Raw genomic sequence first — 272,931 nt, forward strand, 5'->3', positions numbered from 1 at the left:
TTTTTCTCCATTAGCAGAAAGTGCAAGGTATAAAACTCAGCCCCGTTTTCTACACTATGAAGAAAATCAGTGTGCTGTGAAAGAGAAAAAAAGGTAATGTTCAGAAAAAAGCAAAGACAAGAGACACAGAGAGGAGGTTCTGGTTCCAGTGACTCCTAAAGACCTGCTCCATCCCGACCCTTCCTATAACTTCACTGTTTGTCTCAGTCAGCTCTTGTTGTGTAACAACTACCTCAAAACAGGGCTTAACGCAACAATCGTTTATCAACTCCTGGTTCTATTTCTATACTTTGGCTGGGCCCAGCTGGTATCTGCTTCTGTGACTGGTATCTCCTGGGCCCATTCATGTGCTTGCAGCACATTGGCAAGATGGTCCAGGGTGGCCTGAAGGTGACCTAGCCTTACCAAATATCTGCCACATGCTGGGCACTGTGGGAAATACCAGAGTGGAGAAAATTAATCTTACTGAACTCCTACTTTGTGTCAGGCTGGTGATGTGTATTACCTCACTTAATCCTCCTGATCACATGGTCAGAAAGTCATTATCGCTCTCATTTTACAGATGGGGAAACTGAGGCTCAGAGAGAGAAGGAATAACTTGCATAGGATTTCAAGATCCAGAGAGACAGAGATGGAAAGAATTCAAGCCAGGGACTCCTGAGTGTCTGCAGAGCCCACACTTCCGCGCTGCACTCTCCTGGCCCTTCCCGCACCAAAGAATAAAACTTGGCCCTACCTTCATGCTGCTTTAAGTGTCGCCGAGGGGACTGAGTGGACACAACATCCCACAGTGCAAGATTCAATGCCATTCGTTCAGCAAGTGTGCCCTCATCCCCATTTCGTGCTGGGCACTGTGTGAGGTGTAGGGATGCGGAAATGACTCACCCACAGGATGCAGGAGCAGCAGCGTGGAGAAGGAAATGATTACTCATGCCTGGTTTGGGCTCAGCGTTGACTCGTTTATCAGCCTCATTTTTAAGGGATGGGTGATGCTGGTGAGAAAATGCAGTTCAGGCAAACCCTCCCTCCCCCACAGATGTGCAGGGTCTCAGAGTCCCAGTTACATAGCAATCAGAAATCAAGGTCATCCTCAGGGGGCAGGGGGAGGGTCAAGGGCTCTCAGGCCATCCTTTGAGCCTGGCTCTAAAGCTAGGCACAAACTACTTGTTCACGGGATACCTGTAGCTGCCAAGTCAGAAGTAGCAACTTCCAAGGTGACGTGACACCCTGGTCATGTTGTCGGGCAGCTCAGGACTTCCTGAGCCCAAGGAAGCGATGTCTGCCAGGGCAGAGCTGGGCTGCTCAGAGACACAGCGTTCACGGACCCAGAGAGAGCCCTGACCCCGGTGGGCAGACATGAGCAATGGGGAGGCAGGGCGAGCCGTGGAATGAGCCTGACCTGGGACTGAGCCAGACCCTGCTGTGAATCGTAGCCGCGTCAGTTTCTGGCTTTGGTCCCATCAGCTGGGGATGCAAACTTCCTGACACTCTTCTCATCACCTGTAAAATGGGGATAAAAGTCCTCATCTTAGCCAACACTTTTTGTCTCTCTAGCTAGCTGAAGCAATATCAAGTCTGTGCCAGGAGGAGACCAGGGCTGTCCTGGAACTCCAGGGCAGAGGGCCACAGAAGCCTGGCACTATGCCTGCAAAGCCATCTGGAATTCAGGCAGGACTCCCTCTCCATCTCCCCTCTTGTCTCTTTTCTCTCCATGCTGGCTTCATCCTTCTCCTTCTGCAGACGGGCTCTCTCCACTGACCTGGTGCCTGTGGCAAAAGCTGGCTGCTCCCAGAGCTCACGCTCAGGTTCGTGTGCGACAGTCCCAGCATCACTCAGTCGGGCTTCTGTCTTTCAGTCCCAATGCCAAACTCCTGGGAGGAAGAATCCAGCCCAGCTTGGGCTAAGGCCCGCTGTGGTCTGTGGTGCAGGGGGCAACGTCCAGGAAATGTGGGTCACAGAGCATTAGTGGGGATTCCCACAGGTAAATGAGGAGAGGGCACTTCTCTTTTATGTGTTAAAGAGTAATATTAAATAATATCTTTGTTTTGTGCTTTTTATATAATGTGTGGTTTTTCCTATACTACATATTACTATATGTGGTCATACAAACATACCTATTACTATACAGATTGAACATGCAAAAATGTAAATGTAATAAGTTCTATGGGGGATTTTTAAGGACTACATATGACTTTTGCCTTACATGCTGATTTTAAAACTTAATGCCCCACCCTTATTAAATATGACTCCACTAGAAATGATTGAACACTTACCCCATCCCTCCCTAATCTCCTTCTCCCACGGGATCACGGGGTTCTGGTCCTGATGGGGGCACCAAGGGGAGCCTCCTGGCTCCAGTGGCTTCCTTTCCCACTTGAAACACATCCAACCCCTTGACTCAGCTCCACGGCGCCCACACAACCTGACCCTTGCCTACCCGTCTGATTGTTGACCCTCAGCTCACCACTCTCTAGCCTCAGGGTCTTCGTTCCGTTCCTCAAAACTACCAGCTTTTTTCCACTTGAGCCTTTGCACGTATTGCTTCTTTGCCCAGAAATTCTTCCCTCTGTTCTTTGCAGGGTTGGCTCCTCCTCTCTATCAAGTTCAATTTAATGTCACCTGTCCAAGAGGCCAGCCCTGAGCCCTCTTTCTTAAAGTAAGTTCGAATCAGGGCGCCTGGGTGGCTCAGTCGTTGAGCGTCTGCCTTCGGCTCAGGTCATGATCCCAGGGTCCTGGGATCGAGCCCCGCATCGGGCTCCCTGCTCAGCGGGGAGCCTGCTTCTCCCTCTCCCACTCCCCCTGCTTGTGTTCCCTCTCTCGCTGTGTCTCTCTCTGTCAAATAAATAAATAAAATCTTTTTTAAAAAATAAATAAAGTAAGTTCAAATCACTCTGCCTGCTTCTTTCCTTCCTAGCCCTTGACAGTTTGTAATTATTTGGTTTTTTTCACTTGGTTCTTGTCTCTCTTGTCACTAAATTGTAAGCTCCATGATGTCAGGAAGTACCTGGCACACAGTAGAGGCTCAGTAAGTATTTGTTGAATGAATGAATGAATGAATGAGTCATTGCTCATACCCCAGCAGTTTGCCTCAAATTCATCCTGTCCTTCCCATTGGGAGGAGAGAAAGTTCCAGTAGGAAGATCAGCACCTTCTTGCTCAGAACCCTTCCATGGCCCCTCCCTATCCAAAGAGTGGCTGACCATCCCTTGCTTGAGCTGGCAAGTGTAGGATGCGAAATTAAAAGGCCCAAGTTCAAGTCCTTCCCTTGCACTTGCTAGCTATCCAATATTAACCAAACTGATTCACCTCTCTCTTTCTCAATTCCTTTCTGCAAAATGGGTGAAATATCTCCTGCCTTTTCTCCTTCTTGGGTTGTTGAGAGAAGATGTAGAAAACCCTTCACAGATGATTTCCAGTGTTAGGAGCACTGACTTTCAAGGACTTTCACTGTCCAAGCCTGATCACCCTCTCCAGACACAAATGACCATGATTCTGACCCCACCCAGCTACCTGATACTTCCTGAACTTCTTCCTGTACATGAATGCCTTGGTGCTTTCATTCAAAAGCTATGCTCTTTCTCCAGAGGCTCATTTCCCTGCCATCTTCATCTGTCCAGATCCTGCCCATCTGGGAAGGCTCACTCCTCCATGACGTCTCTGCCACCCAGCCTCCACCCCCACGTCCCCAGGACTTGCTGCATCTTTGAGATCTATGTTGTGCTGGGAATGTCTCCTTCCCTGTACTCCAAGCTCCTTTCCTGGATCCAGATGGCTAATCCCAACCTCACACCATACTCTGGTACAGACTAGGCCCTGTGCCAGGCAATGGGGTTTTGGAGAGGAGAGAAACCCCATCTCTACCCTAAAGAACACCACCATCCAGTGGCATTTGAGGTACCAAAAAGTCCTTGATAACTGATTTGCAGACTAGGAGGGCACAGTGGTTAGGTGTACTTGCCCTAAAGTCAGACACACCTGGGTTTGAACCTCACAATGCATGGGACAGAAACCTAACTACAATGGCTTAACTAAATTTTATTTTTCAAACAGTAAGAAGGCCAAAGTAGGTCTTTCCAGGACTGGTTACAGAGGCTCCATGGTACATGGAGGGCCCAGGCCTCTCCTAGATTCCACTCTGTCATCTTAAGCATGGGCCATCATTCTTCTTCTCTGTACGAGTTTTTTCATCTATAAAATGGGAATAGTACCTTCCTTATAGGGTTGTTGTAATTATTCAGTGAATGAATATATATAAAGAGCTTAGAACAGTATCTGGCACATACTAAGCATTCTATAAGTGTTAGCTATTACTCCTCCTCCTACCTTCCCTCCGCCTCCTCCTCCATCCTCATGCTGAAAAAAAAATGTCTACTGCCCCTCTAGGCATCACATCCTCATCCCTGGAAGGAAGGGAGGGAAGGAAGGCAAAGCACATAAAGTGAGTGATGGCTGAATCCATCTTTTTTTTAATTGAGGTGAAATTCATATAACATAAAATTAACCATTTTATTTATTTTAATTTTTCTTTTAATTTTTATGAGAGAGAGAGAGAGAGTGCAGGGGGAGGAGCAGGGGGAGAGGGACAAGCAGACTCTATGCTGAACACAGAGCCCAAGGCTGGGCTCAATCTCATGACCCTGAGCTCATGATCTGAGCTGAAATCAAGAGTCTGATGCTTAACCTACTGAGCCACCCAGGTGCCCCTAAAATTAACTATTTTATTTTTTTATTATTTTTTTAATTTTTAAAAAGATTTTATTTATTTATTTGGGAGAGAGATTGAGAGAATGAGCCGGAGGAGGGGCAGAGGGAAAAGCAGGCTCCCTGCTGAGCAGGGAGCCTGATGCGGGGCTCGATCCCAGGACCCTGAGATCATGACCTGAGCCGAAAGCAGACTCTTAACCGACTGAGCCACCCAGGCACCCTATTTTAAACTGAACAATTCAGTGGCATTTAATATAGTCACCATGTTGTGTAATCAACTATCTAATTCTGAAGCATTTTTATTACCCCAAAAGGAATCATGAAGCTGTTGCTCCCATTCTCCCTTCCTCCCAGCCCCTGGCAACCCCCAATCTTCATCTTGTCTCCATGGATTCACCTCTTCCGCCCAATTCCATCTGAAAGAGCTTTCCAGGAAGCCCCACCTAACCTCTTCTGCTCACATCTCATTGGCTAGGAATGTGTCTGCATTGGGGCGGGGCATATTACTGCCCTCAACAAAACCTGCTTGCTGTCATTCTACTTTCTGATATTTATTGAGCACCTACATCCATATTTTATTGAATCTCACACCCATGAATTCTTTTTCCATTTTAATGTTTTCCAAAATAAGAATTGTCTTATATTGATAATATCTCATTTTTAATGAAGTATAATATGTATCAGGCACTGCTCTAGGTGCTAGGGATAAATCAATAAATAAAACAGACAATATTTTCTGCCGTGTAGCGCTGGACATTCTAGTGGTAGGGAGATAAACAATTAAACATGATAAGTAAATGAATCATTTAATGTGTTAAAAGATGATGAATGCGGGATGCCTGGGTGGCTCAGTCGGTTAGGCGTCTGTCTGCCTTCAGCTCAGGTGGTGATCTCAGGGTCCTGGGATCGGTCCCGCATCAGACTCCCTGCTCAGCATGGAGCCTGCTTCTCCCTCTGCCGGCCGCTCTCTCGCTGATAAATAAATAAATAAATAAAATCTTAAAAAAAAGATGATGAATGCTTAGAAAAAATAAAAAGTAGAGTAAAGTAAGGCCCACTTGGCGGATGGACCAGGGATGGCTTGCTATATTCATGTATTATCTACTGCTGTGTAACAAAATTGCCCCCCAAACTTTAAACAACAAACATTTATTATCTCAGTTTCTCTGGTTCGAGAAGCCAAGAATGGCGTGGGTAGGTCACTCTGGCTCAAGGTCTCTGGTGAGGTTGCAAACAAGATGTCAGCTGGGCCTGTGGACATCTAGAACCTTGCCTTGCGCTGGAGGGTCTGCTTCAGAGAAAGCTCACACATATGGCTGTTGGCATAAGGCCTTAGTTGGCAGGAAGCCTCAGTTTCCAGCCATGTGGGCTTCTCCGTAGGGCTGCTTGATGTCCTCAGGACATGTCAACTAACTTCCCCAGAGCAAGTGATTCAAGCAACAGAGCAAGGAGAAACCTGCAGTATCTTTTAGGATCTAATCTTGGAAATGACACCGTCAATTCTGCTATATTCTCTTTGTCAGAAGTGAGTCACTGTGTCCAGCCCACATTCAAGGAGAGGGAAATTTAAGGAAGTGTATCAAAAAATTGGGGACATTTGGGGAAACCACAACAATGAACTAGGTTTCTCGCTTCCAACTCTGGCTCCACCACATACACCTTGTGACCTCAGCCAACCTCCTGAGTTATTTCCTGGGCCTCAGTTTCCTTCTTGGTCAAAAAGGACAATAACTTCTACTCTGCCTAATTTATTCCCTCGACAACTACTTCAGTCCTTTCTATGGGCCAAGTACTGTTCTGATGCTTCAGAAATACTGTGTAGACCAAGAGAATCAAGGGCTCTGCTCTCAGGGAGCCGACCTGCTAGTGGGGAGACCTTCTTTCCAATAAAGCCAAGTGGTGGTAAATGCTAAGAAGCAAAGCAGAACAGAGTGAGGGGATAGAGAGGGACGGGGGTGACCAGGGAAGGTCTCTGTGAGGGGCTGACTTTGAGATGAAGATCTAACACAGTGAAAGAGGGACTCAGGGAAAAGCATTCCAGGCAGAAGGAACAGCAAGAGCCCCGAGAAATGAATGTGCCAGGGCAATCCAAGGTGGAGCAAGGAAGCCGTTCCTGGGCATGCTGGGAGCAAACGCAGTCCACCCAGAGCCATGCTTCCCTGGCCTAAGTTACATCATGCCACTCATCTGCCAAAGTCCTTAGGAGGCCTAACAAGGTCCTTACAAGCCCCACGTGATCTTCCTCCCTCCTTCCTCCTCCCTCTCTGACCTCGTCCAACCGGGAGCTTTCTCTGCCGCAGCCACATACCTTCCTAGCTCGAGGCCTTACCCTAACTTAGGGATGCAGAACCACCTGCAGTTTCTGATTCAGAAACTGATTCCCGGTCTGGGGCAGGTCCTTGGTGGTGGTACTGCCCCAGTCCCCAGACTACAGTTTTAGAAGCACACTCCATTTGTCCCCTCTCTTGGTACGGTGCTTACCCTAGATCTCACATGGCTACTGCCCTCTCCTCCTTCAAGTCTTTGCCCAAATCCCAGTCTCAGTGAGGTCTACCCTAACCGTCCTGTGCAATACTTAAGCTGCCCTCCACCCGTACCCCCAATCTCTTCCTGACTCTATTTTTCTTTTTTTTTTTTTCCATAGTACCTACCACTTTCTAACATGCAGATCATTATTTTACTTAGCTTATCTTTACTATATGTCCCTAAGGACTAACATGGGTTCTTAACCCACACTCCATGAACCCCTGCGGACCCCATGGATCCCTCAGAGATCTGCTAGCCTGCTGCATTTATATACCACAGTTTGTGACCAGGATGTCTGCAGCTTTCATTAGATTCTCAAGGAATTACTTGATCCCCAAAGCTTCAAGACCACTAGTAGATCAATGTTTGGCACAGAGTGGGTGCCCAATAATTATTTGTTGACTAAATGAAAGAACTTTTTAAACATTATTCACACTCAAGCACTTTTTCATTTTTAAGAAAACTGTTTAGTGGTACAATGGCTCCCAAATGTTGGTGTCCTTAGACCAACTCTGTCAGAATGACAGGATCGTTTTTTAAAAACACAAATTTTTATAATTCAAAAATACCCTCACAGAATCTGAGTCAGGAGATTTGCATGGGGCCAGGGATTTAGTATTTTTCAAAGGCCCTCCCACCTTCCCTGCCTCGACACACGCCTCCAGATGAGTCTGAGGTGCAGCCCGGCTTAGGAATTTCCATGTGAAGCCTTAATTGGAGAGAGTTTCAGGAGAATCAATTCCACTGTGCAGCTTTTACACTTTGCATAAAATATGATCCCCTCCATGGTCACTTGTGACCTTGCCACAAGCTCTCAGGGTGACCAGGCAGGGATTACAATCTCCCTTTCACTGAGCAGGAAACTGAGGCCCTGGAGAATCAAGTGACGACACCCCCTCCCAACACCCAGTGGTCACAGTGCCTGCCAGTGGTGGGGATACGATTAGAACCTGGGCTTCTGAGGTTCTCCCCTCTGCACCAACTGGATAAACCCAAGTTCCAGGAAGTCCCAAAGACACTGCCAGGGGAGAGAAGCCAGAGAAGGGAGGGACAGAGTGGCAAACAAGCGGAGGGCAAGGTTCGGGTGGCTGTCTCCTGGCCACCTGGAGAGACTCCAGATACTTTAAGGACACACGCATTCACGCACTAGCTCTGGCTGAGCAGGACCCAGGAAGGCCACTTTTCCATTGTGTGCCTCAGTCTCCTTATCTGCAGAATGGGGCTGCTAATCCATGCCCTGCCCCCGTTACCGCGTTTGTGGAATGTGAAGCACTTTAAACATGCAAGTTGTTACTGTTATCAAGGGAAGGTGCAACATCCCAACTCAGAAGATCTCCAAGGACAGAACTAAATCCAGCCTTTCATTCATTTGAGGTACATTTTTGAGCACCTACTATGTGCCAGGCACGGTGATGTAGTTCTTTGAATGTTGGCTTGTTGGTGAGGTTGGTGCGGTCCGGAGCCAGCCGCCAAGAAAGAATATTTGAGACGTCTTTGGTGCAAAATGGTGGTTTTATTAAAGCCGGGGGACAGGACCCGTGGGCTCGGCTACTGCAGGTCCTCCTGCCCGCCACTCCCGGATTGTGAGGGGCAGTGATTTTATACCTTGGGGTTGGGAGAAGTAAAAATAAGGGAAGTTCCAAAGGATTTTCATACGCTAAAGGAGACTCACAGGATCCTGGAGGAATATTATAATCTGCCTATCTCAAGTATTTGTCAGTGGGCTGCAGGTTACAAGGAGATTTCATTTTATCTACATTTCCTTCTGCCTTTGTTTCCCACATCAACTGGACCCGTCTTGCTTCATTTAACCCTCACAAAAATCCAGTAGGGTCAGTGCTGCTTTTGCCCCCATTTTATAGATGAAGAAACCGAAGCTCAGGTGAATGAGTTTCAGTTCATTTGATCATTTCTTCATTCACCAAACCTTTACTAAAAGCCAGTTCTGGGCCAGGCTCCGAGCCAAGTGCTGCGGACATGAAGATGAACAAGTCCTTCAGAAGACATGCCCATAAATTACTTTAATAACAACTCAGTACATGCTTCCACCGACAAGTAAGTGGGAGCCGGTGGAGGAGCAACTGGTTCCCCTGGGGTTATGGGGACAAGCAGCTGGCTTTCCGTGGGACCTTGCGCCAGGGGTGCCTGTGCCCTGTGTAGAGGTGGCAATCACAAAGCCTATGTTCCAGTCTCGCGTCTGTTAAAGCTTTGGTGTGTATTTCCAGGAAACCCCTTCCACCACTGAGCTTCGGTTTCCATCTGGAAAATTAAGAGGTTGGCTTGTGATCCTGCAGCTCTGGGGACCTAAACCTCTGGCCCCTCCCAACCCACCTTCCGGTCAGTTCGAGCTTGGCCCCAGCCAGTCCCAGACTGAGTATGCCTGGGACAGTCAGCCCAAACCCCTTGAAAAGCACCAAACACCCCAGGGCAGCTCTGTTAGCCCCCCGCAGGGCCTGGGGTCCAAAGGGCGGAGCTCCGGGAGGGGCGGGGCTGAAACCTGGAGGAGCGGCACGGCCCGCCCAGGAGCGTCCCATCCAGCCAATGAGCGCCTGGGGGCGGGGAAGCCCCGCCTCTGCTATAAGAAGGTGCTGAAGCCGGGGGCGCGGCGTGGAGGTCTCAGAGCCCGAAGCCGTGGTGTGTGGTGTCCTAGCTGCCCGGAGCTGCGACAACCGGGCGCGCGGGAGCTCTGAGTTCGGTGCGCCCTGGGCTGGGCAGTAGCACGAGTCGGGTTCCGTTTTCCTTTGCCTGACTAGGCTGTGGGGAGGGCACGGGACGCGGATCCCTCGCCGCGGAGGAAGAGCTGGCCGGGACCCCGGGACGCCCGCGCTGACCATCCGCCCGCCGCCCCCGCAGGCATCCGGCCCGCCGTCATGGCCGACCACCTGATGCTCGCCGAGGGCTACCGGCTGGTGCAGAGGCCGCCGCCCGCCGCGCCCTCCCACGGCCCCCACGCGCTCCGGACGCTGCAGCCGTACGCGGGCCCGGGCCTGGACAGCGGCTTGCGGCCTCGGGGGACGCCGCTGGGCCCGCCGCCACCGCCGCCGCCGCCCCCACCCGGGGCCCTGGCTTACGGGGCCTTCGGGCCGCCGCCCGCCTTCCAGCCCTTTCCGGCCGTGCCACCGCCGGCCGCCGGCGGCGCGCACTTGCAGCCGGTGGCGACGCTGTACCCGGGCCGTGCGACCGCGCCCCCCGGCGTCCCGGGAGGGCCCCCGTGCCTGCAGCCGGCGCCTGGCGCCCCGGCCCCGCCACCGCCCGCGCACGCCCTGGGCTGCATGGACGCCGAACTCATCGACGAGGAGGCGCTGACGTCGCTGGAGCTCGAGCTCGGGCTGCACCGCGTGCGCGAGCTGCCGGAGCTCTTCCTGGGCCAGAGCGAGTTCGACTGCTTCTCGGACTTGGGGTCGGCGCCGCCCGCCGGCTCGGTGAGCTGCTGAGTGCGGCCGGGCGCCTGCCTGGCGTGCCCGAGAGGAGAAGGGGGGTCTGACCGCCCGCCGGAGTCCGCCCCAAGCGCCCGGGCCCCGCGCGCACCCTCCGTGAGGGTGGAGGCAGCGGGTTAGTGCTCCGAGCCCGACGCCCGGGCTGGGACGCCTGGCCTCACTCCAGGCCCTGCCTCCTGCGGGATGACAGTGTAGCTCCACCTCTCCGACCCGGAGCCTCAGCGGTAAAGTGAAGGGGACTGGACCCCCTTTCGGACTCCCGGTTCTTGGATTCTCTGCCCTCTCGGATTCTCCCCTACCCCGCCTCCCAATCTGAGCCATTGCAGGCTGCTGCCTGATACCCCTTCTCTCCGTGTGCAACCCGCTGTGGTCACTGGGTCCCTGGAGCCGCCCATCCACCAGGCCTCCACCCCGCTGCCCGGGCCCTGAGGTCGCTGGGCCCCCGCCTTGGGGAGGGAAAGATTGTACAGCCCTAATCCCTGTACAGTGGAGCAATGCCCCATCTGACCTCCAAAACCAAAATAAAACTGGGTCACTTTACAGTCTTCCGTTTTCATTTCTTTTTTTTTTTTTAAGATTTTATTTATTTATTTATTTATTGGACAGAGAGAGAGACACAGCGAGAGAGGGAACACAAGCAGGGGGAGTGGGAGAGGGAGAAGCAGGCTTCCTGCGGAGCACGGAGCCCGATGCGGGGCTCGATCCCAGGACCCTGGGATCATGACCCGAGCGGAAGGCAGACACGCTTAACCACTGGGCCACCCAGGCGCCCCCGTTTTCATTTCTTTACCACTCCAACAACCCTGCGCTATATTTGGCTTTTAGAGTCCTCAGGCCGTTGGGGACCCTGGGTGGGATGGAAGCCACAGCCCCTGACAGTGCCCAGGAGAGGAAACTGACAGTTTCTTTCAAAAACTATCGTGAGTTGTGCAACTGTTACATCATAACCTGGAAGGCCGAGGCTGCCTGGCGGTGGAATGTAACCCAAAGGCACCTACGTTGGACTTCTCAGCTCCCGGGAGGGGTGGGAGAGCTTGGTGGTGCTACCCTCACCTGTTTGCTTGGGGCAGCATGGAGGCCAGAGGGGAGCTGGGAGGTACCTGAGGATTCAGACACTTCGGGCTTTGAATCCTGGCTCTCCTCTTTGGCCAAGACACCATCCAGTTTTCTGAGGCTATTTCCTCAAGAGATGTGGCCCCCGTCCCAGGTGTCACGAGGACCACATGCCACGTGAGGCCTTCCGCACACAGGGTCAGACACTTAGGCAGCCTCAGCAAATGGTAGCGATGCTTATCCACAGACTGGTGCTGGCTTTGTTCCAGGGCTTGTGCCAACCTGGTCAGTGCCCTCCTGGAGTCACACTCCAGGTGGAAGTAAGGGGGTGACTGGAAGTCAGCTCACCTTGGTACGAGTAAGAGCGATAAGGGCTAGAAAACAGGACGGCCAGGTATACAAACCCAGAGGAAGGAGTGGTTTCAGCTGCTTGGAGGTGTGTCCGTTCAGGCTTGCGGGAGACAGTGACAGTTGAACAGAGCCTTGAAGGATGAGTCCATCCTTAGGACTTGGAGAAGGTGGCATGTAAGCGAAGAGCCCATTCAAAGGCAGGAAGTATACAATTACAGGGCATGCACAAGTGCATGGGGTCTCTAGAAGGAACAAAGGTCTGATGGCTTTGCAGCAACTCTGTGAAGTAGACACAGTCCCCATTCTGCAGAGGAGAGGCCTGACAGGATTTGTCCTCAGTCCTGATCACTAGTGTGAGCTCCTGGCCCACCCTCTGCTGTTGACTCTCTGGAAAGATCCTTAGGTTGTTTGGGGCGGAGAGTGGGGGGTAGCCAGGAGAGAAGTTCTGAAGGCAGGGAGGCAGCCAGGTCAGAGATGCCGAGGACCAGCTAGGACAGGGCAGTGGGACTGGAGAGGAGAGAATGAATTTCAGAGACTCTGGAGAGGAACACTGGTTGGGCTTCACTCTAATGCCAAGCTTGTTAGTTAACAGGACTCTTCCCTCCAGCGTGTGAGATCACTCAGGGTACGCTGTGTCCTCGTCGGCTCTGGAGCCACCAGGACAGGCATGGAGTGGGTGACAGGAGGTGTTTGGCAAATGAATAAAGGTCTCCCCTGAGATAATGGGGCTTTCTGAGACAGAATGGGGAGGAAGGACAGATAGGCTTCAGGAAAGGGACTGATCTGGGCTCAGAATGGGCAATGTTTGCCCCAGCTTTGCCCAAAACCCAGAGATGAAAACCAGGGGGCTGGATTGGGATGGGAGGGTCTGACCCTCGTCTAGACACTGTCCTGATTCCCTCCTCTGTGAGCCTCAGTTTTCCCACTAGTAAGATGGGGCTAATATCCCTGCCCTGCCAGGGCAGCAAGCCTCACACGGTAAGTGAGGAGCAAATTCGGGGATGGGTTAACAAGCAGCTGGTAAACACCAAAGTGCTCTCCATATGGAAGGGATTACAATGAAAACCCAACACCTGCTTCTTTGTAGAGTTAAGGCAGGGTGGAAGGTGGTGTAGAAGGAGTCCAGCTGCTGAGCTATTTCCAGCCCCCAATCCTTCCCAGCGGGGCTCCTAACAAGTTGGACGGAAGACAGGTGGACCGAATAGAAGGTAAGACTGAGGCAGTCAATCACCCAGATCCCCAAATCCCTGTTACCCTTTGGAGGATTCTTTGGAGAATGGAGAGTCCTTCTTGGCAGCACATAGGAGGCTTGTATTGTGACATCCTCGGGATCCAGTTCCAGAAGCTGCTCTTACTAGCTGCCTGACCTCAAGCAAGTCACCTTACTTTCTGAGTCTTGGTTCTCCTGCGGGGATCACACCACTTCCTGTGGATCCCGAGTGTATCTTTCACCTCTTCCCGGGGCTACTTCCTAAAGCAACCTTTTGCCCTCACGCCTGTGGACTTCACTCCCATACCAGGCCTGGGTCTTCGGGGTTAAGAGTCAGGCTCCCTCAAGTTTGGGAACTGAGTTGTGGCACAGAGAAGACATTTTTCCATCTTTTTTTTCCTTTCTTTTCAGATGAAAGTTTCCCCAAGGCCAAGGTCCATCATTTTGAATCATCTTTTCAACAATGACTAGATTTCATCACAAAGTAGTTTTTTTTTTTTCCCAAGACTTGTCTTGAATCATGTACAAAACAGAAATGCTAATAGTACCTCCTCACAGAGCTGCCGTGGAGATGAAATAAGTCAATTCACATGAGGTGCTTAGAACAGTGTAGTTTCTAGCTTATCCTCCCTGAGCCAGGGCTTTTCAGGAATACCTTTTTATTCAAGTCTTTAGAAAGACTGTGTTGTAACCAGCTAGTGAGGGGTAACCCTGTTGCAGGGTCTGATGCTGTTCAGCTTGCAAGGAGTTTATTAGGGAGTGCCCTAAGGACCAGCTGCTGTGGACGGGAAGGGCTGGAGCAGATGGGAGTAGTGAAAGCTACAAAGCAGACCCAACAAGAGCCTTGGCCAGCCCCGTGGGGGGCTTGGGCCGTGGCTGCCGATGGGCAAGGCAGCTCTCCGCCGCTAAGCAATCCCTCAAGGAGCTGCCAGGGGACAGCACCGTCCAGGACAACTCATGGAGGGGGGTCTGGCCAGCACAGTGGCCACCACAAGCACACGTGGGGACAAGATTAGGCCAGCATCCTAAGAGTCCTAACAACAAGGGCCTCCTTAAATTTGTGCTCCAGGTGTCTCATTTGCCTCTCCTTCGTCCCAGGCCTGATTAGTACCTTCCCTATTAGAGGGGGAGAAAAAATCTTTGTAGGGAATATCAACCTTACGGGGTTGATGTGATGAGACTTTGTGTCAGTCCCTGGTACGTGGTAGAAATAAATGAGAACCCTCTCGCCATCGTTGTCACCATGCCAGCTCATCTCAGTGTTCAACAGTCATTTGTCGAATAAATTAAATGAACAGTCTGATCCTAGTATTTCCCAGGCAGCTTAGGCGTTCAGCTGATTACAAAATAATCCTCTTGAATTCCTTAATCCATCCTTGCCTAACTCTATATGCCACCCCGCTGTCGGCCGTGCTGGGTCAGGATTCCTGAGTCCCAACTTGGTGAGCGCCTACTGCATCCAGGCATGACGGGACCTAATGGCAACCAGTAGGTGCTCTTTCTTTTCCAGTCTCTCCTTTAACCACCACCCAACCCCGTGAGTAGCACTCCTAGGTACTATTACCCCCATTTCAGAGGTCAGAGAATTGGGGCTCAGACAGTGAATTGCTCCTCCAGGTCACACCCCAGTAAGTGCTGGGGCGAGCAAGCCCACTCTGGCATTCCCAGGGCCCTCCCCCTCCCCCAGGCTGGGGCTGGCCAAGGACCTGAGCCTGTGTGGAGCAAGAGCAGAATCCCAGACCTGGTTCTGCCACTTGGTGGCCGTGGGATACAGAAGTCACTGAGCCTCTTTGAGCCTCAGTTTCTGTACAGTGGGGAGGATGATCCCCTCGGTGTGTGTGCAGGGATTCAAATGGGACTGGGTTTCTGCGAGCACGTTGCAAATAGAGCAGTGCTACTTGGTTGGGGTGACCTGGGGGTGAAGAGGCACACATTCTACCCCAAGCATCTGCTCTGGAGAGAGACCCGCCTGCACACACCGGGACTTGAGCTGTGGGCCGGCCCAGAGGGCACAACGTGGAGTCACGTGCCACGGGTTCTAGGCAGGGGCTGCTAAGCAGCTCAGGGCCTGGGAAGTCCTGAGAGCTGGTGGTGATGAAAGGGTAGAGGTGGGTCCGCCCAGGGTGGGGTGGGACATCCAGGTAAAAGCCCAAGGCCCAGAGTGTGCTGGGCCAGATAGAGGAAACAAAGCTACTCTGAACTCAGTGTTCTCATTGGTCAAATGGAGACACCACAGGCTTTTTTCAAGGATGAATGAAGGTGACATCCAGTCCCTGCCCCTGGGAGCTGCTCGGATGTTGGGAAGCATGACCACAGGGACAAGAAGGAGAGAGCCTTGACCCAGCCCGCTTCCAGGCACCTTCCCACCCTCCATTCCAGCCACTGCAAGCTCCTTAAGCCTCAATACTTGGCCTGTGCTGTTTCCTTGGCCTGAAAGACCTCCCTCCAGGGCCTTTTCCACCTGCGAAGGGCCTATTTCACCACGTATCAGAGTTAATGAGGACTCTTCCTCCCAGACTGTGAGGTTCTGAAGAAAGAACCTGATTCATTGCTGACCGCCTCCGCCCCACGTGGGTCTCCGAGCCGGTATTAGGAAGCACTAGAGTGACTGCTTCCCGGCCCCGGGCTTGGGAAAGAGGGTCCGGGCCAGAGTCCAAGATGGAGTTGGGAACACTAGTGCAAGCTCAACCATGAACCTGTGACCCGAGGCACGTTATTTGAGTGCTCTAAACGTGGTAGGTGGAGAACCACATTCCCTACCCCTCCCACTTCGCAGGCGCGGGGAGGCAGTGAGGCTGGACCAAGGGAGGAGGGCAGGAAAATGCAATGCTTCCCCGGCATGTGGTGGACCAGCACTCCGGGAGGTGGCTGGAGTTACTGGCCTCATTCTATTCTGTTGGCCTCCTTCTCGGCAGCTGAGGCTCCAAGGGGTCAAGCCATCTACTCACCAATACACAGGACTCTTGGGAAGAGGTTGTTCTCATTTGTAGGATGAGGGCTGTTGGACATCAATAAGCATGAAGTCCAGCTATGCCCCACAGAGGAGGGGTGAGGCAGGGATGGGGCAGGGAGTCCTACACAGCTTGTCCGAGGGTGGTCTCCAGATGGACTTGCTCCTTTACCCCTTTCTAGTGAACAGCTCCAGCTATGGGCCTTGCCATAAAACTGGCACATCCAGGCAGCAGGATCCTCTTGGCGCCCAGCCTACCCTGGTCTGGCAGAGAATGTGAGTCAAGTAGTGTTTGTTTTTAAAACAAAAACTCCGTTTTTAGTCAAGAGTGATATGCACGAGAAGCAAAATAACCTCAAACAATTTAGAAGGTATAAAGTGAAAATTCAAAGGCCCTGCAGGTTTTCCCACATGCATACATACGATGTGTACATTCACGTATATTATATACACGTATATCCCTTTTTCATAATGATAGGATTATACAATCTTATAGAATTGGATTTTTTTTCACTTAATGTATTTTTAGAAATCTTCCCTTGTCAGTAAATATGGCTCCATCTTACTCTTTTTAATGACTGCAGTGTGCATAATCTACTTAAACCGGTCTCCTGTTGATGGAAATTGAGCTTCTTTGCTGAATTTTGCTGTTACTAAATAATGCTACAAGGAGTATCCTTGTATGTTTACCCTTGAACCCTTGTGGGAATATCTCTGTAGAATGGATTCCTAGAAGGGGCATTCCTGGATCAGAAGATACGAGCAAATAAAACTGTGAGAGCCACTGTGAAATGGTTCTCGAAGCAGCTGCTCCCAATCACCTTCCTGCTAGCGCCGTGACCGAGCGCCCGCTGGCTCTCACCCTTGACCACCACAACTGGGCATTAGCCATGTCTTTAATAGTTACCTCCCTGAGTTGAAAGGAAAAAAAGGTTATTTAATTTCTCTTTCTTTGATTACCAATGATAATATTGTTTATTTGTATTTCTTCTCCTAAGAATTACTTGTTCACGCTCTCGCCTATGTTCCTGCTCGGCTGATTGTCCTTTTTGTTAGTGAATTAGAAGAGTTCATTATATATTATGAATAGCAAACCTTTGTCTTTTGTAAATGTTGCAGATATTCTCTCCTGATCTGTTGCTGGCCATTTGACTTTGTTTAAGGTATCTTTTGACTTTTGGAGTTGTTAATTTTTATATCATTAAATCTCTCCCTTTTTTTTCCCCCCTCAAGAGCTTCTGGATTTAAACTAAGGACAGGAATGCTCTGGTGCTCCTCAGAGACAGTTGGAGAACACAGGCAGAGTTGTGTTTCTGCCGGGGCTCTGCACCCAGAGAGCAAGGTCAACACTCTGGCCACAGGGGCTGAGAGACGAGCCCAGGTCTCAGGGTCATCCAGACCTGGATTAAAATTCTGGCCTCAAACTACATATATGACATCTGGAAAAGCCACTTTACCACTCTGAGCCTCTGTGTTTGTTTTCCTTTCTAATCTGAAATATGTATAAATACATACCCACCCGACTGGTCAGAGTAGGTGAGCCAGAGGCTGATGTGTGCATGCTCAGCACAGTGCCTGGCCCGCCGTGAGTTCCCAGAATGTGATCGCTGTGGCCAACGCGAGTGCAATAGGTGCTGAGAAAGTGGGAGCTGGTAACAGTGTCCAGACAGGAGGGCAGCGTGGGGACAGTGACTTCAAATCATGTCCCATGTAAATGCTGGAAGGATGCGGCTCTTCCACCTGCAGAGGGAGACCCAGAGGCAGAAGTGGACATTTGCTGTTTACGCCTTCCAGATTCCAGTCCTCCCCCCACTGCTAAAAGGTTTCTCCAAATTCTCTTTGGGGAACCAACTCCCCTTCATTTAATTTGGGTAAGTTGCCTGTTTCTCTATATGTGATTCAAAATAACATTTTTACTGTAAAATGAGTGTAGAAATCCCAAAAAGTTCTTCAGTTTTCCGTGACTATTTTGAAATAGCTATGTTTTATCTCCTCCTCTTCCTCCTCCTCCTCTTCTTCCCATCAAAGTCTTTCAAATTTCCAGCTAAACACATGCCCTAACTACATGAGCTGTCTGCTTATGAGGTCATCGAGTACTGACTCATAAGATCTCACCTAATTCTCCCAGTGATCTGACTTAATACATTATTATTCCAGGCTACATAGAGGCAGGGAAACTGAGGCTCATGGAGGTGAGGGGACTTGCTTACCACTACACAGCTAGTAATTTATTGAATTTAATGTACTTAGGATAGTACATATAATCAGTCAACCCAGCTGCTGTACAAAAGAAACCAGAAACATTTTTAAGTGGCTAAAGGGTAGAAAATATTTCTTTCTAGTTTTACTCATTCAGAGCCAGATTGCTTCCTTCTTGCTGCTCTGTGATTCATGACCCCAACCTCATGAGCCAGGATGGCTGCTCAAGTCCAAGCTGGCTCTTTTGTTTTTTGGAGTTGGGTTTTTGGGGGTTGGGTGGTTTTTGTTTTTGGTTTTTTAAATGGGGGGGGTTGTCTTTTTTTTTTTTTTAAGATTTTATTTATTTATTTATTTGAAAGAGAGAATGAGATAGAGAGCATGAGAGGGGGGAGGGTCAGAGGGAGAAGCAGACTCCCCGCTGAGCAGGGAGCCCGATGCGGGGCTCGATCCCGGGACTCCAGGATCATGACCTGAGCCGAAGGCAGTTGCTTAACCAACTGAGCCACCCAGGCGCCCCAAATGGGGGGGGTTGTCTTTGTGGAGTGGAAGCTGGGTCACAGTCTCCATGTCCAGCTCTCAGGAAGAAGATATCGAGGAAATAAGCACAACCAATGTTTTAAGGTCCAGATACACATTACTTCTACCCAAACTCTCTTGACAAGAATTTATTCACAGGACCATGCCTAGCTGCAAGGAAGACTGAGGAATATGCTTTCTATTATACAGAAGATGGGAAGAATGGATTTTGACGGACAACCAGCAGTCTCTACCACAGCAAGTGGTAGTACTAAGTGGCTCAATTGAGATTAGAACTCAGGTCTCTCATGCCCCAGGATGTTTGGTGGGGATGGAGAAGACGTCAGAGGACATATATGAAGAGAACCGTTGGAACTGGGAAGAGTCAGTGTCAGTTACCACTGTGAATGTGCACTTTGGCTAATTCACTTCCTTTCTCTGAGTCTCGGTTTCTTTATCTGTGAAATGGGGATGATGATGGTACTTACCATGGGTTGCTGCTATGACAGCACTTACCCAAAGTTTGTGACACACACTAGGTGCTCACATGGTGGAATGGATGGAGTAGAATTGGACATGAGCACATGAAAGAAGAAAATCCCAGGGGAGGTGACAGTGTGTCCAATGGCCAAGTGGCATGAACGAATAAGGCTTGATCGGGAAAGGCAACATGCCAGTGTGTTAGCATGTAGGGTGGTGGTCAGACAAGTGAGTGACATACTTGAAGGAGGCAAGGGCCAAAGAGGGATGGCCCTTGAGTGGCAGGCTGAGGAGCTTGAACTTGATCCTGTGGGTAATGGGGGAGGGGCGTGGAGTCTTTGTGCAGCATGGAACGAGAGTTAGGTTTGTATTTTGGAAAAATCACTCTGACTGCTGTGAGTAGAACGAATTCAAGAGGGGCACCGTGGAGAAATGGAGGCCACTGAGAAGGCTGTCACACCGATTCAGGGAGACAGGAGGGCCCTAGGACAAGTGGTGACAAGGTGGGGTACATGGGAGAGATGGTGAAGACAGAAGGAACGAGCCTTAAGAGAGATTTGGTTTGAAAAACCAAACATTGGCATAAATAGACACTCTTGCTGAATAAACTATAGGTTTAGGATTATTTAGGATTAGGTGAGTGGCTTTAAGTGACAAAATAACAACTGCTTGAATAAAATAGACCAGGTAGGTGGTCCAGGACTGGTGGGGTTACCACAGTGTCAACATCTATCTTATTGCTTATTGTCAATATCTCTACCTTATTGCTTCATCACTCATGGCTTAGACCTCATGGTCCCAAAAGGGCTGCTCCAGCCACTATATCAACATTCCAGCCAGAGAGGAGGAAAGAGAAGGAGGAGGGCCCATTCTGGAAGTTGCCCGCACCTAACCACAAAAGAGGCTCAGAACTGTTGTCTTTATTCTGAGTGGCCATGTGTCTAAGTAGAATTTGGGGGTTCTACTACTACTACGAAGAAAGTGGGAATGGATATTAGGGGCAAAATCCTGTCTCAAAAATGGGCTATGGAAGTGGAGGCCACAGGGAAGAGAGGAGCCAAAATGATTCCTAGGAGTGTGGCTTGCAGGACAAGGTGGCTCTTCCCCATGGTGGGAGCAGGAGGACAAGCAGGTTGGGAGACTACAATGAGACCAGCATGGACACATCGGGACATCCGGGGTTGATGGCCAGCTGGAGGCAGGCTGGACAAATGGGCCAAGTGCTCAGTAGTGAGGTCTGGACTGAGAATAAGCATGTTTTGGAGTTATTCGCATATCAGCAATCACCATAGGAATGGCCATGCAGAGTAATAAAAGAAAGTGGCCAAGGATAGAAGTGTGGGGAATGCAAGAGAAGGGAGGGAAAGGCTGAGAAGCAGCCGGGGAGGTAGGAGGAGAACCAGCAGAGAAGATGTCATGAAAGCCACCGAAGGAGGTGTGGTCAACAGATTCTAACGCTGTTGAAACACCAAAGTGAAGGCTGAAAAGAGGCCGCTGAGTTTGGCAACGAGGAAGAAAACACTGACTTTACCAAAGCAGTTTCAGGGGAGTAGAGGGGCGTTAGCAGATCGGCAGGAGGTGAGAAAAGAAGAAGGGTCAGCAAAGGTAGGTGGGGCTTGGTTAGGTCATCTTTTGGACCGCAGCGTTTTCATGGGTCAAGTGACCAGTGACACACGCCTGGGTCTTCTCGGTTGGGTTTTCCCTAGGGCTTGACCCAGATAGCGCCAACGGGAGATGAGCTGCAATACCCCACTTTGCTCAGGAGGTGGCAGCACCACACCAGGTGACACCACCAGGATCAACACACTGCACAGAAATGTATTTTCAGGGAAATGAAGATTAGTTCCTGGAGCAGCAAAGCTTTGGGGATTTTCGCCATCTTGGATGAGAGCCTTGAGCAGAGAAAACTGAATGGGACTTTGGGTTCAACTCCTGACTGTCACTTACCGGCTGTGTGACCTTGAGTAACTGGCTGTGTGACCTTGAGTAAATCCTTCTTCCTGGTTGACAAACTGGGGATGATAACAAGCCCAAACCAGCATCTTGGGTCACTGGACATCTCCAAATGAGTGTGGTTGTGTCTGATGGCCTTGTAGACAGATTCAGGGCAGGGGTGGGCAGTGGGCGCTTGGAAGCAGAGGGAGGGGACCCCGACCAGACATGGCCAGGGGCATGCCTGTGGTCATACAAGGACTGGATGGAGCAGTGGTTTGGGAGTCAGAAACGCTGGGCTCAGACTCTGCAGATGAGGGAACTGAGGCTCACAGAGAGGAAGAATGACTTTTTCACGCTCACACCCTCAAATAGGCAAAAGCATCAAAACCAACATTTGGAAAAGAATTTTATTTTTAAAATATTTTTAAAGCATTGAAATTGTATCATGGGAAAATCAACTCTGTGGGACTTCTTTGCCACTGCAGGGTTTGTGTTTTCTACTTCTACACTTACGACTTCTGAAGGTGTCCTCTCCTCTGGTTCCTGTTTAACCCGCACATTCTGGGAAAGGCCCCGCGTCTACTCTTTCCTCCCAGGGATGACACAGGGCACGTTCAGGACCTGAGAGAAGGAAGACCACCCAAGGACAAACCTGGGGGTCAAGAAACTTGGGCTCAGCTCTAGGCTCCTCCCTGGATTACTGGGCCTCAGTTTCCCCATCTGAAAAATAGTAGTGAGGTCTGGACTGAGAATAAGCTGTTGGACCAGCCAGCCCTGGGAGCCTTGGCAGTTCTGAGTTTTTATAAAGGCTTTTGCTTCTCCTTGAGCTTCCCTGACCACTCCTCCTAAAATTGCCTCCCCTCAATGCTGCCACTATTCCTGTTTCCATTTTCTTGACTTCAGAGCACTTACCCTCTCTGAAATTATCTTGTTTGGCTTTTGTTTAGTTTATTTTCTGTCTACACAGTAATCTGCTGTCTACTTTATGTGAGCAGGGACTTTGTGAGTTTGGGAGAGCCACAGTGGCTTTGGCACCTAAAACAATGCTTGGCACGTAGCTGAGATGAACAAACAATTGTGGAATAAATGAATGAAGGGCAGAGAACACAGCCCCTTACTCTCCCAGTCCTGGAGTCTCCATTTCTCAAGCCGTGAACTGCTCAGCCCTGCCACACCTCTCTCTCTTCCAGGCATGCCCGTCCTAACTAATGGGCCCTCATGGTAGGGTATCCTGCCCCCGAAGTCCAGCCTCCTTCCTGGCTCCAGGCTGGAGCTACAACACCAAGCCAAGGTCTTTACTGACGCCTTGTGGCCATGGAGACATATAACAGGGACTGGGAGGATTCCCAGGTGGGAGATGGTCAATCCAGGTGGCCCCGCTTCCCTCCCTGCCTGCAAACCAGCACTGATCCATCATCTGGGTTCCCAGGCTGGGGCAGGGGGATGGTGATGGCTGCAGGAGCTGAAGTAACACTTGTGGCAGGGGAGGTAGGGGATGGGTCATAAGGTCCAGGAGAGGAGCTAGGGGAGAGTCTAGCAGGGAGGGAGGACAAGAGGTAAGGATACAACCCACCCGGGTTCTGAGCAGGCAGGGCAGCCTGGGTCTTGATCCTCAGGATCCTCCTCCCAGGGTATCTGTTTTCCAGCAGTCTTCCTCCTTTCTTCCAGGAAGTCCTCCATATCTCCCACCCACTTCAGAGGCTGTGCTTCAGAGAAGAAGAAGGAGGAGGAGGAGAAGGAGGAGAGTCTGATGCCCACAGAAGCCATTGGGGCAAAAACAAAGATATGTAAGGAGAGTTTAAAGAATGTTCTGCTTTGTGATATGCATTGTAAACCTTTGACCTCACTGCTTCTGGTAAAATCCACCTTACTAGCTGTTTTAATCAGGTCTTGCTGAGATAATGCTGTGAAACAAGCAAATCTAAAATCTCAGTCAGTGGCCTAAAAATCAAGTATCATTTAGCACCCCTGAACCTATAGGTCAATTGCAGTTCAGCTGATATTGTCCGGGTCAAGCTGGACTCCTGACTTTGAGTCTGGTTCAGGTCTGCCCCGCCTGTCTGCATTCTGGACTCAGGATGAAGGAACGACAGCCATCTGAGTCTTCTCATGGTGGAGGAAGGAAGCACCAAGAGGCTCGACAGAACTTGCCATGCCTCTTACGGCCTTACCTTGGAACAAGCACACTATCCTTTCCCCCCACATTCCGCTGGCCAAAGTAAATCCCATGGCCAAGCACAAAGTCACTGGGGTGGTGGAGTGGATGTCGTGGTGCTCAGATCCCTTCAGGGCCTGTGCACCCATTCTCCAGCTGCTGGCTTACAACTATCACCCACTGGGGATGGCCCCTGGCCATAGGGAACTGCCTCACCCAAAGTCATGCCCTCCCGGGGGCAGCTCATGGCCAGTGATCACCGAAGCATGGAAACAAAGGCCTGCCTCCTTCCCTTAATTTATTAGGCACAACCCTGAAGAGCTACCTGAGCTCCAGAGCTCCTGAAGGTCAGCAGATGCCTCAGTGGAAATTGCATTACAGATCAGTTTCTCCCTCTGCCCTGTCCTGCCTTCCTGACATCCCCACAGAGGCATCTCCTGAGAGCACTCCCCAGTGAAGCTGCTGCCCACCACTCAGTCTCAGGCGCTGTTTGTACAAAACCCACTGTAAGGGCACCTGGGTGGCTCAGTTGGTTAAGCAACTGCCTTCGGCTCAGGTCATGATCCTGGAGTCCCAGGATCGAGTCCCGCATCGGGCTCCCTGCTCAGCAGGGAGTCTGCTTCTCCCTCTCCCGCTCCCCCCTCTTGTGCTCTCTCTCGCTCTCAAATAAATAAATAAAATCTTTAAAAAAAAAAACAAAACCCACTGTAAGGCAGGTAGGGAAGTATACTCCACCCAAAGGTAGCCACGGCAACAATGAAGGAAGAAAGACTTTCAGACAGATAATATAATCTACTACAATGTTTAAAGAATGTAACATGGAGACAGATCTGATTTATTTTGGTTGCAACCGAATGCTGGGCACATGCTCAGTGTGTATGCACTGATTTTCTCTTTTATACTGGGATTCCAAGTAAGTTATGTTGTAGCAAAGGTTCTGGGGCTTTAAAAAAAGGGCACCCAGTCTGTAGCATTTTTTATTGTAGCCCCAGTAAACTCATACGCCAGGCTAGCAGCTTTCACAATCCTGTTGCACACATGAGGTGGGTGGAAGGGGGAAAGTGTGCCCCCCAGTTTCTCAGAGGGAAAACAGTTATTTCAGCAACTGGAACTGTTCAAAGTACATCAAATAAGCTATCTAAATTGGGAAATAGGTAGCATGGGGGTTTTGGATCTGCAAGAGTGTAAAAATTGCAACAGATTCAGAGCACCCCACATGAGCTAAGCAGTCCCAGACTGCTAGGTACGGCTCCTGAGTCAGAGCCTTTAAGAGGCCCTCCGCTTCTGTTTCCGCCCTCTCATCGTGTGAAGAAGCCCAGCCGGATCTACTGGAGGATGATAAGCCACATGGAGCAAACACAAGCCATCCTGTCCATGGACCAACCAGGGTGCTGACAGCCCGTGAGTGAGGTCATCTTAGACCATCCAGCCCCAGTCAAGATGCAACCACATTAGTGATCCCAGGTGAGACCAGCAGAACCACTCAGCTGAGTCCAGCTCAAATTGCTGACCCACAGAATCAAAAGCAAATAAAATGGTTGGTGTTTTAAGCTATTAAGGTGTAAGGTGAGTTGTTACATAGCAGTAGATAAATGACACACCAAGCTAAAATCATATCTGCTCGCAAGGCCATATTTGATGACTGTTTGGGGACTCCCATAGCCACCTGCAAACCCTCCTTGCTGAGCCAGCCAAACTTAGAAGATAAAGAGCGGCGTGTGCATTGGGTAATTGTGCATCTGTTTCCCCCAGGGGCTGGATGACCTCAGGGCCAGAACTGGGCCTCCTGCGTCTGTTCATCCTGTGTATTGTGCTGAGCCAGGACTTGACATAGGGCAGGTGCTCCATAGACATTTACTCAATTACAGAAATGCTGTGGGACTTGTCTAGCTTAACAACATCTCCTGCTCGGATTTCTGCAGCAGTCTCCAACTGGGAGCACCCAGGCTTGCTCCCTCAAATCCATCTTCCATCCGAGGAAGAAAACTTTCTAAAATGGAAATCTATCCTGGTTTCACCTCTGGTTAACATCTTTAGTTGGCCCCCAAATGCCCTCACAGTTAAGTCCTATCTCTTTGGAATGATTTGTGGAATCATAAACCTGCAGACCTTGACCTTCTGTCTAATTCCCCATCTTGCACCACTTTCTCCTTTGCTCTCTGGACCCACCACATGAACTTCTTTCTGTTCCTTTGTACCACACTCTCTGGTGCCTCTGGACCCTTACACATGCCGCCGCACTCTCTAGCTGGAATATTCACCACCACCAAGTTCCCAAGTACATTGGGTACTGGATCAACACTGGTTTCTGGGCAGTGGCTAATGGTTTGGCTGCATGGTCAGCAACTTAAAAAGCACAGAATCAGAGGACTTGGGATGAGGTATTCAGATGGACTTTCAGAAATGGCCACAGAGTGTTAAAGTATTTCTGTCCCATGCGAAATCTCACCAAAGAGCACCCATGGCAGGGGAGGCTCTTGATAATCAGATGGCTAAGATGGTGCCTCCCAAAGACACCAGTTGGCCTCTTTCTGCAACTCCTCCAGTGCTGGCCCAACATGCTCTTGCCCAGTGTGGTCATGGTAGCTAGAATGGTGACTACTTACAGGTTCAACAAAATGGACCTACCCCACCAAAGCTGCCCTGGTTAATGCCACTACCCTATGTCCAGTCTACCATTGGCAGGGACAAACGGTGAATACCCAATATATCATCATTCTGTAGGGATTCATCTAGCCACCTGGTGCCATTTGATTCCTTGGGTCCTTCCCATCATAGAGGGCACAGTGATTTATCCTCATTAACACGGCCAAAATATACCGTTCCAGGAATCAATAGCGTCTCTCACTGTTACACCAAATAACCCACGGGATTAGTTTCTTGCAGTTGCCATAACAAATTACTATAAACTGGGTGACTTAAAACAAGAGAATTTATTGTCTCACAGTTCTGGAGGCCAGAAATTCACCGTCAGCTTCACTGGGGCCTAAATCAAGGTGTCAGCAGGTCTGTGCTCCCTCCAGAAGCTAGGAGAGAATCGTTCCTTGGCTTTTCCAGCTTCCGGTGGCCACGCTCCCCCAATCTCTGCTTCTGTCTTCATATTGCCTCCTCCTCTTCTCTGTGTGTGAGATTTCCCTCTGCCTCCCTCTCTTAAGAGGACATTTACAATTGGATTTAGGGCCCACTGGATAATCCGGGATTATCTCCCCATGTCAAGATCATTAACTTAATCACATCTACAAAGATCCTTTTTCCTTATAAGGGAACATTTACAGGTTCCAGAGATTAGGATCTGATATCCTTGGGTGGCGATTACTCAGCCCACTAGGCCCACTCACAGAACTTTTGCTTCTTGTCCCCACAGTGTTGGGCTCCACTCGTTTGGAGGTCTTTGTTCTCAAAGTAAGGGAAGAAATAGTTTTCACTGAATTGGAAGTTGAAACTTCTAACTGGCCATTCTGGACTTCTCACGCCACTAAACCAGCAAAGAAAGAGTTACGTACCGGCTGTCTGACTGGTCCTCTTCACCAAAGGGAAATTGGGATGCTGCGCACAGTAAGGATGGGGAGGACTGTGTCTAGAACCCAGGGATCCTTCGGGCCCCTCTTAGTACTTCCTAGACAACAGTAAAAGTCAGCAAAAAGCTTCGGCACCCCAAACAGTGCAGGACCACGGAACATTCAGACCCTCCAGGATTAATTATGGGTCATTCTACCACATAAAGAACCCTGACTAGCTCATGTCCTGGCTAAGGGCAATTATAGATGAAAGAATGACAAATACATACACACACACATTTACCCAATTAGCAAAATATATATATATTTTGTATATATACACTTACTCAACTAACAAGTATCTATCAACTATGGCACTGGGACCAGTTACCAGAAGGAGGTGTCCTGCACTTATGCATATTTTCTTCCTTGCTTGGGGTGTGTGTGTGTGTATTGTATACTAAGCAATTAGTTTCCTCCTCCCTCCTCCTTCTCCCCTATTATTTTATAAAAAGATTGTGATTGCTAACTTTACAGTTTACTGTTTATTTATTTTTTTTTTAAGACTTTATTTATTTTTTTGACAGAGACAGAGAGAGAGAGAACACAAGCAGGGGGAGTGGGAGAGAGAGAAGCAGGCTTCCCACGGAGCAGGGAGCCCGATGCAGGGCTCGATCCCAGGACCCCGGGATCATGACCTGAGCCAAAGGCAGACACTTAACGGCTGAGCCACCCAGGCGCCCCTACAGTTTACTGTTTAGTTGTAGGTGGGCTTCTGACTGATTTAGAGGAGTAATTAACATCATCCAAATATGGATTCAATGATGAACTCCTGGAGATAGATACATCTATTGGATGGTGGGACTCTATTTGAGGGGAGAGGGTTCGTGTCTTCATTTATATGCAGGGTAGCTTCATCTGATTAGGTGGAAGCTACTGTTATTATATGGAGGTTCAACTGTGTGTGGAATGATGTATATGGATCCTGACCGCCCAAAGGGGTGGACTGTGCCAGTTATGAAGCTACGGTCTTTTAGTCCCAAACACAGCCTTCTGTACTCTGCTCTGGGATCCTGAGGCTGGGATTCTGCAAATCACACTACTTCTGTTGGCTGGCCTTGACAATAAGGGGCATTGGGGAAAGGTTGGAAGGCAGGAGGAGTGGAGACTTCCTTCTTCCTTTGCCTGTAAGTTTATCGGCGCAGCCTAATGCCAACAGTTGACACCAGGCGTCAGCTGTTTTCCTGCGCTCCCAGACAAGCTTCACTGTACCCCCTAAGAGGTACTAGGACCAGCCAGCCAGACCCCCTTTTCAGATTCTTGAGCCCTAGCACTACAGCACTCCCGCAATCAAGCCTGTGGGTTCTGCTAACCCCAACCTCTCCCCTATATTCCTGCAGCCTTAAGAGAGACAGCTGTTGCCTGCAAGGATCCCCTCTCAGCTATCTCAGTGTTCTTTTTGCTCTTTGAGCCCCCCTACACCAGTGTAATCCAGCCCCTTTTGAAAATTCTCTTTGTTGAAAACCTAGCCTAGTTTCTGTTTTCCTAAGTGGACGCTGACTGACACAAACTATTAGGAAACCGGTACTCACTTTTCACTGGGGGCCCTAAGCCAAGAGCAGGTAAATGTGTAAGTGCCAGGGGTCATCATGAGAGGTCAGCCTGCCTGAGAGGGAGGCTGAGACAGAAGGCAGAGCCCGGACATGTTACGCACCCAGCTCTAGCTGTGCCGAAAACCACTCTATCCACCTGACAGTTTAGTTATCCGGGCTAATAGGTTCCATTTTCTTTCTTTCTTTTTTTTTCTTTAAGCTATAAGGCATTAGGTTTTTGTTGTTTACAACCAAAAGAGTGCTGACTAATCCAAATTTCTTCATCCCCACCCCCAGACCAGGTACGCCACCCCACCGCCACTGAACAGGAAAAGCAACCACCTCCTACTGAAAACTTTAATGAAACCAATAAGTTAATAAGTTAACAAAGTGAGGTACTTGCATGTCCGAGAACTGGGTTGTGGGGGGAACTCGGTCGTAGGAGGGAGGGCTTCATCCCAAATCTCCTTTGGTCACAGGGTAATCCCATTCTCCTGCCCCTCTCCACAGCTCTGTCTCTGAGGGTTTAGAGGGTGGCTCTCTGGGGACAGTGCAGTGCAGGTGGGGTGAGCCAGGACAGGCTCCATCCAGGGCATGATGGTCACATGCAGAGGGTCTGTTGGGGCAGAGGCTGGGCACCAGGGAGCTGAGCAAGATCCAGCCCCAGCCCTGGTGCTGGTGCATGCAGGTCCCCAGTCATGAGATGCAGGCAGCTGGGCCTGAGCCCCTGGTTCCCTGGCACCCCACAGAGGGTCACCATCGGTCCACTACCCATCACGCTCCTGCTCCCTGCATTAGCTTTGCAAAAGAGGGACAGAACGGTCAGGATACCAAAGAGGTGCTGGGGGCCTGGAGTGGAGGGGGGGGACTTATGCCAGTATGGGGGGCTGCCAACTGAAGTGAAGAGTGAGGTGCAAAAGGCGGGGAAACAGGGCTTGTGAGTGTCAGATGCACAGCTGGTGCCGGCCAAGTAGGAGTGGCTAGATGCATTATTATTCTCTCAGGGAGGGACAGTGACTAGGAAGGGGCAAGTCTAGTGGAAGCAGGCCTGATAACCACCCTGGAGAAGGGCCGGGGGTCTTTCCAGTGCTGTCCAGCCCCCAGTGGTCTAGGCCTGAGCTGTGCTGTAGGGACGCCAAGGAGGGTCCTTGGGGGCAGCAGAAGCAGCAGTTAGGGCTCTTGGACCAGTGAGAAGTAGATGTTCTTGAGAAAAGGGAGCTGGTAAAACTCGGAGGTGAGGCCTAGAGAGGCCTGGGGTCACTTCAGAGCTCCCTCTCCTACTTAGATGGAGTGGCAGGCTTCCTCTTAGTGGACATCACCCTGCAAGGCCAGGCCACTGGCATCAGCTGCAGAGGCCCAAGGAAGGCTGAACGGCTGTGTGCGCACATCTCCAGGTGTGTGTGATCGTGTGTGTCAGGGAGTGTGAGACTTTCTGCATGTTCGGGGAAACTTTGGGTGACCATGGGAGCACTGTCCATGGGAGATTTGGAGGCAAATACAGAAACTTCTGCTATAATGTGTCTGGAGGGCCTAGGAGGGGAGTGGACATCCAGCAGGAAGAAGGAGCCCCTGGGAGGGGATACCTGCGAATGGGAAGAAAAGCCCAAGCACTGCCCTTGGGGAGGCAAGGGAGAAACAGGCCCCATGCTGGGTGAGGAGCGGGTGATAAGCCAAAGAACAGGGATAGGGGTCATGGCCAAGCAGCCTGAGACCAGCTATTGCTGGGGGCCCATCTCCCAAGAAGGGAGGGGCAGAGGGACCCCATGGGGGTCCCCAAAGTTGCATATTTAACATAGTTTGCATATATGATGCCCAACTGCCTTGTGGCAGGGTCCTATGCTTGTGGGTACCGATGGGCACCTTGGGCCCACCCCCAAGTGGGGCGGGGACTTGGCGGGAGGGTTTCCCTGCTCGGTCCGAAGGGCGGGCCAGAGACCTCACCTTGCATAGCTGGAAGCTGGGTCAGGGCCCAGGACCCCAGCGCCCCACTCCCACTCCCGGGACAGTGCCCCTGCCAGGCGGGCCATGCAGGGCCTTGATGGAACGGGCAGGGCACTGGGGGGGCTCAGAGGCCGCGGGGCAGCCCCTGCTGCTGCCCTCCGTGTGGCCTGGCATCTCACGCTCCTGAGATGGGGCGGGTCGCTGGCACCCCCACGGCGGGTATCTCGCCCATCCAGACAGCTCAATACTGCATGTGGCCTCTCTCCCCGCAAGGGAGCAAGTTCAAGTAAGAGAGGAGTCCGGAGGCCTCAGGGGGCGGGTCCGAGCGCCAGGCCCAGGGGCTGGCCGTGTGCTGCCCCGCCCCTGAGAAGCCCCTCAGTCCATGTTGGTGCTGACAGAGCGGGAGATGCTGAGCGTCTGTGCGGAGACGGAGATGTCCTCGTGGTCCACAGGACTGTGGTAGTCGGAGGTGATGTCGGGGTCGAAGAGCGGCACTTGCACGGTGCCCAGGCTGGCCGAGGTGCCAGAGCGCAGGCAGCGCGAGTAGAAGCCCAACAGCAGGTCCAGCTTGTGCTCGATGGACTGCACCTGGGGGCGGGGCGCGGCTGGAGGCGGGGCTTGGGGGCTTGGGCGGGGCTTGAGGAGGAGCGCGGCCAGGAGGCGGGGTTTGGCCGGGAAGGGGCGCTTCTGGGAGACGCGGCTCCTCCCGCGGGAGGTGCGACCGGAAGGGCGGAGCTTGGCCGGAGGGCGGGACGAAGGTGGGAAGCTGGGGTTCATTCCCGGAGGGAAATTTAGTTGTGATTGGTTGGAATAGTCCGGGAGCTAGAGACAGACATCTGAGGAGGGCTTACACGGAAGTAGATGAAATTTAGAACGGGTTTATCTGAGACCACAGCCACCTGGAGGCGGGGCTTGGCAGGAGCGGGTGGGTTTATCGGGGTCGTCTAGCAGGAGTGGGCGGGCTTCCTGGGAGGCGGGACTTATCTGTGGGGCGGGGACCGGTGGGGCCCCGGACGCGTGGGCCCTGATCAGGCCTCCCTGGCTGGTGTTCTGGGCTGTGGTTCTGAGAAGTGCACCCTCCCTGTGCCCCGCGGCGTTCTGGAGCTCTTGGTCGACGACCAGCTTCCGCCATACGAGCGAAACTCCATCCCATACTCACCTGCTTCTCCACCTTGACCACGCGTCCCATCATACTGATCTCATCCACCGCCTCCGTGTCGGAGGGTCCCTTGTCTCCCTTCTCTCGGGCCTTCCGGTCCCCGGACCCCCGGCCCACAATCTGATCCACCCTGTGGAAGAAAGTAACTGTCAAAGGGTCCAGACACACGCCACCCGTCCCTCCCTCAAGAACTCTAGGTTGCCTGCTGAAAGGGGAGACACAGCCTGCACTGGTGGGAGGGGGCCATTTTGTCCTGACAAATGGAGACTGAGATGGATGGAGGGGCCGGGCCTCTGCTTTTTGGGTTTTCCAACTAGCCGAGCAGAGGGACCACACACAAGCATGACAAGTAAAGCAACTTCCTGGTGGGAGGACAGGTGGGAAGTGGTGGACTGGGAAAAGAGAGACCCAAACGGGAATGCGAGTTATAAGGTGGACAAGGCTGGAGCTGGTCCCACCTTATTTTTCTGCTCTCCCGTACAGCGTGATTCTTGAAAGCGTTTATCTCTGCCCACTGTCTCCAATTTCTCTCCTCCGTTTCTGCCTTAAACCTACTCCAATCAGGCTTTCATTCCCACCATCTCACCAGAACTACTGTTGCCAAGATCCCAAATGACCTCCATGTTGCTAAATTCGATGATCAACTCTCAGGCCTCGTTATACTTGACCTTGTAGCAGCACTCCAGCACTCGGCACATCTGATCACCCTTCTTCCCGAGCTTCCTTCACGTGGGGTCGCAAACACTACCTTCTCCCGGTTCTCCTCCTACTTCACTGACTTCTCCTTCTCACCCTCCTTTGCTGGTTCCTCCTCTACCTCCACGAAATACCGCAGGACCCAAGGCTCACTCCTGGGACCTCTTTTCTCTATGCACTCTCAGTAGGTGCCGTCTTCAGCTCCAGATTGGCAATTCCTCTGCACACTGTTGACACAAATCTGTATCTCCAGCCCACAGCTCTCCTCTGAAGTCCACACTGCTCAGTCTAACTGCCAGAGCAACACTCCCTGTAGATGGCCAATGGGCCCCATAACCCAACAGCTCCCAACTCACCTGAGCCAAACCTGCTGCACTTGTTGCCTTCTCCGTGTCAACAAACGGCAACTTTTTCCTGTTGCTCGAGCCACAACCCTTGGCTTCAGCCTCGACTCTCTTTTTTTCTCTTATACACCATCAGAAAACCCTGTCAGCTCTACCTTTAAAATCTATCTGGAGTCTGCATACTTCTCCCCACCCCTACTGCTGCCACCTCGGTCCAAGTCCCCATCATTTCTTGCCCGCATGTCTGAGGCAGGCTCCTGACTTCCACACTCGCTCCCTTATAGGTCCTCCTCAGCACAGCACCTACGGTGCTCCTTTAAAAATACAGCTCAGATCTTGTCCGTCCTTTGCTCTAAGCTCTCCAAGGCTTGCACCTCCCCCTGGATGAATGCCAGCGTGTGTGCAGTGGCCCACGGAGCTTTATACAGTCCAAGTGCCATTCATCAGGCCAGAACAGACACGTTGGGTTCCTTGCTGTTCCTAAAACAACACCCCAGACACCTGCCCAAGCCTTTGCTCTTCCCTCTGAAAACTCTTAAACAGCCACAGGGCTGGTTGCCCCACCTTTCTTCTTGTTTTTCTCAAATGTCACCTTCTTACCTATTTAAAATCACAAACCCCAACACCCTAACCCTTATGTTTCTCCTTAGCTTTGATCATCATCTGACATCGTCTAGTTTCCATCTTATTTATCATCTGTTCTCTTCCACTAGAATAAAAGCTGCATGAGGGCAGGGACTCTTGCTTTCCACCAGAGCCCAACTGTCTGGCAAGTAATAAAAGCCCAATGACTATTTCTTAAGAGAACAAGAGAATGAATGGGCAGTGAGAATGCAGACCACAAGAGGAGAAGGGCAAGGTGTAGGTGATTAGGGTCTTGGTGCAAGAATTCTTCCTATATGCTGGGTGGAGAGAAGAGGTGCGGGAGGGTTCCAGAGGCAAGAGGTGGGCAGCATTGAAGACAATTTGCCTATCCCCTTGGGAGATGGGAGATCATTAATTATTTTAATCCCATTATTTTAGGACCAGGAAACAGTCATCTAAAGACGTCGCCCGAGGAGTGCAGGTCAGTAGGGTTCGCACAGAGGACGTGCGGCTGGGTCCTTCTTCAGGCTCAAGACAGGTGCCAGGTCAGGCCTCAGTGGCGCGCTGCGAGCCAGAAGCCTTGCCCAGGCCAGAAACTCCAGCTCCCGCAGCGGCCCCTAGGGGGCGCTCGCGGCTCTGTTCGGGCGCGGGCGGGAGGCGGGTGGGGGAGCTCGGGCCCTCCGTCCCCGCTTTGGGGCTGGGGCCTCGGCCTCACTGCCAGCGCACCCACCGAGCCTGCAGGCTCTTGATCCGGCCCAGCATGTCCAGGTGCCCCGCCGAGTACTGCTCGATGACGTCCTTCACGTCGTATGGTCGCAGTGTCTCCTTGAATTTCCTTTTGGCCACCAGGAATTTCAGGATCCTGCCGGGAAAGGGGGTCTCGGCGGGAAGGGATTCTTTTCTAGCCCCTTCTCCATCCCTTTGCTAACCTTTTGCCTAGCATGAGGGCACCTTCTGCTTGGGTCACTGCAAACAGCCTCTGCTGGGTCTCCCAGCCTCCCTGCCTCCCCACCACGGTCCACCCCCAGACCCCGGATGTCTCTTTGGTATTTTTTTTTTTTTAATGTGTCTAAATCTACAGTAGCATTAGCCTGGGAACGCAGGGACCGGGCCTGGTTTCTTCCTGCTAGCTGGGACACAGGGCAGACATCTGTGAACACTGGTGATCAAGACCGCTTGGGGGAAGACATTTTTGCATTCACTCCACAAATGCTTGTTAGCACCACTGTGCTGGACCCTGGGCACCCAAGAGGCATCAGACCCAAACCCTGGTCTCAGGAGCCCTGTTCTGGAGTGGGAAACAGGACACACAATTATGGGGTGATGAGGGCCATGTCAAGGAATGGAGACAGTGGTCTGGGACGATGAGAAGGAGGGTCTCAGCTGGGGAGGGCAGAGGACAAGGCTTGAGAGTGATACTTCCCAAGGGCAAAAGGGGGATGAAAAGAGGCTTTCTGGACACAGATAGACATGGAGGCATGTGAGTGAGATTCTGTTCAAAGTAGCCGGGACAGAATGTGAAGCTAAGGGGTTGATCCACCTGGGGAGGTGGGGTGGCATATAAGAAGATAGAGAAAGAGATTGGCCTTGAAAAGGAGGTTGGCGGGCAGGGGGAGGAGGTACTCTGAAGAGCCCGGAATCCCTGGCAGAGATTGGGCAATGGGCGGCTGGGGTGGTGGGGAAGGGTTTTCTCTGCGTTAGCATGATCATTCCGCCCGCCTGGGTGGGGGAATGCTCCAGAGGGGCACAGTCTTGGGCAGGACAACCAGACCCAGGGGCTGGGCCTGAGCTGGGAGTGGGCAGCTGGGAGCAATTCAGGACTAAAAGGGACTTCAAGGTTCCGAGTCTGAGTCTAGAATAATTCCCATGGCTTAGGCAACGGGGTGGATGGTGATGCCGCTGCCTGAAATGGGAACAGGGAGGAAGAGCAGGTTTGCGGCATGCTGGGTGTGAGGGATCTGGGGGGTGGCCAAGGAGACCTGACCTGGGCCAGGTGGCGGCTCGGGCGATGTGTTCCAGAAGCTGGTCACTTGGAGGAGAGAGACAGCATGTGTAAAAAGGGGGTGGGGAGAGGCCTCAGACTCTCTGGGGAGTGGCCAGGGGCCCAGCTCACTCTGATTTTACAAGGAACACAAAACAAAGAGGCTTGTGGGGAGATGCATCAGGCAGAGAGGAGAGGAGGTGAGCCTGGAAGGCCTGGGCGTAAAGGGAGTCTCTGAAGCTACAGAGCTGCAGGCTGGAGACAGGGTCTAGGCCAGGACTCCACGCACAGAAGCGTGGAAGCCAGAGCCATGGCTAAGGGGCTCAGGAGACTCTGGGCCACTCTTGTCAAGGCGGGGAGACAGCCAGCACAGCCAGCCCGACAGGGACTGGCAAACTTGTTTGACCAAGACCCACCATAAGAAATACATTTTACGGGGCGCCTGGGTGGCTCAGGCGGTTAAGAGTCGGACTCTTGATTTCGGCTCAGGTCATGATCTCAGGGTGGTGAGATCCAGCCCCCGCAGTCTTTGGACTCCACACTCAGCGGGGAGTCTGCTTGGGATTCTCTCTCTCCCTCTCCCTCTGCCCCTCCCCCTGCTTGTGCTCTCTCTCTCTCAAATAAATAAATCTTAAAAAAAAAAAAAAAGAAAAACAGAAATATGTTTTACATCAGAAGCCGGTACACACACACACACACACACACACACACACACAGAACTGAAACAGGTTTCATCAACATTATTTGCCACTCCTATGGGGGAATGCACTCTATTTTCTATTCTGTTCCTTTTTGTTGTTGCTGTTAAATGCTGACCATGGCCCACTAAACTGATTTCACTAAGTTGATTTCAAACTGTTGTGACCTGTGGTTTGAAAAGCACTGCTCTAGAGGAAGCCCTGAGGGAGACAGACAAGCTGAGGTCAAGCCACCCAAGGAGAGAGGGAAACTTTGAGACACAGAAGCAAGAGGAGGATGAAACTGAGACACAGAGTTGGAGGGAAAGAGCACACAGGACAGACGCAGGGAGAGGCAGCGGCTGGTGCACAGCTAGCGGGGAGGAGGGGAGAGATGCAGAGAGGACACTGCGGGTGGAGGAGAGGGACTGTGGTGGGCAGCCGAGACTACCGCCCTAGCCAGCCAGCCCTCCAGCCGTGAAGAGGATGAGCAAACCCTGCTGGGAGCCATATGCCACCTCCCACCCCACCCACACTCCAGGGTCCCCGCCAGCCTGCTCCCAAGGGTGCCAGGCGGGCAGCAGCTGGTGTGCCCGGGAGCTAGGCCAGGCCTGGCCATGAGGGCAGGCCCCAGATGGGGAGCAGCGATGGGTGGCAGACGGATTCAGGGGGGGCACCTCAGGCCTCAGACTCACCTGACGGAGCGGATGACCGTCTTCACAGCAGGCATGACGTCATCCACAGTGAGCTCACACTGGTAGCTCTTCTCTTCTGCCACTTCCTCCGAGGGGCCCTCTGGAAAGTTAGGGGCCCGGGTGGTGGCAGCAGAAGGGGCCCCTCCCAACTCCTACCACCACCTGCCGAACCACCCTTAGAGATACCGATCAGGAGAGGGAGGCTCAGAAAGGGTCCAGAACCTTCCTGGGGGCACAAGGCAGACCAGGCTCCTGCCTCCTTGGCTGCCTTACCCAGGTTGGAAAATTCTGGCTTCCTGCACACCCATCTGCCCTCTGACCAGTCAGGGTAAGAATCTGCCCAGTGGCCAGGTAAGTGGGAGTTGTTTTAGGGCACATCTGGTTTGGCCTGATGCAAATTAGGAAGGCCCACTGGTCCCACAAGGACAGTGAGCCTCAGAGACAAGGGACCTGAGACCTCTGCACATAATCACACACACAGCTTTATCCTTCAGCCAAGAGGGAAGGAAGCTCGAGGGGCTGGCTCCCATGCCCAGCTCTGCTGCTGGGTAAGGCCCTGAAAGCAAGTCCTTCTGTCTCCGGGGAAGAGAAACGCTTCTCCCAGGCTGGTGCACTGCACAGAGAGCAGATGCTATCCTTGCTCCATGGGGGCAGGAGAGGGTGGAAGGCCAGGCAGCTTCTTGGGCAGGGAAGCGGGGGCCCTGGGCACCAGCCATGCCCAGACTCTCATAGATCAGCACCTCCCAAAGACTGGTTTGTGGGATTCTGTAACTTTCCAAGAAGTGGCAAAGCCAGGATTCAAACCCCAGCAGCCTGGCTCTAAAGCCTGCACTCTTCCCCACTACCGAGCGCCACCTTCTGCATTCTCATTAGATTCCTGAACAGTCTTGAGCCCAGCAAAGCAGGTGTTATGACGCCCAATTCACAGACCAGGAGACCAGTGCCCAAAGATGGTCAGTCCGTTATAGAGCTGGGACTAGAACCATCTTTCCACCCCTAGCCCAGACTCTGTCCCTGCCCCGCCCCCCACAGCAGGTAGGTCCTGGGCCCCAGGCCCCCAGGGGCTCACCCTCAGCAGAGGTGCGGGGTTTGAGTCTCAGGGAGGCCCGGAAGCGGGTGCGGTCGTTGAAACTCCAGCTTTTCTGCACCTTGGTGGGGCTGGCGGCCTCGCCCACCTGCTCGCTGCTTGGGGAGGTGGGCATCGGCGGAGGGGCCAGGTGCTGCTTGGAGGGGCCTGTCCGTCGCTGAGAGCTGCCCATGCGGATGCGGTCCTTGATGCCCATCCGGCTGCTGGCAGGGCAGGTCGGGTGGGGGAGAGAGCCACGTTAGCCGGAGCTGGGGATGGGTGTGCATGGGGACACGGCTGACTTAGGACTTGGGGGTGGCTACTGGGTTTTGACTCTCCACCAAGTGGAGACTTCCTGGGATGGAACAAGGGTGTGGCGAAGGGGACCCTGACCCCTACAGGAAGCTGATGCGGGGTCAGTCTGAGCAGGTCCCCTCCCTACCCCCATCTCCCACCCCTCATTTTCGCAGACAGATATAAGGGGTGCACAGGAGACAGATGTCAGAGCGGAAGGAGTGAGAGAGACCCAAGAAGGGAGTCAGAGACAGACAGGAGGATGGGAGAGCTGGGCCTGGCACAGCTGGGTGGGTGGAGGTGGAGGTGGCCACCCCTTTGGGCACAGACAGGCTGCTGAGGGATGGAGAGGCTCACCTGGCCATGCACACTGAGAAAGGCCTCCAGGTCCTCATTGTACACAGAGGCAGGCTGTGTGGAGTTGGGGTGTGTGTGTGTGTGTGTGCGCGCGCACACATGCGTGCACGCCGTGTGACAGTGTGGGTACCCAGGTACCAGTGTAACTACATGTGTCAATGTATATTTTCCTCCTTTCCTACCGGAGCTCTTTGATCCCACACTGGTCAGTCAGGTCAGGGCTTTAGGACCCAGTCCAGCTTTGCAGGCAGAACATTGCAAAACTCCAAAGGTCTGCATCACACAGGCTTCAGCATAAATAGGGCTGCCCAGGGGTGCAATGAGCCAGCTGCAGAGGGCCTTGGCCTTGTGGTTCTAGCTGCTGGGCCCACATATACACCCTGGACGTGTTTGGTGCCCACTCTCCCGGTGAAGGTCTTAACCTGTGTTTCTGTGGTCTCCCCTGCCTGAGTTCTGCCTACCTGGACGGAGTTCACCCTCCCAGCTCCACAACCCCCACTGCCTAACAAACCCCCATTTTAACAACACCTACACACGTCTGTGTGCACGGGAACACACATGTGCGTGTCTGTGCGTGTGCTCAGGCCTCCCTTCCCACACCCCAACTCCCCACCACAACCCCAAACCTTGCGGAGGCCCCAGGTTGCCCGGGACAGGCCCTGGTTAGCCAAACCTGGTAGAGTAACTCTGTGTCCAAGAGTTTTAAGGACCACGTTCTCACTGAGTAGGACGTATGCAAAGGTCCCCCATCCCATGCCCTGGGGTGTCACCACTGCCTCCCTGCTGTGGCTTAGACAGGTTGGGGGCCCTTCCACCCCAAATGTCCGGGGCCCTGGCTCAGGAAAGCACCAGCCAGTCTTGGAGGAGGCCTAAGGTGCGGCATGGATTGGGGGAGGAGACTGTGTCACCTACTATCAAGGACTTTCAGGTCAAGAGTTGACCAGAGGACAGATTCTGGTTTCAGGGCTGGATGAGAGCTAGCGTCCCCCATGCCCTGGGCATGGGGTACAGAGTACAGAGCCAAGGTACTGAAGTGAGGAAGATCTCGAAACCAGAGGCACCTTCGGGAAGGCAGCCAGGATGTAGGGCCATCCTTAGGAGTAGGGACCTCTGCCCTTCTAAGAAGGGAGAAGTTATAGGTCATGGATTGGGGCCCCAAGGATATCAGAAGGGAAGGACGAGGCAGCCCCACAATCCAGCATGCCGTTTGCTGGCCCAGGATCCCCTCAACACATCCCAGAGATTCCAACCAAAGTTTGAGGTTGGCTCTCCCAAACTTTCCTCTGCAGAGCCATTCCTTCAGGCTCTCCTCATGCTGGCAAGCACCCCCCACCCACCCGGCCCGTGCAACCCCTCCCTCTGTTCTCCACTCCTCCAAGAGGGAGAGCAAGAGGGGGGTGGAGAAAGCCCTGACACATAGCCAAGGGCCTGGAACTCCGGATCTCTGCGCCCAGCACGTTACTCCAATGACATTCTGGGGGAAGGGTGTGACCTCCCTGTCATGAGAAGTATACAAGCAAGACTGAGCTTGCTCTCAGCAGGACTTGGGGAGGAAGGGGTCTGGAGGCTTGTACTAGAGGCCTTGAAAGGCCCTTTCCAGCTCTGATTCTGCGATGGTTGAAGGAGCTTCCAGCCTGGTTTGTGGGGTTCTGTAACTTTCCAGCCAGCCAGAGGCCCTGGGCTCCTCTTCAACGTAAGAAGGCACTGTTTTCCCAGGGGTGGCCCTGGATTCCAGCTCCTTGGGCAAGGCCCAGGAAATGGCTCACGTCAGCCTCTCTGGAGCCTAAAAGCTCAAACAAAATGGAAAGAAACCTGGCAAGCGGTGGACATCGGAAGAACTCCTTCCCGTCCCGGGCTCCTCAGCACACGCACGGTCCTGTCTGAATGCCTTGGCCCTTCCAGCTCTCTCTCGGCTGCTTTGTGGGGTGGGCTCCACATTTACCATCCCTAGGTTACAGACTGGGAAGGAGGGAAAGTGACCTGCCCAAAGTCCCAGAGCCCCTGTGGATGCAGTAAGGATCAGAACCCGTTTTTTTCTGACTTGAGACACTGTTCTTTCTCTGGAACTAACGATCAGGAGAGCGTCTAGGGCGGTAACCACTAGAGGCAATTTTGCTCACTAGGCCCCAATCCATGAGCAATGTCTGGAGACATTTTTGGTTGTCACATTGGAGGGTGTTCCTGGCATCTGATCGAGGCCAGGGAGGCTGCGAAACGGTGCTAAATAATGCTTGTGACAGCCCCCTCCCCCACCAACCAATGAAGAATTCTCCGAACCAGACTTCCATGGTGCCGAGGTTGAGAAACGGGTCTAAAGGGTCTGTTGATGCCTGGGACACAGACGGGCTAGGCTTGACTGAGGCTATCCTTTGGCGGAGGGCAAGCTCTGGTCACAGGCTGCCCTCTGACTGCCCTGCTGGGTCAACCCCTGTGCTCGCATCCACAAGGAATGACTTTAAGGATTCCATCTGCTACCAAAGGCCAATCACATGGGGACAAGAGGCAGCCTACCCCTTCTGATGCTGCATACAGCCCCTCTCTTCAGGACTGTGGATGCAGCTTCATCGCTGGCCCCTCTGCCCCGGCCTTGCCCTTCCTGCCCATCATGCCCACACAGACAAAGTCATCTTGCAAAAGGGCAGGTCTAACCCAGAGACTCCTTGGCTTAACCCTTCAGGTGTGTCCCCATTTCCATCAGCCATGGTTTCCAAGCTATTTTTAAAAATAAGACCTTAACTGCTCAACATACCACACTGAACAAGGCCGACCATTTATATAGCACTCCCTATGAGCCAGGCACGTTTTGAGTGGAAGCAGATGCAATTACCATCCGCATGTTACATCTGAAGAAACTGAGGCACCCAGGGCTTAAGGTGACGTTCCCCTTGCTAGCAAGTTGTGGCCAGGTTTGGATCCAGAACACTAGTTCCTAAGAGGCACTGTCTCTTGGATGAGCAGCCAGGAGCTCTGTCACCCATGTACTTATGGGCCTCTCAACCCACAAGGCTCCAGAAGCACTTTTGGGCAACCCAAGACTCAAGGAGCCCAGGCTGCCAGGCAGGGCCTACAGGATGGCGCTCATACAGGACTTTGGGGTTCTTCATGATCCAGCTCTGCCCCCGACCTCACTCCTGACCCCGCACTCTCCGATCTGGCCATGCTGGGCTGCCTGCTCCTTCCCCATGGCTGTTCTCTCTCTCTCTCTCTCTCTCTCTCTCTCTCTCGCCTCCTCACCGTGATGCACCACGTGATGCATGCTGCTTCCTTGGCCTGGGATGCCCTCCCCCACATCCACTCCTTTTTGGGGCCTCCTCTAGGTGAAGGGCCTGACCCTGGCTCTGTAGCCCCTCTGCTTCCTCCTTTCATTGCATTCATCACACTGAACAGCCCTTGCTCTTTGCAAGCCTCCAGGTGCCATCTTTCATTCATCCCTGTGTCTAGTGCAGGGCCCGGCACGTGGTGGTGATGCGGCTATCCAAGCTGGGCTCTAGAGTTAGTGAAAGAGGTACCAATCCCAGCTCCTCCAGTCATAGGCTAGGTCCCTGGGGGGGGGCAGTGGGAAGCCAGGGAGCTAAACCCAAAGCCCGGCAAAAGTCAGAGTGGGAAGGACCCTCAGAGAGCCTCTAGTTCAATCTGCCCATTCCACAGATAGGAAACTGAGTTCCAGAGAAGGGAAGCAATGTGACCCAGATCACACAAGGGGTCAGCGGCAGAGCCAGAACTCATCCCAAGTCTCCTACAGATGTCCCTCGTGGCAGAGTGGGCCCCAGGCCCATGCCCCCCGACCTGGCAGAGGCCTCCCCAGGAAGGTAAGAGGCTCGTCAGGGCCCCAAGGCAGACGGCAGGCGGCAGGCACATGCACCTTGTCCTTGGCCTATCCTGTCCCCCTCTCCAGCCCCCGAACCGGGTGGGGCAAAGAGGAGTGGGGACAGGAGGAGCAGGCGAGGGGGTACCTCGGTCTCCAGCTGGCGTGGATCCGAAAGAAACTCCGTTTATTACTAAACATCTGGCTGGAAGTTGAGAACAAGACACAAACAGAGGTTAGTGGGAAGGGGGCAGGTGGGCAGAGCATGGGGAGCTGCCAGGATGGGGCTGGCTTCCTGCGGCTGGTGGGAGAGAAGAACCCCCACCCAAAGCATCCTCCAGCCCGCATCCCCAGAATGCAGAGATTCTCAAGATTCGCATCAGGATCTCCTGGGCAGCATGTTAAATATGCAGAGTTCTGTGCCTCTCCCCTACAGATTCTCATTCCACGGGCTTGGGGAGAGGTCCAGGCATCTGCATTTTTTAACGAACACCCCACCGATGCTGATGCAGGAAGTCAGTGGACCGTGCCTTGAGAAACATCGTCTTAGCGCCTCATCGAAAAACCTCAAAGAGAGGAGGTGCTGGCCTTGGCAAGACCATCCCCCAGGAAGTCCTGCTTTGGGAAGTCCTGGAAATGTGTTCAGCCTGGGTCCATCCACAAGGGCCACTGAGGGTGTGGCCAACCAGGAGAAGTGTGTATGTGTATGTGGGGGTGTGGGGGGGCTCCTGTCCGGAGCACCCACCCCATGGGGCCCAGACAACCAAGAGTAAGGACATGGCCATTTGGCCTGAGCCTGGTGACTGATGTCCTAGAAGTCACAGCTCAGCCTCCTGGGGGGCCTGGGAAGAAGGGACACTCCACCACCATCACCCTGAGCCCTGGCCACACAGACACTGCAAGGCAGACAGACACAAGGCTGGGAGTTAGTGAATGCCAAGCCCTCGGCAGTCATCTGGTCCTAGGCTTTGGGGGACTCAGAGCCCCGGAGCAGTTGTGGGTGGGAGAGGTGCTGGGCTCCAGGTTCGTCTTCGTTTTCAGCACCTTCCTATCCAGGCCAGGTGAGACCAGAGCAAACTGGAAGCTCCAGAGAGCACGGGCCCAGACCCTGGGCAGGGTTGCTCAAATTTAAGCTGTGGCTGGATGAGGGTGGGGGTAACACTGAAGGGCCTTCAGGCAGGGACAGAGAATCCGACCCAGGGCCGCACCGTGGACTCTCTTCCAGGGAGTTCCCAGCCTGGCCTGGCCAGTCATGCTGCCCCTCCCTCCAGCCCCTGACCTGGAGGGACCCTCCATCTCCCTGCTTCCTGTCCAGCCCCTGGCCAGAGATGCCCTCACTGAGCACAGGGAAGAAAGAAATGCTGCTCCCAGCATCCTCTGCACCACCCGCCCCCCACCCCCTGTTCCCCAGGCCTTTTCAGCCTGGAGAACCCAGAGCCCTGATCAGCCTAAACATTGCTGATGTTCTGCCTAGGATCCAGAGGCCCAGCGTGACTCGATGACTTTCTCAAGGACACACAGCCTCAGATGTCAGAGGCCAGCTTTCACCACACTGCCTCCTTCTGATGGCTGAGTGGCTGGCGTCTTCTCCCCTCCCTTGTTCTGGGCCCAGGGCTCAGAATCACACCTGAGGCTCAAGGCCCAGATGTCTACCTGGCTGATCGGGGATGATGTGTGAAGATGAGACAAAACAAAGAGATAGGGAGGGGGCAGGGGAGGAATGGGGGGTGGGGTTGAATCCTTGACCTCAAAGCTATACCTCGGCAGGAGCAGCCCCTTTCCCGTACTGTGAGTCAGTGAGCTTCCCTTCTCCAAAAGGGCCTGAAATTCCACTACTTTGAACATTTATGTGGGGGTAAGCATTGTCCTTTCTTTGTTCTTCTTTCAAGACGCAAAAGCTCCAGGAGAGACAGGTGAAGGGAAAAGAGACTGTTAGGAGCAGCAAAATGTCCCTCAGTAAGGAAGAAAGGCATTATGGGAGAATCCCAAGAGGACCCTCTGGGATTAGCCAAGCTGTGGACAAGGGTTGCACAAGACAAGAGCATTAGTCATCATTGGCTGAGTTTACGGAGGTCCTACAGCGGTTCTTAGTCACAGAGCGCTCTCTCCAGGTAGCACCTCGTTCCCGAAAGGCAAGTTCAGTGGCGAGCCCCTTCTAGAGAAACATGCTGGGGGAGGGGGTTCCCTGCCCTCACGCCCCAGAACGGTGCCCACGATTACCTGAGCCGTAAGCACCTGTGGCCAGAGGCCTCCTCCTCTCTCCAGCTGCCCGGGAGGGATGGGGGTGCAGGGGTGGAAGAGTGAGGGGACGTGGAAACAGAGAAAGAAAGAGGACAAATGGAATGAATGGAGGAGGTGCCGGGAAAGGGCAGTGCGGATATGTCCCCCACTCAGACCCTTAGAGCCCCAGGTGACAAGCAGGTGAGTCCAGCCTGGCCGCTCCAGGGAGGCTCTCAGTCTGTAACTGTCAGGCCATCCGACGACAACTGCCCAGGCCTCGTGACAAGGCCTGGGAGTCCCCAGAACAGGCTCAGACACCCACATGGTGGCTGCAGGCAGGTCTGAGAGAGGGTGAGACAAAGAATGGAAGAGGAGGAGGAGAAGCGAGAGGAGGTGGCGGCCCCGGGGGGCCCCTACCTTTCCCCAGGGCAGAAGGAGGCGCTGCCCGGCCGGTGGCAGGTGGCAACGGGCGGGTAACGGGAGGGCGCTCCATCAGGTACCGGCGCCCGCCGCACCTCCAGGGGCCGTAGGCCCCCATTTCGGGCCCGTTGCACGTGCTCAAACAAGAGGGCCAGCTCTCTGCAGGAGAGGGCGCCATCAGCAGCAGGCAGGGCCCTGGCACCGCCCGCTCACCTGGTGGGCACCGAGCTCTGGAGCTCAGATCCTGCCAGGCTCTGCCTCTAGACACCCAGCAGTGCTCAGCAGACACCCCAAGCCAGAACTGGCAGGGTGGGGGGTCGGAGACAATAGCCTTCCTCCCTCCCTTTCTGCGCTCAGTTCCTGGGAAATCCTCAGGGCTGCTGAGTACGGTTGTGCAGGTTGGGCACAACTTGAGGGCACTCTCAGAAGGCGGCAGGTGGGAGCTTGGATCTAACCTACTCTCTGCTCATCAAGCGGAGCGCCTAGACATGGAGCTGTGCCTCCCTGGAGGCCAGCAGCCACCCTGAAATCTTCACCCTCCAGATCTGACTGGATTTTAGGGGGAAACTGAGGCTCAGGAGAGAGACTTGATAGGGTAGCTAGACTAGCTTCCTGCTCCAGCATGCACTCCTGCCACTGGGTTCTTGGAGATTAGACTTGGGGCTCAGCTTCTTCCTAACTCCCCAGGCCACTTCCTGTTTCCATAACCGAAGGACAGTATCTCCCCTCTGCCTTCCCATTATATGGACAAGGAAACCGAGCTCCAAGGAGCAGAAGGCCCGTGGACCTAGAATCTCTAAACCAAGCTCTGTCCCTCTTACCAGAGGACCCAATACTACCCCTAAATCTTCCGTCCCCCTCACATACACTCTATTTCTAACAAACCAACCCCGGCCCCACTCCCCAGGGCCTGGCCTTGAGTCCTTAGAGCTACCCCTGGGAAAGGGAGGCTCCTTCCAAACCAACCACCATGCCTGTCTCTGAGGGGGGAGTTGCCTCTGCCAAGTGGAGGTGGGGGGGACCCAGTGTGATTCTGGGAGCCCCCCTCCCAGCCCCTTCTCTTCTGCTCCTCCCCTAGGAAGCCCCTGGGGCCAGGAGGGAGCAGGGAGGGGGAGCCAGGTGTAGGGGTGAGTGGGATCACGCAACAGCTGCTCTGGCTAATGAGGGGAAAGGCACCCACAGAAGCGCTGAGCACAGCAGCCTAGCCCAGCCTTGCGCTTGATTCCCTGCCTGCCCATGGGACTGAGCCACACTCTGTGCTCTTCATTCCTGCCCAAGGGCCTGGCCAGGCACCTGGCCACACAGACCTTGGTGATGGCTATTAATAATCCTCTGCATGCAGCCACCCTCAGGTGCAGCCTTACCCCAGCCCGGGCCAGTGGGATGAACCCGCTTCTGGGCACTAGGGCCCGGAAAAGTCGGGGCCTATTCACACACCGGGGTGCTGGACTCTGGCACAACGTTCTTGCCCGTACCGCGCTTTCTCTCCCCAGCTGCAGTCTGCCAGGCTGGCAAGGGCTAACCCGACCCTCAACTCAGACAGAGGGGAGACGAGCTGGGGGCGCCACGGCCCTGAATGGCGGCACTATGGGCTAGCATGCGGACTGCCAGTTCTCCAGAGCCCGGGGTGCAGCCGGCGGGCGGGGCTCTACCCCGCGCCCTGTGCCCAGCGTCCCCCACCTTCCCGGGGAAGAGCGAACTGGGAGAGAAGACGCTCCGGGCTCTGCATTACACAGAATGTGCAGAGCCAGCCCCAGATACTCCTTTGGGAGCCGTCACCCCTTTCCCACCCTCCAGGGCCGAGTCCCAGCCACCTGTCCCCAAGGGGGCATGACAACCAGCCACCGCCCCCCGCCCCCCACATCCCCCTGCAGCAGGGCCTACCTGAAGGACGGGAGGATACTGTCATAGTAGTACCAGGTGGCCGTCAGGTAGGCCCGGCTCGTGTCGGTGGAGTACAGGCGCCATGCAGCCTGCCGTGTGAGGGGAGGGAAGGGGGGACACGGCATCAGCGAAGCCTCTCCGCCCCTCACCAGCCCTCCGCCCTCAGAGGACCCAGTCCTTGGGTCAGCGGAAGGAGACCCAGAGCCAGAGGCCAGTTCCAATTCCATAGCCACTGGCAGGGCCAGACAGAAACAGAGGCCCAGAGAGAAAGGACTTGCCCAAGGCGGGGAGCAGGGGTCCAAGGTAAGAGCTGGGCTCTGTCATCGGGCAGACGTGGCTTCCAGGCCCGGCTTTGCCCTTTAGTCACGTGGGCAAATGAAGTAAAGCTGCAGAGCCCCGCCTCCCTCATCTGTGAACTGGATACAATACTACTTACCTAAGAGCCTGATGTGAGGATTAAAAGGGCAAATGTCTGTTAAGTGCCCAGCACGGTGCCTGCCACAGAGAAGGCCCTTAATACCAGGCTCCCCTGTTCAACCCTCCTGGCATCCCCCGTGACCCCAGCTAGTAAGTATCTGTTCATCGTGTATTTGAGGAATGTTGTCTTTCTCTCCCCCTAGACTCTAAGCCGTGTCTTGGTCACCACTGTATCCTTTGGCACGTGGTAGGTGCTCTGCAAAGGTTTGGAGAATAAAAACTGAGTGAATTCTTAGTACTACGAATAAATCCACCTCATCTTTCCCAGCTGCCTGTCACTGCCCACGGGGTTGAGGAGGGAAGGGAAGAGCATCCCCTACCAACCCCTCTGCATCCAGGGACTGGCAGGATTTCCTCTGCAGCAGGAGGGATGAGGGGTGGACAAGAGAAGGACTGTCCCTGTGCCTCCAGATAAGAAGAAGAGCCAAGGAGGGACTGTGAGTGCGGTGATTAGGGAGGGCAGGGAGGCATGGACTAAGCCTAACTGAGCCCTGGAGAACCCCCCTTCTTTGGGTGCCTCTTGTCCTTAAGGGACTGCCCACTGCTGACCTCACTGGCCAGGCACCCTCCTAGGATAGGAATATTTTTACTTGCTGCTTGCCTAGGCCCCTGGCTTGAGCTGGGGAGCAGCTCAATGAGCTGTCTCATTAATTATGGGCACCACAATACCAGCTGTCTCTTGGCATGGACAGTGCCAGCCGCCTGCCCCTGTGGTGCCCCTTGAAGGCCAGCTCCCAGGGGACGACGGCCATTGTGCCCCGCGGGACGCTGGGCTGGTGGCTGGAAATAGCAGGGATGGGGAGGGGGTTCCACCCTGGGAGGAGAGATAAAGGGGGTGCTGAGTCAGACTTGGATCGGGGAGTGCGAGGGTGGCATGCTGGGAGCAGGCCAAGGTGGGATGTGCCAGTATTCCCCAAACTACTTCCCGCAGGGGCTGCTCTCGCACACACCGACTAGAGAGAAGCCAGGGCTGAGTCACAGAGTCCCCCCAAAATCGGAGCCCTTGCCTCCCCCCACCCCATGCCCTATCAGAATGTCTCAGTGCAGTGGGGGAAACAGAGCACACACTCCTGGTTTTCTGATTTTCTTCCCACCCCTCTGGTTGCTCCTTCTCTGTCTCCTTGACTGGCTCAACTCTGCTGGCCCAGTCACTGAATGCTGAGGTTCCTAAGGGCTCCGTTCTGGACCATTTCCTCTCCTCCGTCTTTGCTCTCCGCACTGGGCGAGCTCATCCGTGCCCCAGGAGAGCTCATCCGTGTCCCTGGCGAGCTCATCCGTGCCCCGGGCGAGCTCCTCCGTGCCCCTGGCGAGCTCCTCCGTGCCCCTGGCGAGCTCCTCCGTGCCCCGGGCTTCATTACTGTCCAGGTGCAATGGCTCTAGCACAGCCCCCTCCCCTTAGCTACAGACCCGGATGTGCAGCTGCCTCGCTGGGGGGCTGAGGACCCTCACGCTCTACGTGCTCCCGCCAATCTCACATTCCTCCTGCCCCAATCTAGTCCCCCTCCAGTGGGGAGGGCCATCAATCATCCAGTTGGGCAAGCCAGAAACCTGGAAGTCACCTGCCACGCAGCTCCCTCACCCTCTCCCTCACTCCTGATGCCACGAATCTCACCTCCTAAATATGCAGAATCTGCCCACTTCTTCCCGCCTCAACTGTTGTGATACCAGTCCAGCACCCTGCCTTGCCCAGACAGTTGTCAGAGCCTCGTGTCATCTCCCACGCACACCTGGGGCCCTCTCCAATCCATTCACCTCTTTTCAAAACACAAATCTGATCATGTCACCCATTCCTCCTATTTCATACCTGTCAGGGGTTCTTCATTGCTCTCAGCAAAGTGTTAAACTCTTCTCTGTGGCCCTCAGGTCGGGGCCTTGCCCACTTACCCAACCCCTTCCACTATATACTCCTCCTTGAGCTTTCTGTCCCAGCCTCGCTAGCTGCCTTCAAGTTCACCAAACACACCATGCTCCCTTCCACCACAGGGCCTTTGCACATGCTGTTCCCATACTTTGAATGCTCCCCCCCTTCACCTCTTCACCTATTTGACTCCTACCAGTCCTCCAGCTCTCAATTCAAGCATCAATTTCCCAGGCTCATCATCCCAGAGTTCCCCTTCAAGGTCAGATCGGGCCAGGACCCTGTTAAATGCTCTTCAGAGAACTATTCTTTCTTTCAAGGTGTTTGTCTCAGTTTATAGTTACAACATTCACTTGTGTGAGTGCTTGGGGAATGAACTGGTGTTGGGAGCAGTGCGGGCTTACTGATAACTGCACAGCCTTTCGGTGGCAGGACAAGAGGCCCTAGACCCCACTCCACTGCCGGTCACATAGAGCTGGGGCTGGAGCGGGACTGTGGGGCAGCTCTGATGAGGCCTGAACTGGGCCTGTGGCACAAGGGAAGTTTCTGACAGTCCCCCTTAGCATCCTAGCTCTAGCCCTGACTTGGCATGTGACCCTGGAGAAGTCACATCTGCTCTCAGAGCTTCAAAGTGGAGTCACAGTTGCAAAACTGGGACACCTGGGTCAGCATAGAGGAGTTGACACACCAGTTCGTTTCAGGGGCTTCCTGGGCGTCTTGTACCTGGATGAGGTTGGCTGCAGGCATCCTCCTCTTCTCGAAGTGCTTCTGACGGTGCTGCTCCTGCACCTTCAGGGCAAAGCCAGAGCCAAGGATGCCCTAGGGGAAGAGGCGTTGTTGGGAGAAAGGGGCGGAGGGGGACGACAAGAGGAGAAGGTCTTCACCCCTGCCCCTCTGAGCTCTCCCCTCCCGCATCCCTGCAAATCCAGGAGAGGGGCTAAGCAGGCTCTGCCCCCAGGGCCCTCCCCGCCCCCCGCCCCCCGCCGGGAGATCCTAAGTGCAGGGGGACTCACGGCAGGCAAGGCAAAGAAGGAGATGCCTAGTAAGGCGAAGCCAGCAGCCAGGACCCTGCCTAGCCATGTGTGCGGTGTCTTGTCACCATAGCCAATGGTCGTCAGAGTGATCTGGGGACACAAAGAGTTTACCCTCAGGAGCCACCCACAAGAGCTTGTTGGGGCACAGGCAGGTGGGAGCCTGATCACGAGGGGGGTGCCCTATGGTCGTCCACAGGGGCTGTTAGGGGCATAGATGGATCGCTCCCCTTCCCTGCCCTGTGCTGATCAGGGGTGAGGTGGCAGGGGCTGGGTGTGGGGAACTAGATGGAGCACAAGCAGATCTACTGGGGCAGGTTGGGGGCTAACACAGGGGCTGGTCACAGGGGGCCCCGGCCCTAGCTGAGAGGACAGGCTCGCTCAACCCTGAGTCAGAGGCACAGTGGTCACGCAGGGGAGGTTCTCAGGAAGAAGGGCAGCTCTGCATAGACCCTCACGCACCGTCCCCCACCAGAGCGAGTCCGCGTAGGAGGAGAAGTCGGAGTTGGCGTCCTTCTCGGCCAGATAGACCAGGAAGGAGGCGAAGATGAGCACCAGGAACCCGATGTACCAGGCGGTGATCAGCTCCTGTGAGGGCCGCAAGGGTGACAACATTAGGGGGGGCCGAGGGGGAGGGGCATGGGGAAGTGGGTCACCCTGTGCCCACCTGGCAGAGGTGGGCAGGTGGGAGGTTCCCACAATGACTTGAGAGAGGTGTTCTGGAGGGGGGAAAAGTTCCCCTCCTCTCGGAGTTGCCTGACAGAGGCTCTGCCCGCTTTCCTTCCCCAGCTCCTCCCTTCAAGGAGACCCTCCCTGGCCTTCCTGCCTTCCCGCCTTCCGCCTTCCGGAAGGAGTGAGGCCCTCACAAAAACTCAGGGTACGCCCCCGGCCCCGCCCTTGACCTTCCAGGTTCCTCATTCAGACCTCAGTCCCCAGCCGCCCCACACCCCCAACATCTAGTCCCGCCCCCCCACACCCTGCCCCAGCTCCCCACTTTGCTGTGCGCATAGACCCCCAAACCCAGAAGCTTCCAAGTGGGCCCCTCCAGCCCTACCCCTCAGGCCCCGCCTCCTGGCCTACACCTGCCCCCCAGACCTCGCCCCTGCCCGGCCTCAGAGAGCGCACCCCGTGAGCTGGCCCCTGCTGCCCGCGCCCGCCCCCGCCCCCGCCCCCGCCGGCGCACCTTGCTGTGCGCGTAGACCACCGAGCCCAGCAGCTTCCAGGTGCCACCGCGGCGGTCCATGCGCACCATGCGCAGGATCTGCAGGAAGCGCATGCTCCGCAGCGCAGACGTGGCGAAGATGTTGCCCTGCGTGCCCGCAGCGATGACAGCCACCGAGGCCACGAACACGATGAAGTCTGCAGGACCAGGGGAGCCGAGGTCACAGCCATGCCGGGGAGCCAAGCCACCCCGCCAGGCTCCGAAGTGGGGGCGGGGGGTGCCGGGGCCGTCGGGGCGGGGGTGGGGAGGAATAGGGAGGATCCGTGGAATCTCTGTCAGCAGCCAGGGTCTGGGTCAGGGGCTTGGGGTCAGGGGTCAGGTGCGGGTGGGCTGGGCTCATCACCGATGACACAGAAGGGTTTTCTGGCAAAGCGGAAGCGGCCCTGCCATCCTCGGTAGCGGCAGCAGCAGCCGGCGGACCAGACGCGGATGATGTACTCCAGGCCGAACACCACGATCATCACGAATTCCTGCGGGACCAGGGCCCTGAGTTCTGGTCCCCTCTCTCCAGGAGCCAGGGCCCAGGTCACACAGTACTGGCCCGGCCCAGCTCCCTTGGGTTAGGGGTACCAGGATTTCCTCAGACCACCTCTCCTGGACGTTCCTACACCTGGCTGGACCTGAGGAGGATTCCAGAAGTCACGTGGCCCCTTCTTCAGCCTGAAAGCCCAAGTCTGTCTTGCGCGTTCTATCCACCAGCTGTGTGGGGTTGTCTGCTCTGCACCCCGCCCTCCCCCTCCCAGCTCTCCCAGACTCAGTAACCCTGACTGGGTGACATAAGGGGTGGCTGTCTGTCAGCTGTCCACTTCCAAGGTGCCTCTGTTTAGAGGGGAAAAAAAAAAAAAATCACACCAGGGGTTGAGTTAGCAGTTTGGGTCCTGAGAAGGAGTGGGGCTTATTCACCTCTTCTCTGGGCCCAACATCAGCCCTGACTTAGGCAGGAGGTCCCTAGCCCCCCAACATCGGCTAGAAAGCAGGACAGGAAGTCCAGAGAGGGGCTGCCATCAACTCAGGGAACACAGCACAGCAGAGCAAGCCGCTCTCTGAGCCATAGAATGAGAAGCCTCTCCCCCCCCACCCCACCCCCCGCAAGCCCCGAGGGGCTGCCTTACACAGCCTCACTCAGACCTGGCCTCTGGCACTCACCAAGATGAGGAGACATTCGTTGGCAAGTTCCTGGTGCTCCTGAATAGTGGACAGCACAGACAGCACCAGGCAGCTGAAGACCAGCAAAAATCTGCAACGGCAGCAGGGAGAGGGTTAGACTGCCGCACGGACAGGACTGGCAGGGGGTGGGGGGCTGTGGAGTCACTGGAGGAGGGAAGCATGCTTTGGGAAGAACTATCTGGAAGGCAGAATCAGAATCAGAGTCCCCTGAAGTTGTGGTTCTGTGCCGGACACCAGAGGGAGAAGCCCCCACGCTCTGGGCTACGGAGCTCACAGACACCGACCACCCTCTCAGCTGCCCTCGCTGCAGGCTGCCGCTCAGACAAGGGGCCACTCGGCTGTGGGTGGCAGGTCTGTCTGGGCTCCTGGTGGAAACAGACGGGCTCAAGGTCCCACGGTCAGGAAGCGCCTGCGGGCTCAGCCACTCACCGGTGGTGCCCTCAGGCCCTGGCTCAGTTGTAAGACCGTCTTAAGAAAAGTAGCCCAGAGGTCAGCTGAGGGGCCAGGGAAGGTCAGCAGCCGACGGAGGGGTCCCTGCTCCCTGTGAATGCCAAGGTGGCAGGAGTATCGCTTCATTTGCAGAATGGGGACAATTGCCTCTGCCTTCGTGGGCTCTTAAGGAATTAAAGAATGAGGCAACTATGAAAGGACAGGAGACTAGGGAGGACAGGAAGAAGGGAAGGATGCAGAGGGGGATGGGGTATGAGGACGGGGATCGGGCCTCAAGGCCTGCGACTCCCCTGAGGGCAGTGGGAAGCCCAGAAAGGGATGTTTAGAAATGGAAAGAACTTTATAACCCAGCTCATCCAACAGTTCCCTCAACCCCCGTTGCACACGTGAGGAAACTGAGGCCCAGACAGGGAAAGGGACTCACCCAAGGTCACTCAATATGTCCAGGACAGAGGTGAGATTAGAGCACGGGTTCCCCACTTCCCAGGGGATGGGAAGCGGGGTAAAGGGCATGAGAAGAGAGGCTGGCGGCCTTGGGGCCTCGGACAGCGTGTGACTAGGCAAGCAGGCCAGGCTGAGGGGCGCAGGCTGCAGATGGGGGAAAGCAACCGAGTCAGACTCCCGGAATCGCTCCTCTTTGGGAGGGGGGTGTGCTGGACGTGCATGTGCCCTTTGGAAGAGACTCCGGAGGGAATGGGCTTCTCTGGAAACACACCTCTTGTGAACTGACCCACAGCCTTCCCCAGATGTTCCCAGAGTCTCCCCACCTGGGACTGCATTCTGCCTGAAGCACCCCACCTTCGGGGCCTGCTGAGACTCTGCTCACCCTCTGCTCTAGGGGGCCGTGGGCATGCCCTCTGCCCCCCCGTTCCCTCTTCAGAATGCCCCTTCCCAGCGCTTGCCTGTGTGTATGTGGCACTTTCCACATAGCTTTATTTGTGTTCCTGTTTCACGGTGGCAGGGGCATGGGCTCAGGGTCAGAGAGACTTGGGTTCAAATCCGGTCCAGCTTGTACAGTGACCTACCCTGTCTGAGCCAGTCTCACATCTGTCCAGTGGGAGCTGATGGGAGGACAGACAGGGAAAGGACTTACATCCCTCCTTGGACAGGGGCTCCCAGCCTGCTTGGAGGGCAGGCTTAGCACTGCAAGCCAGCACATGCCCCTGGGTAGAGGAGGTAGGTGGCAGATGCTGGTAAAGGGTTTTGAATGAATGAGCGAGGAGGAGGCCTCCTTGGCCAGTTCCAGGCAAGAGCTGGGTCAGCAAAGACAGAAGGCCCAGGGAGAGGAGGCGGGAGGGCACCAGCTCCTCATGCTCAATAATTAACCACAGAAAAATGCAACAGCCACATCCCCCAGGGAGGGGGACTGCCACTGAGCCCCGGGGCTCAGGGACCGAGGACCCCCGCTGAAGTCGTCTCTTCCAGCCCCCTCCCTGGGAAGGGCTGCAGCCAAATCTTGATGGGCCTTCACCCCAGCCCTGAACAGAAATCCTTCCGTCCCACTGCTCAGCTGACCTCAGATCCTCAGGTAAATGGGCCACACTAAGGGCTTCCTGCTGGGACTTTCAGAAATTTATTTTTCTCAACACTGTTCTTTCCATGTCAATAGTTACACATCTATAAAATGGACACATCACAATGGGTTAAATGAAAAAAGCAGATTATCAAATCGGAAGGGCAATGTGATCCTAATTTTTTAAATATAGATATTTTTATTTTTATTTTTTAAAGATTTTATTTATCAGAGAGAGAGCGGCAGGCAGAGGGAGAAGCAGGTTCCCTGCTGAGCAGGGAGCCCGAAGCGGGACTCGATCCCGGGACCCCAGGATCATGACCTGAGCCAAAGGCAGACACTCAACCAACTGAGCCACCCAGGCGCCCCTCAAATATAGATACTTTTTTATATTCATACCAAGGGTCAGCAGGGCTTATCTCTGGGTGGCAAAATTAAGAGTGATTTGGCTTTTGTTTTGCTTTTTTGCTTATCTGCACTTCCTCTCATTTTTTAGGAAAAACTGGAGTAGGGGCGCCTACGTGGCTCAGTCGGTTGAGTGCCCCACTCTTGGTTTTGGCTCAGGTCATAATCTTAGGGTTCTGGGATGGAGCCCAAAGGGGCTCCGAGCTGGGCATGGAGTCTGCTTGAGATTCTCTCCCTCTCCCTTTGCCCCTCCCCCCCCACGCACTCTCTCTCAAAGAAATAAAATATTTAAAAATAAATAAACAGGGGTAATAACAAACTCATAGGACTTGGAAAATGCATTTCCTTAAATATACAGAGATAGAGCCACCTTTAATCCTGTCCCCACCCCTTTACCACAATGGCCTTTGCCATTTCGCAGGTGTCAGGGTGTGGTGGCCTCTCCCCGCCGGAGTCCAGCTCACATGTCCAACTGTCTACTCAGCATCTCTTTCTCAGATGTCTAGTGGCCTCTCAAACCGAACATGTTCAAAACCAAACTCGACTTGCCCTCAAATCTTGTTCCCCTCCTATCTCCCCATCTCCATTAATGGCACCACCTGCCACCTCAGGCCAAATATCTAAGAGTGCCTTTGATTTTTCCTTTCGCTCACTCTCCACCTCCTGTCCTTTAGCAATTCCTATTGGCTCTACCTTCAGAGTAAATCCCTGGACAGACCACAGCTCCCCACCCTGACTAAGCCACCACCATCTCACCTCCGACTGGCCTTCCCGCCTCCACTCTGGCCCAACTGTGACCCACTCTCTTCATAGCAGCCGGGGTGATCTTCCTACAACACAAAGCTGGAAATCATCACTCTCCTCAGAACTCTCCCCTGACTTCCCGTCCCATTTGGAGAGCAGAAGCTAAACTTAGCGTGTGCAGGAAGGCCCTGTGAGCTCTGGCCCCCACCCCACCTCGCAGACTTGATCCTCTCCCCCACCCCACCTCCATCACTGCGCTCCAACCATCCTGACCTCCATGCCATTCCTGAAGCACCAAACTGATTTCCACCTCCAGGCTTTGCACTGGCTTTGCTGCTTCCTCTGCCTATTTATTGCTCCCTTACTCATCCAGGTCTCTGTTCCAACATCGCTTCCTTGGAGAGGCCTTCCCCAACCACCCCCTCTCCAAAACAATGGCCCCATCCCCACTCTCTCTTTCTTTGCTCTGCTTTACTTATTTTTTCATAGACTGAGTAAATGAAGAACAGAAATTCACATGAAACGAACATTAAAACATCATGTCACCAAAGCCCCCAGTTTGTATCCACTGAGAAGGCCCCCAAAGCTCTAAAGCACATCCCTCCCTGACCTGTTGGACACCCCAGCATCCTTCCGAGAAGGGAAGAGAAGGCAGGTCTCTGACCTTGACCAGCTCCATGTGGTGGACGCTGTTTCAAAAGCCCCTGAGCTTCACCTCCCCTTCGTTCACACACTGGATGGGAGTTTCACCACCCTAGATGCTCAATACAGTGGAGCAGATACACTGAATCTGATAGAGAACATCTTGTGTCCCAGGCACTTGAATAATTATCCCCATCTTCCAGATGAAGAAATGGGGCCCAGGGAGGGACAGACTTGCTCCAAATCACACGGTGAATCAGTGTGATCTCTCAGCCTACCTTGGTCTTCCTGAGGGGTCCTCACACAGACCCCACTCTCAGGACAGTGGAAGGGAGCTCAATGTCTGGAGCTTAGGCAGAGAGGAGACAGAGAGAAGGAGCCAGAAGCCAAGGTGTTGCTGTGTCTGTCAGAACCAGTGTATGGCTTCATTCATGCGACAAACAAGGAGAAAGGATTGTCTCTAGCCCCCTCTGGGGCCTCAATTTCTCTGTCTCTACAATTATAGATAGTACACTATCAAGCTGGCTGGCTTGGCCTCTCTATAATTGCCCCAACAGAGACGTCAGACTGACATGCGCTTTCTGGAGCATCTTTGCCCATCATGTCTGGCTGCAATTTGGGGCCCGCGCCCTCCCTTGCCCGACCCAGGAGGCCAAGCTGGGACACGTGGGTGCTGCCTGGCTGACTCTCCCCGGCTGGGCTGCACCCCACGCTGTGACTATCCCGCTCATTCGGGAAGGCAATCAGGAGATTAGGGACCGAACAGGTAGACAGTTTGCTTAGATCCGTGGTTCTCCACCTACAGCTGGTGTCGGAATCACCCAGAGGACTTGTTCAGATACTGACTTCTGGGCCTCACTCCTAGAATGTAAGTATGAGGTGGGACCTGAGAATTCGGATGTCTGTAAAGTTCCCTGGTGATACCGGCACTGCTCCCCCCGGAACCACACTTTGAGAATCACTGACTCAGCTGCTAGGCGTGGTTGCGGCTGATTCAGTGATTAGCCAGCTCACGGCTTTTTGAACAACTGCAATTATTACTTTCCCCGCCTCACCCCGCCCCCGCCGCCTTCCTGAAATCACTGCAGAAACAGCCACAGTGCAGGGGGAGCCAAGATGGCCCTGCTGGGGATGTGGGTCTCATGCCAACATCAGCTTCACCCCCGAGTCACTGTGTGACCCCCAAACTGCTCCTGCTGGCTGAGGGCTTCCTATTGGTCAGACACTGTGCCAAGCCCTCTACACGCTTATTTTTAATTACTTCTCACAACCACGCTGTGAGAGCAGAACCATAATCACGCAAGGCTTATCAATGAGAAAACACAGGCTCAGAAAGGCAGACTATGACGGCTGCAAAACTCTGTGAATATACTAAAAAAAACCCTGAATGGTGAGGGGGGGATTTTATGGTATGTGAATTAGAGCTCAGTAAAGCTGTTATTTAAAAGGAAAAAAAAAAGAAAAGAAAAGTATACTAGATTGTCCAAAGTCATAAGGTGGGGACCTAAACTCAAGTCCACCTGGACCACCAAGCCATACTAGCCCTCTGGGCCTCAGTTTCCCTGCCTGCAACATGAGGTGGGGGACATCAGCCTTATGACTCTCCAGCACAGGGGTAGAAGGGAGAGGGTCTGCCAGGAGCTCAGGTCCAGATTCTCTGGGGATGTCCCCAGAGAGACAGACGCCTGGAGACTGAAGAGGTGGGGATGTGAGTCGGGGGTCACACAGCAGAAAAGGGGTTATCTCCCAACCTCTGAGGTACGTTCACTTAAGAAACGTTGTTTGCCATCTACACTCAGCCAGGTTGATTATAAAGCCAGAAATGAATAACCCAGACCCCCCAAGAAATGAACAAGTATTGCAAAGCGATGACGTGATGGACGAGGGGATAACAGGTGCCAAGGGGCTTGGGGGAAGCCCTAAGACAGCTTTCGCAGAGCCAAAGTGGAGGGATCCGTGAGGACTTGGGGGAGGTGACAGCCAGTGCCCCCAGCAGGAGAGCTGCGGGCACCAGGGCTGTGAGGGCCTGTCTACAGCAGTTCTGGATGATGCGGACCCAAAGTGAAGGCACTGTGGAGAAACCAGGGGGCAGGATCCAGGCATTATGAACGGTATCCTCGAGGCTACGGGGAGCCATTGGACAGTGTCGTGAGAGGAATGACATGTGTGATAGGTGTTTCAGGATTACCACTCGGGTAGTGTGGAGCATGGATTGGAGGGGGGTGAGACTAATGGGGGAAAAGCAGATAGAAAGTTCCACAATCATTCAGATGAGAGACAAGGGTGACAGCACCAAAAAGAAGTGGACAGATGGAGGTTTCAGGGAGTAGGATTTGGTGATGATCTGGAAATGGGGACAAGGAAGGAGAATGACCCTCCTAGTTCTGGTGTGGGCACCAGGTGAATGAAGGCGCCGTGAGGGAGCAGAGATGGGAGACGCTGATGGAGGGGCAGGTGGGGGCACACGGGCAAACACTCAAGGGCGTGAAGAGAGACACCGGAGCCGGAAATGCAGATTTGGGGCACAGGCGGGGTAGAGGCCACAGTAGTGGCCGAGATGGCTCGGAGAGCATGCGGCACATTTCGAGGCGGACCCAGTGGGACCCCAGAGGCGCAGAGGGAGGAGACATGCTCCACCCCAGACACGGAACGAGCTGCCAGCAAGACGGGAGGGAAACAAGGACAAAGAGGAGGCAGAGATGCCAAGCAAGGGGGTTTCAAGGAGGGAGGAAAATGACAGTGTCAAGTGCTGCCAAGAGGTCAAACAAGATAAGGCCTGAAAAAATGTCCACTGGATTTGGTGACAAGTGGGTCCCTGGGCACATTGGCAAGGGCAGCGGAGGGGGCGGGGGGTGGGGGTGGGGAGCGGCACAGGCCCGGGTGGGATGGAGAGGCGGAGGGGTGTGAGAAAGAGGGAACAGGGGCATACAGATAGCTAAAGTCTGCCGGCACGGAGTAGATGCAGTGGCTGGAGAAGGATGTGGAGCACAGGGACTGGGCTTTGGTTTTTTATTTTAAGATGTGAGAGCCAGAGTGGAAGAAGCCAAGAGAGAGGGAGAAGTTGAAGATGGGGGAGAGAGAGGGAGTGATCAGTGGAATGAAGTCCCCAGGGCAGCGGGGAGGCTGGGATCCCGAGCATGGCAGGGCTGGTGCTGAGCAGAAAGGACCCTGCCATCTTGGGACAGGCGGCCAGGGGGAGGGGCTAGGTGGGACAGGAGGTTGGGGGACCGGGAGGCCAGAGTGCTCCCTGGAGACTGCGACTTCCTCTGCAGAGGTGGGGGAGGTTTGAACAGCCAGTGTGGAGGGAAGGGACTAGGCCCTGGGGAGGGGTCCCTGGGGAACACAGGACCTTTATCCCCTACCGTAAGGATGGGAGGAAAGATCCAGAACATACAGGTGCTCCACATGTGCATTTTTTATTTGGTTTGGTTTGGGACTTTTTTGGTTTTGTTTTTAAGGCTTGATGATCCTGAGGGAGGAAAGCAGCCATGTGGGATGAGGGGATACCCCCACCCCCAACCAGGCCAAAGTAAATGCAGAACCAGGCCATGCCCCTTCCTTCCTCCTGGGCCTCCTTCTTTCTCTCCAGTGTCCCTCCTCCCAGGTAGCCCTGCCAGTGTCTGCCATCTGCTTGGCCACCAGCTGGCTCCCTCATTTCTACAACTGGCCTTGGGAGTATGTGACCCCACCCAGACCAGGACCCCAAAGGCAAGTTTCTGTCTCCCCACCCGGGGACAGCGAGGGCCAGTCTGTCCCCATTCAGCCAAGGTTCCCAGAGGACAGAGGCCATAACCCCACCATCTTCCAGCAGAAAAGGGCTTCTTAAGCCCCAAACCAGAGTTGATACTGAACAAGGGACCTCAGCTAGACCTGAGGGGCTCCCCCTGACAGTGGGGTACGGTGTGGCCTGGAGGGCCCCAGGCTCATCTGGGGAGAGCAGGCTCTTACTTTCTCTTGCAGGGGGATAGAGGGGAGGGGCAGTCGGCCAGGCCTCAGAGTGAGGCTCTTTCCAAGAATCCTCAGGGGCTGGGACGAGAAGTTTCCCCTGATCCAGCGATTCTAAATATGGCAAAGGGAGCAAAAGCACGTGACCCAGGGCCCCACACCAGGGCTGCTGCTGCGGCCGCTGCTTCTCTGGGCCAGAGGCCTATGCTGGGGGCTCAGGGTTAGGGATGAGGTCTCAATGGAGCCTCAGTTTCCCTGTCCACAACATGAAGGTGGGGCACACTCAGTGAAGGCTAAAGTCCCTTCAGCCTTACTACTTTCCAGAGTAGGGTGGAGGGGAGAGGGCTGAGCCCTCAGCTCAGTTCCAGATTCTTTGAGGATGTCCCTGGAGGGACAGCAGTCGCCAGCACATAGTACAAAATATGAAAAAAAATGCCCCCTCTTGGAGAAGCAATTCGAAAAAGGCGTTCCCTTTAGCCTGAAAAATTATAAGAAGTTGACCCCTGTGGACGGACCCACTAGAAACAGGCACCCCTTGTTCTGGGCTGACCGAGCCCTTAAGCATGGGCTGGATTTCAGTGCCACCGGCGTCTCCTTGGCCAGGCCCCTTGGCAGCGCACAGGGTGTACCAGGGCGTGGGCAGCCCCCGGGACAGCTCTGACAGCCACCGTAGCCTGGAAGGGCCAACCCTACGTGGTACCACCCAGCTCCGTGCCGCTCTCCTGGCCACCACTGACTCATCCAGAGCTGGACACTGACCCAAGAAAGGCCCCCCTCTAGGTCGGGCCCAGCCAGTCAGGTTGTCTTTCTCAGGAATGGAACGAAGAACCACAGAGGGAAGTTGGCAAGGGTGCAAAGAGAAACGGACACGAGGCCGCTGTTCCAGAATCTCATCTCCCCTCCTCTGTTCTGTGAAGCCCCGACGTGCCTCCCTCCGCGATGCCACGAAATTCTTCCCTCTCCTGGCAGGAGGGGGTCCTATGCCTCCACATGCCCATTTGTCTTAAGCCAGTGTGAATGGTCTCAGTCCCACTAGGATGTGGCAGGCAGTGTCTTCTGGACCAGGTGTTTCATGAATCATAGCCTGGTCCTCTCCCACCTGGACCAGCTCCAAACCCTCCTACTCCTTCTCGCTGCTTCCCCCTGCCATGCCAGCCAGACTACCTGGTGCACCAGGTAAGTGGGCTGAGCAACATGTCAAGGGTGGGAATGAGGAGGGAGCCACCCATCTGTTTGGGGCTGGCCAGGCAGCGCTGACTCCTCAAATAAACAGGGAGCGTGGGCTCCCCAGCAGGAGGCCAGCGAAATGAAAGCGAAGTAAGGAGTGGAACACAGGCAGCCTGGATTCTGGAAGCTTAAACAAGAGAGCCAATGGGAACCTTCCCCTGGCTCCACCTGAGCAGCTCCATGTGGATTCGGGTGACTCAGTTCTACATTCTGGGCTTGGCATAAGATTTCCTTTGAACGAAGAGCTTTGCTGCTTTTTTAAAAAGTGTGAAATCCACCGACTTACAGGCTCAGGCCCAAGCTCCCAAGCACCAAGCACAGTTGCAAGGAAGGCCCTTCCTGCCCCACCACCTCACTCCCCACCGCGCAGAGCCCAACCCCGCACTGGGTACTCCATTGTCACACAGCTCTATCCCCGCCAACAGCCAGCGACTTCTCCCCCCCAATCTTTGCTCATGTCGTGTCTGCCCCTCCTCCAGGTGTGGCTGGGTTGGGGGAGGAGCCCACCTCAGACTCCCTTCACTCCCCACCCCCCTCTCTATGCCCACCTCCATCATCATGGCATTTACTTCAACTGGAGAAAAGCTGTGGGAGGAACTGCCACCTCCCACAGACCAAGAGCTGGTTGAGGTCTTGTCCTTTCCACCTTGAATGCCCTGTGCCCAACTGAGAATGGGTGCTGGGCGAAAGCTCCCTGAGAGAAGGCACAACCTAGGCCCAGGACCCCAGGCATCACCCCCGCCCCCCCCCCCAGCGTGCCGCCACCACCCTGCTGGCTGCTCCTGGCTGGGCATCTCCACCCTCCCTGCAGCAGGTGGAGTGAGAGTGAATCAGGGCAGGTGGCCACAGCATTTCACTCAGCCACTCGCTGATGTGTGGGGTGTGCACTCTTGCGGGGGAGATGGGAAATAGGCAAGTAAAGGTTCAAGATGTGATTTGCGCCCCACGTTGGGCACAAAGTTTACTTGGGGCGCCTGGCTGGCTCTGTCGGTGGAGCGTGCGCCTCTTGATCTTGGGGTCATGAGTTCAAGCCCCACGCTGGGTGTAGAGCTTATGTAAATTAAAAAAAATGTGAGATGATGATAGAAAAAAATTAAGTGGGGAAAGGAGAGAGGGAACATGGGTATGGGAGTTAGGGACTATTTTATAGAGGGTGGTTGGGGAAAGCAGCATTGAGAAGGTGACTTTTCAGCAGAGATCTCAAGGAAATGAGCGAGTGAGCCATGCGGGTATCTGGGAAAATAGGGTTCTGAGCAGAGAGAAAAAGCAAGTGCAAAAACCTGAGCCAGAGGGTGCCTTGTATGCTCCAGACCATCAAGAAAGGAGTGCCCCCAGAGTGGAGTGAGGAAGGGGGAGTGGTGGGCAGCGAGGGCAGAGAGGCAGTGGAGGTGGGAAGCAGATCATCTACTGGCTCCTGTGAGGATTTTGGCTTTTACTCCAAGTGAGATGCGGAGTTCTGAGCAGGGAGTAAGGCAATCTGACTTTCATTTGCAACAGCAAGGGCTGTTGGGTAGAGAGCAGTCAGTGGTGTGGAGTGGGGACGGGGAGGGGGTAATGGCATTTGCCCCCACAGCTGTATGATCCAAGCAAAAGATGCTGGTGACTTGTACTAGGGGGACGGACGTGGCAGGAGGGGACCAGATACTGACTCTATTTTAGCACAGAAAGATCCCTTAGAGTGAATCAATCCTCTCATTTATACAGGGGAAACTGAGTCCCAGAGAGGGCATGATCTACCTGTGATCATACCCTAGAGCAGAGGCAGAGCTGGGTCTGGCCCCTAGATATCCTGATTCCTAAGGTAATGTTCTTTTGATTTCTCCTCTTCCTGAAGGAGGACCCAGGCACCTGCCCCTCACCCCCACCTCAAAAATTCCCTCATCTGAGCATGAGCAGCATTTCTTCCTGCCGTATGTGACAGGGTGGCACTGGGTTCAAGGATTGCCCAGGCCCCCAGCTACTTGAGCCTGGCAGGGGTCAGGGTCACCCCTAAGGAGCCTTCTGTCCTCTGAATCAGCAGAACCTTCCCAAAGGGGGAAGCAGGGGAGGGAGGGAAGAATCCAAGCCAGGGGAAAGAGCTCAGTCCCCAACACTTGGTTGTCAGCACTCCCGGAGCAGAGAGGGCACCAAGAGCTGACAGGGTGGAACAGGAGATTCAGGGAAGGCTGGGCCCCCTGGGGAGTCCAGGCCCCAAGGTTGAGCCCAGCCTGGGAGTGCTGCAGACTCAGCCAACTGAGAATCCCACCCAGTGGGAGGTTTAGGGGGCATAGTGGGGAGAGATGTTTCAATGCCTTTGCTACCAGTAAGCAAAGCAGTATGCAAACTCATGGGCCACACCTGGGGCAGTTGGTTACAGCTGTCCTGAGAGCCTCGCTCCCCATAGGGACCCTAAATCCGGGTCCAGCCAGACTGAATCCAGCAAGACTGACTCCGGTGGGCCCTGACAGCTGGAAAAGCTTTGCTGTATGACCTTGGGCCAGGAGTACAACTTCTCTGGGCCTGTTCCACAGCCAAGGTGGAAGGGTGGTTAGGAGGGTCTTACTTAGGCTGGAAGCCAGAAGTAGGATGCAGACATCCTTTCAGTTCTGCCTTTAATGGGAGAGGCCCGCGTGGGGGCTCTCTGCTCTTTGTCAAGGTTAGGGGCTGCAGAAGGCCAAGCACAGGGGTGTGGACAGGGCTAGGAACCTAGGCCGATGGGCTCTCTATCCTGACTCTGCACCACTCAGCTGAGGAGGTGGGAAGCTGTCTCTGAGTCTGGCTTTACGACTGAAGAAGGGTCTCTGAGGGCCCTATTTTTCACTCATCCATCTGGGACTGGTGATTTCAGCTTCCCCAAAGGGAAGTGAGGTCCTAGCAGCTCCTGAAGCTGCCAGTCCTGAGGAGCTTCTAGAATCTGAGAGGATCTTTTACATTTCATTTGCATGGTGCTCATTTGCATGTAAAGTCTATCTCCAAAACTCCTCTACAATTGAATAATAATAGCAAGGAGGAGTCAGGGTAGACCAAAGCGAAACTTCCAAAAGCTCATTAACCACAGAAAGGGCGCTGGAGGTCAGGGAAGGGGACATATTGCACCTCTCTGGTCCTGACGCCCCCTCCTCTTCTAGCGGAGGAAGACAGAACCCTACAAGTATCAGATCCAAAGGAACAGGGCTTCAATTCAGCTCTGACCCTGATCTCTGCCAGGCTCAAGAATTCGGGGGACCTTGTCTTGTGGGACTTTGTCTTGTGGGACCTTGAGCAAGTGAGCTGGCGCACGCTGGGACTCAGTTTCTTCGTCTGTCTAATGGAGCCAGGGATCCCTGGTGCAGCAGTCCGGAGGCAGGGGTCTGGCCCAGATGAACCCCGCGCTGAGGGGTTGCAGAAAGGCTTGGGTTCACTTAGGGACACAGAGGAGGCTGACTCCTGGCGGGACTCTTCGGGAGAGGGAGGGGCTCCTGGGAGGAGGGCCCTTGGGAGGAGGGCCCCGGGGGGGGGACTCCTCCCTCCGCACGGCCCGCTACTCGCTTCCCCTGCAGGGGCCCTTTCCTCTGCTGCCAACGCACAGCCGTTCGGCGCTCCGGGGTCCGCAAGGTCGGCCCCGCCTCCTCGGCGTAGGGGTGCTTACTGGAAGGGGCGGGACACCGAGGTGGGCGGGGCTCTGGGTCCTCCCCGGGAGGGGCGGAGCTTCGCCGACACCCGGCACCGCGCGCGGGAGGGGCGGGGGCGGCGCTGCGGCTCCGGTTACCTCCTTGCGGCCTCCCCCGCCCCGCCGGCTTCTTTTTCCGTTTCCAAATTAACAATTGAAAACGCGGCGGCCTGAAAGGCGAGCAGCGGGCCAAGCGGAAAGTGTGAAGGTGCCGCCGCGTCCCCGAGGACGGGGGCGGAGTGGGGGGCGCGACACCCTGACTGCCCGGGGCTCGCCCACCCACCAAAGCGACGTGTGGGCACTGAGCGCCCCAGGGCACAGAGGTGCCAAGGCCCCTAAGTCGGGTCTTGGCCTGATCCAGCCCCTCGTGCTGTCCTGGCCACTGCAGTGTCTCAGGATCCAGTGCCCAGGCTCCCGGTGGTGCCAGCCCCCGAGGGCGCTGGCGGAGGAAGGGGGGGCACCAGGGCTGGGTTACTACTCTCGAGGCTGAGTGCCCAGGAGGGTGCCAGGCAGCACCCTCATAGCACTGTCCTTAAGGGCTCCCAGAGTCAGCTAGGTTTGTGTGTGGCCTCAAGCAAGTCATTTCAGCTTAGAGAGACTCAGTTTCCTCATCTGGGAAATGGGGAGGGAAGATCCAGGGCTGGTTGTGAGGAATAAACGAAATGAGAAGATGCCTGCCGTTGGCCCACAGCGAAGACAGTAGATAGCAGCCATTATTATCTCCGTTGATAATGATGATGATATTGAGTCCTTGGCACCCTTTCACCTTCCTGTCCACCAGTGGAGAATACTGGAATTGACTGGTCTTTTCCTCCCCTCATTTCCTCAGGGCCTCCCCCAAAGCTCCACTTAACAGATAAAGAAACTGAGGCCAGGAAGTTCCCTCATAAGGGGCTCCACGTCATTTGTAAGTGAAAAGAACCAGGGCCTGAGCCCAGATCTGACCCTCAGGCCTGGACTCATCGTACAGAGATGAATGGTCCCTGGGGTCAGGGCCCTGGGCACTGGACCCCCCTCATCAGTGTTCTCAGACCTGGGTGCTGATCCTAGGGCAGCTGGAACAAATGAGTGGGTAATGGAGAAAGTCCCCTCTCTCAGGCAGGCAAGAGCATGGACCAGTGAGCCAGAGGGTGGACACCAGGGAAAGGTACAGTTTCTGGTCCCCCCAGGCCCCCGTAATGTCAGCTCCATGAATGCGCGACCTTCTATCCTGTTCACCGCTATCTCTCCCACACCTAGAACAGGGCTTGGTGCATTATAGGTCATCAATAAATATTTGTTGAGTGAATAAGTGAATGAATGAACAAGCAGGTCCCCTCTTATACAACTGTAGCCTCCCACTCGCCACCGGTGTGAGGTGGTCTTCCTTAGGGAGGTGGGTTTGGGGTGAGGTGCCCTTCTCCCCAGCGTGGAGACACAGGGCCATAGAATGGGGGGAGGAGACAGAAAGCAGGAGAAGATAGAGGAAGAGATTCCAGAAAGCAGAGTGGAGATCAGCTCTTACTTCCTAGCCTCCCACTTCCCACTCCTGTCCATCCAGGGACTAATCCCTTTCCCTCTCCCTCCAGCCACTTCTTCACTGACTGCTATGATTCTAGCTCCATCCCCACCCCAACCCTAGTCCACTTACCTCCTGCTGTCTGAGTGCTCCCACCCCATTTACAATCCTATAATGGCTCCTCACTATGTACCATCTAAAATCCAAGCTCCTCAACCCAGAGTTTGAGGCTGTAAACACACAAGCATCAGCCACACTCCCCCCCTCCATACACTGTACATTTCTACCCTGGTGACTTTTGTGCTCTCTCCCCTCCTTGGGATGGACCCCCTTCCTCCCCGAGAATCCCTGCTCTGCTTCGGGAAGCTGTGCTCCCCCAGCCCCTTGGGATTCCTGGCCCTTCTGGGTACCCCTGGACTCCCTCATGCGGAGGCTGTTCCTGCCTCTGTCCATCCCCCACCCACCACCACCTCATTAGGATCCATCCACCAAGGGCAAGGCCACTTGTGACTTCCCCACATCCCCCAGGCTGGCCGATTAGATGCTCAGACAGTATCTGGGAGGGAAGAGGAAGACCCAGGTCCCCAGGGCCTTGAGCATCAGTGAGTCAGGACTTTCCCACTGTTCTATGAAGCCTCAGGGCTCTGGGTAAGGGCATCTTAGGGTGGCTGCAGAGGTGGGTAGGTGGAGTGAGGACCATTGCGAGCCCACCCCAAACACTGGCAGCACGGGGGAAAGGGTCCAGATGGGGACCCACAGACTATTAGTCTAAATATTGAAAAATTTAAATCAAGCTAACAAGCTGTTAGCTAAAATATGTTCCACCCTTCCTGACACATACACCTTCATAACAATCTGGAAGGCCAGGTTTGAATTTAAGATCTTGGACTCTTTGGAGTTCCATGCTGGAATCTGGCAGGAAGGGTTGCAACCCTCCAGCCCCCAGCCCACGTTGTGCCCTCTTCTCTTCCCGCACTGGGCTCATCCCTCACCAGGAGTGGCGTGAGGTACACTCCTGTGGGTGCCCTCACCTGCCCTTCCACGCTCCATCTCCACTGGCTGCAGACAGCTGCCCTTGGTTCTAGAAGTGCTCACATACCTTGGCGCTTGGAATGATGAGCCAGGAAAGAGGCCTATACAAACCCTGGAGGCAGGCACAGGGATCTGGGGGCCGGGAACTGCAGGGTTACCTGGAATGTGTTCTAGAATAAGCAGGGCTGTGTAAGACTCTGAGCTGGTGGTATGCAGAGCCTTACAGGCTGAGTGGGCAGGATTCTGGGCCCCTACCCTTGAATCCACCCAGAGAGATGTCGCTTTGATATGTTTTATATATTGTGCTCCTGCGTCACATTTCATCTAAAGAACCAGATCTACTGCGTAAAACAGTTTGCAAAGCACTAATCTTGCCCCTCCCCTCCTACTGAACACAGAGGTAGCTAAGGCTATGGGGGGCCAGTGACCACAGTCATGTAGGAGGTTAGAGCAAATCCAAGGCTCCTGCCTCCTGCCCAGGCCTTGGCCTCCACGAGCACTTTTCTGATCTGGAAGATCCAGTGCCTGCAATGGAAAGGCTGCTGGGAGGAAAGAGTGCCCAGTCCCTGGTGGGGTTTGAGCAGGCCGGCTGCTGAGGCCCCCTGCCCTGACCGCAGCCTGGACCCTCCACTCAGGTTGCCCAGCTCAGGCGTGAAATGAGAGGCCAGACCAGGCCTGAGAAGGAGAGGGAGTCCTGGTATAAATAACCGTGGGGGGCCGGGATGTTTGGGCCTGTCTCCTGGGCTACGGCTGTGTTTACTGCCCAGCGAGGGGGGGCAGAGCCCACACATTTGCCTCCCTGACTTGTAGCCAAATTTCTCCAGGAAGGGGTGGCCCAGGATTAGCCCCAAACACTCCAGCTCTGCACCCCCATGAGGTCCTCCCCCTAACTTTGCCCAACATGGGCCCTAAACCCCCCTGACATTGCCCCCACCCTTCAGCCCCAAATGCTGCACAACACGGTGTCTCCATTAGCCCCAAATGCCCCAGCATTTGCCCCCATAAGTATCAACTCTGCTCAAATCATGGGAGGGTGAGGAGCATGAGTATGGCAGAGGAAGGCCCCAAGCAGAGGAGCTGGGTATGTGCCAGGGATCTGAGCTGGGGCCGCTGGGCAGGGGAGGCAGAGACAAACCTCTCCCACGGCCCTGGCCAAGACAGAGTAGGGCAGCAGACCCCAGATTAGGAGAGTGCAAATCCCTCTTCCCAGCCCAGTGCCCATCCCATGCCTGTCATGTGCAGGGCATTAGATGGCCAGACCCCAGCATGGGCGGGACAGGCAGGTGCCCTGTTGGTCATGCTGCAGCCAGCTCCTTTCCCTAGCAAAAACCCTCAGTGCAGGATGGCAAGGGGGTCCCTTTCCCCGTGTGGGGGGGCAGCAGCTGCGGTCTGCTCAAGCATGGAGGCACAGGGGTTGATAGGAGCTGAGTTCCAGCCTGCGGGCCAGCCCAGCCTACCACCCACACACCCCCCCCCCCACACACACACACCCACACACACACTGCCCAACTGACTGGTGGGTCTTGCTTGAGACACTAAGCTGATATTCACTGAGAGCAGAGCCTCAAAATCGGGGCTGTGTCTATCAGGGGCCTTAGGTGCCTGGACACCCGAGCTCTAGGCCCATATGAGGCACTTCCTAGCTGAATGACCTTGGGCAAGTCACTTCTCCTTTCTGAGCTTCAGTGTAATATAGCATAACAATATCTTCCTCCAGAGTTGTTAAGAACTGAGTGGGATGCAGTGAGCAAACATTAATTAAGCCCCACAGTGGGCTGGCATGGCTCCAAGTGCTTTGTGGACCATCCAGTGGGAGAGGGGGCATCCTTCTCAAGACAAGGTAGCATTTTGGATCCAGAGGCTCAGGCTCAGGGATGTGACGGGGCCTGCCCAAGACCACCCAGAGGGAACCTGAGCCCAGGTGAGCTCTGAGGAAAGTTTTTCAGTTATTTATCTGTCTTGGGGACAACTGAAACTCTTGAGCTAAGCTGGGCTCCAGTCTGGGCTCTGCCACTGACCTAAGTTTAGTCCATGCCCTGTTCTGGGCCTCAGTTTCCCCATCAGTAGAATAAGGAGAGAGGGTAAGACCAGTGATTTCTGCTTTCTATTGAGCTGCAAGACAGGGAGGGGACAAAGAGGTGGGGCAGGCCAAGCCACCTAGGTTCAGCCCCTTTCTCAAGGGCACCGCACCACTAGCTGGGCCAAATCCTTGGGGGCTCTCATGAGCCTGTCCTAAGGCTGCTGTTCTGGGGACCCCCATAGAGCCTAAGCCCGTATCCCCAAGCTCCTTGCCCACAGCCTCAGGGCCTGCACCCATACCCTCTGCTTCCAAGGGCGCCCTCAGCTCAGCCACACACACCATCCCCCAGGCCAACAGGCCAACCTTTGCATAAGCAGCTCAACTTTCCCTACAGGCAAAGTCCTAGGGCTTCAGACCAGGTCCAGCCAGGCCTTGGCAGGGTTAGTGGGCAGCTCCAGAGGAGCCGCTCAGGGGGCTGGGCCATGAAGGGGAAGGCAGAGGGAAAAGGAGGCCAAGTGGAGGGCATCCCCGTGGCTCCCTGCCAGAGTGTTCCCCCTTACCATCCTCCTTGTGAGATCCAGGAAGATGTTTCTAAAATACCAATCTGCCCAGGGCATTCCTGTCTTCAGTTCCTTCCTGGACTCAGTCTCCTCCAAGAAGTCACTGCTCCTCAGCCTGGCATCCTCAGCTCATGTCCCAGCCTCTTCTCTGCATACCTCCTCCCCCCTCCAGGCTCCCACTCTCCTGACCTCTTGGACATCTTTGCAACATGCCATGTTTAGCCTCACCTCTGGGCTTTGCCCATGCTAGTCCCTCTGTCTTGAATGCTGTTCCATGCTCCTTTTTGCCTGGTTGACTCCTACTCCTATTCATGTTGCAGGTCTCAACTTAAACCTCTTCCTCCAGGAAGCCTTCCTAGCCATGCCCACTTTGGGGCTGGGTTTGGCCCCTCTGTGCTGGGCTCCTACGGGACTCCGCACCTGCCCAGACAGTTGCCAGCCCCTGGCCCATCTCCCTAGGGACCGAGGGAGGGTCTGATTCACTGCTCTGTCCCCAACATCTGGGATAGTGGCTAGCCCCAAGGGACTGCCGGTGAAGGCTTCCCAATGAGAGAGCGAGTTCCCAGTGCAGAACTGGGGTGGAGGACAGAAGTATGAATTTTAAGGCTCAACTGGTCCTCATATCGGCCACAGGCCCATGGGGGCCAGTTCGGCATAATACGGTGGGCCAGGACATACCCCTAGCACTGGACTTCGGGGCTTTGAATCCTGGCCCTCCTACCTACACCCAGGCAAGTTTCTCAACCTCTCTGTGCCTCAGCAGCCTTAGCTGGGAGATGGGCATAACCACAGCCCCCACCTCATCCAGGTGTTGAGAGGAAAAGGGGCCAGGAGCCACGGTGAGTTCTTAGAGCGGCGGCTGGTGCCAGGTCAGCGCTCATTAAAAAACATTTGCTCTTAGTGTCCCTCTTATTATTGAGAGCCCCAGCAGGAGAGGGAGACTGAGGCACCGGGGAGTGGGGGGAGTGACCGCTGGAGGCCACCAGCAGGAAGGTGGCCTTCCCGCCCCAACCCACATCCCCACATACCACATGAGTGTCCCCCCCACACACACACACTGACTGCAACCCTGAAGACCGGCTCACACCAGAGTCCTTGCACACTCATCCTTAAACTGCCACCCTCCTGGGCACTCAGCACCTACTGGGTGTGTGAAAAAGGCACATGCTTAACCCTCCCGCGTCAACGTCCTCTTCTGTGTGACGGGGTAATAACAGTGCCCACCTCCTGGGGCTCTTGGATGGATTAAATGAAGTGGGATATGGAAAACATTTGGCACAATCCCAGTATAGGTTAGACTAGGGATGTTCTTAGTGTATGACAAACGGGGTTCAAACTCGGATCCTGGCTCCTGCTAAGTGCACCGTGGTCCTGCGGCCCCGGGCCCCAGAAAAGAGGGAGATAAGCCTATGAAAGGTACAACAAGCCCTCTGTGCTTCACGGGCGTTTGTGGTTTACAAGGTACTTGAGCAGGAAGTGATCATTCCACGTGGAAAGAAGCTGGTGCCTAGGAGACATTGAGCCCCTGCCCAGAAGCACAGGCGGCAGTTGAACCCCAGCGGCTGACTCCTGCTCCAGTGCTCCTTTAACTGAGGGGTGAGCCCTGATTCCGGCTGACCCTGTGCGCACCGACCCCGGGGCCAGTCTTGGCTAGAGCCCTGGGCTGGTCCTCACCCCTCTCCACTCTCCGGGGCTGACAGGGCCCAAGGCCCAGGCGGCGTAGGTAACAAGGCTGAGCGCTCCTCCATCCCCCCAGTCCTTCCATCCCCACCGGACGCTTGTGGCCCTCCGGCCCAGGAGGGACGAGGCAGGAAGGCGCCCAGACTCAAGGATTTCACGCACTGGTGAAATTTCCAAAAAACACTTGGGGACTGGTTGTCAACTTTTTATTTTGCCAAGTAAGGACATTTGAAAAAAAAAAATTCCCAGCCCCATCATTTCATAAAAGAAAGGACATAATCTCAGACTAAAAGTCCTTTAAATGGAATAAATTTAGCCTTATGAAAAAATCACCACATTGTCCTTATTTCCCTGGATTTTGCCTTAGGCCACTGAGAACCGCATGGGTCGGCTGACATATCTGAGAGGCACTCGGAGCTTGGGCTTGGGAGTCACACAGGCATGGATTCGAATCCTGACTCCACCATGGACAAGCGGTATAATCGGGTGCATGTTATTTTCCCCTCTCTGAGCCTCACTTTCCTATCTGCAAAATGGGAACATAATAGTATTTGCAAAACGCCAGCTCCTGGGAAGAAATCAGGCAAGCCGTGGCTCCCAGCCAGGGGTGCCTCCCTGTCTCGTCACTGCCTATGACTCCCCATTGCCCACGGGGCAAAGCCCACCTCCATCACTTGATGATCCAGGACAGGGTAGACAGAGGAAGGGAGTTCCACCTCAAAGCCTTTGCTCCCATTGTTGCCTCCAAGTGGCGTGCACTTGGGATAAAAATCACACCAGCTCCCGGCTCAGTGCCTGCACACAGAGAACCTGGGGTCCTTTCTCCAATTTCCCTCTAGTTGGCACAATGCTTCTCGTCCTTATAACCGGCCTCAATGCCACCTTCATTCCCCGGCTCGGCAAACATTTACAAATCACCAACCACATGCCAAGCACGGTGCTCAACCCCCACCTCCCAGACCTCACAATCTGATGCAGAAGAACGCACAGGGCTGGGTGACCCGGGCTCTGGGGAAGGGTCCCCCATTGAGCCTGGGGTGGAGCGGGGAGTGATTCCAAGAAGAGGTGGTCCTCCAGCTGAGAAGTGAAGGATGAAGAGGAGTTCACTAGATGATGGATAGGCCGGGGGAGGGAGTTTCAGGCCAAAGGAAAAGCACAAAGAGCATTAAACAGCACATTTTGGGGACACTACAAGTTGCTTCTTAGGTGAGTAACAAAGGATGCTTGAGGGACGCCGGGGTGGCTCAGTCGGTTAAGCGTCTGCCTTCCGCTCAGGTCATGATCCCAGGGTCCTGGGATCGAGCCCCGCATCCGGCTCCTCAGCAGGGAGCCTGCTTCTCCCTCTCCTCCCTGCTTGTGCTCTCTCTTGCTATCTCTGTCTCTCTCTCTCTCAAATAAATAAATAAAATCTTAAAAATGCTTGAGGGAGGGGATTCCTGACTTGGGCAGTGAGGGGTAAGGGAGTCACTGTCGGGGGGACTGGGGAAGCGTAGATCAGAGGGAGAGGCTGAGTTTGAGGTGCCCACAGGATGAGGGGGCAAGGTGTCCACAGGAAGCTGCAGGGGATGAAACTGCAGAGGGCCAGGCTTTCATCCCAGAGAGGACCCCCAGTGTCACAAGAGTACATGAGGGCGCTCCCCGCCCACACAAAAACTCTGTACAGTGAGGAGGACACAGGACAGAGCCCCGAGGAACCCCAACATTCAACGGGCAGAGAGAGAAGAGCCAGAGAGGCCGATTGAGGAGAGTCAAGGGAAGGCCCAATGGGCTTAGACCCTCAGGGGCAGCATGGCAGCATCCCCGGGAACCCTGGCCTGGGTTTGAATCCTACCTCTACCCCATATCAGCCATGTTGACTTGGGGCCTTCATTCCCCTCTCTGTAAAACAGGGCTGATTTATTTCTTACAGCAAGGAGAATAAAGGGCAGCGGGGAGAGGGCCGACAGCCTGGGGCGGTCTTCAGCGCACCCCCAGGCTGCACCTCCCTCCTGCTCCTGGGCCCTGGGGCCCCCCTTTCCTCCCCTCCTGTCCCCCCACCAGACTGCCAGCAGGCCCCAGAAGTCGGGAAATTAGGCGAGTGAGTGAACTCGGGTGGAATTCTGAGGGAGACATCCCTCGGTCCCGGGGCCACTCCAGCACAACCCCCATCTCCTGAGGGGGCCTGTGTGCACTGTGTCCTCGGGCAATCAGGTCCTTTCTCCTGGCCTCAGTTTCCCCATGTGTGCTAAGAAGCCACAGCTCTGCTTGAGCTCCGAGCCCTTTCTGGTTCTGATGCTCTGCAGCAGGACGAGATGAGAAGGCCTATTTCTGCCCCAGGAGAGGAGATCCCACAGGGGTCTGGGTCCCCATTATGCCCAGGGACTGGTCCCTCTGGAAGAGGGTGGCAGCCGGGCCAAGGAGGGCAGGAGGAGAGGCGCCCGGAATTGTGCTGACCAAGCTCTTCCTTCCCCCCTCCTTTGCTCCCTGCCCCCTCCCCTCCCAGGGGACAGCCGAGCCCAGCAAAAAATAAACCCAAAGACGGTGACCTGGGGAGGCCTGAGGCTCCCAGGGAGGCGTGGCAGGGAAGGAAGGGTGGCAGAGAGGCAGCCTGTGACCACTCCCCCCCAAAGCTGAAGGGTACCCGCTCTGACCCCTCTCCCCCATCCCCCAGAGCTCGGGCTCAGAGGGAGCAGGTTCTATCTACTCTCCATCCTCACCCTGTGAAGGAGGGGTGCTACTTGCTTGACAGGGATAATTAGCAGAGTAAATCTTGTCCAGGCCAGCTAGACATGGGTCCGAAAGTTTTGGGAAGGGTACCCCAGGGAATTTCACTCTACCTCCTGGTTATTGGGCAGTCCTTCCTACTGTCTGACCTCCATCCCTTATGCTTCAGTGGGAATCATGCTCCATTTACCTCCAGCAAGCTTTCCCCCTTTCCCACCTGCCTGGCCTAGATGTCCGAGCAGTCTCAGGAGAAAGTGCCTCCCCCACCCCCCCGCCCAGATTTCCCTGAAGAGATTGAGGAGGGCCCCTAGGCCAGAGACCCGACTCCACCCACTGTTCCCCAATCTCCAAGAAGGAAGGAAGAGGGAAGGGATTGCTGAGCTCCCTGCTCTCTTTACCTCCCTCCCTCAGGCACTGCCCACGGATTCCCAGCCCAATTAGTCTGCTGCCTGGGGCTGCCCCTCCCATTCCTTCCTCACCTCCCCCCACAGGTGCCAACCCCCAGGGCACACAGATCCTGCCCTAGGGACAGAGTTGCCCAGAAAGCCTGGAGTCCTGGGGGCACTTTATGGGGGCCCCAGAGGTCTGACCAGCACCTTCTCACTAGCCCCCATCAGAGCCCCAGCTGAGGGGCAGGCAGCCTCCCGAATGCCCTTCTAAGTGCTCCGCGTCCTCTGAAGGGCCCAGGGAGAAGGTGCTGGAGATTCCCCTGCCCCCCCACCCTTCCTGCAAAATTCAAGGTCTGTACAGTGCCTCCTTCCGTTCCTCCAGAGTCACTCTGTGCCCAGCAGCCTTGGATGGTCCACGTTCCTGTTTAGCCCCATCTTACGGGCGGCAGGGGGATGAGGCTCTGGGATTGGGGAGGAGTGTGGGTGGGTACCTTCCCAGCAAGTGTTGAGATCTCTCAATCTCCTTTGGGATCCCCTGTCCCCATTCCCCAGGATGATATGCTCAGGAGAGAGTGGGGCATCGCCTCCTCTCCCAAGGGTCCCTGAGCACCGTGGCTCTACTTCCACCTCCCTGGGGCCAGGCTAGGTGCAGGTTTGACCGTGAGGCCCACACCTCGGCCATACAGTGACGCGGCCACGTACATCCTCCGCCCCCGCCCCAACACAGACACGTTCACACCCACCCCCAGACCTCTCTGCCAGGGCCTGGGAGAGGACGCCGGAAAGGCCAGTGGCCGGGCAGGCTCAGCAGCCCCTCAGTGGGCCCTGGAGTCCTAGGCCGGGCGCAGGCCTGGTCTGCCTCTCTCTGCCCCCCAGGCCTGGTACAGGTTGGAGTTCTGGAGCCACCGTTCACTAGCTGTGTGGCCTTGCACAAGTGGGTGGTGTCCCCTCACCAGCCTCACCGTCCTCAAATGTGAACTGAGGATCACGCAGGGCCTGCCTTCCCTAATGGCTGTGGGGGCTAGATGAGGGACTGCAAGGCAGGACCCCGCAGAGAGCTCCGGCCCCGCCCCCTGTGCACTCACCCTGGGCTCTGCGCTCGGCCAGCCCATGATGGGACCCTCCCAGGCAGAAGAACAGTGAAAGTGACAGCGATAGAATAACCCGGTGGCCGGTGGCTACTGCCCGTGCCCAGCACAGCGCCCACACTTTAACCCACTCGGCCCCGACTATCCCGGCTTTCAGATGACAAAATCGAAGCTCAGAGAGGTTAAGTAACTTGCCCAAGGACACGTAACTGCTTAGGGTGGAACCAGAAGCGATCCCAAATCTGTCAACTCCGAGCTCATGCTCTTAACCCGCTGTGGGGCAGCCTCTGGAGAGATGACAAGTGCCCCCCTCTTTCTCCACCCCAGCCCCACAACTCCCACACTTGGGGCGTTAGGGAGGGGCTGCCCCCGAATTTCCTGCTGGGACCCTAGCCCGCAGGAGGGTCAGCCCTGCGCAAAGACCCCCGTGGGTGCGGTGTCGGGGAGGAAGGGCGATGAGCTGCTCCAAGTCCAGGGAAGCTCCCTGCGTGGCCTCCTTGGGGGGCAGGGGCAGGGCCCTGGCCACTCGCAGAGCCTTCCTTTCTCCTGCTCCCCAGGAGGTTTCAGCTCCCTTGACTGGCTCAGAGAACCTTAAATTAATCACCCACTCAAAGTGCTGCCATCAGCCCAAGAATAATCACCTCTTGAAACACTCCTGGCTCCAACATTTGGAGAATATAGGTTTCCGCAGCAGTAGGGACTAAAGTCAGACATTCAGCAGGGCTTTCTCAACGGAAAGAATGAACGTACTATGGAGTTGGGGTGGGGTAGCAGTGAGAAGTCTAACTTGCTCCAGTGACCCCAAAGGAGAACTCGGGCAGGAGGACGCAAAGGGGCCTAAGGGGCAGGGAGAGGAAGAGAAGAAGGGATAGAAAGCTGGCAGGATGGTCTCTCCATTCGCCCCCTCCTCACAGTACAGGCCAAACAAAAGAATGAGAACTGAAAAACAGCAGCACCAAAAATCTGGGTCACACTCCAAGACTTTCCCCATCATAAGGCCAAGTTCTTGGGGCATCAGCCTTCACCATCCGCTGGGGCAAGGAACAGATCTAAAGTCCTGATCTGGGAGGCAGAGGGCCTGGGTTCCTGGCACAGTTGACCACCGATCTGCCAGGTGTGACCTGGGATGGGTATCTGCCCCTTTCCATGCCTCAGTAGACCCAGCAGCACGCTGCGGGCCTGGCAGAAGGGTCCCAGGGGGCCCCTTCAGGGAAAGCAAAGGCCAGCCGAATTCTAGGAGGCCAGGTACCCTGCTCCCACGTGGCCCTGAGGCTGCCCTCCCAGGTGGGCACACAGGTGAACAGAGGCCTGTAAGGGCAGCCTGGTGCTGCTGGTGCAGGGGGCCTCCACACAGGTGGAGGCAAGAAACTTACGGACGGGGTCAACTCTCTTCTGTCCTGCAGGCCCAGGTGTGTGTCTATGGAGTCAGTGAGAAGGTGGGGGCAGCTCTGTATTAGATTTCTTTCATTGGCTGTATGCTGCAGGTGCATCTGTCTCACCCATGGCCGCGTGCGTCAAAGTTGTAGTGAGTGTGTGCACGAGACAGTCGGGCGTGCGGCAGGGACGTGTGTGTGTGTGCAAAGCCGAGTACAGCCCAAGTATGACCGCTTTGGACGAGGCTGGGCAGTTGCCGTCCATTCACACAAACTCTTGCTCCCTGCCCACCCCCTGCTGCCTGGGTGCTGGGTGCCGGGTGATGGGCACAGAGAAGATGACACAGGAGCGCCGCTCCTGCGGGTCCTGGCACTGGGGTGCTGGCTGAAGCTGAGATGCAGGAGAAAGGCAGCTCTGAGTCAGACCTGGCCTCTCAGGATCCTCAGAGACCTCTCCTGAGCCTCAGTCTCCCCAACTGTCAAATGAGGAGGATAGCAGCCCCCACCTGGAGGAGGTGGTTTACGGAGCGCGCTTAGCGCGGTGTCTGGCGCACAACTGCTGTTCCATGCACGATCAGAAATTTCTGTTCCAACAGCAGGAGCCCCCACCCCCGCCCAGGCAGCTGCAGGAAGCAGGAGGGACGTCCTCGATAGGGAGTCAGGAGTCTTGGGGTCTGGTTCCGCATCTGCTTTTGATTCACTGTGTGACTTGGGTCCCCAGAGCCTTAGTTTTCTTATAAGCAAAATGGGCTGTCCAAATGTGAGGACCCGCCGAGTGGGGACGCCTGAGGGCTCTGGGCCCCCTTTGCTGGGCTGATTTCCATCCCAGGCAGTGGTCTTTCTCAGATGGTCAGGGTGGGAGCTTGGAAGACTCCAGGGTTAGGAGTCTGAGGGCCCCAGGAGCTGCCGCCACCCTCCGCCCCTCCCCATTCCCACAGCTTCTGACCCCAGGGACAAGGCTGAGGAGGATGTTTACAGAGTGTAAACCTTCACATAGAGAAAGTGCTGGGCAGCTGGGGGCTGGGAGCAGCCAGAGTCTCACAGTGGCGCGGGGAAAATAGGGGGTAATGACCTTGCCCTGTATCAGCCCCTTCCAGCCCTCTAACTTTAAAAGGGAGGCTGGGGGCAGGGGGAGCTTTGAGAGGGTGCAGCGAGGAGGTAAGCATTCTCCTCCCCCCACCCCACCCCCCCCATCCCCAGCGAAGGCTCAAAAAGCAGGATGGGCAGTGATGTGGTATCTCTCAAAATTCAGAGAGCAGGGCGTGTGAAGGGTTGAGGGCTTAATCAAAGACTGGGATGCCGAGGAGGGACTGGGGTTTGGTGACAGGACCAGGGGCCTACAGAGAGGTGAGAGAGCTCGGAGAGGGGCCCGCAATCCCTCATTCTGGACCTCAACAAGGAGAAGACGGGAGTCAGCAGTTCCCAATTCCCAGAGAACGCAGCTGCACGGGCAGGAGAGGCGGGATCCAGGCTTGTCCTCTGGGCAATCTCCCACACTTCGGGGCCAGAAAATGTGCAGGTTGTGGGGGGACCTCGCCGGCAGGTGTGAGGCTGGCGTCCCCTGGGGTGAATGGACGCAGCTCACCCCAATCCTCTCCTTCCTGAGCCCTCCTCTTCCAGGCTTCTCTGCCGGGCTCCCCCTGCTAGGGCCTGAGTCTCTGGGAAGGGGGTGCTAGCTAACTGTGCGCACTGGGACCCCTGCACTTGAGCCGCCTCTGAGCGCCGCAGCGCAGGTGGGAAAGATTTGACGGAAAGTGCAGCAGGAGGGCTAGGAGTGCAACAGCAGGAAGCACTTCCTGGCAAGAACAGCCAAGACCCTACAGCGAGTGACTGAGAAACCCCACATCTGGAGCGCCTCAAGAACAGCAGAAGCCTCCTGTCTGGCCCCCTCCGCCAGCCCCAGGAATAACACCCATCTTTCACACTCAGGCCCTTGCAGCAAACCAAGCTCTTGCCCACCTATTACCTCACCCGAGACGGAGGCCCACAAGGTTGGGGTTTCTACCCCACTTTGACAGCGGAGACTTCTAAAAGCTCAGAGAGGCCCAGAGATCAATCCAAGATCACACAGCACCCAAGACGTGGAGCTCCCGACCCCTCGCTCCATTTGATCTCTAAGACAGACGACCAGTTCCCTGAGATCCCTAGCCCTCTGGACGTTTTCACGCCGCATTTCCTCTCCCCCCAGAGCTCCTGAGATGCCTCATCCCTGGCCTCCCGGGGACAAGTGGTCAGAACAAGCCTGCCCCTGGCCAGGGCATTCCTGGCATCCGGAAAGGGCAGGATGTGGGGCAAAGGCGTCAGCAGATTTAGCTCCTGGAGAGGTAGGAGAGGCCCTTCCAGAGGAGGCGAAGACAGCGGCCGGCCAGCAACATGAGGCGGGTCCTTCACCTCCGGTGACCCCTGTGGGGGCTGAGAGGACAAGCCTCAGGACGAAAGACCCCCTCCCCAGAGGCCTACTGGCTTCCCCGGGCCCAGCCTTGCCTTGGAAGAGTCACCTCCCGTGGAGCCCATGGAAGGCACAGTCGCTCTCTGCGGAGTGTCTCAACCTCCTTGGGCACCCCAGGCCGCATGTGGGCAACTCAGCCACCCTTCACCACAACTCTCTGCAGCGAAAAATATCCATCCCGGACCCCTCAATGGGCCCTGGGGGTTGGGCTACTCCTAACAGTTGACCCCGACCCTAAGTCTGACCTCGTGTCCTTACAAACTCACCTCTGCCCCCGGCCTAGCCCAGCTGGAGTCTCTGCCCCGGGTCAAGGCTGCCACCCCCAGGAGCCGACTGGCTGACAGAGTTCTCTTCCTCCGCCCTCCCTGCGGCCAGGGGGCTCTTTGGCCGGCATTTTTCTCCCCTTCACCTCTGCAATTCTGCAGGCCCAGGGAGGATGGGACAGAGGCAGACAGGAAGACGGACCAAAAGACAGGTAGAAACAGACAAGTAGAAGACTGAGACAGACGGACAGGCAGATGGACAGGTGGACAGACAGGCACACAAGAGGGATGCCTGTCCCACAAGCGGGATGGAAACAGACAAGCAGAAGGACCACTGGACAGTGAAGGAGGTGGGGGAGATGAATGGACCGGCCAACTCGCACACAGGTGGGAATTCTGGCAGAGGGACAGCCAGACAGGCAGAAAAACTGTCTTGACAGTCAGGTGGACAGGCAAGGGGGCCACCCAGGAGACCCCAAGACCAGAGAGCCCTCTCTGAAGGCAGCAAGAAGGGATTAATACCAGTACATTTTCCAGGGACTGGAGGTCTTTCTCGGGCACCTCCGGGCGTCCCAGTGCCAGGCCCAGCCCTTCAACTGATATCCGTGGGGCCTCTCATGTTCCCGGCGGGGCCAGGCCGTCCCCCAAGACTGAGCTCTAGGCTGCCAAAATTCACTCTTTACATCCAAGAGGGGTCAGTGTTTTTGAAAGTTGCAGGAGCCTGGCAAGGGGGAGGACGGGGCCCGCAGCGTCAGTGTTTCCAAACCGACCGCTCTCCTCTTTCTTTTTCCCCAGGGTGCCCGGAGCCAGGCCTGGTGCCCCAGCCAGCGGGCTGGGCGGGCTAGCGGGCCCAGCCACCGGGGCAGCCAGGGCCGCCCGCTGCTGCTGCCACTGGCCGGTGCAGGGTGGAGGGAAGGCTGGGTGAAGACAGGCACACGGCACACACGAGTGTCAGGGCTCAGGTGGCTCACAGGGACCCCCGAGCTCCTACAATGGGGGGCCAACCCGGACTGCCGTGGAGGCCATCCCTGTAGAGGGCCATCTCCAAGGGGAGCCCAGGTGGGAGCCCACTGTGGCAACAAAGTTGGGGAGATGGCAACAGAAACTGTGTGGGGGCCAGTGGGTCCCCTTTGTGTCTGGGGCACAAGGAGACGGGAGCAGGGAAGAGGAAAGGGGACCCCACTGTAGTGGCTCCGGACTGCAGGAGGATGGGGGACAAGAAACTGGATGTGGGGAGTACCTGGGACAGAGGAGCAGGGGTTGGAGATCAGAATGAAAATAGTTGAGGTGGGGAGGTCAGAAGCGAGGTCAAGCAAGGGTCAGGACCTGGGGATCAGGGTTAAGGTCCGGCTGGGGGACCAGAAATGGGGCTCAGGCCTGAGGGTGACCGAGAGGAGGGTCGGCCGTGGGAATGGGGGGCAGGGGGCGGAGCCAGGGCGGCCCGCGGGCCCCGGGGGAGCCCAGGCTCAGGCAGGGGCGGCGCCGGGCGGGAGCGCGGGGGCGCGAAAGGGGGCGCGGGGTCGCAAACTCACATGAAGACGTGGTAGACGAAGGCCCAGCCGCGGGGTCGCTCCAGCACGTTGTAGACCCAGTTCTGCAGGCGGCGGTAGCGCTTGTGCGCGGCCGAGGAGCGCTGGCCGCAGGCGGAGCCCGAGCCCGAGCCCGGCCCAGGGAGGGGCGCGCCCGGCGGTAGGGGGCTGCCCAGGAGGCCGAGGCGGCGCGGGGAGCCGCCCCCGCCCGCCTCGCCCCGCTCGCTCTGCACCGCCGTGAGCGCCACCAGCTCGGCGCGGGGGGCGTCCCCGGGCGGGGGGGCCAGGCCGAGGCGGCGCGGGGGGGCCTCGGCCATGGGCGGCGCCGGGCGTGGGGTGGGGAGGCGGGCGGGGGGGTGGGGGCGCCGGGGCCCGGCTACGGTCCGGGGCGGGCGCGCGCGGGGCGCTCAGCGGCGCATGGCTCGGACCCGGGCCCGGCGGGGGTGGCCCGGGGCGGGCGCGGGCGGCGGGGGGCTAGGGGCCGGGCCGGGGCGGCGCGGGGGCCGGGGGCGGGCGCGCGGAGCCTGGGGGCCGCCGGAGCCCGCACTGACCGCCCGCTTCCCCGGCGACTGGGGCGGCTCTTTCCGACTCCAACTCTCTTATTACGCGCTCCATGCCGCTCGCCTTTCCACCTGCCTCAGGCGCGCCGCTCACATGTCATCCTCCCCCGCCCCGCCCCTCCCCCGCCGCCCCCGCCCGCCCCGCGGCCGCCTTCCCAAATCGGGAGGGAGCGAGCGGGCGGGCGCGGCGAGGCGGAGGGGGGCGCGCGGAGCCGGCGGCGGGGCTGGGCGCACCCGCCGCGCGGGCCGCCGAGTCGGTGCCGGGACCCGACCGCGTGGCGGCGGCCCCCGGGGGCTGGCCGCGTGCAAGTGGCGTGCACTGCTGCGAGGGGCAGCCGGGACCCGAAGGCCGGGCTGGGGTGGGACGCCTCGCGTGGGGTTGCGGAAAGTGGGGCGTGGGGTGGGGAGTGGTGGCCGCGGCCGTGGACGGGACTCGGCGTCCCGTGGAGTTGAGGTGTGAGTGGCTGCAGAAGTGCGTGCCCCGTGCGTGCAGCGCGGGTGGCTGTGGGTGCGCGCGGGGACGGGATAGGGTCCGTTCAGGTGCGTGGCGTGGGCACTGTGTGGATAGGTGTGAAGATGAGTGTGCACGGTCCAGGCCCCGCTGGGTGGTGGCGGTGGAAGCGAGGAGGCGTGCCCCGTCGTCGGGTCGTGCCCTTAGTGCGCCGGGCGGCGTGTGTAAAAGTGTGCGGGTGCCGCGTGTGGCTCGGTGAGCAGCTCCTACCTGAAAGGCCTGCTGTCCAAGCGCTGCCGAGCTGTGTCACAGTGTGTTGCACAGTGGGCCCCGGGTGTGTCGGCTCTTCCTCCCCACCCACCCCCACGTCGGAGCTTGCCTTCTTCGGGTTGGGGGACAAGCCCCCCAGGCTGACCACGCCGCCCCAAAGAAGAGTCTTCTCCGAATGAGGGGCCTGCGCCCCGCCAACCCAGTCTGAACCTCTCCCTTGCCTCCAGGGTCAGGGTCAGGGCACGTGCGTGTTGGGAGGTGAGCTCTGAACCCGCGTGGCGGGCTGGACGACTTCTCCCCAGAGGCCCGCAGAATCCCACCCTAAAACGGGAGACTCTTTCCCACGCACTGCCTCTCCAGCTGGAAAGTTCTGGGTGCCTGACCTCCTCTCCCTAGCAGTAGGGGGCAGCCCTTTCGTTCCCCTTAGCCCTCTCGGCTCTGCACAGAGCGGTCATTTGGGTTTCCCGATCCTCCTTCCCTCTTCCCCTGACAGAAGCTTCGGCCACACCAGCCGCTCCCCCCGCAGGCCCTGCCCCAGGGTGAAGGCTTCCGCAGCAAACTCTTCTCGTTCCTCCGGGAGTCTCTCGGGGGCCGGAGCCGAGCGGGAGGGGCGGGGCAGGGGGCGGGAAGGCGAGCTCGATTCTCAGCTGTCAGCAAAGGCAGCATTGATCTGCTGAGCGCCCTGTGGGGGAGGGAGGGAGGCAGATCTGCAGGCGGCGGGGAGGGGCTTGCAGGGACCTGGGGGGTCCCCAAGCTGAGCTTGGCAGCCGGCGCACACCCCCACCCGGACAGTGACCCTTTTCCCTCTGCATAACAAGGGGTGCCTTCTGGGGTCTGACCTGAATCTTTCCTGCAGCTCTAGGCTCCACGTGTGCCCAGGGCCAGAGCCTGATGCCTCTGGGCAGGTTATGCCCAGACCTCACTGGTAGCTGGGGAAGGTTTCTAGACCCCAGGGCCCAGCTACAGATGCAATGCCTGGGCTGGGTTAACCCATCCTCTCCCTGTGGGCTAAAACCAACAGCCCCTAGCCGTGGCATTGCCCTTACGGACTCTATGGGACTGTCTGTCTAGGCTTCATCAATCAGGGGTCCCAGAGGGTGGGACTAAGGTCTGGGAACTTGAACGGTAGGTGGAAAGAAAAGCAGTTGTAAGGGATTTGGGAGTCTTCCTTGGGGTCTTTTTGAGGCTCTTCTGTGGCAGAAACTCCACTTGAGCACAGACTGCCCTTACCAATACCCAGAATATCTGAAATTGGGTCTGTTCTTGGAAATCTGATCCTTACGCTTAGCATCACCTCTGGACCCCACAGTTCTCTTCCCATTTGGGGGACTGAAAAGGTCTCTTCCTTTCTTTGTGAGGAGCCCTCACTGCCAGGAGAGGGCCCCACATCATCTTTCCCAACTCCAGCTCCAGATTACCCCCCTCACAGGTAGCAGGAAAAGGAAGGAGACCATGGTTGCAGCTAGAGGGATGGAAGTTAGATCTCAGGAAGGACTTTCATAGGACACAGAGGCCTGTTTCTTCTGCAGGTGCGTGTGTAATGAGTGGAGGGACAGCCCCACTCCTTTTTAAAGTGGAAAGACATGGAACTCTTCTTAAGGGGTGAGGGGAAAGGAGAAGACGGTCCTCGGAGGCCATAAGCAGTTTATTTGGGGGGGGGGTGTACATGCACACACACACATGGGGACTGGAAGAAGCAGAGGAGAAAGTCTGGTTCAAAGAGGACAGGTGGCCCCTCTGAGGGTCACCCGGCAGCCTTCCCGCCCTCATCCGGATTCCCAGGACATGACTGCGAGGATGGACTTTCCCCACTGCAGCCTTTAGTGACTAAGACACTTTTCTGAGCAAACAGCTGTCTCAGGCTCTCTCAGTCTGCCTCCTTGCTGCGGGGGTGGGGGGGGGGTGGGGGGGGTGGCTGTGGTTTCCCCTCCCTTGCTCCCTCTCTCCCACCTGTTCCCTGCACCCCACCCTCAGCAGCTTCTTTCCCACCCCCACCGCCAGCACCTGACTCTCTCCCTGGTGACATTGCCAGAATGGCTCCACTCTGCCGAGACTCACTGTGCCACCCGGGCAGGCCCCTTCCCCACTCTGGGCTTCAGTTTCCCCATCTGTACAAGAAGAAGGGGGCAGGGCTCCAGGATCTCCTGTAGTTCATCACTGTCACCATCATCCGTCAATGGAACAAGTATTGATTGAGAGGAAGGGTGGGGAGGGAGAGCTCCCATTTGTGGGGCACCAACTGGGTGCCAGGCCCTGCCCCGTCTGGGACAGAGAGCAGCCATTCGCATGTGTGGAAGCTGAGGCTCAGAGAGGTACAGGGAATCACTGAAGGATACACAGCCTGTGGGTAACCCCAGAACTGTCTGTGACCTGTCCTCCCTCTTGGCTGGCACCTACCTACTGTGCACTGGGATCCTGGGATCAGGGCCGGGGGCTGAGGGGAACTGTAGATGGCCCAGTCCCGTTCTCTAGGACTCTCTCCTGCCAAGGGTGGAGACTCCCAGGTCCGTAAGGGTTCAGGTCTAGAAGTGGCTGGGACCTGGGTCCCAGGGCCAGGCTCAAGCCTGTCATTGATTGTAACAGCCACCAGTGTGACCTCAAGTCAACCAAAGGTGCAGATTCCTTTCTTGGAGTGGGAAGGGGGTTTTAAGTCAGTGGTTTTCAGACTTTATTAGCAATGGAATCATGAAGTAGCACTCCAACATGTAAAAAGCATTAAAACAGAGGTGCTCTGCTTGAATTGGGGTTGAGGAGGGGAGTCAAGTTTCCACCCACCAGACCTCCTACTCTTCCCTCTCTACATCCCAGAAACCCCCTGGGTTTTCTTACAGCTCCCAGGGCTGGTAGAGGTCAGATGAGGGAAAAGTCCACTGGCAACCCCCCCAAGAAGGGGACGGGGGTATGGAGGACTCGGGGAGGTGCAGAGAAGTGCAGTCAGTAATGCCTGCAGCCCCTGGGCTGAGGTTCGGGCTAAATGCTAAGGCTTGGGCAGGGTGCTTCACCTGCATTGTCTTATTTCAGCACCCCAACCACCTTGTGATGTACTGCTATTTACGCCCCCATTTCACAGACAAGAAGACTGAGGCTCAGTGAAGAGACTCGCCTAATCTAGCTCTCTACCCCTGTGCTGTAGTGTGTGTGTGTGTGTGTGTGTGTGTGTGTGTGTAGGTGGGGTGTGGGGGTGGGGAGGAAGTTATAGAGCAAGGGGAAGGAAGGATAAGCTTGGCTAGGGGGACACCTGGGGCCTTGAATGCTAAGCCAGAGGGTCCAATTTGGCCTGATAGGAAACAGTCTGGCCAAGGCCTTAGCCTGGACATGCTGCAGAGGCTGGGGCTGTGCAAGAGAGGGGTCAGGAGGGGTGAAGTTAGAGGTATCAACACCCAGGGAAGGTGGCAGTGCCAGGGGCAGAAAGAACACTGAAACATGAGTCATGGATGGGCTTCCTGGCTCTTCCTCTGGACTAGCTGGCGACCTTGGGCAAGTCACTCCACCTCTGCCCCACCTTCTCCAGCTATCGGGAACACCGAATGCATGAAAAAGTCATGATCGTGCAGGGAGCTGTACACATGTGAACCATTCATCTTACTGCTCTTCAGGTATGTGGGCGATGCGGGGGAACAGGGGAGATGCTGTGGGAAGTCCCTAGTCCTAGCAGCTCTTCTCAATCTGGAAGGGCTTCCTAGGAGGAGGGGTTTGGAGTACACGGTGCTCCTGGGGTGGTGGCATCACATGCATTATTTACCTCTGGGGCTCCACTCCACTCTGAGCAGGAGGAAGAAGTATAAGAGAAGGATCAGGCCTGCTTCCGTTTCCCAGTGAGGCCAGCAGGCCAACCTGGCAGGTGGGAGGTCCTGGAGGGGCCAGAGGAGTTTCTCTCCCCCAAGATCTCTGGGTGCCACTGAGCTGTCCCCAGCCCAGACAAGCAGGTCTTCTGGGCCAGGGAGCTCAGAGCCACAGGAAGTGGGGAGGGAGCGGTGTCGCTGAGCTCAGCGAAAGTGAACCCCCATTGATCCTCAGGGCTGGAGGGGGGCCCACAAAGAGGAGACACTAAGGGAGAAGGGGGTGTGGAATTGAAAGTCAAAACCAACCCTTCTCTTGCAGCTACTCCTCTGCCTTCAGGATTCTTCCTCCTTGACCCCCAACCCCTGGAAGACCATGCAGAAGGCGCCCCTACTATTGCAGGTGTGCTGGTCGGCTCCATGTTCTCAGTGAGAGCAGCTGGGACAGCAGACTTGGTTGGAAAATGAGGAGGAAGGACATTTCCGAGTTGCTGAGAGTGCAGTGGAAGAAAGCCTCCCTGATCCCTGCTCCACTGGTGGGGGAAGCTTGGACGAGGGCTCAGAGGAGATGATGATGTTAGTGGGAGGGACTGCAGATCGAGGGGCAGAGAAGGGGGTTCAGAAAAGGGATAAGACCTAGTAAGGGAGCTAGGGGCCCAGGGAGGAGAATGGGGGCTCAGCAGGGAGACTGGGGGCTCAATGACCGAGGTGGGAGGCCCAGAGAGTGGAACTTCCAGGTCGAACTTGATTGAACACATACTAAAGTCCCTCTTCCCTGAAATATTAGATAACTTTGAATTAGACAACTTCACTGAAAGATTGGATAACTTTTAAAAATACATATCCAAACTCAAAAGTGAGAATGAGAAATCTCTAAGGGCCAGAAATGAGAGGGAATTCTGGTGGTGAGTAGGAGTGGAAGCTGTACCTTTGAGGAGGCATTCAGCAGGATGGAAGGTATAGTTGCAAACCCCACCAGTGGGAGGGGCTACAGCAGGCTCCCTGGCTAATGCTGGGTCTGGGAAGTGCTGCCTGCCATAAGCAGGACTAAAATATCTCTGCCTGCTAGCCTCCTGGTCTTGGCTTTGGGTAGAAAAATCCCAAAGAAGAACTAGTTTGGGGCTGGTGCACATCCACATGGCTTGGGCAGATTCAACTGAGAAATCATCCCTTAGGGTGGCCTCTACACTCAAGGTAGTCAGGAAAATGTGCTGAAACTAACTATCTCAGGGATAAACTTCACAACATATAAGAAAAAGTAAGTACAATATATTGAAAGGCACCTCTCTCATGGGAGAATTCATACTTAAAGACCTAGAGATAATGGAGCAATCTGAAAGGAAGTTTAATATGGTTAAAATCTTTAAAAAGATAAAGGAAAGAGGGACGCCTGGGTGGCTCAGTTGGTTAAGCGACTGCCTTCGGCTCAGGTCATGATCCTGGAGTCCCGGGATCGAGTCCCGCATCGGGCTCCCTGCTCGGCAGGGAGTCTGCTTCTCCCTCTGACCCTCCTCCCTCTCATGCTCTCTGTCTCTCATTCTCTCTCTCTCAAATAAATAAATAAAATCTTTAAAAAAAAAAAAAAAAAAAAAAAGATAAAGGAAAGAATAGCATCTATAAAACAAGAACAGGAAGATATCAAACCACATAGCAGATATGAACAGAACTATCTAGAAATTCTAGAAATTAAAACTAAAGTCACTGACATTAAAGAAGAAATCAATAGGGGTGCCTGTGTGGCTCAGTCAGTTAAGTGTCTGCCTTTGGCTCAGGTCATGATCCCAAGGTCCTGGGATCAAGCCCCTCATAAGGCTCCCCTGCTCAGCGGGGAACCTGCTTCTCCTTCTTCTGCCGTTCCCCCCGCTTGTGCTCTCTGGCTCTATCTCTCTGTCAAATAAATAAATAAAATCTTTAAAAAAAAAAGAGAAATCAATAGATGGGTTAGTAGAATAAATGCAGCTGAAGAGAGAATTAGTGAATTAGAAACTAGAACTAAGGAAATCCTCCAGAACAAAGCACAGAACAATAAAGAGATTAAACATATGAAAGAAAAGAGACATCGAAGATTGAATGAGAAACCCCAGCATATATTAGTTCCAGAAAAAGTTACTGGAAAGAGTGACTAAGATCTTTCCAGAAATAGGACGTGAATTTCTAGATTGAAAAGGCCCAGACTGCCGAGTAAGATATCTTTAAAAACAAAACAAAATTATATCTAGACACCTTTTAGCCAAAGCGTAGAATATCAAGAATAAAAAGGAAATTCTAAAAGCCACCAGAGAGAAAAAGATAGCTTATCTACAAAGGTCCAATAATTGAATTGACAGTAAGCATCTCATCAGCAACAACATATGCCAAAAAAGACAATGGAATAGAATCTTCAGAGTGCTGAGGGCAAATAATTCTGAACCTAGAATTCTATACATTGCCAAACCATCATTTAAATAAAGGGCAAAATCAAGACATTTTGGCACATACAAGATCTTAGAAAGCTTCTGTCTCAGAACTTCACTTGAAAGAGAGAGGCACAGGGGCTTGGGGGAGGTTTGGGGAGCTGGAGAGGAGATGGGGCTCCAAGCTGCAGCGGGGGGCCAGGCTATTTGGGACTGCTCCTCAGCACCAGCCAGCCAGAGGAACCCAGCCCAGCCTGGCCCAGCTGGGACCCAACTTAGGTTCTCCCCTCCTGGGCGCCAGCCTTGCTGCCCTCCCATCCCCTCTTCCTAAGTCATGAGAGTGGCCCAGCATCGAAGCCAGGGAGTAACACTGCCAGCCCAGCTCAGGGGCCTTGGGGAGGCCACACCCAAGTTGCTCATGCGACCGGGCACTTGACCTCCACTCTAGGGCCCCCTCCTCCTGGGAGGTCAGATGCCAACTTACCGAGGCCTGTATGGATGGTTGGAGCAGTGGGACAAAAGCTAGGTCCCCACCTGGGGAGGGGAGTGCAGGGGCTCTCATTCTCTCTAGGAAAAGGGTCACTGGACACAGGGGAAGTGACCAGGGGGGCTGAGCTGGCTGGGACAGGAGGTTTCATGAAGCTCCTGGCTCCACGCAACCAGCTGGTGCCCTTGGGTAATTTCTTAACCTCTTTGAGCCTCAGTTTCTCACTTAGAAAATGAGAATACCTACCTTATGAGGATGTGAAGATGAAATGAGATCATCCATCAGGTATCAACCTTAAATATATTTTCCTACACAGAAATTTTTTGTAAAGATTTATTTATTTTAGAGAGAGCGAGCGAGCATGAGCAGGAGGGGCAGAGGGAGGAGAATCTCTAGCAGACTCTGTGCTGAGTGTGGAGGCCAACGCGGGACTCCATCTCACAACCCTGAGATCACGACCTGAGCCGAAGCCAAGAGCTGGATGCTTAACCAACTGTGCCACCCAGGCACCCCTCCTACACAGAAATTGCTTAAAAGAATAATCTTCATCTGATATGCCTGCCTAGCATATTATCAGTGCTCAATAAAAAAAAATTAACAAGAAAAAAAAAAACAATAGCAAGAACAAACGAGTAACGGTGGGAATGGGCACAGGTTTGGAGGCCCTGTCTTCAGGGTTTATGTTCATTCACTTTTTTTTTTTTCCACGCAGAACGTGCCCTCTTTAATACCCATCACCAGGCTAACCCATCCTCCCACCCTCCTCCCCTCTAGAACCCCCAGTTTGTTTCTCAGAGTCCACAGTCTCTCATGCTTCGTCTGTTCATTCACTCTTCATCAGTCACTGCCAACCTCCTGGTGCCGGGCCCTGTACTGGGCTCTGGAGGTGCAGAGAAGACTCTGGACTAGAGGAGGACCATCTGTGAGGAAGAGAGCCAAACCCAGAAAATTCTAACAGAGTGATAGGGGGTTTCTTCAGAGCCCGTCTTGCGTTTATTGTCTCTCTCTCTCCCATTCCCATTCACCCTCTCCCCCAGCCCCCAACCTAATATAAGCTCCACGAGAGCCCAAACTTCAGCCGGCTGATTTTTAGCTGTTTTTACAACGTTCCAAACAATTTCTGACACACAGGAAGTGCCAAAGAAATATTTGCTGAATGACTATGGATACGAGCATGAATAATCAAGGCTGTAGACATTGCTGTAGAAGCATGGAAGAGGTCTTTGCAGACCCTACCCCAGGAGTTAGAAGTTTGTCAGCAAGGGCCATTTAAATGGGGCTTTGGATCAGTAAGTGGAACAGAAATAAAAGGACATTCCAGGCACTGGGGCCAGTACATTCTGAAAACAGGTAGGTGAGCTCAGGGACCAGTGAGTAACCGAGTGTGCAAAGAGTGCAGGAGAGAGGAGAGTGGAAAGACATAAAGCTGGGGGATTAAGAAGGGCCTTGAATGAATTTGGACTGTCAGAAAGTCCTTAAAAATCTGAGAACGGGGGTGCCTGGCTGGCTCAGTTGGTGGAGCATGTGACTCTTGATCTCGGGGTCATGAGTTCGAGCCCCATGTTGGGTATAAAGATTACTTAAAAAATAAATAAAATCTGAGAACCTACCCTGATGTAATACTTGGATAGTGCTTCCAGCCCTCAGTTGCCCCAGGGATTCCCCTGGCTTCAAAAGTTAAGGGTCTTACGGAAGAGGGGGTTCAGGACCTAGGACCCTGGTAGTTCCTAGAATTGTCTCAAGTTGGGATAAGTGTTGGACAGGGCACCTCCCTGAGGCTTGGGGAAATGCTGCATGCTGCCCCCTTGTGGCCTCAGCAGAACTGAGTAGCAAGGAGGCTGGCCAGGTGGTCTGTTCCTAATCCCAGGGGCCTCCAGTCTCGGGCCATCAGTTATCCCAACCACCAGCTGTCCACACACCAGATCAAATTGCTTTATTTATTCCACATATACTCAAGACTGGGCCAATGGTTTGGGGGAGGAAGAATAAAAGGAGACAGCTCACATTTAGTAAAGCCTTATTCTTACACCCACCACTACCACGGCCACCACCTTCAGCCAGAAAGCCACTCTGTATGCACAGGGGGTCAGGAGACCAGTATTTTGCCTTCAGCTCCACCCCAATTGATGGAGTGACCTTGGGCAAGTCCCTGCACTTTGCTGGGCCTCCCATGTCTCCAACTGTAACACAGGATCATGATCCCTCTTCCTGTCTCCCCTGCAGGGTCACCTGAAGATCACTGGGAGGACGGTTGCTGCAAGTGCTAGGAAAAATGTTGAAAGCATGCTCCGGATGTAAGGGGATCGTGCTGGGGATTAGATAGGGGCTCTCTTGGGCTGCACTAAAGTGTTTGTTTACACCCAGATGGGCCCTGCTGGCGGGGAAATTTAAAGGGAACGTGCTCAGTCAGAAAGCTGCTTGCCAATCACAACTGATCGAAGCATCTCCAAAATAAGAATGGACGTCCGTGGGAAACAGGGCCCCACTGCCTGGTGTGAAAACTCAACTACTTGGGTTTTCAGGAACGAGTTGAAGAGCAGCAAGGTGGGGCAGTGCTGTGGCCTCAACGTGGGAGCTCAGCCAGGAAATGAAAGAGCCGAGCTGCTGCCTTTCCTCTGAGGCCAGGGTCCCCCGAGCTTCTCTCTCTCCCCATGGGGCTGGGCTTTCAGGAGTTATCTGCATGTCTCACTGGGACTTCCCACAGGACAGTGGGAAAGGCCAGATGATCCCCTTCAGAGAAAAAGTCCAGAGCGAGAACGAAGAGAACTGGATACAGGAGGGAGGTTGGCACTAAACTTGGGAGTCTGGAAGAAGCCTGTGGGGCAGACCCACTGACTTCTTATGACAGTACCACCTGCTTCTCTTCCCAAGATACCACCGGAGGGGCACCATGTATCCCAAACCTCAAAACTAAGAAAATATTTGCTTTTTGCAAGAGAATGTTATTTTTCTTCCCTTTATAGTATGAATCTCTTACCTGGTCTCATCTTTCTCTTTGCTTTGGCGGCCAGGAAGCCCAGGGTCAAATGTGAAATAGAATTCTAACAACTATGTAGGTCTATATTATGGCCAGAATATTTGTGTTCTTGCTTTTTATGATCCCGATTTCCTACTCAATTATATTTTTCCTAATTCTAATTTGTCATATTTTATTATTTCATTGTGTGTATTTTCAATGCAAGCCATCTTAATTTTTCTTGTGGAATGAAGAAAGGTACACTTAGGTAAATGACTGAAAATGAGTAGATGATGGATGTCCAAGTACTTACCATGGCTGACAGTGGGGGGCATTTGGTGGGAGAATCACCAGGGTATCAGGGTGAGACTTGCAATCGCCTAGTATCAAAGCCCCTTCCCTATCCCCACCTCACCCCTTAAGATAGTCCAAAGAGAAGGGAGTTGTCCAAGGTTTTATGGCACATTACCTTCAGAGAAGAAATTAATACCTACTTTTCCTGGCACTCAGTTCCCTGATCTTCCCGTGACAACAGGCCTCATCCCGGTTGAAGGATGGCATGGCGAAGGTTAGGAAGGTGGCTCACTGCTGGCTTCCACGGCCAATGAAAGCCAATGAAGAAATGGAATGCTCTGTTCTTCCTGCTTCGATGATTAGGAAGTGGGCCCCGGCTCTAGAACCCTTCTGGACTGCTGCCGGCTGACAAGGAGCTTGGGCTGCCCACCGTGCCAGAGACCATGCCTCTGGAGTGGGCATGGCCACAGCAGGCAGCTCAGGATGCCAGTCCTGTCACAGCAGAAGCGGAGGGACTTGTATGAAGGACAGCGACAGTTTCTTCCGTGAGAGATGCTCTCTTGACCCTCAACAAGCCAGCAGGACACAGCTGAATCTGGCCCACCTGCGGTAGTCTAAGTAAGGCAGGCAGGCACCTCTGAGCAGCAAATAGATTCTGATGTAGTTCATCTTCAAAGTCAGCTGAAGACCTCCATTTGAATCAGATGTAGCATAACTTCGCTTCGCTTTGGAAGTCCCCTCCTCACAAGAGTCCCCCTCCTTCATAGACACCCAACCTGAGGGCAAACAAGCCTTCCCAAGCTTCCCAAAGTGGTCCCGTGAATGCCCCCAGACACAGAAACCCAGACTCTAAATTATCTAAAATGAGATTTATTGCATTTCATGCAGTTTGAAGTCCATGCAGCAAAGGAGACTAGCACAATTTTTAATGCATTTTAAAAATAAAAAATGGGGGTGGGGACAGGCAAATGCACAAAGTTCTAGTCTCCTTGGGTCCCTGGGAGAGAAGGGTTTGGAAATGAAACCATCCACTCTCCATGGCGAATGAGTTCATCTCTTAAATGCAAGGAATGTTTCCATGGCCTCTGGGTGCAAACACACAGAGCTCTGGGCCAAGCGCAGGGTCGCGGGAGAGGACCACTAGTGAACAGGAAGCTACGCGGTCACCTAACTCAATCTGAGGGCAGAACGAGGTGGCAAATCCTGGGGGCAGCAGCTGTTCCAAGAGTCAGGAGGTAACGTGCCCCCCTGAGGAGATTTGCTCCTGAAAAGAAGTGGCGGTAAGAATAAAAAAAAAAAAAAAAAGGAAAACAAAAGAAATATTTCTTCAACCACACTCTTCAAGAAAATGCCATAAATATGTTATTTAATATTTTCATTCCATAGCATTGGACACACAGCTCAACATACTGAAATATTGATTCCTTGGAGAAAAAATGGAAAAAAGGAAATAAAAAATATTGCATCTTTCTGTTGGAGACTCCTGGCCCCCAGGCGTGGGGCGTAGTGCACCGGTGTCCTAGCCCTGCAGGAGGCGCGGAGGTCGGCCGGGTCCTCTGGGGAGGGAGGCTGTGCCCATCGCCCGAGGCTGTATGGCAAAAATTGTGTTGGGTGTCCTTGGCCTCGCCAGCTCAGGCCCTCAGTCGCCGGTCACCTGGGGGGCCTGCCCGTCGGAGGGCTGGTTGGCTGACTGGATGAACATGGGCTGGGCGAGGTCCTGGCCGGCAGGCATGGTGACTTGCTGGATCTGGTAGAGCTGCTGCGAGGGGTGGAGAGGAGAGAGTGAGGTCACCCCTGGGAGAGGGGCATGCAGCTCCCTAGGGGCCTCGAGTTGGCTGGGGGCCCCAGATACCTCAACCACCACCCACTGTAAGGCGTCGGAGGGAGGAGGGGATGTGGAGCTCTGCTGGGGCTGGGAGCAGCAGACACAGGAGGCTCCGGCCCGGTGTGAGGGGGGGTGTGTGGTGGGCGGGGAAGAGGTGCAGGGAGTTGCATTTCCTGTGGCTTTCACTTCTCTGGGCTCTGCCTCTCCCGTTAGCTCAGAGCCTCGAGCTTGCTGCACGCTGTTCCTCTGTGACAAACACAAGCAATTCGAACCACTGTACCAGCAGGTTGGAAGTCCGCATTTCCCCAACTCTTGGTACTCCTCACTAGCAGGGGCAGTAGGATTACCCCCCTCCTCCTCCTTTCCTCAGAGTATCTGGCTGAGGCTACACTGAGCCTGCATTTCCTATATGGGTGCTGCTGAGGAGGGGGCCTGGGTTTAAACACTTACTGAGCCAAGACCTGTGAGGCACTGAGAAGCAGCTCACATAGCCACTATGGAAGGACAGAGCCAAACGGACACTTGACTTCTCAGGTGTCCCTCCAAAAAGCCCACAGGCAAAGAGCCCCCCCACCCCCGTCACAGGAGCCCTGGCATGTGAGCCTAGCACGTGGTACGGGGCAGGGGCCAGAGGTGGGTCCTAATGCCAGCTCCTCTCCCTTCTGGGCAGCAGAGAACATGGGCTTGGGCGTGTCATCCTGTCATGGATTCAGGGGTCTCTGGGACCGTTAGTATGAGGGAAAAGGCGGAGGGAAAGGGAAAGATTCCTTCCTCACAGGAGTTTAGAATTACTGAATTCCAGGCACAAAGAGAGCTCGAGAGGTCACATGTTCTCTGCATTTCAACTAATCCATGCTATTAAAAAGCAGCCTAGCTTAGAAAAAGAACAAGTCCTAGAAAGGGAAACAAAAGACCTGCATTCTAGTCCTGGTTCTGCAATGAAGAGCTGAGTGAGCACAGACACTTCTCATCTCTAGGACTCAGTTTTTACTCATCTGTAAAATGGGGATTGGGACTATAAGATTATTTTCAGCTCCCACAAGCCTAAATCTAAAGGATTGGCACTCCGAATTAAAGACTGTACTTGCTTTAACAATTCCTGCCCACTCGTTAACAGAAAAGGGGACAGTTGCCCTAAGCATCCAAACCCAGAGATCTGAGCAGCTACCCCCAACAACCCTTCACCCCCGGCCCCTGCCCAGACTGGGTGTCCTACCTGTCCGTCCGTGAACTGGCTGAACTGCTGCTGCCCTTGCTGCACCTCTGTCTGTGTGATCTGCAGGAATCGAGAAGGCAGAGGAGGCAGGTCAGCTGCGGGGCCTGGTACACCCCTCTGGCAGCCCACAACCAGGAGAGGGTGGTGAAGACCACATGAGACAATGCACAGAGCGCCCAGAACGAGGCCTGGCATAGAACAGGGCTGAAGGAGTAGCAGGAAAGCAAGGGTCGTCCCCGCTCCCCTACTACCGAAGGCTACTCAGAGCTGGCACCGCACAGAGGACAGGACCCCGGAGCGTGAACTACATACGACCTCCACCACCGCCTCTCTCAACGTCCGCCCCTCACTGCAAGCTCCTAGGTGCTAACATGGCAAGGCCCCACATTTCCGGCTGAGACAGAAAACCCCAGAGTCTTTTAGCCATTGAATGCAGACTGCAAAACGTGGGGCAGAGTGGTGAGTGGTCCCTTTCGTTCTTGGAAGGTGGGCTCCAAACCAAACCCGTATCACCTAGATTATCTGACTGGAATAGGAAACACCCTGGCAAGGAGGTGGCCTTGGCCCTGGAAGCCCTTGTGGCACACCTATGAAGTACTTTTTCCGAGACAGGCCACGTGCAGCCCTGTGGGCCAAGCAGGTGGCAGAGCAAGGAAACCATTTACCACATGTACTTACAATCTCACGGGGGATTTTTTTTTTTTTTTTTTTTTTTTTTAAAGATTTTTTTATTTATTTATTTGAGAGAGAGAGAATGAGAGAGCAAGCACATGAGAGGGGTAGGGTCAGAGGGAGAAGCAGACTCCCTGCCGAGCAGGGAGCCCGATGCGGGACTCGATCCAGGGACTCCAGGATCATGACCTGAGCCGAAGGCAGTCGCTTAACCAACTGAGCCACCCAGGCGCCCATCTCACGGGGGATTTTAAGTACATGTGAAAAGAACTGCGCTGCCATGTGGAACTGCGTCAGAGCGCACCAGCTGCTCAACACAGCCTGGCAGACCAGGAAGAAGACGGAAACGTGCTTGTGTGCGTGTGTGTATCTACGCAACACTGGACTAGTGACGTCCTCTGTGTACCACCTCCTGGAACCATCACAGCCAACCTGCCAGGTAAGGGCTGTCCTCTCGAGTGTCCTCACGACAGCCAAACACCACCCGTCAGGCTTACCCACGAGGCTGTCGGGGGCGAGGAGGGGACCGGCGTGAAAGGGCTTCAAGAGGGTTTCTTACTGTTGTGCCTTGTTTTGGGTCCTTCCCCTCCTACCAGTCTATGAGCGGCTGGAGGGCAGAAGCTCTGTGTTTTGTCTTTACAGCCCCCAATGCAAAGTAAGTATTCAAGTAATGTCTGCAGAATAAATGAATGACCCTGAGACAAATGGAAGTATTCTTCATAGATGAGAAGGTCAACCGTGCCCTGTGGCCGGCAGGACTGCCCTTCACATGAGCTGAGAAGAAAGTTTCATTTACCTTTAAATTCCATTTACATATTATTCATTCAACAAACACATACCAAATACCTACTATGTGCCAGGCTGTCACAAATAAGATCTGTTGTAATGCAGACTCCAACTGCTCTCAGGTGCCCTCTCCTTGCTTCTCCCCCGCTCCTATCTGAAAACCGGACTCTCCCCACTTTCTGGCTTTAGTTTCTGGTCCCCAAACTGACCTCGGAGGAACCCAAAACTCCTCCTTCTCATTTCCTCCCACCCACATGCCATGAAAAGTTTTTGGATCCCAGGTTAGAATCTTAACAAGGTTTTTGTTTTTATTTTCGTTTTTTTAAAAAAAGAGGGGTACCTAAGGATGTGACCAGTCTGGAGATGTGACTCCATGCCAGTCAACCCTAAGGAAGTTAGAGAAAAGCCCAGGCCCTTAGGTGAGCCAAGGAATGGGTCTGGAATGGGCCCTTTAAATGATCCCAGAGACTATATGGAACTTCGAAGCCTTGCTTTTGGCTCATTCCTCCTGTTTTCCCAAATGAAATCTTTGGAGACCTGCTCTACAAACTCAGCTCTGTCACCACTGTCAATAGATACATCACCAGAAATGCAACTGGGCCAGACGGGTCCAGCTCTTAAACGATCGCTGCTTTTTTTGGGTCTGAGGCAGAAGAATCCATTAACAATGCCTCCCCTTGACCAGCATCCCCCATCCCCTGCAAATGATGCCCATGGCCCCCAACCCCCAAGCCCAGAGGGGGCTACCCCCTCAGCACCTGCGGCTAACAGTCTTCCGTATCTTAGGGCATGAGAGGAGATGAAGGGGGCAGTCTCTGGCTAGGTGTGCATGAGGAAGTAAAATCCACGCAAGCTTTCCAAAGGACACGGGAGTGCCAGAACACAACAGCTATTTGGCTTTAAAGATGGAAACTCAGCCTGACGATGAGGCATGCTGTCAGAACGCCTGCTCTGGTCAGACACGCACACACATACACCAGCCTTTCTTCAAGTGTCCCTGAGATTTCCCCTCCTTCGCATTTCTTTGTCCCTCAAGAACAAGATAGTAAGAGACACGCTTTGAATCCAATCCTCCAATAAACCCCATCTGTCCTTTGGGGTGAACAGATGTGCAGAGTGTGGAGGCGGCTCCTGCTGAAGGGTGAGGTGGCAAGGGAGCTATTGCTGAGCCCTCCTCTGCAGCCAGAAGCCAGCTCCGGCCGGTCCCCTCCCCAAGCCCTGCATCTCTGGGGCACATACCTGTTGAGCGTTGGTGGCAAGTGTCTGGATCTGTCCCTGCACGACCTGGGTGCCTGATACAGGCTGGGCTAAGCGAATGTACTGCAGCTGGCCGGCATTCAGCTGCACCTAGAGCAGGGCCGACAAGCAGATACAGGAGACTGAGTGCAACCTCAACAGGCAAACTTCCCATGACCAGAGGTGGTGACTGTCCCCCCAAACCCCCGAGCCTTCCAAAGAAACCTATTCTGAAAGCCGTAACATCCCCACCCGGCAAGTCACAAAACACAAAAGAGGGTATGTTCCCTAAATGGACTTTTGAGAAAATTCCCAGAGGATCTGGTTACATACGTGAGGAACAGCATGGCCACACCCTCAACATCCACTCACTGGCTCTTAGCCGTCTGCTCAGTTTATCTTAGGATTTTATCCCAAAGACTGTCAGACATGATCGGAATGCTTTGTACCTTAAGTGGGGGCCACTCTCTCCTCTATCTCCAAACTCTGCCACCCCAGTTCTGGGGATGGCTGATGTAACACTGAGAAGAGCTCCAGCATCTGCCAGGAACCCAAAGCAGATGGCCGTCACTCCGCACCCTAGCCCTAGTCCTGCCCAACCCCATGCTGCACATCTTGGAAGAAAAAGCTGGCCCGCTTCACTATCCCAGTCCCCAAGAGCCAGGACCAATGGGGGTCTGTGGGACTTTTAGGATCCCTGGTGTTCAGCACTAGCTTCTGGCCAAACTCCTCCCAAGGGGAAGCTGAATCAATAAACCTTTCACAGAAAACCCCATCATGGGAAACCAAAGCTACAAAAATGCCCTTAGAGTCCCTCATGCTTAAGATTAAATCTCAGATAATACAATAATACCACATGCTACATTTAATTGTGCACTAAAAGCCTTAACTCAGGCTCTTAACGCTCCAGTGTACCATGAAAGTCTCAGTGCCTCGAGCAGGAATGGAGAGACCAAGGCAGTTGGTTGCATGAGAGGAACCGTGGCTCAGCAGAGGGAGTCAGCAGAGCACTACAGACATTTCCACCTGGGATTTGGGGGATGAAAGTGGTGCCAGGAGGACAGGCTGGTCTCTATCTGGGGGCCCAGGCACCACCCTCCCTGGCTGCCCAGCCTGCCATTGTTGCCAGGGTAAGCTTCTTGAGGCGAACAGACAAGTCATGCCTCTTTGTCCTGGAGCAAGTTTTCCCCTCGCCTTCAAAAGCTAACTCCCTTGCAGGGAATTTTACTTCCATGAGAAAAAGGCTAAGAAAAGCACTCCTGCAAGCAGTGTTAAATCTCACTGCTTCTCTGCAACTTCGGCCTCAAAGAGGATTTGAGCTACCAAGAAAAGACTAACACTTGGTAGTTAGTGTAGCTCTTGGAAGTCCTTGGTAGACCAGATTCCAGAATTGTCCACTTATGGCAAAATGGAGGGACATAAAATCTAAACCCGTTAAGAATCTGGTTCACAGGAGACGGGGCAAGATATCGTGACGGGCGGTCATTTCTTTCTGAGAATATGCCAAGAGCTGCTGGGAAGTTGTGATGCAGGCCCAGACTGCCACCCCGCCCCCCACACTAAGTCCCATAATCTGGCTTCCAGGCAACAACGCTAAGTTGCTTTTGGGGATGAAGGCAGCAGGATAGAGGCTTGGGAAGCCTCATCTGCTGGGACTGATGGTGGCTGGTCCCAGGAGTCACCAGAACTCCAGCCAAGGAACACAGGATGAAAGACGAAAGCCATGTCCCAAGAATGAGGAAGGTGTACTGACAGCCACAGGGATTTTACATTTCCCAGCTGGGAAGAGCTCTTCGCAGATATTCAGATGTGACTATAAAGTTGTATGCCAGATAGTTCCAAGCAGTTGTTAGAAGCAAGAAGCTCCTCTTTTAGACTTAGGTTGAGACATCTGGTGATGCTCTGCCCTCAGTCCTCTACCACAAGGACAGGTCTGGGGAGCCTGGTAGCTTTTTGATGTTAACTCCAGGACCAAAAAGCCTGCCCTTTGGGCTTTCAAAAGAGAAGCGAAGCTTCCTTCGTGAAGGTCCTCTCTACTGGGGAGAGCACTCTGAAGGAATTTAGAAATGCAGACTCCTGCAGAAGGTATCTGAGTATAGCGAATTCTGCAACAGATCTGTGCTATAGTTCTGTGCCCAGAACAGTTAAAAAGATCTGAGTTAAAGTTACTGCGAAGTGGGAACTCTTCTCTGGCTTAAATGAACTTGTTCTGGCGCCTTCCCATGTAAAACTGAGAACCATTCAAGAGAGGTCTTGGGGTTAGTGGCTGAGACAGTGAGGCAAGGCACCTGTAACTGACGGGTCTGTGTGTGTGTGTGTGTGTGTGTGTGTGTGAGAGAGAGAGAGAAAGAGAGAAAGAGAGCGAGCGAGCGCTCTAGCAGAGAGAGAGTACACCAAAAGCCCAAGAAAGGAAGGGAAGGTGGGAGGGGAGACAGAAAGATACACAGATACACACACACTACACTTTCTTTCAGTTTTCTCTTGGTCTATTACTCTGTTAACTTAATAAGAACAGTTCCAAAAACAGAGCTTTTTTCAAAGAGGAAGTGGTTAACCAAGTCCAAGTGAGCTTCTCTATCTGCCTACATATCATTTACAATAGGAAGGGCAAGGGGCAGGAGACAGGACTGCTCAATGTCACTCACTTTCTACATCTTTGGTTGGCAAAATGACCAATGTGTAGATGGCAAGTGTTAAGACAGGACACTTTTTTTTTAACAAAAGAGCAAGTACAAGTAAAAAAGCCAACAAATCCAAGAAATGAAATCCCTCAAGGCACACAGGAAGCAGCCGTCCACAGTGAAGGGATGGATAAGTTAAATGAAAGCCAAAAATACACTTCGCTGCAGGCTCCACTGGGAACTGACTCATGAATATGCAACAAGTGTATTTATGGCCTTCCCTGTACACCTCCCTCTTATTCTCTGCTAATCAAAAGGCAGGACTGCCTCACAGGGCCTTTGGGTCTTGGCATGGAATAGTGGTTACGAGCATTCTCTGCGTAGGTGGAGTGCAGGGAAACCGAGGGAAGCTGCCCCACAGTGGCAAACCTGAGCTGGATTAAAGGAAAGCAGTGAGTATACACTGAAGCAAGTCGTGGTCTGGGTTAACAGGGATACTGGTTTAGAGAAATGTATGTGTACACACACGCGCGTGCGCAGTAGACACAATATCCTGTGTGTGCATTAAGACCTGTAAGCACTCCCGTTACACCAGCAGCACAGCGCCTTGCGGGTGTGAGCCAGAGCAGGGCTTACCGGAATCTGCTGGATCTCTCCTGTGTTCGTGATGATCTGCTGCATCACTTGCATGGTCTGCCCAGTGCTGCTCTGGGCCTGCTGGGCTTGGCCCTGGGGCTGAGCCTGAACAATCTGCACCTGCTGACCTTCTCCCACCTGCATGGTCACGGGCGTGGTCTAGAAAGAAGAGTGATGAGAAAGGTGACTCAACCCCAGCTCAGAGCCATTAGGCTTACCAAGGGGTTCACGACGAGCAGCTGATGAGGAGCAAACCCCTTCCATGGACGCCTAAGCTCATCTTAACACTAATCAACAATACTCAGAGTCCTTTGGGCCTAGAGCACTGCTAAAGTTACTCTCCAAAATAAAAGATGGGAGAAAGCCACACACATTTTTAGGCTCATAGTACAGAATATCTTCCCAGGCCCCAAACATCTCTATGGTTCAAATGCTGTAGCTTCCCAAAGCCCCTTCAGTGACAGGCACATATGGTAAAGAATCCAAAGCAACCATGATAGTTCCCTTAAGACATGGCCAAAGTCAAGTCTGGAGCAGGTGAATCTGGAGAGTCAACTAAATGGAGAGTGGGGTCAGGACAAATTTACTAAGTTCAGGACCTTGGACTCCTTTCTAGGCATGCCAGACACTGGAAGGAAAATGAAGTGCACGCTGGCTTCACGCAAGCAGCAGAATGACTCCAGCCCACACTGACCAGCTGGCTGCTCTGGACCAAGCACGGCTTCCCAAGGGGGGAGGTAAACACCGCTAAGACCTGGATGCTAACCGAGGCTACCCCTAAACACCAGAATTTAACAAAGCAAGAACTCTCTAAAACAGGAACCTTAGATTTAAGAACTTTCTGTCCAATGTACATGACTTGGCAGATTGTGTCTCTCATACACACTTCATGGATTGCAGTCCCATGAAACTTACTCCTTTGAGCGATGGTAGACTTGAACTGTCAAAAGGGTTGGTCAGTCACTTGTTCAAATTTCAAAACTTTAGCCTCAGATGTGATCTTTACAGACTACCTAGAGCAGGGAGCCCAGAACATTCTGTTCATCTGCTGGGGGAGGGGGTGGGGAGTAGCGGGGCATGGTGATGGGGGTGGGGGTAGGGGGTGGTGGTCATGGTGCTGGAAGGAGGGTGGAATCTTTTAAACCACACTTACACCCCCAATGCCCCGATTCGGGTATGATGCCTCCCCACTCTGCATTCAGAATCACTTCAGTAAGAAGATGATGAGAGTCTCAGTGGCTCCTGGGCTTCTATCGATGTTGCTATTCTGATGCTCTTACGTTTCTGACTGCACAGGTCTCCTATGCATCTGAGGTTACAAGGGAAGGGGACATGTTCTAGGAACTACAGATGACATTCACAGGATTACTAGGTAAGGAGAAAATACTATGACCTGGAGGTCGGGAGGAAAGAGGACAGAGGGATCTATGTAAAAACACATGCGGTAGGCTCGGACAACAGGAAACACCTCCCATTCTCACAACAGCATTCTCGACTCAGCCTATTCCCCTGACCTCCAGGAATAGAAGTTTCCAATTTTATGACAGAACACACAGGATTCACTTTACCAAAATATGCTTTCCTTCCAACTTTAGTAAGTATTCTGTCCTGCAAAGGTTATCTGAACTCAACTTGAAATAGCCATTACTACAGGTCCAAGGAGGGGTGACACAGCACAAGGCCACCCTGAACCAGCAGGACAGAGAACAAAAGCTGGGAGACACTGGGAGAGACCAACTTCATCCCTGCAAGCCTCATCAGCTCCAGCTCTCCTCTGAGGTGGCAAAGAGATGAAATTCTTGCTGACTAAAAAAAAAAATTGCATACTGCCAACTCATCACTGAACTTTATCAACTCAATTTTCCCAAGAGGATTTCCAAGGTATTTCTAAATCATTTCAGGAAAATGAAGGCTTGTGTTAGCATGGCAGCTGTCAAATCACGTATGGTGTGCCCTGCTATCAGAGCACAACAGCCACGAGCTGCTTAGGATGTTCAGCCAATCAGAGCCTGCCCCTGGTGGACTCCCTTGAAGTTTGCTCCGTAAAGGGATAAAGCCTTTCGCAGGAAAAGCTCTCACCACCGCAGAGGCACAAGCATTAGCCAAAGAAGGTCCCTTAGGCATCACGGTATGGTGAACGCCCTGAAGTAGGGACTGGGCTGCAATCGATTATCTTTGAACCCCTCCTGCCTAGCACAGTGTCTGGCAAAGAGAAAACACCCTAAAACTTCTGTTATATGGATTAAAAAGTGAGACAGGGAATAAATCCTAAAATCTTAATTAATATTTAAATCTACCTCCGCCCCAATTTTTTTCTTCTAGGCAAACCCAGCTCCTTACCCACAGATACAAGGCTATCGGGAATGTGTCCTCTGCCTCTCTCTTCAGATTTGCCTAGATATCCCCCGTGCTGACTGTACCCTCCCACCACTCCCTGTGTGGTTTCCCACCTCCAAGCCTTTGCCAGTGCTGTGCTCTCTTCTGGAAAGCCCTCCTTCCCCTCTTTATCTGATTTGTTGCCATTGTTCCCTCTAAGATTCATATTATTCCCTTCAGGGAATCTTCTCTGACATCCGCTTCTACCACCTCCCTCACGTTTTGTTAGTTTTTTGTTTTGTTTTGTTTTGTCAGAGAGAGAGAGAGACTGAGCAAGCAGGGGGAGTGGCAGGCAGAGGGAGAAGCAAGGAGTCCGATGCGGAACTCGATCCCAGGACCCTGGGATCATGACCTGAGCCAAAGGCAGACGCTTAACCGACTGAGCCCCCCCAGGCACCCCCTAGATATCCCTTTTGATGTGATCCCATAACACCCTTTACACATCCCTAAGGGTTTCTTACACTTCCCACATGGTGGTATTATAATCTTTAAGTATTTGTACCCTACTAGATTGTGAAAATTCTTAAAAATAGGAAGTTTTATTCATGCTTTTATCCCTAGCACATAGGATAGGGTCAATGTTTGGTGAATAAATTAATGCTTGACCAGGAACTGGATTCAGAGCTGAGAGAGCAGAGTTCTCTACAGCCTCTCATGATCCCCAACAAACATGGATGTTACTGCTTTCACAACAATACCACTGGAGAGAGAGAATATTCTGATCGCTACTGTAAAAAGAGAAAGTCCCTTGACACAACTGTGGTGCAACAGAGAAATGACAGGGAGAAGGGGAGGAGAGGGATGCAAGCTGGTAACAATGCCTAATCTCCTCCTTAAAGGTATAACACAGTCCAATTCCAGCATAGGCACAAAGAGCAGACGTGGGGTCCACTTACAATACCTCCAACAGGGATGTCACTACTCTTCGTGGGGGAACGATACAGACGTTTTCCCTTAGCTCATGGGGATCCTGGAGAGCGTCTTATTCACCACACTCTCCTCATTTGACCCTGAGAAAACTAGGGCCCAGAGAGGTTAGGGTCATACATCACCTGGGTGGCTGAATGTGGGGAGAAGCCCAAGTTTCCAGGCTTCAACTCCAGGGCCCTCTGATGACTGGCCTGCCTCTCCGCCCAGGCCAGCCCTTCCCCGTCCCAAACCTAAGTGGCGTGGGCTTGCTGGCAGACACCCTGTGCCGCTCACGGACCTGGCCCTGCTGCGGCTGCGCAATGATGATCTGCCCAGGCTGGATGGTGGTCGCAGAGCTGCTGGTCTGCTGGCCCTGCTGCTGCCCCTGGACTTGGACGGCGGCAGGCTGCTGAGCCAGCGTGAAGTAGTACTGGACGGGCTCAGCAGGAGTCACGGACTGGCGCACCTCCTCCTGTGGGGTAGAAGGAGAGGCAGGTAAGAGGAAAAGAACTGACTCAGCAGCCGCCACAGTGAATTTCCATTCTTCCCCCAAACGGACTCTGTGCAGTTGCCTGCTGAATGCTGAGCTCTCCACATTTGAAGCCAAGGGAAAGTGGAATTCGAAGAGACCAGTTGTGCTAAATCAAACTAAAAATAACAGATTCCATAGGCTTCACAACACATACAGCCAATTTTCAGAAGTACAGAGTAATCACCCATTGCGTGATGAGTTGCAAATGGGCAAATAATTACTGTAACTAAAAACCACGCACCAGCAGTGCTTGTCAGTAAACGCTGTCAAGGCCTGTGATCTGCAGACGGTGCTAATTGCGAGCACTGGGAAGATGCTACCCAAACATCAAGCTCTCGGGCTGGCCCCCAATCTCCCAGATAGGCAGCACTCTCCTTATTTGGTGCCCACCAGCTCTGGAGGGACAGAGCAGGGGAAAGGGAAACAGGGCTTTTCCTGGGCTGGTATTTTAAAATTGAATGTCAGGATTGAGAGCACCGGTAGGCAAGTGCCCAGCTTTTCACAGTTGGGTCACTGAGGGCCACGTCTATCCAGTGTCGTATCTGGTTCTGGTTGTACTTAGCCACAGAAGCGCAACCCAGGGGGCCTGAGGGACAGCTCTCCGCTGGGGGGGCTGCCTTGGCTGACTAGGGAGGCCGCATTCTGTCCGATCTGCTGGGTGAAGAGACCGTTCCTTCTTCAGCTGACGTTTTCCATGGCAGAAGGAGTAAACAACCCTCTCCCAGCCACCTTGAGCTCACAGCTGAGAGTGTAGGATGTTTACACACACTACGGCATGGTTAGAGCCTGAGGGTCCGGGGTTGATAGGCCCCTGACCACTGACACAGAGATCGGCGTCTGCTCCGGAGGGCCCTGCGACACACGGTGCCCCTGCCTGGGACAACAAAAACAACAGAAACATACAACCACTTGGGCTGGCTGAGCAGAAAATTAGCTTAATTTACTCACTGCCTTGTTCTGGGCTAAGTTTTCCAGGTTCAAGAAAAGAGGAAAAGACATTTCTCCAAGGTATAGAGATGCTGTGGACTGCCTCAAAGCTCCCCACAGTGACAGTGACACAGTTGGTAATAACCGCATACCCTCACTAGGTTAAGTGCCCCAATCTATGGTGCACAGTCCCTTCCTCACCATACTTTGTTGTACTTGCTTGTCAAAATTCACTGCCTTCCCTGCTCGAGTGAAAGCGCTATGAGGGCTCAACTCTCTCTTGCTCTTAGATGTTCCAATCATTCATTCCCTTATAGGTAGGCACTCAATAAGAGGTTGCTGAATGATGGACAGATTTATAGAGTCAGGCACAGAGCTGCAGGTAGGAAAGTGGTTTTTTTTTTTTTTTTAGTAAGCTCTATACCCAATGTGGAGCTTGAACTCACAGCCCCAAGATCAAGAGTTGCATGCTCCTCTGAGAGCAAGCCAGGTGCCCCAGAAAGTGCTTTTCTAAAACTTAAGTTGGTAGTATGACATATTCTCTTGAACCCAACAGCTTTTACCAACAGAAAAGAGTACCTAAACTCTCTCTTGCTACCTCTAGGATTCTGTGGCCATGGTGTGGGGAGAAGCTTGTATCCCCTGCAGAACAGGGCTTGCCTGGGGACTGGGGGCCCCGGATACTAGAATTAGGACTGCTGACAACTAGCCTTTCGGGAACTGGGGTCTCGGCATCAAAAGATCCCCTGATGGCCACCCACCCAGCCTCAGCAGACACTTTTAACATTCTGGGTTTCCAAGCTAGTCCTCAAACATGAACGAATTTTCTAGGGTAATGTGTTCTGTGCTTTAGACCCAAACAGTCTGAACCCTGAACGTAACCACACTGAGGCAGAAAAAAAAGGAGGTCCCCTTTATTCTCGTCTAGGTCTGTTTCCAGCACAATGTAACTGTAACAACAGCACCTTCTTTTCAACTCAACTTTTCACCATTATAAATAAAGGTCAGCCTGTCAACTAGCTCTTGGCTATGGAAGGGATAAATACTGATACCCTCCCTTACCCAAGAAACAGAGGCCAACTGCTCTTTTTAAAGCTCTTGAAATAGGTTCAATATATTTATTTTCCACTGAGAACGTCCTTCCCATTTTATAAAAAAACATCAATCACTATACTCTAGACCTAACTTACAAAAGCTCTTGGGTAAATGAGAGGGTAGAGAGGATTGAGACACCCCCAGAACCAATTTGAAGGAAGTCAGGGAGGAGGGAGAAACTGACATTTCCCAGCCCCGACCTGTGATTGTTCTTTCTCCAGTTATCTCTCATTGCAACTGACCTGCAAGTGAATACACTCTTTCTGCCAGACAAAAAGCAAATCCTTGAAGCAACCCTTTCAGAAACCAAAATACTCCTTGCCAAAAACTGTGGCAGCAGGTAAAGAGCTTCTCCTATACTGCCTACCACACCCTCTTAAGTTGTTTATGACCTAGGCAGTGTCTAGGACACTCTGGAAGTACCAAGCAGAGGCGCTCAGGCTGGTGTGTGAGCACCAGGCATGACTGCTCTTGAATCACTGGAATGGAAGGAGGCACATCTAAGGTTCGTTTGCATTATGAAGATTCATCTGGCCAATGGAGGGCAAGCTAGCAAGGGAATGATTATGCTTGGTTTAAAGAAATGGGTGAAGAGACAATGACATTTCAATGGGCAGGAACTTTCAACTCATAGCTTTAGTGGGGTAAAGTCAGCCTCAACTATCTCCTGCTTCTGAATAGTCTTTACTTGCTTCCCCAAAGAACAAGAGAAATTTTCCAAGCATCTCTGAGAAGTCAAGGACCTTAGATCTACAACTCAATATTTCTGGCTAGTTTCTTTCTCCAGCAGTGGGAAATGACACCCTGTGCTAGAACAATCTCGAATGACTGGATCAATCCAGAATGGGGCACTTGCCCAGCTTTCGCAGTGGAGTCCCTGACCAGAGGGCTTGCTCTTGGAATCTTTTCGGAAGGGGAGACTGACAAACGTCAGAGAATGAGCAGCATCCCAGCCTCAGGCCATCACTACAGAGTTGTGCAGCCAGCTCCAGACTGAAAAAAGTACATTTGCTTCAGTAGCCAGAAATGAACTGCTGCCTCCTTCAGAAAGGGTGAGTTTTGGAGAGTAGGCGCTTTTAGAGGACTTAAGGAGGTGCCAGCCAATTTGGAACTGGGGAAAACTTCATGTCTACAGAGGATTAAAAGTGCTATCTTAGAATTTCAGGCCAGCTTTCAGCAATCTCAACCTTTCAAAGGCCAGGCAGCACCTGTCCCCAAAAGGACACCAATCAATGGCTTGAACACCTACAAAGACCTGAATCCAGGCAGCAAGGAGCTGTTTCAGCTAAACACTTTAAAAGGAGATGGATCACAGCATTATGAGTCAGGCTAGGATGGAACTAGGAGCTGCCTGACACCCCGAGAGAGCCAGGCACTGAGGACCTGAGGAAGGGACAGAACATGACCCTCCCCTCCAGCCAGTTGGTTCAGCAGACAGCCCACAGAGAACGAGCAAGAGTTAGCACAAGGCCTGACTGTCACAGGGCTCACCACCTTGTTTTTAAAGGGAGCTTCTGAAACAAATTCCAAAAAGGAGAGCAAGGGTGTGGTAGCATTTGTTTTGGAGGAAGAGAAGTGGTCTGAGTTCTCGTTGTACGGACTTCTCAGAGGAGGGAAACACACCAAGAGGAGGAACTGAGCCCGTGGGCACAACCCTGCAATGGTTTCAAAGGCGATGCGCAGCTGGGGACGACCGTGGCAGCCTGCCGCTGTAAACATCCGACTGAAAGCTCCTCTGAACACCTTACAGCTTCCAGTCAAGGATGTTTACAGTAGCAAAGACTGCCCAGAAAGAACGGAGCCGCAGTGAGGCGCCCTGCTCTAGTAAGGAGGGGACAGAGGGCCTGCTGATCCAAAGGCCCCCAGGCAGGGTCAGGATTACAGATGTCCTTTAAGATGCCCACTTCTACACTTCCTGACTGGTTATTAGTGCGAGACAGCATAGGAGAATGGTTGTCACTGAATGACTCTGTTCTAAGGATAATATATTATGAAATAATTCATTAAAAACACTTAAAATTTTATTAACAAGATAAAGCAAGCAGAACAAAGCACAGCTTTGCTCCTGCCAGACACTGCCACTATTCCCCAAGTGTCTCTAACCACACCTACTGAGTCATGCAATCCGCGTGCCTCAAACAATGAGCTATACAGGAAAGGGGTCTATTACAATTGCAATTAAGAGCTTGATGCACCCAAGGTGCTGAAAAAAAGTCAGTGTGACCTTTGGAGAGGGGCAGGCAAAAGAGAGGCAAAGACAGATATTCACATTCTTTCCCGTGATTGCTTAGAAAACAGTTTAAGTGGTGGTTCTCAAATTTGGCTGCACATTAAACACATCTGAAAAGCTTTAAAAAGTACTATGGCCTGGGCCTCCCCCTCAGATTCTGATTCAGCTGGTGTGGGGTAAAACCCAGACGCTAGTATTTTTTAAACCCTAACAGGTGATCTAATGTATAGCCCGAGCACTACACAGAGAACCGCAATCCAGAGTAAGAGAAAACCCAAGTCCATTCCCTCCAAACACCACTGTGCACATAGAGAAGCTGTTTCTTTAAATCTTGAAAATCTAAAATCTGTACCTGGCTGGGAATGTTCTCCCATCCCAGGTTAAGAACTCTGAGAGACTCCCTAGGGTACCGTGAAAAGAGCTTCACTTTACTATTTGTAACTTGTCTTTCTCATTTTGTCTACTTTCACTGAAATACCACCTCAGAGGCACTGAGTTAAAAGTATCCATAAATGAGTAACAGAGGGAGATGTTAAGGATGGATCTGGTCTAGAGAAAGAAAAGCAAAAGGAATAGCAAATGACTTGAGCTGAGAGAGGAAAAGGAGCATATCTGACACCAGTATGCAAGGTACTCTTCGGTCAGAAGCAGGAGCGAGGCCTTCCCAGCTCACCTGACGCTTTGGAGGTTTCAGTTCATCTCTTGGAACAATATCGATGAGAAAGTCAAACTGATCAAATTTTGTAATTGCCATGGCGATATCATTCCTCTGTAACAAAGAAAAGCAGGGTGAAAAATTAGCCGGGGGAGAAACTAGTTCACTTGGCTTTACACCCTCCATGTCACAAGCAAGAGAAGATAATGACTCTAAGCCAAACTCAGTGACCACGACTAAGGCTATAGCTGAAATACGCACAGCCAAACTCACAAACTTCACGTCAGACTTGATGGACAGACACTGACAAAGATATACATGTAGTTCATGCTCTACTAACTGGATATTTGAGTCTCCAACTATGACTACCACCTCTGCTGGATCCTACCCCAAGTCCTCCCCACAGTTGTTAAATTATCATCCTCCAGCTAGCAACCTCAACTGGCAGGTTTCTGTTCATTGTGTGGTTAGCAAGGTTAGGCTATTATTCAATCTTATAACCTTTGGGGATCTCTACTGAAATCCTAATTAAATAACTTTTTAGAGTATTTCCAAGTCACTGGATCTACAGAATATTAGTTCCCACAAGGCTATGATTTGTATTTTGGAATTTAAAGTCACAATGTTAGGGGCGCCTGGATGGCTCAGTTGTTAAGCGTCTGCCTTCAGCTCAGGTCACCATCCCAGGGTCCTGGGATCAAGCCCCGCATCGAGCTCCCTGCTCAGCAGGAAGCCTGCTTCTCCCTCTCCCACTCCCCCTGCTTGTGCTCCCTCTCTCGCTGTGTCTCTCTCTGTCAAATAAATAAATAAAATCTTTAATAAATAAATAAAGTCACAATGTTAAATCCATGGCTTAAATCTTGTTTAATGTGATTTCAATACCAGAAGTCTGAAGTTGTTACTAGAATTGACATGATACTGAAACCAAGCCCTGTTCCAATGGAATTCTAAGAGTGATACTCCCTTTCTTTAAATAATAAAATTAAAAATTTTTTTAAAAATTAAAAACTATTAAAAACTAACACACTATGTATCCTTAAGATTCATGTAATTTCACCGTATGAAAATTTTAAAGCAAAAGAAAAAAAAACAAGAAAAAATAGTGAACTCTAGTGAATGATATGCGTGTTGAAGTCTTTAGGGGAAAGTAAACTTTGAAATGCATTTAAAAATAGATCGGGGCGCCTGGGTGGCTCAGTCAAGTAAGCATCCTTGATCTCAGCTCAAGTCTGGATCTCGGGGTCATGAGTTTGGGCCCTGCACTGGGGGGCCCAGTGTGGAACCACTTAAAAAAAAATAGGTGACTTGATGGACAGAGGGACAGATAGATATGAGGATGAAATGAGTAAACTGTTAACAGTAGGATCTGTGTGGTGGTGAGTATATAAACACTCACTATTAACTTTGCTTACGTTTGAATGTTTTCATAATAAAATGTTGGGGGAGAAAGTCAACATGGTAACAGATATCCCTAACAATCTCTATATATCACATCTTGAAAGAGGTGACTCACCAGACAAAATAAAAGGGGATGGAAATTTTCTGTTTTTTTCCTCCCCTTGTCTCTGTGATGGCCCCAAGCCACTGAAATGCAAAACTCCAATGTACCCTTCTTGCCAACCACCAGCTTGATAATAAACCCTCTACCCGAAGCAGGGCACATCTTAAGGCTGCCAGGTCTCATTTAAGATCAGTACGATACAGTATCACATTCCTGATGATGTCACCTACTCAAAGCTACCTAGCCAGCTCATCTATGGATGGAACTGGGGGGGCAGCAGGGGTGGGGAACCAAATAATAAGCACCTCCACACACACATCAAAGTGTTCTACAGTTTTTTGGAAACACAAACATACTTCAGTTGGTCTTTTTAACATTTTATTTTGCCTTTCTTCATGCTAGTGATATTTTACTGAATACTCATATTCAGTAAAACATAGAAATATTAAGGATACAGCTTGATGAATTTTAATAAATATATGCAGCCAGGCAGCTATCACCCAGATAAGATTATAAAAAGTGTCCTTCTCTCCCTTTCCAACCAATTGCCCTCCCCCGAATCTGAGGTAACCACTACTCTGATTTCTATCACCACAGAAGGTGATAGTATATGGTATCATGGGCTATATAATTTTTTCCTCTGGCTTCTTTTGCTTAACATAATTTTTCAGATTCACCCATGTTGTATGGATCAATCGTTTTTTGTTGTTGCTGCTGTTGAGTAGTAATCAATTTTATGAACATATCCCTTTTATTTATACATCCCCATCTTGGTGGATACTTGAGTTGTTTCCAGTCTTTGGCTATTATAAATCAGGCTGTTATGAACATTCTTATACAACAAGGTCCACCCTTTGGGGTATATACCTAGGAGTGGGATGGCTGTGCCATACAGTAGGGATATGTTTAAGCTTATTAGAAAGTGCCAAATAGTTTACCCAAGTGACTGTACCACTTCACATTCTGCCCAGCAGTACTGTAGGAGTTTCAGTCTCTCCATTTCCTCATCAACACTTGGTACGGTCAGTCCCATTCCAGTGGGCGTAAACCAATGTCACATGGTTTTTATTTCTACTTCACAGGGGACAATGATGTTGCACACCTATTCCTATGTTTACTGGTCATTTGGATTTTTTTTTTTACATTTTTTATTTATTTATTTGAGAGAGCGCGTGCGCACACATGAGCAGGGGGAGGGGCAGAGGAAAAGGGAAAGAGAATCTCCAGGAGACTCCCCGCTGAGCAGGAAGCCCGACGTGGAGCTCTATCCCAGCACCCTGAGATCATGACCTGAGCTGAAGTCAGATGCTTAACCGACTGAGCCACCCAGGGTATCTTCTTTTTTGAAGGGCCTGTCCAAGTGTTTTGCTCATTTTTCAATCTGAATTGATTTTGAAGGTAACTTTAACTGCATCTCTCTAGAGCCATAGGCTTCTTTCAAAGCAGCATAAAGTAAGTTTGCCATGTTTAGCTGCACTAGAATATAGGTTTCCCAAGGGTGGGGGTTTAGGTCTGTTTTGTGTGTTAATCGCCAGAGCCCAGAACAGCGCTTGGCACATTGTGGGTGTTCAATAAATATTTGTAGAATAAATATGCATGCATCTTTGATTTGGAGGTAAGGGAAACAAAGGAGAAAACAATTTACTTTCCTGGCTTTGTTACTGAAAGACTGCCAGTGTCTTCTATCTGTCACACCCTTCCTCTTATGTCTAGGAAACCTTTCCTCCAAGAACTAGGGCCTGGCTGTTAAGAGAAAGGCCTCCAGAGCCAATGACCAAGGGTCTTCATACCACATAAATGTTGATTTTTCTGGATTAAAATTTAAAAAAAAATGAAAAAGAAGAAGGAAGGGATTCCCAGGAAGGCAGACAAGGAACAAAAAGGCAAATGAGGTAGGTGAGATGGATTCTTCCTGGGACTATCCTTTCCTGGCGTCTCTCAAGCTTCCAACCAGAAGTTGTTTACATCTGGAAATAGATTGGTATCACTTTAGCCTGTTTATAATGAGGGCTCACCAAGTGAAGAGTTCAGTCACTGAGCTGTGAAAACCACAACAATTGGCAATGAGATTCTTGGTGGGGAAATACTGTCAAGGCTATAGGGTAGGTCTGCCTCACAACAGTGAAGGAAGATGCCAATTTCACACATCAACTTGACAGAAATCTAAGGAAGAACAATCTTTGGCCCAAAACCACGCAAGAGAAGCGGGTGAAGGCAAAGGCAGCCGCTTGCCCAGTTTCCCCATATGTGTCTTTATTACCTGTAGAGTCCGGCGCTTGTTATCCTCTGTGTGGATCCAGGCTCGAAGAGTCAACTCTGTGATAAAAATCTGGGCTGCCTTGGCAAAGAGCACAGGGGCTTCTGCACTGATCATCTGCAACAGACGTAGGCCCTCCCTGTCAATCACCAGCATGTCATTCAAACCAGTCCATTTGTCCCTTGCCTCATGTCCTGCCATGGACAATGGGGCAAGGTTTGAAAAATGAGAAGGTGATCGCTTCAAGAGATCCCAAGGTAAAATAAATCCACAAGTAGGGACAAAGCAGGTAGCAGGCAGGAGAAAGGAAGAGGGGAGAACACTTACTTTTCTAGGACCTACCATGCACTTTCTTATTTTCCTAATACACTTTCAAAGAAACTAGGGTTTAGGAGAGGAGAAGTGACTTGCCCATGGTCACAGAGCCAGTAATTGGCAGGGTTTAGGTTCTAATCCAAGGAGAGACAATGTGGGGAAAGATAATGAGTTTGAGAACTGATGGATTTAGATAAAATTTCAGGCTTCCCATTCCCATCCTTCTGGGCTTTATTTTTCACATACTGAAAAAAAAAGACAACCTTCCCGTGTTGCTGTGGGAATCAAACGATACATGTAAAAGCACCCAGCACAGGGCCTGGCATTTAGTAAGTGCTCAAGAAATGTAAGCTGCCTTGCCATGTCTGACTTCAAAGTTCAAGCTCTTGATCAAACAAGGCTCTGAACCTTTGGTGAGGTGGTCTGTGCAGGACAGAGCCATGGGAAGAGGTCTGGAGTTAAGGAAGCAGGAGGTAAAAGAACTGGGATCTTGGTGGTTCTACTCTGGGTGAGTCACTTCCATATCTTTATGACGGCACTAATAATTCTTATCCTATCAAATCTCACAGGGTTACCATGAAAAGGAAGGAGAACTAATAAAAGGGGAAATTACTGTGAACTGTTAGCTTTCTATACAATCACAAGGGACTATTAGTTTTGAGTGATAAGGAGAGAGCGTTGCTCTCTCTCCAAGAGTTGAAATGGGAGGTGGGCTCCTAGGAATACAGAAATAGCCGCCTGCAAGGAAACCTTCTCTGGGGCGTTAAGTCACATAAAACAACTCACAGACAGAAAAGTTAGAACGGGAGCAATATCATTATCAAACATTTCTTAGAGCTCACACTGACAACTAGCGACTGCAATGAGATGCTAATTGAGAAGATGGCACTGTCCTGCTGATTTGATGATTCGTGTTTACCATTTACCCTGCACAGTGAAAAGGATGGGTGATTCAAAAAGCAAACCCTCAGCATATTATCAACATCTGGAAAACAGGATATCCCTAATTTCCAGAGAAGCACCATATAATAATTAAAACTGTTCAATTTCAGCTCACTTAACAATTTTAGACAGGAACCAAATAAAACAAGAGACAATAATGGTATTTTCATTCTGCTTAAACTTTGAGTGCTGCAGAAATGAGCGACAACCTACCCACCATTATAGCTTCAATATGAATAATAAGAACGAATATGAATTCACCTTCACGTCTTCATCCAGTTTCATAATCTTCTTAATACGAGCCAGTGGGAGTTCCTGTACTCGGAAATCTTTCTGAAATGAGTAACAAGAGGGACATACATGTGGGGACAATCAGCAGGGCATGACAGGCACCATGAAACACTGTGACTGGCCTAGTCTCTCCCTTCCAAAAATACAGCAGGAGAGGAGGTACAGATTAAATGAAGAGAATCCAAGTCCCAGAGCAAAATTCTTCTTAACCCATGCAGAGCTTCAAACAATTGAAAGGTTTCAGGATAAACTTACAATGCCATCTAACAGCACCCTCATGAAAAGCAGACCCAAATGGTATCAGACTCTTTGCTGACACAATATAGAGATGCATTATGAGCGTCTCCTCCACACCCCCACTCCCACCAAAGCTTACCAAGTCTGCAATATGCAGGTTAAAATGAGATTTTTGCCTCGGGGGAATTCCTTTAAGTTGCCAGTTCTTTCTTCTATTCTGGGACTATAAGGGCAAGGTGCTGCCAGCACCCCACCACGGTGACCCACAGCTGTCCTCAGCCAGTACTGGCTGACACTGGCTACTTCTGGCCTTTGCAGTGACACCAGAAATCAGGGAGGAGGGCCTTTCCCGTCACAGCAGCAAAGGCCTTGTCTCCGAAGTTTGCTGGAGGTGGGGGTGGGAGCCGAAGAGTATGGGGGAAAATGGATGAATTTATCAGCTGCCTTTTTGGAACAGCCCTGGCACTTCTTTCTTTAACAAACAAGACTGGGCTGGGAGGAAACCACATGACTTTACTGTGGATAGGATTTAGGAAAGGGCTTTTTGACCAGCACTACTTCAATTCTTTGCGATTTAAGCCCTTTTTTATTTTGATACTACTGGTACTCAAACACATGCCCAGTGATGGATGTAATTCTAGAAATAAAAATCAATTCTGCGTTTCAAAGCTGCAGTGAAGAGAAGGGTGCAAAGGCAGAGATTGGCTAAAATCAGTGAAACCCCTACTGGGCCCAGGTGTTAAGTGCCAGATTCTATAAGTGGTCTGAAATGTGACTCACCAAGCCCAAGGTGCTCACCTGGGAATTTGCACCATCACGTTATGGAAGGAGCAGCTATTATTTGAGATTTAGTATAATGAATGTGCATAAGCGAACTTTCTTTTCCAAAACCAACAGAAACCCTCAACTATATGTCAAAGAAGGCAGTGGGGCCTTTTGGAAAAAGGTCACCAGCCTCCCCAGAATCCATTTTTATGACTACAGAAGGAAGAGTTTTATTATGATAAAAGGCACACTAAAACACTAGATTTCTCCTCACAAACCCAACAAGCGGCATGGGACCACTCACCTCTACAAACCTCCAACACCATTTTTTTTTCTAATCTTTTCCCTTTCCAGCTTAGGTAAAACATTTTCCATGAAGTCTCTACTAAAACTAACACTGGAGTGGCAGGGCTTTACAAGTCCAAATTATTAAAATCTCACCAAAAAAGACAGCAGGATATATTCTTTCTGTTCTTATTTTTTTCTCCTCTTTCATTGACTCATTCATGCAACTCAGTAACTACAAGTGAGTGCATGGTACCTGCTACTGTGTAAAAGATGCAAATCTATTCTTACCCTTGAACGGATTATAGTTTAATTGTGAGAGACTGCCATAGAAAAATATTATAACCCCCTATGCTATAGTAGGGTGGGGGTATAAAATCCCACAGGGACAAGAAAGGAAATAACCTGCTGGCAGGGCAGGGGGAGGGGTTGGAATGAACGAGAGGAGCTGGCAAATGCTACGCAGAAGGGCTGACATCTGAACTGTGTCTAAGGGATGTTACAAAACTTGCTTGTTGGAAAAGTATGAGAATGTCATTCAGACAGAAGCAGAAGTACAGCAACACAAAAAACATGGCCTATTTAAGTTTTAAATGTATGATCTTAGTACAGAGAGAAGCAGCGGGTAAGAGGATGCTGGACTGGGGCCAGACCCTAAAGGGATTTAAAAAAACATTTAACCACAGAAATCAATCACTGGTCTTCCTTCTTGTGTGGCAGATCACACAAAATGATGATGCGAAACAGAAACGCCAAGGAGAATGCTGGGGATAATTCCTCTGGAAGGCCTCCCAGGATGATACACACAGCACAAGATTATGACCACACGGTCTAACTTGCTTGCACGTGCACTCTCACTGGGCTTGGTTATTTAATGTATTTCCACATGACTGCTCTAAAATTTTTCTTTTTTTTTTTTTAAATAAGTCAGTCAGAGAAAGACAAATACTGTATGATTTCACTCACATGTAGAATTTTTTTAACAATATATTTTAAGATTTTTAAGATTTTATTTATTTGAGAGAGAACACAAGAGGGGGGTGGGCCAGAGGGAGAAGCAGACTCCCCGATGAGCAGGGAGCCTAATGTGGGGCTCGATCCCGGGACTCCGGGATCATGACCTGAGCCAAAGGCAGACACTTAACCGACTGAGCCACGCAGGTGCCCGGGCTCTAAAGTTTCTTAATCAAAGCCCAAAGCTGATTAAGACGACCTCTTTCCCCAACCTGAAAGAGAAGAATATTGCTTTTAGAATTTCTACGAGACTATTCTTCAATCAAAACCAACAACAAAAGGTCCCAACCTTGGAGAGATCAAAAATGAGGCAGAAATTTACCAAAAAACCCTGCTCTAAGTCTCCCCCTCAAAAACCTTTTCTTTTGGGAAACTTTCTCATGATCCCCAAACCCTGAGATCTCAAGGGGCAGTGTGTGAAGTGAATCTTCAGATATGCATGTGTGGTTCATTATCGCTGACAACAACCCAGTCTTCTATAATCTCATCCTAGCTTTCCAGTCACGTGTAAGGATTTACGACAAGCTTACTGGACAGGGCAGCACTCTCACCAGCCACAGGTTGAGGTCCATTTAATTGCCTTTCAATTCAGTGACCCCTTGTCACTGGCAACCATGCAACTGATGTGAATACCATTTAGCTTCTCCTGATGCTGATCCAAGTGGAAGAACAACTGACACATACTTTTTTTCCCCTACTCTTGGGAGTAATATCAGCAAGGTGGAAGAACAGATTCTCTCAGAAAATTCTCGTGCTCCTGACCACAACCAAAGAACTACATTAAAAATGCTGCCATCTGAAACTGCCAAGTTTCAAGAAGTCTGAATTCACTCAATGAGAATCTGGAGCCAAGGAAAAGTCAATGGGTCTCAGGCTACACTAAAGAATATCCGGAGTTTCAAATAATGATGAGAAATCTTTTCCAGGCCTACCCAGTCAGGACCACCAGCGAAGTCAAGATTCTAATCCTCTCCAAAGCGGTGATTCTCAACCTTGACTGCCTGTTAGAAACACCTGGGGAGCTTTTGAAAAACAAGAGGATTGGGCTCTACCCCAGAGTAACTGAACCAGGAATTCTAAGGGGTGGAGTCCAAGTACCATGTGTTTTGAAAACTCCCCTGATGACTATGACCCACAATGAGGGTTAAAGCCTTGCTACTCAAAGTGAGGTCCTTAGACCAGCAATGACATCACCTGGAAACTCAAAAGAAATGCAGAATCTCAGGTTCCACTCCAAACGTACTAAATCAGAATCTGTATTCTAAACAAGATCCCCGTGTGGTTCATACAGAGTAACCTTTAGGCGGCACTGCTCTTACAGGAAGGGCTCAAACAGCACAAGACCTATTTTCTAACAGTCCACAAACTTTCATTTCCAAGGTTTTATTTAAATGGTTATCTGGTTTGACTGTAATGTTAGAAATGTCATTGTCCAATCTGAAGGCACCAAAGAATGAAAAGATGTACCTGGCAATTAAAAGAAAGTGGCCTAGGCATCAAATTACAGCTAAGCGAAAGCTGAAAGGGATGGAAGGAATAAGGGGTGGATGAGATTTTTTTCAAGATTTAGCGTTGCTGCCTCCCCACCTGCCCTCAAAAAACCAAACTTAGCTTTTTCTTCCCCACCTTCAAAACGTCTTCAGAGGAGTAAAACTCAATGCCAAGAAGTCTGTTAATGTTCCCAGAGCCCCGCTGAGCAGGAATACGGTATTTTGCACAATCATCCTAGCGGACAATCATTTTGGTATGATTTTTAACCAACTTCAATCCCAGCTGAACGTCACCTGAATTTATGGACAATTACAGTGCTTTTAAGAGTGAGAAGAACATAATGGCCAAGTGGAGATGAAAGATAAATTGCTTTTGCAAAGCTCAGACCAAAATGATTGAGGCCAGAGTTCCCAATACATCATGAAATAGATCATCTAGCAAACTTCAATTTGTTTTTGGAACAATCTTTGTCCCAGTCTTAGAGACCACAACACCTTATGAATATTCTCAAAAGTTTTATTTTTGTTTGGACAGTCGGAACATATGAATTTTTAAAAAAATCTGTTAGACATTTTGAGATGTCAACCTAAGAGGCTCTAACATATCTGAGGAAGTCTGGTTGTAAGTGCTGCTGAGTTCTGGAAAGGCACAGTCTAAATGCAAAATGTCTGGCCACGTTACACAGGCCGAGGTGCAGTCAGAGAAGCAGATGCCTTTATGTGCCACAGGCAGAGGGCAAAATAAGAGTCTTACAAAGGGAAAGACACCCCAACTTTCCTAGGCTGTATTCTCAAATTTGGCACTGATGTTGCTTCACACTAAATCTGAGGTGGAGGAGTCTGATTCATTCAAACATTTACTGTGCACCTATTAAATGCCAAACTTTGTTCTAAGCGTCTGATGTAAGGGATCCCATGGTAGTGGTCTAGGAGTCTTTGTCAAGGGGAGAAAACTACAGTCATCAACAGAAGAATCATTAAAGACAACTGCCCTCCTTGCTGGTCTTTCTCTTCATTCATAAACATGAACCAAAACTGAATCCCTCAAAGTAATCCACTTTGAACCTCTGGTGGACTAGCTAGCTGTCTAAATAACAAAAGTTGGTTAACACCACAATCTGCTTTTTTGGCAATCAAACCTGAACATTAAGCCAAGTCGAATAAAAATCAAAGCCGAGTCTCTGAATTTGAATACCCATATTCCTAACAGCATCATTCACTACAGTCAAGAGGGGGAAGCAACCCAAACACCCACTGACGGATGAATGGCTAAACAAAATGTGGTTCACACACATATATATGGAATACTAGTCAGCTTCAGAAGGGAAAGAAATCCTGTTACACGCTACAACACAGATGAACCTTGAAGACATTATGCTAAGTGAAATAAGCCCGTCACAAAAAGACAAATATTGTATGATCCCACTTATGTTTGAGTTTCAGTTCTGCAAGATGAAAAAGTCCTGGAGATCGCTTTCATAAGAATGTGAATAAACTTGACACTACAGAACTGTACACATTTTAATTAAAATTGTTAAGATGGTACATTTTGTTGTATGTTTTTTACCACAATTTTTAAAAAATCAAAACTTAAAATACAGAAAAGTTAAGTGCTGAGCTGGAATCTCCGGAGTTTATCCGGCCACTTGCCTGATCCTGGATTTTTGCTTCTAGCTCAAGCTGGAGTACAGACTTGCGGCACGGGCCTAATCCCACCACAGCCCAGGAGGGCACTAGCTTTACACCGGGCCAACTCCTGCACTAAAACCTCATGAGCTTTACTGTGAGATTACCCACTTAAAATATGAACAAAACACCCTACTTTTTACTTAATCATTTCTTTTCCTCCTCTCTCTTACATCTGATACAGTATAGATAACTACCACCTTTACACTACAGAAAAGAAACAATGAATTTTCAGTGGAAATTCATCTGTGAACACAAGCCACTCTGAGAAAGGCCACGCCAAGTTCAGTTGCTGAAAATGCCCCATATAAACAAACGCGACCCACAAGTACATCAAAATATGAATCTTGGATTGGTTTTTGTTGTTTTTTTTTAATCCCTGAAGTCAGTGGGGGCATTTACCATAATGAGAAGTTATTTTATTTTATTTACTCATTACTTGTTTCAGTTTACCTCCCCCACAGGCATGCATATCCTGTGAGTGCAATGATCTTGTCTGTAGGGCTCACTACTGGATCCACAGTATCCAGCACGGCCACAGCAGGTATATAGTAAGTATTTGTTGAGTAAACAAATAAACTGACCTCATATGTCTGAGGTTTAAAGGCCACTAGCTCTAAGAAAGTGCAAAATTAGTTCTACATTAGGAAGGGGTCCAGTGTCTCCTCTGCCAGGATGCTTAATGCCTTCAGGGCAGGAATGACACATCTGAAACAGAGAGATCCTTCAGGATTTGCTAAAATGACACCAAATGGAACATTTTTCATTAAGGAACTAACACTACACTCTGAAAATTTTCTAATTCTAATGTCATCACACCTCCTGCTACCACTGCCATACCACTCTACTCCTACCCCCATCGCACTACCCACATAGTAACCCCGAGCCACTCTGAACTTCTTGCTGGTCCTCAAAACATAAGGCCCTCCCCTCTGGGCCTCCAGGCCTTTACGAATGCCATACTCTGCTGAAGATATACTTGCCTATCCTTTCCATCTGGTGAACGCTTCTCATATTTCAAGATCCAAAAAAATGTCCCCTTTACTTAAAGCCTCCCTAACTCAACCAGGGAGGAATAAGCACTATGTCCTCTGTAATCCCAGAGCACTTTGACCTTTTACTGCTTCAGACTCATTACTGTGTCTGATTCAGTAAGTATTTAATAAATATTCACTGAATAAATAACTGATTGTAATTACTAGATTGTAAGCTCCGCAGGGGCCAGGGTAATATTTGATTCTTCTAAGCCAGTGGTTCTCAATGAGATGACTTTAGCCCCCAGGAGACATCTGCCAATGTCCAGAGACATTTTTGGTTGTCAACTGGGGAGGAGGATTGCTACTAGCATCTAATGAGTAGAGGCCAGAGATACTGCTAAACATCCTATGATGCACAGGACAGCTCCTCACAACAGAGAATTATCCAGCCTAAAATGCCCATAAAGCTGCTGTTGAGAAACCCTGATCTAAGTGTATCTTTTAACACCCAGAAAGAGTGCCTGCTTACAATAGATTTGTTGTTGAATAAATTGCCCAATAGTGTTTACCAGATTCTAGAAATTTGGCAGGGCCACTGAATCAGGACTAAGAAATGAGCTACAGCTACTAAAGGAAGGTGAGAGTTCTGCTCTTCTGCATCTCTAAAAGATACACTTCACATTAAGCTAGTACCGCTGAGCCACAGCATCCACTATCCACCCACATGCCTAAGGAAAGCCACTAAGATATAAAACAAAAATCCTTGTAGTCACCTCACCTACGGTGAATTATATTTTCATGTTCCCACCCAGAGGTCAGGAATGAACTATGCCTATGCGTTTGAGATTAAAAATGTTTTACTCTAAGTACTGGGTTATTCATCTCACAGCTCTTTACACTCTGCAAGTTTCTCGTTCTTTCTTACCACTGTTAAATTCCGAATTTCTTCCATGACACGAGGCCAGAAGGACTGCAGGCTTTGCTGGGCATCACTGCTGCTAGTACCACCAAATCCTCCTTCTGTGGACATTTTGACAACTGAAAACAAACACACACATGAGCTACATTAGAAGTAATAAAGACAGACTTTCTGTCCAAGTTATTTATATCTTTCCTTATGGCTGTTTTCACTAATTCAATTTTTCAATCTGAGAAGGTATATAATTGTGCTGAAGAGGTTTTTTAACACAGACTTAAATGTTAGCAAAAACATATGGAAAAAGTTTCCCCTTCTATCCAACTTATACCACAGAGACTATCAAGGAGCTCTAACTAGAAAACCTAAAATTACTAGAAATTCAAACTGAAATCTTAGTATGAATCAAGGCCTTTTAATGTCTTATCTTAGGAGGAGACAAAAAGGGCAACTGGCTGGTGCCCTAGTCTGGTCCGTAATTTTCAATGCTGTTCCCTCCAATGTTTTTTTCAAGTTCACCATGGTTTCTCACACTCCATGCCATAGCCTGCAGCAGATAGATTAAGGGTCCCAAAGACTAATACTGTACAGAAATGTAAACCCAAGTCTTAAGAGCCCATTTTATTCTTTTGTTTTAGACACTGTGGTCCCATTTCTTAGAGGCTACTGTTGATTATTATTTCTTCTAATCTCAAGCTAATCTGCCTCAGAGGGCACAGAAGTGCTAAAGCCTTGGCCAATAATTGAGTGGGTAGCACCAAGTCTCTGAACTGAAACTACTTCCCAATTCTTTCCTTACCTGAACCTTTCTGTTAGGAAAAAGCCAAAGCACACCATCAACTGGAAGCTTTAAAGGTGGTTGAAAAACAATGGGGAATGAAATTTAGGATAGAGAAAAGAGGGTCAGAACCTGCATGCAATCAACTGCTTTTGTGATGGGGGAGGGAAGATGAGTAAGGATCCCTGTATCAATTTTAACTGTAGGTAATATTGTAAGTTTTATAAGATTTACAAGGGGAAAGTAAAAAACTCCAGATGGCTTAAATGCTTATCTGGCAAATACTTAAATGCAAGAAACAGTTTAATTAAACACAAAGAATAAGAAACTTAGTGATGTCCTAAGAATTTCTATTCTGGGAAATTATTTTAAAAAGTTTAACAGGCCAGTGACAAGATGCTGGCAGAGAGCTATGTAAATCATTAAGAACTAGTTCTGAAGGGCTGAGAGAAAAGCACCAAAGTCAGGTGTCACATGACCAAACGTGTTCCTTTCTAGACTCCATAAGGACACATGATGGGCAGATCACTCTCCATCGGCAGAATGGAATGAAGACTGATAAATCTAGGTTTAGACTGAGGATGTTTGATTCCCCCTTAAATGTTTGCCTGGGATTGTCCAAGAGGTCTCTAATTTTTTTTTTCTTTTTCCTTCTAAAGGAAATGATGAGAGGAAAGAGATGGAAGGAAAACAAGAGTACAATCTTCAAAGCAGATTTCACTCTGGTGTAATGACATTAGTGGGTGATGATGTAATGGGAAAAGATTTGGAGCCAATTTCTGGTGCTGGAGGCCAACAAGCAGCTCTATACATCAACAGGAACTCTTAAGTACTAGGAAGCAGTATGATCTTGGAGGTTCTGGAGGGAATTAAAGTGAAGAGTGTTGAATCACAGTTGAAATGACTAGATAAAATCTTCAGTCCTCAATAACCAAGTATGGTCCTCTCAGCTCAGCTCCCATGACATTTTCATTCATCACCGTATGCACAGGGTCTATACACTATTCTCCTACATATACTGAGATCAAAGAAATCTAAGCAACCTAAACAAGTTTATTTTTAATAGATACTTACAAGGTACTGATTACAGTGAAGAGAGACTCTAACCTTTTATTTTTATTTTTTAAAAGATTTTATTTATTTATTTGAGAGAGAGAGAGAGAGCACAAGCTGGGGGGGGGGGCAGAGGCTCTCCCCTGAGCAGGGAGCCCATGCGGGGCTCAATCCCGGGACTCAGGGATCGTGACCTGAGCTGAAGGTAGACGCTTAAACAACTGAGCCACCCAGGTGCCCCTAGACTCTAACCTTTCAAAATGGCGCAAACAAAAAATCTTTCTAGAAATAAAAGTAAATATCAAAAACTTAAAAAAGAATCTAACCTTTTATTGTATGGCTCCACGGAAAGGCCTGATCTTAGCAAAATTTGCCACACAAACTGCTACAGTGAAAGAAGATGCACACCACACCACTGCCAGTGTGATATCTTTGTATACTTGCTAATGATGGGTAGGGTTCAGTTTGAGTTAGCTTTAGAAAGTTGGTAACAAGTTTCGGCTGTCCTCTAATCTGTTCCCACAAACATTACAAAGGCTCACACTTCAAGAAGCACCTTTAAATTTTGTCTGTGGACAGTCTTGCTTTTAAATTATGAGCTATCCCAACTAAGGATGTGCTGCTGTGATCAGTTCCCAAACATCTGTGCAGTCAATAGATCATGAATGAATCTGGCTGGCTCAGAGCCACACACTGCTGGGAATGAGGGTTAGGTACAAAACAGAAGTTAGCAAGTCTTTCTGGAACTGAGAAATATATTAAAGGTTAAATTTCTACGGGGCGCCTGGGTGACTCAGTCGTTAAGTGTCTGCCTTCGGCTCAGGTCATGATCCCAGGGTCCTGGGATCGAGCCCCGCATCGGGCTCCCTGCTCGGCGGGAAGCCTGCTTCTCCCTCTCCCACTCCCCCTGCTTGTGTTCCCTCTCTCTCGCTGTGTCTCCGTCAAATAAATAAATAAAATCTTAAAAAAAAAAAAAAAAAAGGTTAAATTTCTAACTTCAGAGGCCCATCTGCATTAGAAAATCACAAATGGATAATGGCAAAATATACAAGTCAATAATAATGTCCTTTGCATTTTATTGCATCATAAAAGTTTAGGACTTAAAAAAAAGACATCAAGAGCCACTGAGGCTCACCCCTCTAAAAACAGGCTCACAGCTCTATTCCAACCTCAGCCAACCCCCTCAATCCCATCCCAAGTGGTCATTCAGCTTCAATTTGAGCATCTCCCTCCCCGGTTCTGGGAAACTGGCTTACTGGTAAGGTACCCTTTTCCATCTCTGGACAGCTCTGAGTGTTCTTCTTTATATTAAATTATATTTGCAAAGTTCCAATTAAGCTCTGGATTTAGAGTTATAGCCCTTATGATTTTTCCATCCAGAAACCTCTTTTTATAAATTCCTGTCTTCAAAAACAAAGGTATTCTCATCAGAAACAGAAGATCTTCTCATGAGGAACATGATTTCTAGCATCTCTGCACAGAGATGATTAGTAGGTAATTCTTTTAATACCTCTTGAAAGAATGTAAATTGTTACTATAAATTCCTAGAAACACTGACTACTTTTATTCAAAAGGTTTTCCTTGGGGCGCCTGGGTGGCTCAGGTCATGATCTCATGGTTGTGGGATGGAGCCCCGCTTTGGTCTCTGTGCTCAGTGAGGAGTCTGCTTGTGGCTTCTCTCTCACCCTCTCCCCCTCTGCCCCTTGCCCAGCTCTCTCTCTCAAATAAATCAATCAATCTTAAAAAAAAAAAAAAAAGGTTTTCCTCAAAGCAGAGTCATTACGTGGGGCTTTAAAAATGAGACTATGTCTCTGTCAAATAAATAAATAAAATCTTAAAAAAAAAATTAGACCAAATCTCAAGCAAAAGATTTTTTTTAAAAGAGTTTATTTGTCAGAGAGAGAGAGGGAGAGCACAAGCAGAGGGAGAAGCAGAAAGAAGGTCCTGCTGAGAAGGAGCCCAATGAGGGACTCGATTCCAGGATCCCGGGATTCCGGGATCATGACCTGAGCCGAAGGCAGACGCTTAACCAACTGAGCCACCCAGGTGTCCCTCAAGCAAAAGATTTTATGAAAACAAACTGGTGTTCTCAATATTTTCTGACTGAGGCTCAGGATTAAAATAATGAAACCTAATGAGCAAACAAATTTTGCTCACTAAACACCCCAACAAGCTAAAAAATATAGACCAACCTTAGTTAATCTTACCACTCTGACTTTAGTAATTAAATACATTAATTGCAACTAAGTTGATTTTGCTACAGAAATGGCCTATTCATAACATCTACAGCCCATGGAATATATGCCAGATCCATTTTCTAGGGTAACGAGAAGGTATGTATTTGAAAGTAGAAAGACTAGTATTTCAGGATCCTTTTTTTTTTTGAGAGAGAGCGAGACAGCATGAGCAGGGGGAGGGGCAGAGGGAAAGGGAAAAGCAGACTCCCGGATGAGCCCAGAGCCCAAAGCTGGGGCTTGATCCTAGGATCCTGAGATCATGACCTGAGCCAAAGTCAGATGCTCAACTGAATGAACGAGCCAGGCACTCCCACGATCCTTTTTATTCCATGTTAAATTGCTATCTCTATCACAGGACAAAGCTATTTATATACAGTTGACAACAAAACTGCCTTAAGACCAAGTGCATTGCTTTAGATCACTCATGAAACATGCAGCATAGGGGCACCTGGATGGCTCAGTCAGTTAAGCATCCAACTCTTTTTTTTTTTTTTTTTAATATTTTATTTATTTATTTGAGAGAGAGAATGAGATAGAGAGAGCATGAGGGGGGGAGGGTCAGAGGGAGAAGCAGACTCCCTGCTGAGCAGGGAGCCCGATGTGGGACTCGATCCCGGGACTCCAGGATCATGACCTGAGCCGAAGGCAGTCGCTTAACCAACTGAGCCACCCAGGCGCCCAAGCACCCAACTCTTGATCTCAGCTCAGGTCTTGATCTCAGGGTCATGAGTTCAAGCCCCACACTGGGCCCCACACTGGGCTCCACACTGGGCATGGAGCCTACTTTAAACAAACAAACACAACAACGACAACAAAAACAGGTGACTTTTGGGGTGCCTGGGTGGCGCAGTCAGTTAAGCATCTGACACTTAGTTTCAGCTCAGGCCCTGATCTCAGGGTCGTGAGATACAGAGCCCTGTACCAGGCCCCGCGCTCAGCAGGGAGTCTGCTTGAGAGTCTCCCTCCCTCTCCCTCTGCCCCTCCCGCTCGTGCTCTCTAAAATCAATCAATCTTTAAAAAAGAAACATGCAGTATAGAATTTCCCAGATTCAATTCATTATTAATATTAGACTTATCATTCATGTTAATTACTTTATAATATTTGAATAAGATGTCTGTTTAACTGTTTAATAAAGATGAAAGGATCAGACGAAGTATCGAATGGTTGTTGCCAGAAATAATCTCAACTCCCAATATCTATTAATTTATCTGCTTTTAAAAACAGTTTGCTTTGCAAAGCTAGAAAGGGAAGACTCAAAGTCCATCACAAAAAGGCTGTTTCTCCAATGCTCAACTCAACTGCCATCTGTCCACAAGTCTTCTCTAAACATCCCCATCCGGACATGATCACTCCTTCCTGTGAACCTTCAGAGCCCTGGATCTGCACCTCTTTCTGCCATCACCATATTATCTTGTATGATCATTATTTATGTGTGTGTCTTATCATATTTCCCCTTCTGGTTTACAAGCTCCTTGTGGGTAGGACCTGAATATGATTCATCTCTGGATCTCTCACAGAGTCTAGCACACAGTCTGACTGATTACTCCTGAATGAAGGGGCAAGAGAGTTGCTAGGTACCGCCTTTCTGAGAAAAAGAGGTCTCCTGGAAAGGCTGGCCCTGAAATAGACTTAACGGGATTGCCTCACAACCAAAGGAAGTGGCTGGTTATAGAAGTTATTCTGGGAAGCTCAGAATAAATGAGGTTCTCTCTGGGCCTTTAAAATAAGAAGGACAACAATCAGAAATCCACCTGAAACTGACTTACTAAAGTGAATTTAAGATAAAAGGACAGGATAGGAAGGCCACAACGCGCCCCCCATCCCCCACGCCCTGAAGTTGCAAGGCAGACTGTTTACTGGAAACATGGGTGCATACCACTCCTGAGTATAAATCTTTGAAAGACAGAACTTTCTCAGAAAGGTGACCAGGACAGACTAGTAAAGCTGGAAAAATTCATGACAAAAGGTAAGTAGAAGGAGGGCAAATACCTCTGCTTGGCCATTCATTAGCAGGAAAATGAGAAAATCATGGAGGAGATAAGATGATTCAATCAGATCATTCAAGGATGGAAAAATCTAGCTGTCACTCTAATATCCAGTTACTCTTTATCATTGATGAAGAAAGAAAAAGACCTAAACAGTTTTCAAAACATCTTAGAAGCAGAGTGATCCTCTTTTAAAGATCCTGGAAATCTTTCAAGCTCTTGCTCTTGAGCAGGTACCATGGCTCACCAAATCCTCCCCTCAGTGATACAATCAGACACGAAACAGGACTTATCAAAGTGATCAACCCCATAAAATACAAAGAAATATAAGATTTTATTGCAATATTCCCTGGTTTCTAAAACTCTGTACCATTAGACTGTAGCTCTCTTTTCTTGGCATATACCTCACTAAACCCATTATACAGTCTTTGAAATAACTAAAACCAAATAGATGTTGTTGGGAGATAATACCTAAAACCCTAACATATCTGTTCAAGGAAAAAAGTCAAAGAAAGCTCCCCTGAAATGAAACCCAATCCTTGACCAACGCTGCTTCCTATTAAAGTACTAGAGCTGTCCCAGTCCAGGAAATCAGGTTTCACCTAAAAACAACACTCTCATTGTCAAATGCAAGCAAATATATCCTAGCCCAGTTTTGACTGAAAAATCTAAACACTGGTACCATGTTTCCCTTTAATGACCATCCCCCCTGCAAAATCCAACCTGCAGCCTTTAGACCACAAGCAACCCCAATCATTCCTGTGTATCTCCCTATGTTCAAAGCACCTATCTTCTTCACTCCCTTTGTGACTCGCATTTTGATCATGTCTTCCTGTCATTAGATGACATGCTTTTTATTTTGCCCAACTGGCAGCACTTTCACATGCATTTTATTATGTTCCAGTACTGTTAAAGTATTTATTGAAGTTAATTCCAGGTTTATTTGAATTAGCCAAAACTGTTGGGATGTTATATTTCAAGTGGTGAGTGAGAGATACAGAGAAAGAAAGGCTATTAACATGAATAACTAGATGGCTAAGAAAGGGGTAGGATTTAAGCTTATTTGTGCTTGCCATTTTAGATATTCTTCCACACTACAAAGAAAAGTGTAAATGAAATTTGAGAACTAAGACTTCTGAAACAAAACAATTCCACTAACAGACAATTTGGTTCTAATGTTTGTACAGATGGACCTAAGGACATATGCCATTATCAACCATGGCTAAAGAGCATTTCAAGACTTAAGGAGGCATATGTTCTCTACAATAAAACCAATCTCAAATCGACAATTTCAGGAGAAAAATAGCACTACTCTGGAAACTAAAAGACCTGTGTTTGTGAACTGGCCTGTCATTCCACTAAGCCACCCCAGGAGCAATGTATACTGAACAAATATGCCAAAGGGGTGGTCTGGTATGGAAGACCTTCACTTGACCACTTGAGGATGCAATAAATGAATGAATACAAAAGAAGGCAGGGTGATTAGAGAGAAAAGAGAGGTTGGCAGTCTTTAAGCTCATCTACTTAATCATGCAAGAAAGCACTAAGCTTAGTGCCAGAAACCTTACTACTTAAGTTCTAAACCCTTACATAACTGGATCCCAGCTAGTCAAACTTACTGGTTTTGTGGTTTTATACCCACCACTATAAGAATGAATAACATAGCCTAACTGGAGACCGTTTTCCCCAACCCTGATTAATGCCAAGTTCAATGTTTGAGGGTATGCCTGTTTCTAGCTCCGAAAAGCTAAGTATGAAGTTGTTTTTCAAACTGCCTACTGGAAGAACTGTGCTTCCCAAAAGACTAAGGGTTGGAACTAGCTGCACATTATTCTCCCTAAAGATCTATTCACAAGGACACATTTTTAAATTGGCAGCAGAAACGTTTTTCCTTCAAAAACAAAAACATGTTTCTGTTTGCTATCTACTACAACGTCATCTTTTAAGCAAGGGCCAGATCATAGTACAGTTATAAATGGAAAAACGTGAAGGCATAGCAAGCGGTATAAGCATAATTAAACTGATAGGAAAGCATGAACAGAACACTTCAAGATCTGTTTCTGTGGAAGAGAAAATGATATGTAAACATCTTACTTCACATACTTTCTTCCTCATTTGGTCATTAATGTTCAACTTAAACCACCCCTGCATATATGACAGCAGTTAAGACACTATTTTGTGTGACAGAGGAAAAAAATCAAAATATTTCAGTGCAGTACTCCTAAAGCAAGGGTCTGGGAATGAGAGCCCACAGGCCGAAATCGGGCCTGCAGTCTGTTCGCATAAATTAAGTTTTACTGGAAGACTGCACCCTCATTCGCTGACACTGCTGAAGGCTGCTCTCACACACAACAGTATAGTTGAAGAGTTACAACATAAACTGTATGACTTGCAAGCCAAAAGTATCATCTGGCCCTTTATAAAAAAAAGGATCAGGTAACATTCAGAACCCAGGTCTAAACTGTTAAGTGTTTTCTTTCACTGAATCCTTCCATGACAGAAGAGGTGTTACCCCTCATTTACTGATGCGGCACCTGAGCAGCGGCGGCTGAGAAGCTTGCCCTACAGCACACAGCTGTTCCCCAGCTCCCTCACCTGTTCAGCCTCCATTAGGAGTGAACTGGGCCAGCCCCCTCTGCCCCAAAGGAGTATCTGTTAATCTCTTTGACTCTCCAACCTAGTAAGAGTGAATAAATTCTTGCAGGAAGAATGGTGAGTTACTGGTTTTTCAGGCTCTGAGCCTGAAAGAGAATTCTGACTTGAGCTGGAGACAGAAATAGTGCCAGTAGCCTGAGTTAAACTGTATCCTAAAACAAAGAGGCATTTTGCCTACTAGATCCCTTCTCAGATTTAGAAATCCTGAGAATAACCTCTTCCTGCTTCTGGCAGGATCCTGTATTTGTGCGTGCCCAGGAGAAGTGAAAAGTGTGATTCTGAAGAATGTTTCGATGCCAACTTAAGAGCTGCAGAGTTTACAAAAAATACTTGTCACATACATTACCTTCAACTGATCTTCACTCAGCTCAGGGATAAAGATATCAATATTATTCCAATTTTACAAATATGAAAGCTAAGGATTAGTTACTTGCTCAAGGGCACAATATAGTAAATGGTGGAGTCGGAAACACAAAGGCTCTACAATTCTGTTCTTGCCTTATTATAACTCGTTCATTCTCCCTTTTTGCATTGTTTTAAGGTTTGCATATATTCAAACTCTTCAGAGAGACGAGCAGTCTTGGCTGGGACCAATGACTCAAATCCTTAACCCAAAAGATAATTTTTATCCACTTGCTCCCATCATCTCTGTGACAGTAATAGAAAATGCTAATGGCACTCCTATCTACTATCATATAAACATCCTCTTCTTATTTCTGTTGTCTCTTTCCAAGCTCTGTCGCTTTTTTCTTTCCTATTTTATCCTTCCCCTTTGCATGTCTCCAGGTCCGTCAGTAGCACCTATAAATACTCAGTTGTGAACAGTGGGGGGCAGTAAAGTACAGGGAAATACATAAAGAAAATGGACTGGACCTAGAGGTTCTTGCTCTCTGGCTACTAACTTGCTATGTTTATGATCTTAGGCAAATCACTTAACTTCTTAGGGCCTCTGTTCACCTGTAGGAGCACCTCACAGGGCAGCTGCAGCACACAAATAGGAAAATACATGCTGGAAAGCCTTGAAAAATACGAAGCATCATACAAGTGCCAGATGGTATATCATCTTCACTGCTGAGAGCAAGGCAAGACACCTACTCTTGGCCTGAATGGTCTCAAGCAGAGCACCAAGCCCAAAGACCGATCTCCCTTAGGTACTGTAGCAAGTAACCCAACTTGTTTCTTCCTCTAATTCAGACTTTGTTGTTAACGTAATTTCTAAGAGTCCAGGCTTCAGATGCATAGAAACAAATACACAGAAATCTTTTCCCATCTCTCTTATAAACATGAAATAAATTGTAAAGCCCTTTAAAATGTTAAATTTAGAATGAGTGTACTCTTCCAAATAAGCAAACAATTCAAATGGAAATAACTAGGAATGCTCCAAATTTTAATCCCCAGGAATGTCAATGACAATAGCTATGCAGGTTTTCCCTCCAGACTAATCCAAAAACATTTAAATTCCTAGAACATGTCTCCTTGGACATGTCAGACTTCTGTAAGCTAGGAGTGTGTGTGGCTGCTTTGTCCTTCAAAAGAAAATCTTGTTTGTTACATTAGGGGGCAGAAGAGACCAGGAGTCTAGGCAGCATCCACCCTACTTGGCCCTACCACCCAAGATAAAGATTCTGTTTTGAGCTCTGGAGTACAGCGAACATGTTCTGAAAGCAGGAACTGTTGAGACTATTTCATGGAATGAAACCAACCTTGTTAAGGTTTTTTGGGAATAGCACTGTTAAGAAGCTTGCTTTTTACAGTACAACTATAACAAACTAAATATACACATTCACTAATTAGCGGCCACTAAATTTTTTTTCTCCCCAAAAAACCATTCTCAGCACCCAATAAAATCTATTTCTACAATTAACATATTCACTTTCTTCAGACTTGTGTGACATATTATTATTTGGCACGTTATTTCTTAAGCCTAAAATTTCCCTGCTCCTATGTTTTCCCCAGTTCTTACGTAATTGTCTTTGTTTCTGGCACATCCTCAAGGGAAACATTCCTTGCTCATAGTGGGAATTCAACACAAATCTACAGAATACAAGCTCCTCAAGAACTATTTTAAGACCCCAAGTATCTTTGGCCTCACTCTGGCTTTTCTCTGAAATGTTCATATGGGGAAATCCCTTCTGAAGTACCTGTACCCAGCTGTGCAATAACCTTTGTGCAGTAATCCAATAGAAAAGTCAAAAAAGAGTACGGAAGGAGAGAAAGCTGTTCTTCTTCAGAAAATGCGCCATGAATGTAGATAATTATCTAAATCATAGACTCCACTGGAAAATGGGAGATTGTGCTGATGAGTTAATCCATCTAAAAACTGCGGGGGGGGGCAAAGAATTCTCAATTAAAAACCTGCGGGTGTTGTAAGAATGTCAATGAGCTTGGTTGTATTGGTTTGGCTGTATGGATTCTGCTGATTCACAGACACATTGAATTCTGCCCTCTGCGTAGTGTCTTTTATGGTTGCCTTAGATGCTGAAAGGAAGGAAGGAAATGAGAAGAGTAGGAGAAGAAACAAATCCTCCAAGCCAAACAAGCACTACACCTCCTACCTCCATGTATAATAGCTGTCAGGAGCTGAGTGTAAAGACTACTTCAAAGAGGGTGAAGCAGCTGAGATGGTTATGCTAATCCTTTACATCTGTACATGCTTTACACTTCGTACAGGAGCTCTCTTTCCACCATCTCATTTGTTTTTCACTACATACGCAGCACAGGTACTAATACTCCCATCTGATAAAGATACTCCATCCAGATGGACCGAGGGACTTGGGAGGTCACAGGACAAGCACGTGCCAGAGCTGGAATGAAACCCCACATGCCTGGATTCTCCATTCTGCGCTCTTAAACCACATGTTCTCCTCCCTCCAGAGAATTAATTACTCAACAGAGGACCCAAAACTTAAGAACGTATGGCTCTTTGAAGCCTGCAACATTAAGTCCATCAAGCCTTTTACCTTTAGTTTTCCTGATCATTCTCCTGGAAAAAGTACTCCAGAAGGCCAAGGTGCCAGATTCTTATACATTTCAAAGTGGAAAGGTTAAGGTTTTCAAGCTTGTTAAAGCTACAGTTGCACACAGGACTGGGAGTCGGAGTTATCTGGTCACCAACCAAGAGTGATGATGAAAAGGTTTGGTCGATCAAGTTCACTCTTTGGGGGCCTGATGATGGGAAGTCACTCTATCTTTTCCCTTTAGTTCAAAGGAATAGCCTTAGCCTACCCCCCTTGTTGGAGATGTTTCCATAGGTGCACACTCACAGGAGGAATCATCTGGCTCAATACTATGCAGTGTTTCAAAATTATAGCTATTGCCACATTGTGAACATGGTGACAATGTTATTTTTATTATGTAGTCATTGCTCCAAGAAATCAGCATTCCTTTGTTCTAACTACCTCACTAGGGGTAAGGCAAGTATTATAAATCACAGCTAGGAAATATAAAGCAAATGATTATTTAAGAACACCATGACTCATCTAAAAATGCCAATCTCCGCAGTTCCAGATAAGAACACAAATCTAGCAGCTGCCCAAATGTGTGTGCATTTGCACAACTAAGGAACACCACAGGACAGCTAACACCAACTCTAACCTCTTATCTATGGGGGGAAAGTTCGTGAAATACTTACCTGACCTCAGTGAATTTAGGATTCAGGAAAGACAATTTCCCACCACACTCACTGGTGGTACTCATTTAGTACCTATCTATTTCTACTATGCTTTTTTTTTTTTTTTTTAAGATTTTATTTTTTGACAGAGAGAGAGAGAGCGAGAGAGGGAACACAAGCAGGGGGAGCGGGAGAGGGAGAAGCAGGCCTCCCACCGAGCAGGGAGCCTGATGCGGGGCTCGATCCCGGGACCCTGGGATCATGACCTGAGCCGAAGGCAGACGCTTAAACACTGAGCCACCCAGGCGCCCCTCTACTATGCTTTATTCTGAAAAGAAAGATGGCTGTGTTTAAAAACTTAAAATATAATTCAGTTTGACTATGTATTTGCTCCTTTTATGATCAACCTGTTTAGTCACTTCATGTAAGATTATATGTGAACTCTGGGCGGAAAAAAGTATGTGTCTCCTTTTTCGGGAAAAGCAGCACACACAGGCAAAGGGGAGGCGGAAGGAAGAATTAGTCCTATTAGACAGACATAGCTATAGCTTGTTTTTCACGGGCAGTAACAAGGTGCAGTGCAAAGAACACAGGGCTTATGTCACTAGGCTCTGCCTCTAATTTCCTCACCCACAAAATGGGGATAATAATCTTCTGCCTACTTACCTTAGGTAAATACTAAGTGAGAGAATAAATATAAAATCACTCCATTAACTATAAAGTACTATTTCGTATAAACATTACATACTATTACATTGTTTAACTACCTTCAAGGGTAGCTTCATGGGTATTTGACCAGTTAATTAATTACCAGGAGAGAAATAATCATGGAATTCAGGATATAAATAATCAATCAGGTAGAGTGGCTGGAAATTTACCACTCCTTCTCTAGTGAAAAGTTTATTACCTTTATTTTAGATTGAGGATAATTACAACATACCTAGTCTAGAAACTAAATATACATGCCTTATATTAAAAATTCTGCTAAATCCTACAGATGAGGCTATCCTATTCCTGGTAATTTACATTGTATGCTGCTCAGCCATGTTATCATGATCATGTGGCTATATATTACTTGCTAAGCAAATGCCGTCAAATTCCTACATGTGTATTTTTGCTTCATGCAGAGGCTGCCGTTTGAGACTTTATAAAGCTAACACCAGTGAAGATTAAGCCCAATGCAACTCAGAAAAAAAAACCCCAGCTTTTCCACTGGATGGAGGTGTGTGTGTGTATATACTTAAAACTTAAGGCTTTAGGGCGCCTGGGTGGCTCAGTTGGTTAAGCGACTGCCTTCGGCTCAGGTCATGATCCTGGAGTCCCTGGATCGAGTCCCGCATCGGGCTCCCTGCTCGGCAGGGAGCCTGCTTCTCCCTATGACCCTCACCCCTCTCATGTGCTCTCTCTCTCTCATTCTCTCTGTCTCAAATAAATAAATAAAATCTTAAAAAAAAAAAAAAAAACTTAAGGCTTTACATACACACGTATAAAGAAACATATATATAACTAATTTCAAGGAACTACAAGGTAACATTTCAAGGAAATATTTGTACATTTTCAGAACAAGTGAAGGCTACCAGATTTTAGGGCAGTATTTCTAATCTTCTACATATCAAGGCACACACTGAAAATGTTAATATTAGTTTTCTGAATACTCAACCCATGGGCTGATACCGATGCCCTCATTCCATTTAACTTGTCACAAGATCATGTATCACGCATGGTGCTCTAAGTATTCTGAGAAAAATGTGGGCTAACAGTGATACCTTACTTTGTTATGTAGGCCTGAATTAGGGAAGTTATAGATATTCTGCAGTTTTAATTAAACTAACATTCAAAAAAATGAGTAAGTAGCTTCAGAGTAAAGAATACTCTATATGGGAGCTCCAACTCAGATGAAAGGGGTGCACAATCAAAAAAGCTTACAGAACACTGACCTAGGGGCACCTGCGTGGCTCAGTCGGTTAAGCATCTGCCTTCGGCTCAGGTCATGATCCCAGAGTCCTGGGATCAAGCCCCGCATCGGGCTCCCCGCTTGCCAGGAAGCCTGCTTCTCCCTCTGCCTCTGCCTGCCGCTCCCCCTGCTTGTGCTCTCTCTGTCAAATAAATAAATAAAATCTTTAAAAAGAAAAAAAAAAAGAACACTGACCTAGAGGACTCCACCATGTTCATTTCTACATGTCTCAACTTAAGGGTCCAACTTTTTTTGTGTTTCCAATTTTGACACAAAGCTTCATTCTTCCGGTCCTTCTGTCCATTCTCTCTCCCTTGATTCCCTCCCATCTATTCCCCAGGTTCAGCTATAATCTCTATAGCTTAAATTCCAAATATACATTACCAATTCTGCTATTTCTCCAGCCCTGCAAGCTGGACATCTCCAACTGGAAAGCTGCCCAGAACTCAAACTCAAGCTCCATGTGTCCAAAATCTTCTTCTTTCCCCAAACCTGCTCCTTCTAACTTTTCAGTTTCTATCCTCCAGTCACCTAGGCTTAAAACCTCAGAGTCATCCTGGACTCTGTTCAATTCTCATCAACTTCTAGAATCTGTAGTAACAGTGTCCAACAGTGTCCATCTCCTGACCTTTCTTCATATGGTCACTATCTCTCTTCAGGTCCTCATCACCTTCATATAGTTAACAAAAATGACTATGATGATGATGATAATAGCTAACACGCGTTTAATGCTGGGTGCCAGGTACAGTTCTAAGCCCTTTGCATTGCTCTTCCTTTTCACCCTCATAACAATTAAGGGTTGTGAACCTAGTATGTGAACTCACTGCATTGTTCACTGTTTCTGGTGTCTTCTACTCAAATTCTGCTTATCTCTACAGAATGATGCTACTAAATCTTAGAAAAGCACATCTCTGATAATGCCACATCAACCTATTACCCAAAATCTTCAACATTCAACAGTTCACCAATGTCAACAGAGACAGTTCAAATTTCTTAACCTGACAGTCACAGCTGACCCCAACTTACTTCTCCAGACTTCTTTGTTTTTGCACTCCCTCCTGTCCCTAACTCGTCTCCTTATATGCTCTAAGCAGACTGGGCCATTTACTGCTCTCTTCAGCACATGCTGCACTTTTTGAATCATGACCTTGCTCCTCCTTTCCCCGTGCCTAAAGTGCCCTTGTCCCTACCTCCCTGAGTCTAACGCCCAGCTACACTGCCTTCCTTCATTCCTAAGTCAAAAGTAAAGATCTCCCTTCCTCTGAATTCTGTGTCCTTTGGTTGTACTTTCCATATCAGTTTCACATACTTGATATACATCCTCTGTCTCCCCTGTTAGATCCTGGAGTAAAATTTTATTTGTACACATTTTTGAAGTCTCCACACGTAAGACATGCGTATGTGTGGTGAATTAATGAAAGGAAATGTAAAGCATCCACCTTCAGTATTTTCTCCTAGGTAAGAACTATACAGCTTAGGAAGATAAAGGAAAAATTCATTTTATCTGGGTATTTCCAATCAAGCAGGTCTTGCTTTAGTTTTCTATGTAAATGAAATGATGCAGACCAAATGATAGTACTTCCAAGAAAAAAGGTAACCAAGTGAATCAGCATTGCTGTTTGCTGTGGTTTGTCTCTTTTTCTTCCTTTGAACTAAGGAACACAAGGTCACAAGCTATGTTATGCCACTTTAAAGTTAAACATTTACTACATGGCTTTTTTTCTTTAGTTCTGCCTTTACACTGGAATTTACCTTCATTTCTTATCCTTCAACTGCCCTTTTTCACTACAGAGTGTAGCGCTGTAACTTAATTTATAGTAAACATTCTCAACAGAGGAAAACTTTTGGTCATGTATTGAACAGTGAGGTGTGGCTTTGCGATACTGAGGGGAGAGACGGGAAGATAAGGGTGACAATACAGACAGAATCGGACCAAGTTTTAAAGGTCTGGGCCCAATACTGATGAGACAGCAGAGAGAAGAGGTTAAAAAGAATACGAAGCTTCTGGGAGATGCAGACGCAAGGAAGATACTATCCAGCTATGTCTACTCTACTTTTCAGACACAGTACACCTCAGCACCTACACATCACATAAGATGCTTATCATTCAAGCTCTCACTCTTTCAGTAAATTGTAACTTTAGTTCAAATATATGAAGGTGGTAAAAAGAAATCCAACTACAAAAAAAAAAACTTTAAAAGGTTCCAGTAGTTTATGGTCTATCAGAGAATATGCAAATGAGAACAAAACCAAACACACACGTGCAGAAACACAACTACTTTGTTGGTGGTAAAGATTAAAGTCAACATAGTTAAAATATTATTTAGGGAGTATATAGACAATGATTTCTATTTCAGTCTTGTCAAATGCTTAAAATGATCCTGGGATCTTTGTTTATGAAATACCAGTTGGCTTAAGGACTCACTTGAAGAACAAGGCCCGAACTTGTTTGGGAGTTAGCTTGCTCTTGAGGTGTATTAACAACCACCACCACCAAAAAACAAAACAAAACAAAACCCCAACTGGCATGCAGGTGTTGTGTTTGTATACCTTAGTTTACTTCCTTGTAATATATAAAAGTAACCCAGCTCTCTGGGACACCTCAGCCACGTGGGCACCATTAACTTCCTAGCTGATTCTCTGCTTTCTGAATAAGCCAGTTGGCTGAGGCAAGAAATCTTCAGATCCCAAAAGGGACTGTAAGTCTGCTGCAGCAGACTTTCTAACCAACAGACTCCACATGGAGACTTCTGAACCACTTCCATGGCCCATTTTCTGTTCCTTCTGTGTTCAAATAGCAAACCTGTATGGATGTACCAAAAGGAAGAGAAATATGAAAAATAAAAAGTAAAAACCACCTAGAGGAATAAAAGAAACCTGGAATGAACTAAGTAGGAGATGAATCTCTGAACTTGCATAGGCCAGCCATTAAAAAGCTGAAAGATTGGGGCACCTAACCTTTCTGGGCCTCAACTTCCCCACTTTACAAGAAGGGAAGTAGACTAGATCCCTAGATGATTTCCATCAGCTGAACTTAAGAGTGTAATAGCTCTGTATGCATATATTACTGGGGCCGGAATAGACAAAAATAACTCCATTCGTGAAGACCATGTATAAATGATTAGCTTTAAGAATACTTTTGGGGTTACTGAAGCCTCCATGAAAGTATATACCTTCTCTAAAAGGAGACCTCATCTTGTTTTAGGAACAAAAAGCTCACAGTGACCATGACTGCTGTTTTCAAACATACACATCCCAGGAAGCGGACTTTTATGTGGAGAGGCCAATTCCAATTTTGCCAAATCTTATTCTGTGTGAATGATTCCTTCAATGCATAGAAAGGAGACAGACATCAATGCTGACTGACCACGCCTGATAGGAAGTGACTTAATAGGACAGGAAATCAAATAGATCACAAAATATCCACCCCCACCCCAAGGGAAGAAAAAAAAGTCCTAAAAATAGATGACACCAGGCATGTAAAATGGGTAAGAAATCCCCATGGGTTTCCACCATTGATCTTGGAAATGTATCTCACAATATGCATCAGCTATGTGGCATTCATGCTAGTGTTTATATTTTGATGCAACCAATTATTTTTTTCTTTATCCCAACATTTACTTGCTTACCACTACTCTGCAAGCTGTAACTACCTCCCAAGTTTGAAAACTGACCAAAAAAATATGACCACAAAGCAAACAAAAAAATGGCTCCAGTTTACTTTATAAATATTTGTTGCACAAACTAAAAATGAACCTCTGCTTAGTAAACATCTGCAACTATTAGAACTTACCTGCATTATAACACAAATCTCAGTACCCAATCAGAACTGGTTCCCAGTTTTTATTCTAAGAGGCTCCTAAATCTAGTAAGGGTTTTTAAAAACTCAGCATTCCCATTTCATCTTATTCTTAGACACTCTTAATTTTTGACAAAGGGGTTAAAATTCTTTCATCATAGGCATCCTGGTAAGGGAAGGTTTGATGGTCTCAACAAATGAATTACGTAGGGTCATGTCAGCACAAACGAGAATATGCATGTGAAGGCATGTGGAACCATGTTTAAAAAGAGATGTGTCGGGTTTAAGGAAACTCCTTGGTAAACATATTAAAATACTGGCATTTCTTTTCTTTGATGCCCCACCTATCTTCGTATTTAACCCCTACCCCCCAATACTCTGGATTAATAGCAACTAATATTTATGTAGCAATTCACAATTTGCAAAGCACTTTGACTACATGATCTCATTTGAGACTCACCACTAAATAGGAAGGTGCTATTTTTAGGTCCCATTTTTACATGTGAGGAAGCTGACACTAAATGGCTGACTTGCCCAAGCTCACAAAGCTGATGATAGCTGAATGGAACCTGAACACAGGTCTCCTGACTTTAAATGGCCTGCTTTTGCTACCACACCATGCTGCCTCAAATACTGTAATCAGAGTATAAATAAATGCCCAAATCTAAGACCCCATCTAAGTCATCCCCACCCACACACACCCACCCCTAGTCTAAGTTCTAGTTAGCTGTGGAAGGTCCTATGCTCCTTATGGAAGCAGAGTTTTCTTCATTTTTCTGGAAAACATTTATCTGGCTAATGTGTTAAATAAGGAGATCATATAAACACCATTCGGCATATACTGGAAGATATCTTAGTCACCAGGGGTTCTGCATAGGCATGCCTATGTGCATTTTTCCAGGTAGTGGGTCAGATTCTCAGAGTCCATGACTCTGAAAAGGTTAAGAACCCAAGCTAGAGGCAATGGCTAGAGATCTTTCCAAGAAGCGAAATCCACAAAGTTCTCAGAGAGTTTTAATCAAGGCCTCATACTGTGCCCCACTTACCTTTCTGCCTTCCCTGCTCCAGGCATTCTCCCAGGCTAAAAGAGTCATTCGGTATCTACATCTGTTTTTTAAATCGTACATAAAACCTGGAGCAACTGATAACATATAAATCAATGACTTATAAAAAATAAATTTAAATTATCTGTTAAAGTGTAATCCTTAACACATACTCCTTTCTCTTATGATTTAACTTCCCAGAATGACAGTTTTCTTACCATAAGCATTCCAATTCCCTCAAAGAAGTTTTACAAACATAACTGCTTTGAACTCTTGAAATGCCATTCTTCACTAAGAACCCTCTAGATTACACAGAAGACAAGGTAGCGTGCAAGGAATTCTGAATCTGTTAGGCAGTTCACTCAACTATCATACCAAAAGGATTTAGAATTTTTTTGCTGGGGGAAGGAACAGAGAAGAGTGGGAGAGAGAATGAATGCAGCCCTATTGTCTTACTGCTTGAAAACTCCTAATCTGAATCTGTAACATATTCCTACTAACCACTCGACTTGAACATCAGAAGTACAGTCTCTTTTCATCTTAAATAGAGCTTTTCAGTCTAAATCTGTATAAACAAACTTTGTCCTTCCATCTTTCAACTCCTCGGCAGTTTTTCAAGGTCACTTTTGCGAGCAACGACAGAGGCCTGCATCGAGAACTTTGACTGCTACACCACTCATTTGAAGAGCCCCAAATCTAAACCCCCATGGATCCTCTCTGGTAAATCCTTTATACGAGGGGAAGCCAGGGGAAGGCAATCAACACCCTCCAAACTTCTCCTCTACTAGGGCCTGCTCCTTTTCCCTACCCAGAGACTGAGTACTGCTGGCTCACTGCTCCACGCTGAGTCTGCTGCAGAAATGTTCCAATGACCTTCATTCCATATTTTCAAATAAGAAGAAAACAAAGAATTGCTTTTTAAAATCAAGTGTATTATAGATGTTAGTACATGGGACATAAGAGTTCACTATTCACAAAACCTGGCTGGTTACTGATTAGCAACCAGCATTAGCTTTGTATCCCTAAAAGAGGGGAAAAAATTATCAAGGGCAAAAGATAGGGTGCCTGTACTCTTAACTTTCCTATTCACAAAATGCAGGTAAATTAGGATTCAAAATATTTCATACAGAAAAATGAAAAGCACTTTGCTCACATTTTTAAAAGAACTAAACCAATGCCTGACAAAATGTGTGAAACTGGTAGAAAAAGATTTGCTCTTTTCACTGCCAATATAGTGGAAAAGTATGTTTCTCACCAACATTCTAAACTAGAATGTGTATTTTAAAACAAAGACTGTTACTTAATTACTGGTACGTATTAGAATAGAAGCAGACAGGTAAATCAAGAAAGTTACGGGAGAATTTCACATAGGCATGTGGGCCTTCACCATTAGAACCTGCATCCGTGCAAACCGTATTTTCACACAAATTTAGAACAGCAATGGTGTTGCTTCCACCTCTGAAAACACAGATGTCAACAAAGTGCATGGAAACAGAAAAAGTCTTACAACAACTCAGCTTATTCTGTAGGAAAGCTTCAGTGCACTTGAACAAAGGAAAATTATTTGGAAAACAGTTAAGTTTACCCAATGCAAAGAGAAAGTGCTTTGCTTCTGTGTGTCCCTGAAAAATGATTAGCCTTTCTTCATGTACCTGATCTTGTCAATACTCAACTAGGAAAAGAAATCCTAGGTGAAGGGCATGCAAAATCTAAACAGAGCCAAGGTATTCTAGGTGCACCAAAAGGTATGCATGGAATGTAAAGTGGCCATTTTCTGAAACAGTGCAACTTGTCTACACTCTCTGAAGCTAAACAGTTTCTACCATTTTAACACAAAACAAAGAATTAAACTTACCGGGAACTGCATTAATTTTACATGTAGTTATTTATATCTCCTCGGACAGGGAGAATTTAAGTCACTCCTAGCCCTCCCCCCCAAAAGGACGGAGGAAACAAAAGGCAGCAGGAGATGCAGAAACCTGAGTCTGGAATGTCCACTCCAGTGAAAACCCGAACAGCTGTCCCCCCACCCCCCAGCAAACTATTCGCCATTTTTCTTTGTCTTTCAGCTGACCCCTGCCTCAGTGAAAAACTCCGAGGCTCCAATGAAGCCCTGCAGCCTCCTTCCACTTTAACAGTCAAAGGCATTCAATCTAGCATGCTATTTGACACCAAACCTTGCCTCCAGAGTGGTCCCATTGGCTGAGCTGCTTTATCAGCTAAGAACACAAAGCCATGATTGGCTGTTCACGTCATCAGTTACCTCCTTTGTACACTTCCTGTTTTAAAGTTACCTTGAGAAGCAGAACAGGGGTCAGATTCAGACTTCAAACTACAGGGAACTTAAGGCTTGGAAATGCCTGGCAAATACACACAGCAGATGCACTAGGGCCTCTTGTGTTTCCAAAACAGAGGAAACTGCAAATTTACAATGTTCTTAAAATCACACGAAAGGGTTGTTACAGTTCCCACCCAAAGGATTTCTTATTGGCTGTCAGAGTTCCACTTAAAAAATTTAAGGTAATTTAACTGCTTCTGATTGGCCATCAAAGATGTCTGTAAGATATTGCTACAGTATCCTATGGCAGTAAACCAGAGAAGCAATGTGCCTAAGATCGGAAAGTTGTGACTTAACTATCCAGTTTTCTCTTGAGCATTAACAGAAGAAAAAGCAAACAGGGTGGGCTCATCCAACAGCTCCAAAGAAAATGTGACCTCTTTCCAGTAACAAAGAGTGATAACAATGGCCATACAACAGCTTGTAGGATTTCTAAAAAGGCATCTGTCATTATGTCCCTGGTAATTTTGAAAGCACATTATTAGTACTAGTTTGAAACACAAACTAATCTAAATAGGAAAATTCTGGAGTAATATAAGAAGGTAGTGACAGAGATGGTGGCATTTCCAAAAGGTCTACCAGGAACCCGAGAGGGAAATACAATGATAAAGGGGGGGGGGGGGACTGGCAGAGATAGAACACCAATTGACTATTGTTTAAAGCTCATTACAGTTTGATGGATTTATTATTTAGGATGGTCATAAAAAATGATTAGCTTTTAATATTACAGTGTTGATATCACAGACAATAAACTTTTTACCACATTTTCAAGAACAAGTAACAGGGATGATCTCAGGATAGACAGTGCAAATACTGCAGTTACTGAAGACATTCTGGGGTGCTGAAGTTTACCGCGGTGGTCAAAGATTTGCTTATGGATTTTGGGCCCAACTGTTGAGGTTTTAAAGAGGAGCCTCCTAATATGGTGAAAATGAATTAACATGTCTTTTTTCTTTTCTTTTTACAAAATATTCAAATAGAAACATCGTACTATTACCAAAGGCCTTTAACAGTCTCCTTAGATCTGCTTCCTCCCTTGAAACCAAGTATTCCAGGACTAAACAACACAACTGTTTTGCCAGGGGAAGGAGACCTTCTCTAGAAATACCTCGGCTGACCTTACATGCAAAGTCATCATGGGCATATGCAGGGATTTGGTAGCGCCCTGAAACAGAAGCAAGGTGGTCCTTCTAATCGCTTTGCCATACTAACTTCTCTATACACATTCTACTCATTTCTCACATTGAAATGAATTAATTTCATCATGATTAGTGCCAGGTTCTATGCTAGGTATGTTACAGACTTTCCCCCTCTAATCCTCACTATCCGCTTTTATATGTGAGAAAGAGTGAAGGAGAAGTTTGACAAGTGGCTCCTAACCATACACTGAGGATGCAAACTCAGGTCCCACCTAGGGCGCTATTCTTTCTATTGTACCACAATGCTGATACCGAGACATGGGGCACCTCAGGGCACAGCCAAGGAAATTCTTAGGGGTCACATATATGTAGAGGTAGCATAAACTATTACACCCAACTTCATTAATTTAAAAATCAGAAATCTGACTGATGTTGAGCTTGATCTCTTGGTTGGAGACCTAGCTAAGTATGTGACAAAATAGCACCCTTTCCTTAAAGCCCTAAAGCTACTAGAAGGGACTGTCTCTCTTCTATCTCCAGCATACCCTGCAACCCTGCAGAAAGCAACTCCTGAGCCATAAAAGGCAGTGTGGGAGGACTACCAGCTGCTACAAAAAATCTTCCCCATGCCTTTCACCACCAATCCAGGCTGAAATTTGGTTCTTGTCCCAAATGCCCATCCTTGACTCTGTGTTTGATGTACCCGATTAAACCAAACATGTCCCTTAATACTCTGTGAAGGTCTTTGGCGTAGTTTTTACTAGTTCTTGGAAAGTTTGCAAGAAAAACACTTCAACCCCTATCTCTTTTCCTTTTTTAAAGATTTATTTATTTGAGAGAGAGAGGGAGACAGCATGGGGGAGGAGGAGAGGGAGAGAGAAACTTAAGCAGACTCTGCACTGAGCACGGAGCCCTACTTGGGGCTCTATCTCACAACCCTGAGGACACGACCTGAGCTGAAACCAAGAATCAGACACTTAACCAACTGTGCCACCCAGGTGCCCCTCAACCCCTATTTCTCATCAACAGCCACCTTACTATAATTCAAGCTACAAGTGGGAAGAGAACTGAAGTTATCCTAGAATTTCCATCTGGCAGCCTGACCCATTCACTTACTATTGCTTTCTCCTCTCTAGCCTGTTGTTACTGTGGACTAAGAGCCTCATGGGATCTCTGGGATTCCAACTCACATTCTTCCCTGGTCCTGGATCTCAGCAGCCCTCCAAACCAGACAACTGCGTCGTCTGCCTTAAAAAACACCCAGATCACTATGAGGCAAATCTAAGGCCTCTGATTAAGTGGTTCAAGCTTAAATACTCTCAAAGTAGGCACAGTGGGAACTGATGCTCTTGGTCAGAAAATTCTATGACCCTGGCCAAGTTACTTAACCATCTCTGAGCTCACTTCATGTATAAAATGGAAGAAAATAACACCAACCCATGGGAAAACTGAGGCTTAAATGACAAGGTAAAGCACTCAGCATTAATACCTAGCATGTGGTAGGTACTCAATATCTAAATATACACTTGACTATAGCACTTATCATACATTATAATTACTTTCAACCATGTCTCTATTACCAGAGGAGGGCTTCCTGAAGACAGCGGCTGTGTTTTGTTTATATCCACATATATCCCCAGTGTTCAGTACAGAGGTATATCTCAAACACAACCTTAGCCATAGTGTCAACGAAGTAACAAGGAGTAGTGGGGATTGAGGAAAACTGGAGAGTGCATGTCCCATCTAAAGGGGCAGCCATTGTTCAGCTCCAACTGACAAATGCCATGGAGGAACACTAGTCCACTGCAGCAAGAGCTTCAAAACCAATCAAAGAAGCAAAAGCCAGATCCTGAACACAAAAAGGTGATGCTAGAACAGCTCCTGATCTGCCATCTTGAGGAATGACTGCAGGACCAGTGTTATGGCAGAAGCTGGCCCTAACCACCATGACAATTCTTGTCAAGTACAAGGTCTTGCTCAGTCCCCCAGCTAACCTAATCTTGGGAGGTTATACTGTATCACATCAGAAGCATAACTAGCAGCAAAGATATTGGGCTCTTCAGTGCCCTGAACAAACATTTTACTGATGGTACCCCTGATTTCTTTGGACTTAGTGAAGTAAGTAAACCCGGAAGCCCCAAGAAATATCAGAGAACCTCTTAAAAAAAATGAACTTTTCATATGTTGTGATGTGAACACAAAGCCATATTCATTTGAATATTAAATACATTGTATGACTTCTTACATACTAAGCTGATGAGAGATATATATACCAGTTTTGTACTGATGTTGTGATAGGTTAAGGGAATGGGGTATTTTTTTATGAATTCCTTTAATGCAACCACTCAAAATCAAACACTGTATTTTGCTTATGTAAATGAGAAACAAGGCTGAGTTAGTCTCCCAGTATTAGATAACACTATACAAACTGTTTTGTAATCTTTTGCACTTAAAAAATGTTAACTTTCCATATCAAATATGTATCTATATCATTTATAATTGGGTTATAGTCCATTGAATGGATGTACCATAATTTTCAATCAGTTTTATATTAATAACTTGTGTTTCCAATTTTTTTTTTACCTTTTGAATTTTTTGAGTATAGTTTTCACAATATTACACTAGTTTCAGGTGTATAACACAGTGATTCAACTTCTCTATGTTATGCTCACCACAAGTTTAGCTACCATCTGTCACCATACAACACTACTCCAGTATCATTGACTATATTCCCTATGCTGTGCCTTTCATTTCTGTGGTTTATTCATTCCATAACTGGAAGCCTGTATCTCCCACTCCATTTCAGCTATTCCATGCCCTCCTTGGCAACCATCAGTATGTTCTCTGTATTTATAGGTCTGATTATGTTTTGTTGTTCATTTGTTTTGTTTTTTAGATTCCACATATGACTAAAATCATACAGTATCTGTCTTTCTCAGTTAGACTTACTTCATTTAGCATAATATTCTCTAGGTCCATCCATGTTGTCACAAATGGCATAATCTCATTCTTTTATATGGCTATGTAATATTCCACTGTGTGTGTGTGTGTGTGTGTGTGCACGCACCACATCTTCCTACCCACTCATCTATTGATGGACATTTAGGTTGCTTCCACATCTTGGCTATTGTAAATAATGCCAAGGCTACAATGAACATAGGGGTACATATATCTTTTTGAATCAGTGTTTTCATTTTCTTTGGGTAGATGCCCAGTAGTAGAATTACTGGATCATATGGTATTTCTATTTTTAATTTTTTGAGGAATCTCCATACTGTTTTCCACAGTGGCTGTACCAATTTACATTCCCACCAACAGCACACAAAGGTTCCTTTTTCTCCACATCTTTGCCAAGCTTATTTCTTGTCTTTTTAATTTTCTGACAGATGTAAGGTGATGTATCATTGCAGTTTTGATTTGCATTTTCCTGATGATTAGTGATGTTGATCACCTTTTCATGTGTCTGTTGGCCATCTGTATGTCTTCTTTGGAAAAATGTCTTTTCAAGTCCTCTGCCCATTTTTTAACTGGATTTTTTTTGGGTACTGAAATGTATAAGGTCTTCATATATTTTAGATATTAATCCTTCAATGTCTTCAATTTTAAAATATTGTAAACAGCATCACAGAGAACATCATTATGCCCATTCCTTGTACCCTCATTATCCCTTCCAGAACCACTGCAATGGCTTCATAAATAGTATCATTTTGTCTGGTTAAAAAACAAAAAACAAAACAAAACAAAAAAACCATGAAAGCCAGATTGTTTTAATGTTAAATCTTTCCATTTTCAATTTTGGTTCGAATTTTTTAATTATAAGCAGATCAAAGAAAATTAAGGGCTGCCAGATTGTTCCTCCTGACCCGTATCTTTCACCTGACTTGGTCGTGAACAACTATCAGTTATTTCCCAAACCAAATGCACCTTCAAGGTTTAAAAAAATTTATCAACACATTTTCAAAAGAATCTGACAGAAGTTCTGAAGATAATTTCCAAAGAAGTCCCAGAAATATTTTGAGCAATGACAGTATCATTAGAATAAGGAACACAGCGCTTCCTGATGCCCAGTAAATGGCTGCTCAATAAACTAATGAAGTGAACCAATAAATGAGACCTTAAGTGGATCATAAATTCTGAATTACTTGTTTTTAAAAAATAAATTATATTCTCCAAAGCATAAATTAAAACCAATGGGTGGAAAACTGTTCTAGAAAACTATGCTGTTCTCTCAGAGCTGTCCAAAGATGGCACAAGCTGCCTCAGAAGCTATGGATGGGGTTGTTAGCACAGGCTGTTTGAACACTTGACAGGAATATGTGAAGACAAGATGAAAAAGAGCAGCCATGTGGAGAAGCAGAGGGAAAAAAAGCCCAGTCTTTGCAGCTAGACAGATTTAGATTCTAATCCCTCCTCACCTCTTTTTAGCTGAGTAACCTCAAACTAGTTACTTAACTCCACTGAGGCCAATCTCCTAAACTATAAACCATCTTGCAAGGCTGTAAGGATTAGGGATACTTTCATTCATTCAATAAATACTTATGTGTAGGTATTGTGCTAGGTGTTATGCTAAGATCTGGGGATCCTAAACAATACACAGTCCTGTCCTCAAGGAGACTAAAGTCTTTTATAACAAAAAAGAAAATTAAAACAGGCAATCATAGTGCTGGGTGTTAAGAGTTCCAACAGGAGCAAATGCATAGTACAAGACATAAGTAGATCCCCTAACCCAGGGCCTAACTAAATTTCAGGCTGAGGGCGCCTGGGTGGCTCAGTTGGTTAGGCAACTGCCTTCGGCTCGGGTCATGATCCCGGAGTCCTGGGATCGAGTCCCACATCGGGCTCCCGGCTCAGCGGGGAGCCTGCTTCTCCCTCTGACCCTATCCCCTCTCATGCTGTTTCTCTCTCTCTCTCTCTCTCAAATAAATAAATAAATAAAATCTTTTTAAATAAATAAATAAGTAAATAAATAAATAAATAAATAAATTTCAGGCTGGTCAGAGACAACTCCTTGGGGGATTTAAATTGTAAGAAGAATAGGAACCTACTGAGACAGACAAGCAAACTGCATGTGCAAAGTCCTGGAGCTGACAGAAAGCATTACATTCCTGGAATGGCTATAGTTTGATATGGCAGCAGCCCAGTGACAAGAGGCTAGAAGTTAACCTAGAAAAGTGAACAGGCCTGGACAAGACTAAGATACTAGAACTTTATTCTGAAGACAACAGTGAGCCACTGAAGAGCTTTATGCATGGGACTGGCACAATCAGAATTACCCTTTTAAAAGATCATTTGGGGTATAGTATGGAGAAGTAGACAGGGTGGGAGCATGACAGCTCCAGACAGATAGCAGGGAAAACAAGACCTTGCATCATCTAGTTACTGGAAAATGTGGTAGTGCAGATGTTGAACAGATGAATGGGAAATATTAAGAAGATAAAAAATCATTAAGACCAGTGGTTAATAATACCTGTAGAATAACAACACTGTGACTGATAAACGGCAAGTGCTCTAAAAAATGGTAACTGCTAGGGCGCCTGGGTGGCTCATTCGTTAAGCATCTGCCTTCGGCTCAGGTCATGATCCCAGGGTCCTGGGATCGAGTCCCGCATCGGGCTCCCTGCTCGGCAGGAGGCCTGCTTCTCGCTCTCCCACTCTCCTTGCTTGCGTTCCTGCTCTCGCTATCTCTCTCTCTGTCAAATAAATAAATAAAATCTTAAAAAAAAAAAAATGGTAACTGCTAGTATTATCGCTAATATTGGCAACTGGGTTAGATGACCTTTTGAAATCACATTCATCCCTAAGAGTCTATGTGATTTTGGAGATATGTTGTATGTTCCCAGACAAATCCTTTCCCACTATTGGCCAAGCTGTCATATACAAAAAGATTCATTTTTTACTCATAAACTCTCTATACCAGAACTGTTCAACTGGGCCCCACTACACACTAGTCATAACATGAAATGCTTATTAGATGTTCTCACAAACAGGGTTCCAGAACCAAATAAGTTCAAGAAACACTATGTATTTCATTATGTATCCTCTCTCTTGAAGGGTCATAAGGACATCAACACACACACTCTGAATACTAATTCTGCAGTAAAGAAATGCATTTCACTTTAGACATCATTCTGTCAAGGATCCTTTTTCCAACTCCAGAGGACATTTAATACATTGTATAAGAACTAATGTTCAATGAAACAGCTTAAGAAATGCTGCTCTAAGCTGCCTTACAGATTTTAGTGGAATGAAGATTAGAGGCAACTCTATTCTGACCACTTTCCAAAATGGTTGGAGTTTTACACACATTATGGCATTTCCCTTTTAATTTAGTCCTACTGAAAATGACATTAAATATCACCATAAATAGCAATCCTCTGCCTCCCAAATTATCGCCAACCGAGTGTGCTTTGCTTTTTTAAAATAAGGCCACAACTTTGTCAGCTGATAATGAGCAAATTCTAAGCTACTTACCCTTCAGGATACAGTAATAATTTTTAAGACAGTTAAAAATGACAAAGATGTTCAACTGTGCAGACTGCATGTACTTTCACTTTCCTCTTTTATATGAACGATCATGCCACCAGTGAGGGGATGTGTTTTCTTAACACCGGGCAAAGCATCTCACTTCATATAGATCACTGGACAATGTGCAGCTTCTGACGGCAGGGTTGACAGTAACAGAAATTGTGAAACCTTCAGTACAGTAGGCCCACCCTATCTACAGGAGATACATTCCACCACCCACCCCCCCAGTGGATGCCTGAAACTGCAGGCAGTACGGAACCCTATATACACTGTTTCTTCCAATACGTACGTATCTATGATGGAAATTTAATTTATAAATTAGGCACAGTAAAGAGATCAATAACAATAATTAATAATAAAATAGAACAATTGGGGCGCCCGAGTGGCTCAGTCGTTAAGCGTCTGTGTTCAGCTCAGGTCATGATCCCAGGGTCCTGGGATCGAGCCCCACATTGGGCTCCCTGCTCCACAGGAAGCCTGCTTCTCCCTCTCCCACTCCCCCGCTTGTGTTCCCTCTCTCGCTGTGTCTCTCTCTGTGAAATAAATAAAATCTTAAAAATAAAATAAAATAGAACAATTATAATAATATACTGTTATGTGAATGTGGTGTCTCTCTCAAAATCTCTTACTGTTCTGCACTCACCCTTCTTGTGATGATGTGAGATGATAAAAGGCCTGTGTGATGAGATGAACTGAGAGGAATGACATGAAGTGAGGGGCACTGTGATGTGGCGTTAGGCTACTACTATCTTCTGACAATAATCAGAAGAAGGATCATCTGCTTCTGGACCACGGCTGACCGCAGTAACTGAAACCGTAGAAAGCGAAACTGTGGAGAATGGGTGGGACTGCTGTAACTCTGATAGATTTAAGCCAATGACATCATACAAAATATTCTATACTCCAAAATCATTTCCTATGAGTCACTGAAGCATTTATTGAAGCACTGCTCAAGATCACTATTTATAGCTCATACCCACGAATGTATTTAAGATTAATTCTTGGGCGCCTGGGTGGCTCAGTTGGTTAAGCGACTGCCTTAGGCTCGGGTCATGATCCCAGGGTCCTGGGATCGAGTCCCACATCGGGCTCCCCCTGCTCTGTGGAGAGCCTGCTTCTCTCTCTGTCTCTGCCTACCACTCCCCCTGCTTGTGATTTCTGTCAAATAAATAAATAAAATCTTTAAAAAATAAAAATTAAAAATTAAAAAAGATTCTTGAATCTGATCTAACAATATATTGTTGGCTTTAAATGGAGAGTATTCATCTAAATAAGACACTTTATATATCTTGGACATGAAGATTTGAACCTATGAGTTAAACCTATTCTACTGGAAACATTCAAATGTATAGGTTAGCCTAGTCCCTCTCTCTAAACTACACCTGAAGTTTATCCATTAGAAAGCTCTCATTATATAAAAGTACACTGAATTTAGAAGTAATCTGTCTGCAGACAAGGACTTTTTTTCTTTTTTAATATTTTCTTTTTAAGCAATCTCCACACTCAACGTGGGGCTCAAACCCACAACCCCAAAGTTCAAGAGTCACACACTCCACCGACTGAGCCAGTCAGGCACCCCCAAACAAATAAAGACTTAAACCAAAATAGAAAATACAACTCCCACGCTGAAAATGAGCACAGCTGTTGCCTCACCGTTATCAGGTACATCACTGCTACAACATGGAGAAGTGTGGGAAGGGTGCAGCAAATTTTGCAACCTGGCAAAAATTTCTGCAGGCAGAGGGATTTTTTCCTGAACCATTCCACAATGTTGTCTTCCTGCTTACTTCAAAGAAAATGTTACCCAGGTGACTAGAAACCAAACTGACAGTCCTACTTCAACTGACAGTTTCTACAATTAGAAATTTTTTTTAAATGACTATAATGCAAATCTCTTTCTGGATTGAAGGATAAAACTGGTTGTTCTGATTTCAATAATTATCGCTATCTGGCAAATACGGAAAAGTTCTCATCTCATCAAAATCATTACCACTCAGGACCTGAGGATTAACAGAGCAATCAGGAGACAACCTAACCCTGAAATAATCCTGCTACTTCATACATTCATAAATACAGACTAATAATAATATAGATCCATTGTAAACCAGCTCCTAAACCACAACGTAACTAAATTAGGTTATTTCTTTCATGCCAAGTGGTTGCTCCCCCATGTAGACATCTTACCATACATAAAAGAGTAGATAATTACAAAAGGCCTCCTTATTAGGGAAGCTCTAACAGGCTGAAAGGACAGATTTTATGCTGTTCTAAAAAGAAAATGATGTGTCCTCTCATTTATTAAGGTCCACTTGGTGACAGGCACCTACTGTATGCTACTGTATTCATTTTTCCTAACTACTCTATAAGATAGGTGTCACCACCAATACTTCACATAAGAAGAAACTAAGGCTCAGACAGGTTGAGAAACTGACCCCCAGCTCACACAGAGGGTAACTGCATTGCAGAAGAATTCTTTCCCAGGTCTGACTCCAGCGTCAGCAACTACACTACCCCCTCCCAACAGCACTTTTTGGCCAAAGTATTTTAAATCCATTTCCTCCAACAATTAATCTACTTAAATTATGTTAGGTGCTTTTAGTCTCTGGGAAAATACTAAAATGACCTTGTAGCCTTCCTAACTAGTCACAGTACATGCATGAAAAACTGAATAAACAAAATGAAAAGAGAGACTGGAAGACATCAGATAACTCACAATCAGTCTGCTTTGAGCATAAGAAACTGAATGGAAAAGAACAACTTGCTGGCTAAGGAATGTTCCTCCTAGGTTGTATGCCTGAGGTTGGAATGAACCTCAAGAAGGTCGTCTGCGACCTTTTTTTCTTTTAAGATTTTATTTATTTGACAGAGAGAGACACAGCAAGAGAGGGAACACAAGCAGGGAGAGCGGGAGAGGAAGAGGGAGAAGCAGGCCTCCCGCTGAGCAGGGAACCCGATGCGGGGCTCAATCCCAGGACCCTGGGATCATGATCTGAGCCGAAGGCAGACACTTAACCATCTGAGCCACCCAGGCGCCCCCGTCTGTGACCTTATAATGTCCTCTGCCATTCTCCCTCCTATGAATGAGGCAAACTTGTCAAAAGACAAAAGGTGCCTTAGAGTCATCTCCATCATCAAGTCAATGTTTCCACAGAAGAGGCAATGCTGCCCAGTGGAATGAGCACTGGACTGGGAATCCAGTAATCTGAGTTAAACCTGGCTTTCCCCTTGCATAGCCAAGTGACCTTGTCAAGGTCATCACACTCTTGAGGGCCTCAGTACAAAGCACTTGCCTAAAAGAAATCAAAAGCCACTTCCTGATCTAAGATGCAAGAATTTTTCTTTTCTCCTAATATTTTAGGGTGTCAAGAGAACAGTGTTTGGGGCACCTGGGTGGCTCAGTCTAACGTCCAACTCTTGATTTCAATTCAAGACATGATCTCAGGGTGGTGAGATTGAGCCTCATATTGGGCTCCATGCTGAGCGTGGAGTCTACCTAAGATTCTTTCTCTCTCTTTGAGCATCTGACTCTTGATGTTGGCTCTGATTGTGATCTCAGGGTTATGGGACTGAGCCTCATGTCAGCTCTACACTCAGTGTGGAGTCTGCTTGAGATTCTCTCTCCTTCTCCCTCTACTCCCCCCATGCTCTCTCTCTAAATGAATAAAATCTTAAAAAAAAAAAAAAGATTCTCTCTCCTCTCCCCTCCCCTATCCCCCCTCACGCATTCACTCTCTCAAGAAAGAAAGAACCCAGTATTTAAGAGTAAGGGTTCCACAAATTTTGTAAGAATTAAGAGTTATAGGGGTGCCCGGGTGGCTGCATTGGTTAAGCGTCTGCCTTCGGCTCAGGTCATGGTCTCAGGGTCCTGGGATCAAGCCCCGCAACCGGCTCCCTGCTCAGCAGGGAGTCTGCTTCTCCCTCTCCCTCTGATGCTCTCCCTGCTTGTGCTCTCTCTCTCACGCTCTGTCTCTCAAATAAATAAATAAAATATTAAAAAAAAAAAAAAAGAGTTATAGACCTATGCTTGAATCTGGGCTCTGCCACCTTATGTGACCTTGAGCAAATTACTTAACTCCTCAGTTTCTTCACACCTAAAAATGCAGGTGGTAGTAGGATCGGATCTACCACATAGCGTAGCAAATAATATGCATAATACATTTATACCCTAGCTGGTACAATGTAATCACTCAACAAAAAGTAGTAACTATAATATCATTCCTGAGCTTGATTCATAGATTTTTAGTGGTTCAGCATCTCTGAACTAAAAGAGATGTGAATTTCAAAATTGCCTCAAAAAGACAACTAGCACCAACCCGCATTTCACTTTGCCTCTACTTCTCTTTAAGTGGGCATAAGAAACCCTGTATCTTTTCTAGTATAATGAATCAATTTTGACCAAATGGAAAATATGTACGCATAAATGAGATAACAGAATTGTTACAAGGATTTAGAGAACAAAACATGGACACAGTCTGTTAAACACTAAACATTAGTATGAGTCTACTTAGAAGGCAAAGTTGATGTTCTCAAGTTTTTAACATAAACTCAGACCTACTCAGACCTCCTGGGAGTTCAAGATTTCTAGGGTGGTCAATTCCAGATGATAACAAGGCCCAGCAACTGGCCATGGGTGTAAGGAGCTAAGAGGAATGAAGGTGATCACTGGTGTTGAAGAACAGATACTTAAGAAACGTTTGCTGAATAAAAAGCAAATATGTGTACGCTTGTTTTTGCAACCTTGTCTAGATTTACTAAAAAAGAAACTAAATTATGGATGCCATAACATTCCTCATATTCTGCTAACTTAATGACTGAGTCAAACAAAGGTTAGATGACCAATGTACAAAATGCATGGCAAGCCCTATTTCCCCTTATTCTTTTGACTCTATCTTCCACACTGCAATGTAATTGCAAATAAAAAGGAGGAGACCTTCACCTAATTGTATCAAGTCACAAAGCAACTCAGACTTCCAATTCACTGGTCTCCCCTCGAAACCGGAGTTATTTAAAGATTTCCATGCAAATACTAGAACTGCAAATAATTTTTTGTATCCAGTTTCAATTTTACACATCATTTAAGATAAGCATATACTAGATTCACTATCCCACAGTTTGAAGAAGGCACTAGGCTTCTGGACAGGTCCCAGTGTTTGGAGACAAACATCTTAAAGAAGTAGTGATATTTGAAAAAGCTCCCAAATGAGCTCTTTATACACTTGGTAGTTCCTCATTCCTTGGCATTAAATACTTGCATAGAGAGAGACTACGGCATCAATTTTCTTAAGTCTGATTTTAAAGAATGAGATTCTTAAACTTTCTGTACATGTTTTTCCCTATTATCTACCTGGCTTCATAAAAACTCCCAACAGTTTACTTTGTAAATCTTTTTCCACACAGTAGAAAACAAGAGCTATGATTTAAATACCTAGTTGAAGAACCTATATTCTATATGGTTCCTATTCTGTGGTCTGAATCTTTGAAACAGTACAACAAATTCTTGTTAATTATATTCTCCCCACTCAATACACTCCTAACACCCAGCAATCAAAGAAAGATGACCCACTTTGAAATGTAACACTATCTGGCAGTTTGACTAGTCAGGTTTATACTGATAGCATGATATAGCAGTAAAACTACAGGCTTTGGCATCAGACAACTTGGATTTGAATTCCAGTTCAACCACTGAGTGACACTGGACAAGCTACATAACCTTTGTGATCCTCAATTTTCTCATCTCCAATATGGGAATGATAATGCCTAGTAAATGTGCCCCAAAATGTCAATTCCCTTCCTCTACTACTTTCCTTTTCTCTCTTGAAAATTTTGTTGCATTCACATAAAGCTGACCAAATTTGAAAACCAGAGAAGTTTCTTGAAATTGAAACGATGAAAACAGATGTATAACAACTATCTAAAGCTAGAAAGGACCACATAACACAGACAAGGAAAAAAAAGTTAGGAAACACAGAGGTTTAACACAAATGTGTTTCCATGATCCCCAAACCTTGGGAAGAGCAAATGTAGAACAATTCATTACAATAAAATGGAAAGTGATAAAATACCCTCAAGCTGACTCTAACAACTCTTGACTAGAACAAAAGTTTTCTGAAATACAAACCAGAAAGTGTTGACAAGTTCTGTAACTCATGACAAGATGCAAGAAACTATGCACTAGTTTATTCTCCTTCCAAGCTGATTAAAAAAAAAAAAAAAAATTAAGTGCACATGAGGATGGGTGTACTTTTTAGGCATATATAAAAGAAAACAAATAAGCCAGGTCCAGGATCTCTGTTAAGCTCTCTTCCACTAAAGAGGAACGTGACAATATCTATTCAACAAATAAATGCCAAGTATCTAATAACTGCTAGCAAATGTAGCTTTAGAAACTCAGCCCTGACATGTATCCTTCCTAATGCAGGAAAACTTCATATACATCTCAAAATTAGCTGCATGGTCCTGAGACCCAATAATCTATAATTGCTCCCTTACTATAATTCCCAAGTCTGAATATGTTCCCCCAAATGCTTCACACTTCCTCATTCCTATAGATCTGCCACTACTTAATGCTGTGCCTCTTAGGCTTGGCATTGTTTCTAGGACCCGGCACGTTGGTCCAATAGGATCCCTCTCTCAGGCTGGTTCTGTTCGTTTTCCCCTGATATCACATCCCAGATCTGGTAACTGAAACCTCGGTTTCAATGCTGGCACTCTCCAGCAAAATCCCAATCTGATCCTATCGCTTAGATAGGTCCCTAACGCCCTGGTGCCCTTCCTCCTATACCATGCCCTCAGACCTGGCATCCGTGGACATCGAGGTCACTCACAAACTGTGTTAAACTCTATCTTAACTATAGAAAACAAACTGATGGTTATCAGAGGGGAGGCAGGTCAGACGATGGCTGAAATAGGTGATGGGGATTAAGGAATACACTTGTCGGGATGAGCACTAGGTGATGTATGGAATTGCTGAGTCACTACCATGTACACCTGAAACTAAAGTTAACACTGTATGTTAACTATGCTGGATAAAAAGCAAAAACAAAACAAAACAAAAAGACCTTCCAAGTCTAGCTCTCTTGGCTCTCGAAGATCCTCTCAGCCCCTAACTCAGGTTTCAGGGTTTCCAAGCCTGGCACCCTTGGGGCTTGTACGCTCTTATACTAGGCCACGCATGTTCCATGGAGGATACCTCTGGAGTTAGAAGTGTCACCCACTCCGGACCGTGCACAGGCTATCCTCGAAGTACCTGCCAGACCATAACCCTGTCTTCCCCCTTAAGGTCTCTAGGCTCGCCCCCAGCCTCCACCCCACGCCTGCACCGAAGGGGGTCACCACCCTGCTGCCCCAAGCCGCAGAGGCGCGCATCCCTGCAGCCTCCGATTCCTTCATCACCCCCCAGGCCGGAGCCAGCGCGACCAATAAGGTGCCAGGTCCGCGGCCTCCCCGCCACCGACCAATCACGAGCGAGCCCCCCCGCAGTCGCCTTCCGCCAATGGGAGAAAGCCCGCGGGCCGGGCCGACGAGGCGCACGGACCCCAGGAGCGCGACAGCGGCGGGCCCGGCGAGAACACAACATGGCGGCGGGCAGGCCGGACCGAACTACAGCGGCGGCCGCGAGAGGGAAGTGAGGTCTCCGCCGAAGGCGGGAAGCGCTGCCCCTCCCCCCGCCGCCGCCGCTCGCCTCTCACCCTCCCTCCCACAGACGCTCCCGCACACTCACACGCCTCCGCTCAGGAGTCCAGGGAAGAGCAGGAGCCGCCTCCGCGCTCCTGCGGAGTCGGGCAATGCAGAGGCCTGGGCACGGCGGAGGGGAGGGGGAAGCGTGCGTCACGGAGAACGGAGCGCGCGCAAAGCGGGGGCACAAACAAGATGGCGGCCACGCCGTTTGCACCGTCTCCCCCCCTCCCCTCCCCCTCCCTTGGCGCCTTGATTCCCTGTATCTTGTAATGCGCAGAAGCTGAGTTGTTTGAAGTCTCGCGAGAATTAAGAAGGGGCGACGACCTGGGGAGGAGGAATGAGATCAGAGAGCCTTCTGACCCCACCCCTTTCTAGAGGGCCCGGAGGCGTTGCCTGGTGACCTCCACAGGGCGTTCTACGCTTGTGGGCCTTTGATGTGGTGCGCGCACTTGAATGTTGAGAAATACGTTTTTTGGGTTTTCGGGTTTTTTTTTTAATTTGGGAGGAAAGAGAGCTGGGGGACGAAGGACGACATGAGATTGCTAGATTACGTGCGCCCCTAAAGAAGATAGTTACCAGTACCATAAAAGGGGATTTACACCAAAACTGTAAAATTATATACTCCGGAGTAAAGAACAGCACCTCCCAAGAATTATTAGCGTGTAACCTTACGTCGACATAGACACTGCTTTTTCTCATTTGAATGCAGTTTAAAACTTCCATCAAGACAATTGAAAACCCCATGAGCATTACGTGTCTTTCATACCTTATCTCTTTAATCTCTACAACTAGTTGGTCCCGAGGCATTAGTGTTTCTGTTACAGATAAAACTGATGCTCAAAAGGGTTAAGTAACTTGATCAAAGTCCCACAGCTCGCAAGTGTCAAAACTCAATTTGAGTAGCTCCAAAAGCTGTGGATGAATTATCTACATTGAGCCAATGGGTTAGATGTAAGCACTGAGAGAGATGAAACTGCTCTTGCTGGTGGTTACCTTGAATTTTATAAATGACCTTGGAGCTTTTTGGAGACTTGGGTTGCAGGAGTCTTCAACAATATAATCAACACTATTATTATTTCTTTCCTTTGAGTGTATGACTCTGATGATAAAGGTGTTAAGAATACTGGAATAGCCCTTGACATGAATTCAGGAAAACTGTTTCCAAATCCAACCTGAATAAATTTCACTTCAGGCACTCAAATATTTGGTGAATGAATGAACAAAACCTAACTAGCTATAAGACACCTGACTTCACTGAGTCTTGATTTCTTCATCTGTAAAATGATCTATTTCCTACCTCCTGGGAGTGTTGGGGACATTGAATGAAATAGTGTAAAGGAGAGTGCCTTGGAAATTGCAGAAGTGTCAAAGAAGTTAGTGATAATCATGGCATTTTCAGACATGAGAAATGGCATAAAAAATTCAAAACAGAGAGACACAAATAGTATGTTAAGATAGTAGACAGATGAGCTGAGCTAATGGGAAAAAGCTAAGTGAGTCTAAAATATTGAGTTAATTATTGCATATGTTTTGTTACAAAAGATGTAAAAATGTGTAGGAATCAGCATGAATTAGTATTATTAGATATTACTGTTATAATTAAGTATCGACGGCACATAGGGGCTGCAGTCAGTTTCCCTCTAAGAGCCTGGAAATCAGGTTGCCCTCAGAATTAAACTAATAAGAATTTACAGAGAGAAAATCAGCCAAAGGTGATCATAAACATATTTAACAAGTAGTGCTGAAGCATTTATCTAGCAGATTTGAAGTCCATGAAGTTGTGGATATATCTTTCTGTGCTAGGTATTAACCCTTTAGTTGCTAAGGCATGAAGAGTAGGTCCCAAGGGCTCCCAGGGGAGGGGAGTTGTCAGGAAGCTTGGGATAGCAGGTATTTATCAGCTAGTATGAAACTATTTCAATATTTTAATAGTTAATATTATAACGTGCCAGTCATACTGGTACACACAGACTGAATATTAGTCCTTGTTATAGACTATTACCAATATTCTCTGCCCCTGCCTTTCTAAATCCCTGCCTATCTAGTCTGTCCCTAGGAGATTATACTTCTCACCCTAATGTCATCAAGCTTGGCATTGTTTTGGTCAATGAAATATGAGTAGAAATGGCATAAGCCACTTCTGAGCAGAAATGTATGGGCCATCTAATGATTCCACCATATTATTTTTCATCTGCCATGAGAGCAGCATGTCCCAAATAGAACTGCTTCTCCAGCATTGGTCCCAGAATAAAGATGTGCAGAGCCACAGCTGATGTACATGACATGTAATATGAGGTGAGTAAGAAATAAACCTTTGTTATTGTAAGCCACTGAAATTCATTTAGTTGTTTGTTAATGCCACATAACCTAACAGTCTAAGCTGACTAATGCAACCTTAAAATCAGCTATCCGTGGTGGTAAGCCTAGAGTTTATCTACCAACATGATCAAAAAACAAACTGAACTCTGGTCCAGGCATACAAGAGAAATCTCAAGAAGGCAGATGTGATTGTAATTTAATAAACGGATGCCTAATCAGTCTTACCAACCAGTCATTCTGTATCTTATTTGGAGAGAGATTCTGTGAACCAAAGGGCTTAATCAGCCATGACAACCCAAAACAGGGCAGTCACAGAGGCAAGCATTAGTATTGCCCTTCTAAGTCCTGCCCCAGTCAAACTGACCTGAGCATTAGTATTTCCTTGTCCATGTCATCCCTACAGTGGGTGAGAATATCTCAGGCTGCCTCAGCTGAGAAATGCTTCTTAAGATCAACATACTTCCCTGGTGTGATTCTATACTCACCCAGCAAATGACTTACCTATGGGGACAGAATTCAGTGATCTGCCACCTAGAGGATCCCAGTTCTTTTGATAATTACATTTTTCATTGTACATCAGCCTGTTGATTCTGGCTTATATAACCATCAGTTTCTGTGAACTTAATGGATACAAGAGCCGCCCTGGGAGATGGTTCCACTCTGCTTACTATTAAAATCAGGCTTCTGAATTTGCAAGGCTAAAGACCAGTTCTGGGATGTTGGTAAATTCCTTAAGGTTATAGCACTCTAGTAGAGGGACCCGTCTAGAGGGCCGACTAGACTACCCTCAGCTACACCTCTCTATCTCATTATGTGCTTTCTTTGATCTAAAAGAAAAGCAGTAAATGTTAAAGACAAACATAATTCACAAGCTGTGGGAGTTCAAAAAGGAGAGCAATTACTTCCACTTAGTATGGAATAGTGGAAGGAGAAAGATTGGCATGGATGTGACCTTTGGGTCTTGAAAAAATGAGTAGAACAAGGGAAAGAGCATGCCATGTGTAGGTAGCCAATGGAGCAAATATAGGAAGCAAGAGATCAATTGAGGAAATATAGAGTAACAGGAAAAGGAAGAAGAATCGTCTGGAAAGTTATATATGGTCAGATTAAGGCTCTTGGGTTTTATTTTCCGCTAAGGGGAGTTAGTATGGAAGTTTTTTTGGTTTTGCTTGTTTTACCGCTTTAGCCATTTTTGAGTATATAGTTCATTGTCATTAAGTACATTCACATTGTTGTGTAAATATCAGCACTCTCCATCTCCAGAACTGTTTCATCATCCTCTGCTGAAACTATACCCATTAAACAATAATTCTCCATCCTTCCCTCCCCCAGCTCCTGGTAACAACTGTTCTGTTTTCTGTCTCTTTGAAATTTAACTATTCTAGGTATCTCGTATAAGTGGAATCATTCAATATTTGTCCTTTTGTATCTGGCTTATTTCACTTAGCATAATATATTCAAGGTTCATCCATGTCGTACCAAAGTTTCATTTCTTTTTATGGCTGAATATTAGTATTTCATTATGTGTATATAGCACATTTTGTTTATCCATTTATTCATCAATGGACATTTGGATTTTTTCCATCCTTTGGGTACTGTGAATAATGATGGCTATGAATATTGGTGTCCAAATATCTGAGTCCCTGCTTTCAGTTCTTTGGGGTATATACTGAAAAGTGAAATTGCTGGATCATATGGTAATTCGATGTTTAATTTTTTGAGGAACCACCATACTGTTTCCTACCATGGCTACACCATTTTACATTCCCAGTGACAGAAGTTTTTACAAAAGGATTGACATGGTGAAAACTGTAGTTAAAGACAATCTGGCAGAGATAATAAGATGGAATGGGATTGCAAAAGGACCACTGGAGACTTCCACAGTAGTTCAGGCAAGATGCAATGAGCTCCTGAACACATCAGCAATGAGAATGGAGGGAAGAGGTACAACTGCAGAGGTGACATTGCCACGGTAGGATTGGAAGAACTTGACTATTTTGGTTGGCTATTTCAGGGGCAGGGGGAGAGGGGATCAAGAGGTGTTTAATATGACTTTCATATTTCACAGTTGGGAGAATGGTAGTCTCCAGATGAAGAGTTCTGGACTTTTCTAGAGCATGGAGAAGTCATGAGTTCAGGTTGGAACATGTAGAGTTGGATTACAAATGAGACATTGTAAGCTGTGAGGTGGACATTGTTGTCTTGCCTGCTCAACACCTTTGCCCCTTCAACTGGTAGTGGCACTCTACTTTTTTTTCTTCTTCTTTTAGATTGTAAAACCATCCTTCTTCATCTGCATGTAGTGCTGGGCTGAGAAGGTCTGTGGCCATGAGAATGCACTTTTCAGATCTCCAACTGGGAGAAGTGTAATTCATCAGCAGCGCAAGTGCTGAGCTCTGAAATCCATCACCCCTTATTCTCAGGCCTCCCCTCCCCCAGGCTGGTCCTGGCCAATGACAGCCCTGCAGGAATTTTGGGACAAGCTTTTTTCAGAATAAATGATGCTCTTCTAATGGGCCACTTTGGCTCAAGGGCCCTCAATGTTGCCTTGCCAAACTTTCCTTAGAACTACACTGCAGTCTAAGACCCTTCCACCTAGAACTCCTTCCTTCTCTCTCCTTCCCTTAGGGTCAGATATGCATCATTGTCTAATGGTCCTTGGTCTCTCAGCTCCTACCCCATTTTCTCTCACAGGTGTTTTTCATAATAAATTCCTTGCATTTAATCCTGTCTTGGTATCTGATTTTCTAAGGATCTGAACTGGCATGAGGGGAGGGAGGATGGGATATTTCCTTCCACAGCATATCTTCCATATCCCATCAGCTGTAGGGGTAGGCATATGACCCAGTCTGACTGAGCATAATGATCCCCACATCTTGGCCCAATGCTTCCTCACAGTGTCTCAGCGTCATTTCACTCTCAGACCATTAGTTATTTGGTCCACCTCACCCACAGGCATGGCTGACCAACTCTGAGTGCGGCCTTACAGTTCTGCCTGAGGCCAACTATTTGCAAATGTGGATTCTAAGGCTTCTGCAGCTTTCAGACCCTGATGACACACCTCTTCAGAGAACATGAGCTCTGGCTTCCTGAGCAGCTGCTGAAGGGGCCAATGAAGCGACCTAGAAGTATAGGAGATTTAACTACCCATAGGGCAAAGTAATCAATGGGAGACAGGAGACAGGAAGCAGCAGGATAGAACAATCCAGTCTCTTTTCCTTCCTCTAATGGACTGTTTCAAGGTATAATTTCTCTATGCAACCTATCTAGAGACATTCCACGTGGCCAAGTGGGTGGACCTCTCAAGAGACTAGCTGTGTCTCTTCGCAGCTCATCGTGAAGAAGTAGCAAACATTTCCTTGCATTGCTTTCCATCTTTTCCTGCTTCCCCTATCCCTTCATTCTCACTGCCCTAGAAATTTGCATCCTACAAAAACCTTTAGCACTTAATCCCTTCTTCAGACTTTGTTTTCTAGGAACCCTTGCTAAGACAGGTCACAGTTGCACAGATGAGCACATGACCCAACCTAAGCTAAGCAAAGCCCTCTGGAAGATGTGAAATATAGATCCAGGAAAGATAGGACTTTTCTTCTGGAGGTCTTGAGCCATATGGATCTGGGGGTGGCCATCATTTCTGCTTCATGAAGAGAGACTGCCTGAGCATGAAGTCATCACAAAGGAAGGCAGAGCTCTGTGAACTTTCTTTGAGCTGCTAGATCCAACTCTCCCCAATATACGTAACTCTTTTGTCATTTCTTGATCTCTCTGAAGACCAGTTTTCCCAATCCAGATCAAAACATGGTCACCAGTGGATCCCAAGTCACCTCCATTCAAGAGATCAGCCAGGTGACTAAACTTTTAGGTTCCATTTCGAATTTCTGGGAGAAGAGCTACTGCTTGGGCTAGCTTTGGCCAGATGTCCACCCCTGAAGCAATCAACATTGTGGAGAAAGATGCAGGGTCATGTATAAACATGGCTGTATTCACTGTGACCCTGTGGATAACGGTGTGATAGCAAGGTGTGGGATAGAATAACACGTCCCAGAAAAGTAGGAGGAGAGAGTTGGGCAGATGAAAGAAATGCTGCCCACTCCCTGAGAATAAATAAGGGGACAGAGGATAAAGAGAAGAAGTCAGAGGGCAGAATGCAATCTAACACAATGCTACCCTACACTTTTTCTAAACCAACACTATTCCATAGAACTTTCTGCAATGATGGAAATGTTTTATTTTTTTTTAAAGATTTATTTACTGGGGCGCCTGGGTGGCTCAGTCGTTGGGCGTCTGCCTTCGGCTCGGGTCATGATCCCAGGATCCTGGGATCGAGCCCCGCATCGGGCTCCCTGCTCTACGGGAAGCCTGTTTCTCCCTCTCCCACTCCCCCTGCTTGTGTTCCCTCTCTCGCTGTGTCTCTCCCTGTCAAATAAATAAATAAAATCTTTAAAAAAAAAAAAATAAATAAAAATAAATAAAGATTTATTTACTTTAGAGAGAGAGTGTGCGAGTGGGGGGAGGGGCAGAGGGAGAGAGAGAATCACAAGCAGACTCCCTGCTGAGCGCAGAGCCCAACGTGGGGCTCGATCTCACAACCCTGAGATCATGACCTGAGCCGAAATCATCAGTTGGACACTTAACTGACTGAGCCACCCAGGCATCCTGGAAATGTTTTATATTTACGTTGTTCAGTATAGTAGGCACCAGTCACAGGTAGCTGTTTAGCACTTGAAGACAGGTAGTGCAACTAAGAAACTGAATTTTTATTTCACTTTATTTTAATTTCAGTTTAAATAAGCTATATGCATTTAATGACTACATATTGGACAGCATAGATCTAGACTACTGGTTTGCTTGGGAAGGCAGTATGGAATGTTAGCTAAAGCATATGCTTTGGAATCAGCCTACTCTGGGTTCAAGTCCCAACTCTACTTCTTAGTGGTATAAATTGAACAGGTGACTTAACCCCTCTGAGCTGTAGAGGTGAAAGATACAAAGAACAGGAAATGGTATGTGGTCCCAGAAAAAGAGAAAGGGGCAAAAGATCTGCAAAGGCACAAAGAGTCAGTTGAATTTGACAATTAGGAGACTGAGTGGATTAAGACAGAAAAGTGTGAAAAGTGTGATGGGGTGAAAGCCAGACCAGCAGTGTACCTGTCTTTTGCACATCTGCTATTTTTCTTCCCTCTGGAGGGGGATCCCAGGCAGGGAGAGATAAGGAACACAAGGGCACCTGGGTGGCTCAGTCATTAAGCGTCTGCCTTCAGCTCAGGTCATGATCCCAGTATCCTGGGATCGAGTTCCGCGTCGGGCTCCTTGGTCGGTGGGGAGCCTGCTTCTCCCTCTCCCACTCCCCCTGCTTGTGTTCCTGCTCTCGCTATCTCTCTCTATCAAATAAACAAATAAAATCTTAAAAAAAAAAAAAGATAAGGAACACATTTTCTCTTAATCCTGGTGGCTTGTGGGGAGCTGAGAACCGAAAGGCATGTCCTGAAAACAAGGCTCCAAAGTCAAGCCAGAAAAACAGAACCAATCACTATGAGTCATTAGGTCTGAAGCCAAAGATGGGATTGCCTAGACCAAGGAAGCCACAAGGCATGAACATCTCATATACATCCCCTTGTTACACAACACTTACTGTGTGACTAGACTGTGAGTCCTTCAAGGTTCAGGGCCTTGTTCATCTTGGTATCTCCAACACCTAGTAAGTTCCTGGCACCATAGTTGGTGCTTAATTAACATCTATAAAATGAATGAATGCAAGTAAGCCAGTTCACTCCCCTCCCTGATGCACAGTGGACACTCTGTTAATTGCATTATCAGAGAGAGAAAACTACAGTAAGAAGGTGCCAGGGAATCCTTCTTGGCTTGGAAACTATTGGTAAGGTCCTTACCATATTGCCTGGCACAGAGGAATTTCTCAACAAGTGTCACTATGGTAATTATTATTAGTGGGTGGAGGAGGTAAGGTTTTATATAAGGATGGGAGAAGGCCTTAATAATAATAAGAGCTAAAATATATTGATCTCATTTAGTCCTTAAGCCAACTTGATAAGGTAGGTTTTATTAGACTAATTTTACAGATGAGAAAACTTAGAGATGTAATTTATCCAAAATTAGCCAGCTTAGAAATGGCAAAGCTGGTATTGAACCTGAGCTTATAAGACTCCAGACTCCAGGCTTTACCAAAAAGGGAGCCAGGGAGTAGGATTCTCAAAAGAGGGGTTTAAGGAAGGCAGTTCTTGTGTCAAAATTCACTTCTGATTTCTATCTGTTCATGTAAGTTGCAATGCTTTTTTTCTCCCTTCCACACCCACTACTTGTCTTCTTGACAGGGTCCTCATCCCTTCTACTGAGTTTACCTCTAGGCCACCCTTCTAATTCCTATCCCATTCAACCATATCTATGCTGGGTTGACTTAAAGTGGCAGTTGAAATGAGGTCAAAGGGAGCTTTTTATTTATTGGTTTGGTTTTGATTTTAAGAAGAGAGACTCGAGCAATTTTATAAACTGAACATTCCAGTAGACAGGCAGAAATCGGCAATGCAAAAGAGTATCTACAGAGGTAAGTTCTTGGTGTCCCTACCTCAGGTTGGGGAGAGGCTGGCCTCTGAGACCTGGGACGCTGTGACTTTCCTTCATAGCAAAGGAAGACAGGGAATATGCGTACAAAAGCAGGAAAGTTAGTAAAGGTTAGGATGCTTAAAATCAAGAGTTAAGTTTTACAGCAATTGATGATGGCATGGTATAGGGCAATGTTTTTCAGATTGCAGGCCATAACCCATTAATAGGTCATGAAATCATTTAGAAGTTTGTGACCAGTTTTATTTAAAAATGGAATAGAGGGGAGCCTGGGTGGCTCAATCGGTTAAGCATCTGCCCTTTAGGCCAGGTCATGATCTCAGGGTCCTGGGATTCAGCCCGTGTCGGGCTCCTTGCTCAGCAGTGAGTCTGTTTCTCCCTCTCCCTCTGCCCCTCTGCCTGCTTGTGTCCTCTCTCCCTCTCTCTCTCTCTCAAATAAATCTTTTTTTTTTTTTTGAGTAAAGCAATAGACGTTTATTAAGTGAAGATACAGAAAAGTCTCTCAAGAGTGAGAGGGGTCCCAACAGGGTTGCCCAATAAATAAAATCTTTTTAAAAAATAGAATAGAATTGAATTGAAAATTTGAATTGATTGCACTTTGCAGGGTAAATACTGTAGAAACTGTTGTGAAACTTTAAGTTATTTATACAGCTATGTGTGTCCTGGTCACACTGTACAATTGATTTCTTATTGAGGGTACAATAAAAAATGTTCAAAAGCCACTGGTCCACGATGTGACCGTGGGAAAAGTGGCTGATTCCTAGAACTTTCTTTCTCTTCCAGATTTTTCCATGATACTCATAAATTGGTCTTGCTTTGTGGTTGATAATAGGCACTATAAAGGGCATGAGACTGATCAACTATGCCAGAGCTTCCTAAGTAGTGAACACAGCATGTGGGTTACATATGTGCCCCCAAATTAATCTCCTAGTCATCAGGTCTACTCTTTCAGCCTGGTTTCTGCTCCCCTATTGCCCCAAGATGACAGCCAACATCTCCCAAGGCTCGCCTGCTTCCTCATTCATGGTTAGCAAGGAAGAGACTGTCCATGTACCAGCCTTCTCGGCAAAAATCCTGAGATTCCCTCTGATTGGACTGGCTGGTTCATATGTCCATCCTGAACCAATCATTCTCGCCGTTGACTATCTCAGCCCTGCTCTACTCCCATGGAGTCGGCTTCCTAGAAACACATGGATCCTGGAAAGTAATGAGGTAATCAACTAAGGTCTAATACATATGACCCCCAACGGGCCAAAATGAGCGGTAAGTTTCAGTAGCATTTATGCTGGTCATTTCCCAGACTCCCTTTGCCAGCTGGCTTCCTGTCAGATTCAGTGAATGGGAAGCACAGGTGAGAAATTGCAAGCTGGAGATGGCACGGCAACAGGACAGGCAAAATCATTTTCTCTCTGCATCCACTGGAGACTCTGGCAACAGCTGGTGGTGATGGGCTCAGGGACATTCAGCGTTTCCAGCAGTGGTGGGTTACTGCCCACAGGCTCCAACAGGGTTGGTGGTACTGGAGGGGCAGCAGTGGGGACCTGCAGGCTCCAGGGACCTCTGGCAGTTCTGCCAGCAGCATCATTTCAAAAACTAAGCTCCTGGGGCACCTGGGTGGCTCAGTGGGTTAAGCGTCTGCCTTTGGCTCAGGTCATGATCTCAGGGTCCTGGGATCGAGTCCCGCATCGGGCTCCCTGCTCGGTGGAGAGTCTGATTCTCCCTCTCCGTCTGCTCCTCCCCCCTGCTTGGTTCGTTCTCTCTCTTTCAAATAAATAAATAAATCTTTAAAGAAAAAAAGGAAAAACCTAAGCTTCCATAGTGTCAGCAGCAAGTGTACTTCTGGACCCCATAACACCCTTCCATTTGATCTTCCAAGCCTAGGGGTGGTAGAAGCTTCCTGCAGGTATTAATCTCTAATCTGGGGGCACCTGGGTGGCTCAGTCGTTAAGCGTCTGCCTTCAGCTCAGGTCATGATCCCAGGGTCCTGGGATCGAGCCCCACATCAGGCTCCCTGCTCCGCGGGAAGCCTGCTTCTCCCTCTCCTACTCCCCCTGCTTGTGTTCCTGCTCTTGCTGTCTCTCTCTCTCTCTCTCTGTCAAATAAAGAAATAAAATCTTTAAAAAAAAAAATCTCTAGTCTGCCTCACCTTACCCTTCTGCTCCTTCAAGCCAACAGGTTTCCAAGCACATTTTCTGGTTTCTTGTCTTCACCTCTGCTGACATATTGTCGTCTGGGCCATGGGATAGGCCAACTTCCTTGACTAATTTCCCAGTTGTGCTGTTTGGAGTTGCCAGGCTGGGTGACTGCCACAAGAAAAGCACACTATACTCTCCAGGGCACACTGAGGAAGGAGCAAGGGCAGACCCTGGAGAAAGCCCAGATGAAGCTTCCTACTCCCATTGCTTCCTTACTTACCCCTAATGATTAGAACTTAACTGCTGTCTCCCAGAACAACTTGAGTCCATGTTGCGATTGGGAGAGATAGGCTCATCTTGACCAGGTGGGAGTGCAGCGATGAATGCAGTTGGCAAGGGGCCCGAAACAGAGGGGCCAAGACAAGGTGTCCCTGCTGCAGAGTAGAGTTTAGGAAGGGAGGATGGGCAGGAATGATTACCTCTGCTTCCTCTTTTTCAGAGGTGCTGGTAGAAGGGTAGACCTATGGTTCTCAACCTTTCCTGTCTTACCCTCCATAAAGTGCTCTGTAACCAAACCAAGAAAACGGACTCTTCCACTAGCATTCATTTTTGCCAGTATATAAAGCACTGCTACTAAATGCTTACAGCTAACCTTCTGTGGGCTCCTGGTGCTACCCAAACCACTGTGGGGTAGCCAAGTCTCCATAGAGACTGGAGGGGTAAGATTGTGAATGATTCCTGGAGGCCCCAAAGGGCAGCAGTGCCAAGAACACCACTTCTCTCAGGGGTCCCTTGCCATGGCCAGCAGTGTTTTGCAAGGCAGTGTTAGGCAAGTCCTGCTTAAGTGTGATCCGCAATTGGGAACTTTCTAGATTCAGCTCAGTCATCTACCTGCTCTGTGATCTTGGGTAAGTCACTTAATCAAGATCGGTCTCAATATTTTCATCTATTTTAAGTTCTTTTAAAATAAATAGTTTTAAGGGGGTGGATGGGATGGGAGATAGGTATTATCCTCTACACTCCCCTTCTTGCCTATCTTCCCTAGGTTTCCGTGCGTATCGAAGACAAGCATGAAAATGCTCTGAAAAGTACAAAGCACCCTACAAAAGCAAGGAAGTATTATTATCAACATAGCTGTTAGCTTAGAAAGATGGAGGCAGGGCCCAGGCTGAGAGCCAAACAGCTGGAAGGCAGGAAATCTTAACACCAAAGAAGGAAACTTTCTTTGTTCAAAATCTTCCTGGAGTGGCACTTTCTTTGGAGCAGACCTGGCACTGGACTCCTCTGAAATGCTGAGGTGGGTCCAGGAAAGTGTTAAGGGGGTAGGTAGGGCATTTAGCAGCCAAAGATACTGGAGAAACACCAGCCCTGGTTTCTCAGTTCCTTTATGATCCAACAAAGGATGCAATGGACCTGGGGGGGGGGGGCGGTGTGGAGGCTGACTGTATCAGCTGGACTCAGGTTGAAAGTCAGATGTGTGTTGGATCCTTCCACAGCTCGTTAACCAGTTACCAAGCTATTTTGGGAGCCAGGATGTCATGGCGCTCTGTAATACTGAACTCAGTTGCCAACAACCTAAAATCCATTCTCTCTACGTGGTATTCAAAGCAAACATTGATCTGGAGAAGACCATAGAGATGGTCTAGTCAAACTGAGGTGCTGAGAGGGGCAGAGACTGACCAGGATAACAAGTAGAATCAGGCTCATTGGGCTGCAAGGTACAGAAATCAACCCAAACTAGCTCAAATATAAAGGATTTTCTTGTAAGGACTGGAACTGAAATGCCAGCAGGAACAAGGCAGCTCTAGGACTCACTGTTCTATTCATTCTCCCTCTCCTGATGCCCTCCCCCATCTCTGCACAGGGCTGCTCCTTTTGCCTCTACCTACTAATCGGCTTCTGCTTCTTCTTGGTCTCTGCTCCCTCTTATCTTGGCGTGCACATGGTTCTACTGGCCAAGGCTCACTTGTCTCTGACCTCCCTACTCCAGCTCTCTCTGTTACCTGACAGTTTCTTTCTGTTCCTTGCTGCAAGAGAGCCTCTAATTGGCCTGTCTCGGATTGTTATGGTAGGCCATTAGTTAAAGGTCACCAGCGAATATATGAAATGGTAACCCTTGGCTCTGGTGCTGGCCCCATTTGTTCAAGTCTAGAAGCTGAAGGGGCCAAGTGGTCTAAAGCAGGAGCCCAATAGGGTTTGTGGTCTGGGCAGCTCTTCTTCCAAGTGAATATAAGTTGGGCAGGCACTGTGCCATCACTGGGACCATGTGACTAGAGCCCAAGGCTCCAGATTTCCTTTCCAGAATTTTTTCCATAGAATTTGTCATTTCTTTCCTTTATTTGTGCAGCAGACATGTCTTAGTGCCTGTTGAATGTCATTCATAAAGATCTCCCTCCTCCTACCTCCCCTCCTCCTCCCTGACTCAAGGAAATTATGGTATAGTGAAGATAAAAGCAGGAGAATAATTGGAATACATGAGTGCTTTAGAAGAAGTATAAACAAACTGATAATATCTACCACTTACTGAGTACCCTGTACCAATCACTGCTGATCACTTTACATACATTTTCTCATTTAATCTTTACAACTCCCCTGTGAAGTCGGCACCACATTTTACACAAGTGGAAACCGTCTCAGAGAGCAGTTCACAGATAATAAATAGCACAGCAGGGCTCTGATGCCAAAGTCTGGTCTGCGCTATGCAGCCTTTACCATGCTGTTAGAGCACAGAGGATCACCTTGGCCATGGGAGGAGGCAGGGATGGGTGGCAAGAGCAGTAGACTTCCAGGAGTTGAGCCTTGGAGCAGGAGTGAGCTTTCACCAGGCCAATGGGGGTGGGCCATGTGTGTAGACAGCAAGATGTGAGCACGAGAAGGACTGGAGTGGGGGTGTGAGCAGGAAGCAGGGCCAGGAGCACGTTGCATATCCCCGAGATATGCCTCCCTAAATTTGTGCCCTAGGTGCCTCTCTTGCCCTGCCTTCATCCAAGCCCTGGCAAAGCATGTGGAGTTGAGGCCACGTGGAGCATTGAAGAGAAGGAGAAGAAGAAGACAAATTCAACACAGCCTATAAAATGCAACTACCAGTATCTGGGCCTTTGTACCTGAAATAGACTCTCAGGGCACATGGGTAGACTCCAAAGCAAAAAATTCAAGAGGGATGAAAATCTTTAAAATAACCACATAAACAATCTTCTCCAGGGGTGCCTAGATGGCTCAGTCAGTTGAGCGTCTGACTCTTGATTTTTGCTCAGGTCATGATCTCAGGGTTGTGAGATCGAGCCCTGGTGGCAGGCTCTGTGCTGGGCATGGAGCCTACTTGGGATTCTCTCTCTCTCCCCCTCCCTCTATCCCTCTTCCCCTCCCCCCTTCCTCTGAAAAAAACAAAACAAAAAAAACCAATCTTCTCCAGCCCAGATTCCCCACACAGTTTGCTTCTTCTGCCTGACTTTCAGGTCTTGTCTTGGATGTCAGTTCCTCTAGAAGCATTCTTGTCTCCCAAGCTTGCCTTTAGGCACTTGGGTAACATTTTTGTAATTGCCCTTTGCTTTGTCCATCTCTGCACCTCAGACTGAATTCCCTGAGGGCAAGGGCTGGGTCTTATTCACCCTTCCATCCCTGGCAGAGCCTTTGGTTCATAGTAGCTGCTCAGTAAAAAATAGGTTAAAGAATAACAAATAGCCTCCAAGAAGCCTCGGCCAAATCTTTCAGGCCACATGGATTTTTTTCTCCCTGTCTCTGCAGGCCTACCAATCTCAACAATTGGAATCTTACACATGTTGGAGAAACCTTAAAAATCATCTAGCTATCTCCTTCCTCCTATCATTTTACAGATGGGATGATTGAGGCCCAATTATCAGGTATTTGCCAACAATCTCAATTTTATGTCTTCAGCCACAATTTCTCCCCTGAGCTCCAGACCCAAACAGCTGCTTCTGCATCCCCACATCCAGGACTCCCCACAGTGCCTGTGCCTGAACACATCCACAACTGGCCTGAGCACTGCCCCCAGGCCCGGTCCTCCTCCAGGCTTCCCCAACCTGGTGAAGAACATCACCACCTGCCCTACTGCTGGGGTCAAGATGTTGGGAGCCCCCTGCCACCTCCTACAGTCTCCCACCACCAATCAAACACCAAGGCCAGTCGTTTCACCCCCCAAAATCACAAAATGTCTCCAAATGCTCTCTGCCTCCTTGGTTTAAATGCCCCACAGTTCTCAATGCCCCTGCAAAGTGCCCTCATTAATTCCCCAAATCTGCTCTTTCCTTGTTCCAAACCATGCTCCTCACTGCAGCAAGAGTGACCTTTAAAAAATGCTTCTTTGTGGGGCACATGGGTGGCTCAGTCGGTTGAGCATCCAACTCTTGACCTCAGCTCAGGTCTTGATCTCAGAGCTGTAAGTTCAGGCCCTGCCTTGGGCTCCACGCTGGGCATGGAGCTTACTTTAAAAAAAAAAAAAAGCTTCTTTATGATTTAACAACATTGCCGATAGACCTTCAATGGCTCTCTAAAGAAAAATAAATAATAATTATTGTTATTATAGCTAACACTTATGGGAAATTTATTATGTCCTAAGACCCGTTCTAAGGACTTTACGTATATTAACTCATTTAATCCTCACAACTATAAATATCCCCATGATACAGATGAGAAAACTGAGACTCAGAAGCACCTTTGGGGCCTTTTCGCATAAACTCTTACCCTATCCTTGACTCTGATCTGGGTGACAGCTATTCAAACTTCAGATGAAGTACCTTGAGGAACATTCTAGCAGGCCCTCCTATGGCACATATTCCAGTTTGTAATTATGTATTATTTTGGTGTGGTGGTCATTTGATTGATGTCTGCCATCCCAATAGACTCTATTTCTTTCTTTAAAGAGGGAGTGGGGGGCGGGGCAAAGGGAGAGAGAGAGAGAGAAAATCTTAAGCAGGCTCCCGCCCAGCACTGAGCCCAACGTGGGGCTCAATCTCACAACCCTGACCTGATCATGACCTGAGCCGAAATCAAGAGTCGGATGCTTAACTGATGGAACCACCCAGGCATCCCCCCACCAACAGACTTTAAATTCTATGTTTTGCTCATTGTTGTGTCCTCAGTATTTAACACGTAACAAATGCTCAATATTTGTTGAATGGATCAATGAAAAGGGTTTTCAGTAGGAGAGTAGATGTGGGCAGATTCGTTTTAGAAGGATTCCTCTTGGGTGAAAGCTTGGCGGTGTCTAGACCTACAAACCAAGTCTCTGCCCCCAGCTGGATTCAGGAGTGAGAAGAACGAGTGTGGACGAGGGGACTGGCCATGGGGATGGATAGCAGTAAATGAACCTGGGGAATATTTAAGAGGTGGATTAGGCAGGCCCTGATAATTAACTGGATGGCAGTGAGGACAGAGGAGGAGTCAAAGGTGACTCCTAGGTTTCTGGCTTAAGCAACTGGTAGCTTGAACTCAGGTGGGGACCATTTGGGAAGAAACAGGCAGGTTGGGTTGGCAGAGCAGGTGGCCCCTAGACCAAGTCAACTAAACCATTGAAAAACTCTCAAAATCTTTGTGCCCAAACTCCTCTGTGCCCAAACTCTAGCTTGGCCCCGGTATACTCGTCCAGCTTCATCTCTAACCAACCCCAAGACTCAGGGCAGGTAGACCACTGCTCCTCCCCTAAGCTCTGTTCTTCTTCGCCCAGACTTATAAGTGTTGCCCCACTCCTTCATCCTTCCCTTAAACTCCACAAGACTCATTTCAAGGACATCTCCTCCTGCACCCCTCCTCTCTCCCCATACCCCTTCTTGTGGTTAACGGGTCCTTGGCTGTTTCCAGGATTCACTGTGTCAGAAATATTTCTCTCCCGTCTCTCTTAATAACTGTTTTTCTCAATTCTGAATCCCCAGCACCTGGGACAAAGCCTGGATCAAGGTTAACATCAAAAAACTTCATTTTAGAAAAACGTTCCATGCTCATGGATTGAAAGAACAAATATTGTGAAAATGTCTATGCTACCCAGAGCAATCTACACATTTAATGCAATCCCTATCAAAATATCATCAACTTTTTTCAAAGAAATGGAACAAATAATCCTAAAATTTGTATGGAACCAGAAAAGACCCCGAATAGCCAGAGGAATGTTGAAAAAGCAAAGCAAAGCTGGTGGCATCACAATTCCAGACTTCAAGCTCTATTACAAAGCTGTAGTCATCAAGACAGTATGGTACTGGCACAAAAACAGATACATAGATCAATGGAACAGAATAGAGAGCCCAGAAATGGACCTTCAACTCTATGGTCAACTAATCTTCAACAAAGGAAAGAAGTCCAATGGAAAAAAGACAGTCTTTTCAACAAATGGTGTTGGGAAAATTGGACAGCCACATGCAGAATGAAACTGGACCATTTCCTTACACCACACAAAAAAATAGACTCAAAATGGATGAAAGACCTAAATGTGAGACAGGAATCCAACAAAATCCTTGAGGAGAACACAGGCAGCAACCTCTTCCACCTCAGCTGCAGCAACTTCTTCCTAGAAACATCGCCAAAGACAAGGGAAGCAAGGGCAAAAATTAACTATTGGGACTTCAAGATAAAAAGCTTTTGCACAGCAAAGGAAACAGTCAACAAAAGGAAAAGACAACTGACAGAATGGGAGAAGATATTTGCAAATGACATATCAGATAAAGGGCTAGTATTCAAAATCTATAAAGAACTTATCAAACTCAACACCCAAAGAACAAATAATCCAATCAAGAAATGGGCAGAAGACATGAACAGACATTTCTGCAAAGAAGACATCCAAATGGCCAACAGACACATGAAAAAGTGCTCAACATCACTTGGCATCAGGGAAATCCAAATCAAAACCTCAGTGAGATATCACCTCACACCAGTCAGAATAGCTAAAATTAACAAGTCAGGAAACGACAGATGTTGGTGAGGATGTGGAAAAAGGGGAACCCTCCTCACTGTTGGTGGGAATGCAAGCTGGTGCAGCTACTCTGGAAAACAGTATGGAGGTTCCTCAAAAAGTTGAAAATAGAGCTAGCTTATGACCCAGCAATTGCCCTACTGTGTATTTACCCCAAAGATACAAATGTCGTGATCCGAAGGGGTACATGCACCCCGATGTTTATAGCAGCAATGTCCACAATAGCCAAAGTGTGGAAAGAGCCTAGATGTCCATCAACATATGAATGAATAAAGAAGAGGTGGTATATATATACAATGGAATATTATGCAGCCATCAAAAAATGAAAATCTTGCCATTTGCGACCATGTGGATGGAACTAGAGGGCATTATGCTAAGCGAAATAAGTCAATCAGAGAAAGACAAGTATCATATGAGCTCACTGATAGGAGGAATTTGAGAAACAAGACAGAGGATCATAGGGGAAGGGAGGGAAAAATGAAACAAGACAAAACCGGAGAGGGAGACAGACCATAAGAGATTCTTAATCTCAGGAAACAAACTGAGGGTTGCTGGAGTGGAGGGGGATGGAAGGTATGGGATGGCTGGGTGGTGGACATTGGGGAGGGCACGTACTATGGTGAGCGCTATGAATTATGTAAGACTGATGAATCACAGACCTGTACCCCTGAAACAAATAATACATTATATGTTAATTAAAAAATTTAAAAAATAAAAATAAAAATAAATTTAAAAAAATACTTTGTTTTATTGAATTCTTCCTAGACCTTGGCTTTCTTATAACAAGAGCGGGGCCGGGAGTCAGACTTTGAATCCTGATGCTGCCACTTAGAATTTGTCCAAGTCACTTCTCTAACCCTGTGTCCTCATCTGTCAAATGGAGCTGATAATAAAGTAGACCTACCCAGAAGAGCGGCTTTGAGCATTAAATTAAATGCTGTATGTTTAAGTGTTTAGTACAATGCCTGGGACATTGTTAGCTCCCTCAAAAATTTAGCTGTTATTTATTTTAAGAAAAAAATTCCCACAGGGTGCCTGGCTGGCTCAGTCGGTGGAGCCGGCGATTCTTGATCTCGGGGTTGTAGTTTCCAGCCCCACATTGGGTGTAGAGATTACTTAAAAATAAAATCTTAAAAAAAAAAAAATCCCGCCTTAAAATCGGGGAGCTGCATGAACTGGAACGGAAGATTACAGTTCCCAGGATGGCCATACGAGGGAAGTGGTGAGCAGCCTCAGGGCGGACTCTGGCTCTGCTGTGCTGAGGCACCTGCTGTGGACCCAGATGGCTGGGCTGGGATTTCCGGGGCTTCCCCGCCCCTGAACAGGTGGGCGCTGGCCGGGGGGCTGTGGGAGGAGCCTCCACGGTGTGCTCTGCCCTCTCACAGCCACTGCGGTCCCTCCTGCTCGCTCCCTTCACGCCTTGGGGGAGGAGCCGGCGGGCTAGAGTGGGCAGGAGTAGAGGACTGCTGGGATTCATCCTCTCCAGTTTGTCATATGTCTTTCAAACTTGAGTATGATAATTTCTTCTCTATAGAAGTTTTTATAGTCAAATTTATCGATGTTTTTCCTTTGGCTTCTAGGTTTCATCATGCCTAGGAAAGTCTTTTCCATCTCCAGGATTATTAAAACATTCACTCATGCTCTCTTCTGGTACATAAAATATATAAATATGCTAGTCACTTGGAATTTATTTTGGTGTAAGGACACAGTTTTCTCTCATTTCCTCAAATGACTTGCCAGTTATTTCACCCGTTTACCTGAAGTGCCAACTTTATCATACACCAAATTCCTTCGTGTGGTTGGATCCATTTCTCTTTTCCGATTTGTTCCACTAATTCGTGTAGTCCTGCTTCAATACCATGCTGTTCTAAATACATTGAGTCTCTGTTTTAATATCAGGTAAGACAGAATCTCTTTCCATTCCTTTTTCTCTAGCTTTTTTTTTTTTTAATTCCTGCATGTTTATGCTTCTACATGCACTTAAGAATCAACCGTCCACCCAATCCTTTGTCCCTGAAGTCCCTGAAATTGTATGCAAAGTGTACATTTGCACATTTGTCCAGAGAGAAGGCCCAAGTTTTCACCAAATGTGCAAAGGGACCATGATTCCAAAGGGAGCCCCTGGTTTCCATGTCTCTATGATAGGGTGCTTGGGAAGAGCACAAGGAAATCTTGATTCCTCCCTCCTCCCCCACATCCTCACAGGCTCTGCTCTCCCCATCCTTCACCTCCATTGTTCCAGCTATTTCCCTGACCTCCATGTTGTCCCTCTAATCTAATCCCCCTTGCTGTTCCAGAGCAATCATTCTATGACACAGGCCTAGTTCTAAGCCTGATGTAGATTAGATGATAACAAAAGTTTAATTAACAGTTGAATAAAATTGAGTCCTGGCTTCACCTCTGGCCAGCTGTGGGACCCTGCTTCAGGCTGTCCACATTTTAGGGTCTCATAAAGTCTTTTTCTTCACAACAGGAACTTGGGCAAGTCTTTTCTCCTCTCTCGGCGTCAATTTTTCCACCTGTATATTGAATTTGAGTTTGTAAGTCATTTCCCCTATCTCCCACCATCTGATTTCCCTGGATCTGGTCCAGGATGGAGTAGGGGTACCATGGTGTCCGTGATGTCCTTCGAGGTGCCCGAAAGAGGAGGAATGATGAAAAAGTACAGATAGACATGGTGGTGGAGGGGGGAGCAGACATGAGGCAGGAGTGTCCTAGGGACGTGGAGAGGCTTGAGGCGTCCTCTAGACCCCAACCCTTCGAGGTCCTGTTAGCCTGGGTTGCTTGCAACCAAGCGAACCCAGACTCTCCCCATTCCCCTAGGTCCGCCCACCACCAAAGGCCCTGCCCCCAGTGGCCCCGCCCCTCCAGTGACCCCACCCGCCTGACCGAGGCCCCGCCCCCATCAGGCCCCGCCTCCCTCTTCGCCTCCCGCCGGCCGGGGCTTGGGCTTTGCACCCGGCGGCGGCTGAGAACCGTGGCTGCTGCGGAGCCGGCAGCGCAGGCGGGCGGAGCGGAGCTGCCCGGCCCGGTGGCGGGCGATGCCCCCGTGAGCCTCTTTCGCCGCCCCTCCCCGCCCCGCGCCCCTACCCCCTCGGAGTCCGCCGCCCGCCTGGGACCGGGCCGCGCCCACCGCCGGGTCCGCGGGGCGGGGTCCAGGGGCAGCACCTGCCCCGCCTTGTGGAGCCGCCTCGCCCAGCGGAGACCCCTCCCTGTCTGGACCCTGGCCCCACCTCCGGGTAAGTCAGTAGGCCTTGCTCGCCTGGGAGTGGACGTGGGGAGGGGGCTGCGGAGATCTGGGGGACCACCGGGGGGAGGGGGGAGAGGGTTCCGGCAGTGAGGCGCCACGTAGGGATGTGAGTGTGCAGGGTTGCGGGGGGTGCAGGGCGGGGGCTCAGAGGATGAGCAGAGTGTATGTGATGGCTCAGGGGTGGGGGCTAAGGTATGAGAGGGGAACGTGGGGTATTTGAGGAAGCCTGAAAAATGGGGTAGGGGACCCCAGAGTCTTGAGTTCTTTGCTGATTCTCAGAGCACCTGGGGCCCTGGTCTTCAACAGCATTGCCTCGCATGGCATTTTTAGAAAGTGCCTCAAATCTCTCCTGGAAAGGGAGCTGGAAGGCAGCCTGCTTTCTCCCTCCTGCCTGTGCCCTGGTTGAGAAGCAGGCACTCTTTCCTCCCAATGAAACACCACTGTGGGGCCCAGAGGACCCCCCCCCCAGCCCATGAAAGAAAAGGGGTGGTACTCACTCCAGCCCTAGGGTAGGAAGAGGGGACTTTTGGGAAGCTGGGAAAGGCAATTGGTAATCCACGGTGGGGAGTCCAGGGTTCAGGGAGGCTTGGCAGGACTCTTGGTGGGCAACCTGGACACCCTTTCATTCAAGGGGAGGGTAGCTTCACTGGCTGGCCTCCAGGCTGCCTGGACCCATGCCCACATCACCTTCTCTGGACAACCCAACCCAGAGGAGTGGATTTCTTCCCAGTATCCTGGGCCTGGAAACCCAGGGAGGGCCCATAGCTCCTGTGGTCTTGAATGGAGTAGGTAATGCCATATCCAAGGCCAGAGAACAAGGGGTGCTGGCTGGCACCTGGGTGATTGTCAGTGTCCACCCCTAGCTTCAAGGGTGTTGTCTGGGTTTGGAGAGGAAGGCTGATGCCCCTTTGGTCCTGTCCTCTGCCTATGATGCCTTTTAAGTCTAGGGTCCTTGGGTTTGGGGCCTGAAGTGGCAGGGAGAGGGCCTTTCTGGGCTAGGCCTGGTCACCAAGGGGTTAACTAGCTAGCCCCACCCCCACCCCCCCACCCCCCCCACCCCCCCCACACACAGTTGCTGCCAGCCACCAATTAGTCTGTAATCAGGCAGCTGCCAACTGTCCCTGGGGGCATGTGGGTAGCCTAATGGGACATTCTCTGGTTGGGGGGGGGTGTGAGGGGGTGGAATTAGGGAAGGGGTCCATGAAATCTGTGCTTAAACCAAGCACTGTGCCCTTCTGAACCTGTTTAGGGCCCACAGACCCCCTTCCTGCCGTAGGTGCCCAGGCTGCCTGGCTTAGGGACCTCCAGCCCTGGGGTCGACACCTACTCAACCCTCTGCAGGGAATGAAGCCCAGAGTCAGGCAAACTTGACTTCAAACCCGGCCTCTGCCACTTCCCGGCTGTGTGTTATTGAGGGAATCACTTCTCCTCTAGGAGCCTCCTTCAGTAAAATAGACCCACCTTCCAGTTCTGCTGGGAGGAGTGATTGAAATGGTGGATCTGAGCTGCTTCGCACAGTGCCTGGCACTGCTGAACTCACTAACAACCCCCGTGCCAAGGACTTGACGGGACAGGCAGGCAGAAGCCAGGTGTTGAGGACGCAGCCAGGACCAGGTTCCCTTCCCTCGGGGCATGTGGTTGTGGGCCAGGCGCTGTCTCTGTCTTAACTCTCATGTCTCCTTCCCTCCCTGCTCACAGACATTTCTGGTTTCGGACATTAATTGGATTTTCCTCTGCAGAGCCTGGGGCCAAGCTGCTACTTTCTGGGCTCCCCCTATCCCTAACCAGGTGCTAAGCTCTACGGGGTCTCTCAGGGGTCTGGGTGATGTCTGCAGCTGCAACAGCAGCTGGCCCTTTAAGGAGGGAAGAAAACAATTATCTGGCCTGGGCATTGCATCAGCTGGAGCCTGGAGGGTCCCTGGGGAAGGGGGGGGGGGCAGGCTGGTGGTTGATTTCATTAGTGCCATGTGAGAACTCTCACCCGAGTCTGCCCGCTCCCCAGCTGCAGCCTCCTCCCCCAGGCAACGGCAGCCCCAGCCCCAAAGCTCCCCCCACCCCACCCCAAGGGCTCTACTTTGGAGGACTCTGTGCACCCCCAGCCCATGTCTTAGACCCTGGGCAGAGAGGGGTGGGGAAGTGTCTCTCGCACTGGCTTTTGCTGACTTGGGGTGCAGGGCATACCTCCTGTACCAGCATTTTGCTGACAGTGGGGGTGTCTCCCCCTTTAGTATTTGGCTGACGGGAAGAGGAGGGGTGTATTTCTCCTAGACTGGCATTTTGTTGACCCAGGGGAGGGGTGATTTCTACATGGGCCTCTCACTAGCCCTGGAGCTGCCTTCGGCACTAGGGTTTTGCTGACCTGACAAGGAGCTGAGCTGCTTTGGGTGTGTGTGAACTGAAGGTATGGGTGAGAAACAGTTGCTCCCTGGCTGGAAGTGAGCTGGCTGGGGACAGTCACAGGGGCAGAGAGGACACCAGGTATTTGAGCATCAGACAGACCTGGGTTCAAATCCTGCATTCTCCACTTCCAGGCTCTATTGGCCACTTCAGGCAACTGGTCTCAGACTCCTCTGGAAAATAGGAATAATTTACACTTATACTGCCCCACCCCCATCAGGAAGGTGCTTGGGGGTTAGATGCAGTGACTTGGATGTACAGCCCCCAGCCCAGGGCTGGCAGGTGGAAGGTGCGTACTATATGACCATTCACTTCCCTTTGCAAGTTTGGGTTTCTCCCACCTTGAGCTCAAGATACCTGAACAAGAAAAAGAGGATGAGGGGGGAGTGGAGAGAAGGGGCGAAGGTGTGCAGGACCCTCCTGCCTCTGTTGCAGGGGCATGCCTTCAGACAGCTGATGTGCCGAGCTCTGTGAGTCACGCAGCCCTGCCTCCGTGGAGCCTGCATTCTAGCCCAGGATGGTCCAGGGCAGCTAATTACACTTGTGTCAGTGTGTTGAAAGGAAGGATTCAGGGAGCCTAGGGTGACAAGGAGTTGAGGAGGCAAAGAAGCAGGGATTAGGAGAGGGAGCAGTGTGTGCTCAGGCCTGGGTGATGGTGGGAGGGGCTTGGTGTGGCGGGGGAGGGCAGCAGTGGAGGAAAGAGGGTAGAGAGTGTGCCGGTGGCAGAGGCCAGACCTTCCTGGTCGGTAGGATACTAAAGGCTTAGGAGTTCTCCCGAGGCCAATGGCAGTCCCTAAAGGGCTTTAAGCCGAGAAGGCAGGGTTTCATTTCCAGAGCAGGGGCTGGAGTCTATGGTCCTCAGGCAGAGCCTTCTTAGGAGTGACCTTTTGCCCTTTCACACCCCCTTCCCTGGGTAGCCCTGGTGCCCAGGGAGCTGGTTGTTTATGTGGCCCGCCCCAGGAGGGAGGGGGCCGGTCCCAGTCCCTCCAGCTCCCTCTCTCTGGGCCTGTTGACAAAGTTCACCCCTTGGGTCCAGGTTCTCCCTACCTCCCCAGGGAGCCAGAGGGCAAGAGGCAGGGCTTTGGCACCAGGCCTATGTTCACATCCCAGCTCTGCAGTTGAGGAGGCGGGTGACTTCTGGCAAGGCCCACCCCATCTCTAAACCTCAGTGTCGTCAACTGTAAAACGGAGTTGATGTTATTTCTATGGGAAGGATTAAATGAAATTCCAGATGGAAATGACAAAACCCTATCTCGACGTCAGTTGGCATTTTTACCCTGTTGCATGGGGCTGACACCTACTCCAGGCCAGGCCCAGGGCTGGGTGGGGGTGGGGACAGGGCTGGTTTCATGAGTCAATGGCTGCACGGAGCCCTGCGTTAGCAGGACCACACACTCGGGTTAGTGTTCTGCTATCACCATCTTGAAACTCCTAATTTTGAACAAGGATCCCACATTTTCATTTAGCACTGGGCCCTGCATATTATGTAGCCCCACAAATAGGGGTAGGGGTAGGAAGAAGCAGGGAGAGACATAGACCTGCAAATAGGTCCCAAGTGGAGGAGGTGCAAGGTGGAGGGCATGTCTAACTGTCCCAAGGTGGGCGGGATGTTAATAATAGTAACATTTATTGAGTACTTACTGTGTACTAGGTTCTCTATTAACTGCTTTGCATACTAACCCTCCAACAGCCCCGTGAGGTAGGTACTACTGTTATTTCTGTTATATAGATGAGGGCAGTGAGGTTAAATTTCTTGGCCCAAGTCACAGAGCTATCAAGTGGAGACCTGGGATTCAAACCCAGGTTGTTGGACAGCAGAGTGCATGCCGGGACTGGGGAAGTCTTTCCTAGGTGGAGCCCCCCCCACCCCGAGCTGTGTCTTGGTAGGAGGAAGAGGTGCTGTGGGGAAGGGAGGCTGGAAGGTGTCTGTGCTGAGGCCAGAGGCTTGGCCAGGAGAGGTGGAGCCAAAGCCTGATACCTCCTGGGGCTGAGGGAATTAACCTTTAGATTTCATGGTTCTGATTTGCCGAGCTCAGAGCTTCTGGTCACTCTGCCCCCAGGCCCTGCTGCCACCAGGATTGCCACTGCCCCCTGCCTCCCCGCAACCTCCTCTCTGCACTGCCCACTCCTCCTCCACTGCGAGGTCATCTCATTACTCTCTGGACCTGAGGGATCCCGCCCGGGCTCAGGCCCTGCAGGTCTGACTGCTTCCTGGGCCACATTTAGATGTCTCACAATCTGCCTAGGGTCCAAACCCAGGTCCCCAGGTCCCCAGCTCCGCCTGCTGGCACCTGTGGTGCCTCCAGCATCTCCAGCTCATCTCTGCTGCCACCATCCACCCACTTGCTCAAGCTGGAAAGCTGGAAGTTCTCCTGGACACCTCCCTCTCCCTCACCCCCACATCCACAGCCGTCCTCAGCAAGTCGTGTTAGCTCTCCGTATCTCTCGCCCCGCCTGCCGCCCCATTCCAGGCCACCGTCGGCTCCCACCTGGACCACAGGGACAGCCTCCTAGAGTCGGCTCCTTCCGTTTCTGTTCTTGCCCCACTTTATTTCATTTTTCACACCGCAGCCAGAGTGATCTTTGAAAGATAAACATTTGATTGTATCATCTCCCTGTGTAAGACCCTTCCAAGACTTCTGGGAACCAAAGCCAGACTCTGACGCAGTCTCCGAGGCCCTGTGTGCTCCGGTCCTTGCCTCCCTTCTTCTGTCATGTGGTACCATTCTTCCTCTCCCTCAGCCACAGGACTTTCACACATGGTCCTCCGTCCTGGAATGCACTCCTCCTCCTGCTGCTTTAACTCCTACTTAGCTTTCAAAGAGATACCGGCTCCAACATCATTTCCCTGGTGAAGCCTAAAAACCAGAAACTAAACACTGCCCCCCCCCCCCCAGGACCTCATACTTCTTCATGACGCTCATCACACTTGAATTACCTCTTTCTTGTTTCTCTTTCTTGCTAGCCTGTGAACTCCGTGGGGTCAGGAATCCTGTTTTGCCTAGCCCCAGCACACAGTAGGTATACAGTGAGCCGGTCAGTGGATGAAAGGAACAGATGAATCATTGCTGCAGCATCCTAACTGGCCTCCCTGCCTTCTCCAGTCCTTTCTTTGTATGGCCCCAGAGCCATCTTTCTAAAGCACAGAACTGACCCTGTCACCCCCCTGCTACTTAAAATACTTCAATAGCTCCCTATTGCTGACAAGAAAGGCCTCAACTTCTTAGCATGGAATTCAAAGCCCTTTGTGATCTGCACCGGACTGCCTCTCCAGCTTCATCTTCCCTGCTCTCCCCCTCTATCCGCACCCCCCCCCCCCCCCCCCCCCCCCCCCCGCCCAACGCTTTGAACTTCTGGCAGTTCCTCTAACACGTCAGGCTGTTTCGTGCCTCTGTGCCTCTGCACTTGCTGTTCCCGCGCCTGTCAGCCCTCCCCCACCTCTGCTTTGTCTCCCTGGAGAATGTCCTTCACTCTTCAAAACGGGCTCAGCTACCACCTTTGCTGCGAAGCCTCTGCGGACCCTTCCAGCCCTTCCTGGACGGTGGTAACTCACCCTCCTTTGGCCATATCTGTACAGAGTCTACATCTCTGCTTCCATGTCTCCCATTAAGCTGAGCTCATCCGGTGCAGACACACTGATCCCCCCCCCCCCCAGGATTGTTCATCTTTGTGCCTCTAGCTCCCAGCTTCTCCCCTTTCTTAATTAGGTCTTTGCTTGTATATAGAAACCCACTCAAGCCAGCTTCAGTAATAAAGAAGGGTTTATTACCAGGACACAAGGGATTCCTGAGAACGGAGGGGCAGAAAATCGTTAGCTTCTGGGAGGCAGGACCTGTAGGCCAGGAGAAATGGAAGCAGCCGTTCTCTGCACCTTTCTGGCCGCCTTTACCTTTCTTTCTCCACAGACTGGGTTTTCTCTGCTTTACCAGAGCCTGGGCAACCTATAGTTGCTGTATGTTGTCCTTCCTTCCCGCCGCATTCAGAGAACCCGGGGTTTGGCCCGTCCAAGTCCAAATTTGTATGAGAGGATCTGATTGGCTCTGAGTGGGTCAGGTGCCCACCCAGGTCCAATAACCTGCAACCTGCTGGGAAAGCTCTCAAAGTCAGACAGGCAGACATCACTCTTGACCCCGTTGGAGAAAGGTGGTGGTAGGGAGGGTCTTTGTTGTCTGCACAAGTACGTTGAAAGACATCTGCTAGGATCCTTAGAGTGCCAGGGTGTGCTTGGCCCCCAGCCTTCCATCTGGATAGCCCCTGGAGAAAACAGCCCAGGCATTGTGACTTAAAGGGGAGTCTTACTGGGGCAGCAATGCCCAGGGCAGGCTCTGAAGAGCCTGTCAGTTGTCATTCAAAGGCCAGAGCAGAAAGATAGGAAGATGAGACCCTGTATTTTCTCACCTCTCTTTGGAGCAGGCAGAGAAGGAAGAGGAGGGCATGAGCAGACAGGATAGTTCTCTCTACCAAAATCATATTCATTCTCTAAGACGGAACTCATTTCCTCTCTTCAGTGAAGAACCATGCCATACCTACCCGCCCCCAGCAGCCTTTTTTTTTTTTTTTAACCTGAATTAATTCTATTCTTTTTACTTCCCTGGTGATAAACATTTTTCAGTCCTCACTTTGTGCCAAACTCTATGCGCATGCATTATTTCATTGAATCCTCACACCCTATAAGATAGGTACTATTATTATCCCCATTTGACAGACAAGGAAACTGAGGTTCAGAGAGGTGCCATTATTCGGCTAGGGACACACAACAGTGTGACTCCAGAATAAAAGCTCTACTTACTCACTTGCTTGTTTGCCTTCGGGATTGTGAGGCCCTCATAGGCAGATGCAAGGTTACCATTCTCCCTCTACTCCCCCCTGCCCGGGAAGGGGTCAGCCTAGAACAAGGGCTCCCAATGATGGGACAGATGGAGGCAGGTAGAGTAGAAAAGGGGGGTGGGAGTTGAGGATCTACCCTGTGTAGCTATGTGACTCTGAACAAATCTCTTAATCTTTCAGAGCCTCTGTTTTCTCATTCAGAAATGGGGATGATAATTCCTGCTGTGCAGCTCATACTAGATGGTGGCTGTAGGGACAATTTATAAATAGGAAAGAATTGAGCAATTTCTAAGGATTGTTATTATCAGAATGGATCGTAGCACCAAGGGTCCAGCTAGCCACTGTGCCCAAGCTCCTCCAGGAGGCGGGCAAGCCTAGAGCTTCCCACCGTGGGGGGTAGTACCTTCAGCAAGACCTGAGGTGACTTTCAGTGGCTCGTGGACCTGTCATTACATAGCATTGGCTCACGTCATGAGAAAGTCGGTTACCTTTCAATTCCATCAAGTCCAAGGTTGTTCCAGGGAGAAGGTGCCAGTGTGTCTTTAACAACTTTCCAACACTGCTGCCCTTCCCTTTTTAACAAAGAGGTCTTGACTGGCAACTCCATGTAGCTAAAATTTAATAATGCAGTTTGCTTTTACTGTATTTATTTTACCATCATTTTCTATTAAAAGCAATAATAGCCTTTGCATTTATAGTAGTAACACAGAGTTTCTATTTACAGTATATGCATGCAAGTTAAAAGTGTCAATTTCAAGACCATAAATAAGGAACAGAACAAGAGTATGGAAATTTGGCAGAAATTGTCGAGGGGGCACATTATGTGGAAAATGCAAAATTGGGAAGTGGTATGGGGATGTCAGAGACATGGCCTGTTGGCCTAGATAATCTTGAAGGGCCCTTCCACCTGCCTGGAAAATTCAGGGGTCTCTTCCTGCTCTGCCAGCCTGTTTCCCTCTCCTCACCTCATGCCCTGTCTTGGGTTTCTTTCAGAAAATCCTGCCATGATTATTCTGCAGAGAGGAGAATTTGTGCCACTCTACCCTCCCCTGCTGGAGAGGGAAGCTCTTGGAGTTGGGCTGTCTGGATGGGGGTAGCATGTCCCCTCAACTCTGAGGCAGCACTTGGGCACTCCCGGGGGGGCAGCGGGAGCTGCAGACTCCACAGTTCTCCTGGTCCCCACGCACAATACAAACCTCAGGGCCTCCCAGAAGGTGGCAGTCCCAGGGAGCACAGAGGCTGTGGGAGCTGCAGGTGAGGGCAAGGCCATCCCTGGAGCCTCATGCCCCAGAGCTTGGGGCCTGGGGACAGCAAGGCTGGGGAGGCTTTGGGGTCTCAAAGATCCCCTTTCCCCTGCTTCCCCCCTTCCCACCTCTTTGTGCTTCTGTCTGTCTGCCCTGGGGGATTGGGCAGCAACCCCCGGAGGCCTCAGAGTACACACAGAATTTATCCACAGGATTCAACACCGGGGCCAGGCAGGAGGGATGGAAGTCCTGCCTGTCTTTTCCCCAGTCCCATGTCCACAGCAGGAGGGCAGGCCTGGGCTCCAGGAGGGTGGTGGTGGGCCTCCATAGTGTGACGCATGTGCTTCCGTATCCGTGGTGAATGCCTGAGGGTCTCTGTGAAGGCATACTGTGTGTGTGTGGTGTGTGTGTGTGTGAGAGAGAGAGAGAGAGAGAGAGTTTGTGTGTGGTGAAGTAGCTCTGGGCGATATGTCTGAAGGACTCTGTGAAGGCATACGGTGTGTGTGTGCGCACACAGTGTGTGATATGTGTGTCTGTAGTAAATGTACCGGAGCTTCTCTGTGAGGGAGTTTTCGGGCAGCATGTGAGTTTGTGTGTGTGGCAGGGTGTCTGTGTGACGTGCCAGGGGGTCTGCAGTGAACTCTCCGCGCAGTGTGTGTCTGCGAGGCATATTGTGTGTGTGCTATGTGTCTAGGTGGCTTGCTGCTGGGTGTGGGGTGTGCCTGTTCTGTGTAGTCGCCGTCTTCGTACAGCGCGCGTCTGGCTGTGCGGTGCGTCTGAGTGGCCGCGGGAAGCTGTGTGGCGTGTGCGCGGGTCTTTGTGCCCCGGGAAGGGTCCGGGGGCGGAGCGGTGTGCGGGGAATGCGGAGCGCGCCTGAGGGCGGTGTCTGTCTGAGCCGGGCCGCGGGTGTGCTGGGTTCCAGGGGAGGGTCCCCAGGGCGGGTGGCGGGAGCGGGCGGCGCCTTCCGGCTAGGCGCGGGGCTGGTAACCCGAACCCGTTCCCCCATGAAATATTGATCGAGCCTCGCGGCGGTCCTGCCTAAACAAGGGCCAGGGGACTGGGAGCGGCCTGGGCCGGTCGCTGTCCATGGTGCTGCTGGGAGGTGGGGGGAGCCAGATCTCCCCATCCACCAACCTCCTCCGCGGGAGCCGGGGGGGGCGGGGGGGGGCTGCCTCGGAGTATGAGCTTGCCTGTTCCTCCCGCCTGTGACTCAATTCCGCCACCCCATCTAGAAAGGGGGAACGGGGAGCAAACGGACATTTTGGGGGGATCAGTATCCCCCAGGGCTAGGGTAACCATAGGGCTGGGTTTGCCTGGGAAGTCTTAATGCACATCTGTGCTGTGATTGTTGGTAGCGTCTCTGCTCACTCTCAAAAGAGTCCTAGTTGGATGATAAATTATGTGCCTCCCGGCCATAAGGTTTTGCTTCAAAGACCCCTTCTCCCCACTTCTCTACTCTGCCCTGGGGGTTTGGTAGGTTCTGGGGTGTGCACATATCATGTATGTGTGTTTGCAGGTTAAGGGATCGTCTTCCTGTGCTAGGGCTGATCTGGAATAAGTGATTGGGAGCCCCAAGCCCCTTCGGATCCTGCTGAAGCCCAGACCTACTCCAGGGAATCCAGTCCTCTTCTCCACCAATTCAAATGCTGCTTTCCATTCAAGCAGTGCTCTTTTTTGAGCCTGGGCTTCCCTTGCCCTTCTATAGCCTTGGCTGGGCAGGCCTTTCCCTGGTTTTGATGTCACAGTATGGTAGGGCCTCCAGGTTGGCCATCTGCATACCCATGGTACCTTCTCTGACCTCTCTGCTGATTCTCCCTTCAGTGGATTCTATTTCCCTCCTACCCCTAGCTGTGGGTATTACCTGTCACCCTTTGCTCACTCTGTATTCCCCTCTGGGCATTCTTTCCTTTCTGTACCCCATTTTTCCCTTCAGGGTACACATCCAAATCCTGCCCACACACATTGCTCTCCTGGGCTCCGCTGAATCTGCTTACCTGCCCAATGCCTTTATGTGGGAGTTGCAGTATTATGTCAGACTCATCACATCTAAGATGGGACTCATCTTCCCCTTAAGCCAGTGTTTTCCTCTGGGACCTCAAGCTTTGCTGATGGTGCTTCTCAGTCTCCACCCTTCCTGTAAATCACTTTGGATTCTGTTTTTTCTTCTCCCCAGCTGTGTCCCATCACTAACTCTAGGCAACCCCCAAGCCTTCTCATGACTCCTGGCCACCCCTTTCCTTTCCCCATCTGCATTATCTGAAGCAGTGCAACCTTCTTACCTGCCTTTTGACTCTTCTTCCTTCTGTCAGACTTTCTTCTGAGTCTGCACTCAGTGTCAGATTGATCTCTGTAAAACATTTTCTCTAAGTCATGTCAGATTTCACTCCCTATGGGATTAAAGCCAAGCTTCTTAGCCCTGCATTCAGAGCCCTTTATTGGCTGTTCCCAGCCTACCTTTCTAGCCCTCCCTTCCATAATAGTACTTACCTCCTGTTCCAACTGTATTGCTCAAGTCACCATCCTGCCAACATAGCACTTTCTCTCTGGACCTTCCCAGGTAGTTCCCACCTCTTTCCTGCCAGCTCTACCTCTCCAAATCCCACCTATCTTTTGAGGTACTCTGCAATGCACCTCCCAATGTGCCTTTTCTGGTCTCCCTATCCCAAAGCATTCACTCTTGTGGAACAACCAGAATATCTTATCTTTAACTTTGGGTGGTTCATAGACCAGCAGTGTGGGGTATCACCTGAGATCTTGTTAGAAATGCAGAATCTCAGGTTCCACCTGGGACCCATGGGATTGTGGTCTGCATTTCAACAAGATCCCCAAATGATTTGTGTGAATATTTAAGTTTGAGGGTGCATTCATGAAGGGTAGGATTTTGCTTCTGTTTGGGAATGGTCTTCAGCCAGGGCTGGTTGTGTTCTCAAGTGTGAAGTCTAGCAACCCCCATCTGGTGACAGGTGCCACATTGGGTTACATCCCATGAGCTATGGGAAGGGTTGAGATTGGCTGAGAAGCATGCATACTTTGCCTGGACCCCTCCCACCTGGAATCTATTCCCCGCAAGGCCCCAGAGCTCAAGCTCTGTAAATCTGACTCCGGAAAGCACTCTAGCAACATAAGGAGGAATCAATTAATCAATGAAAAAGTAGTTATCAAGCAGATAGCAGAACTTCCTCCTCTTCACAAAACACATATTCGTGGAAATGACTGTTATCTTAATGTATGTTTTGAAAAGAAAAATATGTATTTTAGTTTTTCTTTATGATAACATCAATATAGTTTCTCAAGTGGGAACTTAGAAAAACACAATATGTCACATGAAGAAAATAAAAATGACTCACAATTCTATACAACTATAAATACTGTTAATTTAATCTTTGTTTGAGATCATCATTCATTCATTCAACACATTTTTACAGAGCCCTACTATGGGCCAGACCTGTGCCAGGCCCTGGAGGGTCAGGGTGAAGAAGACATGGTGTCTATTTTTAGGCAGCTCACAGCCAGGGGCTGGGGTGTGGGAGACAAGCACTGAACACATTAGGAATCGCAGTATGAGTTTACTAGGGCAGCTGTAGCAAAGTACCGCAAACTGACTTGCCTAAAACAACAGAAACTTATTCTCTTACAGTTCTGGAAGCTAAAGGTCCAAGATCAAGGTGTTGGCAGGATCGGTTCCTTCTGAGGGAGATGCTGTTCCATGGCTCTCTCCTAGCTTCTGGTGACAGCTGGTAATCCTTGGCATTCTTCAGTCTGTTGCTGCTCACTCCAAACTCTGCCTCTGTCATCCCATGGCATTTTCCCTGTGTGTCTCTGTCTTCACATTCTTATAAGGACACCCTTATTAGGGACCACCCTACTCCAGCATGACCTCAACTTAACTAATCACATCTGCAATGACTCTCTTCCAAACAAGGTCGTATTCTGAGGTACTGGGGTTTCTACCTCAACATATCTTTTTTGGGGGGAGGGTGGGGGACACAATTCACCTAACAGGCAGGGACAGTCCAGAGTCTGGGAGAGCATGACAGGGGGACTCACTTTATCTGGGAAGACTCTCCTAGAAAATGACACTGCAACTGGGACTGAGCAATGAGTAGGGATCAGCCAGGCAAAGGTGGCTCAGCAGGTAAATACAGGGCCCCAGAACATGAGGGTGGGGAGGCTGGAGAAGAGCATTCCAGGCAGATGAGAGACACAGGGCACTTTGGAGGAATGGGAAAAAGGCAAGTGCAGCTGAAATACAGAAGAGGGGCAAGAGCATGGGATGAGCTGGGTCACTGGGCTTATGGGCCTTGGTGTGAGGGGGTTTTTACTTTATCCTGAAGGGAATGCGGAGCTATGGGAAGCTGTCATTCAGGAGTGATTCATTCTGCTTTGTGAGCGATCTCCTCACAACACTGAGCTGTCTAAAGGCTGTGTGGTTCCTCTCTATCCCCGGTTCTGAGGGAAGACACATGGCCATGTCCTCAGGAGCCCCCGGCTGAGAGAAGATGCACATGGCAGCCCAGGCTGAGGAATGAAGGCATGGCCATGCCTCCAGGGGCCCCTAGTCCAAGTTGGGAGGATAAGCCCTGCCCTCCACCACCTTGATCTGAGCAGGATACAGGGTCCAACCAGCTCTGGGTCTCTCTTGCCCTTCAGTGTCCTGAGTCCTTAGAGCTGGGGACACAGATTTGGGCCTGGCCGCCTCACCCTCTGCCCTGCCATGAGGCCTGTGTCCGAGAACGTGTCCAGGGCAAGCGCATGACCCATGGAGGTCCCTGAAGCCAGAGGTACAGATGCTGAAGGAGGCGAGGGGCTAGGTTTAGCAGGGGCCATCTTCTTAGTACCTTGCTCCCCTCAAAGAATGTCTGGGCTATTGCCTTTCTATGCAGGAACCAGCCTGGGGCTCAACCCATCCCTTACCACACCCTCAGAGAGCCACCTCTTTACTGTGTGTGATGGGGAGGGCCCCCCTGCCCCAGGCTGCTTGTCCTCCCTTGTCTGGGCTGGGTGGGCCAGGCTGGGTGGAGGAGAAGTGGGTCAGCTCCGTAGCCATGGTGACTGCAGCTGCTCCCTGCCAGTCTTCTCATCTCCTCACCACAAACCTCCCCGAGGAGCTCTTTTGTCCGACCTGCAGGGATGGGGGCCAGGAGCGTGGTACTGGGGGCTGGAGCGGGGATGCGTGTGTGTGTGTATTCAAGCTCACACAAGCGCCCGCCCGGAGCTGGCGTGCGTGCCTCAGCCAAGAGAACCCAAGATCCAGGTAAGACACTTCCCACTTCCCTGCCCACTGAGGGGATGGGCTCTTCCCGCCTCTCTGGGCTGGGCAGGGGCCATGGAGGGGGGTGTGTGTATGAGTGTGCGTGGGTGCGTACACACATGTGAGTCTGCAGACGCCTGTGGCTGTCAGTGAGGCGGCTTCTGTGTGCCTTTGTCTTGGGGGTGCATGGCATATCTGTGTACGCATGTGATTGTATCTTTAAGTGTATATCATCTGTCTGGGTGTGTAGGGTGTGTGATCACACATTTGAAATCAAGTGTCTTATGTCTCTCCCTGTGTGTGTGCATAGCGTTGTGTGTGGGAGTCTGGCTGGGGGGAGACAAAGGTCACATAATCAGGAGGGGAGCTGGCATGGTGCTCCCAATGCAAGCTGGGTGCGCTCCCTCAGCCCAACCTACCTCTCCCACCATTTGCCAGCCCTGTCACCCGCCCATCTCTTCCTGAGGGGGGAAAGGAGAGGCTAGAAAAAAGAGACCCCTTCTCGCCTTCTGTGGAGGCAGACACTGGCCTCTGACATGGGCACAGATTGGGATGGGAGATGTGGTGGGCAGCTCTGGTGCTGGGTTAAGGTTGAATCAGGGGTCTCAAATGCCAGACCCAACATCCAGTGAGGGGCCAGGAGCTGAGATGCTGGCAGAGAAGAACACAGCCTCCGTGTCAGCTCCCACCTCACCTGAGAGGCGCAGGGACCCGGATCCCATGCTATCCTGGGCTCGGGGTGGAAGCAGCCCGGGCCAGAAGGAGAGGTGATCCTGTTGGTCTGTGAACCTTCCCATGAAGTGGCTGCATCTGGTGTGCAATCCAGACCAATACGCACTGACCCCTGTATAGTCATTACAAAGGCACCATTCTGAGTAGTAACAGTGTAGTTGCCCAGCTGAGCGGTTAGCATGTTACCAATCTTTATTTTGCAACATTTCATCTAATAATCCTAAGGCGGGCATTATTGTCCCCACTCAAGAGATGAGGAGCAGTAGGCTCAGGGGGTTTGTTAAGGAATTGCCCTGTGTCATACAGCTTGTAAGTGACAGATCTAGGTTTTGAACCAAGTCTGTCTGTCTCCAAAGCCTGTGTGTGTATGTGTGTGTGTGTGTTTAAAGATTTTATTGATTCACTTGAGAGAGAGTGAGAGCCAGAGCGAGAGGGAGAAGCAGACTGCCCGCTGAGCAGAGAGTCGGACATGGGGCTCGATCCCAGGACACTGAGATCATGATCTCAGCCACCCAGGCACCCCTAAAGCCTGTGTTTTTAATCACAGTGTTATCCTGCTCCTCATTATACCCATCCAACACCCAGTCTACCTGGAGAGTGGGGCTGGGTCCAGGTGGCAAGTAGACTCCTCATGTAGAAGAGGAGATAGAAGTTCAGAGAAGCTGAATGATTTGCTCAGGGTCACATGGCTGGGGGTGGAGCCAGGATTCCCCCCCACCCCCAGGCATGTCACAGAGTCTGGGGAAGGACACAGACCCCATCAGTCAGGGGGAGGACTGCAGAAGGAAAAATAGGGTCTAGAGCTCCTTAGCAGTTGGACCCCCATGTGTCCCTCATGTGTTAAAAGTCTTAAAGTTGTGTGTGGGGCTTCAGCAACAGTAGTTTGACATTAAAGTGCCGAAAAGCAGATTAGGGGACCCAGGAGTTGGGACGGTTTTACAAAGTAGGAAACAGAATCAGAGAGTTTAAATGAATTTGCTCAACATCACACAGCTATCTCTGAAGTCTTTTTACACCACAAGCTACTAGAAGCTCTTAAGGACAAATGTTTTCGCTAGCCCTTCCTCTAAACTTCCCTCTTTCCTTCCAGACTCTTAGCACATCATCTCCTCGTGGGAGCTACCCTGATTGCCTTCACCTCCTTCCTGAAAACTGGTGTCTGGGCAGAAGTTAACTGAAGCCTCGTGTAAATGCCCTAGGGGTGTGCTGTTGAGAGGGGCACAGCCCCCTGTGATGTGGAACACGACGCTCAGACTCATCAGTTCGGTGAGTTTGGGTTTTCTTCAGAGTGGGGAGGAAGCACCTGCCAGGTGATGTGGGACCTGAGAGTTAGGAGACTTGAGTCAGAGCTCTGGTTTTGTCACCAACGTTCTATGCGACCCTGGGTGTGTCTCTTTCCCATCCTGGGCCTTAAGGTCCCACTCTGCAAGATGAAAGACTCAGGCTGGAATAGGGATGGCAAATCTATTTTTAATTATGAGCCAGTTCTCACCAATTGGTTGAGAGGGATTCGGAGGTTAAATCTGGCCTTGATGGGAAAGAATTGGATTAGTGATGTCTGTTGTGGGTGGACCTACCGTCACCCTGTGACAGATTCCTTGCTCTCTCCTGTTGAAAGGGTGGGTAGCTGGGTTTATCTTGGGCTTTCTGATCGCCTCATTGACACTCAAAAAAAGGCTCATGATCTGGTTAGACACGTCGTCAAAGGGACCAAGGGGCCTGGGTAGCCTGGCAGAGCCCCGAGACCCCTGTTGCCAGGATTCAAGAGATGGTTTGGAGAGCCCTTAGTGTACTAAGACTCCAGGGTGGAGGCCAAATATCCATGGCTGGAAAGAAAACACTAGCCTCCTTCCTTGAGGAGCTTGGAAGGTCTCTGCTGGCATGGAGCTTTGGCAGGAGTGGGGACAGTAGTCCTTGTCCCTGGATGGGAAATCCGAGCCATAGTAGGAGATGCTGCTGTAGTAGTAGTAGATGGGAGTCGGCTGAGAGAGCTCCAGAGTGAGGTCCCTGTGACCTGGCGAGGGAGGGTTCCCTTCCTTGGGGAGCCGTGAACTGGGCTGGGGAAGGAACAGGCATGCTCAGAGGCAGGGAATTGTTGAAGTGACTTTTGTGGGGAGGATGTAGTTCATTTAGCAGTCTTTCAGAACGACCAGTATGGGGGGTGCTATGTTCTGTGCCTTGCTGGCCCCTCACCACCCTGCCCCCATCTCTGCTTGCTGCCCCTCTCCCTGTAGTGTCATGGCTCAGGGCCATCACTGGGCCCTGTAGTGTCACTGTGAGGAGGCTCTCCTCCTGTCTCTTTGTCTCACTCCTCTCGAGCTAGACCAGCTGTCAGAGAAGCACCTGGAGCCCCAGTTCTGAGCCTGCCAATGCAGTATGTGTTCACAGGCTCTACTCTCTAGTTAAAAGGGCTTCTAGAGATCACCTAATCCAACCGCTTCGTTTTACACACAGATGAGGAAATCAAGGCCCAGAGAAAGTGACACAGGAGTCTGTGTAACGTTCTAATCCCACTTCCTGATTCTTACTTCTCCCAGGCCACCCACCCCAGGGGTCAGGCCCTAAGACCTTGGGTCCCCTGCTTCGGGTTTGGCTCCTCCTGGCCCCTGGAGGGCGGCCTGTCTGGTGGGGCCCTCTGAAGCATTCATCAGCTCTCCAGGCCCCCTGGGTGATCCCTGGGTGGTTAAAGATGAGAAAGTAGCTCCAGATGGTGCCGAGTCCTGGATGTCAAACCATCTGCTTGTCAGTGTCATTCCTTATTCATGAGGAAACATGAGCCCCTGGGTTGGCGGGGTCAGGAATTTTGTCCCATACCTTCCTCCCTTCTCAGCCCCTGGGAGTGGTACTCTTGAACTTCCTGTAGCCTATGCCGGGGAGGCACTTGCTTCTCCAGCTGTGGTCTGAGTGGGGTTTCTCCTGCCCCTCACATGCTCATGCCAGCTGTGATAACCTGGGCCAGAGAGATTTTTTGCATCAGAGATCTTTTTTTTTTTTTTTTTTGCAGAGTTTTCAAAGAGCCAGAGACCCAGGGCAAAGGCTGAAGGGGAGGGATGGGCCCACACCTTTGGGTGAGCTCTGGGTTGAAGGAGCAGGAGCTGCTGAGCATGTGTGCATCTTTTTTTTTTTTTAAGATTTTATTTATTTATTTTGAGAGAGAGCATGAGTGGGGGGGAGGGGCAGAGGCAGAGGAAGAGAGAGAATCTGCCGTGGAGCCCAAGGACAGGGGGCTGGATCCTACAACCCTGAGATCATGACCTAAGGCAAAACCCAGAATAGGACACTTAACCGACGGAGCCACCTAGGAGCCCCTATGTCTGCATCTTTGTGGGAAAAGGAGAGCTGGGTTCGAGTCCAGGTGTTGCCATTTCTTAGCTGAGTAGGATGGGCAAGGCCTTGACTTTTCGGAGACTCAAGTTTCTCATCTGTGACATGGAGATTACCACACACCTAACAGGAATACTTTAACGAGTAAATTAGGCTTATACTGTAAGCCCTCTCCCACCATCCACCAAAAGACCATGCAGATACCTCAAAAAACACACAAACTGGCACTAGATTTGGAAACTAAAGAGAAGAGATCATCATAGGCCCACGTCCAGGGGACTTTCCATTAGCTGCAAGGTTAGTGGGGGATGGATGGAGAAATAGAATCTGGGACTCTGCACATATCACGGGGTGAGCAAAAACAGCCCAGACAACCACAAAGGAGGGAGAACACAGCTTTGACTCATCCCCACTGTCAGCCCCAATTTGCCTGGTTGGCAGGAGCCGCACTGACCAGGAGGCCAAGCGGCTACCATTCGCAGCTATCTGGGGACTGAATCCTTTAGAGTGGCCCCTTCCTTCTCCCTCATTCTCCTCCACCCACACACACACTTCAACTCTGTCCTTTTGAAGTCAGATACCCTCAGGGTGACAGGCCTGAGGGCAGAGGGTCTAGCAGAGTGACCTGAGCCCTGGGATGAGGAGCTGTCCTGGCAAGAGCTCTGTAGCCGGGGACAGAGCTGGGAAGGGTTATAGGCAGAGCCTGCCGGAGCGCCACTTTTCCTATACCCTGAGCGGAGGACACCCACTGCTGTATGGGACTTTGGGCCAAGTTGTAGAGGCCGGCAGCTGGCGATCCCGCCTCTGTGCAAAAGTGAGCCATAGACGCATGCTGCCCTGCTCCCTTGCTCCCCCAAAGTGGGTCCCAATGCCCTCTTTCTTCCCTCGTGCTCATCAGATTTAATATTTAATTATATAATCAGTGACTTACTGTCTGTCTCTCCTCCTGGACTGGAGGCTCTGGGAGGGCAGGACCACGTTGGCCTGGCTCACTGCCATATCCTTGGCACTCAGCCTAGGTCTTGGAATTTTAGGGGCTTAAATATTCGTTGAATGCAGCTTTGGAAGGAATTTGGCAATATCTTTCAAGAATCAAAGAAATGTTTGTGTCCTCGGTATCAGGTGGGATGCTTTGGGATGTAACGGAGAACACTGATTCCAACTGGCGTAAGCACATTATCTGCATAACTGGTTAGGCCAGAAAAAGGCAGGCTCCGGGGTGGCCTGAGGTCCTTCCCATTGCTCTGCGGCACTCAGCGACACTGGCTTCCTCCTAGGACTGGGCCCTCCCTAGGGGGAAGGGTCTTGAGGGAAGAAGTGGGGGAGGGAGACTCCACCTCTCCGAAAAGCATGGAATCCAAATCTTCCCCTTAAGTCACATGGGGCCAACTGAATCATAGGCCTGCCCTCGGACCAGTACTAGTTACCGAGGTGAGTGCCACTCATTGATTGGCTTGAGCTAATCTGGATCTACCTCCGAAATGGGATGGGTGATACCTGACAAAACCAGCACTCTGCCAGGAAGCAGGAAGGGAGAGTGGACGTTGGGGAGGCTCCCAGCAGTCTCCACACCCAGCCCAGTCACTCTGTTTCTGGGAATCAATCCTAAGGAAAGAAGCAGATCAAAGCAGTGTAGAAACATGTTTATTGCAGTGTTATTTAAAAGGCAGGAGAGAGGGGAAGAAGTCGGACCTGATCTAAGAGGTCACTGCATTGAAATAGTTAAGTCCATTATGCTACCACCATACAACGGAATATTATGGTGGTATTAAAACATGTATACCGTATAGGGGCGCCTGGGTGGCTCAGATGGTTAAGCATCTGCCTTCGGCTCAGGTCATGATCCCAGGGTCCTAGGATCGAGTCCCACATTGGGCTCCCTGCTCCTTGGGAGCCTGCTTCTCCCTCTGCCTCTCTCTCTCTCTGTGTCTCTCATGAATAAATAAATAAAATCTTAAAAAAAAAAAAAAAACATGTATACCGTATATTAAAACATGCTAATGACATTGGGAAATGCTTGCCATCTGATGTTAAATGAAAAACACCAGGATGTAAAATTGTATTTGCAGTATGAGTTCAATTATTTTTAAAAATGCATAGATAGGAAAGACCCTGGGAGGGAAACGGGTTAAAACACCTCCAGAGGCTGCCGCTCTGTGGGATGCTTCAGGGTGACTCGTGCCTGCTCCTTTATACTTCTCTGTGCTGTCCCCTTTAGCAGGAGGTCCCCTTCCGTCGTCCCCCGAGGCTGGGGCCACTTTTGCTCTCCTTGGTCTTATTATTGGCTCTGAAAGTAACCACACCTACTGAATATTTACTCCATGCCTGACACTGTTCTAGGCGCCTTCGCGTGCTCTAATTTAATCCTTACAACAGTCCTGTGAGGTAAGTGCTTTTATTTCTCATTTTGCTGAGGTGTTCACTGAAATCCCAAGGTGCTTGGTCACAAGATCACACAGCCAGTGTGTAGAGGCCTTTGGAATTCGAGAGTGGGCCGAATGACTCCACAGCCTCTGCCTTGACTGCCAAACCAGGTCACTTGCCAGGACAGCCATATGCTCATAAGAATGGTACCATTTATTGAGCCAGATGCTGGGTACACTCTTTACCTTTATTTATTCATTTAATCCTCACAGCCTCAGAGAGGCCAGGTGACTGACCCAAGGTCACACAGCTGGGAAGCGGTGGGCTGCAGTAGAGTGGCTCCAGGGCCTGATGTGGGACCCCATTGTCTCCTGCTCTCCCCCACAGCGTTGCCTGAGGCCTTGCCGCCCCTCGGACCATGTTTAACGGGGAGCCGGGTCCGGCCTCGGCCGCGGCCTCCAGGAATGTGGTTCGGAGCTCCAGCATCAGTGGTGAGATCTGCGGCCCCCAGCAGGCTGGGGGTGGGACCGGGACCACCATGGCCAAGAAGCGGCGCAGCAGCCTTGGGGCCAAGATGGTGGCCATCGTGGGCCTGACCCAGTGGAGCAAGAGCACGCTGCAGCTGCCCCCGTCTGGTGAGAGGGCACAGGACTCGGAGGGCCTGGGTTGGGGCACCTTGTCATGACAGGGCACCCAGGGAAGGTCGTCACACCCACAGATCCTTCTAGAGCACGTACCGCATACCACGTGCTGTTCTGGGTCCGGTCCATGTCCTGACTCAAGGAATCCCCGCAAACTCCATGAGGCAGATACAAAAGCACAGAGAACGGGGAGTAAGATGCCCCAAACTACATAGCTAGTGGGCTGGTGGAGCCTGAATTCAAACCCCAGCAGCCGGGCTTCTGGGTTCATGCTCCTAAACTTTATACTCTGCTGCCTCCATGCACAGACGTACACATTCATCATCGATGCTTTATGAACCAGCCGTCGTATTCCTGGCACTGTGACAAGTGACACAACTTCACAGACACACTTCCACAGGATTCAGGCTTACCTGTGTTCTCTGAGTTTCCCAAGTGCAAACAGCCACCCAAATGTAGTTACAGTTATGCATATACATTCCAAGTCACAAGAGAGACACACACACCTTGCGTAGTCACATAAACAGTGTGCCCCGTTGCTCAGCTGGGCCACCCCTACTGCCAGGAAAGCATAGTACAGCCATTCACACTGTTCGTGGTCATGCAAATCACACAAGCACAGCCCTCTGCATACTAATGCACAGACCCAGATGACAGAAGCGTAGTTACACACATGCACACACAATGGCCCATGGTCACAGAAGCACGCTGCACTCCCATATGCCCATACCTCGTGAATCCAGATTCACACACACCTTAACAGCTACATCTGGAAACGTGTATTTTCTCAGACACCTAGTTTTGGAATGCCAGTTATGCTCAGACTGGTGGGTGACCCACTTTGTCACACACAGTCACACTGGACCCCACATCACAAAAGAGCCAGCCCCCCCATCCCCCCGCCAAGACCTCCTCACTTTGTGGCATCAGCCAGACACCAGCTGGTTTTGTTTTAAAATCTCTTCCTGCTTATTTTGTTCAGAGTAACAACTTTCCCAGGAAACCTTCAAATAGGGCAGCTGGATGGGGGTGGTGAGGGGGTGGGGGCGCCAGAGGATCCAGAGAGAATGCTCATCAAGACTCCCAGTTGGGGCTGAGGGTGGGAGACTTTTCCAGGCCTTAAAATAGATTTTTACAAAGCCCTTCACAGGAGCACGTGGGATGGTCTTTTCCAGCAATCAAGCTTCGATGTGGTTTCTGGCTCAGGGAAACGCTGGATGGGGAGGGGGCTGAGGTTTTCTGTGCCCCGGGATGGGCATGGCCTCTGTAAGTGTGCAATTTAGGCCCGGTACTAGGGAGTCAGGGAGATACGGATCCAGGAGTTGGGCTGGTACAGGACCAAGGGGTGAGATTAAGCTTAGGAGATTAAGATTAGGTTGAGGAGGTATTGGACCCCAGGAGTGTGGCTTCAGGAGTCCAAACCCTGCTAATCTCCAGCTGAATCTACCTGGTTCAGCTTCAGACCCAAAGGCTTCTTCATGCCCAAGCGATTTGGACAGACAGTCTTCCAAGGCCCAGGCTGGGACCTGAGTCACTGGGAGACATTCTGGTGGTCGGCCTGGGGCTGTCCACCTACCCAGACTCCACAGTCAGCAGGCAGGGATTGGAGTAGACACCAAGAAGACCTGAAGCCTCAAGGGGAGATGAATGACGATAGGGCTTCAGGATCATTTGTCTCCGTAGTATGCAAGGGTACAACTGAAGGCCTGGGCCTGAGCCAGGTGAACGGCCCAGATGCCCTTTTAACTGAAAGTCTCTGTGGATCACCTAATCTCTGAATGTGAGAGCAGGGAGGGCCTCTTGGGATCATCTAGTCCGATATACTCATTTTATTGATGAGGCATCTGAGCCTGGAGAGAAGGCACTTTCCTGGAGAACAACTTCAAGTTGGCCTTCCGAGCCACACCCTGTCATTTGCTAGTTGGGTGACTCAGGCAAGTTATTTCACTTCTCTGAGTCTGCTTCCTTGATTGTGGAATAAGGACAGTGATACTTGCCTTGCAGAGTTGTCCAGGGAATTACATGAGATAGGATATACAAAGGCACCCAGCCTCGTGCCTGGCACATAGTAGATACTTAGTAAATTGTCAGTGTTATTATTGGCCATGGTCACACAGTAGGACCAAATAAGAAGTGAGCTCTCTAGCCCCCACAGCTCTGCCCCCTTGCTTATAGCATACACCTCTCCCCAGCCTTGAGGTTGCCAGTGTCCTAGCTTGGAGCCCCATCCTGGGTGGGAGAGTCTGGCCCCAGAGGGATGTATGGGCTGACTCACCATGGGCACTGGCCCAGGAAACTCTGTTCTGGGAAAAGATCCTAGCAGGGTGTTCCTGTTGTCCCCAGATGGGATGGTTCAGTTCCCTGCTAGAATCCCTGCAAGGCTGGGCTGTGTGAAGTTGGGACCCAATCTTCTGAGCTCTAGGTCTGCCCCTGTAGGGGCTTCCTTCCTCATGGTCTGTCCATACAATGTATTGGCTCCAGCCCCACCCATCTCCTTTGTTTCAAGGCCTCTGTCCTAGTTCAGGCCCGGTGATATCTAGCCTGGACTATTGCCCCAGCCTCCTCTCTAGTTCCTCTGCCTCATGCCTGCCCCTTCCAGTTTATTCCTCACATTTAACTCAAGTGGCCTTCCAGAAACTCACCCTGAAACTTTAGAGTTTAGTTCTAGCTCTTTAACTCCCCATGGGACCTTGGGAGAGTCATATTCTCCCTGGGTCTCAATTTCTTCTTCTGTAAAATGGAGCTATAAAGACGGTCTTAGTCTCCCAGCTTCCTTCTAGATCTAACACTCTCTAAGTTGTAGGAGCAATGATGAGGGTAGGGTCAGAGCTTTAGGGTCCCAGGACATAGGTAGGTTCTGGCCTGGCCTTAGGCTGGGCCATTCTAGCCTCTGCCCAAATGAAGCTCCTCATTTCAGTACCAGGGACAGCAGCCCTTCCCACCTGGGCTCTGGGCTCTGGGAAGAGGGTTCAGGACCATTCCAGGAGATGCCATGGGCAGTGCTGCTAAAGGCTCTGCCTCTCCCTTGTATGTAGTGGGACAGATGAGATGGTTCCTGGAGTCTTTCAGTCTCCAGGCACCACAGAATTATTGCAAGCAATTTGGCCCAGTTCTTTAGAGAGAGAGAGAGAGTCTACATAAAGTTACTCCCAGATCGACAGAGTTCAGACTGGACAAGACCTCTGAAGCTGCAAGAACTTCCTCCCCACCCAGAAGATATGGAACTTAATCTCTGCTGAATCACTTCTCAAACCAATGTGGACTTGATGGAGAGGAGTGAAAAGTAGGCCGTCAGTAGACCAGGAGAGTGTGGGCCTGGGGTCTGACCCCAGCCCTGTGAGCACGTGAACCTCAGGCTCCCCATCTGTGAAATGGCAGTGGGGGGCTAGCGAGGTGTCTCTAATACTTCAGGATTCTGTGACACCCCTACCCAGGGGCTTACAGTGCATTGGGTAGGTCAAAGAAGGTAAATTTTCTCCCAAGTGGGTCTAGAAGAGGAGGGTTGGGGCCATGGGGTGGTGAGGCTCTGGCTTCAGCTCAGGGTGTGTGTTGTCGGGGGAGGGGAGATATGGGGGAGGGTAAAGTGCAGCTCCCACAGACCCATCTGTCTCCTAACTGGGTTAGAGGGGATGTGGCAGTTAGGAGTCAGGGATAAGGTGAGCACCCTACACCCACCATCATTGCCCAGTCCTCTGTGTGGTGGGTCACACACTGTTTGTGATCAAGTGGTGGGGTTCAGTCAGGTGTTATGGTGTGACGGTCACATGTATGTGGCAGAGTGTGTTGTGTGTATGTGTGACTAAGACCTAGTAGGACTGTTAGTGACTGTGTGCCCATTTTATGAACATACATGACCTGGTGTGGGAGATCACTGTACTCATATATGTGGTTGTTAGCACTCATGTGTATATGCTTATGCTTGTGTGAAAGAAATACGTATCAGCTAAAGTGACTCTGTGTGTGTTTGAGAGAGAGACACAGAGAGAGAGAGATAGACTGATAGACATATCGGTGGTCTCATTGACTTGTGGATAGTAGCTATTCCAATATCCCAGAAGCTGGGCTGGCTTCAGAGAAGACATTCCTCCTCACCACCGGCCCATCCCCACTCCCAGTCCCCCCATCCCATCCATTGGTGGGGCCGGCCCTCTCAGCCTTCCCTCCCGCTGGGGGGACTTCCTGAAATGTAAGTAGGATGAAGCAGCGAGACTGAAGCCCCCCTTTTCTCAGGCTGGCATTTTCAACAATGCGTCCCCAACGCACCACTGGGGTGTGGCCCGGAGAGGGGGTTGCCAGCATAACCGGCTCCCCGCTCCCCACTGCTTTTGGAGGCTGTGCTGCCAGCCCCCCTCCCAGCCTCCTCAGCCCTGGTGGCAATTCCACTCTTAATTTGCCCAGGCCTCTAACCAGTGGCTCCTTTGGCACAGTCCTTATGTGATGCCACCTTCCCTTCCTATCAAGCTCTTCAGGCAGTGAAGCTTCAGCAGGGGCAGGCCTACAAACCTTCAATTCAACCCGTCTTCTGCTCCCCCCCACCCCCAGGAGGAGAGGGTGTCTAGGGGGACCTCGCTGCAATGCTGAGGAGGTTGCCATGGAAACCCAGGCAGGATGGTGTGCTGCTAGGAGAGGCAAAGTGCCCCATGTTCCCTGCAAGGCTCAAGAGGGGGGCTGAGGTGAGGGTAGAGGGCCCTCCAAACAAGAGGTACAGAGACACGGAGTGAGCTCTCACCATGTGGTTTCTGGGGTTCTTCTGCAGACCTCTCAAAGCCAAGGTCTGTTCAGGTCAACCTAGTGGTCTCTCTCAGTCTTGCTTCCCTAATGGCCTCTGCACCCTTCCACACACATCCCCCTCCACATTCAGACCCACCTTGAGAATGCAGGTTAGTTTGAGAGTGGCCAAGCTTCCCATGGGGGTTTTATTGGGCCTATGAAGGTATCACAGAGGTGGAGTGTGAGGTCCGGGTGTGATAGGGTTCATGAGGGTACCTGGAAGAGGGAAAGCAAATCTGGGAATGCCAGAGAAAGCAACCTTTCCAGAAGAGAAAGGAACACTTTCTCCATTTGGGGCAAAGGCTGGAATTGAGTTGGGAAGGTGGCCATCAGGGAGCCTGGCAGGGATGAGGGTGAACGCTGCAGGGCTGGGCTGCACCTGGTGACTTCCCACCCCACAGCCCCACCATCCTGACGCTGCCTCCAGCCATCTTTCTAGTCTTCGTCCCTGTCACTGTGCAGACCAGCTCAGCAGCGCCCCTGCCTCCAGTCAGAGCCCTGCCCGTCCTGCCCCATCCCAAGAGGTGACCTTGGCAGCACTCCCACAGAAGCCTCATCACTGATCTGACCTTGTTCCCTTTCTTTGTTTTCGGGGGTCCCAGAAGGGGCCACCAAGAAGCTGCGCAGCACCATCCGGCGGAGCACAGAGACGGGCATCGCGGTGGAGATGCGGAGTCGGGTCACACGCCAGGGCAGCCGGGAGTCCACAGATGGGAGCACCAACAGCAACAGCTCCGAGGGCACGTGCGTGCAGCCCATGTCCACTCTGGTCCCCACCTTCCCGCATGGTCCTCTAGTCCCAGAGTCAGGGGGCAGGGTGGGGAAATCTTTCTGGCTGGGTTTCGGGTCCAGATGTCTGGGTTCCTCTGCGTCCCTGCCTTCCGTGGACATCCGCTGCCTGCGCCCCAGTCTTCCTCTTGCTCTGGGCTGCTGTTTCCCATCCAAACCCCCCAGCGGCCCCAGGGGCAGTGCATCCCATCTGTATGTTTCATGCCTCCCAGCCCCCAGCACCTACACACTGCCCTCAGACGAGAGGGCTCTGGAGGAAAATGTGGACCCAGAATCCTTTTCGATCTGAAACCATTGTTACGGCTCAGATGAATGGAGTTCTCACAAGTGGTCTTGCATGGAGCTGAGAGAAGGAGGTTGGACTGGATTGGTGTTTTTCAAACTGTGGTTGGTGACTCAGGCAGGAAGTAAAATCAGTTTAGTGGGTCAAAACCAGCATTAGGGAAAGAAATAGAAATTTCAAACATATCCTGTGGTGTGAGGATGAATTACCTTGTGAACTTTTGTTTTGGTTTTTTAATATATGGATGCACAGAGGTCTATGATGTTAAATGTATTTTTTCCATTGCATGGGAGTTGCAGTTCAAAAGTCACTGGGTTAGATATTCCCTTCGTCCCTCCCAAATCTATGAAGCTGGTTATACGACTAAGATTTTCTGGTTCGGCTTCATCAAGGCCCATTGATAGCAGGGCCCTGTGGCTCTATTATTTAGGATTCTATGATCTTGTGTCTCATTACTGTGCCCACTTCCATGAATGCAAATGGCCAGGGCATTTACTGCATATGCAGGGTGTCACTAGGCACTTCAGATAGGTGCTTCTTACTCTGGGATCTACCAGCCACCATCAGACCAAAAACTGTGTCTCATTTAACACTGAGGGATGTCAGCACTACCATGATCTCCATATTCCATGTGGAGAGACTGAGGCATGGGAGGAGAGTGAGGTACCCACCCAAGGTCACAGCTGTTCAGTGGTGGTGGAGTCAGGGTTTGAATTAAGGCCATTTGACTCTATAACCTTTGTTCACAACCTCTACACTCTCTAGACCAAGCTCCTAAAATTCTGTGACCTTGAGAGTCCGTGACCTTATTTAACCTTCTCAGGTTTTCTTCAGAGTGCGGGCTGGGGTTATTGCTGACAGCCAGTAAGAGTGGGTGGGCCTCGAAGCCCCTTCCCTCAGAGTGGAGGCCAGCCTTGTTGGGGAAATTCAGGCCCTCTTTGACAAGTGTAGGCAACCCGTCTTTCTCCTTGCCTGTCGCTGGCCAAGGGGGACTCAAGGCCCAACTTTCCAAGTGGGGAGTCGTTCTGGGACAGTCTGATCTCTCAGGCCAGATACCTGGGCGATTCTAGGAGGTCTTAGAACTTTGGTCCATTGTAGCCCCCCGAGCAGAGCCGGGTCCGCCCTCCCCCATTGGTCCTTTCTCTGCTGGCCACCCCCAGAACATGTAGCCTTGAGCGCATAAGGGGGGGCACTGCCCTCGATGTTCACAGCAACATCATAACTACCATTTTATTGTGTCCTGCTTGTCTGGAACCTTTCACGCACCAGCTGCCCCAATCGCCACCATAACCCTGCAAGGTGGGCATCGCATCACTGTTTTACAGTCAAGGCAAGTCTTACCTCTCGAAGCCTCTGTTTTCTCGTCTGTAAGACGAGCGTAGCTCCCGCTGCACAGAATGGCAGGAATGAACTCGATGCGTGCGGAACGTTTGGTGCGCTGCTGGCGCCCGCCCAGCTCTCGATCACTATCAGTGTTGCTCGCTACTGTTTCCAGGCCCCACAACCAGGGACCACCCACCATCGCTCGCCTTTTATCTCAACCCTGCAATTGTGTTATTTTGGTCTCGGTTGCTGTTTTGGACACCACCTCACGTTATCAACTTGGATTCCAAACATATGGTCAACTAAACCTCAGTTCTTAGAACTTGCTCCAGGCATGGAAATTTCTGGCCTATGTTTCTGGTTCTTGGCACTCGTATCCCCAGGGGAGGACATAGGTGTCCCGCAAGCCCTGCCTTTTAAGGGTCACCTTAGAAAATCCTGGTGCTTGAGGATTAGATAACATTATTATGTTTACTATTTCTCAAGGGACACCAGAGTATTTTTATTTAACGTGCAGAGATGAAGAGTTCTGTTTGTCCCCAGCTAAAACAGGGCACTCGTGCTATGGAGAGGGGAAACTGAGGCACAGAGGGGCATGGCCCAGTGTCCGCGGGGCGGAGCCACTGCATCTCACCATCCAGGCCACCTCATGTGCCCCTCTGCGTCTTCCTCCAGGTTCATTTTCCCCACCACTCGGCTTGGGGCTGAAAGCCAGTTCAGTGATTTCCTGGATGGGCTGGGGCCAGCCCAGATTGTGGGGCGACAGACATTGGCGACGCCACCGATGGGTGAGTCTTCCTGAGGGCCGAGCGAGCGGGGTGATGGCGGCCACGCCACAGAAGGGGTGAGCTCCGTGGGGGCCCCGTGCGACACAGGGCTAGCCGCAGAGAGGAGCCCTCACTCTGGCTTTTGCGCCAGCCAGAAGGAGTTGGCTGGGCCCTCCGAGGTCCCTCCCTCTTCAGAGAGGACAGGGGTTCCCGCTTTGCTCTGCGGGCTACCCGCAGCGGCCTTACAGCATGGGCCGCCCTCACCACACGCCCACCCACTCTCCCACCAGCAGCTGCACGCCTGGCAGTGCCGAGTGCCTGCTCGGTGTGGGACGGTGAACCAGAGGCGTCGCAGCTTTGATGCTCAGCGAGTCTGTGCTACCCCTGGTGCTCTGTGTGACCTTGGGCAGGTCACTCCCCTTCTTTGAGCCTCCGTTTCCTCATCTGTAAAATGGGAATAAGAATCCCTGCCTTAGTTCCGCAATCTAACAACAATTCATCGAGTTCCTATCTGATGCTTTGAATGAAGTGTTTCATTTACTCCTGAGGAACTGTGTCTTATTGGACTTGTTACTTCTACCTGCCTGGCACCTAAAAGCCTTTTAAATAATTTTCTCATCCCCCTTCCCTGCAGCTGGGACCTACTTCCAGGGTCTCTACTCGGTCCTCTCAGTTGCACTTCTGGCTCCCTCCCACCTCCCTCCCTCTCTCCCTCTGTCTTAGATACTGGTTGTGTTGGCTCTGGGGGCTCCTCCCAGGAACTTGCTTCCCCAGAGATGCCCCTTGCCTCTCCCCCTTCCCCATCAGTCCGACCTGAGCAGTCTGCCCCCAGGCATCTGGACTCAGTCCTCATTGGAACAGTGTTCGACCTTCGACCTCACAGCACATGAGGAAGCGGCGCTCAGACAGTGCCCTGCTGCAAGCCCTGCACTGGAGCTGGGTTTCAGTCCCAGGCCAGTACTCTTCCCACTGCACTGCTTCGGTTTTCTCAGACATGCTTCCACAGGAGACTTTGTCCACGGGGACCCTCGGAGGGTGAGCACCAGCTCTCCTCTGGCCCTGGGGTAGGATTTGCCTAATTCTCAGCCCTTGCTCACAGGCTCTTAAGGGCCTGGGGAGTCTGCTTTTCCCAGCCCTAGGCCCAGCCAGGGACTGGGAGGCAGTGAGAGGAGCCAGCCACCTCCACAAGGCTTTTGTGCCTTCCCAGCCTAGAACACTTGTGTGTGGTGCCTCCTGGTGTCTAGAAGTGGGAAGGACAGGCTTGCCTAAGCTTATCTCCTTAGGGATGTTAGAGTGAGACCTCCCCTCTTCCCTCCCTATGGGGAGGTCAGAAATAGCTAGAGGGAGGGTGATGACTTCCAGGATGTTTCCTGAAAGTAATAAATCCCCATCTTCCCAAGTATGCAAATACAAACAATTACATGATAGCTCGGAGTATCTAAAATGGGTGGCTGAACCCAAAGTCTGGCCAATTTTAATTTCTCTGCATCAGGCTTATGATTCTGCATTCCTTTGAAGGTTGTTCCAAGTGACTAATGCATAATTTCAAATTCCGCTAACTGATGTTGAACAAAGCTAAGAGTTCTAGAAATAACTGACATGACTTCATACAGAACTTGCCTCGGCGAGGTAATCGTTTGTGGGAGCACAGTGAGGAGTTCTCAGTTCTCTGCTCCCGGGAGAACCGGCCTTCCCTGCATCCTTTGGCTGGGGTGCGAACAGGCCCTAATTCCCAGGCAATGCCTCCTGTCCCGCGCAGGCTCCTATCTCGGCATCTTTTCAAAAGGAGAGTCTGTAAATATTTGGGGAGTGGCCGAGGGCTGCTATTCTGCTCAGTAAGACAGGAGCCCCCCAGTTCACTGGGACTTACTGGGAGTTGGGCAGCCATTCGTTGCTACCCAAGCATGCCTCTTGAGGGTCATGCCCCCGCCCTTGCCCCAGGGGACCTATCAAAGTATTTCTCACCTCCTTTCAAGTGGCCCCTCGAGAGCCGTTCTGGCACAAGCAGTCTTCTGCATGTTTTGCCTGTTCCAGCACTGTAGCGCCCTCTGCAGACTGCGCTCTGCACAGCAGCTGGCCAGCCCATCCCGGCTCTGCCTCTGCCTGGAGGGTCCCTTTTCTTCCTTGCAGGGGACGTGCACATTGCCATCATGGACCGCAGTGGCCAGCTAGAGGTGGAAGTGATTGAGGCTCGGGGCCTGACCCCCAAACCAGGCTCCAAATCCCTCCCAGGTGAGGCCGAGCAGCGGGGAGAGGGGTTTTGGATACGGGGTCCTGCCAGGCAGGGGTGCGCAACTGAGCTCCGGGTCTAGCGTGTCCTCAGCTGCCCGTTGGCCTAGATCAGTGTTCTCGACCCCGGAGTCATGGCTGGCCCGGAAGGCCCGTGGACAGGGTTGAGGGGAGGGGAGGATGGACGAGTCAGTGTTTGAGCCCATCTTTTCTACTGCTGTCCACTGGTCAGCTCATCCCACTCACCTTGCTCACCTCCAGGAGCAGCAGGACGTTAGGGGATCAGTCTGTCCTGGACCCCTCCCCAGCATGCTTTCTCCCATCCCTCAGCCACCTATATCAAGGTTTACCTGCTTGAGAACGGGGCCTGCTTGGCCAAAAAGAAGACAAAGGTGGCCAAGAAGACCTGTGACCCCCTGTACCAGCAGGCTCTGCTCTTCGACGAGGGGCCCCAGGGCAAGGTGCTGCAGGTGAGTGCTACGGGGCCCCTGGGGCAGGACGACTCCCCAAAACTGCAAGTTGTAGTTTAAAATCTCTTTCATGTATGATGCGTCCTCTGCCAGGCACTGTACCAGGTGCATTAATGCGCATGACCCATTTGTTTTCACAGCCCAGTGAGGGGTTTTTGCCCCTGGTTGATTTATAAGGAAACCAGAGTTCAGGGGGATAAGTCCACTGCCCACCCCCCACCCCAGGTTGCTCAGCTTGTAGGTAGAAGCAGCGTTTGACCACCGCCTTCTCTTTCCGCCTGGTGCTAATGCTTATTGCGCATCAGCTCCGTGCCAGGCTCTGGGCGAAGGGCTTTCCAATCCTGACCTCCTTTCAGCCTCCAGATGAAGCTGTGAAGTAGGTATGATTCTCCCCATCTTGCAGTCTCAGAAAGGTGAAGTGACTCACTTGAGGTTTCAGCTAGCGACTTGCAGAGCCCAGGTGGCCCAGGCCAAGGTGACGCCACCCCAACTCCGAGAGAGTGCGGTGCCCTTCACGACAGTCCCGGGAGGGAGGGATCATCATGCCCATTCACAGATGAAGCACCTGAGGTGCTTAGCAAGAGGCTAAGTGGGGGCTGGTCTCTGGGTTCAGTCCTGGGTTCAAGTTCCAGCGCCATCATGGTCTGTGGGTGGCATACTGTGAAGTGTAAATGAGAGATGCACATGGAGGGCCTCACTGAGTGCCTGGCCCATAGACAGCTGCTCTCGGAGTATTAGTGGTGGTTGTGGCTGGGGGCCTTGCCTGAGGCCACATGGGTGGCAGAGGAGAGGCCTGAGCCAGGGGCTGTCTGGGCTGTGTAACTACTCATCTAGGGCTGTTCCTCTGGGCTGAGGTGGTTGCGTGGCAAGGGCCCTTGGGGTCGCAAATGGCCAGGACTGCAGAACCCTGGGGTTCTGTGGGGGTAGGGAGGATCCTGGGTATCTGTTTTCATGTATATATATATTGGGATTCCATTTTGAGAAAAAGATCCACTGATAAAAATACAAGTTTGAAAATCACTGAGCTAATCTCTTCCCCTCTTCCAGTTTTCTGGGTGGGAACACTGAGGTCCAGCGAGGGCCAGGGGTCTCCCCAAGCTCCGCTGTTCGCCAGCAGCAGACTAGAAGCTGTGACTCAGGTCCCAGACTCTTTCCGTCTGCTTCTTACTGGGGAAGGCTGCCATCTGGGATGCTGGGAGGCTCTGGAAGTCAGACCCAGGTTCTGATCCCAGCTCTGCCACCAATTACTGTGTATCTTTGGGCTCATTAACCTCTCTGAGCTGTCGTTGCCTCTTTGTCGAGACGATGGTACGTAGCACCTTTACCTAGACAGTTGTAACGGCTGAGATAATGGAGAGGAGTTGGTTCGATGGAGGCTGGCACGTCTTCAGTGCTCAGTAAGCTGTTGCCCCCAAATCAGTCTCGGTTCCGGCTCTCTCTGCCTCATCTGTGCTTTCGTGAGACTTGCCGGTTCCTGGGTCCACTACTGAGCCCTGAAGTCGGGGAGTTGGCTCAGCGCCCCCCGTTTCCCACCCCCTCCCCCGCAGGTGATTGTCTGGGGAGACTACGGCCGCATGGACCACAAATGCTTCATGGGCATGGCCCAGATCATGCTGGACGAGCTGGACCTGAGTGCTGCGGTCACGGGCTGGTACAAACTCTTCCCCACGTCCTCAGTGGCAGACTCTACACTTGGATCCCTCACCAGGCGCCTGTCCCAGTCCTCCCTGGAGAGTGCCACCAGCCCCTCGTGCTCCTAAGGACCTCAGAAGAGGCCGGGAGGCAGTGTGGGAAGGGGTGCCTGACGGCCCCTCCCCGCCCTCTGTACATAGTCTTCGTGTCTCTCTGGACCCCTTGCCCTGCTGCATGCCTGTCGGCTACTGGGCCCACCCCAACTGGCAGCGGAGACTAGTGTGTGCGTGCGTGTGTGTCTGTGTGTGTCTGTGACCATGTTCTATCCGTTCACGTGTCTGGGTATAGCCAGTCTTGGTGACTACATGAGCTAAAATCCACATCTCTCTGTGTCTCGTTGAAAAGAAACCCAAAGGAGTGTTGTGTGGGCGCGGATCCCCGAGTGCAGGGGCGGAAGCGGGGGATGTGGCCACCCATCCACCCTGCCTGGTCCTGTGCCCGGGGCGGAGCCCATGTGTCCCTGTCCGGGCCGCCTCTTGCTGGTCCCTGCTTCGTTTTCTGTCTCGTCCTTTGTCCCACCTGTGTTTCTCCCAGCACCGCTGCTCTATTTTGAGGAATGTAGCACCCACTGCAGCTGGCCACACTGAGGCCCCTCGGGGACCCGACACCCTCCTCCCCACTGAGTGCTCTGGCAGCTCTTCCTACTGAATGCACCTGCAGCATGTCGCATGCTCATCTAGTGCCCTGGCCGGGGGCCGGGGGAGTGGAACATGCCTGGGAAGCTGAGGGCTTGGAGATCGCCTCCTCCCTTCGGCAGGAGCCGCCTCCTTCCTGCAAGCGGAACACTAGGAAGACTTAGTTCCCAGGGTGGCTGGCCAGGCCCCTTGGAGGGAAGTGCGGGCACCTCCCTTAGCGTTGTTCTTCACCTCCTGTCCTCCTCCGAGCCTCCTCGCTTCCAACATGCCAAAGGAGCTCTCCCAGTGGACCCCAGGAGGTGTGGACTTGGAGGGTCTTGACACCCCAGAGGCTGGCCTCAGGGGGGATGTTCTCTGCCAAAGCAGATGGTCCCTGAGGCGCCTGTGTGCTCTCCAGGCCCTGGGGGTGGCCCTGTCCCCCTCGGGGTGCATCCCGGTGGGGCCTGGCTTGTGGAGGAAGTGCTGAGGGTGGGGCTGTTGCTGGAATGAGGAGGGCTGGGGCTGACCTGCCCTGTGCCACTGTTGAGAATCCTGTCTGACCTTTGGGGATTAGCTGCGTGAGGTCGATCATTTGGGTCTCTCTTTGTTTGCTCATTTCCAGACCAGGGTCCCTGTCTGGGAGCTCAGACTCACCTGGGCTCCAGCTTCCTGGCCTCACGGACAGCCTGGCTCTGGACTCAGCTAGACTGCCATGGTCACCAGCTCTGTACAAGCAATACTTACCCCTCTGCCTCCCCGCCTCCCTGCACTCCGCAGCCGTCCTCCGGGGAGGGGCCTGGCCTCTCTCGGCACCTCCCCTGCCTCTGCTTTCTTCCCACCCTTGTCTGGTTGGAGCTTCCCAAAGCCACTCAAACCCCGACCTCATATGACAGCTGGGCCCTGTGTGGGGGAGGGTACCAGGGCCTGGACCCCTGAGATGTCTGCTAGGAATGCCCAAATCTGTCCTCTCCCTCCGCAGGTCTAGGGCAAAAGGCGAGAGGTTGCCCAAGGGGGTGGACACAGCAGCCCTTGGGTCTGTGTCTAGTGGGAAGAAAAGAGGTGGCAGGAGGGGTCAAGGTATGGAGAAGACCATCCCTCTGCCTCTTCCCCAGACGTCAGCCCCAAGTGCTGCATGACTCTGACCCACATGCTCAAGGTGGAGGGGAGCTACCCAGCTGAGCAGTGGAGCGGTCTCGGGGCCTGCGTGCTTGGACTCCATTCATAACCAAAGCCGGACAGATGGGCATAGAGGCGGATTCTGAGGGCAGGTGGAGGAGGCGGCTGTCAGGAGATAAAGGGCCTCCTTTCCTGGTAGGGACCCACATCAGGGTGAAGCCAGAGCCCGGTAACCTCCCCCCCAGGAAAACCCTCCTGGTCCTGCCCACAGACGGAAAGTGGGTAAGGGCAGTAAGAAATGAACCAAATGGGCTCCTGGCTGCTGCCAAAGCCTCCATTCTTGTCTTATCACAGATGAGGACGGTTGTGGGCGTAGGGAGAGGGAGGAGGCAGCTGGGTCGAGTTTTCTCTTTAGGCAGAAATTCTCTCCCGTTGTTGGGATTGGGTAATGCGCACATTTCTCATGTTTCTAAAAATAAGGCAAAGGGCTCTGTACTCTTTGACCCTAGGGTGGGGAGAGGGAAACTCGCTCACAAAAGGGTATTTTATGTCCTGTCTGTGATGTATTCACCTCTCCCAAACAGTCACCCTCAGGATGGCGTGAACATACTCTACACTTTTGGAACGGCAGGATTAGTAATGACTCCTAGGATGGCGTAGACATTTGCTGATGTAGCCCCGAGTGGTGCTACCGAGACCCAGGGGAATGGGGGATATCAGGGAGGGATATCACCCTCATTCCTTGAGGGGCCTGGGAAGACAGGGAAGGTGGAGGGCTGCCAGCAGAGAGCCTGGCCCTGGGTGGCTATAGGCCACGGTCCCCTTGCCTCTGGGGGCAGGTTAGTTAGCACAGCAGAAGGTCTAGCCCGAGCTGGGGCCTGACCTGCGGGTAACTGGCGCTGACCTGCCTCCAGGCCCTAGCCGCCCAAACTGCCCAGGAGCTGGGGCGCCCACCTCTTTAATGGGAAGTAATTCTCCCCAGGTTGACCTTAGGGAATTATCCTCTTTAACCCTTTGTACCAAATCAGTTACTAATCCGCACCTGGATTTCCCCCCATGATGGTGAGTTCACTTGAGGCTGATGCATGTGTGATGGTGAATGGCTGGGTTTCAGGGTCTGTTTCTCATCCTCCTCGATACAGGGGCTTGTCTGAGAAGCCGTTTGGGAGCTAGCCTGTCCCAGGAGAGGAGGGGGCACAGTGTGCCGCCTGGCCTTCCCTGGGGTGGGGAGCATCTTTGAAGAGGGGATGGTGGGGGAAGGAGGCAACACGATCTCCCCCAGAATGCTCCCTAACCTGGGACCGACGCACTGCCAGGTACCACGCCCTGGCTCTGCAGGCCTGCTTCCCCCAGGTGAGACCCAGAGCTGAGGACAGGACGGGACGCTTTGTCATCCCCCTTCCTCTGCTCTGGCAGGTTCGTGGAGGATGCGGCAGAGATGGGGGTGGCCCTGCAGCAATGCTGGGCTGTGGGCAGGAACCGTGACGGATGATTCAGAGCATCTGTCTTCACGTTTCTGCTCTGTTCAACGTGTCCCACTTCCTTCATAGACTCCATCCCTACAGGGACGTCTGAGGGCCTTTGGTATGAATCACGCTCCAGTAAATGGGGCCACGTCTAGGTTTGACAAGGGGGATTTGATCCTTCAGGGAAGAACCAGCTCCGAAACTCCTCCCCATCCCATCTCTTCCACCTCCCAGTTCTCCCAGGAAAGGAGCGGAGGGCTTAGGAGGCCCTCCTGGCATGCCGGCATCCCAGGGGCGGGGGTGAGGCAGAGCCCAGGGGCTCCAGAAAGAGGGCACCCGGGTAGCTCCTCGCTCGTGGGATCGCCAGTTCTCCCAGGGGTGTGACCCCTACCAGGGCAAGCATGCCCAAGCTCTTCTTTACTGCCAGCCTTGAGGAGAACAGCCCCCTCCCCCCCTCAGAGACAATAGAGACCTCCAAGGGTACGTCTCTGGAAACGAAATGTAGCACAATCTTCGACCCCGTGACCAGGAACCCTGACATGCAACCAGGGTTCTCGCTCCACACCCTGCTGCCCGGGGGGGCCGCTGAGCTCCTCCCCCGCGGGGGCTCCGGGGCTCCCCGATGCCTCCGATTCCCTATCCTCCTCGGCCCAGAAAGCAGCAGAGCTTCAGGAAGGCCGCTCTTCTGGGTCTCTGATTGCTTCCTGCACTGTGCAAACTCTGTGCAAGAAACGGCTGCCTTTGCTTGATGATGGAGACGAGGCGCCCCCCCACCTGGCTGGAGGGAGAGGGCGCACCACTCAGGCCCAGGTGGGCCCTGCAGCATTTCTGCGGGCGGGCAGGCGTCTGCAAGGAGATGGAAAAGAAGAGGCCTGCTCCCTGCTGCCTCCTCCCTTTATGCTCCTCTCCCCGGCGTCTTCTCCTCCCCGATCCTGACACGGAAAGAGGCTCGTGAACATGCTGCTTCCTGTACTGGATTCTCTTTCATCGAACGAAGAGGGAGGAGACGGGCGTGTAGATTCTTCTCCTGTCTTCTTCCTCAAGTCTGCTTTTCACTCAGGTCAGAAGAGGATGGGGCAAAACCAAACACTCAACGACTGAAGGCAGGGGAGCCCCGCCCAGTCAGGGGAGGCCTGGTGGCGGCTGGCGGGGCCTGATCTGGCTGGGAAAGGCTGATTTTGAGAGTGCCTGAGCATCTCAGAGCAATGTCGGTGATGCCAAAGAGAGCAACTTGGTCTCCCTGGGCGCCAGCTCTGCCGATGAGGCCCCACAAAGGCGGCTTCGGCTGTTGTCATGCCTGATGGGGGACCTTGTTCTCTGACAAAGGGCTTAATCTTTCCATGTAGCAAAGCAACTCCTTCTCCCCCCAAACCCCAAGCTCGGGCTTTTGTGGGCCCAGCCTGGCTGTGCCTGTGAGGAAAACCACACCAATAAGAGAAACTGAATTCTGTCAGGGGCCTAGACTAGCTTGGGGTCAGTGCTTGTTGAGAAAAGTGCGTTATTGCTTTGGGGAAACCTTCCAGGGCTCTAGTTGGAAACTTAGTAAGGCCGGGGGCCTTGCGCCCCCCCCCCCCAGGGAGTTCACACCGATGTCAGGAAGGGTCCCTGGGGACTGGGTTCCAGAGAGTTTGGCTAAAGAAAGGGGCTCTGGGAATCCAGGGGCCACAGAGCATCCGCCCCCCAGCTCGATGGCCTGGATAGCTGGCTACAGAGAATCAAAGGCTGTCCTATACAGTTTTGTCCCAAACTGTGACTTTGTGCAAGACTCCTCACTTGTCTGGGCCTCAGCTTCCTCATCTGCAAAATCAGAGCATTTGCTAGTTGCTCCATGGTTCCCTCCAGGTTTTAAAAGTCTGATCTGGAGCGAGGAGGGTTTCCAGCCTGGTGCGCCTGGGTCCACGGGCTGGTTTCGTCCAGCTCCTGGTACCCCGACTGGGTGCAGGTTCTCATCCATCCGCGCCCAGATGTGCTGCTTCTGACAAGAACTCTGGGAATCCTAACAGACTCTGCTTCCACCTCTTTGTGGTTTGTTCTCCCTCTTTTCTTCTTGTGTAATGACCGGAAATACTTAAGGGTTGTCTACAATGGACAATTTTCAAGGTGCTGATGTGATGGGACCCCCTCAGCCGCGTCCTACACAGCTCAGTACCCCCACCGGCAGATGAGACTGGGTCAGTCCTCCTCTCTGCTTCTAGAATGACATCCGTGGGAGAGAGTAGAACACCTGAGAATGTGAAAGGCAATGCTCCCTGACTGGAAGAGAGGGGGCACTTACTCCCCATCCACGTATTTTGCTTCTTGAAACCACCCCTCTCTCCAGAATCTCTCAGCAGACCTCACCTCAGCAGGCAGAGTGAGCGGCTGCTTCCTTAGGAAAAGTTGGCCTGATTAGTCTATCCACTCCTTCAGAATGTAAATTCACAGGAGGCAGGAACCCCTTTTTTAGAATTTCCAAATGCATCCTGCAAAGAAAGAGATCGCTGATAGGGACTGACAAGCACACTGTTTAGATAAGAAGCAATTAGCCTTTTATATCTGTGCTCTCTACATTTTCTATGTGCAGCATCTTTCCAAACTTGCTGTGGCTCCTAGGTGGCAGGTGGACAGCTGGGGAGGACTTCCGGCTCTTTCCGACAACATTCTTGCCAATTCCCTCGAGGAGAAAATTCTTCACATGGCTTCTGCATGTACGATATTTGGGCAGAAAAAAAAAAAAGATTAAAGTCAGTTTGAAAATGGTTTCTTGTGTTGCTTTCTGAAGACGGTTCTTAATTCTAGGAGAGAGAAAACAGGGTTGCGGGTGACTAAAACGAGAAAGAGGAGGTGGACGCCAAGGCTGAGAGGCAGGAGAGGGCAGGACATCTCGGGAAAAGGCCTCAAAAGTTCTGACCGGGGCCTCTGACTCCTGTGTGGGGACTTTGTTGCCACATTGATGTCCGTGGGCCATGGAATCTGATGGAGCCAGGCAGCTTCCCAGCTGTCCCCTGCTGCCTGCTTACAGTCCCTCGAAGCCTTCTATTTCCACAGACTCCACAAGGGACGCCCAGTGTCAAATAGAAGAGAAGGTAAGATGGAGCTAAGGCCACTGCTTTTGATCCCGCATGCATTTCTTTCTGAGCTCTCAGGTCCAGGAGCTCTGCTCAGGCATGTGGCTGGGGCAGTCTCGTTTGCTTCAGTCACACTCGCTACAAGCAGTAAACATGCAATTGACCTCCAGTGCTGTGAACTACAGCAGTCATCGACCCCTGGGGCACCCCTTCCCCTCCCTGCCTCAGGTAGGGACAGAAAGGTATGTTAACATTTCATCACTTCTGGGCAGTGCCCTTGTCCTCCTAGGCCTGGGTCTGTGGGGTCAGAAGATGGATAAAGGAAGTGTCCCAATGTCACATGCTTGCCAGGGGAAAGGCTAGCAACCTCTTTCCCAAGAGTCCTCCAGCGTGACCTCCAGTTCTTTGGCTCTGGCTCTTGGCCTTGCATTTCCAGGGGACACCCTCTCTTGAGGGAAGGCTCATGAAACCAGGCTCACTCTATGAGCCCTAATGTTTCCCAGGTTTCTGTCTTTTACTTATTTTCCACTTCTGCTCTCTGGATTATCTGGGTGGGCCCAGTCTAATCATTTGGGTCTTTAAAAGTGGAAGACTTTTCCCGGCTGTCGTCAAAGCGAGATATGATTGCAGAAGAATGGTCGGAGAGATGCAGTGTGAGAGAAATTAAAGACTATATGGAGAGTAAGTCATACCATATTCATGGATTGAAAGACACAATATTGTGAAGATGTCAGTTCTCCCCATATTTTTCGCTAGATGCATTGCACTTTCAATAAAAATCCCAACAGGCTTTCTGGAGAAATTGACATGCTGATGCTCAAATTTATTTGGAAATGCAAAAGACCTTGAATAGCTAAAGCAATTTTGCAAAAGAAGAACCAAGTTGGAAGAGTTATGTTACCTGACTAAGACTTACTATAAAGTAACTGTGGTATTGGCATAAGGATGGACCAATAGACCAGTGGCACAGACCAGTATGCAGAAACAGACTTATGCTCGGCCAACTGACTTTTGACAAAGGTGCCAAAGTAATTCCATAATCTTTTCAACAAATGGTGCTGCAACAACTGGATATTTGAAGGGAAAAATACAAACCTTGACCCTTACTTCGCATTCTACACATTATACACAAAACTAACTCAAAGTGGATCATAGACCCAAATATAAAAGTTAAAATTGTAAAATTCCTACAAGAAAATGTAGGGAAAAAAATCTTCACAACTTTGTGGTAGGTAGTGGTTTCTTAGAACATAAAAAGCACTAACCCTGAAATAAAAAGATAAATTGGATTTCATCCAAACTAAAATCTCTGTGAAGGACACCATTAAGACTCCTAATAAGATGACAACTTAATAAGAGAACCAAAGGAATAATGGGCAAAAGGTTGGAACAGATGTGTCACGAAAGAAGATACACAGATTGCCAACTGGCATCTGAAAAGACACTCCATCACCATTATTCATCAGGGAGCTGCGTACCCACTAGAATAGCTCAGATTAAAGACTGGCAATGTCAAGTGCTGGCAGGGATGGGAGCAGCATTTTTGCTGGAAATATAAAATGGTGCAGCCAGTCTGGAAAACAGTTTGGCAATTTCTTTTAAATTGCTTATGCGCTTACCACGTGACCCAGCAATTCCCCTTCTAGGTGTTTATCAGGAAAAATGACAACCTATGGCCATCCAAAGACAAAATGTTCATGGCAGCTTTATTCATAACAGCCAAAACTTTGAAACAATACAAATGTCTAACATATCTCTCAGGGGCCCAGCGGAATATGGAAACCACATGGTAATTTGAACAAGGAAAATAGAATTTTAAAAATTATTACCTCTGCAGTGGAGTGACCCTAAGAGAACTCTACGGAGGATTCTAAGGCAGAAGGAGAGTATCCAAGGAGGGAACAAATTAGAAGGGGACCCTCTCCTTCAAGCTGGGATTCAAACCTTATTGAAAAATGTGTCATGCTTGGCCCATGGTCTCCAGGTCACTGGCGGTAGAGGTTAGCAGGGAGAGCCTGAGTCGGGAACCTACTTGCAGGCAGAGTGGTGAAGGCCTGGGATGCACGTGTCCGTGTCTGGAGGGCCACCGGAAACACTCCTCTAGGGAGCTGGTGGGCGGAGGCCGGCAGGTTGGCAACAGGGGACTCGGTGTCCTGCTCACCAGCAGGGTGTGTGAGGCTGGAGGTTTGCAGAGTCCATGATGGGAGGGTGTAGCAAGGTGGGCACTGGGGTAGGCCGGAGGCTGTGAACTCACAGGCATTGTGTGCTCTTGATGCATAGCTGGGGCTGTGCAATGGATGTCCCCATGCATTCATCTCTGGCAGCAGTCTCAGTCAGAGGAGGAGAAGCCAACAGAAGCACCCTGGGCCAGGGAAGGGGCGCGCCTTCCTCCTGCAGTGTCCCTCCAGCGCCATCTACTGACATGGCTCGGTATTGTTCTCACTGCAAAGGAGAATTGCTTCAAGGGGCTCTCCTACTATTGCAGAGCAGGTAATGAAGGGCCGATTTGGAGTCGAGAGGCAACAGATTGATAACGGTCATACCTAGTAACAAGTGCAATGGAAAAACAATTTTGGGATCCCACTCAGCACTAAATAGAATGAACTGCTGATATACAAGACAACATGGATGGATGGCAGAAACAGCATCCGGAATGAAAGAAATCAGACACGAAAGGGTAAATACTGTTATATGAAATTCTAGCCCACACAAGAAAAATCTATAGGGACAAAACGCCAATTGGTGTTTCCTGAGGATTTGGGGTGGGTGGTATTGACTGCAAAGGATCACAGAGAAATTTGGGGTGATAATGAAACACTCTACATCTGGATGTGGTCGTGGTTACATCGGCATATACGTTTAGCGACGTTACTTTGTAAATTCCAGGGTAAGGGCCATCTGAGAAGATCACAGCTTTGATAAGAACGTTGGAAACCTTCCCTCTTCCTGCAAGAGGTGCATTCTCAGAGTGGGAAGGCCTTGGTGGTCATAAAGGATTATTCTGGGTGTTGCTGGGATACAGATGAGATGGTGCACCTGGAAGGAAGTTACCCAGGGAACTCCAGCCAGGGTCTCTCTGAGGGTAGGCCCCTGCATTCCTCTCCAGCTCAGCCATCACTAGTCCTGCATCTTCATGGTTTAGCCATAGGCCCAGGTAGCGTAAGAGGACAATTACAAAGCGGGGTGCCTTTCAAGCCTGGCCAATCAACGAGACAGGGATAAGGGACACAGGAAGAGCAACCTGCCTAAGGAAAAGGAACTTACTAAAGATCTCAATAGCTTCTGAAAGTGTGAGGTTTTATGGACTGACATAGAACAGTAACTACTGTAATTGGTAATACTAACTAATAATTATAAGAACAAAGTGTAAAGAGGTTCCAGAAGATGTCCAACATGCAGCCTCTTTATAAATAAAGCCTGACAACAGATGTTAACCCATTCACTAATGTTGGCTGGTGCTGGTGGTCAAGAGTCTACAGTCTTGATTCATAGGCGTGTGTACTTGCCCCCAAACTCCAGAAACAGATAAAGAAAAGCCACTGAGATCCAGGAAAATTTGTGAAATATAGGCTGGTTATAAAAGGCCAAAAGTTATCTTGTAGGTTTCATAAAACTATTTTACTTCCTAGGTCTTGGGCATAGAATGGCGCAGAGGGAGCTTGCTGAACTCACCTCAGGGAGATATTTAATGAACAGTTTCTCATCCCAACAAGAACACTTGCACACGAATGATGGAAGATTAGACTCTTTAACTCAGTGCTCCCCGTGCTGGGCACCTGTCCTGAAAAAGTCTCCCATAGTGTCACAAGTGGGCATGTAGCAGGATGGTTGGTTTGGAAGTGTCCACCATGGTGGAGAGTCAGAGCGTCTAGGTGTGTGGCTGTCCCTGGGGAAATGGATGAGTGTAATCTGGAGGAGACGCTCGGCAGGACACAGTGTGGAAGTGAGAAGTGGAGATGACACACACAGAGGCACATCTTGAAAAGAGAGTGCGGGTGAAAGGTAGTAAACACAATGAAGTCTAGCGCACAATCTCACGTACGAAAATTAAAAATACAGCTAACAAAATAACACCACAGATTTTGTGAGAATACATACACATACACATCAAAACGTTTTGAGTAGTGTTTTCACGAGGGGAGGAGAAGTGAGAAATGGGCATGAAAGTGAATAAATAGAACAAAAGAGGGGCCTCACTCAGGCCAATGATAAAAGCATGATTAACTCAGTCCTCTGACCCTGATGTTAAAAAAAAAAAAAAGGTTCCTCATCCCAGGGGAAATGTGTTCTATGGCCACAGGGACCTCAACTGATCAACATGAGATAGAAACTAAGAGATCAGAACCAAGTTTTTCGGATGGCATAAAAGGGTGCGAAAACAGAATGTCTCAGAACATTCCATTCAAACCATCATCAGGCCAAAGCTACCTCGCACTCCGTGCTGATCTCTGCTCAGGGTTGTGGTGACTTGGGCCTGCTGGTGCACACGGCGTGTGTCCGTGTGCGTATCGGTGTCCTTGACTTACGTGTTGAGATGGACAAGGATCATCCAGATTCAGCAATCTGCCCCAAGCTTTACTCCCTTTACTCTTATGTCAAATAATAAGATCCCCATTTATCTATGATGTAGGGAATGGAAATGGAGGCACGTGCTATTCTCAGGCAGCAAGATAACCAGGACATGGGGGTAGCTGAGCCCCCCATCTTGGGAAAGAGACCCTTACCTGAAGGAGGTGGCCCTCCTGGTTGTATGCCTGCTGGTCATCACCCAGCGTCCCCCATGTTCACCAGGTCACCAGCATGCTGGGTACCGCCTTCCCAGGAGTTCTGGGCTGGGCCAGGGTCCCCACTGGGAGGGACATGAGGCCCCCACGATGGTGTGTGGGAATCATCAGGCCCGGTGAGGACTGTTTGGGGCAGATGTCCTAGCAGGAGCAGGGGAGGCCTATTTGGGCCCAAGGCCCATGCAGGTGGGGGAAGAAGCAGGGTGAGTAGGAGAGGCCGGGGTAAAGGGAGAGGTGTGGGAGAAGAGGGGGGCAAGTCGGAAGCAGCGGCGGATGCAGGGGAGGGGGGAAGGCAGGTGGTGGGAGGAGCAGGGGGGCAGGCAAGGGTGGAGGGGCTCCAGGCAGGGAGGTGGGAAGGGGTGAAACTGGTAAGAGGAGGCAGGTGGTCTGGGCATGAGGTGGGAAGAAGACCAGGTTGGTCAGAGTAACTGGTGACTGAAGCAGGCACAGGGCACAGATACAGGGACGTCATAGGGACAAGAGGCAGGACAGGAGGCAGGGAGGGGGCCGAAAGCCCAGCTGGGGCTGGAGAAGTATGATGAAGAGGACGTTGAGCGGGAGTGAAGCCAGGCAGCCTCTTCTGCATAATGAGGGTCTGTGTGATGCGTTGAGAAATGAAGGTCTGTGTGATGGGTTCACTGTTCTGCATTCTTTCCTTGCTTGATTCCATTATGACTCAGATTCCATTAAAAGAGAGTCCAAGATTCTACAACATTTTGACTTGGAGGGCTTCAAGTAGAGCTTTTCCATCTTATAAATTAAGAAACAAAGGCCCAGAGGTTGTTCAAAATCACCCAGCAGTCAGTTAGGGACACAGTGTGGACAGAACCCAACCCAGAGCTCATAAAAACAATCCCAAGGGTGTCTGCGTGGTGCAGACGGTTAGGCAGCTGGCTTTTGGTTTCGACTCAGGTCGTGATCTTGGGGTCCTGAGATTGGGTCCTGCATCGGGGGGGGCAGAATCCACACTCCATATGCAGTCTGCTTGGGATTCTCTCTCCCTGCCCCCCACCCCTCTCAAATAAATAAATAAATCTTAGAAACAAACAAACAAAACCAATCCCAGGCTGACTGGCAGTGGGTCAAAGTGTAGGGCTCTCCAGGGAGTGGCGGGGGTCCCTCTGGCCATTCGGGTCTGCCCTAGAAAGAGGTGAGGGAGGTGGCCACTCTCTGTCATCCTGTAAGGAGACTAGAAAGGCACCTGCTATCCCTGTCCAGCCATTGCCAGAATTTACAACAAGCACCTTATCTCCCTGCCACGGGAAAGCCTGCAGCATATACCCAGGAAAGAGACTGAACACGAAGGGAACAGCAAAACTGACCCACTCACTGAGCAACAGTTGAGCTCACCTCCAGGCCTGGGTATGGGCGCCAGGGGAGGAAGGCCCTGGAGCACAAGTCGAGGAGAGTTTAGAGCTTCCCTTTGGTCATTGCATTAGATGTCCGCCCAACTGTCTCACTCGGTCCCATTAGAATTTCACAGGCCAGGAGTGTTACCTCCATGTTAAGGAAGAAGAAACTATGCCCAGATAGAGGCAGACAGTTTGCCCAGGGCCACAGCCTTGGAACAATAGCAGAACCAGAAACTGGGCACCTGGTTCTGTGCTCTTTTCATTAAATGACTACATTGGGAAAGGGGACGGGCATGTAAGGGGACATGTTTGTAATGACAACAGCCACAACCATCCCTTCTGTCTCCGTTGTGCCTCTTTTATGATTTTAGAATTCCTCCAATGTTAGGGATTCTCGAGTACTCATCAGTCACTGATGTGTCCCTGTGAGCTGATCTAGTTCTGGCTTTCAGGGATTCCTAATCATTTCTCATCCACTGAGGAAATCCCTTCCTGATTCCCAGTATTAAGATGGATTTATTAAAATATATGTTTTTTCATTTCTCTGATTCAGCACAGAAGGAGGATCTTACAGGATTACTAAGCCTCCCACCTTGGACCAGAACCTCTGCTTTATCAGTGAATCCTGTCCTATCACTGTATGTGTGTGTGCACCTGCCCCTTCCATGAACGCTTTAAAAAAAAAAAAAAAGATGTATTTATTTATTTTTAGAGAGAGAGCTTGAGCATGAGGGGTAGAGGGGCAGAGGGAGAGAATTTTCAAGCAGACTTCCTGCTGAGTGAGGAGCCCAGTGAAGGGCTCCATCCCACAACCCATGAGATCACGACCTGAGCTGAAACCAAGAACCGGACACTCGACCCTCGGAGCCACCCAAGCGCCCCCCCTTCCCTGAACTCTTAATATACTGTATTAGTCATGGTTCTTCAGAGAATCAGAACCAACAGGACAACAACCCTCTGTTGTCACAAAACGGCTGCCATCTAGTGGGACACAAGCGAAAGGTCATCAGAGACCGTGTGACAAGGGCGGCTAGGGGAGGCCCAGGGGGCATGGAAGCTCACCGCAGGGTGCTGAGCCAGGCCTGGTGGCTCAGGAGCGAGGCAGAGACTGCTCAGGGGACCCCTGGAAGGAGAGTGGGAGCTCGGGGCACGTGGCTGGGCAGGAGCGCGGGGCAGCACGTCCGGGGGCTGCAGCCAGGCCCCAGCAGTGAGAAGGCGGCGTGTGGTGGGGGAGAGAATTCGCGGAGCTAAAGGGGTGGGGTTGCTACGGCAGCAACGTCCAGGGAAAAGAAGGAACAGCGCAGGGGCGCCTGGGTGGCTCAGTCGTTAGGCGTCTGCCTTCGGCTCAGGTCATGATCCCAGGGTCCTGGGATCGAGCCCCGCATCGGGCTCCCTGCTCAGCGGGAAAGCCTGCTTCTCCCTCTCCCACTCCCCCTGCTTGTGTTCCCTCTCTCGCTGTGTCTCTCTCTGGCAAATAAATAAATAAAATCTTAAAAAAAAAAAGAAAGAAAGAAAGAACAGCGCACAAGACGCGCGTCCGGAGAGCGCCGGGAAGTCTCGCTGCGGCGCCGAGCTCGTTGCGCGTGGAGTTTCGGGGCGTTTCTGCAGGAGCGATGCTGAAGAGCTGAGCTGCGTTCTCTCCTGGAAGGGCTCTGTAAGCCTCCTTCAGGGGATGGACTTCACCCTACGAAAGGTAGGAGGCTCTGAAAGCTTTTGAGAAGGAGAAAGACACGGTTGGAATCATGTTTTAGAAACACTCCTCGGATCGCGCACGTGGGCTCTACGGAAGGAGGAAGCAAGGAGCGCGGGTAGGGAGCTATTGCCGTGAATCTGGAGCCAGAAGGTGGAGAGTAGCCTCCACCGGGCCAGGGAGTGCGGGAGGGGGCAATCTGAGATAGATTAAGGGGGCAGAACGGGCAGGACTTACTGACTCGTTGGGAGGGAGATACCTGGAGAAGTCAGCTTAGCGCTCTCGGTTCTGACTTAGGAAACAGGGTGCATGGGGAGGACTAGAAGACTGGGTTTGTCTGGCGGGAGAAAGCATGGGAAGGTGATGGGTCCTGATTTTGACTTACTAAGAATCAAGTGCCCTGGAGGACATCAGCTGGCCTTTGCCTTGTCTGTGGGCAGCTCAGGAGAGAGATCTGAGTGAGGCATCCCATTTGAGAAGCATCTGCAGAAATACACTCTTCAAAAGGTGTATAAAGGGAGTAGCGACAGCACCCAAGACCAAAGAACAGCATTTATGGCCCCAGACAGGCTGAGGAGCCTACAAACTGGACTGGAGATGAGCAGCCCAAGGGGCAGGAGGAAACCCAGGAGCGTAGGGTGTCGTGGAACCCCAGGCAAGAGAGTGTTTTAAGATGAAGGGAATAATCAGACAAAATAAGGACTTTTTGCATTTACACAGGGGACAGTGAGCAGCCTCAGTGTGTGGTGGAAGCGGCTGGTCAGGGGCCAGGAGTGATATGCCTAATAACTCCTCCGAGTACCCGCAACTCCTGGCCTTACTAAGGGCCTTCTGCTTGAACCCACCCTGCACTGGATATTTAAAGAAAATTAGTTCGGGGGATAAACAAGCCCATGGAGCTACCACCCTCGCAGGTGTTCTATAGACTTCACCCATAATTGAATCAAGGTGATTGAGTTATCAGGCTAGCAGTAACCCAACCCAATCAAGGAACTCCCTAAAGGTGGCAAGAAATACAGCTGTGCCCAATGGAGCGCGTTCTTATTTTAAGGGAGGTGGCCTGGGGAGGGGTTGCCCCTGCTCAGCTGGGACCACCCTGCGTGTAAGCCCGAGAGCTTTCGGTCTGCGCTGGTGAGTGTTGGCCTGGAGGAAGGGCCTTCCCTCCCCTGCTTCCTTTGTAGAATTATGCTCGCTCTGCACATATTTGCTCTTTGCCCTAGGCATGAGAGGGCACCCAGACAGCTTATCTTAAGAATTCCTCAGCTTCTTCTGGTTTGAATGGATTTGGATGTGAATTGAATTGAATGGGAAGGTTTCTCCACTTAGGCCTGAAAAGATAGGGCAGCACAGGTGTTGGAGCTGATGGGGGAGGGGTTGTTCCTCCACCGGCTTTAGGAGCCTCGAGGCAGGATGGCTCTGCACCCCAAAATATAGGTCTGGAACCCGCTCACCTTGGGAGCCTCGATGCCTCTGCCAACAGTTGGGGTTGAGGGCAAAGCACCCGAGGTTCCAGAGACTCTCCCCACGCTCAGGGCTGGGATGGCAGGGAGGGCAGCCCCAACCCGGAGGGAAGATTTGTCCCCAAGCCAAGGCCCATTGCGCTTACTTTGTGCCAAAATGTTTTCTCCTGGTCAGGGCAGAGAGAGTGGCGGACACGTTAATGAAAAAAAAAAATACTAAGACGAAGAGAGTGAGCTAATTCAAACTTGCCAGCTGGCGGGCAGAAGACTGTGGTGTCTGATTGATCAAATGGGAATCGGCTATAATATAGGGAAATATTGAAGTGCGTTACATGAACTGTATCCCAACTTTGGATCCGAAAATGTAATTGTTGCCTAAAATATCTTTTGAAGAGCTGCCACCCTGGCAGTGAGCACTGAAATGAAAATTGTTGCCCCAAGGGTAGCCACAAGAACCCTAGAGCTAACATTTCTGCGCTTGCTGAGAGCGAGGCGCCGTGTTTAGCCCTTGACATGGTTTATGAGGCCCTTCCTCTCTCAGGGTCCCCGTGCGGGGGGGGGGGTCTGTCTTCTGCTTTCCCGCCCCATTCTGCAGAGGCTGCCAGGGGACGCAGGCTTAAGGAAAGGCTTGGGTTTTTTGTTTTTTTTTTTTTTTTGGCTCTTGTTCTAAAAGTTCTCTGCCTGCTGTCAGCCGGGGAAGTCAGTGACACTGGAAAGGGGGGGGGACGGCAAGTCCCTGAAGGAAGATGGGGTTGGGGAGGGGGGGATTTGGCAAGGCTATTTTTAACGGGCAGAGGACAGAAAGAACATCCGTCCGCACAGATGCAGGCATGCTGGTAGGTTTGGGGGCAGGAACAGGAGGGCTTCCCTTTCTGGTTGCTTTATTCTTTCAGTAGAATGAGGGAAGCCACCCCGAGACGGGGCTGAGCTGCAGCTGGCTGATGGAAAGAGGAGAGTAGTAACAGCGGACCCATACTTAAAACTCACTAGGCTTCAGGGGCTCTTCTCCGCACTTGGCTGGCATCCACTTGTTCAATCCTCGTTACAACCCTGAGAAGTTACTTGTACAAGTAACTTGCCTGAGGTTACCCAGCTACTCAGTGGGCAGAGAGAGCCCCGCACCTTCAGACACCATTGCCCTAACTCTCGAGTTTTCTTAAAGCCGGCAGGCACACTACTGGTGAGCTGCAGAATTCCCACGTGGTACTGAGTACTCTTCAAAGTGAACGGAGTTGAAGTGAACTGAACTGAATTCAGTTTAGTGAACTGAAACTGAAGTTTTGACTTGGCAAAAAGATCCAGTCGATGTGAGACAAGATGCAAGGCATGTGAGATCCCAGAGTGGGGGGCCCAAATCACCCTATGGGGATCTGCAAGGAAAATGACCTAAGGATCTTTCCCAGAACTCCTCAAACCTTCTGCCAGACAAAGGAGGCCAAGAGGAGAGGAGTGAAGGGACTTCTATAGGGCAGTGTTGCCGACGCCAGGCCGAGGGTCGTCCCTCCACTTTGGTGGTGATGCTACTCTGGAACCTCAGCCTCGTGCAGGGGGCTTCCAGGGGTTCTTCCAGGGGCCCACCAGGACAGCTGAGAATTGTGTTCCTGAGCCGGGAGCAAAGAGGCTGAGGGATGATGCTTGGGAACGTGGCAGTGGCCGTGGATGTGGAAATCTGGAGGGCCAGAGGAAGTCTGACGGCATTGGTCAGGGCATCTTGCTGCACTGGGACCGATCTCGTGCCTGAATGTGGTATGGCAAGGGGGTACAAATGTTTCCTGTGCTCCGGAAGCTGGAAAGGACCTGGTGGCACGGTCTTGGGTCCCAACCCACAGGACTGTCTGGAGGGTTGAGGAGACCTTGGCGGACAGAGGCTGAGGAATGAATCCTCAGCAGCCACCTGGAACAGAGGGGCATTCCTGAGTCAAGCTCACCCAAGGAGAGATGTGTCCAGGCTGTGAAACCTCGGAATAACCATCAAAGCACCATGAGAACATTGACTTTCTTCATCTACCAGACCCGACCAGAGGGGGGCACCCAAGGGCTTGAGAGCAGATGTCAAGAGCACCAGTTCACGTACTATTATTCTTCCTCCTCCTCTGTCCTTACACTCTGGTGGGTCCCCAACAATGGTTAACGAATAAGGAAGGGGGTGAGCAGAAAGAGCGGAGGGAGCACAGTGATGAAGCCCCTTTCCCATTGCAAGCTTCCTACCAAATGCTCCAGGTGGGAAGCCTCAATGCTAAGTCCCTTCGGGACATTCTGGTCACTGCATCTAGACTGGGCTTGGGACCAGAAATGAGTGTAGAACTGTTTGCTAAGAGAAGAACAATTACAGGTCTGCTAGACTCTTTTCCAGGGAAGGAGATGACCCCCCCCCCCACTAAATAAGTATTAAAGGGATAGTAAGAGACCAGTCCATTTGATTATGTCATAAGTGGTATTTCCTCACCATATTTGTCTGTAGTCGGGGAGTTAAGATAAAGGCAGTCGGTATCGTGTGGCCTTTCTCCTGCAATGATCAGCTGCTTGAGTACCGGCCCAGACGTCAGAGTTGGGTTTATTGAGGGTTGGGGGTTTCCTAGATTAATGTGATGGGTGGAGAGGAGAGAGAGGGTTGAATTTGTTTTAAAAAGATCCAAAATGAGGGCGCCTGGGTGGCTCAGTTGGTTGGGCGACTGCCTTCGGCTCAGGTCATGATCCTGGAGTCCCTGGATCGAGTCCCGCATCGGGCTCCCTGCTCAGCAGGGAGCCTGCTTCTCCCTCTGACCCTCCCCCCTTTCATGTGCTCTCTCTCTCTCATTCTCTCTGTCTCAAATAAATAAATAAAAAATCTTTAAAAAAAAAAAAAAAAAGATCCAAAATGATGGACCATGGAATCTATGCCAGGAAAGGTGGAAAGCGGAGACAGGAGGAGAAGGATAATTAGTGGAAAGTCGTGGGCATCCGGTCCTGGAGGTCCCAATGAAGTTGAAGAATTATGAGAATGTGGGTACCAGAGAACCCGAACTGGAAAGACAGGAGGTGGTGGTCAGTGATGTTAAGTAGCTTCTGTAAAGTCATAGAGCCACCAAGAGGGAGTTGGTAGCCTGATAGCAAAGGTCCTTGGTCCTTCCAAACTCCGGTTCATTGTCCCTGCTATTCAGAAACCTTGGAATAAATCTGACCTTTCCATCTTCATAGCATTCTCTCCTAGAAGCCATGGTGTCAGCCCTAATAAATACTATATTTTCTACCACAAATGTTCTCCTTGTTTTCTACAGTTTTTCTAGGGAAATACTGTCCTTTCCTGTTGTACACTGCTGAGTGGGTCTCCACCACTCCGTGACTGAAATACAGAATTCTTTGTGAGCATTTACTGCTCTCACACTCTTTCTTTCTTTCTTAATTTAAATTTTGTTAGTTAACCTATAGTGCAATATTGGTTTCTGGAGTAGAATTTGGTGATTCATCACTTACAAGACCCAGTGCTCATCACAGGTGCCCTCTTTCATACCTCTCCCCGATCTGGCCCATTCCCCCCCACCACCCACCTCCCTCCATCACCCTCAGTTTGTGCTCTATCATCGACAGTCTTTTATGGTTTGTTTCCCTCTTTCCTTTTTTTCTTTTCCCCCTTCGCATATGTTCATCTGTTTTCTTAAATTCCACATATGAGTGAGATCCTGTGCTATTTGTCTTTCTCTGACGGACTTACTTCACTTAGCAAAACACACTCTAACTCCATCCATCAACAATAGACAAACTATGGAGAGAGCCCACATGTCCATCAGCTGATGAATGGATAAAGAAGACGTGGTGTATCTACAATGGAATACTATGCAGCCGTCAGAAAGGATGACCTCTTGCCATTTGCAATGACACGGATGGAGCTAGCGTCTCACGCTTTCTAAGTAATCGTAATGTCTCTGCCCAATTTCCTACCTGAAACATCCAATTTTGTTTATTCTGCACCTGGTAAAAAAAAACAAAACCTTAAGTGATTCCTTCTTCACTGCTTTAAGTCACAGACCTCTACCTAATTTTCTAGGCCATCCATACTTTATCCTGCTATACTGAGAGCCTTCCATGAAATCTGAATTGCAGTCAGTCACAGAAGATGAATAAAGGGAATGCTGCTTTAAATGATCTCATTGATATCTGCAAAAATGACAATTCTTACTAAAATTCCAGAATGTTCCAAGTGACCTACATCATACTGGCCAACCTTAGCTAACTCACAGAGAGGACAGGCATTTCCAGACCACACAGAAGGGCTCATGGAGGAGGAATGAGTAGGGCCGGCGTTTACACATCAGATTGCCTGGCACAGGACGGGCACTCAGTGAATGCCTCTTAAATGAGTGAATGGCTTTCAATGCAGGAGCATTTACTAAATATATCCATCCAATTAGACTGTCAAGGACAATTCATGGTTGAATTTAAGTCAATTTTAATGGGTAACTGAAGCTCTGGAAATTTTAAGAGCAAGTGAGTAAAGTGGCTCCAATGACTTTATGGCTGGAAGGTTAACAATATTTGGAATTAAATGAATATCAGGATTGCCCAAGTTCATTTTGAAGGTTGCAATTCATTTAACTAGAATAATATGACTAAGTTAAGCAAAGCTTGGCTCAGTATCCCAGATGCAGAGATGTAATAAAATTGTATTCAGAACTGGTGGAGAGGGAGATGGAGAGGCTGGGAGAGAGGGCCAGCTCCCTGGTGCTCCCAAAGCTGCCTTCTGTGTACCATTTCCCTCCACTGATACCATTTAAAAAATGAACTTAGCCAATGCTTATTACTGCTCCACTGAGAGTGTTTGAAATAAGTCCTGGTTGTCCTTGAGGTCCGAGTGAAAGAGCTTGCAATCAGAATTCTGGATGGTGAAGGGACCAGAAGCTCACCAAGGATTGCCAGGAGCTACACACTTAGAAACTATCAAGGAACAGCATACCCCTGGCCTGAGAGCTGTTACTTATTCCCAGTTCTGAAGATCAACATGCAGTCAAAGAGCAGGTGAGAAAGAGATCAAAAGTAAAGATAACAATCATAGTCACTTGAGGGTAACGTTTCCAAGATTTGGCAAGTAGGGACAGAGGAGAGAAGTCACTCCCTGACGCCCAAGAGCCATTCCTGGGTTTAGGCATTCATTTGGCGTGGTTTAATACAAACCAAGATTTAAAAAATAACAAAAATAACTTTCTTATTGAAGAGGAAATTTTAAGTTGGGAGAAAGTCTTGATAAAGTTGCCTGAGCTGCTTATGGGTGAGTTTGCCAAGTACACTTTGGCACTCCCGATGGCCAGGTTAGCAGGAGGAATTAGAAAAGGGTTTGTCTGTCCCTCCTTGTACTAAGGAACGGTTATCCTCCATAACCTACCCATGTGGACTGATCAATTTAGTTGCTTCATAGTAGACTTCTAAAATAAAGGCTTATTTTCAGGGATCCATGGACCTTCCAAAATGGTGATGCCTTTAACCTCACCCCAAATTCCCCACCCTTAGTCTCAGACAAGTGTGCTGGCAAAGCATTTGATGAGGAGGCTTCTCCTGACTCTGGCTTGTCTCCTGAAGGGACCTCACCCTTCGCTCTTTGCTGGTTTCAGAGAAGCCAAGGTGTTAAATGTCTTAAAGTGTCATCAAAGCAGGATGGACACCACAGTTGCCTTGCCCTTGACGACTGCTTAATCACTGTGATCTCTCTGCCCCTCCGCAGCCTGTTCTCAGAAGCAGACATCTGCTTCTTCTCGAACTCTATTGAGTGTCTTTGAAAAAGTATCAGAGCTCCATCTTAAGGTTTCCATAGAGGGGCGGGGGGGGCGGTGCTTGGAGTCTATTGGTTCACTCATCCTCTGGCACTATGTCAAAAAACAGGGCTTATTCATCCCAGGACCAACAGCTCTTACTTAGAGAGCAAAATGTTCCAGTACCAGAAATCCTTTTCAGGGAGGAATTGCTGACAAGTGCACAATTATTTTTATATTCTTTAAACAGTGCTTGGGAAACACATTCGCGGGCCCTGCAGCAGGATGATAGGAGATTGCACTAACGACTCAGCTTGTGGTTGCTGGCCGTGCTCACAGGTGGAAGCCCTCTTCTCATCTACTGCTTTACTTCCCTTAATTACCACCCCAGCAGACGCTGCAAGCATCGATACCTGAACAGGATGTCCCGGGCCCCATCTTAATTGCCAGGACCAAGATTCTGAATGACCAACCTCTAGAAAGTATAAAGCAGGGGGTCCCCAACCTGGAACTGAGATGTTTATGAGGCCTTCTTGTAGAAGTGCTGTATCCTAGCCTCCTGGGGTGGGACCCAAGATAAACTACATATATATATATGTATGTATATATGTGGTTTAATACAAACCAAGATTTAAAAATATATATATGTATATATATACACATATATATATGATTTTTTGGATAAGTTATATTTTTAACAAGCTATAGAGTTGATTCCAATGCCCAGTCACATCTGGGAGCCACGGATACAGATTCAGAGAAGGGTACAAATTGCATGTTGATGCCATTCCGTGGGACTATTTGCAGTCACTAGGCTGATGCCAGAGAGTGCAGATTATTTCAATTACAGATTGTGCTGATGTGTCTAATTTAATCATTGCTGCACTAAGGATGATTTCACCATTCTCCCACTCTACTATAGGAATTTCTCCATCTGTGTTTTATTTCTCATATACAATAGACTCCTACCAGATCCCCCTTATCAAGCTGTACATTCCCACACCAAAGTATGTTTGATGTTGAGGCTTTAGAAATAACATCTGCTTGTGCCTGTGTGCGCTCTCTCTCAAAAAAAAAAAAAAAAAGAAAAGAACCTCATTTAAAAGATGAGTTGTGACAGATTGTCCCCATTAGCTTTCATTCGTGGGGATGTCACATTTCCTTGGGCCAGTTGATGTGCATTTTCCAGTCTCCTGAATTTTACTTCCCGACTTCAATCAATCTGGTAAAAATTTCTGTATCTAGTGGATTCAGCACACACACAAAAGTGCTGCCTAAGATTTTGTTTCTTAACCTTATCCAAACGTCCCAAAGCACAGTGATTCTCCAACTTTGGTGGACATGATAATCAGCCTCGAGGGCAAGGGGAGCTTTTACAGATGCAAACCCTTGGTCCCCACACCTACAGACTGGTTAAGTCAATATGGGGTGAGGCCCAGGAATCTGAATTTTTACAAGACTCCTGCATAATTATGTATACTGATGCCTTGTGCACTAAATACTGAAGTATTATTTACACTCTGGGACTCGCCTTGAGTAATTCTGATATAGGGGATGTGCAAACCACATTTTGAGAAACAAGAATACTCATGTAAGAGATGTTAAAGTGGAAAATTTCACACATCTCAAGACAAGATTTTCTGCAATGCATAGGACATCATTACCTGAGAGAAGTAGCATTGTGGACCTACCTTCATGGTAGGCAGAATCTTGTACCACAGGATGGGCCATGGTCTGAACCCAACTCTTCATGAGGTTTGTTTTTCTCATTATGGGTCCAGGATATCTCACAGTGATCATTCTTTTTTTTATTTTTTTTGGAAGTTTAGTTGGCATACAAAGCTATATTAATTTCAAGTGTACAACATAGTGATTCAATACCTCTATACATTACTCAGTGCTCACCACAAGTGTAGTCACCATATAATGTTATTATAATATTATTGACTGTATTCCCTATGCTTTATTTTTCATCTTTATGGCTTATTTATTTTATAACTGGCAGTTTGAATCTTTTAATTCCCTTCGCCAATTTTACCCATCTTCCTTCCCACCTCCCCTCTGGCAACCACCAGTTTGTTCTCTGTAGTTAGGAGTCTTTGGAGTTTTTTTGTTGTTGTTGTTGTTTGTTTTATTCTTTAGATTCCACATATAAGTGAAATCATATGGTATTTGTCTTTCTCTATTTCATTTAGGATAATACCATCTAAGTCCATTCATGTTGCAGATGGCAAGATTTCATTCTATTTTATGGCGGAATAATATTCCATTGTGTGTGTATGTATATATATATATATACACATCTTTATCTGCTTATCTTTATCTTTATCTGCTTATCTATCCATGGACACTTGGGTTGCTTTCCTACCTTGGCTCATTGTAAATAATGCTGCAATAAACATAGGGATGCATTTATCTTTTTGAATCACTGTTCTTGTTTTCTTTGGGTAAGTACATAGTAGTGGAATTGCTGGATCATATGGTACCTCTATTTTTAATTTTTTGAGGAAACTCCAGACTGTTTTCCACAGTGGTTGCACCAAAATACATTCTCACCAACAGCATATGAAGATTCTCTTTTCTCCACATCCTTGATAACACTTGTTATTTCTTGTCTGTTTGATGCTAGCCATTCTGACTGGTGTGAGGGGATATCTTATTGTAGTTTTGATTTGCATTCCCTTAATGATGAGTGATGTTGAGCATCTTTTCATGTGTCAGTTGGCCATCTGTAGGTCTTCTTTGGAAAAATGTCTATGCAGGTTCTCTGTCCATTTTTTAACTGGATTGTTTGTTTTATTGGTGTTGAGTGGTATAAGTTTTATATATGTTTTCCTAAGCAAAGGCTTTTTATTTTGACATTGTCCCAATAGTTCATTTTTTCTTTTGTTTCCCTTGCCCACAGAAACATATTCATAAATATGTTGCTAAGGCTGATGTCTAAGAGAATATCGCCTATATTTTTTTTTTTTAGGAGTTTTATGGTTTCAGGTTTCACATAGGTCTACATAGATCTGAGTTCATTTTGAGTGTACTTTTATGCATGGTATAAGGAAGTGGTTGAGTTTCATTCTTTCATATGTAGCTGTCCAGTTTTCCCAATGACATTTTATTATTGAAAAGACTGTCTTTTCCCCTTTGTATATTCTTGCCTCCTTTGTCTTAGATTAATTGACCATATAGGCATGAGTTTATTTATGAGCTCTCTATCCTGTTCCATTGATCAATGTGTCTAATTTCGTGGAAGTAACATATTATATTGATTACTCTAGCCTTGTAGTATATCATGAAATCTGGGATTGTGATACACTCCCAGCTTTGTTCTTCTTTCTCAAGATTGCTTTGGCTATTCAGTATTTTGTGGTTCCATATGAATTTTAGGATTATTTGTTCCAGTTCTGTGGAAAATGCTATTGGTGTTTTGATAGGAATTCACTGAAACTGTAGATTGCTTTGAATAGTATGGACATTTTAACAAAACTTGTTCTCCAAACCCATGAGCATGCTGTATCTTTCCATTTATTTGGGTTGTCTTCAGTTTCTCTGATCAATGTCTTATAGTTTTCAGAGTAGAGGTCTTTCACTTCCTTGGTTAAGCTTATTCCTAGGTATTTTATTCTTTTTAGTGCAATTGTAAATGAGATTATTTTCTTAATTTCTCTTTCTGATACTTTGTTATTGGTGTATAGAAATGCAACAGATTTCTATATATTAAATTTGTAAACTGCAACTTTATTGAATTCATTTATCAGTTCTAATATTTTTTTTAGTGGAGTTTTTAGGGTTTTCTAAACAGAGTATCACGTCATCTGCAAATAGTGACAGTTTTACTTCTTCCTTACCAATTTGGATGCCTTTTATTTCTTTTTCTTGTCTGATTGCTGCAGCTAGAACTTCCAGTATCATGTTAAATAAAAGTGGTGGAAGTGGACATCCTTGTCTTGTTCCTGATCTTAGGGGAAATGTTTTCAGTTTTTCACCACTGAATATGATGTTAGCTGTGGGTTTGTCATATATGGCCTTTATTATGTTGAGGTATGGTCCCTCTAAATTCACTTTGTTAACAGCTTTTATCACGAATGGATTTCGCATTTTGTCACATGTTTTCCCTGCATCTTTTGAGATAATCATGTGGTTTATATCCTTCCTCTTGTTAATGTGATGTATCACACTGGATTTTGTGAAAATTGAACCACCCTTGCATCCCTGGAATAAATCCTACCTGGTCGTGGTGAATGATCCTTTTAATGTATTGTTGAATTTGATTTGCTAATATTTTGTTGAGGATTTTTACATCTATGTTCATCAGGGATATTGGCTTCTAGTTTTCTTTTTTGCAGTGTCTTTGTCTGGTTTTGGTATCAGGGTAATGCTGGCCTCATAGAATGAATTTGGAGGCTTTCCTTCCTCTTCTTATTTTGGAATAGTTTGAGAAGAAGAGGTATTAACTGTTCTTTAAATGTTTGGCAGAATTCACCTGTGAAGCCACCTGGTCTTTGACTTTTATTGGTTAGGAGTTTTTTGATTACCAGTTCAATTTTGTTATTAGTAATCTGTTCAGATTTTCTATTTCTTCCTGATTCAGTTGTGGAAGATTATATGTTTCTAGGAATTTATCCATTTTTCTAGGATGTCGTTTTTTTTGTATATAATTTTATAATAGTGTCATAATTATTTATATTTTTGTGGTGTCAGTTGTCATTTCTCCATTTCTGATATTATTGGAGTTCTCTTTTAGTCTTGATGAGTCTGGCTAAAGGTTTATCAATTTTGATTATCTTTCCAAAGAATCAGTTCTGGGTTTCATTGAGCTTTTCTATTTTTTTAGTCTCAATTTCATTTATTTCCACTCTAATCTTTATTATTTCCTTTCTTTTTACTAACTTTGGTTTTGTTTGTTCTTTTCTAGTTCCTTTAAGTGTAAGATTAGATTGTTTATTTGAGATTTTTCTTGTTTCTTTAGGTAGGCCTGCATTACTATAACCTTCCCTCTGAGAACTGCTTTTGCTGTGTTCCAAAGATTTTGAACCGTTGTGTTTTCCTTTTCATTTGCCTCCAGGTATTTTTTTATTTCCACTTTGAGTTCTTCATTGATCCATTGGTTGGTTAGTAGCATGTTATCTGGCCTCCATGTGTTTGTGTTTTTCCAGTTTTTTTCTTGTAATTGGTTTTTTAGTTTCATATTGTTGCAGTCAGAAAAGATGCTTGATACGATTTCAACCTCTAAATTTATTGAGACTTATTTTGTGGCCTAACATGTGATCTATCCTGGAGAATGTTCCATGTGCACTTGAAAAGAATGTGCTGCTGTTTTTAGATGGAATGTTCTGTGTATATATCTGTTAGGTCTTATTTGGTCTAATGTGTCTTTCAAAGCCACTATTTCCTTATTGATTTTCTGTCTGAATGATTTATCCATTGATGTAAGTGGGGTGTGTTAAAGTCCCCTACTGTTATTGTATTACTGTCAATGTCTCCCCTTATGTCTGTTAATATTTATGTTATGTATTTAGGTATTCCCGTGTTGGGTGCATAGATATTTTTAATTGCTGCATCTTCTTGTTCAATTGCTCCCTTTATTATTATGTAATGCCCTTATTTGTCTCTTGCTACAGTCTTTAAAATCTATTTTGTCTGATGTAAGTATTGCTATCCTGGCTTCTCCCAACCCCTGCCCTTTTGTACGGGATATCTTTTACCCTCCCTTCACTTTCGGTCTGTATGTGTTTTTAGGTCTGAAGTGAGTCTCTTGTAGGCAGCATATATATGGGTCTTGTGCTTTTATTCTTTCAGTTACCCTATGTCTTTTTTTTTTTTAAGATTTTATTTATTTATCTGACAGAGAGAGACACAGTGAGAGAGAGAACACAAGCAGGGGGAGTGGGAGAGGGAGAAGCAGGCTTCCTGTGGAGCAGGGAGCCCGATGCGATGCGGAGCTCGATCCCAGGACCCCGGGATCATGACCTGAGCCGAAGGCAGACGCTTGACTGAGCCACCCAGGCGCCCCTACCCTATGTCTTTTGATTAGAACACTTAGTCCACTTACATTTTTAAAAAATGTTTTTAATGTGATGTTTTTAAAACATTATATATGTGTGTATAGTCCATTTACATTTAAAGTAATTGTTGATAAGTATGTACTTATTGCCCCTTTGTTAATTTTTTTCTGGTTGTTTTTGTAGTTCTTCTTTGTTCCTTTTCTTTTGCTCTCTTCTCTTGTGATTTGATAGCTTTCTTTAGTATTATACTTGAATTCCTTTCTCTTTATTTCTTTTATGTATATATTTTAGGTTTTTGATTGGTGGTTACCATTATGTTCATATATAGCATTCCATGTATGTAACAGTCTATATTAAATTGAGGGTCACTTAAGTTTGCACAACATCCTAAAAGCACAAATTTTTACTCCCCCATCCATATTTTATGTATGTCATATTTTATATCTTTTTATTTTGTGTATCTCTTGACTAATTTTTGTAGATGTAATTGATTTAGTACTTTTGTGTTTTAACCTTCATACTGGCTTTTAAGTGATGAATCTGCTACCTTTACAATATGTTTGCCTTTACTTATGAAATTTTTTCCTTTCATAATTTTTCTAGTTATGACTTTTTCTTTCCAGTTAAAGTCATGCCCTCAAAATTTCTTGTAAGGCTACTTTGGCAATGATTAACTCCTTTAACTTTTGTGTGGGAAAACTCTATCTCTCCTTCAATTCTGAATGATAACCTTGTTGGGTGAATATTCTTGGTTGCAGATTTTTTCCTTTTAAGCACTTTGAATATATTGTAACAACCCCTCTGGCCTGCAAAATTTGTGGTGAAAAATCAGTTGACAGCCTTATGGGGTTTCCCTTATATGTAACTGTTTTCTTTTTTCTTGCTGCTTTTTTTCTTTTTCTTTTTTTTTTTTTTTTTAAGATTTTTATTTATTTATTTGAGAGAGAAAGAGAGTGAGAGAGAGAGCACAAGAGCGGGTAGGGCCAGAGGGAGAAGCACACCCCCCGCCGAGCAGGGAGCCCGATGTGGGACTCGATCCCGGGACTCCGGGATCATGACCTGAGCCGAAGGCAGTCGCTCAACCAACTGAGCCACCCAGGCGCCCTTTTCTTGCTGCTTTTAAGAATCTCTCTTCATCACTACTTTTTGCCATCTTAATTATTATGTGTCTTGCTGTGGACTTCCTTGGCTTCTTATTAGGGTCTGTCTGTGTTTTCTGGACCTGGATGTCTATTCCCTTCCCCAGGCAAGGGAAGTTTTCAGCTATTATTTCTTCAAATCTGCACCATTGTCTCTCTCTTCTTCTCCTGGGATCCTTATATTGTGAATTTTATTACGCTTGGTGATGTCAGAGTTCCCTTCACCTATTCTCATTTTTTATTTTTTTATTTTTGCTGTTTGGCTTTGTTGCTTTCCATTACCCTGTCTTCCAGATCATTGATCCATTCTTCTGCATCCCTTAATCCGCTGTTGATTCCCTCTAGTGTATTTTTTCATTTCAGTTATTGTATTCTTTAGCTCTGTCCGGTTCTTTTTTATATTTTCTATATACTCTTTTCTCAAGTCCAGTGAGTACCTTTGTGACCACTACTTTGAACTCTTTATCAAGTATATTGTTGATCTCTGTTTCATTTAGCACTGTTTCTGTGATTTTTGTCTTATTTCATTTGAGACCTATTCCTCTGTCTCCTCATTTTGTCTGACACTCTGTGTTTGTTTCTACATATTAGGTAGGTCAGCTACATCTCTTGGTTTCAAAAGTAGTGCCCTTGTATAGAAGAGTTCCTGTGGTGCCCTGTAACATAATCCCCTGGTTACCAGAACCAGGAACTCCAGGGGTGTGGCCTGTATGGGGTGCATGCACCTTCCTGTTGTGGCTGAGCCATGATTGTCTTCAGCCTACCTGGTTGCAATGACCAACTTTGTTTGCTACGAGTGTACTGAGCAGGGTTCACTCACCTTGCTGTTGAAAGGCCCAGCTGTTGCTACCATGGGCTCCTTGGTGGGTGGGGTCAGCACTCACCTAGTTGTCTGCAATTAGCCTCTCTGCCACAGCTGAAGGTGCACAGAAAGGCAGGAACTACAGACACACTGGTGTAGGGGGTTATCTCCCCCCTTCCCCAGGGCAGTGGTGCTGGTCCTGGCCAGGGATGCCTGCTAGATGTGCAAGAATGCTTGCCAGGTTGGGCAGGTTGGGTGGGGTGGGTATGCAGGGGAATGCTAGGGCAGGGCATGCAGTGCTAACAAGGTAGCAGTGAATGGAGAATGTTAGACCTGATTTACATAAGCATCCATCTATCTAGGCTGGGGGAGGACAGGAAAAAATTGTAACTGTCAGCACTTTTGTTCCTGGAGAAATCTGCAGATCCTGACTCTCCGGCACACATTCTAAGATGAGTCAATAAATCTTCACCTATATCCTAAGCACTTTTCAAACCACTATTTCTCTGCTGTATCTCAGGCTGAGTTCTTTATCTTCCTGGGCCTTTAAAGGTGGGGACTTTTTTTTCCTGTTACCCTCCTGCTCTCCCAGAGTTAAGCCCCACTGATTTCTAAAACTCCTGGAGTTAAGCCCTGCTAATTTCCAAAGCCAGATGTTATGGGGACTCATCCCAGTGTAGGTCCCAGGGCGAGGGCTTTGCAGTGAACAGTCTGATCCCCTTATTCCTGTGTTTGTGATGTTATTCCCATTTACAGCTAGTTGGGCTGGGGGCTTGGTTCCCTACCACATCTCTGCCCCTTCTACCCTTTTTCACATGGCCTTCCCTCTACAACTAGCTATGGAAGATCTATTTGTCAGTCTTCAGGTTAGTTGCATAGCTGTAGATGTTGGCTAGGTGTATCTGTGGTACAAGCAGAGCTCAGGATCCTCCTAGTCCTCCATTTTCCCTAGAGATCCAATGGACACTTTCATGATTGCAAATATTTTTATGCTTCTGACACCCACAACCCACTCATCACATTTGTAAGGCTCTTCTACTGTGTGAACTCCAAGATAAATTCTGCCGAAGTACTTAACACACTCTTCGCAAATATATAGTATCTCCCTTGTCTGGTTTGTCTGATGTAATCAAAGATCCATACTCCAACTGAAGCCCTTACCATGCTCAAACATTTGCAGTGTTTTTCTCATTTGTGGAGTGTCTGAATTTGAAGATATGTACTAAGGGACTCAGCTATATCCAAGCCATCCATTCACATATTTATAATTCATATAATTACATACAATTCATGTATATATAATGATTTCTCTGAATAATTTTATATTTCTAAGTTTGAGGTATTATAAAGGATTTTCCCATGGTTATTACAAATTTAGGGCTTCTCTTCTGAGTGAGTTCTTTGGTGCCTATTTATGACAAATGATTTTCAGTTATAAATGTTCTTATACCTTTATACATAGAGCTGAATGAAGTTACCTAGCCATTAGGCAGTGGGGAGTCTTGCTCTATAGGGTCAGGCAACAGCTGACCTTGGAGCTTCTCTGAGCAATGTTCTATGGGAGATGTTCTTTACCTCCATTTTACTTCTTCAACATTTTTTCTGGGTCCCAAAGTAATCTTTGCTGCCTGGAGAATAAATCTGTCTTCACGCACATAGGATTTTTACAAAAGGCTGTGAGTGGGCAGATTTCTATTTTTCAAGGTGGATATTCTTGGTTTTCTAGGTTCTTAGAATCAGCCTCTTGAACACTAACTTCATTTCATGTTCTTGCATCTGCAAGTTCTCCTTAACATCTATTACGGGGGCAAGATTTTGTTTTATGTTACTAAAATGCTCCCCCTTGAAGAGTCATAATGTAGTTGTGACTCAGTTTTTTGATGATCGCTTTCCCCTAGATTTGCTGGCAAGAAATCTCTATCTGTAAAATTTCTTAAACTTACTTTACTTGAAGATTTCCTAGACAGTATTAATTCCAGTTTTCTGTGAGAATCAATGAGGGCATGTAAGATCCCTTCCTCACTCCCCCATCCCTTCATGCCCCAGAGTTTAGTATTTCAGAATAGGAAGACAGGACTCTTAGATAGGCCTGGGTTCAAATTCTGAAACCATCATTTTTTACAGTATAACACGGAACATGGTATGAAATCTTTGTACCTTGGTTTTCTTTTTCAGTAAAACAGGAATAGCAACCTGATTCCGTGACTAGGGCTATAATGAGGATGATAAATGGTTTTTATTATAAAACATATTGCACAATGGCTGGTATATAAGAAATACTGGCAATACCAATTTTTCTTTCACGTTCTTATACTGCAAAGGAAGTACAGAAGAAGAATTAACATGGCTCTGGAACCAAGTCTTCCTGATCTCAAATCCTTATTAGCTATGTTACTTTGTATAACCTCTCTGTGCTTCAGTTTCCTTATTCATAAAATGGTTATAATAATGGTATCTGACTTTTGGGATTTTGGGAGGATTAAATTAGATAATATAGACAAAGCACTTCAAATCATACCTAGTATGTAGTTAACATGCAATAAATGCAACTATTATTCTCAACTTTTGACTATAGCTGTAGTCGCTAACCTTTTCCCTTCTATGTCTATTACAAAAACAAACAAACAAACAAACAAACAACTCCATATATTCACTTTTCAAATGTCTAGAAGATTAAATCTTCCCCTAGTACAAAATCTCTATGTACTTCAAGGAGGGCTTCTTATGTAATAAAGTTTGTGTCTCACTGGACCCAGCAAATGTACTCTGTTTTGGTCAAGTAGAATCGTCTATCTAGGATGTGCAACTGTCTGGGCAAATATTTTTTTGTAGAGCCCCCATCAGTATAAGCAATTTGATTTTAAAATACATTAAGAATTTCATGGGTTCATGTAAGGCATAGTGATCTATTGATGATTTAGACCAGGTAGAGAAGAGGTATTTATTGTCTAGTCAATGCACACAAAATTCTTTATAGTGTCCAGGTACCACTTCTCCACCTTCAGGTTCAGAAACCATCTCTATGCTTTTTATCGTTAAATATACTATTCCTGGCTGATTTGTATTCAGACTGCTTCCCCCAGCCCCTAACCCTGGCAACCACTGATTTGTTCTCTATTTATTTTTGCCTTTTCCAGAATGTCCTACAAATGAAATTATATAGTATGTAACCTTTGGAGACTGAGTTCTTTGGCTTAGCATAATTTATTTGCAATTCATCCATGTTGTTGCATGCATCAATAATTCATTCCCTTTTATTGATGGATAGTATCTCTTTTGTGGATACCACAATTTGTTTATCCATTTATCCAGTGAGGGACATTTGGATTGGTTCCACCTTTGGGTGATTATGAATGCTTCTATACACATCTGTGTACATGTTTTTTTGTGAATGTAAGCTTTCATTTTTCTAGAATAAATATCGAGAAGTAGAATTGCTGGGTCCTATAGTATATGTTCAACATTTTAAGAAACTGCCAGTTTTCCAGAGTGGCTGTTAACACTTTACATTCCCACCAACAATGTATGAAAGTGCTGTGCTTTGCACCCTTGTGAGCACTTAGAATTGTCAGTATTTTAAAATTTTAGCTCATCTAAAAAGGGTGTGTGGGAAGGAAGCTTCTGACATGGCTCCCATGGTGTTCATTGCTCCAGGTAATCACATCCTTGGATAATCCCGACCTCTTGAGTTTGGGTTGGACCTAATAACTTGCTTCTAACAGAGTAAGAAATAGTAACTATTAATTTCCCTTTCATTTTCTTAAACTGAATAATTATGGCAACAGTAATGGGGTGTTACTTCTGTGATTAGATTACAAAAGACTGACTTCTATCTTACTGGCCTTCTCTTCCGGCTTTTCTTGTGAGCTCACCTTGATGGACAGAACCACCTGGCAAAGGATTAAGGCAGTCTTCAGCTAACATCCAGCAAGGAACTAAGGCCCAAAGTCCAATAGCCCTCAAGTAACTGAATCCTGCCAATAACCACGCTTAGCATCAGGTCCTATCCCAGTGGAGCTTCCATTTGAGATTACCCCTGCCCCCCACCACCCAACACCTTGATTGAAACCTTATGAGAGACTCTGAAACAGGGGACCCACTGATGTTGTGCCTAAATCCATGACCCACAGAAACTGAGATAATAAATGTACTTTGTTTTAAGATGCTAGATTTGGGGATAATTTGTTAGAGCAATAGATAACTAATACACTATGTAATATTACCTCGTGGGTTTTTTTTTTTTTTTAAAGATTTTATTTATTCATTTGAGACACAGAGATAGAGAGCATGAGCAGTGGGAGAGGCAGAGGGAGAGGGAGAAGCAGACTCCCAGCTGAGCCAGGAGCCCGATGTGGGGCTCCATCCCAGGACCCTGGGATCATGACCTGAGCTGAAGGCAGACGCTTAACCATCTGAGCCACCCAGGCGCCCCATACCTCGTGGTTTTAGTTGGCACTTCCCTAAGGACTAATGATGTTGAGCATCTTTTTAGGTGCTTATTTACCATTTGTATATTCTCTGGTGAACTGTCCATATTTTTTTTTAATTGAGTTTTTTGGTTGAGTTTTAGGAAGTTTTTAAACGATATCTTGTGGATATATTCCTTTGTTAGGTGTCATACAGATGTTTTCTCCCAGTTTGTGATTTGTCTTTTTATTCTCTTAACAGTGTCCTTCACAGGGCAAAAGTTTTAAATTTTGATGAAATCAAGTTTTTAAATGCATAGATTATGTATTTGGTATCATATCTAAGAACATTGCTTAACTAAAAGTCATGAAATTTTTCTCCTATGTCATCTTCTAAGGGTTTTATAATCTTATGCTTTACACTTAGGTCTCTGATCCATTTTTCAAAAGATTTTATTTATTTATTTATTTGAGAGAGAGCATAAGCATTTGCGTGCAGAGAGGGGAGAGGGGTAGAGGGTAAGGGAGAGAATCTCAAGCAGACTCTGTGCTGAGCATAGAGACCAATGTGGGCTCGATTCCACAACCCTGAGATCACAGCCTGAGCCAAGACCAAGAGTCAGACACTTAACCAGTTGAGCCACCAAGGTGCCCCAGGTCTCTGATCTATTTTTAAAAATAGCTTTATTAAGGTATAATTTACATACCATACAACTCACCCATTTAACATTAAATGAATGTTTTTTAATTTTAATTTTATTTTAGCATATTTAGAGTTGTGTAATCATTTCCATAATCTATTTTTGGAACTTTTGCATCCCCACAATAAAGAAACTCCATGCCCATTAGCAATCAATCCCCTTCTCCACTTCCCATCTTTAGCCCTAGCAACCACTAATCTACTTTCTGTCTCTATAAATTTACCTGTTCTAAGGATTTCATATAATTGGAATCATATATGTGACCTTTTGTGACTGACTTAGCGTATTTTAAAGGTCCATCTATGTTGTAACATGTATCAGTACTTCATTTCTTTTTATAGCTGAATAATATTCCATTGTATAAATGCTCTATATTTTATCCATTCATCAGTTGGACATTTTGCTTGTTTCAACAATTTAGCTATTATGCTGCTCCTATGAACATATGTCCACACAAAAACTTGCACACAAATATTTTCATTTCTCTTGGACATACCTAGGAGTGGAATTGCTGGGTCTTTTAGTAACTCCATTTAACTTTTTGAAGAACTGCTAAACTCTGGCTTAAAGTGGTTGCACCATTTGACTTTTCACCACTAATTTATGAGAGTTCCAACCACTATCACTTGTTAGTCTTTTTATTGCCCAGGCGGTGGATGTAAAGTGGTACCTCACTGTGGTTTTGCTGTGATCCATTTTAATTTTTGTGTATAAAGTGTACATCAAGGTTCGTATTTTTGCACACAGATGTCCAGTTCTAGTACCTTGTGTTGAAGACTGTCCTTTCTCTACTGAATTACTATTGTACCTTTGTCAAAAATCAGTTGATCATATTTGTGTGTCTCTTTCTGGATTTTCTATTCTGTTCCATTATTCTACATTATCCTTTTGCCCATATTACACTGTCTCAACTACTGTAGATTTATATGTCTTAAAATCATATACAAGTCCTTCAACTTTGTTCTTTTTCAAAAATCATCTTGCCTAATCTAGTCCCCTTCACCTTCCTATACAGGTTTTTGTTTGGGATTGCATTAAATCTATAGATTAGTTTGGGAAGAACTGACATCTTAATTATATCAAGTCTTCCCATCTGTGAACATGATAGGTCTCATTTTTTTTTTCACCTCTTTCATTAGCACTCTGTATTTTTTTAGCATGTAGAGCCTATACATATTTTGTTGCATAAGTATTTCTCTTTCTCTTTTGGAGCTTTTACGAATGGTAGTTTAAAACTTTTCAGTTTCTACTTGTTCATTGGTAATGTATAGAAAGACCATGGATTTTGTATATTAATCTTGTATTCTGCAACCTTGTTAAATTGATCAGTTCCAGGAGTTTTTAGGTTCCTCGGGCTTTTCTACAGAGACCATCACATCAGCTGTGAATAGTTTTACTTCTTCTTTTTCAACCAGAATGGATTTTATTTTTTGCTCACCTTATTGCATTTGCTAAGGCTTCCAGAGCAATATTCAATAGTAGCAATAGTAGATATTTTTGCCTTAGTTTCCAATCTTAGGAGGAAAGCATTCCATCTTTCACTATTAAGTATGTTAGCTGTAGTATTTTGCAGATGATCTTTACCAGACTGAAGAAGTTCCCTTCTATTCTGCATCTGCTGAATTTTTATTATGAATGTTAAATTTTGTCAAATGCTTTTTCTGCACCTATTGATATAATCATGTTGGGGTTTTTTTTGTTGTTGTTGTTCAGTCTGTTAATGTGGAGAATTACATTGATTTTCAAGTGTGGAACCAGTCTTGTATTCCTGGGATAAATAACATTTGTTTTGTGTTATCTTTTTATATATCAAATTTGATTTGCTAATATTGAGGAATTTTTGCATTTATTTTAATGGGGGATATTGGTCTGCAGTTCTCTTGTATTCTTTGTCTAGTTTTGATATGAAGGTACTCTTAGCTTTATAAAATGAGTAAGAAAGTATTGCCTCTTTATCTTCTGGAAGAGATTTTGAAGAATTGTTAATTATTCCTTGTACATTTGATAGAATTCACTAGTGAAATCATCTGCACCTGGAGTTTTCTTTTTTGGAATCCATGAATTAGATTTCTTTAATAGGTATAGTTCACTTTATTTCTCTTGAATGAGTTTTGGTAATTTGTGTCTTTCAAGAAACTGGTCCATTTCATTTAAGTTGTTGCATGTATGTGTAGAGTTGTTCACAGAGTAGTTCCTTATTTTAATGTTTGTAGGGAGAATAGTCTTTCTTGTCAATAATTTGTCTTTTCTTTTTCTTGGTCAGGCTAGACACTTATCAACTTTTTTAAAAAGAATCAACTTTTGGTTTATTTTCTTTTTTAATTTAAATTCTATTAGCCAACATATAGTACATCATTAGTTTCAGATGTAAAGTTCACTAATTCATCAATTGCATATATTTTCTTTTTGTTTTCAATTTCATTGATCTCTGCCCTTTATTTCCTTCTGCTTGCTTTTGAGTATATTTTGCTTTTGTTTTTCTCAGTTACTTAAATGAATTACCCCACTTTTAAGACTATAAAACCATAATAACAAATCCTGATTAAAATAAAACAAAAACTCAAACCCATAAAAGCAAAAATTCTGCATTAAAATATTTATTAAAAATAACAAAATAGGGAAGCCAATATAATATCAATAAATGCTAAAAGCTGTTGGCTCTCATTGAGCATTGTTTTAAAAATAGCATGTTCAAATAAAAACTATATTTATTTATTTATTTTTTTTTTTTTTTTTTTAAAGATTTTATTTATTTATTTGACAGAGAGAGACAGCGAGAGAGGGAACACAAGCAGGGAGAGGGTCAGAGGGAGAAGCAGGCTTCCCGCCGAGCAGGGAGCCCGATGCGGGGCTCGATCCCAGGACCCTGAGATCATGACCTGAGCCGAAGGCAGTCGCTTAACCAACTGAGCCACCCAGGCGCCCCAAAAACTATATTTAGAAAAAACAGAAAACCCTCACTCTGAGCCCTGCTCTCCCAGACAACCATTTCATTAGTCCCTTGTTTATCCTTCCAGTGTGACATTATGCAAATATAAGCAAATATGGATATATATTTTCATTCTTCTTAATAAAATGTATTATATATTTTATACAATATATTTTTATATATTTATATATACAGGCATATATACACATTGTTCTCTACCTTGTTTTTGGCTTTTTTTTTTTTTTTAAGATTTTTATTTATTTGACAGAGAGAAAGACAGCTAGAGAGGGAACACAAGCAGGGGGAGTGGGAGAGGGAGAAGCAGGCTTCCCGCAGGGCAGGGAGCCCAATGCGGGGCTCCATCACAGGACCCTGGCATCATGACTTGAGCCAAAGGCAGATGCTTAATGACTGAGCCACCCAGGTGCCCCTCTCTACCTTGTATTTAATAATACATCTTGGAGATATTTCCATTTCAATAAGAAAATTTTTTTCATTACAGCTGCACACCATTCCACTGTAGATGTACAGTCTATTAAATCAGTCCCCTATTGATGGACATTTGTGTTTTCCATTTTTTTACTACTGGAAACAATGCCAAATATTTAAGGCACAAATGCACATATATCTGTGGGACAGATTCTCAGAAATGGGATATTTGGGTCAAAAAGCAAATGTATCTATAATTTTGGTAGATACTGTCAAATTCTTCTCCATAGTTTTATTTTGTAATCCCCACAGCAACTTATGAGAATGCCTGCTTCTCAATACCTTATTAAGAATGAATTTTTTTAACTTTTCAGTTTTTTGCTAATCTGTTAAGTGAGAAATGGTATCTCAGTATGGTTTTGATTTGCATTTCTCATATGAGAAAATTTGATACCTCTCCATACATTTAAGGGCCATTTATATTATCTCCAAACAGTCTCTTCACATTTTTGTGTGTGTGTGTGCTTTGCCTGATTTCTAAGAGCTCTTCATGAATAGAGAGGTGAATCTCTTTATGGGTTGCAAATATTTTTACCAGTTTGTAATCTTTTACCCAGTTTGTACTCTTACTCAGGGAACTGGTGAGGGAGAAAGGCTTCTCTTTCTTAAAGCTCTCCCTCCCTCAGGGGCTCTCTTTCCCACTCAATATTCATTAATTCATTCGATCAATCAATTAGGGGAATTCAACAGAATATGGATGAAGGAAGTGACTAGAAAAAAAAAGTAACACCATTTCATGATCTTATATACCTATACCCCACTGAGTTGACACTCCACAATAAACCAGTTACACTTACTTTTGCTTCATAATATTGTGATATTTTACAACAGACATATATCATTTTGTAATTAGAAGAACCAATACTTCTGTTGGCAGGGACTAGGAAGCACAAAGTAGAAAATAAATAGCATCCATTTACACTATTAATACATTAGTGTATTTTTTCAAGTTTTTCCCTCTATTTGTCTTTACATCTATATCGTGTACATTTTTTAAGTCATTAAAAATGACCCCAAACATTTTCTTGCTGAAGAATACTGCATTATATAAATATATTATGATTTAGGAAAAAAAATCTCTGTAAAGTAATCCTTTCCTTTTTAAAAATAGTAGAAATAGCATGGTAATGTATATCGTTTATATATAATTCAACTGATTATGTCCTTAATATAGATTCTTAAATGTGACATTTGAGCCACATGATATGAACATGTTAAAGGACTTTGATATAGATTGCCAAACTGTGTTCTGGAAAGGATGCTGCCAAAGTATTCACAGGAAATTTAATTCACTGAAATACAGAAAATATTAGAAAATAAGAAAAGGCTAAAAATAAGTTCTAAACATGTAACTCAAGAAGCTAGAAAAATGACAAATCTAACAGAAGTACACAAAGAATAAAGAATTAATAGAAAACAGTATGTAGAAGCATAATATGTCCTGATTAGAAAAAAATATAAGTAAACCCACACCTAGATACATTTCAGAAAATAGCACCTACTTTTCAGGATTTTGCTAAACCTTTTTAAAGATAAAGAGGTAATCTGAACATCAACCAGAGAGAGAAGACACACTGTCTCAAAGGGAACGATAAATTGGCTAATTACAGACTTTAAAAAGTAGCACCAGAGGCTCAGGACTGCTGAGTAAAAATAAATGTCAATTTAGAATTCTATACCTAGCTAAGCCATAATTCAAGAGTAAGGGAGAAATAAAGAACTTACTACTCACAGACACTCTTGCTGAAAAATTAGAAAAATCTGACAGATTAATTTATTTATATAAGGAACTCTTTTATAAGGCTTGCTACAAGCCAGGCACTATTTTAACCATTCTACAAATATTAATTCATCCGATCCCTATAACAACCCCATGAAGTAGATACTATTATCATCCCTACTTTACAAATAGAGAAATTGAGGCACAAAGAAATTCAGTAATCTGCTCAAGGTCACAGAGCTAAAGATCAACAACAGAGCCACATATCAAACCCAGGCCATCTGGCTGCAGAGTTGGTGCTTTTGACCACTGCACAAGTTGCCTCTGCTCTGGGAGGCTGAGAAATGGAATTCACGAGGAAGGAGGAAATATAAGAACCAGTGGTAAGAAACTGGCAAATGTGCAGGTTAATCCAAACTTGCATTGTCTACTTACAACAAAATAATAATGACAAATCTGGGGACGTGTTAAAAACATGATGAAATTAAAACTATACACAACCATAACATAACCTGGGAGAAGGAGAAGCACAGTTAGTGTTCTACTCTCTTAAGGACAGGCATGATGCAGACTTTATTAAGTAATGAATGTTAACAAATGTTAAAACAAAAAGATAAAATTTAACTACTGATCTTGTAGAGGAAAATAGAGAATAAAGAAAACCTAATCCAATGGAAGGAATGAAAGAAAAAGAAAACCCCAAAAATCATGATCCAACAAATTTTTCACGGACTTTGACAAGTTGATTCTACAAGGTCTTTAAATAGGACAATTTCTATAAAAGCTTGAAAATGTGTTATGGGCACAGAGGTATACAAATAATCTTTTGAAAAGATTATCTGATAGAAGATGACAAGCTGAAATTCATTAATTAGTTCTAAAACATCAGCATAAAAATATAAAAAATGTAATGTTTGGGGCATAAAGCAAATTGCAAATTATATTATCTATGTAAAAATTTAAGATACCGTGGACATACAGGTAATAAAACTCAAAACACAGAAATAATACACAGTGACTTAAGCATAATTAATACCTCTGAACAAAGTGACATAGCATGAAGCTTTACTTAAATCTGTTTTTTCCTTGCTAGAAAAAAAAAAAATCTGATGCTAATATGGCAAAAATTTTAACATATTATAGTCGTTATATTTTCTGAACTTTTCTGTATGCCTGATATATTTTATACTTAAAATATTTTTTAAATCTAAAAACAGAAAAAGGAAAGGAAAAATGAAGAGGAAGAAGGAAAAGAAACTAATATAAAATGTGAGTTATTAGAATTTTATTAATACCTTCATTCAATGATATTTGAGTGCCTCTCCTACGCCAATTGCCATTAAAGCCCTCCAGCATATCAACCCCTTCTCCTAACGTGAGCCGATGGTCTCTGGACTGCTCAGCTGACAGTCCTCCTAGAGCCCCAAAGCCTTTCTAATTGTAGATATCCTTCCCCTTGAAATGGCTGCTTAGGGGGCACATAGAACATACTGCTCCTAGGTGAAGGATTCAGACAAAGCATCTCTCTTCCCTACCCACATTTAGTGATGAAACTGGGTCCTTGACCTCTTCCTAACCTCCACTGGTCCAGGTCTTCCCTCTTCATTGCCAGGCTCTGTCTCTGATTAATTTATGCCTCCTGAAAAGAATCAGCCTTATTGCTGCCTTCCTATATGATCCTTCCTCCCATTGAGGGATAATGGTCCTGCCATGCCTGACTTGGGCCACCTGGGGAAATTGGGGCATGGAGTTGCCTTCCAAGGACCCTCACAGCAGCTCTTCCACCTCTGGTCCCAACTGGCCCTAATGCTGATGGGGTCAAGATCTACCCACTACAGACCACTCTTTGCTCAGCTCAGACTTCCAGGGACAGCCCTGTATTGGGGGTCACCATACTTGCTAGAGACTTTGGAGAAGCCTCTGGGCTTTCCTCCCCCACTATCCCACAACCTCCTTTCTAGGCACTGTTCTCTTCCTTTTCCCTCTAATTATTCCCTTTCAGACTTGTTTTCCTCTCCTCTAACTCCCTTCCATAAACCTGCTGCAGCCCTTTTCTTTAGCTGTCCCTTCTAGAGACAAATACCCTGAAGATGCCTTACCTGGAGATTTCTACAATCCATGCTGCAAGGCATCCAGCAGCCTGGAGACCTGCTGGATGGGGAGATGCTCAATTAGGGCCAGGAGGCTTTCAGCCTAGAAGGGCCTTTGCCAGGTAAGGGGTGTCTTTCCCAGGAGGAAGACCTTATCTGTCATTGGTGCTGGGTAACTCATTGGTTATGTCTAACAGAAGCCTCCTTGAGATGGAATGAACCTTCTGTGGAGACAGTGCAGAGCCTGACACAAAATGTCATTTCACAGGATTTTTTCCTGAATAATACAACAGATACTTTTGTCAAAACTCCTATGGTAAAACATGTATTTTTACAATTGAGAGGTTAGGGATGAGAATTCTTATGTTGAAGGTATATATTTTTAAATTTACTACACTGATTTAACTTGAATATTTATCTCAAGTCCATTAGTATATTCATCAGGTTAACAGGACTTCTCTCTTACAGGGATTAACTAATGATGAAAACCATGGTCTGACCGAAATGTTTACCATGCAGCATTTTTTAAAAAGGTTTCAATGTGTGGACTTTGAAGTCTTCACCACACATCACACTTACAGGGGTTCTCTCCCATGTGGATTTGCATTCAACAAATACTTCGTGAATGGCTACTTGTACCAGGCAGTGTGCCAGGAGCTGGGGACAAAATGGAGAGCAAAGCGTGCATAGCTGGACTCTCATGGAACTCACAGAGTTGTTAGAGAAAAAGACTCTCTGGTAAAAGGAGGAGAGATGCACTCTAGCAGAAGTTGTGACCACATGTGTAGGGTATTTCTCCCACAAGGGATCTGATGAATGTGAACACTTGAGTTCACTTCTCATGTACACAAGGTTTCTACCCTTGTGAGACCTTGTGGTCTCTCATGAACATGAAGGTTCATGTTGTAACTGAAACCCTTACCACATCTATCATATTTAATGGTTTCTCTGTGTGAATTTTTTGGTAAACTTGGAGATCTATGCTCTGACTGAAGAAGCACTTCCCACACACACTTGTAGCATTTCTTTCCTGTGTGGACTTACAGACAAGCATTAAGTCTATGTTTTCAGAGACAGTTTCTCTTGTGTGGAGTCTCCGATGCACTTGGAGATCTCTGTTCTGACTGAAGCCCTTACCACACTTACCACATTTGTAGAGTTTCTCTCCGGTGTGGACTTTCTTATGGATGCGAAGATTGGAGCTCTGATGGAAGCCCTTGACACACTCCCCACACTTAAAAGGTTTTTCTCCTGTGTGAACTCTCTGATGAACACGAAGGTTTGTGCTATAACTGAAGCCTTTGCCACATGTATCACATATGAAAGGTTTTTCTCCAGTGTGGACTCTCTGATGGATGCGAAGATTGGAGCTCTGATTGAAGCCCTTGCCACACTCCTCACACTTAAAAGGTTTCTCTCCTGTGTGGACTCTCTGATGAACATGAAGGTTTGTGTTATAACTAAAGGCTTTGCCACATGTATCACATATGAAAGGTTTCTCTCCGGTGTGAATTCTCTGATGATAGCGAAGATCTGTGCTCCGACTGAAGCTCTTCCCACATGCAGCACAGTCGTAAAGTTTCTTGCCTGTGGGGAAAATGGGATTCTTTGAGAACAAGAAAATGTTTACAACGATGAAAAATATTATCAAATTAAAACTCTCAATCAAGGCTGCAAACAATAGGATATCAGACTAGAGAATGTGGAAAACTATAGTCAATTAAAAGACCAACTTGAAGAATTCTACCAGGACTCGGAAAGGATTAAAAAAGTGAAATTATGAGAAAAATATTAAGTTGTGAAGGATAGATCTAGAAGATCTTATATATCTATAAGAAATCCAGAAGGAGCAAACAGAAGAATTAAAGAAAATGTACTTAATCTGAAAGAGAATTTGATTCTTTAGATTGAAAGTATCCCCCCAGTACCATGTAGGATTATTGAAGAAAGAAAGAAAAAAAAAAAAGACTAACATACACCTATCTAGATGAAATTTCCGAATTTCAAGGATCAAGAAAACAAAAGCATATAAAACATTAAACAAAATAAAACAAGTTACTCCCTTGAAAAGAGAATAAGATTGGCAGAAGATAATCGTACAATGTCTCCAGTGTCCTGAGGGGAAAAGACTATAGTCAAGAATTCTAAACCTCAACTGACGATTCCCTTACATATGCAAAAGGAAGATACTCTCAAAAAAGCAAAGACAACCAAAATCAATCAAAATAAAAACTCATGAAAAGGGAAAACATGAAATATAAAAAGTAGAAATGAATAATGAAAACATAAAAGCTTTTGGGGCGCCTGGGTGGCTCAGTTGGTTAAGCAGCTGCCTTCGGCTCAGGTCATGATCCTGGAGTCCCAGGATCGAGTCCCACATCGGGCTCCCTGCTCAGCAGGGAGTCTGCTTCTCCCTCTGACCCTCCTCCCTCTCATGCTCTCTGTCTCTCATTCTCTCTCAAATAAATAAATAAAATCTTTAAAAAAAAAAAAAACATAAAAGCTTTTCCTCCTTTTCACTCAACAAAATCCATGAAATAATAAAGGAAAACTTCTCTGAGCTGAAGGATTCAGAGATGAACAGGCTCAATGACTGGCAAACCTAATTTCTGGGGGAAAAAAAAAAAAGCTGCATACCTAGACATATTCTGGTAAAACTTCAAAATTCCAAGGAGAAATGGAAAAAAAAAATTCTAAATGTTTTCAGTGGGGGGGGGGCAGAAAAAAAACAGGTTAAATAAGAATAAGAGAAAATTACTAAATGAATCTATCAGATTGGAAGAACCAAAATCAGGAGCTCAAAAACAAAGATACAATGGCTAAAACATTCTCAGGGAAAATGAGTTTGAATCTAGAGGTCTCTACTCAGCCACATTAATATTCAAGACTGGGGTGAATATAAATACCTTTACAAACATGCAGAGATTCAAAAAGCTTGTTTGCAAGTGAAAAACAGATTCAAGCAAAAAAAAAAAAAAAAAACAAAACAGATGTGGGATTTAAGAAATTATGGAAAGAAAGGGCTGCCAAAAAATTAAGGCCACTTTAATCTCTGAGAAAATGAAGGTACAATGTAAAAAATTAACACAATTATATATGGTTTCAACAAAACACAGGACATGGGGAGAGGGTGTGTGAAAGCTAAGTGAAAGTTTGCTAATGGCCTTGTATTGTTCTGGAGAGTGGAAGTTATAAATAACTGTTTAACACTTGCCATCAATAGAAAAATATAACTTTTAAAACATGTTACAATCTGGAGGGTAATTAATTGAAGGATAAAAATAATGGAGGGAAAAAGGAAAGAAATAAGAATTCATTTAGAACTCCCAAATAAGGGAAGGCAGTAAAGAATTAGAATGCATAAAATGTCAGGAATCAGACCTAATGTATTATTACAGTAAATGTAAACAGGCTAAATTCCCCTTAGAGTCTTAGAAACTCCAAGATTGGGTTAAAAAAAATCCAGCCATATTCAGCTTGCAAGAGAAAAATATATACCAGGCAAATGCTAACTGTAAGAGAACAGATGAACAACATTAATATCTGAAAAAGCAGGATTCAAGGCAAAACACACCAACTAAGGGACTTCCAAGGAAGATGGTGAAATAGGAGGACCTTAAGTTCACCTCATCCATGGATACAACTACATAACACTCGCATCACTGTAAGTAACCCAGAAAACAACAAGAATGGCAGAACAAACTCCACAATTAAACTTCCAATACCATCAAAAAGGGAAGAATGGAGATACAGTGGGGAGCTAAAAATAACTTGTGGGCCATCAGCGGGAGGGAGGGAGCCACAGGTGCAGAGAGGGGAGAGAAAAAGATTATCACACCAACGAGCCTACACAGGGTGGATGAATCCCCATAGCATTTGGCTTTGAAAACCAGATAGGTCAAATTTCATAAGTTCAGTACTTAAAGCCTGGAACTTCAAAAATCAGCAGGCTTGGCTCTGGGAGAGCCCAGAGGGCAATAGGAAACAGAGTCACTGCCATTAAAGTGAGAGCATAACAAACAGCCCATAGAGATATAGTACAGAAGTAGCAGTTCGAAAAATGCCTGGAGCATATGGGAGGGAGAGCTATTTATTAATCACAGAGTGTGTCCTAGAGGGACACATTTCACTGGGAGATTCCTGCAAGAGCAAAGGAGATGGCAAGCACCATTTCCCTCCCCTGCTCCCCACATAAATATATGGTCACCTGCAGAAACCAGTGTGGTGCAGGCATTCACTACCTAATTTGTTTACACTGTGCCGCACCCCCTCCATCTGAGCCTGCCTCAGTCCCAGCACTGTGGGTCCCCACCCCCAGAAGACCAGTGCAAACTTTGCCAAGCCAGTGTCTCCCAACGGTGCTCTTTGTGGGGCTTCAGTCCAGGCAGCTGCAGTAGCTGGTTACCTCCTGTGGAGGATGCACATACCTTGTTGAAACTGCCTGCCCTTCCCCTGCTTTGTGCAGCAGCCCTAGCTGCCCTGGTCTCAGTGGTGGCTGCATGTCCCCTGTGGAACAGGAACAGCACCACCTTGTTAAAAGTGCACATCCCACCCACCACTTTCAAGAGCAGGAGACAATAGTGGGCTTTCCTAACATGCAGCTTTCTGTCTCTTTAGACACAGAGTTAGACAAAATGAGGAGACAGGAATATGTCACAAGTGAACAGGACAAAACCACAGCAAGAGACCTAAGTGAAACGGATATAAATAATATGTCTGATAGAGAATTTAAAGTAATGATCATAAAGATACACACTGGACTTGAGAAAAGAGTGGAGGACATCAGTGAGACCCTTAAAAAGAGGTAGAAAACAAAAAGGAACCAAAGACAACACAATAAATAAAATTTAAAAATTTACCAGATGGAATAAATAGGCTACAGGAAGCAGAACAAATTAGTAACTGGAGGGGCACCTGAGTAGCTCAGTCGTTAAGTGTCTGCCTTCAGCTCAGGTCATGATCCCAGGGTCCTGGGATCGAGCCCCACATCGGGCTCTCTGCTCAGCAGGAAGCCTGCTTCTCCCTCTCACACTCTCCCTGCTTGTGTTCCATTTCTTGCCATCTCTCTCTGGCAAATAAATAAAATCTTTAAAAAAAAAATTAGCAACTGGAGGACAGAGTAATGGAAAGTAATCAAGCTGAGCAGGTGAAAGAAAAAAATTCTGTGAAATGAGAATAGACTTAGGGAACTCAGTGACTCCATCAAGTGCAATAACATTTGCATTATAGGGATCCCAGAAGAGGAAGAGAAAGAAAAGTGGGAATAAAATTTATTTGAAGAATTAGCTGAAAACTTCCCTAATCTGGAGAAAGAAAGATACCCAGGAGGCACAGAGATCCCCAAACAAAATCAGCCCAAGGAGGTCCACACCAAAACACATAGCAATTAAAATGGCAAAAAGTAGTAATAGAGAATTTTAAAAGTAGCAAGAGAAAAGATGATAGTTACATACAAGGGAAACCCCATAAGTCTATCAGTGGATTTTTCAGCAGAAACTTTGCAGGCCAAGAGGAGGAGCAAGATGGTGGAGGAGTAGGAGACCTAAATTTCGTCTGGTCCCAGGAATTCAGCTAGATAGGGATCAAACCATTCTGAACACCTATGAACTCAACAGGAGATCAAAGAAAAGAATAGAAGCAACTCTCTGAACAGAAAAGCAACCACTTTCTGGAAGGTAGGATGTGTGGAGAAGTGAATCTGAGGCAATATTCGGGAAGATAGACGGCGGGGGAGGGAGCCTCCGTCAGCCACTACTGGCAGTTAGAATGGCAAAAATGGACAGGGCAAGAAACAACAAATGTTGGAGAGGCTGTGGAGAAAGGGGAACCCTCTTACACTGTTGGTGGGAATGCAAGTTGGTACAGCCACTTTGGAAAACAGTGTGGAGGTGCCTCAAAAAATTAAAAATAGAGCTATCCTATGACCCAGCAATTGCACTCCTGGGTATTTACCCCAAAGACACAGATGTAGTAAAAAGAAGGGCCATATGCACCCCAATATTCATAGCAGCAATGTGGAAAGAGCCGAGATGCCCTTCAACAGATGAGTGGATAAAGAAGATGTGGTCCATATATACAATGGAATATTACTCAGCCATCAGAAAGGATGAATACCCAACTTTTACATCAACATGGATGGGACTGGAGGAGATTATGCTAAATGAAATAAGTCAAGCAGAGAAAGTCAATTATCATATGGTTTCACTTATTTGTGGAACATAAGGAATAGCATGGAGGACATTAGGAGAAGGAAGGGAAAAATGAAGGGAGGGAAATCGGAGGGAGAGATGAACCATGAGAGACTATGGACTCTGAGAAACAAACAGGGTTTTAGAGGGGAGGGGGGTGGGGGTATGGGTTAGCCTGGTGATGGGTATTAAGGAGGGCACGTATTGCATGGAACACTGGGTGTTATACGAAAACAATGGATCGTGGATCACTACATCAAAAACTAATGATGTATGGTGACTAACATAACATAATAAAATGAAAACAAATTTAAAAAAACATGCACTTGAGGAAAATGAAAAGTGATCCCGAAAGTCTGAGAAGGAATGGCACGTAAATAAGTGATAAATATGTACGTAAATCCAAACGTTGTCTGTATAAAATAATTCTAATAATATCTAATTTATTAAGTTAAAAGAACAGAATTAACATGCAGAAAATAATCGCTTATAAGTGAAGATGCGATCAGTAGTAAAGAGTTTTAAAGTCTTTGCAATATTCTTTGAGTTGTTTAAACTTGGATTTGCAAATATATCATAAAATTTCAAGGATAACCACCCAAAGAATAGATATAGGTTTTAAATTTAAAACAAATAGAGAGGGGTAAAAAAAAAAAACAAAAACAAAAAAACCCTAGCCACTTAAAAAACAATATACAAAAACCAAAAGGTAAGAAAGGAGGGAAAAAACAGAAAAATGGACAAATAAAATTAAAATGTAAGTATAGGGGCACCTGGGTGGCTCAGTCAGTTAAGTGTCCGACTCTTGATATCAGCTTGGGTCTTGATCTCAAGGTTGTGAGTTCAAGCCCCACGTTGGGCTCCACACTGGGTGTGGGGCCTACTTAAAAAAAAAGGTAAGATAGTGTAAACACAGCAAATATACCAATAACTACACTAAAAGCAAATAGACTAAACCTGCCAGTTAAAAGGCAGAGATGAGGGGGGAGGAGGGAGAATTCAGCTTTAAATTGTTTTTTTTTTTTTCAGCTTTAAATTGTTAACAAGAGATATACCTAAAGCATAAGGCCATGAAAAGGTTGAAATAAAAGTATGGAAAAAGATAATAACCAAAAGAAAGCTGGAATAGCTATAGTAATATCAAACAAAGTAAATTTCTAGATGAAAAGCATCACTAGTGAAATAAAAGGTCAGTGCATAGAGATAAAAAATTCAATTCTCCATGAAGATACAACTCTAAACTTGTATATACCTCTTAAAACATCCACAAATTACATCTTTTTAAACAATGTAAGTACTGTAGAGAGAAACTGACATATCTACTACTCAAAGAAATTTCACACATTTTTTTTCCTCAATTACTGATGGGTCAAACAAACAAAAATAAATGGGCACCTATAGATGTTGGCACCTACCATTAGAGAATACATATTGTACTCAAGCACACATGAAACATTGTAAAAATTGATCACCTATTAGGCCATAAAACAATTATCAACAATAAAAAAAGTAAAGACTTGAAAGAGGTATGGAAGTTCATATACTCAAATCTTCTCTTTAAGAAACAAAAGCTCACTTACTTTAGGAAGTCTTCCTCAATCACCCTTCTCTAGCACTGATACCACTGACTTCAATCCTCAGATTGATACTTAAATATGGCTTCTTTCATTTTAATTAATGGATACATGAGTAATCACTATTTTACACATGTATATATTAATCTCCCCCAAAGAAATCACATATTTCGAAGAAGTGTATCTAAGTCAATTTGTCTTACTCTTACAAATAAAAAGAGCATCACAACTCATAAATGAAGGAGCAACATGTCAGGTAGAGAACAAACTTAAAGGAGGGCATCAGGCCTGAAGGTAGCATTCTCTTTGGAGTCCCTCATTTCACAGATTAGACCCAGCCCTTTGGATGTGGACAATTTATGCCCAGTCCATGGATAAGAAGACTTGTCCATTGACAACGTGTACAGCAGAGGCAAGGGACCTAGAGATGAATCCTGACTTCCCCATTTAATAGCTTGGCGAACTTGACAAGTCTCTAAACCTCACTGAGGCAGTTGCTACATCTGTAAAACGGGAATAATACCCACTTCTCACACCTATTGTGAGAACTAAAAGTCAATGTTGAGTGTATCTAGCATGCAGTAAGTGCTCCATGAATATTTCCTTCTCCTTTCCTAAGGAAGAAAGAGGAACTTATGTTTTTCCTCAAGAGTCTGGACTGAAAAAGGAAAACTGCATCTTACCTGGGAAGTGGTCATCTCTTCTCCCTCCTAGGCAAGGTCAGGGAGTTAAGGAGGCAGAGCTGGAGGAGGAAGGAGCCATGAGACACCAAGCCTTCCTTGCAGCTCCCAGAGAGTGTGGCCATTGTTCTGCCTTGTCTGAACCATTCCCTCAACCCCCCTGCCCTATGTTGCCTTCTTTTCTCCATGCTACAGATTGTTCACCATCTCAGTTAAGTTGTCCTTCCTCTGTTCTGAGTCAAACCTCGACAGTCTCTCCCTGGTCTCTGAAAGTGGTGACGTGACCCAAGCCTAGCTAAGTAACCTCTGCAGCCCCCCAGCTCCACAATCCCGTCCTCCTCCACACCCCAGCCTTGGCTCAGTGTTGGCAGGCCTCAGGTCACAGGTGTGTCCCCTCAAGAATGGGTTCCAGCTGCCTGTGTTGCTGCAGCCTTCATTCATTAGAGCATGGCCTGTTCCCACTGGCTCAGGAACAGCATGTCCTTGGCTGGCAACTTTCTCCTGGGCTCCAAATCTCTATCCGGCCCCCTCCCCCCAACAAGTCTTCGAAAACCCAGCCGGGCTCAAAGCTCCGCTAAGCACCTCTCAGGATACATACCCGGAGGAACTCGGGCTAGGGACCTCTGGACAGAAGAACGGCAACGCAGGCGACCAAACACTTGAGGGAGAAACCTGAGGCACCAAAGGTTGGATGCCCCCGGGGCCACACTGCTCTGGGAGGGGAGACACAGGATCGCGGCCCCGACCTGGGAGGCGCTCAGAGCCGGAGCAGCCGGTCACAGGGCTGCGGAGCCAAGCCTGGAGTCGGAAAGAGAAAGGGATCCACGAGCCACTCGGAGGCAGATGCCACTAACCCCCGTCGGAGATGAGCAGAGCATCGTGAGGTGAGTGCTTTAGAGAACCTGAAAGGTTCCCACCCTCTACAGTCAAATCTCGGCGTCACACTCTTTTCGAGACCATCGCCCCCGGGGCCCCAGATTTGGGGGTTCAAGTCCCTCCATCGCACCCGCACTCCGGCGTTCTGATCTCCATCGTTCCGCTGACCCCGAGTGCCCCTGTAAGCCCCAATCTCTCCGCGAGTGACTGCTGGCGCTGCGAAGAGCTCGGTGGCTGGGACTAAGCCCGCCGCCCGGCAGCACTGCGCCTGCGCGCGGGGAGCCCGCGGCACCGCCCACAAGACCCCGCGGCGCGCCGCCTCAGTGCCCCCCGGCTGCCGGGTGAGCAACCTGGCCCCGCGGCGTGCAGAGGTTCCTCTGCCAGATCTGCCGGTGGGTAGGAAAGTCACTTTTTAATTTCAGTTCCTGGGATCCTCAGTGGGAGGACGTTCTCCCTCCTTCCAATGTGGAAGCTTGCGCCGCACGGCAGAGCTCCGAGCCCGAGCCTCGCACTTGGGAGTCTGGCTTCTTAGGGGTTGGGGCTAAGAGACGGGCAGGGACCGGTTCCTCTTATTTGGCCGGTGGTCCTTTCTGGAATGTCATCGCACTGGCTCCTCTGGGCCAGCAGGCGTTCTCAGATAGGGTCTCCTGGGGCCTGAGTGTGCGGCCCTCCCTCTCGCACAGTTCTCTGATGCGTAGCCCCAGCCCAAGGTGACCCCGCCAAACCCCGGGCCTCTCCCCCGTCCCGTCAGGACACTTAATGTGATATCCATTTGGCCGCCCTTCCTCCCTCCTGTTTCTGTACAGGTTTCCTACCTCCTCCTTGTAAGCAGCCTCCATCTCCACGAGGGCATCTCTTAGAATCCTCACTTGATTTTTGGAGCAAACCCCGGGGGGCATTCTCTCCCAAGGCTGATTCATGGCTGCTGGTTTCCATCCCCACCCGCCAACTAGTCTTGAAGTTATTTCAGGTGGTGGGGGTTGTCAGAACAGGTCTGGGGAAATGGTGGAGGATGGAGAAGCCTGTTTGGTCACCTTTTAGTAAGTCCTGGAAATGGAGAGGTTGTCTGGCCCCCAGTTATTTATGGCTCTTTTTACATTGTGGGGTGCTGAATGCCTCACCTCTTAATCCTAGTTTCCATCCTGAACTAAAGGACAAATCCCAGTTAACGTCATGTTCTGCACCTGTGACTCTGGTAGTCGGCCCTGTTCACAAATGTTCTGGGTTCCCTCCTCTTTCCAGTACATGGTAGGACTGCAATTTCCCATCCCTTGGAAGTTAGTGATGACAGTGCAAACTGTTTGGCCACAAAATATGAGCAGAAGTACTGTATGCCACTTCCAAAGGAATCTTTTAGGAGCCAATGCACAATTTGTCATGTTTCTTTTCCCTCTGCCCCAGAAATTGTAATGTTCAGTGTGTAGGCAGCCTCTAAAATGGCCCCCAATTATCCCCTGCACAATTCAGGTCTCTGTCACATTTTGGTAATTCTCGAAATTTCAAACTTTCTCATTTTTATATTTGTTATTGTGATCTATGATCAGTGATTACCACTTGCTGAAAGCTCAGATGATAATTAGCATTTTTTAGCCAGAAAGTATTTTTTCAATTAAGGTATGTACATAGTGTTTTTAAACATAATGGTATTGCACACTTATACAGACCACAGTATATACATACATATACATGTAATATAACACATATACATACAGTATATACAGTACATACATACACATACATGTAGTATATACAATACATATACATACAGTATATATAGTATATACATACATATACAGGCTTATAACATTTTTTTAAGATTTTATATGTGATCTTTCAGCCTCCATTCTTTTTTATTTGTCAGAGAGAGAGCACAAGCAGGGGGAGTGGCAGGCAGAGGGAGAAGCAGGCTCCCCGCTGAGCAAGGAGCCCAATGCAGGACTCGATCCCAGGACCCCAGGATCATGACCTGAGCCAAAGTCAGACACTTAACCAACTGAGCCACCCAGGCACCCCTGGGCTTATAACTTTTAAATGCACTGGAAAACCAAAAAAATTTGACTTGCTTTATTGCAGCAGTCTGGAACTGAACCTGCAATATCTCCAGGGTACGTGTGTACTTCAGTGACAACCCGTGTTAGTTATAGGGGATTAAACTGCTGTAACAAATAGACTTCCCAATGCATTGGCTCAAGCAAAATAGGAGTTCCCTCCTCTTCCTTATTTCACAGTACAGGGTAGGTGGTCCATGTTGGTGTGCAGCTCTCTCCCATGTGGTCATTCAGTGACTTAGTCCATTAAGGCTGCTATAACAAAATGCCATAGACTGGGTAGCCTACAAAGAACAGAAGTTTCTCATACTTCTGAAGGCTGAAAAGTCTGAGATCAGGGTGCCAGCATGGTCAGGAGAGGGACCTCTTCAGGCTGGCAGACTTCTTGTACCATCACATGGCAGAAGGGGCTAGTGAGCTCTGTGGGACCTCTTTTGCAAGGGTACTAATCCCAATCATGAAGTCTGCCCTGATGACCTAATCATCTCCCAAAGGCCTCACCTCCTAATACCATCACCTTGGGCATGAAGTTTTGAACATATGAATTTGAGGAGAACACAAAAGTTCAGACCATAGCAATGATCCAGACTATAGTGGCTCTGCCCTCTTCAACACATGACTTCCAAGGCTGCTCTGGCTGACACAGTCTAGCCACTAGAAGAGCATCTCCACTCCCAACACCCTAGTCCAAAGCACCATCATCTGTTGTCTGGACTCTGGAACAACTGCCTCTTAACTGGTCTCCCTATTTGCCATCTTGCCATCCCTACTATCTATCCCCCACACACAGCCAGGGAGAACTTTTCAAAAGTAAATCAGACTATACCAGTCTTCTGCTCAAAATCTTCACAACCTTCCCATCACATTTAGAATGCAATGTCACATACTCTGGAAACCTATCTAATGCACAAAACTCATCTCCACATCTCTCCTCCAGCCACACTGGAATTCTTGCTGGTTCTCAACAGGCCAGACTCACTCTTGCCTCAGGATCCTTGCAGGATCTTTCCAATGCTCCTTCCTTCACTGCATGCAGGTCTTGGCTTAAAGGTCTCTTCTCAGAGGACTTCCTTTGCCACTCCATCTTAGGTTTCCTATCACATTGAATGTCCTCACAGGTTTTAAAGAGTGTTTTACCGGTCAATACCTAAGATGATCATTTATTTGTTTATTGTTGAGTAAAGTGCTGGTATCTTGCGTTTTTTGCTCACTGCTGTGTTATCAGTATACAGTTAGAACAGGGGTAGGCAATTTACACCCGAGGAAAAAATCTGTTTTTCTGCCTGTTTTTGTATATAGTTTTATTAGAATACAACCACACTCATCTGTTTGTGTGTCTATGGCTGCTTTCATGCTACAGCAACAGAATAGTTGTAACAGATTGTATTGCCCACAAAGCAAGGTAACTGATATCTGGCCCTTTACAGGGAAAGTTTACCACCCTTGATCTATGGCAATTAATATTGATACATCAGCTTCCTATTATTTGATTAGTGGATCTTGTACCACTCCTTTATTTTCTATCCTTTCTGGATGATTTGGCTTCAATCTTGCATGCAGCTTATATTTGGATTTTAAAAAACAATCTGCTAGCCTCTGCTTTGGAAAAGTATGGATATTTAGGCCTCTCTTTTGTTAAGACAAAAGGAGGAGGAATAAAAAGTATCTCCTTCTCCCTCTTGATTAAAATGCAGTGAAGACAGAGAACCCAGAAACAGTCACTCTGACTTTAAAGATATTTGTACCACTGCTGTGTGATGGAGAGCCTTGCTCAAAACAGACTAAATTAATGCTTTCTCTGCCCAACGTAAAGTGATAACTCTTACACTGATTAAGCACGCTTACTGCTTTACTAGTTATAATTAATTTCTAGACTTGAAAAAATTATTTGAACTTTGTTTTTTTTTTTTTAGAGAGAGAGTGTGTGCACTAGGTGGGGAGAGGTGTGTGCACTAGGTGGGAAGAGAAAATCTTATGCAGGCTCTGTGCCCAATGGGGAACCCCACACGTGGCTTGATTTCAAGACCCTGAGATCATGACCTGAGCTGAAACCAAGAGTTGGACGCTTAACCAACTGAGTCACCCAGGCGCCCGGAAAACATTTTTTTAAAAAAATAAGAGATAGCGTTAGTTCATGAAATAAATTAGTCATATCACCAATTTACCTTCTTTCTTCCTTCTTTTCTCAAAAAAGTATCAGCCTTTGTTTTTGGAGATTATCTCCCTTTTGCAATGTAAGTTATAAAGTGCTTTTGACATGTTAAAAAAGTATACCTAAATATAATGCAGGCATTATTATTCCTCAGGATAGTGATTTAATCCATTTGCCTTTATTGTGATTAGTGATATACTTGGACACATTCCTGAGTTTTATTTTTCCTTTGTATTTACCATGCTTTTTCCTTGTTGCTTTAGTTTTCCTTTCCTGTGTTCTACTGGATTTATAGTTTTTATTCCCTTTTTTTCTCTCCAGTGACTTGTGACAGTCTGTTTCTTTTAGTGGATAGCCTTCAGTTTTTATCATGCATATTCAACAAGGTATAAAGTTAATATCTATCCTCTCCCAGAACACAAATTTATAACACTGTAACCCTGATTCCGACCACTTATTCTAATGTTATCTAGAATATTCATTTCACCTTATTTCTAGCCTTCTCCCAAATTAATCCTTAAATTACTTACACCCAACATAAATTCAGATTTATGAACATGTTTACAACTCATTTGTTCATCAATGCCTCTTGCATTCTATTTCCCCCAGTGGCTGATGTTAATGCTGGTTTTCTCAGAAAAATGAGATTTCAGGTAATATTTTCATTAAAATTTTTTGTATGTTATATGTGTTTTTTTTTTTAAAGATTTTATTTACTTATTTGAGAGAGAGAATGAGAGAGAGCACAAGAGAGGGGAGTTTCAGAGGGAGAACAGGCTTCCCGCTGAGCAGGGAGCCCAATGCGGGGCTTGATCCCAGGACCCTGAGATCATGACCTGAGCCGAAGGCAGACGCTTAACTGACTGAGCCACCAGGCCCCCGTTTTTTGTTTTGTTTTGTTTTGTTTTAAAGAAGTAGTACTATATAAAAAATAACCTATCTTCATACTGGAAAAAAATCAACCTAATGTCTGAGTATAACACTAAACAAAGAGAGTGTTGAGTGTTCCTGTTAAAAGGGGGGAAAATGAAAAGTAAAAATACATCCAAATGTAACATTCTAGAGGGAAGGTGAGCGTAAAAAAAGATATTCTGCTTACATTATATATGACTATTTCAGACACTTTTGACAACTAGACAAATGTGTAGAGTTCAGATTTTAAAAAATGGAATCTGGGGATTCTAAGATCAAGTTTGAGCTGAGTGTAAATAATATTTTGGTTTTCTTCTTGCCAAAATCATGTTCTGGGGTTGAGGTTATCTAGGAAAAGAATGAGGTCAATGGTAGAAAGTTCCCCAGGTAGCAATATGTATGTATCCAGTACTAGAATACTAGGTGTCAAACAAGTCTGGAAATGTGGGAAAATAATTTTTTTCAGGTTAATGGTCATACTTATAGCTTTAAATATAGAAGTACTTTGCCCACAAATATGTCTGAAGTTGAAAACATATTAAACATATCACTTGAAAATATAACTAGTTGGGGCGCCTGGGTGGCTTTGTTAAGCGTCTGCCTTCAGCTCAGGTCATGATTCCAGGTCCTGGGATCAAGCCCCACATCGGGCTCCCTGCTCCGCGGGAAGCCTGCTTCTCCCTCTCCCGCTCCCCCTGCTGTGTTCCCTCTCTCACTGTATCTCTCTGTCAAATAAATAAATAAAATCTTTAAAAAAAAAAAAAGAAAATGTAACTAGTTACTGTGTGAAACTTTTCTTGCAGCATTATTATAATAGCCAAGATATGGAAGCAGCCTAAGTGTCCATCGATGGATAAGTACATGAAGATGTCATGCACACACACACGTATACACATACAGTGGAATTGTTATTCAGGAAGAAGGAAATCTTGCCATTTGCGACAACATGGATGGAACCTGAGGGCATTATGCTAAGTAAAATAAATCAGACAGAGAAAGACAAATACCACATGAAATCACTTATATACAGAATCTAAAAAAGACCCTGAACTCATACAGAAAACAGATTGGTGTTTGTCAGAGGTAGAGGTCAGGGCGTGGAGAAAATGGGTAAAGGGGATCAAAAGGTACAAAGTCCCAGCTCTAAAATAATTAAGTCCTAGGTATGTAATGTACAGCATGGTGAATACTATGTTGTATGTTTGAAAGTTGCTGGGAGAGCAAATCTTAAAAGTTCCCATCACAAGAAAAAAATTTGTAACTGTGTGGTGATGGATATTCACTTGACTTATTGTGAACATTTCACAATGTATACAAATATCAAATTACGTTGTACACCTGGAACTAATATAATGTTATATGTCAGCTATATATCTCAATTTTTAAAATTTAGCAATATATATTTCTAAAAATATATTCAAGAAACTAAAACACTACAATAACTTGGGATCAGAGAAATCATTAACAACACAGGTTTTGGCTTAGATAAGAGTCTTCCAATTACCTCTTTTACTTCTCTTCACCAGTTTTTAAACTTATGAAAGATTAGGGAGATAATGTCAGTAGAGATGGTAAAAACCTTTATGTGTAGTTAGTATAAGGCAATAAAGGAAATCTTCATATTACAAGAGTGCAAAAAAAACCCAGCTGAATTTTTCTTACTTTAGGAAAATTTGAAGAGTATCAAAAGTCTCAAGCTTCTATATTTTAACAGTGACTACTCTAAGGATTATGTTTGAGGTGCCTGAAATAATATATAAAAAAATCAGTTAGCAATAAAGAACACCTAAACCAGAATGCTTACTAACCATTCTTAGTATTACAAAATTCTACAAGTCTTTCAATAAACTATAATTTGCTCAATAAAAAAAAGAGTCTTCCAATTAAGTATAAATACCTAGTGCTCCTTGTAACCCTATTTTACTCAATAATATAGTTTATTTATTTATTTGAGAAAGAGTGAGGGTACCTTGGTGGCTCAGTCGTTAAGTGTCTGCCTTCGGCTCAGGTCATGATCCCAGGGTCCTGGGATCAAGTCCTGTGTCAGGCTCCCTGCTCAGCGGGAAGCCTGCTTCTCCCTCTGTCTCTCCCTCTCCCTCTGCTTGTGTTCCCTCTCTCGCTGTGTCTGTCAAATAGATAAATAAAATCTAAAAAAAAAAAAAAAGAGTGAGCCTAAGTTTGAGCAGGGGGAGAGGCAAAGGGGGAGAGAATCTCAAGCAGACTCCCCACTGAGCGCAGAGCCTGATGCAGGGCTCGATCTCATGACCCTGAGATCATGACCCGAGCCAAAATCAAGAGTTGGACACCTAAGCAGCTAAGCCACAGGCACCCCTAAACATGATGTTTAAAAAAAAAAAACTTTAAATTCAATTTTATTTAAACAATCTGCATACTTGATTAGTTGACATAATGTTCTGCACACCTCACACTTAATCTCAAAATGTTGCTAATTTATGCATTTGCATAATATGTACACAGCGTAGACCAGTTCCCCCTTCTCAAACATGAGCTCTAGCCCCATGAAATGCATTAGAATTAGTGGGATTCATGACTTTGTTTGAGTGCCTGACAATGACTTAGTTTAAATAGGAAAAAATTTTGTTTCAACTTTTCAAACATTTAATTTTGGTTCATACTTAGCTAATTCTTTTACTCTATTAATTACAGCATTTAAGAA

At 48.6% G+C, this 272,931-nt stretch overlaps 4 protein-coding genes and 3 long non-coding RNA genes across 16 annotated transcripts in view; 4 read left to right on the top strand and 3 right to left on the bottom strand.

The window, feature by feature from the left end:
• Nucleotides 1–869, bottom strand: part of LOC118542522 (uncharacterized) — a 2,471-nt gene extending 1,602 nt beyond the window's left edge. The window contains exon 1 of the long non-coding RNA XR_004920633.2: nucleotides 737–869. This is a non-coding gene — a long non-coding RNA (uncharacterized LOC118542522). The remainder of the gene's footprint in view (nucleotides 1–736) is intronic.
• An 8,947-nt stretch (nucleotides 870–9,816) lies between these two features.
• CITED4 (Cbp/p300 interacting transactivator with Glu/Asp rich carboxy-terminal domain 4) lies at nucleotides 9,817–11,212 on the top strand. Its single transcript, XM_036102900.2, has one exon. The coding sequence runs from the start codon at nucleotides 10,101–10,103 to the stop codon at nucleotides 10,662–10,664; it is 564 nt and encodes a 187-aa protein (XP_035958793.1). The 5' UTR covers nucleotides 9,817–10,100; the 3' UTR covers nucleotides 10,665–11,212.
• Nucleotides 11,213–28,948: 17,736 nt separating this feature from the next.
• KCNQ4 (potassium voltage-gated channel subfamily Q member 4) lies at nucleotides 28,949–81,939 on the bottom strand. 2 transcript variants are annotated; one of them, XM_078073322.1, is made up of 14 exons: nucleotides 81,626–81,939; nucleotides 52,464–52,554; nucleotides 51,661–51,787; nucleotides 51,279–51,454; nucleotides 50,558–50,683; nucleotides 50,078–50,188; nucleotides 49,788–49,883; nucleotides 46,730–46,818; nucleotides 44,843–45,004; nucleotides 37,753–37,970; nucleotides 36,684–36,783; nucleotides 34,061–34,192; nucleotides 31,706–31,835; nucleotides 28,949–31,134 (listed from the first exon to the last, which is right to left on the bottom strand). In XM_078073322.1, the coding sequence occupies exons 1-14, from the start codon at nucleotides 81,937–81,939 to the stop codon at nucleotides 30,922–30,924; spliced, it is 2,085 nt and encodes a 694-aa protein (XP_077929448.1). In that variant the 3' UTR covers nucleotides 28,949–30,921. The 2 variants fall into 2 exon arrangements, with proteins under 2 accessions (XP_077929448.1, XP_077929447.1); XM_078073321.1 differs by having other exon boundaries at nucleotides 37,753–37,973.
• A 4,447-nt stretch (nucleotides 81,940–86,386) lies between these two features.
• LOC118542560 (uncharacterized) lies at nucleotides 86,387–92,694 on the top strand. Its single transcript, XR_004920664.2, has 3 exons — nucleotides 86,387–86,499; nucleotides 87,005–87,085; nucleotides 91,786–92,694. It is a non-coding gene; the product is annotated as an uncharacterized LOC118542560 (long non-coding RNA).
• Nucleotides 92,695–93,666: 972 nt separating this feature from the next.
• NFYC (nuclear transcription factor Y subunit gamma) lies at nucleotides 93,667–160,180 on the bottom strand. 5 transcript variants are annotated; one of them, XM_036102898.2, is made up of 10 exons: nucleotides 160,042–160,180; nucleotides 123,214–123,326; nucleotides 115,805–115,876; nucleotides 114,290–114,403; nucleotides 110,547–110,642; nucleotides 105,388–105,561; nucleotides 101,805–101,963; nucleotides 98,551–98,658; nucleotides 95,854–95,913; nucleotides 93,667–94,571 (listed from the first exon to the last, which is right to left on the bottom strand). In XM_036102898.2, exons 2-10 carry the CDS (start codon nucleotides 123,316–123,318, stop codon nucleotides 94,452–94,454), a joined length of 1,008 nt encoding a protein of 335 aa, XP_035958791.1. In that variant the 5' UTR covers nucleotides 123,319–123,326; nucleotides 160,042–160,180; the 3' UTR covers nucleotides 93,667–94,451. The 5 variants fall into 5 exon arrangements, with proteins under 5 accessions (XP_035958791.1, XP_035958786.1, XP_035958787.1 ...); XM_036102893.2 differs by having other exon boundaries at nucleotides 93,667–94,883; XM_036102894.2 differs by lacking the exon at nucleotides 160,042–160,180 and adding an exon at nucleotides 144,175–144,315 and having other exon boundaries at nucleotides 93,667–94,883.
• Nucleotides 160,181–160,233: 53 nt separating this feature from the next.
• Nucleotides 160,234–165,042, top strand: LOC118542559 (uncharacterized). 3 transcript variants are annotated; one of them, XR_013448227.1, is made up of 3 exons: nucleotides 160,234–162,293; nucleotides 164,040–164,289; nucleotides 164,588–165,042. It is a non-coding gene; the product is annotated as an uncharacterized LOC118542559 (long non-coding RNA). The 3 variants fall into 3 exon arrangements; XR_013448228.1 differs by having other exon boundaries at nucleotides 160,234–164,289; nucleotides 164,386–165,042; XR_013448226.1 differs by having other exon boundaries at nucleotides 160,234–164,289.
• A 15,985-nt stretch (nucleotides 165,043–181,027) lies between these two features.
• Nucleotides 181,028–220,235, top strand: RIMS3 (regulating synaptic membrane exocytosis 3). 3 transcript variants are annotated; one of them, XM_036102891.2, is made up of 9 exons: nucleotides 181,032–181,186; nucleotides 193,303–193,402; nucleotides 196,739–196,914; nucleotides 201,724–201,971; nucleotides 207,350–207,491; nucleotides 209,818–209,930; nucleotides 212,040–212,141; nucleotides 212,469–212,608; nucleotides 214,156–220,235. In XM_036102891.2, exons 4-9 carry the CDS (start codon nucleotides 201,755–201,757, stop codon nucleotides 214,366–214,368), a joined length of 927 nt encoding a protein of 308 aa, XP_035958784.1. In that variant the 5' UTR covers nucleotides 181,032–181,186; nucleotides 193,303–193,402; nucleotides 196,739–196,914; nucleotides 201,724–201,754; the 3' UTR covers nucleotides 214,369–220,235. The 3 variants fall into 3 exon arrangements, with proteins under 3 accessions (XP_035958783.1, XP_035958784.1, XP_035958785.1); XM_036102890.2 differs by lacking the exon at nucleotides 193,303–193,402 and having other exon boundaries at nucleotides 181,028–181,186; XM_036102892.2 differs by lacking the exons at nucleotides 181,032–181,186; nucleotides 193,303–193,402 and adding an exon at nucleotides 189,519–189,675.
• The last annotated feature ends 52,696 nt before the right edge of the window (nucleotides 220,236–272,931 follow it).

This window comes from Halichoerus grypus, chromosome 5, assembly GCF_964656455.1.
Source record: "Halichoerus grypus chromosome 5, mHalGry1.hap1.1, whole genome shotgun sequence".
NCBI lineage: Eukaryota > Metazoa > Chordata > Mammalia > Carnivora > Phocidae > Halichoerus > Halichoerus grypus.

What these genes read in the sequence shown, in the direction of transcription:
- RIMS3 (XM_036102890.2), top strand. Translation starts at nt 201,755, where the DNA reads ATGTTTAACGGGGAGCCGGGTCCGGCCTCGGCCGCGGCCTCCAGGAAT. An exon ending in GCTGCAGCTGCCCCCGTCTG is followed by an intron (nt 201,972 to 207,349) that starts GTGAGAGGGCAC and finishes CGGGGGTCCCAG; the next exon opens with AAGGGGCCACCAAGAAGCTG. An exon ending in AGCAACAGCTCCGAGGGCAC is followed by an intron (nt 207,492 to 209,817) that starts GTGCGTGCAGCC and finishes GTCTTCCTCCAG; the next exon opens with GTTCATTTTCCCCACCACTC.
- NFYC (XM_036102893.2), bottom strand. Translation starts at nt 123,318, where the DNA reads ATGTCCACAGAAGGAGGATTTGGTGGTACTAGCAGCAGTGATGCCCAG. An exon ending in AAATTCGGAATTTAACAGTG is followed by an intron (nt 115,877 to 123,213) that starts GTAAGAAAGAAC and finishes TACTCATTTCAG; the next exon opens with AAAGATTTCCGAGTACAGGA. An exon ending in GAGAGATCCAGCAGATTCCG is followed by an intron (nt 98,659 to 101,804) that starts GTAAGCCCTGCT and finishes GCCCTGCTCTAG; the next exon opens with GTGCAGCTGAATGCCGGCCA.
- KCNQ4 (XM_078073321.1), bottom strand. Translation starts at nt 81,939, where the DNA reads ATGGCCGAGGCCCCCCCGCGCCGCCTCGGCCTGGCCCCCCCGCCCGGG. An exon ending in AAAACCCTTCTGTGTCATCG is followed by an intron (nt 51,455 to 51,660) that starts GTGATGAGCCCA and finishes CTGGTCCTGCAG; the next exon opens with ACTTCATCGTGTTCGTGGCC. An exon ending in ACCCCGCACCTCTGCTGAGG is followed by an intron (nt 36,784 to 37,752) that starts GTGAGCCCCTGG and finishes CTAACTTTCCAG; the next exon opens with AGGGCCCCTCGGAGGAAGTG.
- CITED4 (XM_036102900.2), top strand. Translation starts at nt 10,101, where the DNA reads ATGGCCGACCACCTGATGCTCGCCGAGGGCTACCGGCTGGTGCAGAGG.